At 46.2% G+C, this 288,358-nt stretch overlaps 3 protein-coding genes and 1 long non-coding RNA gene across 16 annotated transcripts in view; 1 reads left to right on the top strand and 3 right to left on the bottom strand.

Annotated features, from left to right (window-relative positions):
- Positions 1–84,677: 84,677 nt before the first annotated feature.
- Positions 84,678–99,728, top strand: PDHA1 (pyruvate dehydrogenase E1 subunit alpha 1). Its single transcript, XM_082718356.1, has 11 exons — positions 84,678–84,879; positions 87,412–87,471; positions 87,903–88,076; positions 89,237–89,363; positions 90,058–90,149; positions 91,055–91,147; positions 91,986–92,141; positions 92,305–92,376; positions 95,107–95,174; positions 96,998–97,106; positions 97,479–99,728. The coding sequence occupies exons 1-11, from the start codon at positions 84,826–84,828 to the stop codon at positions 97,641–97,643; spliced, it is 1,170 nt and encodes a 389-aa protein (XP_082574482.1). The 5' UTR covers positions 84,678–84,825; the 3' UTR covers positions 97,644–99,728.
- Positions 99,291–213,772, bottom strand: MAP3K15 (mitogen-activated protein kinase kinase kinase 15). 7 transcript variants are annotated; one of them, XM_082718288.1, is made up of 28 exons: positions 213,255–213,772; positions 193,068–193,207; positions 190,270–190,293; positions 174,980–175,173; positions 171,859–172,027; positions 169,786–169,892; positions 151,209–151,379; positions 147,655–147,767; positions 147,255–147,414; positions 144,053–144,203; positions 142,390–142,497; positions 135,268–135,317; positions 133,237–133,332; positions 127,599–127,686; positions 122,575–122,708; positions 120,258–120,385; positions 117,571–117,701; positions 117,264–117,369; positions 108,578–108,735; positions 106,314–106,497; positions 105,386–105,545; positions 104,708–104,861; positions 103,763–103,948; positions 103,032–103,137; positions 101,984–102,203; positions 100,679–100,791; positions 99,526–99,635; positions 99,291–99,445 (listed from the first exon to the last, which is right to left on the bottom strand). In XM_082718288.1, exons 1-28 carry the CDS (start codon positions 213,610–213,612, stop codon positions 99,365–99,367), a joined length of 3,900 nt encoding a protein of 1,299 aa, XP_082574414.1. In that variant the 5' UTR covers positions 213,613–213,772; the 3' UTR covers positions 99,291–99,364. The 7 variants fall into 7 exon arrangements, 6 of the variants coding, with proteins under 6 accessions (XP_082574414.1, XP_082574413.1, XP_082574409.1 ...); XM_082718287.1 differs by having other exon boundaries at positions 99,291–99,626; positions 213,255–213,767; XM_082718283.1 differs by having other exon boundaries at positions 99,291–100,791.
- A 17,628-nt stretch (positions 213,773–231,400) lies between these two features.
- SH3KBP1 (SH3 domain containing kinase binding protein 1) overlaps positions 231,401–288,358 on the bottom strand; it is a 340,208-nt gene continuing 283,250 nt past the window's right edge. For 5 of the 7 annotated variants that reach the window (XM_082718343.1, XM_082718345.1, XM_082718344.1 and 2 more), the window contains 9 exons: positions 284,987–285,038; positions 281,818–281,898; positions 278,936–279,095; positions 263,144–263,229; positions 245,936–246,045; positions 242,438–242,566; positions 238,035–238,306; positions 234,955–235,018; positions 231,401–233,932 (listed from right to left, as the gene is read on the bottom strand). In XM_082718343.1, the coding sequence (XP_082574469.1) occupies positions 233,891–233,932; positions 234,955–235,018; positions 238,035–238,306; positions 242,438–242,566; positions 245,936–246,045; positions 263,144–263,229; positions 278,936–279,095; positions 281,818–281,898; positions 284,987–285,038 (996 nt within the window). In that variant the 3' untranslated portion in view covers positions 231,401–233,890. The remainder of the gene's footprint in view (positions 233,933–234,954; positions 235,019–238,034; positions 238,307–242,437; positions 242,567–245,935; positions 246,046–263,143; positions 263,230–278,935; positions 279,096–281,817; positions 281,899–284,986; positions 285,039–288,358) is intronic. The other 2 variants (XM_082718346.1, XM_082718347.1) reach the window with 1 other exon arrangement.
- Positions 273,323–278,509, bottom strand: LOC309856779. The gene is made up of 2 exons (XR_014307345.1): positions 275,183–278,509; positions 273,323–274,976 (listed from the first exon to the last, which is right to left on the bottom strand). It is a non-coding gene; the product is annotated as an uncharacterized lncRNA (long non-coding RNA).

The following is a 288,358-nucleotide window of genomic DNA, read 5'->3' as shown; positions in this document are numbered from 1 at the left end:
GCTTCCTTAGGTGGCATGTGGGCCCCATTTCTCCATATCTCTGAGGAAACCTTTTCCAAAGCTCCCAAGCAGCCCTCTGAAAGTCTCTCACGATCCAGGTTAAAAATGAAGGAGGGTGGGATTCTTCCATCCCCAAAGCACAAGCAAGAGTCGTCTTCTTCACACATCCCCTTCCCTCTCCTCATCCCAATCCCTTTTGATAACCTCCTTCTGGCGGAGGGTCCCAGTGCTGCAGGAGCAGAACCTGAACACTTCCCCTGTAGCTTCTGCCTGTGGGGTTTTGCTCCCTTGCTCGCTTTCATATCTGGCCATGCAGTAGTGACATCTCCGCTGAAACTGAAGGGGGAAAGTTCCATGCTAACCAACTGCTAGCTAGACAATGACGGATTTTTTAAAATCGTAATCCCTGCATTCAAAAAAAAAAACAAAAAACAAAAAACAAAACTCAAGGGCGCCTGGGTGGCTCAGTGGGTTGGGCCGCTGCCTTCGGCTCGGGTCATGATCTCAGGGTCCTGGGATCGAGTCCTGCGTCGGGCTCTCTGCTCAGCAGGGAGCCTGCTTCCTCCTCTCTCTCTCTCTCTGCCTGCCTCTCTGCCTACTTGTGATCTCTCTCTGACAAATAAATAAAAATCTTTAAAAAAAAAAAAAAACAAAAAACAAAACTCAGCCATCATTTTACCAAGTCAAGTGTTATTTAAGATCCTTACTTCTTCCACTCAGTCCTGTGGATGTGCTGATGATCAGTGTAATTTTTCTCTGATCCTCAGCAATTTTTTAGCCAGAGATCCCTGTTTTGGTCAGAGATCACTCTTCATCAGGTAACGGATACAGTCATTTCCGAGCTATCTCTGAGATGAGTAAGGCCAAGTACAATGAATTACACTTTTGCATTTCTTACTCCACCCCAATTAATCTAAATGGAGGAGAAATCCTTTGGGAAACAATTTCTGAGAAACAAAAGCAATTTCTAGTGGCCCATCCCAATCAGCTCCAGTGCCAACACTATTACCAGTGGAATGTTTAATATAAATTACGATTATGTTCATAAAAGTCAGGCTTAAATATCTTAATTAATAGAGAGAAGATGGGCGCCTGGGTGGCTCAGTGGGTTAATCCTCTGCTTAACCCCATGATCTCAGGGTCCTGGGATCGAGTCCTGCAACGGGCTCTCTACTCAGCAGGGAGCCTGCTTCCCTGTCTCTCTCTCTCTGCCTGCCTCTCTGCCTACTTGTGATCTCTGTCAAAAGGATGAATAAAATCTTAAAAAAAAAAAAAAAAACAGAAGGAAGAATGTTTATCTCTGGGTAGTCCTTTCTTAGTGGTTCTTACATATTCTACTTTTTATTTATTTATTTTTAAAAGATTCTATTTATTTATTTATTTGAGAGAAAGAGAAAGAGAGAGAGCCAGGGAAGAGCTGAGGGAGAGGGACAAGCAAACTCTGCGCTGAGTGCAGAGCCCAATGCAGGATTCCACCCCATGACCCCAAGGTCATGACCTGAGCTGAAACCTAGAGTCTGTTGTTTAACCGACTGAGCCGACCAGGTGCCCCATTCCACCTTTTAAAAGAGAGCATACATTACTTTGATAACCGGAATATATTGTTTTCCCATGGATAGATTATATCTGACACAGAGACATATTTTAAGAGTGAGACAATGGGATAGAAAATTCAAATGTGAGTGCGCCTGGGTGGCTCAGCGGGTTAAGCGTCTGCCTCCAGCTCAGGTCATGATCCCAGGGTCCTGGGATCGAGCCCCACATCAGGCTCTCTGCTCCGTAAGGAGCTTGCTTCCTCCTCTCTCTCTCTGCCTGCCTCTCTGCCTACTTGTGATCTCTGTCTGTCAAGTAAATAAATAAAATCTTTAAATAAAAAAAAAGAAAATTCAAATGGTCTTTACAGTGGTGTCCACTAGAAATATGATGCTGAACACATAATATAATTTTGTTTTTTAGTAGCCACATTAGAAAAGCAAAATCAAACAGTAAACTTAATTCACTAATATATTTTATTTAACCCAATGTGTCCAAAATATTATCATTTTGACATGTAATCAAGACAAAAATTATTAATGAAATATTGTATGTTCTTTTTTTCATATTAAGTCTTTGCCATCCAGTGATTATAGTACACTTATGGCACATCTCAATTTAAGAGCCTGTGTTTATAGTGGCTAGTGAGTGGGTCAGCACAGTTCTATAATCCCAACCATGAGCTTGTGCTAGACAGATATTAAAGGTCTCATTAGGCCTTGTTGATTGGACATGAATTTGTTCTGGTGTGCTTGATAAAAATTCTGGGAAAATGCAAAATTTTTGCAAAAAAAAAAAAACTCATTTAAGTAGAGTGCTCTTGTCTGTCACCCTATTAAAGTTATATTTATGAACTGAACCTCTTCCTTCCCTTTAATGATTTATTTCCAAAGCTACATCTAGATAAACAATAAATTGCCTCTCAAGAGCATGAGCAAACCCTAAGGAGAATAGATTAGTTCCCATCATCATCTGAAGTATGTAGACCACTGCTCTCCAATATTTACTGGTACTTATCTCTTGAGGTAACACCTTCAAATCAATAGTTCTTTTCTATTTTTAATGTCCTGCCATTAACCCATTCTTATGTCCATTTTTCTTCCTCAACAAACAATGTGCAGAAGCCTGAGTGTTTTTCTAGGGTTTTAATTTTTTCCCTCCATAGGAGCAGATTGTGTTTCATCTGGAGTGGGCATCGGGGTTGAGTGACAGGGTACTTTCATTTTAAACAAAAGGAAAGTAATTCTGAAGTTTGCTGCATGAAAAATGACACTTGGGTCTTATGTGTCTTTTAGTATTCTGGTAAGAAGCCCATAACATTAAGCTTACCCTCTTAACTACAAGTAAGTGTACGTTTCAGTAGTGTTAAGTATATTCGCATTGCTGGGCAGCCCCACAGGTCTTTGTGCACTTTTTTTTGGAGTATTTTAGTTAGAGAAACGGTAGGCTCTCACCTATGTGAACAGGTCAGTTTGCTGTCTCAGGCCTCAGAGGTGGGTGGGTGGGGGATTTAGAGTTAGGTCGTGGGCCTGTGAGAAACCAGGGAGACAGGAACTCCGTTTGACCCGCCGTGCAATGAAGGCAGACGAGCCATCCTCTCTCATCATTACGAAATTACAGGATGGGGTGACGTTGGGAAATTATAAGGTTATCCTTTCTACATTATTGCTTGAGTCTCGGAACACTCTGCAAGGGTCAGGACGGTCCCCTGTGCCCCTAATGTTTCTCCTGTGACATTTCCAGTCAGCTTGCTCCCTTTTGCTTTTAGCTATCAGTAGATGGGTAAGCCTCGTCTGATGGTGACAAAGCCAGAATGTACACAACCTAGTTTCAGAAGCTCAGATCTTCCAATTAAACCACGTGTTACTACTCCCTGTTCAGAGGCACAGAATAAACTTTTTTTAGACACTGATGTCAGGAATTGGTATCTTAATAGGTTCCCACATTAAACAATGTTGGCTTGTGACTCTCCTAAAAAGTAATTTTGGGGACATCTGGGTGGTGCAGTCAGTTAACCGTGCAACTCTTGGTTTGTCTCAGCTCATAATCTCAGGGTCATGGGATCGAGCCCCAAGTTGGGCTCCAAGCTCAGTTTCTCAAGTCTGCTCGAGTTTCTCTCTCCCTCTCCCTCTGCCGCTCCTCGTCATGCTCTCTCTCTCTCTCTCAAATAAATAAATAAATCTTTTTAAAAACATTAATAATTTTCGCTGCTAGAAACTTTCCTGGCCAAGGAGTAATAGTTGTTCCTATTTTGACAGGCCAGTGATCAAATGATAGATATAAAACTGCATGAATTTCAGATTGCAGCTACTGACCTCAATTTAACAATCTCACTAAATTATTTCTTAGTCTCCCAGAGATATTTTTTATCAGTTTTTTTATTTTGAAAAATTTTAAACCTAACAGAAAAGTTGCTAGAATCGTACAATGAGCTCCTGATGGCCTGTACCTAGATCCATCAATGGTGAATGTTTTGCCACATTTGCTTTTTCCCTCTTGCTAGAGCCATTTCTTATTGAGGTGAAACTGACATAACGTAAAATGAACCACTGTGAAGCGAGCAATTCAGCGGAATTTAGTACATTCACAGCATTGTATAATCACCACCTCTAGCTAGTTCCCAAACATTTTCATTCCCTCAAAATAAAACCCCGAGGGGCGCCTGGATGGCTCGGTGGGTTAAAGCCTCTGCCTTCTGCTTGGGTCATGATCTCAGGGTCCTGGGATCGAGCCCCACATCGGGCTCCCTGCTCGGCAGGGGGCCTGCTTCCCCCCCACCCCGCCTTGCCTGCCTCTCTGTCTACTTGTGATCTCTGTCTGTCAAATAAATAAATAAATAATCTAAAAATAAAAAAACTAAAACTAAAACCCCGTACCCAGTAAGCAGTCATTTCCGGTCACCTTCTCCCCAGTCCTCGGCAACCTCTAATCTGCTTTTTGTCTCCATGGATTTGCCTATTGGGGACATTTCATATAAATAGAATCATGCTATAAGTGACCTTTTTGTGTGTAAATTCTTCATATAAGGTGCTTGAGGTTCGTCTGCAATGTAGCATGCATTAGTCCTTTTACCACAGATACTGTTCACTGAGGTTGTAAAGTGAGTATGGGGGAACATTCCATCGCTTATGTTCTCCTGCTTCTGCTTCATCCCACAAACGGGCCAGATGGGGTCTCATAGTCCCTTCAGTCTCCCATAGTCCCTTTCAAATCAAGTGCCTTTTTGGGAACAGGGTGGGTGTTAATTCAAGTATAGGTGCATTCACATCCTATAAGCCTCTTATTGAATAGTTTAAAATGAGCCTAAAGAAGAAAAGACCCAAAGATAACCATGCCAACAAGCTAAATAGCTCTGGATACGTTGCTCAATCTCTCTTGCCCTCAGTTTCTTTATCTACAGAACGACCAGACTGCATCCAAAACCTAAGAGCCACTGTGATGAAAATTGCATGATTCAATTCCCCAGACAATGCAGGTTACTCTCATCCTAGATCTCTTATTCCAGAGAGCTGCTTGCCCCTGTTGATGAACCACTCTGGGTATGTGACCCTGGAGTTTACAAACTATAGCTTGGATGAGTTTATGATTCACTTGGAACTAAGAGAGATGAACATGTGACAAGAGGGGTATTCATAACCAGTGGACAAAGCTTGTTAAGAGACATTAAATATTGAACATTAAACCACACACATACCCCATAGGGAAACGGGTAAGAAGGCCAACAAGAAATATCAGCCTGCCCTCACTTTTCTCGTGTCACTGCCCTCATTCATTTGACCAGTCGTCTGTGGGTCAAATGGCTATAGAATTCTTCTGGAAAGCTATCAGCATTTCCAGATTAAAGTTTACCTAGCTGGTACACCAGACAGAACATTCTTTCTTGAATTTATTTTTAGGACTGAATCTAAAAAAATTTGTTCCAATATTTTATTATAAAACTTTTGAAACACATCGCAAGAATGAAAGAATTTTACAGAGAACCCCTGGATACCTGCCTCCTCGAGTCTACTGTCAACATTTTATTTTATTATTTATCTATTTATTTATTTTTAAAAAAGATTTTATTTATCCACTTGACAGAGAGAGAGAAATCACAAGTAGGGAGAGAGGCAGGAAGAGACAGGGGGGGAAACAGGCTTCCCACCGAGCAGGGGGCTTGATCCCAGGACACTGAGATCATGATTTAAGCCAAAAGCAGAGGCTTAACCCAGGCTCCCCTACCGTCAACATTTTAGACTACTTGTTTTATGACCTATTTGCCCAGCTTTCAGCCCATTCCTTGATCCATCTTATTTTTGGAAGGATTTCAAAGTAAACTACAGACATCAGCACACATGCTGTTAATTCAAATTCAGTATTTGTTTACCAACTTTTTCTTTTGATGTAAGATGTATATACAAGGAAATATACAAATTTAAAACTGTACATTCACTGAATTTTGACAAATGCATACACCTAGCTAATGCAAAAATCCTATCAAGATAGCTAACATAGAACTTATTATTTCATTTAAATTTTTACGTATGTTGTTTTGAAAAATACAGTAGCATAATTAGTCTTAAACTGAAACGCTGAGGCTACCTGCCCCTTCCTCCCAATCCTGTTTTCTGCTTCTTAAAGGCAACTCCATTCAAATTTTTTTTATGTTACTTCTAATAATATATATCCTTGTATAAAATGTTATTATTTCTATTTCTTAAGTTTTCCATTTTAGAATTATCTACGGTTAGCTACTATGGAAGGTGATGTTATGGTTTCCCCAGAAAACTCCACAAAATCTAGAACTAATTAGAGTTTTTTTTAGCAGTTTTGCTGTATAAAAACAACCTACAAAAAGCAATTGTATTTATATATAATAGCAATCAATAGAAAACATAAAAAGAAAATTGTTGTTTCTAAAAGTATAACACATCATAAAATAAACATGACAAAATATAGGTCTTTCATGAGAAAGTAAAAATTCTGCATTGTCAATAAGCAAGGGAAGTCCAAATATTGAGGAGAAATACCATGTTTATGGAGAAGCAAATTCAATATTATAAGAAGTAAATACACAGGCTGATCCCAAAAGGCATGTTCATGGAACGGTACCAGCTAAAATATTTGTTGATGATCAGAGAAGCAAAAATAGTCAAAACACTGCTAAATAAAACAGAACTAAGAGTAGGAGCTCATCTTACCATTATCAAGAACTATTTGAGACCTGTAGTAATTATGATGGTTTGATAAGGGCACCTGGGTGGCTCAGTGGGTTAAGCCTCTGCCTTCGGCTCAGGTCATGATCTCGGGGTCCTGGGATCGAGTCCCGCATCCCGCTCTCTGCTCAACAGGGAGCCTGCTTCCTCCTCTCTCTATCTCTCTCTCTGCCTGCCTTTCTGCCCACTTGTGATCTTTCTCTGTCAAATAAATAAATAAAATCTTTAAAATAAAAAAAAAGTTTTCTGTATTTAAAAAAAAAAAAAAAAGAAGGATGGTGTGATACAAACCCATGGAAAAGGATAGACAGCCCAGAAAACAGATCTCTGTGGAGGAAGAGCCACTCCAGGGACATTTTCTGCCTGCTTAGTACTGTCCCGTGAGCATGAAATACATTTCTGTTGTGTTTTGGCCATTTTATGATTTTGGATCTATTTTGTAAAGCAGCCAATTCTAATAGGACTTTTACAAAAGATTTTTTTAGATTTTATTTATTTATTTGAGAGAGCGCTTAGGGGCGGATGGTTGGGGGGGGGGGGGCTCCATCCCAGGACACTAAGATCATGACCTGAGCTGAAATCAAGAGTCAAACACTTAACCTCTTAACTCACTGAGCCACCCAGGCGTCCTTACAACTTCCATTGCTTTACTGGTCACCCTGTGAATTTCGATATGCAAAAATAACATCACTATTTACATTAATATCTTTGCCTTCCTGTTTAAAAACACAAGAACTTAGCATCTGAACATCGCCATCTGCCTGATTTACATGTTACTCTTAATTAGATATTATGACTCTCTTTTTTTAACCTTAAGATACTGCATTTGTACACAGTGATGTTTTAGATTACTCACACATCTGCTACTTAATTTGCTCATTTTCTCTTCTTTTATCTCCAGCCTTCCATCCGAGATCGCTTTCTTTCTGTCCACAGTTCATTCCGTGTGAACTCTGTATGGGGACTTCTGTTGGTGTCAAATTGTCAAAATTTGGAAATTTCTCTATTTTACTTACAGTGTTTTTATTTAGTGTTGGGCGGAGTTTAATAATCCACAGTTCCTGTAAACGGAGAGAAGTAGAGGCTTGTCAGGGTGCTCTTGTGTGTCAGCAAGAGACAAACATGAGACAAGTTGGGGAGGAGAAGTGACATTACCCCTCGGATCCCCCCATGATGTGTCAGGTGCCCAGTGTAGCTGAGAGTGAGATGGCACGTGCTGAATGGTGACCCAGGAGTGGGGAAGGACCATCCATGCCTTAGGTGAACACAGACCCCGCCTTTCTTCCCCTGGAGGGGAAGCTCTAGCCCTGCATGACTTCTTTTTTTTCTTTTTTCTTTTTTTTTTTTTTAAGATTTTATGTATTTATTTGACAGAGAGAAATCACAAGTAGATGGAGAGGCAGGCAGAGAGAGAGAGAGAGAGAGGGAAGCAGGCTCCCTGCTGAGCAGAGAGCCCGATGCGGGACTTGATCCCAGGACCCTGAGATCATGACCTGAGCCGAAGGCAGTGGCTTAACCCACTGAGCCGCCCAGGCAACCATGACTTCTGTTTCTCCAACTCCCCCCCCCGTTCAGGGGCCAGACTTCTAAGCACGGAGTCATGGCTGACAGGAGCTAGCATTCAAAGTTTAGAGATATGAGACATTATTTTCATAATCTCCCAGTTGGGCTATTTGCCACCTAGCTCTCACCGGATATGGACCCAAAGACAAGACCCTCCTGGGCTGCTGAAATTTCCTTACAGCAGCCAGGAGCAGAAAAACCATACAACAAGGTAGAAAGACTCCTTTTTCAACACTGGGTGGGGGAGGGGGGAAAAGCTCCTTTCTCGAACCTCTTCAGTATGACTTTCCTCCACTCTCAGGAATTAGGTATAGTAATTTCCATGGCAAGACCACAGCGCTGGCAGACTTCTTAAAAGCAAAGTGGAAAAAAGTGAGATCGACCCAGATTGATCCTAGTCCAAGATGATTTCTTCAGCCATCTAATGCCTATGAATGCTTAAAGCTGTGAGGTTCGCCTAAAGCTGTGAGGTTTGTTTTGGCTCCAGAAAAGAGCGTTTCCCAAACAGTGATGCACCAAAGTATCACCCAGGTCATGTTAAAATTAATAAAATGTTAAATCAATGTTAAAATTATAGATTATATCAGCTTTAGTAGACATTCTGAATTCTTATCCCTAGGACAGTGCTATTGAATAGCAATATTATGCAAGTGACATATGTGATTTTACATGTCCTAGTCACCACACTTTAAAAAATGGAGAGAGGGGCGCCTGGGTGGCTCAGTGGGTTAAAGCCTCTGCCTTCGGCTTGCATCATGATCCCAGGGTCCTGGGATCGAGCCCGGCATCGGGCTCTCTGCTCAACGGGGAGCCTGCTTCCCCCTCTCTCTGTGCCTGCCTCTCTGCCTACTTGTGATCTCTGTCTGTCAAATAAATAAATAAAATCTTAAAAAAAATGGAGAGAAGTAGGTGAAATTAATTTCAAGGATGTATTTTATATTACCTAAAGGATAATATAGTTAATTTTAGTAATGTATTTTATTTAAATATATATTTGAAATAGACTTTATTTTACTTGAATATACTTATTAATTTTAAAGATATATTTTATTATTTAAAATATAAATATCTTACTTATATATTCAAAATGTCATTTCAACATGTGAGCAATAAAAAATTATTGAAATGTTTTACATTTTTTTTTAATACTAAATCTTAAATTTCTATGTGTATTTTATACTTAGGACCCATCTCAGTTCAGACCAGCCACATTTAAAGTGCTTAGTAGGCATATATGGCTAGTGGCTGCAATTTTGGACAGCGCAGTGCTAGGGAAAGGCCTAGAAATCTATATGTTCAGAAGCATCCCAAGTGATTCTTATCAAGTAAGTTCAGAAAATGCCACTTTAAGGACTGGTTGAGCTTTTGAGCCATTTTGATGACCTCATGAATACCTATGTAATGTTGCAGTGGAGGAGGCCTTGGAAGGCATAGGCTGCAGCTCTCCCTCTTCCAGATGAGGAAACAGAAGTGACAGATTTGCCAAGGTCACATGGCCTGCTCAAGTCGGAGCTGGAATAGTAATCCAAGTCTCCAAATGGTCTGTTTTTAATCTTTCCAGTGCATTTATGTGTGTTCTTCAGACTGTCTGAATTATGAGGGGGGAAATAGCTATCCCAGTGATATATCTTGCCAATCTGATGTATTTCCAACTTCAATCTGCACTTGATTTTGATGCAATTAAAAACTACTGCCTCTTGAGCTCCTGTCATGTGCCAGGCACTGTACTGTGCGCTATATATGCATTATGCTTAAACCGTCACAACAAACCTATAACTAGGGGCCCATTTTCAAGGTGAGAAGTGAGAACATGTTCAAGTTCACAAGTGATTTGTGGCAAGAAGGGAGTTTCAACCAGGGTCTGACTCCTAGGCCGTGTCCTTTGCAGCCTGTAGTCCACAGAAACACAATGTCCCGCCTACATATATTGAAACATAATGTCCCCCCTCGCTGAGGCAAGGGGCCGGAGTTTCGGACACTGCACCAAGATGGCATAAAGATCTTCCACTGGCTTGTGACCCATTCAATGCTTCAAGTTGGGAGCATTTCTCTACCATAGCCCACCTTTTCAGAAGCGTGGCCCATTTCCCTCAACCTCCTTGCTGTGGACATAATCTTGCTGTCCTTGCTGTGGACATAATCTTGTTCTCACAGTCATCACTACAAGCAAGGAAAAATCATCATGTCCTTTGCCTTTGCCTCGGTCACATCTCCATTCATATCTCCAGTGTCTGAAGCTCTGGAGGTTGGATTCCCAGGTTCTTAGTTCAAACTGGGGCTAGTGAAGATTCATCATGTACAAATTTGCCATTCCTTGGATTTGAAAAGTACAACCATTGGAGGAACATGATGTGGTTGCCATGCTTCTGTATTTGGTTTGGCAAACCTCTAGGAGACCTTTCAAGTATAATGTGGAATCTAGTCATTAATTTGAAATTGAGTGGGTGTTTTCAGGAAAATGAAATTGTCATGTTCCCATTCATATATACAGAACTCAGAGGAGAATATGTGTGCACACTTGCGGGTCTGGAGGAGGTTGGTGAAGGTCTTTAAATTGATAGACTGTGTTCAGAATGAGCAAGGTCATTCTTCTTCCACTAAACAGAAGGATGAGCAGCTTAGAGCAAATACAGTTTCTCCTCTTCACCCAGATCAATGGGTAAAATCAGGTCAAAATCTGCAACAAACAGTTGTTGAAATTAGCCTTTCAAGAGAAAGAAATTCAAGAATGGTGTGCAGACGAATAGGTACTGAAAGCTGGGACAGCCACAGGCCTTTGTCCTTGGGACTGGGTAAATGAGCTGACCACATCATAGCCTAGAGGACAGACCAGCAGCAGCAGCAGCACTGGGGAGCTCGTTAGGCATGCAAATTCTTGGACCCCAGACCTACTGCATGAGGTGCTCTGGGGATGGGGTCTGGCAATCTTTGATTTAGCCAGCCCTCCAGGAGACTCTGATACTGCTTTTGGACAGTAGTTCTCAGCTACTAGTATATTAGAATTATACCATGGAGGCTTTGGGGGGGGGGGAGTCAATGCCTGGGTCCTACCTCTGAGACTTTCTGATTTAATTGGTGTGGAGTGGGGCATGGGCATGTGTACATTTAAAACCTCCCCAGGGGATTCTAATATGCCCATAAAGTTGAGAACTGCTACTTTAGGGACTGGCATCCCAGATCCTGGGCCCAGCTCTGCCCTCACCAGCTGTGTGACCTCAGACATTTCATATGGCTGTACCTTAGCTCTTGTATCTCTCAAAAGGCACCAGGAGGCCAGTCATTGTCACTGATCTCTAAGGCATCTTCCAGCTCCAAAAAGCTTGGGCGCACTGGCTGGTCATGACTCCGAAAGCTTCTTCCTGAGCTCCTGCCTAGTGCTGGTAACTGGGGGGTTGTGCCCCACAAAGCATCTGGGAGAGAAACAACTGCACTGGACACTGAAAATTGATGTCCCCAAGGAATTGATTTGGCTCATTCTGATTGCAGAAATGACCATCCAGAAAGCCCCCAATCTGTTCTCATCTGGAATGATATACCAGTGGGAAGAATTTAGTTTTATTTTCCTAAAACTGTTGACGGGCCCCTTAACAAAGTCTTCAAAAACAAAGTATTTATCTGTCTATCTATTTATTTATTTATGGGGGGGGGGGGCATGCACAAGTGTGTAGGCGAAGAAGCAGAGGCGGAGGGAGAGGGAAAGGGAGAGAATCCCAGACAGACTCTACCATGAGCACAGAGCCTGACATAGGGCTCCATCTCATGATCCTGAGATTATGACCCGAGCCAAAAGCAAAAGTCAGACATTTAATTGACTGACCACCCAGGTGCCCCTCAAAAACAGTCTTATTATTGCAGTGGAAGGCTTTGTGGTCCCCAGACCAGGACCAGCAGCCTCGCCTAGGAACTTGGTAGGAATAAGAATTGTTGGCCCCTATCCCAGACCTACTGAATCAGAAACTCTGAGCCCAGGCCCAGTGATTTGTGTTTTAATAAGCTCTCTGGGTGATTGTGATGCATGCTTAAGTTTGAAAATCACTGATTTCAGGAACAAAGCACAAAGCATTAACAGAGAGCCTGGTGACAACCACTATCTCCGGCATTTGACATTTTTTTTCCGGATCTACAATTTCTAGTAAGCCTGGTTATCCAATTTCCCAGGCCACTGCAGATTGGAAGCTGCTATCCTGAACATCAGGGGAGTTATGGGGCAGCTAAAATCACGCCCAAAGATGGCCTTGATAATATCAGTGGCCATTGAGAGCCAAGCAGGGGGAGGAAAATGTGAGTGGACACTGAACTATATCACCACGTGATTGAACACGTGAACGTGTTCTTCACCTTGACCCCATCATATGCACAGGGCATTCTGGGACCTCTGCAGAGGGGCATCTATTTCAGCCAGTAAGTATAGGCAGGGAAGAAGGAGGAGTTCCTGAAAGAAGGGACTCGAGGCCCAGCTGTACCCTAAAGGGAGAGCTGGAACTGAGCTGGCAAAGAGAAGGACAAAAGGTTTTCTAGGTCTGGGAACAGGACGGGCAAGGCCCTGAAGCTCCTGTGTGCAGAAGCCTGAGCAGGGCTTCAGTAAAGAGTCAGGGAAGGTCAGAGGAAAAGCCTGGCTTCCCAAGCTTGGTCTTTATCCTGCAGGTAGTTGGAAGCCATTGGAAGATTCTCCAGCAAGAGTATGACATGAGCAGATGCATATTTTTTTTTAATTTTTAATTTTTTTTTTTTAATTTTTAAACAATTTAAAAAAAAAGATGTTATTTATTTATTTGACTGACAGAGGTCACAGGTAGGCAGAGAGAGAGGAAGGGAAGCAGGCTCCCTGCTGAGCAGAAAGCCCAATGCGGGGCTCGATCCCAGGACCCTGGGATCACGACCTGAGCCAAAGGCAGAGGCTTTAACCCACTGAGCCACCGATGTACCCCAAGCAGAAGCATATTTTAAATAGACCATCATGAACGTGCACAATGGAGATGGGACTTTTCCAGTAGTCCTGGCAGTGGCGGTGGTGAGCTCTGGAAATGGGGCAGTGGTTCTAGAGAGAGCGATGAGGGAGGGGGACACTCAGGGGACAAAATGTGCAGGCCCCAGGAACTGACACAGTGAGCAAGCTGTGGAGTCTGGTCCCCGAGGGGCTGTGTGGTTGGTGGCGCCTCCAGCTGTGACCGAAGAGGATGGAGGTAGCGTTTGCTTCAAGAGGAAGATGTGTTCAGGCTGGGTCACGGTGAGTAGAAGTCTGAGATGATACAGACACCCCTGGATGAAATAATTAAATCTCTAATTAAAGAAAACAGCCAGGTCAAAAATGAAGGATTTGGGCACCCAAAAGAATTAGCTTCAATTTTGTGGAAACTATGGGATACGAATGTCCTCCTTCGTTGAGAAGCCAGATAAGTGAGGCATTGCGGTGATATAAATATGCCTTTACATGAAGTGAATGACCTTAGCAATCGTTCATAAGAGTCTTTAGGACTTAGAGGCTGTGTGTTTATGTTATGCCTCTGAATCTCTCCAAAACTGTTTTGGAGAAGCTTTGGCCTTGGCTCAGCTTTTCAGTGACTCGCTTGAGGGGCAGAGGGGAGTGTAATCATCTTCTTAGAACACAAGTGGATTTCCTAGAAAAAGAACAGCAGGGAACAAACACCATGAACAGAATTGCCTCATACTCTTGGGATAATCTCTTCACCATCCCCAGGCCATTTGAGAAAAGAAACCAAAATTCATGTCCAGAAAGTGTGGAGGGAGGGAAGGGGAGAATGAGCAGAGCCTCCAAGTGTGTTTGCACATTGGGGACACTTCAGTGTTTGCCACAAAGCGTGGTGAAGAAGAAAACGGACCTTTTGTAGTTCTCCTTGCAATATTATGGGGTGTAGAAAGTCTACATGAGTTCGTTAGTGATGTTTTGTTGTGGTGGTGGTGGTGGTGGTTGTGTTTTAATAGTTGGTGACCTTCAGTTTAGTGTCTGAAAAGCCAGGCTACCTGTTAGAGAATTCCCTTCAAAGCCTCACCTTTGGGTGCACGCTGGAATCAGCAGGGGAGCCCTAACAAGGTCAGATGCCTGGGCCCCATGCCAGGAGAATCTGATCTTACTAATCTGGGGAACAGCCTGGGCAGTAAGATTTTTTAAATCTCCCCAGATGATTGTAATGTGCAGCTAGCAGTGAGAAGAAGCGCTTTCAAGCCACACTGCAGACTGTTTTTGTTTTGGGGGATTTTTTTTTTGTTTTTTCTTTTTCACAGTAGACACATCTTAATGTGCACTTGGCAGAAAGTACATAAGCAAATTTACAAGATCTGAAAACATTCGAGTGAGGGCAAAAGTAAAATAAAGGGAGAAGACACACTCCCAGTTCTGCTCACAGATTCGCAGCTATGCCAAGCCCACTGGACAAAGGGACAGCGGGTCATTGGCTTCCAGTACGAACCCCAAAGTCAGCATGACGAGATGCATGCCAAGCACTTGTTAACTCTCTGCTTGCTTAAGCTTTTCATTCATGAGCTGAGCTGAAACTGAACTAGATTTTAAAAAGTAAAATTTTGTGTAACTGTCCCCAGTGGGGTGGACTGAGAATTTGCCATGTGCTAGGCCCTGTTCTAGTCCTCTACATTTGCAAACTCATTGCAAATCCCCCGCCCAATCCCATATTACAGATGAGGGTGTGGAGGCCCGGAGGGTCAGTAAATTGTGCAAGGCCACAACCAAGAAATGGAAGCACTGAGATTCCTACCCGGAACTCTGGAGATTGCACTTTTAACCCCCATAATGTACAGCCTCTCCCACAGAGCAGAGACCCTGAAAGAGGAGAATGGGGTGTTATCTCCCCCGTAACTCAATGCATTCATACTGGGGGTTCGGGCAGCCACTGGGTGGGAGTGGAGGGGATACACAGATGAGTCAGACCTAGGTCTCCAGTTCATAGATTTGAATGGAAGGGCAGGGCAAAGACAGAAAGAACACCACCAGAAGGCAGAGCAAGCAAAGTCCTATAAGAGAAACACAGATGAATGTGAACATGGAATCAAAGGAGGAGCAGTTTCCTTTTAAATCACTGAAGGCTCCCTGGAGGAGGCGATGTTAGCTAGTAGTTCCTTCTGAGTAGGAGAGCTGAGAGAAGGGAGAGGGAGAAAGAGGCTGGAGCCCTGTTCTAGGGAGCGTGGTCAAATCCCGGAGGTGCAGCTGGCATTGCTCTTGTACACAGTCAGCCGCACCGGGCTCTGGAGGGGGGAATTTCCTGGTGGGAAAGTCAACCCCTGAGCCTGTCTTAGTTCTCCCTTGTCCTTTCGTCACATTACTACTTAGCCGCACCCGTGCCTCCGCCCTTCTCCCCTTGTAAAACTCTGGCCACTCCCGGAGAAAAGCCTCTTTCTTGGCTTCTTTGGGCAAGTTGGAGCGTGCTGTTACTTTCAAGAGCTTTGATAAGTATTGAGGAAGAATAAAGGAAAAATAGTTATGTTTAATGTATCGGTATGACAATAGTCAAATTTCCAAGTACCAGGTTTGTGAACCCATCTCCCAGTACTAGGAAGCATATGGGCCACAAAATCTCATTATCCACAGGTGATAACCCCAGGTAGACCCAAAGGGCCAGAACAATCTTGTATGCACCATCTCTAGCTTCTTTCTTTTATGGCTTCTTCTGAGTTACAACCAGCAACTGGCTCTCAACTTCCTCCCCCTCTCCCTCGCTCCTCCCCTCTTCTGCTCCTCCCTTCCTCCCTCACCCCTTCCTTCCTTTTACCTACCCACCCATTCATCCAACACAAATTCATCGAACACCTGCTATGCCACAAGCATGCTAAAAATTAAGTGGTCAATATTTTTCTATGCCCTTCAGCACCAGGAATGAGTCTGATGCTACCCCAGTGTGCTAGGTTGTGGGGGCGCCTGAGTGGCTCAACCAGTTAAGCGTCCAGCTCTGGATTTTGTCTCGGGTCATGATCTCTGGGTCGTGGGGTCAATCCCTGTGACAGGCTCCATGCTGGGTGTGGAGCTTGCTTAAAATTCTCCCTCTCTCTTTTCCTCTGCTCCTCCCGACTCCCCAATCCCTGCTCATGGGTGCATACTCTCTCTCTCTCTCAAATATAAGTAAATAAGTAAATGAACAAATAAATAAATGTATTATGTATGTATGTGTTAGGTTGGATAATTATTCTTTTTTTTTTAAGATTTTATTTTATTTATTTGACAGAAATCACAAGTAGTTGGAGAGGCAGGCAGAGAGAGAGAGGGAAGCAGGCTCCCTGCTGAGCAGAGAGCCCAATGTGGGACTCGATCCCAGGACCCTGAGATCATGACCTGAGCCAAAGGCAGCGGCTTAACCCACTGAGCCACCCAGGCGCCCCTGGATAATTATTCTTGATTCTCCCCCCCGCCCAAGTAACCTTACTGTGCTTCCCAGGAGAGTAGCAAAATGGTACTTGCCTGCCCCCAAAGGCTTTGGGCTTTGCCACATGACTTGCTTTGGCTAATAAAATGTCAGCATATGTGATATTAAGTAAAGGCTTTCAGTGTGCTAGATGGTTGGCTTGTGCACTTGTACTTCTGTTATCCTCCATGAAAAGAATACACCCAGGGAGCTGCTGCCCCTACAACGAGGAGATACAGAGGTAGACATGACGTAGTCTATACTCCAGAGCCATGAGCCCAGTAGAACCATAGCCAATCTACAGATGCCCAAGCCAGAAACAATAAATGTTTTCATAGCAAACCATTGGAAATTAGGGATCACTTGTTATATACCATTTTTTAGCAAGAGCTTACCAGATAAGACTAGGCCAAACGAAAGAACTCGTCCATATACCCCCACATCATTTTTTTTTTTTTAACTACTAAGATTCTAATTTTTTTTTTGGTGTGCATATTCTAGTGCCAGCGTCCCCTGAGTTTTAGTTTCACCTGTAAACTAGGGACAATGTGCAAGGATTAAATGGGTATTATCTACAAAGTGCCTAGTACAGTGTCTGGCACATAATGCTCAATACACGGTAGCAGTTACTGAGATGATTTGGGAAGATAATTCTGCAGCATCTAGGATGGTTAGTAGGGGAGAGGGAAGCTAAAATAACAGACTTAATGAGAGCTCACTGTGTGCCATGGCCTGCTCTGTTCAGAGTACTTTCTCTTTATTAACTCCAAGAAAATCTCACAATAACCCTTTGATGTAGGTCCTATCCGCTCACTGCGTAGGTGAGGAAAGTGAAGAACAGAAAAGATTAAGTAACTCTTTTGAGGCCACACAGCCAGGAAACTGCTGCAGACAAAGAATTGGAACACAGGCAGTCTGGCTCCAGAGCCTTTGGTCTTCTGGTTTTGAACTGAGATCTACTTGACAAATGACCTTAGATGAGTTTCAGGTGGACAACAGAATGATTCGATATTTGTATATATTCTGAAATGGTCAGCACAATAAGTCTAGTTGACATCCCCACTACACGTGGTAACAGTTTTTTTCTTGTTAGGATGTCTTTTAAGATTTAGTCTCTTAGCAATTTTTTTCAAGATTTTATTAATTTGAGAGAGAGAGAGAGAGAGCATGGACCAGGGGAAAGGGCAGAAGCAGGAGGAGAAGCAGGCTCCATGCTGAGCAGAGAGCCTGATACCGGGCTCGATCTCAGGACCCTGGGATGGTGACCTGAGCTGAAGGCAGACAGACGCTTAACTGACTGAGCCATCCAGGTGCCCCAGCAATTTTCAAATATACGGTATAGTATTGTTAATCATAGTCACCATGCTGCACATTACATCCCCATGACTTCATTATTGGAAAACTGGAAGTCCATATGTTTTGAGCCCCTTTACCACTTTGCCTATACCGCGCCTCCACTCTTGCTCCTAATCACCATGAATACCACCTATAAGCAGGGAGACCTTTTAGAAGGGCAGATGAGGAGTTCACATGAGCCAAGAAGCAGAGCTGGACCAATGTAGTGCCCAAGGGCATGCAAAGTAGGAAATAAAAGAAAGACACAATGCAGAGATTAAGTATAACCCAGCAAGCTAACTTGGTAACCAGCAGCTAGTGGTGGGTGTCAGATGAAAAGGCAGAGCTCACTCTGCTGTGTATGGTGTTTGGAAATCACAAGAAGATAAATTCTCAATCAGTTGCATGTTCTGTGAAATTGTGTCGTGCCCCGAGAAGTCATCATGAGATGCTTGAGGAACTTGAGACATCTTATATGGTGGACAGAGAATCAATCTGATTTTTTTTCTTTCTCTTTTCTTTTCTTTCTTTCTTTTTTTTTTTTTTTAAGATTTTATGTATTTATTTGACAGAGAGAGATCACAAGTAGGCAGAGAGGGAGGCAGAGAGAGAGAGGGGGAAGCAGGCTCCCTACTGAGCAGAGAGCCCAATGCAGGTCATGATCTCAGGACCCTGAGATCATGACCTGAGCTGAAGGCAGAGGCTTAACCCACTGAGCCACCCAGGCGTCCCCTCAATCTGATTTTCGACTGCCATTGTTAAACTATGAAAAGACAGGTGAACTTCCATTTGGTCTTTTTTCAACCCAGAGATCCCACTATCTTCTGTAGTTATGCAGGCCATCCATGTCAGAAGTCTTCTGTGTCCAAGCCTCAAGTAAGTGAAAATTAGCAACGTGCACATCTGACTCGAGTATTGAATGTCTGCCTCGAAGTCAGTCACCACTCTTCACCCTTCCAAAGAAGGGCTCCTTCACACACCTCCCACCAGGACCACTCACAGCTCTTCTCGTTTCCTTTGGAAACCTTCTTGAACCTCCCTTATGTTATGAGTTCAGATTTATTTATTGTGAAATTGTTATTAAGTTTCATTTTTACAGGTTTTCACTGTTCAATCGATATATTTTTCTATCTGCAAAAATTGTTTCAGTATCTGGGAATCAGGATAGGCTATCTCATGAAATTAACAGAAATTAATGGAAGTTGAAATTGAAATTAATGGAAATATTTTTTATTTCATGGATTTTTCACTTAACAGTAGGGCTTTTAGGAGAAAATGAAGAATAGTTTGTTTGGCTAGTGTAGTGGGAATTTAATACATGTTTGATGAATGAGCAAGTGCGTGTATCAGGGAGAGTCACAGGAGGAAGGAGTTTCGAGACTAAGAAAGAGGGCTGGTGCTACTCCCTGTGGCAAGAACACAGATGTTTCTTCTTTGGTCGTTTGAAATCTAAAATTATGAAATCTAGTGGTCAGTAATCTTAGATATTTACAGTCTCTTTCTGAAATGTTAAAGTGACTATCCATCTCCATGTTCTATGAGGCCACCCTCCCTCGAAAACTAGGCCAGTTCTCAAGACTGGATTATGTGGCTAAAACCCTGTGTTCACATATGGACATTGGTTTGGAGAGGTAGAAAATTAATCCACTGGAAGCCATGTTACTGTTGGTATTAATTACTCGCCTGGAGGGGCGGGCTCTCCTCTGCCACACTGGCCAGAGGTTGAAACTTAGCCTGGAGAAGTGTACGTGGCTGGAAAGAAAATATGAGATAATAAAGGTGCTTACTGTTTAAGCCCCTGGTCCTCAACTTACGGTATGATTATTAGTAGCCTCAACGTGCTTGGGACTTGTTAGAAATGCAGACAGACCTACTAAATCAGAATCTGTAGACCCCGGTGATTCCTAGCCACGCTAAGGTTTGAGAAGTGCTGCTTTAAGCTGTTTCATTTTTTCCCTAAAGATTTTAAGTAATCTAGGGGTGCCTGGGTGGCTCAGTGGATTAAGCCGCTGCCTTTGACTCAGGTCATGATCTCAGTGTCCTGGGATGGAGCCCCGTGTCGGGCTCTTTGCTCAGCAGGGAGCCTGCTTCTCTCTCTCTCCCTCTGCCTACTTGTGATCTCTCTCTCTGTCAAATAAATAAATAAAATCTTTAAAAAAAAAAAAAAAAGATTTTAAGTAATCTCTATACCCAAAGTGGGGCTTAAACTCACAACTTGGAGTTCAAGAGTCATATGCTCCACCAACTGAACCATCCAGGCACCCCCAGTTAAAGCTGTTTCTAATTGGATTTTTTCATATTGGTGGCTAGAAAGCGAACCGATATCCTGTCTTAAAAATCGATAGCAAAGATCTTGTTTTCATATCACCACCAAGATAAAGATGCAAGAAAAAGACAAAGTTCCATGGCTCTTTAAATGGCTTTATTTCCAAAAGAGAGAGGAAACAGTGTATTTCATAGCGAATGCACTTTTCCGGCTTCAAAGGGTAGTGAAAACAGTTCTTAGACTCACTAAAAATGCAGGCTGTACGTATACCTCTTGAGTTGACATGACCAGACAAAGCAAGAGCAAAAGGGGTGAGACATGGAAAAAGAACAAGCCATCAATAGACAAAATAGTTTTGGGGTGCCTGGGTGGCTAGTGGGTTGAGCCTCTCTGCCTTCAGCTCAGGTCATGATCTCAAGGTCCTGGGATCGAGCTCCGAATCGGGTTCTCTGTTCAGTGGGGAGCCTGCTTCCCTCTCTTTCTCTGCTTGCCTGTCTGCCTGCTTGTGATCTCTTTCTTTGTCAAATAAGTAAATAAATCTTAAAAAAAAAAAAAAGAAAAAAATAGTTTTAAGCCATTTACTTGGTTTAGATCAGTAAGACATCCCAGATTTCCTCATAAATGTAGTTACTCAAGTGTCATTTTAGTACCCATGCAGATTGCAAACATCTTAATAATGCAAAATAAAATAATTCTATGTTGTAAGAAAAACAAAACAAAACAAAACAAGATACCCTCATAGCATTGTTATTCCTGAAAAGACTACTCGAGTTTCTTGAGGTTGCCCAAGTCAGACGATTTCATAAATCACTCTGTGTTTACGCTGAGTTCAAAAAACTGTTACAATAAAAGAGGCCACTAAGTATTATTAACCAAACCCAATTTCAACAAACAAATTCTGCAGTTTGTTTTATTTTTTAAAAGAAACCTTCAGTGTTCTGGGTTGATTGTCCCCTGTTTTGTTTTGTTTTTATTGTCTTTTGACAATAAGCTATTGGGAAATCATTTAGGTGGCTGCTTGTTATGAAAACATTGTGATTAAGATGATTTCATAGCCTGCATTTCTGCCATCTCTTTCATTATGTCTGAGAGGTCAACAGCTGAGCAAAAATTACACTGAGGATGTAAAGGCTAAACCAATGTGCTATTTAGTGATCATTCGAAAAAAAAAATTAAGGCTTTGTGTTCATAAATTTCATTCCCTTTGACACTATAAGATGACAATGTTTACACTATGGAATGGCTGGGAGAAACATCGAGATACACTTCTGGACTGTGTGCATAAAAGCAGTCAAGTGGTAGGATACAAACCCGAAAGAGACTCCCCCCTCCAAAAAGCCAGGTTGCTTCAAAACCTTGCTTTGGTCGGTGGAAATACTTAGGGAAAATGATAGCCACAGCTAATCAGAAGTAATCCCCATGCTGGATATTTGCACATTTCCCATTAAAGGACTAATAGAAACCACCTAAATAAGTCACTTGGAAGTTCATGGCTTTATTGGTTCATTTGTTTCCGTGATCTTTTCCACTCTGGCTGCCTGCTTTGCTTTCCTCTTTAGCATCACTGGTGATGGAAACGCAACAGAGAAAGGAAAGGAAAAAAGTTGAGACACATCTCTGAGTGGCTTCAGGCATTGGCTGACAAATGTGCCTCGAGAAGTGGCGAGAGATGGGGTGTGTTTGCCCTGCATGTGGACCTCTCCTCTCTGTGGCCTCCCGATTCTGTTCTGTTCTCATAGAAGCCTGGCTCTTTCACCTGGTCGTTTCTCTCTCATTCTTTTTTTTTTTTTTTTTTAAGATTTTTTTCTTAATGTTTAAGTGATCTCTACACCCAATCTGGGGGTCGAATGCACAACCCCCAGATCAAGAGTGGTGCAGTATACCAACCGAACCAGCCAGGAGCCCCAAATAATCTTCTTGAAATACTCTTTTCAAGCAGCTTCCAGGATGCCAAACTCTCTTGGCTTTCCTCCTCTGTCTCAGTCACCTCTGCTGGTTCCCTTTCAGCTCCCCAAACTGTAAACACTGGAGGGCCCCGCGTCTCTATCCTCCAACCACTTCTCCATTCACCCTCCCTCCCCTAGGGGTTTCATCCAGTTCTTGGCTTTATAGATCATCTGTGTGCTGACGCATCCCCCCCTTCCTTCTAGATTTACATATCCATCTGTGCCTACCTGGCATCTCTATTTGGATGTCTAAGAGGCACCTCAAACTTAACAAACGAACTAACCTTTGCTTAACTAACCCTCACTCTCTCCCTTGAGCCTCATTTTCACTGTCTTCCCCAATTCAGTAAGTGACCACTCCCTTCTGCTAATTTGACGATCCAGAAACATGAGCATCACTCCCGACCCTTTTTCTCTTAGAGCCCATGGCTGTTGCATCAGCAGCTTCCATGGGCTCTACCTTCAAAATAGAAGCCAGACCCAACCATTCCCCCCGCCCACAGCTGCCACCCTGAACCCAGCCACCTGCAATTTTCAACCAGATCATGACAAAAGCTTTGTAGCGGCTCCCACTTCCCCTCTCGATCTCCTAGAGCATAGCTGGAAGGATCCTGTTAAAACAGAAGCCACATCATATCTCTACTTGAGCCCTCCAGTGGCTCGCCTTCCCACTTAGATTAAAAGGCAAAGTCCTAACCCTGACCTCCTTGACTATGCCAGACATCATCTCGCCTCCAGGTTTCTGCACTCACTCGCTCTCTCTCCTGCTGGGAACCTCCTCCCCCAGGTGGATTATCTCAGCTCCTTCGTACCTTTTCTCAAATGTCATCTCAGGGAATTCTGCCTCAGTTTCCATCTTGGCGTCCTCTGTCCTCATTACTCTTTTATTTTTCTCCCTTACATTTATCACATCTAAATTGTCATGTTTTACGTATTTGTTCACTTACGGTGTTAGGGTATTGCCAAAGACTAGAAACAAGAAACTCCATTAAGAACATGGCTTGAAGAACGTCGAAGTGAACAGTCTGGCCAGTGGGGTGGTTCTGCTCCAGTCATTCAGAGATCTGGGGTCCTTCTGCTCTGCCCCCATCCCAGGGCTGTTCTCATATGCATTACTGAAGCTGGGTCAGCACCATATCCAGGTTCTAGCTGGCAGAAAAGGGGAAGAGGACCTGAAGGTAGCACAGCCGAAGTTCTCTAAAAATCCAATCTAGGAAGTAGCAGAAATCACTGCCTCTCACATTTCATCAGTGAGAACTTAGTCACATGACCTTATCCAGCTAAGGAAGTCTGGAAAATGTAATTTAGGCAAGCAGCCATTTTCCATGGAAGAGGTGGAAAATGGGTTTTTGCTGGGCAACCATCACCATTTATTATGTGTGTCCTTTCTTCCCATTAGAATAGGAGCTCCGTGAGGGTAGGGGTCTTTGCTGGTCTTACTCATTTCCATATTCCGAGCACCCAAAATAGCTCCTGGTACACAGAAAGAGCTTGGTAAATATTTGTGGAATAAATGAAGGAATTGTGGCTGGGAAGGCTTTCCTCCTGGGGTTTACAACAGCAAACATGTCTCCCTTAGGACAACCTGACATTGACCTTTTTAAATGTTTTATTTATTTTTGAGAGAGAGAGCACAAGCAGGGGGAAGGCAGAAGGACGAGGGAGAAGCAGACTCCCTGCTGAGCGCAGAGCTCAACAGTGGGCTCAGTGTGGGGCTTTGGGGCTTGACGTGGGGCTCGATCCCAGGACCCTGAGATCATGTCCTGATCCAAAGTCAGACACTTAACCGACTGAGCCACTCAGGCATCCCCTAATGTTGACTTTTTTGATTTTATCACATGGGAGCTTAGTAGAATTCTTAATTCAGTGAAATAGGGGTCGAAGACTTCTGACTAGTGAAGCAGTTGTAAATTCTACATCCACTAATGTCATAGTCAAGCAGCTCCAGGAAGGGTCTCCTGTATATTGAAAGATGACCTTGGCCATAGGAAGAGGAGTGTTTTCCATGGTTCAGGAGGGAGTCCTAGACCTATGTCTTCGAGTGATCCAGATGGGTAAAAGTCAGAAGTTTTTGCATCAATACAGGACTTTATTTACAATCTGTATCTGTTCCATGTTTCCTAACACGACCATTTTGTGTTAGAAATACAGCTCCCTGCCCCTAACTATGGGGGATATTGGCCCTGCTAAGTAACCAAAATTAAAAGGATCCGAAGAGCTTAGAGAATGAGCCGAGAAAGCCTCTGACGGTCTATGAATGGGAGCTCTTGCCTCTCATGTCCCCTGTCTTTCCCAAGGAAGGGTTCTGTCTGCCTGAAGGTTAACCCACCTTCCCAGACAGAGCACACTCACACAACACTTTTCCTCCCAAAGCTCAAAATACAGCTTTTTAAAACCTAGTGAGTAACCCAGAGCTTCTTGCAACAACCTTATAGGGCCAGTCGTATTTTAGCAAAAGTTTCCTAGTGCAAACAGATGCCTCTGATGTAAGGGTTGGCTCTGTTGGGCTCCAACAGTGGAAGAGAGGAAATAACCATGAAGCCCAGGAACAGAAAACAAGTTTCCTTCCTTGAGGAGAAAAAAAGATCCCAGCATCGTTTTCAGTATAAGCTAAGCAGTGGAACAAGACATGGGACTGTGAATTTTGTCTCCTACCTGTCTTTATTTATCTAAGGTTTGTATTAACATTCTCCATGGGTGCTGTTGTAGTGACCAACACTTCAAGCCCAGAGAATGAGGCTCCAAAGGGTTCAGTTGGCCAAAGTCATTTAAAACACATAACAGGGGCGCCTGGGTGGCTCAGTGGGTTAAAGCCTCTGCCTTCAGCTCAGGTCATGATCTCAGGGTCCTGGGATGGAGCCCCGCGTCGGGCTCTCTGCTCGGCGGGGAGCCTGCTTCCCCCTCTCTCTCTGCCTGCCTCTCTGCCTACTTGTGATCTCTGTCTGTCCAATAAATAAATAAAATCTTAAAAACAACAACAACAACAACAACAACAACAACGAGGTGTTTTGGGATTTTTGTTTGCTCTTCACGTCTTACAGTGCAAAGACGGAAACTCCAAACCCTGCAAGTGATTTTTATAAACGTAGTTAAGATTGAGACATCATGCCATCTCTTTTTTGGACAGTATGTGGCTAAGTCACAGTACGTTGAAGAGCTCTGGTGTGGGGTCCATTTTAGTAAGAAGACCAATTGCACATTTGTTTTTGGAAATTCTTCTGAGACACTTATCTGTGGATCTGTAGCCTTCTTTTCGGGTCTTTTGGAAAATGGTAAGCTCTTCAAAACTCTTTAGAGATACTGACATTTTAATTTGTATGCTTCTCTTGAATATTCTGGGGGCACTGAACAGAAATATTAGAGGAAATAGAATAAATAGAAAGAGATTAAGGCAGGGTTTTTAAAGGAGGGAAATTAAACACATGCATACACAAGTCAGAAGACCCATTATCTGTGGTTAATGTTTATTTCCATCCACTTCCAAACGATTACTTTTGGCCCGTTCTTATGTTATGCTTGGTTATCTAATATCATCTATTATTCTTAATCCGCTCTTCAAATGTTTAAAAAGCCTCATATTCTTGCATGAGAATACTGTTACATTTGTCTTCTATTTATGTTGAATTTCAGGAAAACCCTGGATAATACTACCCAGTTTGGGGAGCTGAAGGCAAAACCTCATATGCAAACCCAGATCTGTGTGAAAGCATTTCACATTGGTTCCCTGTTTGGTTAGAAATTTGTTAAGACTATGCCAAGGGGAGGGGGCAATCTAGCAGCTTCTATTAAACATATCATATTTCTATTTTCCCCTGGAAATATAATTAGCATTCTGCTTTCTTAGTTTCCTTTTCACACTTCAGTGTAGATTTGGGGTGGTAAAGGCTACATGTTAGCCATCAATGGAAAGTGTAAGTCCCCAGTTTCCAAAGAGACCTAAAAGTTGAACCATGAAAACTAAAAAAGCATCAATCATGAAATGTCCAGAATGGGCAGATCTGTATAGACAGAAAGATTAGTGGCTGACTGGATCATGGGATTGGGGTTGGGGGAAGTTGACCACTAATGGGTGCATAGATCCTTTTGGACGAGGATGAAAACTTTCTAAATTTAGATTGTGGTGAAGCTTACACAGTTCTGTGAATGTACAAAAAAAAACATTGAACTGAATACTTTAAATGGGTGAATTGTATGGTATGTCAATTATATTTTGATAAAGCTGTTAAAAAAAAAGTATGAACATGGCAGGCTTAAATAAAGCAGTGACACACACACACACACACACACCCCTGTCCAGCCTCCCTCTCTTACCAACCCCAGCCCCAGCCCCACAGAAGCAGAACAGATGTAGGCATTCACGAACCCGGCCTCAATGGAAAGAACAGACTCTCTTCGGCAAGAGAGACTGAAAATAAAAAAAGGAAATTTGGATCATTATTGTTTCCATTTGTGAGAAAATCATTGTTTTCCATTGTGTCACCACACACATTTCTTAAACACTGAAAGCAAAAGTCTGTGAGTCCCCCCAGAAACACCAGTGATAGACAGAATGTCACTCCATACCTCCTTGCTCACACCTCTGCCTGAGCAAGTGACAGCAGGCCATTTGTCTTCAAGGATGGACAGTAAAGGATTTCACAGTGTTGGAAATACGTTTTAAGGTTTATGAGACAAGCTAGCATGTGAGTAGGAAGGAAATCTACAAACACTCCATAGAACTTCCCTGGTATAAAACGAAGAAAGTCAAGAAAGAAGCAAAAGGTATCATCCACATTTTATCTGCATGCAGCTGGTCAGAGTTCAAGTTAAGTACAGTGGCTACCTTCCTCCAACCCACCTTCCTCGCCCCCTCTGGAAACCTAATTCCAGAATTGAAGAAGGTTAGCTGGTCTTTGGGGTTTGTTTGTGTGGGGACCCGTGGGTTTAAGATGATGTGTGTGAATTCATGTTAATTGTTTTTGCCACTTTCATCGTAGCCTGCCTCGAGGGGGAAATAAAAATCACAACCCAGTCAAAACAGTCAAGGGTAAGATAATTAAAAAAAACAAACAAAACTATTTCCTTGAATATTGACTGGACATTTGATAAGAAATTAGTGCTAGGGGCGCCTGGGTGGCTCAGTGGGTTAAGCCGCTGCCTTCAGCTCAGGTCATGATCTCAGGGTCCTGGGATCGAGTCCCACATCGGGCTCTCTGTTCAGCTGGGAGCCTGCTTCCCTCTCTCTCTCTCTGCCTGCCTCTCCGTCTACTTGTGATTTCTCTCTGTCAAATAAATAAATAAAATCTTTAAAAAAAAAAAAAGAAATTAGTGCTAAATAATTTTAGGAAGTGAATGGTGGGGCGTCTGGGTGGCTCAGATGGTTAAATGTCTGCCTTCAGGTCAGGTCATGGTCTTGTTGCAGTGGGACTGGAGCCCCACCTTGGGCTCCCCGCTCAGCAGGGAGTCTGCTCCTCACGCTCTGCCTCCCTGCCCCTCCCCACCTCCCTGTCATGCTTTCTCTCTCTCTCTCTCATAAATAAATAAAATCTTTTTAAAAAACTGGTAATGAGGGGCACCTGGGTGGCTCAGTGGGTTAAAGCCTCTGCCATCAGCTCAGGTCATGATCCCAGGGTCCTGGGATCGAGCCCCGAATCGGGCTCTCTGCTCAGCAGGGAGCCTGCGTCCTCCTCTCTCTGCCTGCCTCTCTGCCTACTTGTGATCTCTGTCTGTCAAGTAAATAAACAAAATCTTTAAAAAACGATGAGAAGATTACATATATTTAAAAAAATTTTTTTTGAATAATGGTTTTATTATTCCCTTATACTCTGTCTAAAAAAGGTCCTTATCTTGCTGAAATACATACTGGAATATTTATGGATGAAACAATATTATCTTTGGGATTTGCTTCCAAAAATTTAGGCGAAGAGGAAGTAGGTGGGTGTAGAGGACGAAACAAGACTGGCCAGGAGTCAATGTCACGGCGAGGGCAGCTAGCGAAGGGGTTCATTAGGCTGTTCTATCTACTCTGATAAATGGCTGATGTTTCCCATGATAAAAAGTTGAAGCATTTTAAGAAAACAGATTTCCACAAACATTCCAAACAAACGTTAGTTAGGATCCATGGCCGAAGATGTGAAAAAGGGGCATTTAGTAGAAATGAGACACGTGCCAAAATAATATTCTAACACTGCAGTAAAAGAACCATTGCCAAGCATGAATGGAAAAGTTGTTCTATAGTCAAGTTCAAGGCGACGACAGTATTCCAACAGTGTCTAACCTCTGTCACCCATTTCAGAAGGGGGTTGACCCAAATAGGCAGTGGCCCAGCTGAAGTTAATTGGGAACGGCAGGCTGATGGCAGGCGGCGCAGGGAGCACTGGCCCGGCGGCCTCTTGGCCTGGACGTGCTGCCAATCCGAGAGGAGTTCCCCAGCTGAGAGCAGAAAGGAGGGATTTAAGAAAAGAACGGAAAAACAACCTTTTTTTAGGCTGGAAATTATTCTGTTGTGTGTTTTTTTTTTTTCCCTAAGGGGAAAGACAAGAATTAAAATTAAAGTCTTACCTACCTCAACAACCTAAATGTCCTCTCCCACAAGATTTTTTGTTCCTTGACTTCGCATTCGGGCAGTTTGACCTTTCTATAGTAGGGTGCACCTTGGAATGTCAACTCACTAGCATGAAACTGATCAGGACCCTCTATTAACTAGGAATTTGCCCTATTCTCTGTTCAAGAGTGAATTCAGACTATCAACCCAAAAAAGCATAGGAAGACTTGCTGTTTTTCTCAAAGCAGTTTGGTACTTTTTTTTTTTTTAATTTGGCACATTTTTTGTACCTAAGTTGCATCAGAGTTACAGCGCTGTATTTGTAACTGTACTCTAGATTGGGGTGTCTTTCTGCACAGGGCCAGCAAATATTTCAGACTCTGCTGGCCCACGGCTCTCAGCAGCGGCCATGCAACTCTGTTACTGTCGCAGCCACGGGCCACCTGTGAATAAATGGGCGTGGTTGAGTTCCAATATAACTTTATTTATAAAGTTTATAGAAATAAAGTTTATTTATAAAGTTTATAGAAATAAAGGAGAATCCCTCTTCTGACTCCCCCACTGTAAGGTCAGCTGATAGCAACCTTAATTCCACCTCACCACTAATTCCCCTTTGCCAGGCAACGTAACATACTCACAAGTTCTGGGAATTGCAATATGAACCTCCTTGGGGAGCCACTTGTTTTATCTACCATACGGCCCAATAGGAGATAGCCCATTCACCAGCCGCACTCTGGTTGCTCATTCTTGACGGTTGGTTCATGTCATTGGAAGGATGAGGGCACATCAGGATCAGAAGAATTGCACTTCTGGCTTTAAAGGCAGGACAGTAAGGGACACCTGGGTGGCTCAGTTCATTAGGCATCTGCCTTTGGCTCAGGTGACTATCCCAGTGTCCTGGGATCGAGCCCCATGTTGGGCTCCCCGCTCAGTGGGGAGTCTGCTTCTCTCTATTTCCCTGCCTCTTCCCCTGCTTGTGTTCTCTCTCTCTCTCTCTCTCTCAAATAAATAAATAAAATATTTAAAAAAAAAAAAGCAGGGGCGCCTGGGTGGCTCAGTGGGTTAAAGCTTCTGCCTTTTGCTCAGGTCATGATCCCGGGGTCCTGGGATCGAGCCCCGAGTTGGGCTCTCTGCCCAGCAGGGAGTCTGCTTCCTCCTCTCTCTCTCTGCCTGCCTCTCTGCCTACTTGTAATTTCTGTCTGTCAAATAATTAAATAAAATCTTAAAAAAAATAAAAAATAAATAAAAGCAGAACAACTAGCTCCCTGTGATACAGAGCACCATGTACGCATCAGTGTTCATCTGAACACTGAGGAAGCAGCATGGGTCACAGCTGTGACCCGCTCTCAGCTGTGACCCACGCTGCTTCCTCAGTGCTAGGATGGACCCCGATGCGTACATGTTCCAGCCCTGGCACTCATGGGACCCCGGGTCAATTTCCTGCCTTTTTCGTGGCATCAGTTTCCTTGTGTTTCAAATGAGAGTAATAACTACTACCTTGCAGGGCATGGTACACAGTGCGATAATGAATGCCGGGCCACCAGCACAATGTGTACCCTATATAATGTACCCTATATAACGAATACTATTTTTGCACAGCTATGGGATTCTGCTTTGAGTCAAACCATGTCCCGTGCTCGCTTCGGCAGCACATATACTAAAATTGAGTCAAACCATCTCCCTCCAGGAGCCACATGGAGAAAATATGCTAGGGCATCATTTCCCTGCAAATGAGGCAAATTTTGGTTCTACCCACTATAGCATTGGGTTCTAATGGGGTTCTAACGCCCACTATAACTGGGTTCTAATTCTGAAGGCTAAAGCGACATTCAGAGCGTCTTAAAATGGTACTATACATAAGCACCTCGTTAATAAAAACTCTTTGAGGGTGCTAATACCTCAAAATATTTACTCTCAAATGACTCTGGCATACCATTCCCTAGGGACACAGCTGAGGGCCTGCCAAGTAAGGCACTTGTCATAGGTTAAAAATGGATGTCAGGGGACGCCTGGGTGGCTCAGTTGGTTGGACGACTGCCTTCGGCTCAGGTCATGATCCTGGAGTCCCGGGATCGAGTCCCGCATCGGGCTCCCAGCTCCATGGGGAGTCTGCTTCTCTCTCTGACCTTCTCCTCATTCATGCTCTCTCTCACTGTCTCTCTCTCAAGTAAATAAATAAAATCTTTAAAAAAAAAAATGGATGTCAGAAAGCCATGGGGCGCCTGGGTGGTTCAGCCGTTAAGCATCTGCCTCAGGCTCAGATCATGATCCCAGGGTTCTGGGATCGAGCCCTGCCGCACTGGGCTCCCTGCTCATTGGGGAGCCTGCTTCTCCCTTTCCCCTTTCCCCTGCTTGTGTTCCCTCTCTCGCTGTGTCTCTCTCTATCAAATAAATAACTAAAATCTTAAAAAGAAAGAAAGTAAGAAAGCCATTTGATAAATGCAACAGCTTTTATAGTCTTAAGAAATGGTATTGAATTGCTTTAGCCAGGGTGTGGGACAAAGGTTGTTTAAATATAAAAGCAGAATCATTTTTCTCATTTTGAGAGTCAGTCATCAGATGTTTTCAATAAGCCAAGTTTCAGCTGTTTGGTGCATCACACATGTCCTCTGCCAGTAAGGTATTTGTAAAAATCTTCTTGGGATCTCTTAATTATTTGTGTTTTAGCATTTTACAGAACCTGAAAAAAGAGCAAAATTAGTTGCCCAATATCACCAAAAAAGACTAATGGCAAACCAGGGGAAGGAATCCTAAATCCCATTTTGATGTCCAAGCCCTAACATACTCGTTTGTGGTGTTAAATGAAAACAAATCATTCCCTCAAAAAATAACTTCCATAATCTCAGGAGAAATACTGTCATATCGCATCTGAAGCATTTTTCTCTGGTCTGTCTCAGTACCAAAATCTCAGCCCCCCTGAGCATCTCTGGCCACACACCTAGTTTGTTTTTATTGAGAAGACCACCCAGAGCTAAGAGGACCTTCTCAGACGCATCCTACGTTCAACATTTGGGTGGTTCTCATGGTAGTTCCTATAGCAAGGAATTCTTGTCTTTGAGGAAAATTGTTCCGCCTACTGATAGTTTTCTCCTTCTTCATCCCTAGGGTTTCCTGTGTTTTTTGAATTTTCCACTTCAGAGTAAATCCGTAAAGTGAAGCTTACTCATGTATCCCACAATTAACTGCCGCTTCTTTTCCTTTCTTCCTTCAGATCCTTTCCACAATGTGAATATTTCCTGTGGCCGCCAGCCAGAATTCCTCAGCCAGCCAAACTAAGCGAAAGATGACCAGTTTTTAGTACAGGAAAAGTCTTTGAAAGCGGCTTCAAGCCCTCCAATGAGCTTGGACGTAGCCTACTGTCTAATCATAATTTTTTCAAATCTAATTATAATAGCAAGAAAATTAGGTAAGGGCTCACGTGGGTAAAATGGTTGTTTTATTTTTTAAGATTTTATTTACTTATTTATCAGAGAGAGAGAGCACAAGCAGGGGGAGCGGCAGAGGGAGAGGGAGAAACAGGCTCCCTGCTGAGCAGGGAGCCCGATGCAGGGCCTCGATCCCAAGCCCCTGGGATCATGACCTGAGCTGAAAGCAAGACGCTTAACGGACTGAGCCATGCAGGTGCCCCAATAAAATGGTAAAATGGTTCACCTAACTATCTGAGTCTGTCTCAATGGGTTTGGTGATTTTCTTATAAAAAGTAGATTTATTTAAAAAAAAAAAAGTAGGTTTATAGAACAATCAAAAGTTATGTCCAAAAAAAAAAAGTTATGTCCAAGGAATTATGTAATTCATCCAGATTCGAAAATCGAAGCCCTCAAGAGAATGGGTCACAGGCATAAAAGAATGTCATTTCAGTACTATGAATATGAAAGTCTCTGTTCCTATTACACATTTATCATATTGTTGTTTTAAAGCAATATCTTACTCTCAATTCTTTTAGCTGACACATGTGTTTAGAAGTACGTAACTGTCAAAAAAACTTTTTAAATGTTACTACCCATTGGTATGAAAACATGTGACGAGCCTCCAACGCTTCTGATGGGAGCTAGACAATCCTTTCTGATATTTGGCACTAGTGGGCCAAAAGCCTTAAACCCACGCATCACCTTTAATCCAGAAATTCCATTTCTTGAAATTCATTCTAATAACACCATCAGCAAGGCATGAGAAAATGTACACTTTTGTCCAAAGAGGTTTGTCACATCACTGTTTACAATATCAAAAAAATGAAAACAGTCCACCCCCCAAATAGAGAAGCAATTAAATATAACATGTCCATGTGATGGGATATATCTGGCCACTAAAAATGATCTTTTTTAAAAAAGATTTTATTTTATTTTTTAAGTTATCTCTACACCCAATGTGGGGCTCAAATTCACAACCCCAAGATCAAGAGTTACCTGTGTCCCTCACTGAGCCAGCTGGGTGCCCCTAAAAATTATCTTTTAAAGGAATTTGCTAAAAAGATTTAAGATGTAGTATTAAGTTAAAAAATAACAAGTGACATGTACAGTGTGATTCAAATATATATGTACCTTCAGATGTAATGTCTATGTGTTTATTGGTGTATATAAAAGAGAAAGCAAACAGAATGAAAGGATAGGTCTCTAATGTACCAAAAATAGTGATAGAGATTATCTCAGGGTGTTTCTCTACTTTCTTTCTTTCTTTTTTCTTTTTTTAAGATTTTATTTATTTAGGGGCGCCTGGGTGGCTCAGTCGTTAAGCGTCTGCCTTCAGCTCAAGGCATGATCCCAGGGTCCTGGGTTCGAGCTACACATCCGGCTCCCTGCTCAGCAGAGAGCCTGCTTTTCCCTCTCCCTCTTCCCTCTGCTTGTGTTCCGTCTCTCTCAGTATCTCTCTCTGTCACATAAATAAATAAAATCTTTTAAAATAAGACTTTATTTATTTATTAGAGAGAGAGAATACGAGTGGGAAGGAGGAGCAGAGGGAGAGGAAGCACACTCCTCACCGAGTAGGGGGCCCTAATGCGGGGCTCCACGCCAGGTCCCTGGATCATGACCTGAGCCAAAGGCAGATGTTTAACGGACTGAGCCACCCAGGTGCCCCATGTACTTTCTGACGTCTCTACAAAAAAACAAAAAAACAAAAAAACAAAACACAAACAAACAAAAAAAAAGATGCATTACTTTTCAAAATCCCAATGCCTGTTGATGTTTTTAGTTTAGGAATAAGCTTCCGCAAGAAACAATCTTTGTTTCATTCTCGTTTCTTTTGCTGGACACTTACCCGAAGTAGAGAGTGTCTGGCCTTAAGCACTTAGACTTGTCAGATGCCAGGCCACCGTTGGTGTGTGAAGATGCTGGTGTATTAGGAGATGGAGACAGTAGTAGCCATGGGACAAGGGAGGTAAGGGTGAGAACTGACAGACAAGATGTACATATGGATGCTGTCTTTTCTCAGATCACAGTCATGCATGGCTCAGAGGGTGCATAGAGACAGGACAGGGGGAGAAAAGCCAGGGTGTGAAGCCAGACACGACCACTGTGTTGGGGCAGGCACTGCCCAGTCAGACCTAGTTCTAGGGATGGCCTTCTGGCCTTCTGGAGGAATCTGAGAGGCAGGCGTTTGGCTGAGAGAAGGGCTCATTCAGGACTCGTGCTAGCCATGGGGCCAGAAGTGGGCTTGCATCCTAGAATGACTGAGATACAAGATGGGAGCATGGGGGCATGAGGGTTTGGCACATGGTATCCAGGCGCCCTGACTGCAGGAATTGGGGGGTGGGTCTTAGGCACAGGCAGAAGCCCAGTTACCAGAACCAAGACATAAAGTTGAGGTTTAACTAGAAGTCATGGGGTTTCTGGCTGGCTTAATCTGTAGAACATGTGACTCTTGATCTGGGGGTGGTGAGTTCAAGTCCCACACTGGGCACAGAGCTCACTTAAAAAAAAAAAAAAGAAAAAAGCAAAAACAAAAACTAGCTGTCATGGTTACTTGATGCTGAATCCCAGAGAGGCGGGCTATGTTTCTTCAAATCTCTCTCAAAGACATCAGCATTGGCAGGGACAGTAAGCTGTTCTAATAAAGAGTAGAAACAATGGACCCTACATGTGGGGAAACCAGGCAGGACTGGAGTGAGAGCCATAGAGCACTGGAGTCAGAGTAGTCTTTCAGAATTGTGCCTGAAGCAGTTTATCTTAAATAAGTTAAGTTAATGGACGCCCTTCAGGTGGCAAAAACAAGAGGCCCTTTTGTCAATGTGACTCTTAGCCATTCCTACCCGAATCTCTTCATAGTGTCCCTAGTAAAGATACAGACCCACATTGGCGTGTCTTGGAGATGTCAACAATGCATCGAAAACAAAAGATCAGTCCCATTTTATCTTTGCTTTGCCAAATAAAGGAGAAACCCGCCTAAGTTGGTGATCTTAGTATTACTATACAAATGCCTCTAATAAAAATGCGTAAGTAGAATTTCTAACTCCATAAATTTCCATGAAAATGTCATGCTATACAGAAGATTATAGCTAGTATGTTATTTTTATAAAGATTATTTGCTATTTAAATATTTTTTTGAATATAAAGTTGAATTTTGCAATATTCCTTTCCTTCAGATCCAAATGTTGGGAATGTTACAGAAACAAAGAGGCACTGTTTGATGTTAGCCTTTATTTGACTGGTTTTCCCAAAAGTGCAATTTCTTCACCAATAGGCCCTTAGTTTCCTGGCTTGTAGCTAGAGGAGTGATGATTCTCAGCCTTGGCCTCCCACTGGAATCACTTGAGAGCTTTTGTGATTCCCAGGGCCTCTGTAGCTGACAATGAACCAGACTCTCTAGACAAGGGACTGGGGCATCAGGATTTGGTAAAGCTCCTTGGGTGATTTAAATCTGTGGTCAAGGGGCACCTGGGTGGCTCAATGGGTTAAGCCTCTGCCTTCAGCTCAGGTCATGATCTCAGGGTCCTGAGATCGAGCCCCACATCGGGCTCTCTGCTTGGCAGGGAGCCTGCTTCCCCCCCTCTCTCTGCCTGCTGCTCTGCCTACTTGTGATCTCTGTCAAATGAATGAATAAATAAATAAATAAATAGATAGATAGATCTGCAATCAGGGCTAAGAACTGCTGAGCTAGAGCAACCATGTTAAACGATGGTCCAAAGCAGGACACTTAAAAGTCAAAGATGATGCTGTTACTAATTACCCCACGGCCATAGAATAAGTCAGTGATGTTCTGAAGATACTTGGACATATGGTCACACTAGTTTTGGCTGCCAGCTCGTGTTACTCTGTCCCTTACAATTTATAAAGGAATGAAAAGATAGGCTCACATGAAACTCCATACCCCAAAGACGGTTCCTTCTTTTAGAGAAACTCAGGTACCAACGGAAAAACTTGATATTTTTGCTCACCCCACTCACATAGACTTAGTTAGCCTTTGTGTCAAAACCTGCTGGCAACCACCTGCTAGAATGGCTACAATGAAAAGGACTGATATTACTAAGTGTTGACAAGGCTGTGGAACAATTAGAACTCTCATAACCTGCTCTTGGGAGTAGAGAATGATAAAGCACTTTGGAAAACTACAGTTCCAGTACATTTTATTTTTTAATTTTTTTTTTAAGATTTTATTTATTTATTTGGCAGAGAGAGATCACAAGCGGGCAGAGAGGCAGGCAGAGAGAGAGGAGGAAGCAGGCTCCCCGAGAGCTGGATGTGGGACTCGTTCCCAGGACCCTGAGATCATCACCTGAGCCGAAGGCAGAGGCTTAACCCACTGAGCCACCCAGCGCCCTCAGTACATTTTAATGCACATCTATACTGTGACTCAGCAATTCCTCCGCTAGGTATTTATTCAACAGAAATATAAACATGTATTCCCAGAAATATTTGTACAAGAGTGATCATAGTAACCTTAATCATAATAGCCCCAAACTAGAAACAGCCATATGTCCATCAACAGGAGAATGGATAAACAAATACAGTGAATTTCTACCCAGCATCATAACATGGATGAATCTTACAGACACTATCCTGAGTGAAAAAACCCGGTCGCAAGAGTATCCGTGGTACAATTCTATTTCTATGAAATTCTAGAATAAACAAAACTAATCTGGGGTGATAGAGATATAAGAAAGTGAAGAGGAATTTCCTTTATCTTGTGCTGGGTGTTGGTTACATGAGTGAATATAATAGGGAAAAAGCCCTAATCTATGTACTAATAACTATGCATTTTATTATATATAAATTACATCTTGATTTTTTTAATCAGAAAAAAGAACCACCTGAAAATATAAGCCACTAGGACACATTTGGACCTTATGGTGAGTCTTTCGCACCCACAGGGGAAAAGGTAGAAATTAGTATTTGGGTCCTGCTGTGTACTGGGCTTTATGTGAGATGCTTCACATAGAAAAATCAGACTTCCTCCTAAAGTACTAGGCAATTCCACCAACCAAATGCAATTCTGGGACATTTCTTATCAGGCCCTTTTGCAAGAGCAAGCATTTCAGTCATTTTAATGGAAGATGGGACTTTTAAAGAATTGTCATTTCTAGATGGACTAATACTTTTCCCAGTAATTCATCTCGAAAATGATAATACCCACCCAATTTACTACTTACAGTAAAGAAAGCATTTCCACATAAACGCTTGATGAGTTTTCCTTGTTCCAATAAGATTATATTTGTCAGTCGAAGGGCTTCAGTTGGGATCCAAAGGCTAAATTTACATATGACAGCGGTAAGTGTTCCACCAACTCAAAAGCACACCAAACAAAATAATAAATTTTCCTTTGAACCGCAACAAATCTTTTAATAGAATTTTATTTCAAGAATATAACAATCCAGGAAAATTCCAGATGTTCATTTTATAAAGCCAAAAAGAAGAATAGAACAAGAACGATCTATAAAACAGAAGTTGTGTTTAGGGGAGGAAAATGAAGTGTTCAGACAAAGAAAAATAGATTTAGGTTTTCTTAAGAGATAAACAGAAGATGAAAGGCTCTTGGTGAGTGTAATCTATTATCCCTTACTTGTTGACTAACTGTGAAGATATGACCCTTGGCACATTAATTTAGTGCAAAAAGACATCTGTGATTTCAAGGAATTTACTTTTTACTGTCATCCCATATTTATACATCATCTTTTGGAAAGAAACTAAAAATTCTTTACCCTCAACTGCCAGTAATTCTCTTTTATCCATAAAAAAAAGTCTAAACTTCAAGCCTGGTATTTGAAGTTTTTTATTATGTGACCCATTTATCTAAGCTTTATCTCCTACTGCTTCTCTACACTTGCCCTTTCGTCCAGCCAACCCTATTTACTTGACTCCAGAGTGATGACCAGTTCTCACTTCCAGATTTGGTTGGTGCTATTACTCTCCATAGGATGGTAAAGTGGAAGGTGCACGAATTAAGTGAATTCTCACTCCCTGGTCAGTTACTAATTAATCATGAGAGTCACTCATTAACCATGTGAGCTTGGGCAGGTCTCTCAACCTTCCTGAACACCAATTTTCTCATCTGTAAAATGAGAATATGAGTACCTACTTCTACTTTGATATCTTGGTACTCTAAAAGAGATGGCGGTGTGTCTGACACATCACACACAATAAATACTAATTCCCTATCAGGTTTCATCCTCACTTTTGCCTAGAATACACCATCATCTTGATGCCTTCCTGAATCCCGCCCTTCAGTCCAATTCAAGTTCCGTATTTTAAAACATTGTCGGGCCACCTCTTTACCATTTTATTGGCCCTTAATATCATACTGCCTCATACTGCTCATAAATAAATCTTTTTTAAAAAAATAAATGCTGTTGTCATGGTTTTTAACACCTTTTACTCTTCTTACTGGTTCTATTTTGTAGAATAAGGAGTAACATTGACAGGTTTGGGGGGAATTTTATATATATATGTGTGTGTGTGTATATATATATATTTTTTTTTTTAAATCACAGACTTCTGTTTTTATGTTTTAACATTTTCATACTTTTTTTGTAACTGGAATCATATAACAAGTGTAGGAGAAAATTGTGCCTTGTTGCAACAGTTTTGCTAATTTCTAGGCTGGAAGATAACAGATGCCTGGAGTTTACCTTATGTTGAATTAAAATCAATATTTCTCTAACAACAACAACAATAAAAAAGAAAGAGATTGACAGAATGGATAGAAACATATGATCCAACTATAGAGACTCACTCCAGATTCCCAAACACAAATAGATTGAAAGTTAAAGGATGAAAAAAGATATTCCATGGAAAAGGTAACCAAAAGAGAATAGGGTTAACTATACTAATATCAAATAAAATAGATTTTTTTTTAAGATTTTATTTATTTATTTGACAGAGAGAGATCACAAGCAGGCAGAGAGGCAGGCAGAGAGAGAGAGGAAGGGAAGCAGGCCCCCTGCTGAGCAGAGAGCCCCATGCGGGACTTGATCCCAGGACCCCGAGATCATGACCTGAGCCGAAGGCAGTGGCCCAACCCACTGAGCCACCCAGGCGCCCCAAATAAAATAGATTTTAAATGAAAAAAAAAAAAAAAGGTTGCAAAAGACAAAGAAGGACATTATGGATTAATAAAAGTTCTAATTTAAGAATAAGATATAATAATCATAAACATTTACATACCTAATGAAAGATCAACAAAATAGAAGAAGCAAAAATTGACAGAATTTATGGGAGAAATATTTCTATAATAATAGTTAGAGGGGCACCTGGGTAGCTCAGTGGGTTAAAGCCTCTGCCTTCGGCCAAGTTATAGTCTCAGGGTCGTGGGATCAAGCCCCGCATTGGGTTCTCTGCTCGGCGGGGAGCCTGCTTCCCTTCCTCTCTCTCTCTGCCTGCCTCTCTGCCTACTTGTGATCTCTGTCTGTCAAATAAATAAATAAAATCTTTAAAATAATAATAATAGAGACTTCAGTGTTCACTCTCAATAATGGGCAGAACAACCAGACAGAAGAAAAATAAGGAAATGGAGGATATAAGTCAACTAGATCTAAAAGACATAAACAGAATATTGTACCCAATAATGATAGCATACACATTTCAGTGCATGTAGCACATTCTCCAGGATAGACCATATGTTAGCCCACAAACTAAGTCTCAACAGATTTAAAAAGATAGATATCATACCATATCATAGCTTCTCTAAACACAATAGTATGAAATTAGAAGTTAATAACAGAAGAAAAACTGGAAAATTTATAGATCTGTAGGAAATTAAGCAACACATGCTAAGGACACCTGGGTGGCTCAGTTGGCTAAGCGTCTACCTTTCACTCAGGTCATGATCTCGAGGCCCATATCAGGTTCCCTGCTCAGTGGGGAGTCTGCTTCTTCCTCTATCCCTCAGCCTGCTCGTGCTCTTTCTCTTTCTCAAATAAACAAACTAATAAATAAACATGCTTAAACAACAGATGGATGAGAGGAGAAATCACAAACGAAATTGAAAAATACTTAGACACAAATGAAAACAAATACACAACATAGCAAAACTTACGGAATGCAGTAAAAGCAGTCCTAAAGGGGAAATATATAGCTATAAACACTTGCATTAAAAACCAAGAAAGATCTTGGAGCGCCTGGCTAGCTCAGTCAATAGAGCATGCAACTCCTGATCTCAGGGTCGTGAGTTCAAGCCCCACATTGGTCATGGAGTCTGCTTAAGGAAAAAAAAAGAAAAATCTGAGGGCACCTGGGTGGCTCAGTTGGTTAAGCGTCTGGCTCTTGATATCAGCTGGGGTCATGATCTCAGGGTCATGGAATGGAGCCCTGTGTCGGGCTCTGTGCTCAGCGGGGAGTCTGCTTGAGATTCTCTCCCTTTCTTTCTCCCTCTCCCCCTCCCATTGCTCTCTCTCAAATAAATAAATAAATAAATATGTAAAAAACACCACAAGAAATATCTTGAATCAGCAACTGGATTTACAATTTAAATAACTACAAAATCAAAGAACAAACCTAAATTAAAAGCAGCAGAAGGAAGGAAATAATAAAGATTAGAGCAGAGGTAGATGAAATAGAGAATAAAAAATAATGGAGAAAAACCAGAAAAAACAAAAGTTGGTTCTTTGTAAAGATCAACAAAATCAACAACCTTTTAGATAGATGGACTAATTAAAAAAGAGAGAGGACTAAAACTGGACATAAAAATGAGACGTTACTACTGATTCTACAGAAATAAAAAGGGTTATGAGAATATTGTGAACAATTGAATGCCAACAAATTTGGTAATTTAGAAGGATGAATAAATTCCCAGAAACACAAAACCTACCAAGACTAAATCATAAAGAAATAGAAAATTTCTAGTAGGGAGATTGAATCAGTAATCAAAAATCTCGTCCAAGAAAAGCCCTGGATCTGTTGGCTTCATTGGTGAATTCTATCAAATATTTTAAGAAGAAATAATACCAATTCTTCTCAAACTTTTCCCAAAAAATTGAAAAGGAAAAAACACTCCCTAATTCATTCTTTGAGGCCAGCATTAATGTGATACTAAAGCTAAACAAGGATTCTACAAGAAAAGATAACTACAGAACAATATCCCTTATGAACATCGATGCAAAACTTCTCCACAAAATATTAACAAAGCGAATACAGCAGCATATTTAAAAGATTATACACCGTGACTAGCGGGAATTTATTACTTGAGAGCAAGGATGGTTCAATATACAGAAATTGATTGATGCAATATACCACATTAATAGAATGAAGATAAGGACTAAAAAAACCACAAGATTATTGCAATCCATGACCAAAAAGCATTTGACAAAATTCAATACCCTTTTATGATAAAAATATGCAACAAACCAGGAATAGAAAGAAACTACCTTGACATAACAAAAGCCATATATGAAAAACCCACAGCAAACACCATTCTCAATGGTGAAAGACTGAAAACTTTTCCTCTAAGATTTGAAATCAGACAAAGATGCCCACTTTTACTACTTCTATTCAACATAGCACCAGAAGTTCTAGCCAGAGCAGTTAGTCAAGAAAAAGAAAGAAAAGCATCCAAATTGGAAAAGAGGAAGTAAGATTACTTCTGCTCATAAAATATATTATCTAATTTGTAGAAAACACTAAAGATCCCACCAAAATAAACTGTTCGAGCTAATAAATGAATTCAGTTAAGTAGCAGGACACAAACTCACCACTCACACCAGCTGCATCTCTATACCACAATTAAGGACTTGTCATCTTACTGTCAGTTGAATGCACCAAGATTTGGGGGAGGTGAGGAGAAGAATGAAGAGAAACAGAGCATATTCACAATATATTTCATCCAAAATTCCACCTTTTAAAAAAATATATAAAATTAGTGTCTGTGTGCTCCTTATTAGAGATTAAGTTTATGTAATCCAGAATCATGGTATATCCCCAGATCACATGTGATTTTTCAGAATCACTGTCAACTAGACCTAATCTAGCATGAGGATTTCTGTATCTAGTCACATTATCTTCTCATATCCACAACAGAGTTGGATGGCATGACAGATAGGGACTATTCACAGCCCTGCAAGGATCTATAAAGGTTTCTACCAGGGCTGATTAACAATTGTCCTTGGAAGATAGTCTTAGGCTGGAGGTAGCTGTCACTTTCTACCTTGTTAGAAAGTCAGGGACCCATTTCTGAAATTAAAGGCCACAGACTCTAGCATGCTGGATATCAGATCAACTCAGTTCTAGTTTAAGGACCTACCAAGATCATTTAAGAAAATAATTTTAGGGGTGCCTAGGTGGCTCAGTCAGTTAAGCATGCAACTCTTGATTTTGACTCAGGTCAAGATCTCAGGGTCATGGGATCAAGCCCTGTGTCAGGCTCCACACCCAGCGTGGAGCCTGCTGAAGATTCTTCCTCTTCCTTTCCCTCTGCCTCTCTGATCCCCTCCCTTTCTAGTAATAATAATAATTTCATGTCTGATTTCTTAGCAAATCACTCCTTCCTAATGATAAAAAACTGTTATGAAATTTCATACAGTCCAAACAAAGACTTCTTGTAGGACAAATGCCAAAACTATACTGGAAACCTTGGGAGAACCACCTGACTTCTTCATACAGTTTCCGGCCCCCAGGCTTTTCAAGTCTTAATTGGAAATACCAGAAATAATTTCTCCAGGTGTTTTTGAAGTTTATCTACTTAAATCACAGAGCAAGTCTGGTGATTTAAAACAAAGAAAGAAAAGAGTTTGTGATCCTATAAAACAAATTAGTATATAAGGAAGGGATTTAACCTGGTAAATTCAGTATCTGTCCATGATATTTGGCATGATTACAATAAAACCACATTAAAGGGTAGGATCTATAAGAGAAATATGGAAAGGTCAGGAATCAGAATTATCTGATTTCTTAATGAAGAACAATAGGGCATTTTGTCTGCCGAGAAACAACAGTTCGTTTGAATTACCAATTAACTCAATATTAGCTTATTGTGGTTTTGGTGCATTTAATATTTCATCACAATAGGAAGTCAGCCAGGCTGGAGACAGGAAATCTAAATTCTAACTTCATATCTGTTGCTACATGCCTCATAACTTTGGACAGATCAATTCATCTCTCTGAGCCTGAGTTTCCTCACCTGTAATATAAAGGGGTTGGGCTTAGATATCCTCATAGTTCTCTTTTAGCTCTAAAACACTGTGGCTCCATTAACCCCCACCACCCCAACCCATCCGTGTGGATCCACACACCCCCTTCTTCTATCCCAGGCTCCTGTACCTCATGCTGCCTCCACTTGCCCTACTGCCTGGGGTTCTTCCCTGTGACAGGCACCCATTCTAGACAGTGCCACCTGTCCCAAATGCAAACTCACTTTCATGGGTCCCAGGGGCATGCTACTCATGGACTTGAACGAGTGAATGAAACAAGCCCGAGCATTTGAGCTACTGTGGCCAGGTCAGGGGCAGCGAGAGTGGGGGAGCCTGAGAACAAGTCTGTTTTCTGAAAGCCATGGCTTGTGTGTTCACTTCTAACTTGGGTCTGTCCCTAAAGAGGGTTGAGAGACTGGGGGAGGCTGCTGCTTGCCTTGCTTGGAATAAAATCAAAGGGAAAGCCTTTTCCCAGCATACATAAAAATCAGTCTATCCAGGATGAGAAAAATTATGTGGTCTCTGTATGCACATAATGATCCTTTACGTACAGTATCCTAATACACACTTTATACATCTATACTTACACCAAAAGCAACTAAACACACAACCTAAGTGGTTTCTTTTTGGGTTTTGCCTATGGGGTCTCACCCCAAATACTCGCGTGTTTGTCTAATTCCTTCTCTTAGCTTTCTTCTCCCCACTGTGGGCCGCGAGGGGAATTTGCTCTGCAAATTGGTGAAGACACCAAGACAGTAAGAATAAAAATGACTTCATGATCCCATATATTGTGGCTTCTCCCAGTTCTCAAAGTCTGTAGTGCTATTTACCCGATAACCCTGATGCGGCACTACCCACCCTGATGTGACCCTGACACGAGGTTACGAAGGGTTTGCATGACATTCGTAAGCTCCCCTGAACCAAAAATCTTCTTCCTCCAAACACCAAGTTACCCTGAACATCTTTCTCCTGGCCGGACGGGCACGGCAGACACTCTTCAAAACCTAAGCATCAGTGTGTACTTGTGTGCACGCGCATACACGCAGATGTGTGTGTGTGTGTGTGTGTATGTGAACCTTACAGCCAAAGCGATTGCATCTTTTCTTTTAGCACAGTCAGGTGAGAAACATCTCCCGCATGTAGCCTAAAATTTGATTTTTCACTGTAACAACAACACAAAAAAATGATCTCTCACCTATCAATATCTTGGGCCACGTGTTGTTATGCTAAGGCAGAAATGCCGAGTCTGAAAAAAACCAAAGTCAAGGAAATTCTGTGTCCCGTGCCCGGGTGCTCCACCTCCCCACCCCCACCCTCATGTCTAGACATTCCCGCAGGCTCTGCAGGCACCACCCTTTCTTTTCCACATTTCATTAATAATCGTACAAGTCAAACAATAGCTAATCTGGCAATTATGCGCAAGTTAAAACACTGGAACACGTTACCCCGCGTTGCCTGCCAAATCACACAAAATCTGGATCAATGAAGGTGTTGAAAGATCTTTCAAAAAGTTCCTTCTGCCTTTCTTCCTGCTTTTGGGGCAGACTTCTGAAAGGCACCAGATCAAATCACATCAAGAACAGCGTGAAACCTGTCTCCTTGCGTCTCTATTTTTTCACAGGGACACCAGCGTTTTAAAGTCAGTGTTTGGGGGCGGGGAGGAGAAAAGGGACGTGAGGCGGAGAGTACCCACGCCCTGAGCTAATTGCATCAGGGTGAAAGAATGAGCACCACACCCCGGGCGGTCACATTTCTGGGGTCACTTAATCATGCTCCCTACACCTGTGCTATGAGGGCAGCGCAGCTGCAAGGCAAACACTGTTAGGCTCCGACGCCAACATGCCTGTTCCCCCCTGGATTTAGCTACTTCCAAACTCCATGGTCAGCCGCAGAATTTTTGAGGAGTGAAGTAAAGCACAAAGCAAGACTGGGTCGGCCGTGTGCTCTTCCAGAATCAGTCTTGGTGCCAAAGCTTCTCTTCCACGCTTCTCCAAGCTAAAGCTCGGGCTTCCAACTGCCCACGGGCTCCGGTTCCCGAGGCCGTGGTGTCCTGCAGAGGCTCTGTGCACTGGGCTAGCTGCACAGACTGGGGTCCTCGGCCGCCTCCAAAACCGCCTCCAGAATTCCGATTCAGCCCCTAAAAATAGCATCAGCTCTGCCCACACCTCCTCCTCCTGGGTTTCCTCACTGTTAGTGCTCCCAGTGGATATTACTAAGAGGTGAGAACATGAACGTTTGCAGGAAGCAGGACATCAATCATTCCTTCCTTACTGATTTCCGTGGAAATCTAGAAGAAGAAAAAGAAAGGAAGCCCATTGGAGAACTGCTTTTGAGCTTCAAGTCTGACTCTCGTGAAGTTTTGGTGAGGGGACCTTCCTACTCCATCTCAAAGGCCCAGTCAGACCCGAAATGCTTCAATTCCTTGCCTGCACGTCTGACTGAGGCAGGATACTAAGGTCTTCTGAGTTCCATGTGCAGGAAATGGAGCCTCCTTGCTGAACTTCCTGGGTTCAAATGACATAGTTGGATACTGGGGTGGTTTTTGAAAGTGCCCTTAATAATCTCAAGTTTACCTTGGAAGTCTCCAGAAGGGCTCATCTGTCCATTCTCTCTAGGGCACTTAGGCAGAAGAGGACCTGGGGTTGGCCTGGAACCTCTGGAAGTAATTAGGAGCAAAGCTCCACTCCCTCATGGAAATTCACCTGACACTTTACACTCATCCATCCCGACTAATACTGTTCTCTCAGTGACCATCCCCTACAACAGGGAAAGCCTCACGTTGGTTGGTAAGGATACAAAGATGAGAAAATATGACCTTTGTACCTGAAGATCTCAAATTCTAGACAGAAACAACCCCTCTAGAGTGTGAGAAGTCTATCATCCAGGCAGGAAGAAAACATTGTGGGAGCAGAGAAGCTGACTTGACCTGAAAGCTAGAAGGATGTCACAGCAAGTCCCTCTCTTCCTATAAACTTCTCCTTCTCTCTTTTTTAAAATTTTTTGTTTTTTTATTAACATATAATGTATTATTAGCCCCAGGGGTCCAGGTTTGTGAATCGCCAGGTTTACTCACTTCACAGCACTCACCATAGCACATACCTTCTCCAATGTCCATCACCCAAGCACCCTGTCCATACCGCCCCTCCCCCCAGCAACCCTCAGTTTGTTTTGTGAGATTAAGAGTCTCTTACGGTTTGTCTTCTACTTCTCTTTTGAGATGAACTCACGCGTTACCTCCTCCTTATCTTCTCCTCTCTATCCCTTTCTGAGGCTCCCTCAGCTCCACACTGAACGGATCCAACTGTGGTCCCACAACACACTTCTTTGTTTAACGCCAATCAAGTTTTTGGAGTCTGAGGAAATTTCTGCAAGTCAGGTGAGGTGGGAGTCTGGCCCACCAGGTGCCTGTTGTGTGCGGGCCAAAGAGCCTCCTGAGAGAGAACTCAGTCTTGGACACAAAATTAAGCCAATGAGAAACCTTGGTCATCAGGCAGGAGAGACACTGCAAGAGCCGAAGGATGAGAAGCAATTCTGAGCACAGCTTGATGTCTGTTACTCAGATTTTCTTACCTTCAAAGTCCCAATGGAAACACAGCTTCTTGAGCTAGAGCGCTATAAACGGAAGCCAAAAGAGATGCTTCAGCGAGAAGCTTTAACGGACTCAGATATCAGAGGCGTGCTTTGGAAGCCTTTTAACGGACTGAATTGCAGAAGGGAGACAGGCATTCTCCCCTCCGCTGCTACAGACCACAGCTCTGGGCCACGGGAGCTCTGATGAGCCTGGCTGAGCAGCAGTGGCTCCCAGCAAAGATGTCAATGCCTAAAGTAGAAAGATAAGCACCCCATGGGGTAAGATAGTGCCACAGGGGTGGTAGCAATTGGCCAGTTGTGGGGCCTGGTGCATTAGTGGGTCATGGCCAGCAGTTCTTGGATAGACTAGAGTAGTATAAAAAGCATCAGTTTCTCACAAGTCGTAAGTAGATATATATGTATATGTGAGTGTGTGTACAGGTGAGAGTGTATGTGTGTACGCGCTGGGTCATTACATAAAATCTATCTCTTCCCGTTGGTCATGGTCTAAATCACAAAGGGATTGCTTGTGGAGTGGAAGCAGTATCTGACAGAAGTAGAATCTGTCTTGCGTTTAAGTTCCCAAAGATTCCCAGATGTAATCAAGCAGGTTCTCAAGGGCTAGCTGCACTGTCCCTTAAGGTAGCCACTAGCAGTGTGGCTATTTAAATTAATTAAAATTAATTAAATGTAAAAACTGTGTTCCTCAGTCATACCAGCCACATTTCAAGTGCTCAGTGGACACATTTGACTAGTGGCTTCTATATTGGCTAGTGCAGATGTAGAACATCTCCAATATCTCAGAAAGTTCTAGTGGATATCCCTGGGCTTGGTCTAAAACTAGTGGACCAAAATTGTCAAGGATGGGCATGGACACCTATACATGTTTGAGGTTCTACAGTAATTGTGAAGTGCAGTCAAGATTGATTTTATTATTCACCCCAAGCAGCACAAAATAGAAATATGGAGCTTGAGAAAGAAGGTAAGCTGGAAATTTAGATCTGGAGGCCATCAACATGTAAACTGTAGTTGAAGCAAAAGAAATGGATGAGCTCACACATGGAGATCAGAGAACAAGAGAAGAGGACCAAGCACAAAACGCTAAATGGAAAGAAGCAAAATTAATGAAGGAGCCTGAGAAGTGGAGGTGAAAGAACGAAGAAGGAACATCAGTAACTGTGTTTCTAGATACAAGCAATAGAACATCCTAGCTCACATCAGCTTAAACAATAAGAAAACTAATTATGTCATGTAAGAACTAGCCTGGGCTCCAGACATGTGCCCTGGGACTCCAACTTCACTTCTCTGTACCTTGTCAAGAATAGTGTTGGCTTCCTCCTTAGGCTGGAGGGAAAATGGCTACAGAAGTTCTTCAAGCAATCATTCATTGTCAAAAAACAATAGAAATACCGTGATTGGCTCAGACTAATCATATTTGGGTTTGAATGAGTATTGGGCTGTTAATCACTGGGACCATGCCAAAAGAGGAGAGAGAGAGATGGGTGCCAGAGAAGCCAAAGAAGAAAGTAGAGTGACTAATATAGTCAAAAGGCTGCATTGAGGTCAGAATGCATACCTTGCACGTAGTAGAATTGAATTATTATTTTTTGTAAAGACTTTATTTATTTGAGAGAGAGAGGCAGAAAGAGAGAGAAAGAGAAAGAGCATGAGCTGGGGCAGGGGCAGAGGGAGAAGGAGACGCAGACTCCCCACTGAGCAGGGAGCCCCATTTGGGGCTTCATTCCAGGATCCTGAGATCATGACCTGAGCCCAAGGCAGAGGCTTAATCAACTAAGCCATCCAGGTGCCCCTGAATTATTTTCAATGAAGTGTATTGTTTGGTGGTTGACAGTGATACATTCACCTTATCCAGCTGGAACCCTGTATATAAGAGCTCAAAATTCTAGCAGGTGACTCAAAGGAAAGAGATAAAAAAAAACAAAACAAAGAAGATCATAGTAAAAGCAGACAAGGAAAGAAGAAGGGAAGATCTAGAATAAGGAGAATCAAAAAGTGTTTTAAGTTGCCATTAACAGCATGGAAGACACCCTCCCACCACACACACACCCAGCCAAGACAAAAGTTAAAATAAACCAACCAGAGAACACATATTTCCAAGATCCAGAATTAAGAGCAAGTGTAACTTGTGACTTATGGTAAATTTAAAGAGCTTCAGTGTCTTGTTTTACTTAGTGTTGTCAAGGCAATCTCATAGCCTTAAGAACTTTGGCAAAGCGCTCCTTGGCCAATGGAGAAACCATCTCTCAGAGGCCTCACTTGGCCCCTGCCCACTATGTAGATCAGCCCCTTGATGCTATTCTCAGAATAAATTTTCCAACAGATGCTAAGTTAATGAAAACACACTGAGAATTGTAAGATAATTTATTTTCCATCTGTTTTCACCTGTGCTCAATTGAGGCTACCAGCTCATAGACCAGGCAATATATAACAGAGGTCAGGGGATACTCCACCCATATTTTATAAAGTGCCTATGGTGCCAGTGTTAGCATTGCAGCTGTAAATAACAAGACCCTAGAGTCATAGGGAGTGATCTCATTCTCTCACATATATCCAAAGCTTAAAGAAGGCCAATATGTCTTTATGGATCATTGTGTTACTGGTGTGGCTGAGCTCAACGCAGCTCATGTGGCCCAGCTTAACTTCCTCAGGGTTCCTCCATACATTCTCCCCTCCCTTCTCCATCTGGGAATTGGATACTCTGTTTCCCGGGGACCACATTCCAAGAACCATGGGCTGGGAAATTTGGTTATTAGTGAGGGAGCCACATCACCTCCACTTATGACATAATCAGGTAGTTTTGCTTTTGTTACTCAGGGGAAAACTTTGCAGGAAAGTATACTAGAGACGTGAGTTGAAAGCTCTCCTTCTTAAAATCTGTCGACAGCTTCCCGTGGCCTTTGGAATAAAGATCAACTTCCTAATGTGGCTCATGAAGGCTTCAGGGTCTGCCAGCCCCTTCAGCACCCTCCATGCCGCCCTCCGTCTCTCACTGTCCTCTGTCCTCTGCTTCCTTGGCAGAGAAGGCCCAGTCCTCACACCCAATCTTCATCTAGTTTATTCTTTTTTTAGAGAGGGGCAGAGAGCAGGGGGAGGGGCAGAGGAAGAGAGAGAATCTTAAGCAGACTCCAGGCCCACTGTAGAGTCCAATGCAGGGCTTGATCCCATGACCCTGAGATTATGAAATGAGCCAAAGGCAGAGGCTTAACCCACTGAGCCATCCAGGCGCCCTAAATAAATAATGTTTAAAACAAAGATAGTGAATACTCAAAAATCAACCATTCTAATGATTTCACTTCATTTTCCTACTATCTATGCTTTTGAGGTTATTTCCATCAACTGTCTCTGTACAGTAGAAATACTGTATAATGATGTGCTAAGCTATATAGCACTGTGCAATCCAATGCCATGCCTAGTAATGTCATATTGGTTTGAAATTGGCAACCATAACAGTCGTCATCCTCTTCAGTCCCCTTTAATATGGACAAGTTCCTCAGCATTTGTCTCTAATGACACTGACATCTTAAAAGAATACAGAACTGGGGCACCTGGGTGGCTCAGTGGGTTAGAGCCTCTGCCTTTGGTTCAGGTCATGATCCCAAGGTCCTGGGATCAAGCCCTGCATTGGGCTTTCTGCTCAGCAGGGAGCCTGCTTCCTCCTCTCTCTCTGCCTGCCTCTATACCTACTTGTGATCTCTGTCTGTCAAATAAATAAATAAAACTTTAAAAAAATACAGAACTTTTTCTTTTTTTTAATAGAAGACGCCTTACATTCCAGTTACACACTCACAGTCAGAATACTGTGTAAGTGCTGGGTCCTCAGGGTGTCTCGTTGGTCCGATGTCTGTCTGAGCCTCATTTGTAATGTTAATCCAAATCTCCTAATCCAGGTGTTACCAAATTCTATTTAGTTACTAATATTCTAAAATTTTAACATTTGTATTACTGACCTTTTTTGTCAATAATGTGATATTTCACCTGGTGTCCATTTTTCTTGCTGTTTCTAATTATCTTATTCAACTTGTAATAGTATCGTACTGGTCTTCAGCTTGTTTTCTTTACTCTGACATCTCCCTTTTTAGCCACATCTGCTGTTTTTAGCATTTCATCTTGGTTTTTGGCCTTATTTTTATTTTCTCACTCCTGATGTTGGCAGCTGACTGGACCTTTTGTTTTCTCTGACATGTATGAGTGAAATCTTGACCCCATTCTAACTTACCTTAAACTCATTTGTCTTCCTCTTACAGCTCCAGTTTGAGGCCTAAATGAGCTGTTCTATATGCTTCTCTCTGCACTAATGATGTGGCTATCGAGGCAGAGATAGAGTTCAACTGGGGTCTGTGCCCTCTTTGGTGGGGGACACAAGCTCTCTTTAAAGAATTTCTTCGTGTTCTGCACTAGGAATTTAGATCTCATACTGAGAGACATAAGCTATGCTTAATATGTTGTATCCTTAGGCTTGGAATTATGCCCCCAATTTTGTATGAATCCGTAGTAAATAACACACTCAAGGGTGCTTTTTTCTGTCCCTGATGAAATATTCCATTCTTTCCCCTCATTTTTTCCTATGGTTTCTTACTTTCCTCATCAATTCACTTCTCTCCAAACTGAGAGTGACGCATGAGAATTTGGGTTTTTGTCGACTGGTGTTTCCCCCCCCTTCCCATTATCACTTCAGGTGACCATCAGTGGATGCGGGGGTGAAATTAAGAGCAGTGGTGTGGTGGTAAATATTTAACAACCGGCTCTCAAAAATAAAAATCCTCAATGTATATTGTATGCCAGTTTCCATAGTGTAAATATTCCCATCATAACCAACTTCAAGCTACCAATATGACATTACTAGGTGTGGAATTGGATCGCACAGTGCTATATAGCTTAGCACATCATTATACAGCATTTCCGCTGTTTGGAGAGAGTCGATGGAAATAACTTCAAAAGCATAGATAGTAGGAAAATGAAATGAAATAATTAGAATGGTGATTTTTGAGCATTTACTATCCTTGTTTTAGATATTATTCATTTAAAAATGTTTTTTAAAATAAATATTTATTTTTAAAAATATTATTTAATTGTAAGTGTATATAATTTAATTTTTAATAATTGTTCTGTTTAATACCTGGCTTCCTCTAAGCACAAATGCTACTAAGTGGAGTTGGCGATTAGTAAATAAGCTGTCTCTTAAGGAAAGTCAACCAAGAAACAATTGCAGAGCTATGCAATTTCAAGTAGACAATAGTCAAGGATAACAATGGAGATAATTCACCCTGAAGAAAGGAAGTCGGCCTCTTGCACATTATTCTGAAAGGTAACTTTGAAGGAACAGGTTTGGTGAGAGGTACGTCCATATACATAAGTGAGCGTGAGTGAGTTCTCAAACATACATAGTGTATTTCATGTGTGTCTGTGTATATGTATATGTATAATTTTTTAAAAATTCCATTTTGAGAAATTAAGGGTGTTTCCAAAGGATTCCTGACTTAATGCTTCCTTACTGAAACAGCTCATAGATTGTAGTCAATATTTCCAATAATGCGGTTGTCTTCAACCCTGGCTGGAAATGAAAATCACCTGGGGAACTTTTAAAAAATACTGATGCCAGGACCCTACTCCAAAAATTTCTAAATTCAATTAGCTTAGGGTGGGGCCATGCCATCACTACGTTTGAAAAGCTCCCCAGGTGATTCCACTGGGCAGCTAGAGTTGAGAATCCCTGTCATAATGTAACATTTAGTGTTTTATTAATACTCCAGGAAATCGACTCAAGTGACTATATTAACCCCCTAAAATAGATGATGATGATGAATAGGAAAATTTGTAAGGTTCTTGGAGATGTTTAAAGGAAAACAAGATAATAATTATATGTTGTTAAAGTCTTTTTTGGCAGGAGCTCCAAATGTTTTATAATTTAAAAAAAAATGCAGTGCCTACTGGAGCAAAAGTTAATTAAATGTAATAATGCCTTGAAGCTGAAGACTCAAAAATAGTATGTCTTCAGTTTTTTCTTTTGCAGGTTCTGGATTGTCCATGATGAGAATATTAGCATGTCCCGTTATTTGTCAGGCTAGGAAAGACACCATGTGCCTTCTGCAATAAAATCCCACCATATGTTTTAGTCAAGATGTATCCTTTCTGAGCAACCTATTTCTCGGGAGCACAAATTAAAATCATAAATAAAATTGCAAGGGGAGATCTCTAAAATATTTAAGCAAATAAACTTTCCCCAAGGGACTGATTTCAGGGCAATTAATTAGGCTTATTAGAATGGCATTAATTATCTAACCACTGAAACAGGGTCCCTGGAGATCTCTTGCACTTTTTAGCTTAGATTTAATCATTGCATTTAAAATTATACAGATCTTTTTCTCTATTGATCAAGACTTTCTTGGTTGTAAATAACAGATCCAATTAAGCTCAAGTTGAGGAGAAAAGGAATTTGTTGGTCAAATAACCAAAAAGTCAAGAGACAGACTTCAGGCAAGGCTTGATTTAGGCGCTGAAACAATATCATTGGAAATTGGGTCTTACTCTTTCCATCTCTCTTCTCTTTTCCTTCTGAGTAGGTTCCATTCTCAGGTGACCATCTGTTCTTGGTAGCAAGAAGGTTGCCAGTAAGTCTAGGCTTTCATAAATCATACTCCAGAACATCCCTCTGTCCCAAGAACTCCAATAAAAATTGTGCAGTTGGAGCGCCTGACTGGCTCAGTTGGTGGAGTCAATCCCTCTTGATCTCTGGGTGCTGAGTTTGAGCCCCCCTTAAGGTGCAGAGATTACTTAAAAATACAATCTTAACATCTTAAAAACAAAACAAAACAAAATTGTGGAGTTGAATATTGGCTTAGATTGACCTGAGTTTGGTCATGTGCCTTTCCTTGAACCAGTCTCCATATTCAATGGAACACATTATTCTGATTGGCCAGGCTTGTGTTACATGTACGTTCCTGGAACTGGGGTGCGGTCAGCTGTACCTGAATTACATGACTGAGTTTGGGGTAGAGGATGGTTACCCAAAGAGAGTCAGATTGTTGTCAGAAGAGTTGGGGATGGCTACTGAGCGAGGAAAAACAGAGGTTCACTACAATTCAGAAGAACTACTTCAAATTAAACTTCCCCACCTCTCTTTCTTCCAATTTCCCATTTAGCCATAACCAATAAGGTTTAATGCTATCTTAGAAATTATCTTGTTTTTCAAAATTTGAACATATTGTCTTATAGCCTTTTGGTATAGTGAATAAACACCTTCTGATAAGAGCTGGGTGCTTAAGTAATAAATGCTGTAGGAGTGTACTATACCAAGCTGCTAGGAAACTACAGTATATTACGTTTTTCCCCCTCAACCCGAGCTAAAATTGGTTTGGTATGAGAAATGCAAGGTTTTGTTTGTTTGTTTGTTGTTGTTTTAAGATTTTATTTATTTGACAGATAGCAATCACAAGTAGGCAGAGAAGGCAGGCAGAGAGAGAAGGGGAAGCAGGCACCCTGCTGAGCAGAGAGCCGATGTGGGGCTCAATCCCAGGACCCTGGGATCATGACCTGAGCCAAAGGCAGAGGCTTTAACCCTCTGAGCCACCCAGGTCCCTCGAAATGCAAGTTTTTAAAGAATAGAATAACATGACTGAAGACACTGCTCTCCAGATACTCTTTAGCCACAGAGACAAAAAAAACGTAGATCCAAGTTTCCCTTGAACCCAAATGTCTTGAGATTATGCTCAAACTTGAAGGAGGAACTCTCCAGAATGAATGGAGATGGGGAGATATAGTCCCTCGGAAACACCATCAGCTTCCACTGTTCTGAAGTGGACTGTTAGAAGTGAGCTAGTGACCAGTATTGAAAGAGTTCATGGTTTGTATTTTGTTGGTCCCGGTTGTCATGGCAACCACAGGGTTCTACGTAAAGCCCTAAGCCAGCGGACTTGTAATGGAATACATTCCTCCCAGTGAGTCAAAGCCTTGTTGAAAAGGAAGCAATCACACTGCTGTGGAAATAAATTATGAACTGCTCAGGGTTGAAATAAGCAACTTTTTTGGAATCACATTTCTCCCTCCTCCCACATACTTTTGAAGATAAGTAACTTGGCAACACTTCATTTCTGATGGGACTGCCTATCGTATCGTTGAGAAGAGGTGTGGTAGCATGTGGCCTGCCTACTTGACAGGGTTTCCGTGAGCATCAGATGGGAGAGAGTGTGTGTGAAGGTCCTCTGCAAACGGCAGTATAGGCTGCACCAATATGGCGGGAGCTGTGGCTCAAGAGCTCTTAACATTCAGAAATGGAAGTTGCAGATATTATTTTAATCCACCCTGAGCCATTAGAGATTACTTCCTATGACACACATACTAATATTTTGTTCAGTCTGGAAACCCAAGTGATGAAACTTCCGCTGTTCCCCTGGGGCTTCCTACTCCCCCACATAGCCAGAAAATTTATGCCAGTGGAATACAGTGTTTAATAGTGTGGACTTTGGAGTCAGACAGATGAGGGTTCAAATCCCAGCTCTGCTGCTTTGTAGTTACAGAGACCTGGGCATGTTATTTCAAGTCTTTGCATCTTGGAAGCTCATCTACAAAATGGGGGTAATGAGGGTGCCTGGGTGGCTCAGTGGGTCAAGCCTCTGCCTTCAGCTCAGGTCATGATCTCAGGGTCCTGGGATCGAGGCCCGCATCGGCCTCTCTGCTCAGCAGGGAGCCTGCTTCCCCCCCATCTCTCTCTGCCTGCTGCTCTGCCTACTTGTGATCTCTATCAAATAAATAAACAAAATCTTTTTAAAAATGGGATAATGATACCTACTTTATAGATCTGTGAGAGAGATTCACTACAATAACGTCAATTAAAGCCCCTAGAATGTCTAGCACAGAGTAAGGGACAACTAAGTGTTGGGGATTATTATCATTAGCTTTATTCTGGTTGGGCCATAACCATCTTTACTTTATTGCTAATCCTTGTTGGAATTGTTTCTACTGTATTAAATTCTTTTTCCCTCTTGATTTACTCTGGTGCTTCCAAATACTACTTCAATACTTTCTGCTGTTTTAATCCCTACCCTTTGTTATCATCTCATTGATTAAGATAAATCCCTGATTGGCTTACCTTCAAAAAGTAGATGTCATAACAAAGATTGTTAACATTTTTAGTTACTTACTGTGCAGTGTTATCATTGGCTTTGCTGGGGTGTGTTGACCCCAACTCACCATCATCTTCTCATGGGCCCTCTTTGGCTCCGAAATGAGAACATTCTTTTTTCTTTTTTTTTTAAGATTTTTATTTATTTATTTGACAGACAGAGATCACAAGTAGGCAGAGAGGCAGGCAGAGAGAGGAGAAAGCAGGCTCCCTGCTGAGCAGAGAGCCCGATGCGGGCCTCCATCCCAGGACCCTGAGATCATGACCTGAGCCGAAGGCAGAGGCTTTAACCCACTGAGCCACCCAGGCGCCCCGAAATGAGAACATTCTTAAAGCATCAGTGGAATAGACTCCTTCTGGCGGGCTTCATAGTACAGAGTCAGCCACGACAGCCACACACTCCCCCATACCCTCACCTGGCAGAGAGCTGAGCTTGGATGGTCAAGAAAACCAAGTTGCACAACGTTGGAAGGAGCTACATCCACTATCTATCCATCACTTCGGACAACCTTGTTAAATTCCTGCAGTTTCGGCCTATCTGAGATCTTCATCATTTTAATGTTGTCAGCCTAAGCAGAGCAATTTCTGCTTCTAGGAACATTCCTTTGGAGAAGAGGAGAAATTTCAGCAAACTCTCAAGTGCTCTTCAAACTCCTGAATTCGTGAGGCCCTTGAGCCGATTCTTACAATCGACTCAGAAGACTGGTATTTGGAACTGCAAGTTTGCATAGGGTCAGTTTTTCCAAGAAATGTAGTCCATCTTTTGGATAATTAATTTGGAGAAGTTGGCATTTCCTTCTACCTGGCCACATTTGTTTTCTCCATCTTCTTGGAGACTGACCTTAAAATAGTTTCTCTATCCACATCCTTCCAGCACTTTTGTCTCTGCTCTTCCAACATCTTCATTAATTTTAATTCCAGGCTGATCTTTCTTTGCCATGAAAGGCTTTTAGCTTCTTTGATAGCTCTCTGATTCCTCCTGAGCCTGCTTCTCCAGCGCAGAATAAGACTGAACAAAAGGGCTTTTTTTACAAGCTTGCCAGGTCCCTTAGTGACAAACAGTATAAGTAAGGCACTCTTGGCGTCTTCTTTCACCAGCAAACCTCAATGGTTGGTGGTGGTCAATGCCCAGAACAGATTTTTTCCTCCTTACTCCAAGGCACCTTGAGCACCTCATATTTAGGCCAGAACTATTTTGGGTGGAAAGGAGACAGGACACTTGAGACCTTTTTGTCTGGTAAAATCCTTCCCAAATAGCCCAAGATTCTCCTCTGTTCTTTGCAGTGGCTAATGGCTAAGAAGCTAATTCTACTGCCCTTGTCCTGGGTATTCGGAACCTCAGACCACTTCCTTTCGGGCTGGGCATCTCTTTAGTGAGAACCACAATTTGAAGGGAAAATGCTTTTGATTAGAGAGACAATTAAAAATAAAATTCCAGGGCGCCTGGGTGGCTCAGTGGGTTAAGCCGCTGCCTTCGGCTCAGGTCATGATCTCAGGGTCCTGGGATCGAGTCCCGCATCGGGCTCTCTGCTCAGCAGGGAGCCTGCTTCCTCCTCTCTCTCTGCCTGCCTTTCTGCCTACTTGTGTTCTCTGTCAAATAAATAAATAAAATCTTTAAAAAAAAATAATAAAATAAAATAAAATTCCATGTGTGCCAAAACGATTTTATTCCATCTGACCAATTAGCCTGGTTTCTATTTTGAAAAACATCGATTATATACTAAAAATGCAATAAACTTGCCATTTTCCAAACTTCACAAACTCTAAGGCAATGATATTTAATGAGTGGTTTATAGTAATATCAGTAAACCAGGGGTACCTAACCTCGCTGGAGTGTGGAGTGTGACAAAGTTATGAAGATTGTTTAACACCAAACTCCTTGCAAATAAAGCTGTCATTTGGAAAGCAGAGAAGGGTTTCTCAGCCTCAGCACTCTTGACATTTAGGACTAGATCATTCTCTGTTACAGGGTGTTGAGCAGCATCTCTGGTGATAGCCAGAACTGTCTCCAGACATTTCCAAGTGTGCCCTGAGGGACCCAGTTGCCCTTGGTTGAGAACCGCTGATGGAGAGGACATGTTGAAACACTTTTTCCCTTGCTTGCTTTTCTGGACTATGAAAATGGCAGAGACCAATGAAAAATAAGCACACGTTAGGTCTTAGAATGTACTATTTTGATTCTATTATTATAAAATCCTTCACTTTTCTCAATTGCGATTTTTAGAAAAAAAAATTACATTTCCAAATATAGCTACAATATATAAACATTGGTCCCTGGTATGTCTCACCTCTCTGCTAATGGGTCAACAAGAACAGGCCTTTTCACGAGGTGTTCCAAGAGTTTGCTGGGCCCCTCTCTGGCCTGGTTCACCAGGAGCCAGGGTAAAACTACTCATTAGCAAAGTGACTAATGCATAGGCCTATTAGTTGAAATAGTCAGCGAGGGAAAAGGACAGTAATGTTTCCTGTGTACTGTTTTCTCTTTTAAGGCAGAATATGTGGTAGTCTAATGAGCGGCCACATCCAAGTTGGTATTACAAATTGGTTAGTTTTTGTCTTTGCTGTCCAGTACTGGCTTCCAGACTAGTCAGGACTTTCAAAGACCCTGAAGTGAAAGGAAAATGGTGGTGTCCCCTGCATTCTTGGCTCTCATAACTGCTCCTCTCTCTGGCCCAGCCTCTCCTTTCCTTCCACCCCACCCCCACCGCTTCTTCCGGACTTGGGATTCTTTCCTCTTCTGGAGCTGGGCTGGGAAGAATGGCCCCTGAAGGCAGGGAAGCAGAATGTGAATCAGAATCACCTGGGAGGGCTTCACTAGCCCGCCGCCACCCCCCACCCCACCCCGGGGCCAACCAACCGCCCCACCCACTCCCCATGCACCCATCAACAAGGTCCTGGCTGGAAACAAAAACCACGCTCAATTAGGAGACATTGAGGTGATGAAGGAAGGGACCCTTTGCAGAGGTGTGGTCAGGGTTGAGTGAAATCCCAAGGAGAGTGCAGCACCGCAGGGAAAGGAACAGCAGGGCTGAAAGGCCAAAGAAGAGAGCGACAGCAGGAACTCAGGGCGGGAGCAGCCATCTTGTGGGAGCTGTTTCTGCCACCGCACAAACCAGCAAGCCAGGCCGACCGGACAGGGAGAGTGATAGTCGCCCTAATATCAGAAACACGTGTGGAAGCAAGCCCTGAGAGGATCTGGAGAGGTTTCCAGCCTGAGGGAATAGACGTGCAAAGGCTCAGAGGTGAGAATAGCCAGTTTGCTTCTTGGCTTTTTTTTTTTTTTTTTTTTTAGGATTTTATTTATTTATCTGACAGAGACCCAGTGAGAGAGGGGAACACAAGCAGGGGGAGTGGGAGAAGGAGAAGCAGGCTTCCCGCTGAGCTGGGAGCCCAATATGGGTCTCCATCCCAGGACTTCTCAGTCACTTCATCCTGGCCCGTGAAGGCCCCAGCTTCTGTGGCTGGAAGACAAGACGTTCGCCCTCAAATCAGCAGTGAACTTGAAACCACTGCTTCTCAAACTCCAGAAGCCTTGTGGTTCTGGTCCTGTTGGACCAGCTTGTGGTCTGCTGGGAGCTTAAGAGTCCGCATTTCTGATGAGCTGCTGGAGAGGCCTGTGCGCCTGGGCCATGCTCTGGATAGCAAGGACCTCGAGAACCCAGAACTGGGCAGTGAAGGAAACAGAAACCACCGCCCAGAAGTACTTGGGTCCAACCTAGACCATGACCTTAACCAGTCACATGACCTCAGGTGAGTCACTTAGTCATTTCTTCATCTACAAAAACACGTGTGTTAGGCTGGTCTCCTCCTGCTGTCCCTTCGAGTGTCTCAGACCAGAGGCTGTGCCATCTGCAGTCACTTCAAGGTTGGGAGTTTGGACGTCGGCCCTAGAGGCGATTTATTTCTCCTGTACTATTGTGTGGACGCAGAAAACAAGAACGCCTGAGCTCACAGTTGCAATACCTCAGGCTTGGATGATAGAAGCTGGGGGAGGGGGTCATCAGATACTTCAGTCAATGGAGGATTTTCTCGAAAAATTAGTAGAAGGGGGCGGCTGGGTGGCTCAGTCGGTTAAGCATCTGCTTTCAGCTCAGATCATGATCCCTGGGTCGTGGGATCGAATCCTGCATTGAGCTTCTCGCTCAATGGGGAGTCTGCTTCTCCCTATCTCTCTGCTGCTCCCCGCTACTTGTGCTCTCTCTCTCTCTCTCATGCTCTTTGTGTCAAATAAATAAAATCTTAAAAAAAATTTTTTTAAATAAAAAAAATCTAAAACATTCAAGAAAAAATTATTTTCAGCTAAAATCAAGTTACATCTTCTGTTGATCACATCATGTGAAACCATGGTCATCTTGTGCACACTGTACAAGAAAATGAAAGAATTATCATTTTTAACAGATTCATTAATTCCTTCAGTTCATGATCACATAGGCAAAATATTCTTTCTCTTATTTAGGTAGCATAGTCTATGAACTTAATAGAAGGACTTGGTCTGTTGAGAATAGTTGTAGTTTTCATAGAATACTTTAGAAAGTTCTCTTATGAAACCCTGAGGGAGGGGAAGAATCACATGGCCCCTGCTGTTCTGTTGATGCCTCAAAGATCACAAGACTTTGGAGGGCAAGGCCTTGTGGCACACTCAGGGACACTGGGTCCCAGGGGCAGGGGTTCTAGCTTTGCCTAAGTCCTATGAGTCAGGTGTATCTGGGAAGTAGCAGAACTGCTAGACTTTTTTCCCTTTTAAGGGAACTAGGACCCTGTCCATTATGAGGAAAATGGGCAATGACCTTAAAATTGCACAGCTCTGGCATAGAAAAGACTCAGTAATGGGGCACCCGAGTGGCTCAGTTGGTTGAGCAGCTGACTCTTGATTTCGGCTCAGGCCATGATCTTGGGGATCAGGCTCAGCAGGGAGTCTGTTTGAAGATTCTCTCTCTCCTTCTCTGCCTCTTACCCCACTCGTGCTGGCTCTCTTTCAAAAATTAATAAATCTTAAAAGAAAAAAAGACTCAATAATGGAGTTCAAATTTCACCCCACCCCGTGGGTGCCCAAAATTGAATTTAAATTAAAAGAAATAATAAAATGATGTTTTTGTATTTGAATGTTTGGACTCAGAGTTACTCCTATTATGTTAAGTAATGTGTACTGAAACGTAGGCTTTCCTGAGTGTGTTATAATGACTATTTTATTTTGTTCTCACAACTCCATGACTTAGGTAAAATAATCCCCATTTTACAAATAGGGAAACTGAAGCTTAGAAGGGTTATTAAGTACTTGCCTGAGGTCACACAGCAAGTAACTGGTGGAGACAGTTGAACCCAGGCAGCCTGACTCCAGAGTCTAGGCGCTTAGCCCCTCCGCCATGTTTGTAGATGGCTACCTGCCTATCCGTAAAGCCAGTCCTCCATGCAGCCATACCCACTTTTGGCTCCCAGCCCACAGAATAGAGCCTGTGATTTATTAAGGGAAGATGCTAGTCTGTGGTGGAACAGAAATGTAAGAAGTCTATCCCAGTTCAACAGAGCACAAGAGAATCATTAATTCCATCGTTTTCAATAGGCAGCCAAATTTTCCACACTGGGGATGACTAAAAGATGGAGCTGATTGTGCCGAGGAGGGTGTGACACTGCTGCCAAGTGCCCTGGCTGGTTAAGCTCTCTTCTCCTGCAAAAAAGTGGGGTTCTTCCAAATGACATTGGTGTCCCCCCCCATGTATGTGTAACTTAGTCCAGTAAACCTGCCAAGGTCACACACACTGTGCCTCGCCCAGGGCCTGAAAAGAGCTGGTCCCACACTAAAGGCAATTTGTGAAACATAATTAATTACAGATTCCTTCTGGAGCTGCTTAAATTCCTTGATGTCTCAGATGTGTGTCCAGGATGGAACTCTTCTTGGCAGCTGAGGATCCTTCCTCCTCCAGCTAGAGAGGAGGTCCAGATGACAGGACCAAGACTTGGTGGGGCAGGCTCAGATGCATGAATGAGGCTTTGGGGAGCCTATCCCTTTAGCAGATCCAAACCACACAGATCACAGAGATCTGTGGAAAATAATATCTTTCTCATGAGTTGACTGAGCGTTAGCTATAACTACATTTGTCTCGATGGCGCTCTGAGTGGGGATACGAAATCCTTTTCTCTCAGTAAAAGGGGCAACGCAGTCCACAAAACTCATGCCCAGTAACCTAATGGAAAAGCTTTCCCAAGATAACATTTGGTTTCTGTTGATAGAACCACAGCAGGCTTTGATTCTGCTACTGTAATGTTTCCAATTATATTTATTATCTGTTATTGGTCAAATCACAAAACTAAAATGGATACAGCTACATATAAATTTGATTATCACCCAAACCCTAAGACATACTTGTTGTGTACTTCATTTTACAAATAAGTAACCAAGTTAATATAAGCCTGATACGATTTTAATTTCAACCCAGGTCAAATCAAATTTAGAAGCAGAGGACATTCAACAATGTGGAGCAATCGCATAGACACTGAACAAAAGGAAAGAAGCCAGGTAAGAAAGAGCACATTCTATATGATTCCATTCATAGGGACTACAAGAACAGGCAAAACTAATCTATGACGATAGAAATCAGAACAGTGGTTTGCTTCTGGATAGGGGCATGAGGGAGACTTCAAGGATGCTGGACTTTCTAGATCTTAATTTTGGTAGTAGTTCCACAGGTATAGATAAATGTACAGACTCATTGAGCTGTACTTTTAAGATCTGTGCAGTTTAGGGATGCCTGGATGGCTCAGTCATTGGGTGTCTGCCCTCAGCTCTGGTCATGATCCCAGGGTCCTAGGATTGAGCCCTGCATCGGGCTCCCTGCTCTGCAGGGAGCCTGCTTCTCCCTCTCCCTCTACCCCTCTGCTCACTTGTGCTCTCTCTCCCTCTTTCAAATAAATAAATAAAATCTTTTAAAAAAAGATTTATGCACTTTACTATATTTAAATTATCTCAAAAAAGAAGTTGCAATTAATTTATGACAGAGGATTCAAGAAAACGCAATGGGGAAAAGAGAGTTTCTTCAATAAAGAAAGAAACTGAACTCCCTTCTCACACATATGCAAAAATCAACTTGAAATGGGTTAAAGACTTGGATTTCCCAGCTTCTTGGATTTTTAAAATTCCTGTTTTATATTTAAAATGGCTATGGGCATAAGAAATATCCACTTCAGTGTAATAAAATTAGATATTAACAAGAAAAGCATGTCCCTCCCAAAATAAACTCCTCTTCTGGAAGTTTCAAAACAGATTTTTCATTAATGTGGGGGTTATCCTACTCTACCCCTGCTCCCCCGCCTGTGACTCCTACCCTGCAGCCACCGAGGGCTACTCTTTGAACCCTCCATGTCCTGTCAGCGCTCCGATTGCATTGGAACAGTGGGAACAGTCCCACCCTCCCCTCCACCTGGTGAATATCTATGGTTCCTTTAATAACGAGTGCAATTACCGCTTCCTCAGTTTTGTTGAACTACAACTAATTTCTTGAACTACAAGGTAGTTCAAAGTATGCTCATTGTGGGGGAGCAGTTAGAAACTCTACAGATCTGGGTTGCACCATCAGATACCGAGGGTCCAAAAATTCCTGCCCATTCCATATTTCTAGAATGGCACTTACATAATCTAAATCAATCTTTTACTTTTCTAATATTGACTATCTGTCAAAGCCTACTTGGTATGAGTTGAAATACCATGTTCTGTCAAAAACTACCATTCTTATGGGGAGACAGGGAGAAACTACCTTTCAAACGATCTCAACAAGGGAGCAACATTGGAGGCAAGACATGAATGATAAGAAGGAAGAACCCATGCAAAGATCTAGGGGAGACCATTCTCTGCAGAAGGAAACAGTAAGTTCAAATCTTTGAACTAGAAGGGCATTTGGACTGCTTAAGACACAGGCAATGCCTCCCGAGGACCAGAATGGAATGCTTCGTTACTTGTCCATTATCAGAAGGACCAGAACCATTATTCCATGTCAAACAAGGGAGTCCTTTGGTGAAGTAAGGAAGCCTTGCTCTGATAATCTTTTTCAGTTCTTGGATCTGTTTCTTCATTTGTGAAGTGGGAAGCTTGACTGAGATCGTGACTGAGCTCACTTCCTACTCTAAAAAGGTATGTGTATTTCATCCTACAAGGAAAAAAGATGCAAAGTGTCATTAGCTTACATGGAAAAAACTGAGTGGGCATCTACTCTGTTTACAACAGGGCCAGTGTTGCTGCCGCTATCCATGCACCAAAAGGAATACCATTGGCCCTCATCATCCCCTACAACAAGCTCCCCATCTAGTTACTAGTTCTTAAAAGAAGACGGTAACGCCTGGAAATATAACTTTTGATCCAGCAGCTCAACTTCTAAGAATACATCTTACAAAAATAATCATACTTGTGCACAAAACTTTGATACCACAATGTTCATTTTGCATCAAAGCATTGAGAATAGTAGATAAAATTAGAAGATGTAAATTAATAATGGTACATCGATGCAACAAAACTCTATGTAGTCATTAAAACCCATGTTGTAGAATAATACTTAAGGATGCGCGCTTGGTTCATAAGGCACATAACCCTTTTAAATTAAAAAGGGTTGCAGCACATTATCTTTGGTACGTATCACTTTCACTAATAACAGTATAAATGTGCACAGGAAAAAAACCTAGAAAGCTAACACACCAAAGGATGAACACTTACCAGCAGTTTCTTGTCTCTGGGTTTATCTCTATCTTCCAACATTTCTCTAAATGACACATATTTTCTTACCTTTAAGGCAATGCGTTATTAGTTGGCATAGTCAAAGAGAGTGTTTCTCAATCTCAGCACTACTGATATTTGGAATGGATCTTTCTTTGTGGTGGGGCAAATGCTTCTAGATGCTGCTAGGTGTCCCATGGGAGCTAAATCCCTCCTGGTGGTGAACCACCAGTCTACGCCTAAAATCGTAACTCACTGACAGAAGTTAATGACCATGAATTAAAGCAGATTATTCAAAATGTTTCAGATGTGTGCAGTTGGGGTTTTTTTTCCCCCACTTTGAAGAAGTCACTGTCATGTTCAACATATGACCCAAAGTAATATTTGTTCCAGAAGAGGCCATTTCCTCAGATGTATCAAAGAAGAGCACCTAAGAGGTTCCAAGACATCATCTGGTCGATTTCTAGGAGGTTCACACTTTCAAAAGATGAAGTCATGCCAGTCTAATGGGTCATTTGCTTCCCATCTGTCCTCACACCGAACCAGAGAACATGAGATAAACAGAACACCCTAAGTACCATCATTTTCAGTGATTGAATGTTGCTTCCACATACTACATAAATGCAACAGATGCAAGAAAATCCCCAAGGGGTTTGAGAAATTTAACCATGTTAGCCTGAGCGGACTCGGCCATTGAGATGCATTTATTGAGCCCCTACTATGTGCCTCATACTGTTCTAGGTTCTGTGGATGCAGAGGTGGACACAAGCAAGACGCGTCTATTGCGCAGCCCCGAGCCCTGAGCCCGGAGCAGTCGGGTTGCTGGAGGAACAGGAAAAGAAATGGGTGAAGTAGAGCAAACACAACTCAAGTAAAGGAGGAGGAAGGAGGAAGCGGGGGTCTGGGCAGGTGCTCTTTGATGGGGTTTAGCAGGAAGTTGGGGTGGCACTCTCATTTTGGGGAAAGGTACTAGAGGGTAGCAGGCAGAGGAGGACAAGATCTAGAATATGCTTTTGCACCATCACCTTGACCCCGGGCAGGGCTGGAGCAGAGCAGGACAACAGCTGTGGGAGGCCTGAAGCTGAAGCGGAAGCTCCAGAGAACCAAGCAGTGACTAATGACAGAGAGCGGGAATGCCAGGGCCTTGGAAACCCATTTTTATTTTTAAATAGGCTAACAGCCAGGAAGTAGGGCATTTTGTCACTTCCTTAGGAGTCAAAGCCCAGAGGTTCCAGGAGCTCCCAGCTGTATAAGCAGCACACAGCACAGGCCAAAGCTGGGCCGGCTTCTGGGGAGAGCCTCATATTCTTTCTTTAAAATAAAAATAAAAATCCCTACTTAGTTGCTGATGCCTTAAACTCCACCATTTGAGACTCTTTTTAGTTTAGGTTTTCAGTTCAGGATCAAATCCAAATTCCCTTCCCAGAGACAAACCAGAAGGCAGTGATGGAGACTGGCCCCTAAGGAGCAGTGTGAGTGACCGTGAACTTTGGGGCAGTCAGAAGTCAGATGGGGCCGAAGGCTGCAAGTTCTTAGGGCTGAGGGACAGGAAGCACCGAGGGTGTACAGTGGGTGAGCCCTGCAGGGATGGGGGTGACTCCTGGGTGGCCATGTTGTGGCGGCAGGAGGAGGAGAGGCCAGTCCACTAGGACCCAAAAGAGTGCACAGGAGGCCAGGAAGGTGAGCTCTGGCCTTCCAGGTCTGGTGCGGAAAATGAGAGGTCCCGACTACCTCCTTCCGCTGCTGCTCTTCCCTCTTAGTCTCAGACAGAGCAGAAAGCCCCCCAGGGGAGGGAATCCTGAGAGGATCTTAGCAGGCAGCTCTCCCAGGCCACTCTGGGGGAGTAACACCAACATTTAATTTGCAAACCAAGTTCCGGAACAATGACAGGACTGAAATAGTTGTGATGGCTATGGAAAACACAGTTAAACTTCATCTTCTCTCTCAAGTTCATCCTTTTCAATAAACTTTGCTAGGTTTTTTGTTTGTTTGTTTTAAGAATCTTTTAACTCACCGATTTTTCCCCACTCAAATTTGGATGGCATTTAGACAAACATTGGTGTTATTTGGGTCCCAATCACATTTTCCTCTACATTTCACCCAGACTGTCCCACTACAGGGTACAGAAGCCCTGGGAATAGAGACCAAAAACTCTAGATTGTTATTCTCCTTATATTCTCTTCCCTTCATGTATTTGACCTTCAACTGGCCTCTTGTACTTTATTTTCTTTCACGTACTTAATAGTTATGGAATTTCTGTTATGCATCAGTAACTGGAGTAGAGGCTGAAGAGGAAAAAAATTAGATATTTGCTCTCTGCCCCAGAGGACCCACTTACATGGGAAGAATGTAGGAACAAGTCATTAAAATGCAAAGAACAAGCACTGTAATTAAGATGTGCCCAAAGTGAGGCACCTGGGTGGCTCAGTGGGTTAAAGCCTCTGCCTTCAGCTCAGGTCATGATCTCAGGATCCTGGAATGGAGCCCCGCATTGGGCTCTCTGCTCAGCTGAGAGCCTGCTTTCTCCTCTCTATATCTCTCTCTATCTTTCTCTGCCTACCTCTCTGCCTACTTGTGATCTGTCTGTTAAGTAAATAAAGAAAATCTTTAAAAAAAAAATAATAAGATGTGCCCAAAGCCGTAAAAGTATATGTACCAAATTTTAATCCACACTTTAAATCTTAAGTAAATAAATCCTATAAGTTTATCACCATGAATTTTGTAAAAAGTTTACTTAAATGCCACTTTTCCAATAATGTTTGTCCTATTTCTTATGTTACAGTGCCCCTCAGTGAAAGTTTAAGAGCACGGTACAGGACCTATATTTTCCCATTTGTTATGTTAGCTTGCCACCTGGTGGAATTTTCTTGCAACTGTACCTACAATTTTCTCCATTTCTTGTGTTAGAGTGCCATCGTGTGGAAATTTTATGTAATTGCTGCATCATTTATTTATTTATTTATTTTACAGCGCCGTCTAGTGGTTCCGTGATGCAATCGCAGCGCGCTGTTCATTTATTTATTTATTTATTTATTTATTCGTTCGTTCGTTCATTTATTTATTTATTTATCTATCTATCTGTCCATCCACCCGGTCATTTATTTAATTATTTATTCATTCGTTCGTTCTTTTGTTCTTTCATTCTTTCGTTTATTCTTTCTGTCGTTGTCCTTTTATTTATTCGTTTATTTATTTATGTGTTTATCTAGCCATCCATCCATCCATCTATTCATTCTTTTAGATAGCTAGTTAACTAGTTGGCTAGTTAGCTATTTATTTACAGTGCCTCCCAGTGGATTTATTGTGCAATTGCAGATCAGGGACGTTTTTCTTATTTCTCATGTTAGAGGGCTACCCTATGGAATTTTCATACAATTCCAAAGCAAATGTTTTCCTATTATTCAGGTTATAATGCCACCCAGTGGCACTTATCTGTAACTGCAGATTCCATAGGTTCCTCTATTAGGTTACAATGCCACCCAGTGGCTTTTATCTGTAACTGCGGATCCCATCGGTTCTCCTATTATTCAGGTTACAGCGCCACCCAGTGGAATTATCTTGCCATTGCATAACGTGTTTTTCTATAACAAGTTTCTCTTCAAAAGTGGAACGGGCCAATGAAACCTTTTCTAAGTTGTCTTCCAAAGGTTCATTACACCACTTTGCCGGTAGGAAAAACCAAATTAGTACGGTGACAGCATTATTACAAAAGTGAAAATCCATTACAGAGAATAGGTACTAAAGCAGTTCTTTCCAAAAGAATGAAGTGGTTGAACTCACTTGTGGTTAATGTGGGGGGTGAGGCGGGGAGCTGTATTCAGGTTAGAGTTCTACCTGGTGGAATTATAATGTAATTTCAGAGCACATGTACTTTTCCTATTACTCAAGTTAGTACACCATCTGGTAGAAGTATGTAATTGCAAAACAGCTATGTTTTTTTCTGCTGTTAGGGTGCCACCTGGTGGAATTCACCCAGAATTACATAACAGGTGTGCTTTCACTTCCTGAAACAAGAGTGCCACCTGGCAAGAATTACGTTGCAATTACAGGGGAAAAAAAAGTTTTCATACTTGTGCAAGAGTACCACTTGGTGGAATTGCCCCTTGTTAAAAGGTATACCAGTGATCCTTAAACTTCATGCCTATGCCACCTGGAGAGCTTTTTAAAAGAAATACTGCAGATCTCTACTCCTAGAATTTCTTACTGGGCGGATTTAGGATGGGACCTGGGAATTTGTATGTCTAATGAGGTGTTGGTTTATGTTGATGGAACTTGTCTGGGACTGCACTTTGAGAACCACTGAAATACTCCTTAAATTTTAGTTTCACACTTAATTTTTTTTCTCCTCCTATAATTTCTACAACTATTTCATTTTTGAAATGCTGGAGAGGTTAGGAAGCTTTGCTGTCCAGAGTCTTTCAAAGGAACTCAGGATACCTTTTGATTAAATCTACCAGTTGCTTTTTTTTTTTTTTAATAGAGAAAGAGCACATGTGCATAAGTTGGGGGGGGCAGAGGGAGAGGGAGAAGCAGACTCTGAGCTGAGTGGGGAGCCTCACCTGGGTCTTGATCTCAGGACCCTGAGATCATGACCTGAGCTAAAGGCAGATGCTTAACCATCCAAGCCACCCAGGCACCCCTTTACCAGTTGCTTTTGATGTTTTTACAAACTTATCTAAGTGACTATACAGTGTGGGATTTTGTCTGTTTTTATATCCCAAAATCCTAGAATGGATGCTCCTTAAATATCTGTTCGATGAATGAATGAACTGGGGCCTTCAACTTTGCCAGGTTGTTTGGATAAATGGGACAGCTTCCTGAAACTGGAGTTGGCAGAAACCTTATCTCCTTCCTTCCCTATAACGTCACTAGCATGTTACAATAAAAGAAGCCACGGAGAGAAATCTGTCAAAAATCATTTATTCCTACGCAGGTAGAGAACCTGCCATACAGCCTGTTCCCATATGCAGGGGAGGGCCTGCCTGGTCCTTCTCAGTGCTGACATGAGCTTCTGCCCAAAATGTTGATCCACGGCCAAGTCTTCAGTTAGTGACAACGCCAAGACCACTGCTTCAAAAGTGTTGGACCTCTGGCTTGTCAGATTCTTACATTCTATTCGTGCAAGGACTGGGGTCCCTCATCATCTTTTTAGCCAATAGCATGTCTTGAAGATCACTCAGTTCACTAATTGAAAATCATTTCTAACACTTTTTTAAAAAAGATTTTATTTATTTATTTGACAGAGAGATCACAAGTAGGCAGAGAGTCAGGCAGAGAGAGAGAGAGAGAGAGAAGCAGGCTCCCCGCTGAGCAAAGAGCCTGATGCAGGGCTCGATCCCAGGACCCTGAGATCGTGACCTGAGCCAAAGGCAGCAGCTTAATCCTCTGAACCACCCAGGTGCCGCCATTTCTAACACTTCTTAGGTGAATTAATAAGCTCTCGGGTGAAAATTTAAATAAGGTATTTGCGGGTCCTCTCAAATATGGACTTCTGGTTAGGGTCCTTCAAATGTTAGTAACCTGCCACTGGAGTATGGTTCCCTGATTAGGGCACTTCACAGGTTAACCGACTGCTCCTAACGTTGAGAAGATTAAAGTGAATTCACAGATGCATTTAAAGTACTCCGTTTATGCTGCATTATGTTAAAATAAATGGCAGACAGTATAAATTCAAGAAACATAAAGTTCTGTTCATGCACTTATTCCTTCACTCTTTATTAAAAGTCTTACATAACAGGAATTTAGACTAAAATTCAGGAATTCTGAGTTCTGCTCTCAGCTCTGCCTTTAACTAGCTGTGTGACCTCACACAAATTACTTAACCTCTCTGGGCCTTGGCTTGTTCATTTGTGAACAGAGGCCTAAATTAGCCATTGCTAAAGCTAGTCCAGCTCTAAACTGTCATGATTGCATTTTTTTTTTAGAAAGACACCAGGACCCCACCCCCGACCCCCCACCCCTGCAAGTCCCATCGCCCTCCAGGCTTTCTCAGCCCGAGGGTGGATTACCCTCCACCCCTCCCAGCATTCATTGTAACGAATTACCCTTTTTTAGGCACCTAGAATAGGAGGGGGTTATTTGCTCTCTTGGTGAGAATTGGAAAGACCGTCAGATCATTTTACGTGTTCTGGGGTTCAGCCACGAACCTGGGTGAGGAAGACAGCAAAACAACAAAGATCCTGGCAGAGAACCTCCCAGTTGGGGTGCCCCAGATGAGCTACAGGGATGCCAAGACACTGCTCCCCTACATTCACTGGAGGCCAGACCCCTTGTGGAGCTTCTCACGGGGGTGAGAGCAACCTGGTCTGGTCACGGTCATGCCACCGTGCCGCCCAAATGGCACGGTTCTGGCCGCAGGCTACTGCTGGATGCTGTGGGCCACATAGCACGCTGGCTACCTCGTGCCAGGGGAACAGGCAAGGGACACCCACCTGTGTCCCTTGCGCTTGCGGGCACTGGCCCAGGGTTGTCGTACCCGCACAGCCTTTGCCAGTTGCTGCCATTCTCCCAATGGGAAGGGCAATCTTGTTGTCTTTCTGTGCTTTCTCCAATGTCTCTTCTTTCTCCCTCTTTCCATATTTTTCTTTCCAGAAACATCCAGCTAGTCCTCCAGACCTAGGTTTTCCACCCGGCTTTAAATCTTTCTTTCTCTTCTCCATTCCCCTTTGACCTTTTCTTTCTTATCTATTCACTTTTGAATTTATTTTTTAAAAGATTTTTATTTATTTATTTGACAGACAGAGATCACAAGTAGGCAGAGAGGCAGGCAGAGAGAGAGAGGGAAGCAGGCTCCCTGACGAGCAGAGAGCCTGATGTGCGGCTCGATCCCACGACCCCGAGATCATGACCTGAGCTGAAGGCAGAGGCTTTAACCCACTGAGCCACCCAGGTACCCTACTCACTTTTGAGAAAGCCCAGCATGATTTTTATTTTCAAAGCAATTGCCAAGGAGCAAGTCCAAGAGAAATGACAAATACCAAAGTCCTCTAGCCGTTGGCCATTTGAGATTCTAGTTCTTCTCTCTGAAAGGACACCCGCTTATTTATGTGGGTGCTGGAAGACAGAATTCTTTTAAGGCACAGGTCCCAGGGCTGCCAGGAGGAGGAAATCGTTTTTTGCAACTGGGCATTTTATTGGAGGCATGCAGGCTCATTTGGGGGAAGGGCCTTGCTTCCGCGTGCGGGTAATCATCACTAATTCCTCCCCTCTCTCTGGCCAGGAGAGGATTCTCAGAGACCCTTTTTATGGTGTGGTCTGGCAGTCCAGCGCTCCACTGCCTTTAGAAAACTGCAAAATTCCTCGAAATCAAGGCACTTTGGAAACTGAGCAAAGTATTATGGTCTCAGAAAATGAGAGTGGGGAGTACTGCTCACCGCCGACAAGGGGTCAAGGCCAGCTGAGCTCCGCCGCGACATAGGCCTCCGCCCCACCTGCGAGCGAGCTGGTGCGCATGCGAGATCGACCTCCGCCGGCCTTTCCCAGCTGCAAGCCGCGGGACGGGGCCCATCAGCCGCCCGAGTGAGGCTGATGCGTGCTAGGCTGGAGAATCCCTGGTTGACACTTGATCTTAGCCTAAAAGACGGAGAAGCCATTGAAGCCTGCGTTCAAAGGACATGCCCGGACCGTGCTGTGTATGCAGGGGAAAAGCTGGGCGGCACTAGCTGGTAAGACGGACAAAATAATGGGATGGGATGATCCGCGTGTTTGCTTAAATTTCCTAGTTATGAACGGATCCAGAGGGCTGGCACTACTTCTCTTGGCTCCTGACTTTTCCCTGCATTTTCCCTGCTCGGTCTTCCGCACACCCAGCCGTGCTCAGCGGCATCATTCCCAGAAACGACCAGGATTCGCTTCAGTGGGGGTGAGGGGGTGGGTGAGGGTTGAGGGGGGATCCAAATGACGACAAATGAGAGAGATGGCCAAGGACCACTCAAGGAATTTTGTGCTTTGAGTTTTGTCGAAAGGATCATTTTGTTACCACATTTTGAAGGCTTAAGAACCATCAGCTGAGTGAAGCAATGCTTGAGTGAGCCACCAGAGGGCGCCAGAAAGTTGCGCTCAATGGTACCACAGCACAATGCCCCCTTTTTTAGCAAATGTTTTTAAGTACCCTCTTCATCATTCTGAAATGCAACTCGTAGATAATATGACCTACTGATACATCTAATTTTTATATATTTTAAAGACTATGATATAAAGAAGAAATGAAAGCAAAGTAAATTTATTAACTAATATGTATCCTTGGACGTGAGTACACGAAGCTACAATGGAGTGGTTAGATGTTTGCCCCCAAATGTGCAATCCCTGTGTCTGGGACAGTTGCGGGTGTAGACTGAAGTGGGGTGTTCAGTCAGTGACTCAGATCCCACTAGCAGCATTGCCATTGGTGATAGGATTTTTCTGCAATGGTAAACAAGTCTTGGAAAAGCCCAGAACAAACAAATTATTGACATAGTCTTTCCTCAGTTTACTTGGAAAATACATTAGTCTTCCCGGAACATTAATTCAAAAACTATTTTTTATTTCTCTGTAAAAGTGATTCAGAGTTTTGGTCAAGATATTATTATATATGGGTTTTTTTGTTTTTTTTTGCTTTTTGTTTTTTTTGTTTTTTGTTTTTTAAGATTTACAGAGATTACAAGTAGGCACAGAGGCAGTCAGGGAGAGAGGAGGAAGCAGGCTCTCCGCGGAGCAGAGAGCCTGATGTGGGGGTCGATCCCAGGACCCTGGGATCATGACCTGAGCTGAAAGCAGAGGCTTTAACCCACTGAGCCACCCAGGCGCCCCTATATATGGGTTTTAGATGCAGGTGTTTCACCAACATGAATGTCCAGAGGAATATGTAAAAGTCATGTGAGAGATAGGAAATTTTTGTTCCTATTTTTGTTTTGTTTTTTCTTTTTTTTTTTTTTTAAGATTTTTATTTATTTATTTAACAGAGAGAGATCACAAGTAGGCTGAGAGGCAGGCAGAGAGGAAGGGAAGCAGGCTCCCTGCTGAGCAGAGAGCCCAATGTGGGGCTCAATGCCAGGACCCTGAGATCATGACCCAAGCGGAAGGCAGAGGCTTAACCCACTGAGCCACCCAGGCGCCCCAGTTTTTGTTTTTTCTTTTATTTCTTTCTTTTCAGCGTAACAGAATTCATCGTTTATGCACCACACCCAGTGCAGGAAACGTTTTTATTGCACGGGATATCGGGCATCTAAGTTCAGGAGTACCTCCCACACACATCATTGAGACAACCCTCCACCCACAGAAGTGCCCATTGTGACCCATAGGGGACAGTTCCGAGGCCACTGAGAATCACTGGGATGGGAGGAGCATAAGTGAGAGAAGAGAGAGTTAAGAAATGCACGACCGGGCTCAGGACGGTTGAGTTAAGCAGCAACCAGGGTGCGGGTGAGCGAGGGTACGCATGCACTGGGTTCCCATCACCTTGCTGGTGAAGCAAGTGAACCTGGGACACCGCTCGCCTTTTGTCCAAGTCCCACTTTTTAGCCCCTTTACTACCACCTTAGAGTCAAAACAATTTCAAAATATCCAAAAATGCTATTTAAAAAATAGCTATAATGTTCTCTTTGGGACTTAGAGTTCTGAAGAGAGTTTAATGCTTCTTGGAAGGCATGGTAGCCATATGAATCGGATCTCTGAAATGTTTGCATACTGTTGGGTCCAGAATGTCACTTCTAGAAATCTATCCTAAAAAAAAAAAAATAATCTCTATGAGATGATAGCTACAAATATGCCTGGTTTATGATTGTAAAATCAAGTTTTTTGGATCAAGCTTGGTTTATGATTATAAAAATGGAAAACCATCTAATTATGCCATAGTAAGGGATTGGTTGATTTGCAACCACAATGTGCTTTTTAAAAATATTTTATTTATTTATCAGAGAGAGAGCTAGCCAGCAAGCGCATGCCAGAGCAGGCGGGGAGGGGTGAAGGGAGCCTGACGTGGGACTGGATCCCAGGACCCTTGATCATCACTTGAGTTGAAAGCAGATGCTTAAGCAACTGAGCCACCTAAGCACCTGCCTCCGTGTGCTTTTAAGAGTTAAAAATCTGGTGGTTAAAGGGGCACCTGGACGGCTCAGTGGGTGAAGCACCCAACTCTGGATTGCTGCTCAGGTCTGATCTCAGGGTGGTGACATTTAGCCCTGCATCAGGCTCTGCACTCAGCAGGGAGTAGGAGCCTGCTTGAAATTCCCTTCCTCTCCTTCTGCCCCTCTTCCTGCTTGTGTGTACTCTGTCTGTAGAATAAATAAATACATTTTTTTAAAAAATCGGGTTGTTAAAAATATTTAACCACCTGTAGGGAAAGGGTTACAAAATAAGAGGTATCTTATGATCTCATTTCTATACATTTTAAAAATATGTACATGTGTAGCAGAAGTGTATCTCTGTGAGATGATATACAGACTTATTAATAGGGATTTTTGTGGGCTGTGTGATTGTAGAATATTTTCTTTTTTAAGTATTGACTGATCTGGGCGCCTGGGTGGCTCACTGGGTTAAGCTGCTGCCTTCGGCTCAGGTCATGATCTCAGGGTCCTGGGATCAAGTCCCACATTGGGCTCTCTGTTCAGCGGGGAGCCTGCTTCCTCCTCTCTCTCTGCCTGCCTCTCTGCCTACTTGTGATCTCTCTCTGTCAAATAAATAAATAAAATCTTTAAAAAAAAATAAATAAAAAGACTGGCAAGATTTATCAACAGTTAAGCCGGTTGTGCAGGCAGCTGACAAGGCCCTGTGGACTTCTTGACACCGAACTTGACACTGAGAGAAGCCGAGAGCTGTCACATCAAGCATAGAGCTCACTGAGCACCCCACCATGGGACAGTCTGCCTTTGTGTGTCCTGGTTGCTTAACAACCATTGGCCAAGTACTATAGCAATGCGGATTCTGCCCCTTTATTTAATAGCACTTGTTGGTGGTCCCCAGACAGTAGTGAAGTATTGACTATAAAGATAATAGTCATTCCTTAAATATGCTGAGTACTTGCCTGATCCATTTTCTTAAAAAAAAATATTTTTAAAAAATATTTTAAAAATTTTTTTAATATTTTTAAAAAATATTAAAAAAAACTTTTTAAAATATTTATTTATTTATTTCAGATTTATTTATTTATTTGAGAGAGAGAGCGCGTGCATGAGCAGTGGGAGGGGCAGAGGAAGAGGCAGACACAGACTCCCTGCTGACCAGAGAGCCCCATGTGGGGCTCGATCCTGGGACCCTGGGATCATAACCTGAACTGAGCGAATGCTTAACCAACTGAGGTCTACTAAGCTACCCAGGCGCCCTCTCTTGATTCATTTTTGAAGCATACCCGGAAGACAGAAGTTTCTAGAAGTTGTTTTTCTAATGAGGACAGCAAGGCAGCAAGACGTTTAACGATTTGCATATTTACCAAATTCCGGTATAGTGCTTGTTACGAGTCAGGCCCTGTTCTAAGTGCTTGACAAACGCTGATCTGTAGAAGCGTCATATCAGCCTTATGACATGAACGTTGTCACTATGCTCCTTTTAAAGAGGAGGAAAGCCATTTAGACCAAATCCCCAGGGTCACAGAGCTAGAGAGGGCTTGAGCAGGGATTTGGAACCAGACAGACGGGTTCCAGAGCCCAGGGGCACTGCTGCCTCTCCCCCACCCTGGTCTTAGGTTTCCAACGGCTGCTTCTGGTTGGAGGATCAGCTGCTGAAAATAACGGAGTAACTTAAGGCGAGGCTGATCAGCAGAGCTCTTCGTGGGGGGAGAATGAGGCCGCACTTGGCAGGCCGTGTGATGTGATGCAATCCGTGGGCTGATGAAAGACGCAACCACAGCCGAGGAAAGACTCGCCCTGCTCCAGTCGGACCACACAGTGCAGGTCGAAGGCAAGGCCACGCCTGGAGGGCGGATCAGGAGACCATTTGTCCGTGAAGACACTGTGGCATCTCTTAGTTAACTTCCCTTGGAGTCCTGTCTTGAGTGGGTACATCTTACTTCCATATTTACAGAACGCAAAGCTAGTGTCCTTCTTTGGCATCTCCTTGTTCTTAGGACAAATTAAATCCTTGATGAGGTCTGACCTACTGCCTGTCTCGTTCCCATTTCTCAAAAGCATCTTTACCTGGTTGTGTGCCTGCTTCTCCTTAACCAATCAGCCGCCCAGCTAGCCGACTGTATCTACAAGGATTTTCCTCGTGTTGATTACATATATACTTACACGTGTAGTTCATTTCCTTAATGCCTGCACCCCCCCCAACCAGAACACAAGCTCCAAGACAGCCCGCATGCCTCTCTGTCACCTGTGACACCAGCAGGCTCAGGATGTTCTGTGAACTCAGTGTTGATAAATGTTTGCACTTGCTGGACATAAGTCCTTCGATAGCTTCAGTGTCCCGTAGCAAATACCGGAAAGTGGAAATAAATTTTTCTTAAATCAAAGAAAGATCATTGCTTAATAGGCAATCACCAACATCTGGCATCTCTTCTGTTCTTTCCATAAGGAGACATTGTCAACCATCCTCAGGAGTAGAGAGAATGAAGTCCCATGTGGGCACCACTACTACCTGTAAGAGTTAGCAGCTCGATGGCCCCCTGTGCGTCCTGCACACATCCGACAAAGTCCCACAGCGACGCCACCACAGTCTCTGAATTATTTTAAAGCTACTCCCAGACATCAGATGATCTCAACCGTAAAAACCTCAGCATGTCTCTGTTACAGATAAGAACTCTTTTAAAAGTGACTTTATTTATTTTTTTTTAAAGATTTTATTTACTTATTTGACAGAGATTACAAGTAGGCAGAGAGGCAGTCAGAGAGAGGAGGAAGCAGGCTCCCTGCTGAGCAGAGAGCTCGATGTGGGGCTGGATCCCAGGACCTTGGGATCATGACCTGAGCCGAAAGCAGAGGCTTTAACCCACTGAGCCACCCAGGCGCCCTAAAAGTGACTTTAATAGTGTTTGTGCACCTAAAAAGTTCTTTAATGTCACGGAATGCCCAGTGTTTAAATTGCCTAAATTATCTGATAAATGTCCTTTTTTTTTTTTTTTTTTTTTTTCAGTTAGTTGGTTTGAGATCCGGTTAGGATCTACAGGTTTCATTTGGCTAAAAATTCTCTTAAATCTCTTAACATGTGACATCTCCCTTGTCCTCCCTTGTCCTGTTTTTAAATCCTGCCACTTGGGTTTTTTAAAAAAAAATTAATTAATTAATTAATTAGTTTGAGACACACAGAGAACTTGAGCGTGAGTTGGGGGAGGAGCAGAGGGAGAGGTTGAAGCAGGCTCCCTGCTGAGCAGGGAGCTTGACAAGGGGACTGGATGTCTGGCCTCCAGGATTGTGACCTGAGCGGACACTTAGCGGACCGAGCCCCCCAGGCGCTGGTGGCCATTTGGTTTTTAAAGACACTAGCTCTTCTCTCCTGTAGGGCTTTCCCCATTTTTTGATTTTACAGATCATATCATCCTGCCAGCTGGTAGGAAGTCTAGAGGCTTCCTGGAATTCTGGTTGGGTTCGGAGGCCAGAATATTCTGCAGGTGGGTGAGAAGCCTGGGCTGATTTCAGGCAGGAGGTATGGGGCTGCTGCTTGATCAGGTGCTCTCAATTTAGTCCTGCTTTCTGAAGTTCCCGGTGGCTAGATCCATTATTTAATGCCTCGGATATAAAAACTGGAGGATTCTTTCTGTATTTATTAGCAGAAACTGTCCCATAAAGAACTTTCCCTCACCAGCTATTGGTTTACAGTGAAATTCAGTCTGTACAGGAGAGTCTGGATAAATCCTTGATTCTTTTACTAGTCTTTGGAATAATTACTACTGGGCATCTCTTCGCTTCTAGGTCTTTCCAGTGGGGAGAGTAAGGATGTAAAGCTTTTTTTTTTTTTTTTAAGATTTTATTTATTTGGGGCACCTGGGTGGCTCAGTGGGTTAAAGCCTCTGCCTTCAGCTCAGGTCATGATCTCAGGATCCTGGGATCGAGCCCCACATCGGGCTCTCTGCTCAGCAGGGAGCCTGCTTCCTCCTCTCTCTGCCTGCCTCTCTGCCTACTTGTGATCTCTGTCTCTGTCAAAGAAATAAATAAAATTCTTTTTAAAAAGACTTTATTTATTTGTATTTGAGACAGGTAGTGAGGGATAGCACATGAGCAGGGGGGAGAGGGAGAAGAGGTTCCCTCCTGGGCAGGGAGCCCGATGCCGGGCTCCATCCCAGGACAACTAGGGTCATGATCTCAGCCAAAGGCAGACGCTTAATGACTGAGCCACCCAGGTGCCCCAGGATGTATATCTTTTAAGGGGAAGATAGATGTGAGTTTGTACTGCTATTTCCAGTTCAAATTCAGGACCACCAGGCTTTGACCTCTTTGATTTTATATTTGTGTCTCTTTTATGCAGAAACTCTTGGTTCCTAATGATATTAACATGTATTCACTTTGTGTGTGTGTGTGTGTGTGTGTGTGTGTAGTCTCAAAGAACAATAACATGGATAACTGGGAAAAATTTAAGGGTTTTTTTGGCAAATGTTCTGTTCAATAGCTCCAGGCCATTCTCTGTGCGATTATGTCAGCAACTAGGTATACGGTTAAATTCATTTGTTGCTCATTTCCATTTTTATTCCATTTTGTTTTATGGTTATATAAAACATTTATATGGTTCCAACGTCAAAATAGCCCCTAGCCATAATCCTTCCACCAGCATGGCGTCTAGCACATCAAACACACTCAAGCATTCACTGACTTTTCATCTGGATATGTGATCATTCTACTGTACGTCATTTGCGGGGGTGGGAGTAGAGTTTGGGGGGTTGGAAGCATCTCCCATCATGAAAGCCAAAGGCACATAAGGACCATGATTAACTCTCAAGTTCAGCTTGATTGAGTACTTTTGGGGAAACTTTGCAAAGGAAAAGCCAAAAACCGTATTTCGCCCAGTCCTCCGTCTTCACCCAGAGAGTGGAGAGCCCTGGCAGACAGGAGTGCTGGAGACAGAAGGAAGAGTATCTCATCTCCCGTTCCGCCAAGCTCTGAAGTCCTCTTCTTCTCCTTCTTCTTCTTCTTCTTCTTTTTTTTTTTAACCAGAGCCTGTCAATGTTTATTTTCCTATAAGTTAGGAAATGATAGGATTATTTTTCTTGTTTAAAATTGAGATTATTGGGGCACCTGGGTGGCTCAGTGGGTTCAAGCCTCTGCCTACAGCTCAGGTAATGATCTCAGGGTCCTGGGATTGAGCCCCACATTGGTCTCTCTGCTCAGCAGGGAGCCTGCTTTCTCCCTCTCTCTCTGCCTCCCTCTCTGCCTACTTGTGAACTGTCTGTCAAATAAATAAATCTTTAAAAAAAATTGAGATTATTAACATATAACATTATATTAGTGTCAGGGATACAACATAACGATTTGACATTTGTACATGTCTTACAATGATCAGCGCAATAAGTCTAGATTAACAGCCAACACTACACAGTACCTTTTTCCCTTGTGATAAAGCACATTATTTTTAATTTTTTAATTTTTATATCTTTTTAAAAAGATATAAAAAGATCTTTAAAGATCTTTAAAGGTAAAAGATTCTTGAAGATATAAATTTTTTTTTAAAGATTTAAAAGATATATTTGTTATTTATTTGTCAGAGAGAGAGAGACAGCATAAGCCGGGGGAACGGTAGGCTGAGGGAGAAGCAGGCTCCCCGCTGAGCAGAAAGCCCGACACGGGGCTCAATCCCAGAACCCCGGGATCAGCACCCAAGCCAAGGCAGATGCTCAACTGACTTAGCCACCCAGGCATCCCGGTGTGATGAGCATTTTAAAGATGAGATCTACTCTCTTGGCAACTTTCAAATATACAATACAGCATCCTTAACTAGAGTCATAACATCCCCCAGGTCCAACTACGTCATGGCAGACGGCACCATCGCCTTCTTTGGATGGCGGCATGATCTTCCATGCTGCCCGTAGACCACATCTCCTGCCTGCACTTGCCCACTGTCGGACACTGGGGTCATTTCCATAAATGGCTATTGTGCACAATGCTGCAGAGAATGTAGTGTTTTCATTTTCTTCACAGAGATGCCCAGAAGTGGCATTGCTGTCTTCCATGGTAGCCACAACAATTTCTATCCGCACCCACAGTGCACCAGGGCCTCCTCTTCTCCACCCTGTCCCTAACACATGTTATTCTTTATTCTTCTCTTAAGATGGTCTCTTCCTCAGGTTCCTGCCTTTGGAAATTATTTCTCCGTCTCCCTGCCCTCTCCTCCCCCGGAGGCAAGAGTCCTTTGTTAATGTTCTAGCACAGATGAGATCATTATGGCCCATAGCCAATGACCGTGAACTGCAACCTTAGCATGTCACCACTCATACAATACCTGAAGTGTCCCGAACCTTCAAGGTCACTTCCAATTCCAGCTTTGATATTTCTGGCAAAGAAAAGAAAAGAAAAGAAAAGAAAAGAGTGCAAAGAAAATATCTTATTTATTAAAAATTGGATAACCTGGGGGCGCCTGGGTGGCTCAGTGAGTTAAAGCCTCTGCCTTCGGTTCAGGTCATGATCTCAGGGTCCTGGGATCGAGCCCCACGTTGGGCTCTCTGCTCAGCGGGGAGACTGCTTCCCTTCCTCTCTCTCTGCCTGCCTCTCTGCCTACTTGTGATCTCTGTCTGTCAAATAAATAAATAAAATCTTTATTAAAAAATAAAAAATAAAAATTGGATAACCTGTTTCTCCATTGTGAATTTACTATTTTATCCAGTGTGACTAGTATCCTGTAAGGAAAAGTTGCCTCTTCTCCCCTACTTATTTAGTCAATTGTGTATTTATGTCTGTATGGATTCATGGGTATTGATTTTCTTTAATGGGTTACAATCCACTACTGTCACTATTTATTTTATTGTTCGAATAATAGGGGGTTGGAGTAGGAAGGAGAAGACTTCAAGACCAATGCAAAGTATACAGGACTAGCAGATAGAAAAGGAGCCACTGCCCCTGGGGCTGAAATACAGCACCCAAGGAGGAGTCTCCTTGTTGGAGAGAGTGTTGCTTGCTGAATGGCAAAGGAGTTCATGGAGCCACCATCTGTAGAGGGATCGTCCAGTAGGGACAGGGGATACTTAGCTCAAGTGTTTAAGAGCCATCATGAGACCCTTCCACGCTCTCTCCTTTCCTGCCGCATTGACCGTGATGGTTACATATTCAAATATTAGAGTGTCATCCTGGGTTTTTGAGTAACATAGTGGATAAAGTCCCTCTGGACGATCCATGCTAGACATAGACCATGAGTCCTCGCCTATGTCTAACCTCTGTTGTAGTCATCGACCGATACTTGAGACTCATGTGTTACTGCAACATTGCCTGGTCAGTCTGTCTGGCCTCGTACAGTGATACAAACTTTGAGGAACAATGCTGTACACAGTTCCCTTCATTATTCTTTTATTCTTATAAAATCCTACATCTTAAATCTTTATAGCATTTGCGTAGCAACGACACACAGAGGGTGTAGGACCTGCTTCTTGCAAATAGGAAGCAAAGAACTTACATCCAGTCTGCTACCGTCTACAACTACAAGTTCCCCTAAAGGAAGCAGAAGCTACCCAGAACTCAAAGAACAGGCACTAACAGAACTCTTCTTCCCATGTAATCAAATGCCCATTTCAACAACCAGGATGTTCTTAAGCATTCAGTGGAAATGGAAATTAAATCAAGGCCACTTCCTGCTCCCATTCCTCCAATAGCTTCTCATCCCATTCAAAACAAAATTCCATTTCTTCCTAAGAAAAACAAAAAATTCCACTGGGGTCCTCCTTTTCTGGTCTCTCTCTTTTCTATTTCATTTCTTCTGGCCCTCTGCCTGCTTTTTGCCACCAAAGTCTCTTGGTCTTTTTGCTATTCTTCTGATGTACAAAATTTCTTTCCACCTCAGGGCATTTGTATTGGTCGATCCCTTTGTGTGAAAAGCTCTCGTGGGGATTTTGGCAGTTTGCTTCCTGATTGCATTCAGGTCTCTGCTCACATGTCCCCTCCTCAGAGGAGCCTTTCTGACCCTCCTCCTTATTCTCTATCCCCTCATCCTGTTTAATTTTTCTTCACACCATGTATTGTTGGTATTATATGTTTGTATAATATTTATGTGCGCTTGTTAATTACCCCCATTAGATTATTAGCTCTGTGAGACACAGCCTATGTTCTACATGTTCCTTGCTCGATCCCCAGTGCCTCCAACAGTACCTAACACACAATCAGTTGTCAACAAATAGGGTTAAATGAATGAATGACTTTATGTCCCCATGTCCTGCATTGCTCTTGGACACACAAATCAGTAAAATACCCCGGTGCAAGTAACTCCCAGTTTCCTATTTCTAGCCATATGTTCCAGATTTACAACTCCAGCTTCCTGGCGGACATGTACGGATAAGGGTTCCACTGCCACCTCCAGGCCAACATATCCCAAACCATCCAGGCCAGCTGCTACTTGTGACCCAGGCATCTGACCTCTGACCCTTTGCCTTCCTTTTCCTTCACCCTTCACATTCAATCTGCAGCAGCATCTCACTTCCATCCCTACCTTTTAATGGCCCTGGTCACTCCTTTGAGGAGTGCTCTTCTCACGGGAGGAATCAACAAGGTCTCTCAGTTGACGCTCCTGCCAGTATCAGATTCCTTCTTCTAACCATTCTGACAACTGGTCATGCTTTGAACTTTGGATTTGAATACTTTTGGTGACACCAGTAGGGAATCATCTCATGGGACAATTCTTATTGTTAGGAAATTCATTGTTATACTGAACTGAAATCCTTATTCACACACACGCACACTATAGCTCTTTCTCGTGGAACATGGCTGGCATGAAAATGTGCAAAGATGTATCCAGTTCTCTACAGTTTTACTGTTCAACCTGTTTTCTGGGTTTCTTCCTGACAGAAGGATTATTATACCTCACTCTGTTGAATTCAGATATGTTGGGTGATTAGCTCTGGTTTATGGAAATTGAGAAGATGTGTATCACTTCTGGGTAGAAGCTTTGAGAGCCAGCTGAAATGATCTCTTTGCCCTCTACCCGGCTAAGCTCCTGAGAGAGGTTATTGCATCTGAGTGCCAGAGGGAAGATGACATGAGGCAGAGCCCCAACCAAGCTCTGAGGGACCTGTAGTGCAAACAAGGTGACTTGAGGCATTTCAAGTTCTTGGAGTGACTGAAATATGAAGGTCAATGTTCATTATGTTAAAAAAACACAACCTAGCCCACTCCCAAGTTAATCTGGCTTTCCCCCTCTTTTAATCATTCTTCACAAATTATAATTTCAGCCTCTCAACCTTCTGACCAGTCCCCTGGATTCCACCCGTTTTTGACACTGTTCTCCTTAAATGGGGAGCTCAAATCTGAACACCGTACCCCAGGTGAAATCCCAGTAGCCCACAACCAACCTTTTGACCTGGGAACTCACTGAATAGAACCTAGAGTTGTTTTTGTGCTTGTTTCTTGGCGTAATGCTTTTATTATCAGCTGTGTTATGCTGTTAACTCACGTTGAGCTTGTGAACCAATAACTAGAGCTAAAGGCTTTTTCCAGTGATCTCTCAATATTTACCTGGGGAACCGGTTTTTAGATCGTAGCTCAGGTAGACAGGACGGCATTTTACAACGGTTACATGATCTCTTTAAAACAAGTTAGCAGCAGAACCATTTACAGAAACCAGGTGTTCTGTCTTTTGGTTCCGACCATGCCGTAAATCTTCACGATCCCGTGCACTGCGCGAAAGCTGCAAAAGTGCAGCACCGGCAGGACTGGGCGCACGGTAGCTTGCTAAACCCAAGGAAAAGCCCATTTTCCCGCGAGGCCCTGAAGGCGGGGCTTCACTTTCCCAGGCCGACGCGTTACGCATCCTCCCCCTTCCGCGGCGTGGTGACGGAAGGAGCTCCCAGCCCCCTCCCTCTCTGGCGCCGACACCCATTGAGCGGCCGCGGGCCTTTTTGGTGGGCGGGGCACACCCTAGGAACTCTCCTGGTTGGCCTGCGGCCCGGCGCGGCGCATGACGTGTTTCCGTGCGTCTCGTCGTGCTGCGGTTAAGGCGTGCCGTCCGCTCCGGGCGCCTGAAGGAGACTTGGAGAATTTGGGATCCGGCTGCGTGAGTCGCTGGGAGTCGCTGCCGCCGCCGCCGCCGCCACTGCCGGCAATCCATGAGGAAGATGCTCGCCGCTGTCTCTCGCGTGTTGGGCGTCGCCCAGAAGCCGGTGAGGCAGCGTGGGCGGCCCGGGGTAGGGCGCGAGCGGGGCCGAGGCGGGGCCGGATCCCGGAGGACGCTGGAGGACGGCCCGGGTCTGGGGGCGCCCCGTGTGGCGCCGCCGAGGGCGCTGCGGAGCGGCCGGAGGGCCACGGACCTTTTGTTTTGCCTTCGCGCCTGGCCGTCCGCTCCCGGCCCCGGGACGAGCGGCTGCCCGGCCCTTCGGCAGCGAAGTGGGGGAGGGGAGCTCTACGAGGTCCGCGGGGAGGTCAGCCGCGGCTTCCGGCACCGGCTAAAGTAGGTGTGCTCCAGAAGTGTCTGTTCTTTTACTGTGGGTAGAAAAGGGGGCCTTGGGCATCCCTGAGTCTCCAGTTGATCCTGCCCACTCATTTTAAATCTTCCTAATTACATTCCTCTTGATTGAGAGGCCGTGCAGTATGTTAAGAGCGTGAAATCCCGAGACTAGTCGAGTTCAAACACCTGCCTCACCATTTACTAGCCCTGTAACCTTGGGCAGGTTTTTGTTTTTGTTTTAAATCTCCCGTGCTCGGTTTCCTTCTCTCTGAAGAGGAAATACTACCAGTATTCATCTCGTGGGGTTGTCGTGAAGCTGAAACGCGTGACGCGTACGTTAACCTTTCCAAATAGTGCCTGGTCCATCTGTGTTCAGTGGTATTTCGGTGCCCAGTTGGGTATACATTTGTGGAACACCTGCCCCCAGCTCTGGAGGGTTAATTCCAGGTCATGCTCACTAGAAACCACCTCCCCCTCGTTCCTCAACGTTGGGTTTTTCTTGGCAGTCACTTCAAGACCAGTCAGGCAGAACCTAGAGGAAACCGCCCTCCCCCTTAAACACACACGCTTAGGGTAAAAGTAGCTAAAGAAAACCGCAGTGCTCCTTGGGAGCGTGGAAGGTTAGCACTATTTATGGCTCTAGCTTTTAGATGCGCCTAATGCCTTCAAGCATTTTGATCTCTTGGTGTGGGGAGGTAGTATTACTGGGTACAACTAGCAGCCAAGCTTGACTTGCTTTTCAAGTTCTAGTAACTCCCAGGATTTGGGGGCAGTTCTGCCTAGAATGCGCAGAGATCATTGAAAAGTAGGAAGGACACTCTTCTGGGAATCCCTTTGATGGAAATAACTACAAAACACAGTTTGGCTCATCCCTTACTAGCATTTAATTGCAACTAGATCCACCTGAAAGATAAGCGCATTTCAGTTTTATTTCTGTATATCACAAGATACACCAACGTTTCTTGAGCTCTTAATGTGTGCCAGGCTCTAGGCTATTTAATCTTCACATCTTCACTTTTTAGTTGAATGTAAGTAATGGAAACACGTTTTCAACTTTATGTGAGCGTCTTAGTTCTGAATCAGGTTAAATTTAAAGGGCTGCAATAGAATTGGTGGTGTTCTACAGTAAAGGAAAAACTGGTGTGTGCGTTTTCAAATTACTGTCACCTTGTGTCCCTAGGAACAGAGAGAAGTCATTAAGACCAGAGGCTCATTTGCTCGGCTGCTCTACATACCTGCTTGTGTTTTCCATTCTTCCAGCAGTGCATTGGCATGAAATGCAAATTGCACTTCATCGCAGTAAAACTTTGCCCTCTTCAAAAGTCATATAATACCACCCAAATCAAATAGAAATGAATTTTGAGTTACAATAATTTTGTTAACTGCATAAAAGCAAGAGTGGACTACAACTTCAGTTGTACTTTTTGTGGGATCTGAAGAATGTGCTTCAGGTCTCCGTGGAAAGAAGTCATGTCAATTTACATATCAGTGTTTGAAAATGTGGCAGAATGTGGCTAAAATAATACAGTAATAGTAATTGCTTAAATGTGTGTGGTCTAATCTGGACCTTAGCCATCACTTAGAGTACTTCTGTTGTGAGCAGATATATTCAGTTGAAAAAGTCGCAAGGAAACATTTCCCCACTTTTTACCACCCAAGCAGTAACAGTCACGCAAATAGCAAGAATGGAACGCTGGTTGCAGAGAACATCTCTCCCTCCTGAGGCTTGTATCTCATACTTTGAGTGGTTGAAAATATGCTTGTCGTGGAGCCATATCATAGGATAGCGGTTTACCTGAAATGGGAATTGGATCATAGTTTTATATGAAGAAGAATTCTGAAAGTAAAGTTTTGGCTTGTTCAGTGTCTGGTTATGACTGCAAATAGCAGAGATACAAAGCCCACAGGTTATCTAGTCTCTTCACTTTGGCCATTAACTTCATTCTGTTTTCACTGTGATTTCTATGGAAACAAAATGGCCAAGTGGATGGGTTTGATTTTTGCCTCCTTTCTCTTTCTGCTGTTAACTTCAGAAGTGGGTATGATCATGTTTCATTGGCCAGAGCATGGATTCATTTTAAAGGCAAGATCCCAACAAAGTAAAGAGTGGAGGATACACTCGTGAATATGGTGAGGCTTATGAAAAATCCAGGACTGCATCCTGATAACTGATAAATGATAATAATGTCTTTCAAAAATACCTGACAATAAAAAGTACTGATATATTTGTATATTTTGGTCTTTCAAGGCAAGCAGAGTGCTCGTGGCCTCCCGTAATTTTGCAAATGATGCTACATTTGAAATTAAGGTAAGAGGTGTTTTGCTTTGTGTTAGTAATTTTTCCACACGTCCACAAGGCCTGCGTCAGGCTCTCTGCTCAGTGGACAGTCTGCTTCTCCCTTTCCTGCTGCTGCTCCTCCTGTTTGTGCTCGCTTTCAAATAAATAAAATCTTTAAAAAAAATTTCTTTGGAAGTTTGTCTTTCAGCCTCTATAACTCCTTTGACTCCCATGGATTGTGGGGGGGGGGCGGGGAGTCATCTTCAATTTCATTCCTCTAAACTCGATCCTCTTGCAGAATGAGCTTTATGATTTAAGGAGTCAGAAGCAATGTGCGGCATTTCTTTTGTGCTCCTCTGCTGGTTTTTGGGTTAAATGTTATCGCAGTGAGATAACAGATCTTACAGTGGGTTGTCCTTGTTTACGTTGTAGTAACTGGAAGTTAACTGATTCCATTTCAGAAATGCGATCTTCACCGGCTGGAGGAGGGCCCTCCTGTCACCACAGTGCTCACCAGGGAGGACGGGCTCAAGTACTACAGGATGATGCAGACGGTCCGCCGGATGGAGTTAAAGGCAGATCAGCTGTACAAGCAGAAGATTATTCGTGGTTTCTGTCATTTGTGTGATGGTCAGGTGAGTGGTGGTTTTTTAGCAAAACCATGTTGGATGTAGGAGTTTAAGTATGGTTTGTAGTTACTGGTTTTCACCCCGCCTTACGCATCTGAAGGATTTGAGGCCAGCCTGTCAGAACACAGACGAGCTTGCGAGGCCTGCTCCGAAGCTCATGCTGAGGAAGTCACGCACACATCCCGCTGCTGGTGTCCAGCGAGCGCCTTGATGGCTTTGTGATCACCTGTAGTGCATATACTTGTGGGCGAGAGGGTTTTCCCTTTGTGTTTTGTTTTTCTGGTTTAGGCCAAGGGTTACAAATTCGAATGCCTGTGGGGACGAGCTGGGTGGAATGAATTAGTGAAGAAGGCGGGATTGTTCAGGGACTGGAGTGGGCAGGCCCCGCCCACCCGGAGAAACCATCGCTTAGTTCTAGCCAGTTGGTGCATGTGGAAATCTGGAGTTAATGCTTCCTGGTTTTGGTTCTTCAACAGATAACAGAAGTTTCACTTTTATTTATTTTTCTTTATTTTTAAAAGATTTTATTTATTAATTTGACAGAGCGCGCACTGTCAGGTGGGCAGAGAGGCAGGCAGCAGGGGTGGGGTGGGACGCAGCCTCCCTGCTGAGCAGAGAGCCCAATGCAGGGCTGGATCCCAGGACCCTGAGATCATGACCTGAGCCGAAGGCAGAGGCTTAACCCACTGAGCCACCCAGGTGCTCCAGTTTCAATTTTCATACGAAATTCTCCCAGTATTATTGACATCTTATTCAGGAATTTTTTTCCAAATCACTGTACCGGCTTGAAACAGTAAATCTGTGGATTTCCAGTTGGTAGCTTCTGGTTTGACTTTTCTCTCTGTTCTGTTTCTGATGAAAAATGGAGCTCCTGGGGTGCCTCGGTGACTCAGTGGGTTAAGGCCTCTGCCTTCGGCTTGGGTCATGGTCTCGGAGTCCTGGGATGGAGGACTGTGTCAGGCTCTCTGCTCAGCACCCCCGGCCCGCCCCGCCTGCCTCTCTGCCTACTTGTGACTTGTCTGTCAAATAAATAAAAATTAAAAAAAAAAAAGGAGCTTCTGTTGTGATTTATATTAAGAGTTCTACTGGGCCAAATTTTCGTAATAGGCTAGGGATTAGAAATGTGTATGTTACTGACTCATTAACTGCTTTTTCCTTTAACGTAGGAAGCTTGTTGTGTGGGCTTGGAGGCTGGCATAAATCCCACAGACCATCTTATCACAGCCTATCGGGCTCACGGCTTTACCTTCACTCGTGGGCTTTCTGTCCGAGAAATTCTCGCAGAGCTTACAGGTTTGCTATTGATTTTCAAAAAGGGGAAATTAGTGAAAGAAGTGCAGTTTTCTCATATTAAGATGCTGTTACGACTTAACATTAAAACCTTTTTGAGTATGAAATAAAAGGAGCTCTCCCTTGTGGGGCTCTGGTATCTCTGTTGTGCTTTTTAGTAAACTATTTCTGAGGTCACCTGGCCCCTCAGGTGAAAGTTTCGTAAGTCTAAAAATGTTAGCTTTATAAAATTAGAATACTGTTTGTCACTCAAGCACGCCAGTAGAAATTAGCAGTCATAGAACGAAAATTGAGAGTAGGAGCATTTCCTTGTATGCAGTTTAAATTTTAGGAATCTTTTTACTATTCCCTTTGTACCCCCCCTTGACTCTTGAACTGTTCAGTGCACCAGTGCGGGAGAAATCGGAAGATGTAGCTGGCAAAAAAAAAAAAAAAGTCCAGGGTACCACGATGCTACCATCTAAAGGAAACTCAGTGGTTAGCGAGCTGGAAAATGCAAGGACATGGGACTGGATGGACCTTCCTGAAAGGACCAGGAGATAAGGGTGGAATCTGTGTCTGCATAGAGGGCAGGGTGCTTATAGAATTGAATGAGCCTGTGAGTTCTAGTGGTGGAGCCTCTTGAGTAAATACTTGGGGTGTGGTTTTCCCTTGGGTATTTGCTTTGATGTGTATGTGCACGTGCTGCCATTTATAGGACGAAGAGGAGGCTGTGCTAAAGGGAAAGGTGGATCGATGCACATGTACGCCAAGAACTTCTACGGGGGCAACGGCATCGTCGGCGCGCAGGTGATTCGCGTGGAGGACGAGGACTGCCCGCTCTCCTAGATTTGGCCCTGGACCATGTCTTAACATGTCCTACCTGGGAGAGCTTCCCTTTCACGTATTTTAGTACTTTGGGTGCTGGGTGTATTTTAAAAGACCTGTTGATTCATAGCTTACCATTTGATCAGTTAGTAATAGATTTGGACAGTGATTTAAAATTATTCTTTTTAGGTAATTTTTAACGTTTTATACATAAGAATCCCTAGCAGCGGCCTATCCTGTCACCTTTTCATTTATATTTAAGCTCATTAATTGCTTTGTCACATCCACTTAGCCCGTCCTCCCCCTGCTATAGACTGTGGGTGCAGGTATCTGAGGAGGAAAGGCAGGCGATCAGGATCTTAGGGGCCACGTCAGTAATCCGTCCAGCTCTTGTGGTCGTACAGTCCGTCCTCTTTGTTCTCCTCAGTTAGCGAATAATGAAGTTACAGCCTGGATGTGATGTCTGAGTGACGAATCACTACATTCTCCTGAAACCAGCAGTAATGCTATGTGTTAACTAGAATTAAAAAAAAAAAATTGCAAGGAAATGAAGAATGGCGTAAAATTATGAGATTGTTTGCCTCACTTTGTAATGTGCTGCTGCTGTATGTTAAAAAAAAAAAAAAAGACCTAGGTTTCATACTTTGGCTCTTGAGTAGTTGAATCTTTATAGAAGTGTTACTGTTCAGTGGTTAAGGTAGAATTATTCATGTTCCTCTACCAGTTTGATTGTAACACTGGCGGTAGGGTAGTTAGGGGTAGGGAGAGTGGGGAGTTTGTGACAACAGTGTCATTTCTCAAATTCTGGCCAGGGCTGAAAATTCGGAGCATTACTTTCACCCCTCATGGATTTCTGTGGTTCTTTCCGTGGTTGTCCTCCATACTAGGTGCCCTTGGGAGCGGGGATTGCCTTGGCCTGTAAGTATAATGGAAAGGATGAGGTCTGTCTGACTTTGTATGGCGACGGTGCTGCTAATCAGGTGAGTACGTGTCTCTTGACTTGGCAGTAACCCTTGCAGTTTTGTTTCCAGAGTGTTGCGTAGTCCTAGGTCCATTGGTGGACAAGGAGTCTGTTGCTTAGCAGTTGAAGTAGCCGTTCAGGGCAGGCTGGAATTGGGGTTTATGGCCGCATTATAGGTTTCCTTCGTGGCGTGTGGCACAAGCGCTTGGTGCCGGCGCCCCGCGGAGGCGCTCTCCTTTGCCGCCTCCTCAGGGCTTCACAAACGCTCTGCGGGTGAAGGACCTTTTTACATCTTCACCCAGGCCAGACTAGCTGTTATGCCAGTCCCGTAACGTACAGACCTCTCTCGGATGCCATGGCATCATCAGACTCCTCTCGAGGTTTCTGAGCCTCAGCTCGTACTTTCCCTGTCATGCTCCTGAGTCCTCACCAGTCCATGGACAATACTGAGGCCCTGCTCTGAAGGCGGGTTCTCAGACATTGGCTCGCTGTGTTACCCGTTTATAGTAAAGCATAGCAGGAGGTAGCCACGAAGTTTTACATGTTGGTCTCTTCCTAATGTATTCTGTACCACTGCCTTGGCCCCACTGCTTGGCCCCACCAAAACAAGTGGTGTTGTTTGGTTTGTCACTTCCTTTGTTTGCAAAAGGAGATGATGCTTGTCATGTCTTCCCCACCCCCCATCACACACACACACACACACTCCTTTGCCTTAAAAGTTCTGTGGGGCAGGTGAAGCTTTCCATTTTTTTGGAAAGCTTTCATGCCAGGGAGAGCAGCAGCTTTGGGGGATGATGTAGTAGTCTAGAGAAAAATAGCCGGATAAAACCACTTGAACTTCCTGTCCACGCTTCCAGGGTCAGATATTTGAAGCTTACAACATGGCAGCTTTGTGGAAACTGCCGTGTATTTTCATCTGTGAGAACAACCGCTATGGAATGGGAACATCTGTTGAGAGAGCAGCGGCCAGCACGGACTACTACAAGAGAGGCGACTTCATCCCTGGGCTGAGGGTGAGGACACCTGGTGTGAGGCCAGGGCCGCCCCTTTGTGGGTCCTTGACCACCTCAGACAGATTGCGCAGTTCTCTGTTCTCCGTGCATGGACGGGTCCTGTAAAGTTAAAAATGGTCTGACGCATTTGGTTTATGCTCGGCCCTTTCCTGTGTCTGAACAGGTAGATGGAATGGACGTCTTGTGTGTCCGGGAGGCAACAAGGTTTGCAGCTGCCTACTGTAGATCTGGAAAGGTAAGACTTTCTCGTAGGCCTCCGGGTCAGAGATTTCTGTTGACATTTACCTTACAATTAAAAGAATGCCTCCCGTGTGTCTCTTACAGCTCATCAGGGGTGGCTGGCAGTTGAGGTGTGTGTAAGGTAGAAGCAGAGGCCAGTGAGTCGGGTCTCGGTAGCTCACATCTTGGGAAGCATCCCACGATGCCCGCACTTGGCGTGGCTCTCTCCTCGGAGCGCTCCTTCAGCATTATGCCTTGTGGTTTCATCCTGTGCCTCCGCCCTCCATTCCTCCTCCCCATTAACCATAAGCCCCTTGGCTGAGCAGATTGGCGACCCCCACAGCGCTCAGCACAGAACTTTGCTTGGATGAGAGGCGTTCAGTGTAAGCTTGTCTTCTGTAAGTTAAATGTTAGGGTTAAAGTGTGTCATCTTAGTCTTGTTTTTTCAGTCCTGAGAATCTTGACCTTCCAGGTAAAGTAGTGGAGGGAGACGACACCAGGAAGTTGGCTCAGGTACCGGCGGAGCTAGTGGAAGGGTGTTCCGTTGGCGTTCACAGCCTCGGAAGCACGTCCCTAGGGTTTACCTTTCCGAGACATGCCCTGTGCGGTCGGACTGGGCTAGCGGAGACGCGTGTGGGGGGTGGCGGAGGAGGGCAGGTGGAGGAGGGCCGCACGCGAGAACGGAATGAAACCGAGTAGGTCGGAGGTGGCAGTAGGCTCAGGAATCTCCACTGGGACCCCCCAGACTAGAGGGCTGGGGCTTGGGCAGTGACTGTCACTCCCGTCTTCCCCAGTTCCGGACAGAACGTGCAGGGTACAAACGTACATGGAAACACGGTCACTGGCTTATTATTACACATTTATTTCTGTGTTCATTCACAGCCTGATTTTGGAATTAGGGGAGAGTTTCGAAACCCCTTTAAGCCCAACCCTCTGTGTTTTCCAATAGCTCCTGGAAGACAGAACAGAAAAAGAGGTGACAGTGAGGGCTTGACAGGTGTCAGGCGAAGCAGTAAGCACTTGTGTGTTAATCAGCACAGTCCTTGAGTTAGGTCTCCTCGCCTGTAAAACAGTAACCTAAGGCACAGAGCAGTTAAGGGTACAAAGCTACTATAGGTGACAGCCTGGTTTGGATCCCAGGCGCTTGGACTGAGAGCAGGGCCTCCCCGTCCCTCAACTACTACAGCAGACGGCCCCAGGGATCCGAGATCTCCCCTCTCCCCTCAGTGTTCAAAGATGTCTTCTGGAAGACAGGGGTAGTGTAACCAGAGGACACAGTCTTGGTGGTCAGGCTGGCCAGCAGCATCACAGGGCTGCTACCCAGATGTCAGAATCAACTTTGTCACACGCTAGCCAGACCTGTGCAGGAGGTTGGGGTGTCGGCCCCTCCGAGGGTACATGAGGTAGAGACTGACCTATCCAACCTAGTTTTAGTTCGCCTGTCCTGTACTTTCTAGCACACTTAGAGGTTTGCTTTTAGGCGTATTCTGCAAGATTGTGTTAGTATTTTTCTCTAGCTTTTTAAAAAGGCTCCAAATGCTTGTAGATCATTTCCTCTGACTGAGGGGGGAAAAGTAGCTTTATTGATCCTGAAGATAAAAACTGTGCTCTCCCTTGGTGACATACCTGTTTTCTAATAGGTTTTTCTGTACTAAATCTTAGCTGTTTTATAGGATTATTTATCAGAGGCAGTGGTGAGGAAAATTTAAGATCAGTGGGCTCTATAACATGCTTTTTTGATTTTTTTTTTTTCTTTAATTTTTATTTATTTACTTGACAGAGATCACAAGTAGGCAGAGAGGCAGGCAGAGTGAGTGGGGAAAGCAGCTTTCTGCTGAGCAGAGAGTCCCGATTCAGGGCTTGATCCCAGGACCCTGAGATCATGACCTGAGCCGAAGGCAGAGGCTTAACCCACTGAGCTACCCAGGCGCCCTAGCCTTTTTGATTCTTTTTTATTTATTTATTTATTTTTTAACATTTTTTAACTTATTTATTTGACAGAGAGAGAGAGGGATGACAAGTAGGCAGAGAGGCAGGCAGAGAGACAGAGGGGAAAGCAGGCTCCCTGCTTCCGAGCAGAGAGCCTGATGCAGGACTTGATCCCAGGACCCTGAGATCATGACCTGATCTGAAGGCAGAGGCTTAACCCTCTGAGCCACTCAGGCGTGATTCTATTTTTTTTTTTTATTAATTTTTTTTATTTTAAAGATTTTTATTTATTTATTTGATAGAGATCACAAGCAGGCAGAGAGAGAGGGGGAAGCAGGCTCCCTGCTGAGCAGAGAGCCCAACGTGGGGCTCGATCCCAGGACCCTGAGATCATGACCTGAGCTGAAGACAGAGGCCTAAACCACTGAGCCACCTAGGCGCCCCAGCCTTTTTGATTCTTTCTTTTTCTTTTTTTTTAAAGATTTTATTTGTTTATTTGACAGAGATCACAGTAGACAGAGAGGCAGGCAGGGAGAGAGGGAAGCAGGCTCCCCGCTGAGCAGAAAGCCCGATTCGGGACTCGATCCCAGGACCCTGAGATCATGACCTGACCCGAAGGCAGCGGCCCAACCCACTGAGCCACCCAGGTGCCCTTGATTCTTAATGAGAAGGACGAAACATGGAGTACATAGGTATTAGCTAAGAGGAAGTTCTTGACAACTCAGCCAACTGATAGAGAGTCTGGTAAGAGAACATCTTTGACTCTGGAAGGATGTGCTGTGCCCATTATCTCAGTCTCCACTGGGTTCTGTTTCAGGGGCCCATACTGATGGAGCTACAGACCTACCGTTACCACGGACACAGCATGAGCGACCCTGGCGTCAGGTATGGTCATGGGAAATCAGTGTGGGGTCCCGAGTGGGTGGGCCTCGCATGGTGCTACTCAGATGAAAAAGCAAAGCATTTCAGCATTCGCTTTGGAGGCCAGACACCAGGGGGCTTCATGCAGTGAAGCAGTTGGTGTTGAGTAGTCGATTCTTTACCTGGAAGCATTCTGAAAGTCTCTAGAATATGTCATCTGCACATGTTAACATGAGCAGCAGTAAACTGCAGAGAGGGTCACTTGGCCAGCTCGGGGTAGAGCACATGACTGTCGGATTTGTGAATTCAAGTCCCCCGTTGGGGATAGACGTTGCTTTAAGAAATTGTAGAGAGGGCGCCTGGGTGGCTCAGTGGGTTAAGCCGCTGCCTTCGGCTCTGGTCGTGATCTCAGGGTCCTGGGATCGAGTCCCACATCGGACTCTCTGCTCAGCAGGGGGCCTGCTTCCCTTCCTCTCTCTCTGTGATCTCTTCCCTTCCTCTCTCCTACTGTGATCTCTCTCTGTCAAATAAATAAAATATTAAAAAAAAAAAAAAGAAATTGTAGAGAGAAATCGTTGCACAAAACAGGTTGATGGCATAGAGTGTATATGTTTCGGGGCATGTAGCTTTTTTTTTTTTTTTTTTTTTTAAAGATTTTATTTATTTATTTGACAGAGAGAGATCACAAGTAGGCAGAGAGGCAGGCAGAGAGAGAGGAGGAAGCAGGCACCCCGCTGAGCAGAGAGCCCAATGTGGGACTCGATCCCAGGACTCTGAGATCATGACCTGAGCCGAAGGCAGCGGCCTAACCCACTGAGCCACCCAGGCGCCCCACGGGGCATGTAGCTTTTGTAGGCGTTACCCCACCATAGAGCCAGAATTTGAAAACCTGGCTGGTAGGGGTGAGGCCACCTGGCAACAAGGGGCATTCAGTATGTTGAAATAGATCAGTCAGAACAGAGTAGGTTACACTAGAAAGATAGTTGAACTAGGCACTTAGTAACTCTGGAATGTAACGCTGCCGTCCCAGAGTGTGACAAATATAGAAGTGGATTTCGTCCGAGTAAGCCTGCCCTGTCGAGCCTGGGAGTAGACTGGAGTTCGAAGGGAAAGTGTTACAAAGAGCAACTTACGTGGAAAAATAACACTTGGTGTTTTCAGGAAAACAGAGCCCTCCCTTTAAGTGTTACTTGAAATAACAGGTTTCAAAGATGTAGGACAGGGATGTACAGTTGAGCCTTGAACAACACAGGTTTGAACCGCGCGGGTACATCTTAGGGATTTTCAATACAGAATAGTAATGTTTTTATTTTCTTTCACACTTTTGGCTTAAGAATATAGCGTATAATACATGTAACATACACAATTTCTATTAATTGTTAATTAGTAAGAGTTGTTTTTCAGGACTCAAAGTGGTAGATTTTCAACTGTGTCCTTGGCAGGGGTTGGCGCTCTGTTCAAGGGTCAGTTGTATTCTAGAATCAGGAATTAGAAAACCTGCTGTCCAGGTTTTCACTGGCCCCACTTCTCTGGGCTCCTAACCCTGTCTCCTACTTGGCATTCTGTCACCTTCCAGTCTGCAGTTCTTGCCACCCACCTTAAATGGCACCTAATGCAGCTCTACCACTTTCTTCATATCCTACATCTCAATGAGAGCAGCAGATAGCTTGAGCTCTGTTGTCAGAATGCCTGAGAAGCCCGAGGAATTGCCAGGGCAGTTTTCTATGAAAGATACTAGAATGTTAGAGGCAGCGTTCTTGTATTTTGAGAACATCATGGCACCATGTCCCCGGGAGAGCTCTGTGGCAGAGCCGACTGCTCTGACCTCCTCGTTTGCCGCCTTGCAGTTACCGTACCCGAGAAGAGATTCAGGAAGTACGAAGTAAGAGTGACCCTATCATGCTGCTCAAGGATAGAATGGTGAACAGCAATCTGGCCAGCGTTGAAGAATTAAAGGTAGGCTCGAGCAGTGTTCCTGCACCCAGAAAGCTGCCGTTCCTGGGGGAGCGGCCTCGGTCAGTGGGAAAGGATGGATTGTGGTGTGAGTAGGATACGAAGCAGTCCTATTTGCTTAACCTTGAAACCCAGCAGCACAGTTCTGTGTTCCTAAAAGTAGACTTCAGGTATCCGTCAGTGTTCCCTGTGGGGCTCCAAAATATTCCCATGATCCTGGCCTTTACAAACACTTCTTCAAAAATAGCAACTGTTAGTACTTCCAGGCCTAGAAGAGTTCTGGTTCCCTACTAGCATCGGGTTCCGAGTAGAACTAGTTGGTGTTCTAAGCTGCTGTTTATTTAAAAACCTCTTGAACCATAATCTGATTTTTAGGAAATTGATGTTGAAGTGAGGAAGGAAATTGAGGATGCTGCCCAGTTTGCCACTGCGGATCCCGAACCGCCTTTGGAAGAGCTGGGTTACCACATTTACAGCAGCGACCCGCCTTTTGAAGTTCGGGGTGCCAATCAGTGGATCAAGTTTAAGTCCATCAGTTAAGGGGAGAGCGCACGTGATGGATGGTTCTACCTTCAGGGGGCTCTTGGGCTCCATCTGTAAGGGACTCTGTTCTCAACTTTGTTAAGGAATAAAACCCCATAAGAAGAATGTAGGTTAAGATAGTAAGTGCATGTGTTTTGTACAGTGTTGCATTAAAAGCTGTTACTGCACACTTAAGTACTTAGTGTGAATGTTATATAAGGTTATTTTAGATTTCAGATTATTTCCTTGAAATGGTTCTATTTCTTTTAATAATTGAAAAGCATTTGCTAAATAATATATAGCTAAATCTAAAGCCATTCCTACCCTCGAGGGGTGCAGGAGCACTGCCTGGACCTTGCAGCGGCGCCCGCGGCTCAGTGACCATCCGCTCTCAAACACGTTATTTATTACCTCCAGGCAGGGGGCAGAAGGACAACTCCATTTTTACTTTTTCAAAGATTTTATTCTTAATTTATCTCTACACCCAACTTGGGGCTCGAACTCATGACCCAGAGACCAAGAGTCACACGCTCCACTGACCGAGCCAGCGGGGTGCCGCAGCAACACCATTTTTAAATAAGACTACTTCCTGATCATTTCAAAGGCCAAATAACTTAGTTTTCTTCATTTATACATTAAATACAAACCTATTTTCTTAATAGTTTTCTATTTACATTCATATCAAACATTAAATACAAGGGATATTCTTATCAATTTTATCTTTTTAAGTACAATGCTAGTTCACAGTAAACTGTGGTCTAAAACAGTGATGCCCATGCCACCCTTTTAGTTTAAACACCTGCTTCACCTTTCCAGTCAGTTCTATAGGGTGTAGTGAGTTTTCCACCACAGCAACATGGGCATTTTACAGAATTCTGTAATATTCTGGGATGTCAAAATTAGAGTTCACTCACTGTTCTCCAAATACATAAAGTTCTACTCACCTTTAAAACATGTTGATAAGTAACAGGTATAAAAAAAACAATCCAAAGTCAGTAATTCTTTAAAACTTCAAGTTCTTAAATAATGAGGTTTTCCTGGTGTAAACTCCGTGGAATTCATGCGTATGTTACCAACTTTCTAACAACAAAGACGTCCGCTCTCGGCGCCCTCTGTCCCCTGGCCTAGCCAACTGGTTCAGCCTCATCTTGGGAGGTCGGGGACCCCTGAGCCCTTCTTCGGTACTGGGTGACTGCTGTCCAGAGCCTGCAGAGGAGACCGCCACTGGGAAAAAACCAGGAGTCTGCTTCAGAGTCGCAAGAAAAGAGAAGTTCAGAGCCACAGCACCCAGTAGGAGCCCGTATGTCAAAAGCTACAGTGCACAATCCGAGACTTGTCTAGATAGCCAAAATGTGTTCCCGACTTAAATAGAGCTCTGTCCCCTTGTGTTTGGGCTCCAGCAGGAGTGGCACGTGGCCTCCGAGGCATGTACGGGAGGGCCGGGTGGCTGGGTGCAGGGCAGGCCGAGGAAAGAGGGGCGGGGGAGAGCTCGGGGGGCAGAGGGCGGCTGCGAGGCCGGAGCTCTGGGGCTTCACGCGCCTCTGACTGGTAGCCAGCTTTCCCTGAAGAAAACTCCAGAGCTAGAGGGGAAGTTGGGTTGCTGGTTTTCTAAGCCCCTGATAAGAAAGGAAATTAATTTCATTGAGTGGGGACAGTGAGCGCCACTTTGCTTTCTACTGATTTAAAAGCACAATCACAGGAAAAAAGTCATTTTCTATTACAGTGTTTTGAAGCCATTCTTACCGCAGCCGAAGGTGTCTTAGATCTTCCTTAGTGATGTTGTTAAGAATATCAGACAGGGTGTAGCCCTCTTCAACAATCTGTAACGTACACCAAATACGGAAGAGCTAAGCTGCTTTGTATTAAGGGCATAGGAATGTTTTCTTTGTCGCACATTTACCTTCTCTATTGTACTCTCATCTGCTCCCTGCAGCTGTAGCCAGTCTACGAGCTCTGGATCAGTGCTTTGCCCCTGACACCCAGGAGGGGATGCCGGGTTCTCTGTAGTATCTGCGGTGGCGAGAAAGTTGTTTTGTTGTATATTAATGTTTAACAGTGAAACTCTTCAAAAGTAACAAGTTGAATGGAATAAACTATTACACAAAGCAGAAGTGTGATTTGAAAGGTTATGAATTAAACCTGTCTGAGCTGCTCTAACCCATAGCGTGCAGTTCCTGGATTCACTGTTCAAAGATTAAAGGGACCACAGGTTACTTACTTGAGGACTGGACAGGCTCTATGTCTACCATTTTTTTTTTTTTAAAGATTTTATTTATTTGACACAGACAGAGGGAACACACAGGGGGAGTGGGGGAGGGAGAAGCAGGCTTTCCACTGAGCAGGGAGCCCAAAGTGGGGCTCGATCCCAGGACCCGGGGATCATGACCTGAGCCAAAGGCAGACACTTCACCACTGAGCCACCCAGGCTCTCCTATGTGTACTACTTTAAATGCTTATTCCAGTTTTTAAAATGCCTTTTATAAGAAGTCCCAGCTTTAGCTACGCTGGAAATCAAATGAGGGCGTGGAATTCAGTACTGAGATGTGTCCGCGCTCGCCCCTCCCACATCCCAAGAGGTGGCTGGCTGTGGCTCTTTTGTACGTGGCATGAAACGAATTAGGTTTACTGAGGTTTGATTTCTGCAGTCACCCGTTTGAGGTATGCAGTGCTGTGAACTTGGATGAGGAGTCCCGTAACCATCCCGATGACACCTTTCCACCACCCCCAGAAGTTCTTGCAGCCTTTTACCATCAACCCCCCCACCCTGCCGTTGTGATGCTTTCTGTCCCTCAAATTTTGCCTTGAACGGACAATTGCGTCCATATTCCGTATCGAGGGACTCGGTGTGTAGCCCTTTCAGTCGGCATTCACGGAGCATGATTTATGTGTGATTCACGCACGTTTCTGAATGTGCCAGTTTTTCTATTACTGAGGAGTATTCCAGAACATACAGTTACTCTCTAGTAAAGCAGTAACTGTGGCAAGGCTGACTAGAACCTTAGCCACATTTCAGGTGGTCTCACACAAGTCCAAGCAAGTGAAAACTTACTCACCAGTAGGTCTGAACTGTAACTGAAGATGATACAATTCTCGAGTTTTCTGCTCTAGGGTTTGCCGGAGAAGATTCTGGTACTCTCTTTCTTTCTGAACTAGGTGTTCTAAAAGTCTGGATGAGAAAAAAAGAAAGCCATTACTCAGCCTAGTGCCATTCAGTTCAGCTCAAACATTGGATGAACCTTAGGAGATGGGGACAAAGAAAACCAAATCACACAGTCTCAACGGTCTGGTTTCAGCCTATCCCTGGGCCCCTCCCTTATGTGTCCTCCCCTTGAAAGCAAAGACCAGCACTCGGGCATATTTTGTCTCCAAATGTATCATGAACCAGATGACCTGAGGGGGATCAGTGAACTCTGCCAGGAGGAGCTGGTGCGGACAGCTCGGCTCCCTGAGTCTCCTCAAGCCGCTGGAAGGAGCGCTCGGGCTCTTTCCCCCTCAGAGGGGGAAGCCAAGGAGCTGGCGGCCCCGCAGAAAGATGACCGCCAGCAGGGGGACCACACCTGTGGACACTGACGGAACCCGGGGCTGTGCTAAGCGCTTCGCAGGCGCTGGTCTTCCACACTCAGGACCCAGCCGGGGCCCCCAGGTACCACCGCCCCGGGGCGGGAGACACCACAGCAGCCGGCGTGTCCGTGAGCTAGGGCCCGGCGGTCGTGGAGGAAGGACGTGTGTGTCTGGCCGCTGCCGGCTGTTAGTCCTACTGAGAGTGGGAGGTGGCAGAGGGGCTGGCAGCAGTGCCAGGGAAGAACCACTGAGCCTGCAGGCGACCATTCCTACACGTGTGGATTGTAAACCTTACCAACCCTACCAGGCAATGTTCTAAGTGTGAAGTCCATCGACTTCTGCATTTGTCATACCTTAAAAGCTTAAAAACTCCAGGTATCTCAAAAATTAAAACAAACACTCCAGGTCTCTCTCGAAAGGCTTATTAGATCTGCCTAAGGTCCTGCTTCAGAGCTCGCCAGCGTGTACACAGCGTTCCTTCCGCGACACGCACACCCGGCGCCGCATCTCCCTGTTCGTGTTCCGCAGCATGAGCCGTGAGCGGGCCACAAGGCGGCCTCTGGACCGAGCACTGTCTAGTCTGCTCTGCCTGCGGGTTGGGTTTTCATAAGTCCACCCAGGATGCGATCGCCCAGAGCAAATGACAATCCTTTCCTTCATTTAACAAACATTTTAACATCACCTACTATGTGCCAGGAAGTGAATTAAAGAGACCAGCTCTCTTGGGGGGAGGGGGGACCCTCAGCAAGGCCACAGATTCCCTTACTGGCCTCGGTGACCGTCCCATCCCTGCCCACCTGTTGGTCTCCTGTCTGAGCTCGCCCAGCTGCAGGCTCAGGTGCTGGTGCTGGAGCTGCTGGGGCTGGGGGGCACCCGCTGAAGGGGGGCTGCTCCCTCTGAACGCCACATGTGCCTGCCGGCCAGGCAGGTCTGCCTGGGGATAGTCCTCTTCTGCCTCGTCCGCGGCCTTATCCACCCCTTCGGTCTCCGACGCAGGCTCAAAGTGGGCCCGGAGCTCTGCCAGAGGATGGGGGAGAGAGGAGCACAGTTAGGCAAGGCCGGGGCACAGCGTCGCTTATGTCCGGCGCCAGCACATGAGAGCGCTCGGAGGCCGGCCCGGCCGATGTGATGCTCCATCGGGACAGCTGGCGTTACCGATGGGGAGGAGACGACTTTGCTCCATTCTCTGCGGTGAAAAGATGATCATCCCCAGCTTATAGAGGACCAAACCGAGGCTGATGTTAAATCACGCAAGGACAGTCTTTAAAAGGTACAGCCAGGCTTCCTACCGGGCCTGGATTCTTCCTACTAAAGAAAGGCACCTGCTTGGAGTGGGGCGTAATGAAGTCCTGGGGCCTAACAAGCTCCTCGGGGAAGCCGCTGGGACAGGGAGGGAGCCAAGTCGAGAGAGAGCGAGCGGCAGCATCAACAGAAGGCGACTGGAGCCTCCCTCCCTGGGATCAAGTCAGCACAGGAGAGCGGACCTGGGCCTTCCGCTGCTCGGACATTTCACAAATGAGAGTACAACCACAGGAGTCTGCCAGGAGAGAGAGCCACTCACTCCAGCCTCCGGTCGGCGTTCCGAGCATGTGAGAGGGCGGCCTGCCGGTCCCTGGCCCTCAGGCCCGGGCTCCCGCTCTCAGATCACAAGCTCCGTCTCCACGCGGGCTCCTTGGCAGTGCCGGGAGGGCACCCAAGTAGGGCTCCGGAAGTTCTTAGCATTTACTGAATTGCAGGGAAGTATACAGCCCAGGCGGGACGGAGAAAACAACTGCTGACCACAGAGGATACTGGTGGTCACTTCCACAGCCGGAGCCTGACCTTGACCCAACAGGCAGCACTTACCTGGGATGAGGATGGTGACCGCAGCCTGCACCGCTCGCCGGATGATATTGTCCATCGCAAACATCCAGTGGGGCCTAATTAGGTGGTTCCTCAAAATCTTATTTACCTGCAAATCACAAAAATCCAGATTTCTGGTCTGTGGTCCTCGTAAGAAAGAGGAGTTCTTACTCCTTCTAGCTAACTTCGACTCTGAAATAAAATGTCCGCCACACTGCTCTGTGTTTCTGCCTGACTTCCTGTCTCTTCCAGACAGAGGCTTCCTGCAAGCTGCCCCTGAGTCGTGCTGGGTCTGGGGGCCGGGCGGGGATGGCATCTCCCACCCCGGGGCCTCTTCACTGTTTAGTCCAGGAGCGTTTCCTGAGCACCTCTGAAAGGTCGGGCTCTTCCCTGGGGCGTGGGACACAAAGCTGGACCAGACACGGGGGCAGGCCAGCCACAACTCACATCTGTTCGTACAGACACCTAAGCTTAAACCCCACACCGCCTCAGCTGGCAGATGCCACCCACCCCCGAGTCCTCGAAGTCCTGCGCTTCTGCTCTCGTTCACCTGTACGTGCGTACTCTGTGTTCAGAAGGAACTCCGGAAACTAAGGGTTTAGGTGTAAGCAGGTTAGACGAAACAGGGGACTATGGCAGAAAATGGTAACTGAACTCAGTGGTCCTCGCTTTGAGCCACTTCAGTGGGCTTCCTGCCTTCTAGCACGTTCTCTAGGGCCAGACAGAACACTTACAGCATCCTGAAATCCAAACAGTACCAGATGAATCTGACTGATGGACGAGCTGTCAAAGTCCAGGTCCGCCTTCAGCTTTGATATCGTGGAGGCCATCACTCTGTGCTCCGGGGAGCGGATGAAGTCCCTCAGGATCCCAATTATTTGCTTGATGTGGCCAACCGAGAGATGCAAGTCTTCCGAACTCTGCTCACCGCCCCGCCCCCCACCAAAGTCACTTTCATTAAGTCAGAGAGGAAGGGGAATTCCAACAAGTATTATGTGGGCACCCAGGTGCGAAGGGGTCTGTTTCTGGAATTCCCTATTGTTTTTCACGTGGCTCCTCTCCTCCCGGGGAGACACACACACACACACATACACACACAGACACTAAACCCCTCTGGGAATGGGTCCGTTCTCCTGCCGAACCCTGTGCAACTGCCCCACCCCTCCTCGTTAGAAAGCCTACTTCATAGAAGGGCAAATGGCCTCTTCCTAAAAAAGAACTTCCCGCTTCCAAAGTTAGTTAAAATGCAGATATTCTGATCCATAACCTTTCTTCACAAAGCAACCGCTCTCCCAGCTTCTGAGGACAACTCCGTCCCGCAGCTGGGATTTCAAAACGGGGGATTCAGAGGAGTGAAGGGCAAAAGCAGGGAACGCCTGAGCTTCGTGCTGCATTTGGCTTGTTTTCCACCAGGGGGCAGCACCGCTCCATCTGTGCCTGGGATCACTGCAGTGTTTTGCAAATTCAGGCTTCAGGGGAGTCTTTTTTTTTTTTTCCTCCTTCCTATTTTCTTTTGTCTTGTTGGAAGAGGGAAGGTCGTTGGGAAATACTTATGGTCATTACTGGGACTGCGCAAATGTTCCGGGGTAGCAGGAGCCTCGGTCCCATGGGGACCTGTTCCAGGACCTGGCTCCTGGGCAAAGGGGGCGGGGTTAGCTTCTCCCCTGACCTAGCCCTACCTGCGCCACGCACTCCTGCAAGTAGGAAGCCACTTGGTTCTGCTCCTCCCAGAGGATTTTGTACAGGATGGCACGGCGCTCGCTGTCCTTTCGCAGCAGGAAGAGGCCCGGGTCCCTGTCCTCTGGGGAGGAGGCTGAGCTCTCATCAGGAACACTGCGGACAAACACACGCGACAATTGTGTGCGTCCCAGGACAAAGTCTCGAGGGTTGGATGCCACGGGGGAAGGGCCAAGCCCCCCCCCCCCCCCCCCCCCCCCCCCCCCCCCGTCCCTACCAAGGTGAAACTGTAGTCCGATGGAAGAGAGAGGCGGTGTTTTTTTCTAACCCTAGGAGCACCAGTTTTAGGAAAGGGAGGGGAAAGGTGGGGTGGGGAGGAGGGGGGGAAGGGGGAGAGAATAAGGGGACAATTAAGGGGATGATGGGAGGAGGGGCAAAGAGGATAGGAGATAAGAAGTGTGGAGGAAGGTGGGGGGGGGGGAGGAGGGAGAGTTATGTAAGTGGCTGCAGTGAATGTTCAGCCACTGCCCACCTTACCTGCACCTTTGGCCTATTGATGACGCAGAAAGCAAGCCAAAGCCCCTGGTGGCTGTCTGGTTTTGACCTGGGAGGTAGTTGGCCTCCGGTGAATGCAAGCACCCCCTCAGAGGCCCAGAGTGGAGAGAAGGGGTGGGCCGTACCTGAGCAGGTGGCTGAGCCGGTGCTTAGGTGCCCGGGCCTTCTCGAAGAAGATATCCAGCTGGGCGTCAGAGTCCGGGGAGACAGAGCCATGCTCGCTGCTGCTGCTGCCCACGGGCTCCCCCGGCATGGGCAGGGCTAGGGCGGTGCCCCGGGGACTCTCTGTATGGGGAGCGACACAGGGAGGCGGGGGTGGGGGTCTCAGACAGCCCCTTAGGCCAGGTGACCCATGCAGGGGCCGGCTAAGTCTGTGCTGCTCTAATGGGCCAGTCCAGTCCATCACCCAGGGGTCCCTGAAATGGAGGCTCCACTTCAGTGGGTCTGAAATAGGCGCAAGGCTGCATTTCCAGGCCGCCCACAGGAAACGCTGACACAGCGAGCCACACTGGGAGTAAGACGCTGAGCCTCTGTGTCCTGGCTTCTGACTTCATCCATACCAAGCAGAAACCAAACAGCTTCCTTGGCAAAGGCCATTTTTATGTCATTCTTGGGTAGGACTCACTGCCCTAAAAGGGGTCCCTTGGCTTCTGTGGCCTGGGGGACAGCTGCTACAGGCAAACTCCCCCGATGTGCTCCTTAATCAAGGTCGGGGGCAGCACGGGGTCGGGGGGAGGCCAGGCCCTGCACGCAGGGAAGACTCCAAACCCCAGCCAGGGCAACCTCTGCGCCTCCCTCCTCGGCACAATCCCAAAGGAAGAACTTTACCAAGGGGGCGTACCGCTGTCACTTGAGGGGCTCCCTGCACCTGTCGGGAAATCAAGGGCCATTCGCTGGCTGGGGTGGGACAACTCCCCCAGCCGGGACTCCTGTCCCTGCCACTCTTCCCGGCAACGGGCACCAGGCGGGAGGCTCGGTGCGCTCAGTGACGGAGCCCGGGCATCGCCGAGTCCCGGACGCAGCCCCGCCCCCGGCTGTCCGGGTACACCTCACCTGCCGGCTTGAAAGCAATTCGGTTCTTCTTGCCCTTGTTCACCTGCCTTAAGAAACCTGCTTGGAGCAGCTCGGCCGCGGTGGCACGTTTGTGGGGGTCAGGCTCAAAACAGGATAAAATGAAGGCTCTGGCGTCTGGGGAAAGGGCTTCTGGAATCTCAGGGTGGATCTTAAACATCCCCACCTGCATTGAAGGGAGAGGTGAGCGATGTGGCTGTGAGGCCTCAGCACACCCAGCTGCACAAGCCTTTAATACCGAGTTCCTCCCCCAGCCCCGCCATGCTCGAGGGGCCGGCCGAGACCACTGTCACCGACGTGCCCGCCTGGCTGCCCGGGACTTGGCCTTGGCCGTGCCCAGCAGGTCTCAGGGAAAGTGGCATCAGAGGAGTTTCAGAGCCTAGACCGAAAGAGGTCTTGGGGCTTCTGACCTTGTCCTCTTGGAGCCCTGAGACCAGCACGGAGGGAGGCTGCAGAGTCTGGGCTTGGAGGCGGGGGAGCAGGGAGTGACTAAGAGCGGGCCACAAGGTTTCGGCTCAACAAGAGGATCGTAGCGGAGAGAACACTGTTCTGGACTCGGGCCCTGGACCCGGCTGACCCGCGGGGCGCGCTTTCAGGCTTATTAAGGGGGCAGAGCTCACGTTAACTGTTCTGGCCACAATCAAATACAAGCTTTTAGGTCCAGTGTTACATTTTGAGAACACAAAACACTGGATGGAATATACCCGGCAGATGGGAGGTGCAGGACACAGGACAGGGGACGCCCCTCCCCTGAGGGGCAGGAAGGGAACGGCCCGAGGGGGCCAGAGACAGAAATTCTCAGGAGCCCCGAGAAGAAAGGAGCGGCTTGCCTCCAGAGGTGCTCTGCGGGCACTCCGGGGGCCACAAACCCAGTGCCCTCAGACTACAGACATTGGTTTTCTCCCAGCTTCACTCGAGCTGCTGCCAGGGCCCCCTCCCCCCCTGAAACTTGCAGTGGCTCAGTTGTCGCCTCTTCCAGCTCCTGGTGGTGGTGGCTCAAAGACACCTCACCTCACCCCGACCTCCCTGGACCGCCGGGTGTCCTCACTGCGCCCCGGTCGGGCCCTGCCGGTTCCCTCAGCACCGGCCACTCTCCATCACGCCTCCGCGGGTTTGATCCTCCCCAACCGCAGCTGGCCCCATCCCGGCCCAATGCGAAGGACGGGGAAGGTCATTGCTGTCCCCCAGCTCCGGAGTTCAGGGTCCTGTTGAGACTGTGGGTGCCCTGCCTGCCAGCTCTGGGAGGGCTTTTAGAATGACGAGGTACACACCATCTGTTATCCAAAGTCCCACCTCTTCAAAACCCAGCGAGAAACCCGCCCTCCAAACACATGTGGCCTTTGAGCCTTGCCCAGTTTAAGGGCAAACACGCATTCAAAATAAGAGGCCCCAGCATTGGTGGTATAGTGGTGAGCATAGCTGCCTTCCAAAATAAGAGGCCTCATCCTCCCTGGTGAAAATAAGGGGAGACCCCCCCTTAGAACACTTACTTTAAAAAACGTGTAATTTCAAGTTCTTGGTCTCTGTGAGAGGCATGTGAATCTTCCTAAAAGCTGAATAAACCTCTTGCCAAGTATGTCTTTTTCAAGGACCTGGGGCCAACTCCTGGAAATGCCAACATCCAGGAACACATCCCCATCTCCAGCTTCGGCGCGAAGGGAAGAGCCTAACTCAAGTAAAGACTTGCTCCAAAACTCCCTCCTTTTTCTTTTTTTCCAAAGATTGTACCTATTTGCCCGAGAGGAGGACGGGTTGAGGGAGATGGGGAGAGAGCAGGGAGCCCGACGACGCGGGGCTCAAACCCCGGAGCCTGGGATCATGACCTGAGCCGAAGACAGATGCTTAACTGACTGAGCCACCCAGGCGCCCCAAAACGACCTGTCTTAAAGATTAGAGAACTTTATTTTTCCTTTGGGTAAAGCCAATTAGCTAGTGCAAACGGTCATCCCAATTGCCAGGTTCCCCCCCCCTCCTCCCCAGACACAGTGTGACCCGTGGCGCTCTCCAGTCTGCGCACGCGAGGACTAGTCCTCATTCCCTTTGCAAACACGGGTATGAAGGGCAGCACTGCTGGGCTGAAGAGGACACATGCTTCTGTCTTAGCTGTCACATCCTGATACAGTGCTTACTCAGTGACAGCACTGCTTTTCTCTCCCACCTTCGTGGAGAGGGTTCTTCGTGGCAGATTTTCTTTTGGCTTGTTATTTCCCCAACACCAGCATCCTCAATCAGCAAACATGTCTTACTTTGAACATTGCTGCCTGCGGTTCGCCGAGCTCATGGAACGGAGGCCTGCTGGTGGCCATCTCGATGATGGTGCAGCCCAGGGACCAGATATCTGCCGGGGCACCGTACCCGCGAGGCCCCTGATCGATAATCTCAGGTGCCATGTACTGCAGAGTGCCTATTGGGAAAAAAATAAAGATCGTGGGCACCCCGCTGTTCACAAATCTAAGTGGACCATTAGTAAACAAGTGCATGAACTTTAACCCTCCCACTAACCACGGATGAAGCCTGCTCTCAGGCGTCAATGATGCGGTCGCGCCCGGTCTCTGATCAGAGACATGCCACGTGCCTTCCTTGGCTACTAGTCATGTTGACAGAAGATTGCTCGGTTCCTTGAAGGATAAATGGGCCCCGAACCAACAAGCACACAGTAGGGTGCGCCAGGAGAGGGGAAACACAGAAGGTGAGAAACACAGTGCCCGACCTCGAGGAGCCACCCAGGGGAGGAGAGAGACAAGAGGGCGATGGTGGGCAAGTCCAGCAGGCGCTGGAGCAGCGGGGGCCGAGAACGCTCTGCCTGCTTCCGGTCGGGACAAGCTCTATCTGGATCAGCTCGGTTCTCTGAGAGGTAAAAGCCGAGGCAGGATCAGACATGAGAGATTTACTGGGGAGACGTCTACGACGGATAAAGAGCAAAGGACCTCTTTGTCCATCATATATGGACAAAGGACAAAGAGCGGCAACCTCAGTGCCGACGTGGCACGTGGGAAAGGAGGGGGGACGAACAAGTGGGGAGGTCGTCTCAGAAGAGCAGCTCTGACCGTTCAGCTGGGCCGCTGGGGAGCTCCTGACCAAAAGCTGCCGCTGGAGGACTCCCATGTGCTCTCATGCCTCCGCCACGGGCCATCACTGGGCAAGAGCGAGCGAGTAAAGCATGGCCACGCCGTGAACGTGGAGGCAAATGGTGTAAGTGCCGTGAACGTGTAAGTGGCAGATGGTGCTGCCCATGAACTTGCCTCTTGCCGTGAAGGTCAAAGAAATAGACAAAGGGATGAGAGGACTCTCAGGCCAAGGGAAGAGCCCGGGCAGAGGCACAAGGGTGTGAAGTCCAGAGCGAGTTCTGGGAACCACAAGTGAAGTCTCACACAGGGCAGGGAGCTAAGAACTGAAAATGCAGCAGGTGGCGACCTGGGGCCAGCCCGAATGGCAAGCAGTGCATGATGAAGGCTCTGGCTGGGGACTTTCTCCTGTGGGTCACAAGCCACCAGAGGGGTCCACAGGGAAGGTGGGGCTCAGACGCAGCCCTCGAAGGGGAAGGGAATGCAGAGATGGGGGCAAGGAGGTCAACCAGGGCTCGAGGAGTGAACTCGTGGGCTTTTCTTGCAACCAAGGCTGAGGAAAGCGGCAGCAACAGACACTAGATGTGGTCCATAACAAACAGCGAACCTGTAGAGGACGGTGGCCACGGCGTGACAGAGAACATGGATACCCAGAGAAGTGCCTATCCCAAAATCACGCAACCAAAGCAGGTTTTCAGAATCTTAATCAATGAAAACAAAGGACTTGTTGGTTTAAAAAAAAATGGGGGACTTTACCTACTACATCTTCCTCTTGAAGATCCATGGTCTTTTAGCATTTTTCCTTCCAGTGACCATTTAAAAAGCTCTGCCCCACAGAATTTTTTTTTTTTAAAGATTGATTTATTGATTTATTTTAGGGAAAAAGTGAGTGCACAAGTGCGCGGAGGGAGAGCGACAGGCACACTCCACACTGGTGTGGAGCCTGACCTGGGGCTCGATTTCATGACCCTGAGACTGAGATCATAATCAGAACCTCAGCTAACACCGACCATCGGTCGCTTCGCGGACTGAGCCACCCAGGTGCCTCCCACAGAAAGTTCTGCAATAATGACAATGTTCTGTGCAGCTGAGTGTGGTAGTCACTAGCCACAGGTAACTGTTGGACCCTTCAAATATAGCTGGTGAGACTGAAGAGAAGAATTTTTATTTCATTTTTTAAAAAGTCAGACTCACTTATTTGTGGAGCATAACAAATAACACGGAGGACATGGGGAGATGGAGAGGAGAAGGGAGTTGAGGGAAATTGGAAGGGGAGGTGAACCATGAGAGCCTGTGGACTCTGAGGAACTAACTGAGGGTTTTGGAGGGAAGAGGGGTGGGAGGTTGGGAGAACCAGGTGGTGGGTATTGGGGAGGGCACGGATTGCATGGAGCACTGGGTGTGGTGCATAAACAATGAATACTGTTACGCTGAAAAGAAAGAAAAAATTAAAAAAAAAAGTCAGACTAACTTAAGGTTCAATATAAATTGGGTTGGGTCCATGGGCTCAACAGATCAGTAGGACACAAGTGATGGCTTTGGTCTTTGAAGCCGAAAGCCTGGTAGGGAAGAGTTTGGCTGGCTGCAGGGTTGGGCAAGACAGGCTCACAGCGCTTGCTGCACTGTTAGGAAATGCCAGAGCCCCGGGGACGGAACTTCCAGTGACACAATCTCCCCTCCCAGGCTTGTACTGCTGTGAATAGTGAAGGGAGAGGCCTTGGCAGAGGACGTGCCCTCAGACCAGTTCACAAGCCATTCAAGGAGGAAAGACTCACGGTGCTGTTTATTAAGCTATGATCTCTCAGCTCAGCTCTAGGAGGCTGCACTGGGGACTCTGCAAACTTTTCTGCTTTGCCACAGCTTCCTGTTAGACTCTGCCACCCGGGGGCGCTAGAGAGCCCGAGAACACCATGGAGGCTGCTCAGGCGTACCTACAAGGAAGGAGGAAGGAGAAGTTATCGGCTCCCCAACATCAGCTGCTGTTCCTCTGTGGGAGCTTCCCTTTGGAGCCTCAGTTGGCTCCAGTTGCAGGGCTTGGGTCCAGTTTCTAGCTTTTCTGCCCTCTCATACTTTCAGAACTAGCTTCATCTTGCCACGCCCACCATTACCTGTTTCAACCCAGTAATCCCCTCCTGAAAGGTTCCGATTCTACCCTTCCTCGTGCTCCCCTCAAGCCCTGGCAGATAACCCAGGCCCAGTTAACAGTTCTTTCTACTAAATTCTCTCTGTAAAAATAACTGGGGTGATTTTGATTTTCTGGCCTGGATGCCAACTAACATGATCACTCAAAGTTGATTTTGTAAAATTTATTTTATTTTTTAAAAGATTTTATTTATTTGACAGAGATCACAAGCAGGCAGAGAGGCAGGCAGAGAGAGAGGAAGCAGGCTCCCTGCTGAGCAGAGAGCTTGATTTGGGACTCGATCCCAGGACCCTGGAATCATGACCTGAGCCGAAGGCAGAGGCTTTAACCCACTGAGCCACCCAGATGCCCCTAAAATTTATTTTTAAGTCATCTCTACACCCAACATGGGGCTCAAACTCATGACCCCAAGATCAAGAATTGCATAGTCTTTCACCAGAGCCATCCAGGTGCCCCAGAAAGTTAATTCTTAAAAGAGCAAGAGAATATACTTTTACAAAGTTATACAACATGGAAAATATCACTCAATGAAACTGCAATGGTTTATTGACACTGGTCAAATACCTGTCCACTTCGGCACAATTATTTCAAAACTGGAGGATAAGTCGGCCTCATGCTAAACTTCGAGATTTTCTTTGTATGGAAACACAGTGAACATCACCCTTTATAAAGGTAGGGACTTAGCAATGGCGTCCATATTAGTTATTTATTGTTATGTAATAAATTACCCCAAAATGTTAAGAGCTTAAAACCAGAGTTAGAATCTCAGTGTCTAAGGGTCAGAATCCAGGAATAGCTGGGTTGGGTGGATCCGGCCCAGAGTCTCTCAGGAGGCTCTAGCCCAGTTCTCTGCTGGGCTATAGTCCTCTGAAACCCAGAATGGAGCTGGGGGATCCACTTCCAAGCTCAGGTGGGGTTTGGAAAGAAGCTTTAGTCTCTCACCACATGGGATCTTTAAGACATGGCTTCCCCCAACAGCAAGTGACCCAAAGACAGCAAGCAAGAAGGAAGCCATCCTTTTTTCTGACCTAGCCTCCAGGTCACACATTGCCACTCTGCTTTCATCTGTTCATTAGAAGTAAGTCACTAAGTCCAGCCCTCGTTCAAGGGGAGGGGATTACAGAGGGCTGTGAACGGCAGGAGGTGGAGGACACTGGCGGCCATGTTGAAGACTGCTGGCCTGACTTCCTGTTAGTGCTCAACAGCTTACAGAACATCACCACCTCTCGCAGTCTCTGTGACTCTCACAACTTAGTGAGGCTGCGCAGAGGCACTATCTACTGTGATTCCCATTTTATACAGGAGACAAATGAGGCTCAGAGAAGGCAGGGGAGAACTGAGCTCTTCTCTCTGCACATCTGGAGCCATTCACCATGACATCGCTGACCGATACAAGGAATCCAGCAGGAGCACAAGGGAAACAGATGCAGCCTGAACAAAAGCAGACTCGATGCAAGGATTTCCGAAGCCCTGATGTGACTCGTTCCAGTGTAACTGGAAGGTGGAGAGCAGTAACAGGAAACTGGGGGCTCCGTTTCACTGACTACCATACTCCTAGAAAAAGCGTCCATTCACAGTAAATGTCCAACAGAGACAGAGCCACACAACTCTTTCAAGAGACTGTCCCTAAGCAGTGTGCGTCAGCTGCACCAAAATGGCTTCTGTGGAGAAACCAAGTAAAAATGCCAACTGGGGTGTGGCGGGGTGTGGTGGGGCAGGGCGGGTAGGCCTCTGATTAATGCATTAATGCTAGGAAACTTGCTTGCCTTTCGTCTGGCTCTCTTAAGGGCATCACATCCTTTCTAAAGTGCATGTCCCCCCAAGGTGTGCCCACACACGGGTCACTCAATCGGCCAGCCAGCTATGACCCGAGCAAGGGTGCAGAGTTCAAAACATGGTGACAGGAGAGCAGCAGGCACTGACCCAGGCCCCTGGGGGCATGAAATCAAGTGGTGGCTCCTAGACAACTGTGCAACAGGAGAAAATGCATGGCGCAGGGCAATAATTTAGATGTTTTGATCGAGGTGCTGAGATAAAAGCCAGACACCATGGCACGGGGCGAGAGACCATTGACAGGTCCATGTTTCCAAGAGGGTCTGGCACAACTGGTTACACACCTCGCACACAGGCCCCCAGCCCAGGGGCCTTCCACCTGGATCAAGGGGTTAAGAAGATGGAGAGAGGCGAGTCTGGAGGTGGGGGGTGTTGAAAGCGACTTCTTTAGACACCGCTGTGCCGGGGGGAGCTACCCTCTCAGTACAGGAGTCGGGTTAGGGCTGTGCCCCGTGGCAACTCAGCAACTCAGCACTCGCTCAGAGAGATAGAAAGAGAGAAAATTTATCTTAAGCAGGCTCTATGCCCAGTGCAGAGCTCTAAGCAGGGCTCAATCTCACGACCCTGAGATCATGACCTGAGCGGAAATCAAGAGTTGGCCGCTCAACCGACTGAGCCAGCCAGGTGCGCCTGGGGTCTTTTTAGAGGTGGGAGTCGGGGGAGAAAAGGTAAGACTCCGAGCTGACTTGCTGCTAGACCCGCCGCGACAGGGGAAGAGCGCTGTCCCCTGGAACCAGGACCAGAGCGCGGACCAGTGTACCAAGCAGGGCCCCTTTCAGTTATCCAATCCGGACTGTTTGCGTCTCCGAGGGCCATTAAGACTTTCTCTCCGTTGTCTCAGGATGGCTGGCAGACTCAGGAAAAGACTCCTGCCCTGGACAGGATATAGAGGGCAGTGGGAGACAGAGGAAAGGGCTTTTGGGGCGCCTGGGGGGCTCAGTCGGTTAAGCATCTACCTTCGGCTCAGGTCAGGATCCCAAGGTCCTGGGATCAAGCCCTGCACCGGTCACCCCGCTGAGCAGGGACTTTGCTTCTCCCTCTCCCACAGCCTGCTGCTCCCCGTGCTTTTGGTCTCTCTTTCTCTGTCAAATAAATAAATAAAGTCTTTTGGAAAAAAAAAAAAAAAAAGATGAGATGACTTTTATGATTACAGCCTCTAGGTTTGACAGGTGGAACATATTAGTTACCCACAGAAACCTGATTCTCTCAAAGGCTCCTCTCAGCCCTAATCACCTGGGACTTCTAAGTATAAATTAGTATTTATTTTATTAACAAATACTTCCATTGCACTGGCTGTGAGTCAGGTACTGTCAAAGCACTTTGCCAATATTAACTTATTTGATCTTCATAAAAACCCTCTGAGGTAGTACTGGGAGCACCTCTATTTTATTTATGAAGAAACTACATATGGCCCAGAGATGTGATAGAATGTGCCCCAAGTCACACAGCTAGCAAGCGAGTGGATGAGCCAGAATTTGAACCAAGGATGGTCACAGCCACAGACTGGAACAGAGTTCTTGTCCCAAGAGCCACTCCTAGGCATCTACCCGAGAGGGGCGGAAACTCAGGTCTGCACAAAGGTTTGTCCTTGACTGTTCACAGCAGAACCGTTCACGATGGTCAAAGAGTGGAAATAATCTCAATGACCACTGAATGACAGACGGATGGACAAAACACGGTCTATCCACACCCTGGAATACCATTCAGAGGTCCGAAGTACTGACACGTGTCCCAGCGTGGATGGACCTGGAACAGGTTATGCAAAGTGACAGCAGCTGGACAGATAGGACTGCGCACTCTTCCATCTGTATGAACTCTCCAGAGTGGCGAATCTCTACAGAGAGGACATCCGTGGTCACCTGGGGCTGGGGTGGGGATGGGGGCTGACTACAAGGTGGCACAGGGACCTTTTTGGAGTGATGGAAATGTTCAAAAATTGGACCGTGGCTAAGGCTGTACAACTTGGAAAATTTATGAGAAACCAGTGGATTGTGCACTTCAAACGGGTACATTTTATACCCCAATAAAGCTGTTAAAAAAAAAAAAAAAACAAACCCAGAAGCAAAGGGGGCTGACTCTAGCCATAAGGCCCTTCCTCCCATTCTAGGTGGCTTATACCTAGAATGAAAACCCTTCAGAGGAACACAGGAAGGGAGGCTTCAGGGCCACAAGTTGCCCGAGCCTCTGGCTCCCCTTCCAGGCTCTGCCAGCCTCCGGACATTTGCACGGAAAAGCCCCGCCATGTCCCCAGGCATCTAAGTGGGGCTCTGTAGGAACCAGCTGAGACTTCTGGACAGAACCGCTCTGTGTTGCAAAGAGTAATGATATGCAGGGGAATTTCCTACCCAAAATGAGACCCCTTCTTTATTATCCCCCAAACACCCCTGCATTATTTTGCAATGCAGAATGCAGGCCTCCTCAAGTCAATTACTTGGGAAAATAGCATATGCGATAATGGATTATACATGCATTTTCTTTGTGGATTGTTTCTTCTCCTTGGGGATGCTAATTACAAGGTAAATTGTCAGGGGTTTCATGTTTTGAAATAACTCCTTGTCATATCAGAGGCCCTCTTGCTACATACTGCCAAGCTAACTGCTGGCTTCTAAAGAGAAAGAAAGAAGTCATTTTCAGTTAGGGTAATGAAAAAACACGGCAGTCATACATACATACGTACTCACACACGTTGATATGTGCATCTTTACATCAGAAACAATAAATGAAAATTCAACACACTCTGTAAGGTTCTGGCAGAATCCCTGGGGTGAGTTTCCCACTCTGAGGTGCGCATACCTCTTCCCCTGTTACAACGGAGACGTCATTCCTGAGAAATCATAGTTCTCTTTAGATACAGAATATGTCTCCACTGTGGGCGTCCAGTGGTTGTCATACAACAAACCCCTTGTTGAGGAGAAGTTTTTTCAAAGCCGAGGCCAAGTCTGCCCGCTCCAGAGCTCAGTGCCCCGAGGGCAGAGAACGGCCCTGCTCCCTTCAGAACCAGCAGAGTCTACGCAGTGTTTCTTAATTCCCTCAAGCAGGATCTTCGTGATCCTTTTATCATACCTTATGGGACCACAAACCTTTCCTTTTTCAAAATCAGTACTTCCTTCCAGGGACCAGTTCCTTTGAAGCAGGAATTTTAAAAAAAGCCACGGGTAGCTTTTCGAACCCCACTTGATGCGCTGGTCTTGTAAACGGAAAGCTGTCCCTCTCGCCGCTTCCGTGGGCCCGTCACGGACACACAGAGAAGAAAATCCAATTGCCCCCCCCCCCCAGAACAATCAGCTTCCCTTGGAAAGGTAACCATATCCAAGCACGAGGTACCAGAAGTAGGGTAACAGGCAGGGTTTTTTTTTTTTTAAGATTTTATTTATTTGACAGAGAGAGATCACAGGTAGGCAGAGAGAGGCAGGCAGAGAGAGAGAGGAGGAAGCAGGCTCCCTGCTGAGCAGAAAGCCCGATGCGGGACTCGATCCCAGGACCCTGAGATCACGATACGTGCCGAAGGCAGAGGCTTTAACTCACTGAGTCACCCAGGCGCCCTAACAGGCAGTTTTTATGACAGACCAGTAAAGCGCTCTCACGAGTTGTCTGAGCTCCACTATGATGCTGAATTACTCACAACATGAACTTAAAAAAGATGATGCTATTTCACTGACTGGTTAGAAACCCTCAGAAAACCTCAAGGAGACCACCCCACCTACCCAACCTTTGAAGACAACGACAGCAAGGCACTCTCGGGGCCGCAGGTCGCTGGCTCAGTGTGCCATTATAAGGTTCCAATCCCCAAAGTTGGGGACAACACATGGTCGGCTTCTGTTACCAGCCACACTGTGCTCGGGAACCGTGACTCCAGCGCGGCTGCCCGCGCCCCAGCCCCGGCCCACTTACCAGCGAAAGTCCCGGTGCACGGGTTCACTCCTGCAAGCCGTTTGGAGGTGCCGAAATCAGAGATCTTCACCACTCCGCTATAGGTGTTCACCAGAACGTTATCACCCTGTAGAAAAGGAGGAACATCAAACGCCTTGGACCTTAAGAAACAGTGTCAAGTCTCTAGCAAGTCTAGGCTTGGCACTCTGGGGATGGCCGAGCTCAGCCCCTTCCCTTCTCTGAGCTGAGCCGTCTGCAGACAGCCCAGCTGACCGCTGGCGGGTCCCGGGGGCACCAACGAGGTTCATTGGTGCCAACAAGCAAGTACCTTTATGTCTCTGTGCACGATCTGGTTTTCGTGGAGATACTTCAGGCCTTCCAGGATCTGTCTGGTGTAGAACTTGATGGTGGGCTCCTTCACTGGTCCCCATTTTGATCGCAAAAGAGCAGAAAGGCTCCCTGGAAGCAGACACAGCAGAAAACTCAGCAGGGTGTTGAAGATTCCACAGAAACCAAGCAAGGTGCGGTTTCTTAGTCCACATCGTCCAGCAAGCCAATATTGCTGCACGGCGGCTACCGGCTCTTCTTTCCTCCCTCTGTTGCCGGCTCCCAGTCGTGCATGCCATGCGGCTGGAGGAGGAGCGGCAGCAGAAGGGGGAATGGGAGCCCCTTGGGACCTCTGAAATGCAGCAGGGCTCCCTTTGGCTTTACACAGTCCATCACGCTGCACAAAGTCGGGAGGAGAGTGCACAGTGAGGTGCTCTGGCCTGGGGAGGCCAGGCCCCTGCTGCAGAGATGGCACAAATGTCCTGGCCACTCAGCTTGGGTTAAAGCCCATTTTATACCTGGTCTTCAACTCAGAGGTGGACAGGACCAGAATGAGGGGCCATTTAGGGAGACAGAGACTAGGATCCGAGGAGGCTGGGTCTGTTCATCTTCAATGAGAGAAGCCCCCTGTGCCGGGCCACAGGAGCAGGACTGCCTTAACACCCCTACCCTTATTTTTTTTTTTAAGATTTTATTTATTTATTCAAGAGAGTGAGAGAGAGCATGAGCGAGAAGAAGATCAGAGGGAGAAGCAGACTCCCCATAGGGCTGGGAGCCTGATGCGGGACTCGATCCCGGGACTCCAGGATCATGACGTGAGCCGAAGGCAGTCGTCCAACCAACTGAGCCACCCAGGTGTCCCATCCCCTGCCCTTATTTTATAGGACAATGAATCTTTGGGCTCAAAGAAAAGCAACCTTCACAGTATTCTGACCATGTGTTTCAGGGGTCACTGTGCAAGCCCCTGGACATCAGCCAACTTCAGCCTGACACCTTACACAGTGCAGAAAGAATGCTGCTATGTCTCAGTTTCCCTATCTGTAAAAGAGGATGTGCACATGTTTAGTTCTGTTGTCCTTAAACCTCACCCTTGGAAAAATTGATCAATGTGAACAGTGACCGACATATTTGCTAGACTAGGAGCAGCTTGAGAAAAGAAATTGTATTTTATCCTTAATATAACCTTCAAAATCTAGCCCACTGCCTGGCTCACAATATACAGTTAGGCTCTTGATAGAATAGTAGGCTCTTAATAACTGTTGGTTATAAAGGAATGAATGAATATAGATTTCTTCTTTATAAAATATTAATTTGTTTTAGAGAGAGAGAGTAAGCCTGTGCGTGCACACGAGGAAGCATGAGCTGGAAGGGCAGATGGAGAGGGAGAGAGAAGAACCCCAAGCAGACTCCACGCTGAGTGCGGAGCCTGACATAGGGCTCGATCTCATGACCTGAGCCGAAACCAAGAGTTGGATGCTTAACCGACCCAGATGCCCCTCAATACAGATTTTTTTTAAAAAGATTTTATTTATTTGACAGAGAGCGATCATAAGTAGACAGAGAGGCAGAGAGAGGGGGAAGCAGGCTCCCCACTGAGCAGAGAGCCCGATGCAGGGCTCGATCCCAGGACCCTGGGATCATGACCTGAGCCGAAGGCAGCCTTAACCCACTGAGCCACCCAGGCACCCCTGAATACAGATTTCTAACTGAAGGTTTGGTGTTTGTACTCAGATCATCATCATTATTATTATTTTTTAAATGAACATTTCTTGAGCTCTTGCTCTCTGCCAGGCACCGTTTTAAAAGCTTCACATATGCTATCTCATTTGATCCATCCAACAACCCACTGAGCTAGGGTCTTCATTGCTCCAATAATTATTGCAGAGCCAAGCATTAGAGTAAATATTATTACTCCAATTTTATAATTCATCTATTCAGTCAGAAAACTGAGGGGGCACAGAGGTAAAGAATTTGCCTGAGCTCCCACAGCTTGCAGATGGAGGGACCAACTCAAGAGAGACATTCTGGCTGTAGATCAGAGGAATCCTTCCCCGTGATCCCCGCCACGATACTGCCCACAATGGGGGGATTTTGTGGCTAAGGCACTGGGGTAGGATGTCACAGTAAACATGTTATTTTGCAGTGTCATTTTTATTTATTTATTTTTAAGATTTTATTTATTTGACAGACAGAGATGACAAGCAGGCAGAGAGAGAGGGGGAAGCAGGCTCCCTCCTGAGCAGAGAGCCCGATGTGGGGCTCGATCCCAAGACCCTGGGATCATGACCTGAGCCAAAAGCAGAGGCTTTAACTCACTGAGCCACCCAGGCGCCCCATGCAGTGTCATTTTTAAAACCGCTATCCCCTCGTCTCCAAATTATCTTTCAATGCCTAGACTGTGAGGGCTTCAAGGCTGGAGACTATGCTTTATTCCTCTGCGTCCAGCGCTCAGCCCAGCGGCTGGCACTCAGTAGATCCTCAATGAATATCTGATGACTGAATTAAACGCCAAAGAGCCTATGTGCGTGACACATGAAAAGTTGGTATCCAGCTCCTCTGAGAAACACATGCTCTCCCGCCTCTAAAAGGTCTGTCCCTTTTTAAATGGCAAGGAGGAGGACGACGTTCCCATTACAGTTTCATCAGTGCTTTCCCGTGTATGAGACCGCAATACTAGGGACTACTCACCCCCAGGCACCTGCTCCATAAATATCTTAATGTAGCCGTCCTCCGAAACGGAGCCCAGGTACTGAACAATATTGCGGTGTTTGAGGTACTTGTGCAGGGCTATCTCCTCGTGCAGAGGCTGTGAGTACCTAGGAAGGAAAGCAAAGCCAGGGTCACCTGCCAGATCCTTCCTTCTGGAAACGGTCTCTTGGCTCCCATGAGAGTAGGCAGCTTCCCATCTGTAGAACAAGGGACAGTAACACGGGCCACACAGGGCTGCGGAAGGCCAAGGTGTGTTTAGGGTCTCGGGCACCTGCTGGCGTGCCCGGTGTGCAGGGGCTACTCTGTAAATGACTGCTCATGTGAAGGTCTCAATGCTCCTACTATCCTTTGCCTCTCTGAGCAGGCCCTCTTCCTCTGCCTCTCATGAAGAGAGATGTTCCAGAAGGTTCTATGTTCAGCTGCCTTCAGGCCTCATTCCAGAGATGCAGTCTACACTATAGCCAAGAGCTACCTAATGGACCTCCGAGCCAGTGTCTGGTTTCTTTAGCCCATTCTCCTTCGGTGGCCATATTTCCTCTTCGTGAAACACACCTTATCAGATCACTTCTCTTTGTCAAGTCCACATCAAGACCATTATGCTTAACATGGCACAGGAAGACCTTCAAACTCAAACCAGACTACATCTTTTGAAAATTTTGCCTCATCTTAAGAGCACCCCATCCCCACCCTACCTTCAAGTCACAGCAGATAATTTGTTGTTCTCTGAATACACTTTGTGCTTTAACAGCTCCGGTTTTTTCCTCAGCATAGAATGCACTGGCCTCCCCTTTTCTGCCAGATGAACTGCGACTCATCACTCAAAGATCTGCTCAAAGAGGATTTATTTCCTCAAACTTAATCACAACTCACTCAGGAGAAGTGATTCCTCTTCTCTCTTCCGCAAGCATTCTGTATACCTGCACCCCCTCGCGTTGCGGTACTGATCACTTTGACCCCCAGGCAAGGTATCCGCATTCCCTACCAAGCCAGGAGCACCCTGCCTCCGGGACAGCATCCTCGGCACCTGTCGGCCCCCAGGGCCAGCCCAGAATCTGGCCAAGAGGTGCCCAACACCATAGGGTCAGCTATACATTTAGGGAACGGGACAAAAACAGTCTCTAAGGTCCCCTCTGGCTCTACAATTCCTGGAAAATCTACGGGCAATGAAAAGCTTAACTATTGCAACCAGTCAAAGGAGGCGGTCCATGCCAGCAATTTCCCCCTAAAACACAACTGCACCACCTTATCTGGCATGAGCATAAGACACATAATACTGGACAAAGAACTCAAGAGACTGGATCCCAGTCTTGTTTCCTCATGTCCTTGAAGAAGTCATTTAATCTTTCCCACCCTTAGAAGAAGCTAGAGAAGTTCATTTCAGACCTGGCCTTTGAGCTCAAATATCATAAATGAAAAGACAGACAAATTGAATGAGCGAATGAACGAATAGATGAAAGATGAAGGGTCTTATAGCTGCTAGAAAGCACTTGTAACCCATCCCTAACAATTCGCTGACCACCAGGATGGGATGCTCTTTGTACGGGTCCATCAGTGTCAGCACTGACGGCAACACGCAGACGTCATCTGAACACGCCTGTGGAGGACAGAGCTATTCTTTCTTCTGTGGTGGCCATTACTCTGTACATAGTTTCTCTACAAAAATACTCGGCAGTCAACACTGCCACATTCTTGTCTAGAATGGGGGGGGGGTGTGAATTTTAAAAAGGAATAAATATCTATTAGACTCGAAAAAATATTGAGTAAGTAACAGTGGTGGTTTAAAAAAAAAAAAAAGCCCTAAATGAATGAGGGTGAGGTTAAAGGGCAGGGTATAAAAAAGAAGAAGTCTATTTCGCAAAAAGCTGATTTTCTATCCGGCACATTTGATTTTCTGTAATGATACATCTGAATAAGTCAATGCCCTTTAAAATTGTTACATTATGAATTAAAGCCCTGAGTCGCATTTTAAAAAAATTTGCCAACGTCCATCTATGTAAAAATGTACAACTTTAGACCTAGTTGATGAGTGGAAATAAAACCATAGTTTTCTTTTAAAATATGACTCTCAGCAATCCACATGCCTCCTAACTAAAGTTGTTCCGTTTTCTCCACCTACTTATAACATGCAAAGAAAAAAAGCAAATCACTGTTCTACCATTTTTTGAAGGCCCAACGCCTTCATTTTTAAGTCCGCTGTGCCGTCAGTGCTGGGCACCGGGGGTTGGGTGTGGAGATGGCACCGGGGGTTGGGTGTGGAGGTGGCACCGGAGAACGAGGAAGGCCCGCGCTGACTTGCCTGCTGTCTCTCTCCGGGATTTCCTTGATGGCTATGCGCACTTGGTTGCTCAGGTCTCTTCCAGCAAACACGATCCCATACGTGCCTTTCCCCAGCACGACCCTATCGCCGTTCACATCGTGGTCATACTCATACTGAAGAAGGCAAAGCAACAGGATCAAATACCACACAACTTGTGGTGGAGCCCCATCAGAACCGAAACATTGTCCTGCCATTTTAAAATTTATAAATAACATTATTTGTGTACCAGGTAGGTCACATTCCTTAGGTTATGTAACTTTCACCAAGTAACTACTTTCAAAGGGTAGAATTCTCCGTTATTCATATATTCACATCATGACTCTAGGAAATGGAATCCAAAAAATTTTAAAAGTACAGCTCATAGGGAACTCAGTAGCCTCAGCTTTTGGAGATTCTGTCCCCCTTTAATGTTGCAATTTACAAAGGCTTCTATGCCATGTCCAGTACCCCAGAGAAGTGCCCTCCCCACATGATCCTTCATTAGCTTCTCAGGAAACCAATCTCTTTCTGTACCCAGACAAGAACCGAAGAGCAAGAAAATGCTCTTAATACAAACCACATAGGCAGGGCTTCCCCCCTTCAAGATGGACAGATCTAGTGTCAGACACGATGCACACATTCTACCTGTGATCACCCGCGCTATTCTGTTCCCCCAATCTCATTATCAAAAGTTGCTGTACAGCTGCATTCCAGTTGGTTCCTCTTGAGGAAGACAACACATTTAACTCTAGGCTGAGCCATCCTGCCTTCTGTTGTTTTCTACACTCCACTGTGCCTACTTACAGAAGAGCACAGAACGTGTGTCGGTCCCTTCCAACGAACTTCCAAGGATGCGCATGACGATTAAGATCACTAACAGGTTGCCATCACATCTGATTGAACCAGACATCAGCCTGTGCCATAAAAGGCTTCGATCGCAAACCTTTCTCGCCCCCACCCATCTGTTACCTTCAGAGAGTATCAGTCCGTTCACTTCCACAACAAACTCTGATTCTAAAGTAAGAATTCAAGTACCCGAGTCAATGATTAAAATGGATCTTTTTGATATTTTCTGAAAGAAACCTCAAAGAATGAATTCCCAACTAACTTCATAGTAAAAATCTCATTAAATTGTCATCAGCGGGAGGACCTGAATTAGTGGCAACTCTGAACAGCTGTGCAGACACATAGGAGTAACCGCGTAATGAGTGGACTGCGGCTGTGGTGTCCACAAGATCTTGGGATCCTCACACCTGTCAGACTGGCTATTACCAAAAAGGTCAAAAATCAGTGTTTGTGAGGCTGTGGAGAAAAAGAAACTGTTGCTTGCTGTTGGTGGGAACGCGCACTGGCACAGCCAATCTGGAAAACCGCATAGACGGTCCTCAGTAAGTTAAAAATAGAGCTACCGTACTATTCGGCAATTCCCATGTCGGGTATTTACCCAAAGAAAATGAAAACATCAATTCAAAGAGATACATGCTCCCGTCTGCTTACTGTACCCTTCCTGACAACAGCCAAGATACGGAAGCAGCCCATGTGTTCATCCACAGACGAATGGGTACCATGGGCTGGCCGACTATTTCTCTTGTAGGCACACATTCTGAATTAGTGGAGAAAAAAAAAAAACTTCTATATGTTGTACACACAAGAAAATTTTACTTCATTCCTTGCCAGATTTTTCTAAAAAATCTTGGCTGAGAAGATACCGAAGGAGGCAGGTTCTTCTGTACAGACCTATTTGACTTCATCTCTGCAAGTCACGCAGAGTGACGGCCAGCTTACTCATGGAAGAGTAGTTTATCTTTTTTTTTTTTTTAACTGTGGATCTTTGTTTCCAGTGCCCTTGTAAGTATTTGGGCTTTCGCTATACACGGATGTTTGCTTTTGCTACTCTTTTCCTTCTGTTTCACCAAGTAGGGGAAACCGTGTGCTTCCTGAGGGCACGGTGCCTGTCCTGTTGTCAGGCCTCAGTGCCTGGCGTGGCGCTGGTCAGGGCAAAAGCCTCCCGGCCGCTGACATGTGAACTGAGCAGAAGGGAGCTTCCGGCCGGCTCTGAGCCACCATCTCCTGGGGACAGCTTCTTGTGCAAGTTCACTCCAAGGCCTGTCCGCTCACCAGCCTTGGAAGATTCCCGGCGCAGAAGTCACAGGTCTTGGAAGCCTCTATCAGAACACGTGGTGTGAAGGACTGGGGGCTCCTTCCAGGGGCGGGAGCATTCTGGAGGATACGGGGGGATGTGAGGCTGTTCGGCATTTACACATTCCAGGGATTTAGGTCATAAACCACGAAGAAATGGAAGGCCCTCTGTCTGAAATCTGCCTCTGTTCAAGAAACAGGGACACATTTTTCAGAAGACCTGCCTCCCAAAGCCAGCCGTTAGCCGAGCCACTGACACCTACTGCCCGTGCGGACGCGTCTACCAGCCACAGAACTAGCTCTGCCCTGAGGCCTGAAGAGGCAGGGGCGCTGGCAGGTGGGCAAACGCACAGGGCACTGCCCAGGGCCAGGCCGCACGGGTTTGGGCTTGGGACCGGCTCAGCACCTCGGCAGCACCCTGAGCTTGAGAGCTGCTTGTTAGCACTCGAGCTCCAGGCCAGGTGCGTGGGGTCCACAGAGCAGGGCCACTTCTCTCTCATTTCCTATTACGGCCCCAGCTCCCAGCACAGGGCCTGGCGTCAGTATGGACTTGCCGAAGGCGTGCAGGGGCTCCGAGGCTGGCCTGCAGCTTAGCAGGACAGGGTGGCCAGGGTCTCCGCAACCGATGGGCCAGGTGGCATGGTAGGACATCATGCGGGGCTCTCTCAAGGTCAGAGCTGGAAGGCCTGAACCAGGGAGGGCCACTGGGCTCCCAGACGCCTCTCAGAGACCAGCAGGTGTGCAGCTGGTCACAGGTGGCCTCTAGCAGACCGGTCCGCTGAGGGCGACCGGTCCGCTGAGGGCGACCGGTCCGCTGAGGGCGACCGGTCCGCTGAGGGCAAACGCTCCCCTTGTTAGTGGCTCCTGGAGCTGCTGCGAAGTCCAGCTACCCTGTTCCGGTTCGGCCGAAGGGAAGCCGCGAGGAGTCCCGAGACTGACCGCGAGCAGACTTTCGAGACTATGAGAAATGAATTAATCCTCAAGAGGAATGGAAAATTCTCTGTATTATGGTGCTTTCCACGGTCAAGGCCTAAGCTTTAATAAGATTACCTTGGAAGCAGGAAAGCCGCTTTTTAAAATTACAGGATCCAGCTCCCTTGCTAAATCTATTGTAAGAACGGGGATTTTGATACGAGATAGTAACGAACTGTGGCATCACAGAAGTCCTAATACTTCTAAGAACTAACATTCGTAGAGCAGTGACAGGGTTTCAGTCACCCCTAAGCACTTTAGGGTGTCCTCACAAAGCTCACAAACCTTCTTAACACACTCAAGGGCCGTGAGCCCACAGGTTTCCCCACTCCACGTGCCCCGGTGTACAGGTCTACACCAACGGCCTCAAAGCCTCTGGCCAGCTGTGGCACCAACAACATGAGTCAGTGGGCACAGCATGGGCCCTGGAGCCCGACAACCTCGGTTCTCCGCCCAGCTCTGCCACTGCTCTCGACTCGCTCCACCCCTGACCTCCGCCCAGCTCTGCACCTGCAGATCTGCAGCACCGATAACCGCTGCTTTGGATGGTCCTTCTCCTGCTGGACAGGGATCCCAACTCTCGCAGGGATGCGTTTCATGGGACAACAGACTCCCCCCTCAGGGCTGAGCAGGAGGAATAAACAAGAGCATGTGTCTTGCACCCAAAGCCCCAATGGGCACAGGGTAAGTTCTCGATGAATGCCAGCTGTCACCGAGAAGCCAGCCATGCCCTGAACACTGGGGTCCCTTGTCCTGGCTCACTGATAGGTCTTCAGAGCACTGGCACTGGGAAAACACTTGGTCAGCTTTGGTTGGGGAACCCAAGTTCAGTCTGTACAGATGTCCTCAGGCCCCTGGAGGAGAGCAGCTGGGTCACCAGGAGCCCCCAGGGAGGGCCCATCCGAGTCCCAGGACGTCAGAGTCAGTGCTGCTGGTGCGGCCACCTCTACTGACGGCAGCGTTCTCTGTCTCCAGGTGTGCAACCCCCTCATCTTCCTCGGGGAGGTGGTTCAGCTGGGGGGGATGCCCAGAGCGCCCTCACCAGGTGACACACTGCCACCGCCTCCGTCTCCGTCTCTGTGCGCTTCTAGTCTCAGTGACTCCCTCACCGGCTCCACCGGGTAGCGTGGCCGGTTCCCCGGGATTGCATCAATCGTGGCGTCACACAGCTTTCAGGTGGGGGGAGGCAGTCTTCTCCAGTCCGACCCCACATTGTCACATATTCGGTGAGATGCTGTGCGCAGGTCTCGCCCCTCGGGCGGGGCCCAGGCATGGTGCAGGCACCGCAGCAGGTCCCAGTGCCGCAGGGAGGCGAGCAGCCAGCGCAGCAGCAGCCCAGGGGTGGGGTGGGGGGCGCGCGGGGTCCAGCTCAGAGCCGAGAGCAGAGGTCCGGGCCCCCCCGCACAAGCTCCAGTTTCCTCTCGCCCACGCGGCCCTGGCACGCCAACTTGAGCTGCGCTGTGCAGGCCGACCCACACCGAGGCCAGCGGCGCCGGAGGAGCCAGGAGTGGGGGTGCAGCCCGGCCCTCCCTGCATACCCTGCTCCCGCCCCGGCCTGCTGGGAGCCCCGCCTCCGCTTCCCCCTCCTGTGCCCCTTGCTGCAGCCACGAAAGAGCATTTTTAAAATTTAAATTCAATTAATTACCATACAGTGTATCATTAGTCTCACAGGCAGAGTTCAGTGGTTTACCAGTTGCACAGAACACCCAGTGCTCATTCCACCAAGGGCCCTCGTAATGCCCATCCCCCAGCTACCCCCCCAGACCTACCCTCCAGCAGCTCTACCTTTGTTTCCTGTGCTTGAGAGCATTTTTAAACATGAAGGATTTTCACACACAAAATGGGACATTTGCTTGAAGCATCAAAGACACAATAAGCAGTATTTTCCGCATTGCAGGTCTTCCCTGACTCACCTCTAAGGTGTCCCCGTCTGTGTCCCCCTCCAGCTCTACTGTACTGCCCGCCGAGTTGCTTATCATCTCCTTAACCAAAGAGCAAAACCTAGAACAGCAAATGTCACAAGGATGTTAATTATCATCGCGCATGTTCCCTACCTGTCACTTAGTCTTATTCTATTAAACTGTGATTAAATATACACCAAGTTTTTACAAGTTCAAGGAAAAATCAACCTACTCCATGATTTGACATAGCACTTTAAGGGTTATCTCATCTAGTTCAAATACTCACGTGATACTTGAATCCCCTGTATACAGTAGCCCCACCACCTTTTGGTCAACTGAGGCTTGAATATCTCCAGTGATGGAGAACTCATTACCTCAAAATGTTGCTCATTCTTGAGGACAACTCAATGAGAGATGCTACATTATACCAACTAAGACTTCATTCATGTGGGTCCCATCCACAGACTGCTTAGAATTAATCCCTCTTCTACGGAACAGGCCGTTAGAAAGGTACATAGTTTTATTAAAGCCCTGTGAGTCTTTCCTCTGTGTTCCTTCAATGTTTCCTCCAGGACTTGTTTTTAAGTCACTCCACCAGCAGGTAATTGTTGAAAGGTGTTCCCTTACTGTTCAAGTCTGGCCCTACGACCAGTGTCCTGGAGGTGATCTCATCAGTGCTAAGGAGGGGGGACCCCTCACCTCTCTCAAGCTGTAGACACTCTCGTTCTTAGGGCAAAATAAGGTCTTATGGAGGGAGGGGGTGGGGAGGACAGGCAGAAGGTGGTCTCATCATTCCGTTGACACAGATCAAGCTTACTGTCCACTGTCACGCACAGGTCTTTCTCACAGATGCTCGCGCCACATCAGCTACCTCTTACACTCGTGTGGTTGTTTCAAGTGATTTGACTCACAACATTTTGAGTATTTCCCTGTAAGATGGCAGGGAAGATCACTGTCCACTTGAAGATAATTCCCATAAAATGTTAAAATGTTCTTGTCTGTAACTAATCCATCTGACTTTTGCTTCTTTGCTATCTTTGAAAGCTGTGAAACACAATTGTCAAAATTCTTCGGAGACCTGTGCTATGAACTCACCAGAATAACTAAAAGTTACAAGACATTACCACTCGTTGTTAAAAATGTGGAGCAAGTGGCATTTCATACGCTACTGGTGGAAGCGGACAGTGACGCAACCACTTTGGAAATCTACTGGCGGAGTTAGTCCAAACCGAACGCAGACCGGCCCTTTTCCCAGTAACCCCAACTTCCAGGTGTATGCCCAACACAAATCAATGTGTGTCTTCACCAAAGGGCCTATACAAGAATGTTCACACCAGTTTTATTCCTAATAGCCCCAGATTGGAAATGACCAACGTTCACCAACAGAAGAGACACGCGGTAGTGTGGGCACACAGTGGAACACGGCGCAGTGACAGAAAGGATGAGCTGATCCAGATATCACGGCTCAGTCTAATGGGTGTTATTTTAAGGGAAGTGAGTGAGAAAGCAAAGAGTACATACTTCATGATTCTATTTATTGAAGATCAAGAAAAGGCAAAGTTGACCACCAGTGATAGAAATCAAAATAGATAGCACTGGGGCGCCTGGGTGGCTCAGTGGGTTAAAGCCTCTGCCTTCAGCTCAGGTCATGATCCCAGGGTCCTGGGATCGAGCCCCGCATCAGGCTCTCTGCTCAGCAGGAAGCCTGCTTCCCTTCCTCTCTCTCTGCCTGCCTCTCTGCCTACTTGTGATCTCTGTCTGTCAAATAAATAAATAAAATCTTTAAAAAAATTAGCGATGCAGGGGCTGGGGGCTCAATGATTGAAAAGAGGCACGAGGCACCTGCTGGGGTGCTGATAAACGTAAGTGCACTTAACACACGTGACTTGTATGTATGTTCTATGCCACGGAGAAATTATTTAGACGTATGGTGAGAAAAGGCATCGGGGACCGAGGGAGGGTCAGAAAGGTCAACTGTGGTAAAGGGGTGTTCTGCCTCATCTTTGGCAGCAGCTTTTCTAAGTTGAAGACCGAGATCTAAGGGTCCCCTAGTCTGATATTGAGTCTGATTTCAAATATGGTACCATAAGGAGTGTCCGAGACATGCTGAGTTAAAACGTTCTCAAACCACATGATACAAACCCTGAATTAACCAGCAGTAAGGGGCACTTCCTCAACCTGAGAAAGGCCATCAGTGAAAACCTGCCGGCAGCGCCATGCTTACTGATAAAAGACTGGCCGGATACGTTCCCCCCGAGATCAGGAACCAGATGCAATGTCTGCTCTCGCCACTTCTAATCAACACTGTACTGGACAGCCTGGTCAGACAGGTAAGAAAAAGACAGACATCCACATTGGAAAGGAAGAACTTTTAAAGATCTCCATCTGCAACAGACACAGTCTTATATACAGAGAATCTTCAGGAATTCAATACCAAGTGTGAGACATGGGGGCCCGGCTGGCTCAGTTGGTCAGCGTGTGACTCTCAATCTTAGGGTCGTGTGTTCAAACCCCATGTTGGGTGTAGAGTTTACTTTAAAAATATAATCTTGGGGCGCCTGGGTGGCTCAGTGGGTTAAGCCGCTGCCTTCGGCTCAGGTCATGATCTCAGGGTCCTGGGATCGAGTCCCGCATCGGGCTTTCTGCTCAGCAGGGAGCCTGCTTCCTTCTCTCTCTCTCTCTGCCTGCCTCTCAGTGTACTTGTAATTTCTCTCTGTCAAATAAATAAATAAAATCTTTAAAAATATATATATAATCTTAAAATACTAATAAAAGGTATTCGAACTATTCAATGAATTTGGAAGATTGCAGGATAGTAAATATATAAAAACCAAGCGTATTTCTATATGCTAGCCATGAACACTCTGAAAACGAAGTTAAGAAAACTCCATTTATAATAACATCAAAAAAAACCCCACCTAGGTCTATGTTTAACAAAAAAAGTATGAGACTTGTACTCAAACTACAAAAAACTGTCTTAAGAAATTAAAGAAGACCTAATCAAATGGACAGTTATGCCATGCTCAGGGATTGAAGGCCTACTCCAGTTAGAAATGCACTGCTCTCCAAATCGGTCTATTTATTTCCACCACAATCCCTGTCAAAATTATAGCTGCCTTTTTTGCAGAAACTGACAGATTCTAAAATTCACATGGAAATGCAAGCAGCCACAATAGCCAAAGCGATTATTATAAGCAAGAACAAAGTTGGGAGGACTCACACTTCCGTATTTCCTACTTACCATGAAGCTACAGTAAGAAAGAGAAACGTGGTACTGGCGTAAAGACAGACATACAGTGTAAGACTTACATAAGTGTAAGTCCGGAAATAGACTCTGAAATTTATGGTCAGCCGATTTTCTGAGGGTGCCAAGACCATTCAGTAGGAGAAAGACTATGTCTTCAACAAATGGGCCAGATCAACCGCATATCCACAAGTGAAAGAATGAAGCTGGACCCCTACTTCACACCATATACAGAAATGACGTCAAAATCAACCAGAGACCTAAACAGAAGAGCTAAAACTCTGTGAAGAAAACAAACACCACAGAACACCTTGGGTCAAGCAACACCTTCTCAGGTGACCCTCAAAACACAAATGACCACAGAAAAAAAACAAGTTGAACTGCATCGAAATGTAAAAACTGTGCACCGCAGAGGGCCCCATAGACAAGGACACACCAGCCACTGATTGGGGGCAGGCAATTTTCATGCAAATCACATATCTGATCAAGGACTTGTACGCAGAATATATAAAGAATTCTTAAAACCATTAATAGAAATACAGATAACCCACTTCAAAATGGGCACTTGGGAGAAGACTGGCCAATACCACCTTCACCAGGTGAGCCAGGTTCATTTCTCCAGGAATGAGACAGAGATGCCCTAGGGCTCCCAATGTGGTGCGTGAGAAGGACAGGACATCGCTTCTGTGCTGTTCCTTCCCAAAATGCACGATGCTGACGTCATCAGGAGAAAACGGCAAACAAACCCCAACCGATGGCCTACACAAGACCAACCACCTGTGCTCTTTGAGAGCACGGAGTCAAGACAGACAAAGCGGCACCAACAAAGATAAACGAGACTATACAGATATGACCATGAAATGTATGTATGATCCTGGACTGGCAGGGAGGCAGAGAAAAAAATCTTGTATTTTGCTAGAAAGGATATCGGTTGGACAGTAAGTCATATGGGGATAAGGTGTGTCAAGTACAGAGCCTTACTGGTCTTCATTTCCTGATTAGATACCTGTGCAGTGATTATGGAAGTGAATGTTGTTTTTAGGAAATACGCACTGAAGGAATGAGAGGCCATGAGTCATTAGGTCTATGACTCACTTCTTAGCGGCCCAGAACAAAAATAATCATATGCATAAGGAGTGAAGGTAAAGTAAGTGCGGTATAGGGTTAACATGGGAATTCTGGGTGAAACATGTATGGAAATTCTGTACTGTTTTTCTGCAATTGTTTATTTATTTTAAAGAATTTTATTAAGTTTTAAGTAGCCTCCACACCCAAAGCAGGGCTTGAACTCATGACCTTGAAATCAAGAGTTGCATGCTCTACCCACTGAACCAGCCAGGAGCCCCTCTGAAACTTTCTTATAGCTCTGAATATTTTTCCAAAATAAAAGGTTAAAAAAATTTCTTTTAATTGGGTGAAGAATTTGAGCAGAGAGTTCTTCAAAGAAGATAAATAAATGGCCAGTGAGTGCATGAAAAGATGCATGCTATCTTCCGTCATTATAGTAATGCAGATCAAAGCCACAGTCAGATCTTACCTGATGTCCACTAGGATGGCCAGGAGCACAAGGACACAAAATCACATGTGAAATTAGAACCTTTGTACACTGCTGACGATGACGTAAAATCAGACCACAGCCTGGCAGTTTCTCAGAGGTTAAACTTAGAGTTACCTAAGACCCCGTAATTTAGCTCCAAGAGAAATGTCAACACAGGGCCATACAAAAACTGGCATGTGAATGTTCTAGCAGCATTGTTCATAACAGCCAACAAGTGGAAATAACCCGGATGTCTTTCAATTGAATGGACAGATCAAATACATCCATACGGCGAGAGAGTGAGGAACACAGAAAGAATGGGGCACTGCGTATGATGCATAAACAGTGAATCTGGGAACACTGAAAAAATAAAGTTTAAATTAAAAAAAAAAGAACGAAGTACTGATAACGTGCTATAGCCTAGGTGAACCTTGAGAACATTATCATGACTAAAAAACATCAGACACAAAAGACCACAGATGGTATGTTTCCATTTATATAAGAATACACAAATCCAGAGAGACAGAATAGATTAGTTTTTGCCCAAGCCAGAGATGGGGGGGGGGATTAGGTTGAGGGAAAAATGGGGGAATAACTGGTAATGGACACTGGGCTTCTTTGAGGGGTCATGAAAATATTCTAAAGTTAGATGACCGTGATGGTTGCAGAACTGTGAATATACTAAAAAAAGATTGAACTGTACACTCTTAAGTGGGTGGACTGCACGGTATGTCAATTATACTTCAGTCAAGCTGGAAAAGTAAATTTCTGTAAGTTAAAATTTCAAGAAAGGCAGCATATCAAGTAAAAACTCTTCCCAGCAAAGACCCATAATTCTATCACAAGCCCCTGAATCAGCTGTAACTCACCTACTACACTGGTCCTCAGTGGAAAAGTAGATTTGAAAGTCATCAGAATTATCATGGACATAAAGAAAACAACACCGCTCATCAAACTTGGATATGCTGTAAAATTGGAAAAACATAAGAAGGATTATTATATGCAAGTTACGTCATCACTTTAACATTTTTGAAAAAAATCACAGATTTTCTTCCACTCTACAAATTTGAAGGATTCATTAATGTTTTAATCACTACTCCCCCAGTTTGACTTCTATTTCTCTACATAATTTAAATAGGGACATTTATCTTGCATATGTTTGAGTTTGTATTCAACAAATGACTTTCATTTATATCGAGAACTTACCAGAGATACGGCGCTAAGCAAAGCCTAGAGCGGTGAGAAAGGAAAATAAATATGGTCTCTGTCCTCAAGAGTTTATAATTTCACACACAAGACAGGAAGCTTATGTGGGAAATAATGTATTATGGCATCTAAGGAATTTCTTGACTTGAAAAATACCAGGACGTAGTTATTTGGGGCCACACAAGGGAGGTAGTAATACACATGGCATCGTAGCTCAAGGAAGGCTTTCACAGGTTATCTGGTCCCTTACCCCTGAGGTTGGGATCTGACTCTACAGCACCTCAGCCTATATTCCACTTTCCTAGACATACCCAGTGACAGAAATTCACCAAACTCCATCTGCTGATGGATTTCACTATTGAAAGGTCTTCAACCTACACTGGGCCAAAGCCTACACAATGGCCCTCATTTTGCCAAGCAGCACTGTGGAAAAGTCAAAATTCTCTTCAAACAAATGATGCCACTTTATCTTCTCCTAAGTCATCCCTTCCTGAGATTCATAGCTTACTTAGCCATTCTTCATTTGTCAAGGATTACATGAAAATACTGAGTTGAAAGAGCAATAGTACAGGGTGATTTAAAAATCCTGAAAACCAGGTCACACATAAGTTTTGGAAACCAATTTGTGAAGAAACCATCATGGTTAGTTGGGCAGCACTGGGAATGTTCAGTGTGTGCTCTTTATAGCACATTGGTTCCAGGGTCTGATTCACCCCAGGTCATTTGCACTCCCTGTTGATGGGGGAACGGCAGCAAGAGGTATCTCTACGAGAAGGCACAAACAAAATGTTCTTCACTGCATGTTCTCAATACCACTTAGTTTCTGGGGTATTCAGTTTTTGAAAATGTTCAACACTGGATTTAACTTTGCATCAGTATTACTCAAATACGCTACTGTTTTTAAATTATTTCCTCGCTTTAAAGTGACAAAATATTTAAAGTGACAAAAATATTATTTTAATTTCAATAGTGCTGTGTCTAGAACAGTATCACACATGTCTAGAGGTAACGGGGGATTCATTTAGTGGCCTGTGGTCTTACCTTCAGAGAAAGAACATACCGTTCTAATCCGAGCCCTTCATCTAATGGAAACTATGAACCAACAGAGTCCTGGAGGGACTAAGTGATACTGTCAAGGTTAAATAGTGAAAGAGGGATTACAATTCATATCTGCCTCTGAACTGCTCCTACTCTTGGATGTGCTGGCAGAGTGAGACTCAAAGTGTAGCCACAAGGGCCACCAAATGGTCACCACCCCAATCCAAAGAGCAAGCACCATAGCTCTCCTTGGACTAGAGCACTTGCTCCCCAAATGAGAACAACAATACCCTTGGCTCCATTATTCTACTCAGGCCCCAACCGAGTGTCATTACCAAGTAACTCCTTCAGTTACTGGGATTCTGGAGTTCCCTGAGCACTTGAACATCAATGACTCAAAGAAGAAATGCTTTCTGTTTCTACAGATATAACTTCATTTTCTAAAAAAGCTTGAGATGAGTTTAGTCTATTGGATAGCCCCCCACATTTCTCTGTTAAACAAGCCAAGAAGCCCTTATTAGCAGCACATCAACAAGCTGAGGATTCTGCTGAAAATGAGAATATCACATATTATAAATGAGTGGAAACACTAAAATAAAACATTTTCATCATTATTTGTATTAGAACAATAATTCCATTTTCCTTTATGTTCTTACCTTATTCCCCTAATGGAAGAAGCTGTAAAATTCCATTCATGAATTTGTTTCTGCAGGTTTTAAAGACAAAAGTCAGTATAGCTTGATTTTTTCCATGCAAAAAAACCCAAAACACTTTCATTTCATTCTCTGGCCAATCACTTCTGCTCTTTTACTTTCAAGAGAGATTCAGGAGTTAGAGCAATATATTTCATGCAACTTGGAAGAACAGAAACATTTTCTAATGTATTACAAAAATTCATTTGCATCTCTAATCCAGTTGAGAGCAAATGATCTGAATTTGAAACAGAAAAGGCACAGAGTAAGTACACACTGAATGGACGGACTTTCATCTTCTGTCAACATTTTAGGAAAACTCTAAAATAAGTTTGGGAACAGTCCACCTAAGTTGAGTGACCTATGAAAATATCTGCAGGAGCAAGAATGTGGCAGCCACCAATCAGGGCTCCCCAATCTCTTTTCTTCCCCTGGGCATAGAGCCTGGAATACATTTCCCAGCCTCCCCTGCAGCTAGGTGGGGCCACGTGACGGAGTTTTGACCAATGGGATGTAAGGAGGAATGACATGCACCATCTATGGTTATGGTTCATAATAACCTCCTCAGCGATCCTCTCTTCTGCTATGAGGGGGAATGGGGACCCTGACAAAAGTTTATGATATGAGGCATAAACTTCTATCATGTTAAGGTATGGATATTTGGGGGCTATTTCTTTTTGCAGATAGCTTGTCATAACTAACACTAAGACTAACCTGCATTTCAATGTGTACATGATGCATTTTAAAAAATAACTGTTCCCTCCCTCCACTACCATGGCCTGTACTTTAAAAACGCTGCACAGACCTAAGCCTCAGAACAAAGATCTGAAATCCATTTCAGAAGAGCCATAGTCTACGATACCAAGACATCACAGCAAAAGAAAATCATTTAAAATAAGAAAACACATTTGGTTGGCCTGAAGAAGGTCATAAATGGCCAGCGAAGTGCCCCAGAGAAGTGTGGGAGCCAGGAGACAGGGCCTGTCAGTGGGAGAACATCCATTCATCCGTGTCAATTAAGTGCCCACGACGTGCCGGGCAAGATACCAGCACGGAGGACGGAGCAGAGAACAAAGCCCCTGCCCTCATGGGGATTATATTTGAGGAGAGAAGAGCCACAATTTAGTAACTTAATACCATGACAGAGGACAAAAAGCACTACAACAAAGCCAGAGAGCTGGCAAGGGCATTACGATGTGGTGGGGGTCATGGTGTTATGCCACATGCTCTGGGAAGGGGTCTCTGATGACTTTTCAGCAGAAGGTAAAGGAATGAGCCGTGAAGACCCATGGGTAGGACAACAGCCTCAGGCAGAGGGGAAAAGTCCTATCCCCAGGACAGGACTGTCCCCAGCCGAGAGAAGAGTGGGAGGAGGTTGGCCAGCTCCTGAGGAAGACCATGCAGGGCCTCAGAGACCATCCCAGGCCCTCAGCTTCTACTCTGGAGAAGAGGAGAACCCTTGAGGGCCCTGAGAGATCCAAGTATATGCCAATGGGAAAGCCATCACCTTGGACCCATCCAAGGAGGAAGACTGAGTGGGTTTCAGGGGACTTGTGTTCAGAGTCCCTGGAAGGCGGCAGTGGTGGAGAGCAGAAGCCTGCTTTTGGATTCGGGTACAGGAATATGAACCAGGGCCATTTCGAGAGCACCTTGTCCAATCTACCTACAGGCAAAAAGCTCACAATTATAGAAAAAGGCCGGTCAAGGGAGTTTTCAAAGTAGTCACAGACGGAAAATTTACTCTAGGGTAGCTTAGGGGACTTGAGTTGGGAGGAAGATACACGGGTTAAGAAGTCACCAACACGGACTCCCCTCTATCATTGTCAGTGGGCATGGGGGGGTACCTGCTTTGTAGATACTATGGATATAAACAGCTACAAGTCCCATTTGCCATGTGGAGCTCTTGGGGAGACATTCTCAAAAAGTGATCCAACAGCGATGGGAAATACCGTACACATGATACGGGGGGGAGGGAGCCTGCATTCGGTGAAAGTGGTAGAAGGGCGGTTAGAGACGCCTCCGCCGAAGTTAGGGCCTGGATGGCTGGAAGGAGGAACCGCAGGGGGTAAGGAGGACAGAAGAGCACTTGCGAGCCCCTGCAGGGCCAGCTCCGGGGACAATGACACGGTGGGGCTGTGTAAGGGCTTGACACTCTGTAGGAGAGAGTCTGTCTCAATCTGGAAAGCCACGAGATTCAGTCATGGTGTGGGGGAGCATCAAGAGGGCAGATGTTTTAAAATTATTATTCAACTTCTGACTTGAAATGTACCCTATGTTCAGAAAAAGGCACAGTGATCACCGCAGTAAGTGTCCACAAAATGAAGACTCGCTGTAACCAGCATCTAAATCAAGAGACAGAACATGAGGAGCAGCCCAGAAGCTTCCCTCCTAACAGCCACCCCCCACCCCACGCCCCATCATCCAAGGGTGGGAACAGCAACCGCTATGCTGCCTTCACCAGCACCGAGAGTGGTCCCTGGTCTGTAAGAACATGTAAATGAAATTGTGAGGTGCACACTCTCTGGCATGTACAAGTGGGGTTTTTCATGAAACATCCAGTGGTGGAAGTCAGGGCTGGCCGCGTGGTTTCTGATCTCGTGTCCCGGTGGGTCAACGGGCACGGTCTCCTCCACCGTGACCGCGGTGGCTGCCTTCCTCCCATCACACGGCCTCCTGTCAACACGGCGACCTCACCCTTTCCACGGGTGGCTATATCATCCCAGTGAAATCATGCAGAGGAAATGGACTTAAGACTTCAGCTTTTCACATCAGGGTCAGAAGGCCCCAGCAGGGGCGCACTAGAAGGAAAGCCAGGGGGCTGCAGAGAGACAGGCCGGGAAGCCAGAGGCGGGGGCACACCTCCAGGGTCCCCGGGGTGCCGACTCAGAGTCTGCCCCCCTGTCCCAGAGCGCGACCTCTGCGGAGGCATCTCAGGCGTCTAGGACAATTCTGTAATTGTGCTTTTTTAAAGTGCTTGTCCTGTTGCTCACGTAAGTGTAAGAGGCAATGACAATAGAGCTTTCCCGGACAAGCAGCCCTACCCGTGTGGTCGGGGTTGGCGGCTACTCTGTCTGTTGGTGACTCTGGGGCACACGAATCACTGAGGGGGCAAGGCTGTGTCTGAACCTGCTCTCTGTGGCCTGCGTGCACTCCTGGGCTGGGGGCCCCTGGGGTCAGCTGCATCCATCTCCACCTAGCCCCATGTCTGGGCACCTGCTGGAGGTTGCTGGAAACTGGCCATGGTGGGAGCAGTTATACCGCAGAAAGAGGCCAACGCTACAAGTCAGCGCTCTGCTCCTATGTCCCCATGTCTCGAGTTATGCATTTACCAGCAGACGTCCCTGAATCCTTGGCTAACAAACCAGAACTCCATCCGCTCCTACAGCAGCGCTGCAAACACACGCATGTGTGCCATCTCCCCGCTACCAGCCGCAGCCCACCGGGAAAAAATGCAACACTGTGTAGAGAAATGTCATCTCACTCCAGGCAAATCTGCTTGCTTTTGTGATGCGCAGAATTTCAAAAATGTAAATGAAGGCAAAAGCAAAAGCTTCCTCTCACAGCAAAAAAGGCAATTTATATTTCCCTCAGACGTTTGTTCTGACAACTATGAGCACTTGTGCAAAACATTTCATCAGTCAAGGAAAGCCAGCATTTGCTGCTTATATCATTCTTTTCCATTTCTTATTACAGACTATGTACAAAGTGAAACATTTACAACTAGGGAGATAGTCTGTGTACCCACAGGAATGTCCATTAAGGGCCAGTAACCATTATAAGGGACAATAAAATGGGCAAAGTTTGTAGAATTCCACGAGACCAAAACCATTTGGCTCTAAAAGTCTTAAGAGTCACTTGAATAGGGTTACTTTCTTTCTCCGAGTACTTGTCAAAACATGAGGTACTGTGACTATGTCAGTGGAATAGTGAGGTTACAGATCAGAAGTTTGAACATCCTCTCCCGTCCCAGTGGCATCAATGACACAAAGAAAATCAGCAAGGCACAAGAATTCCAACATCGAAAGCATGGGACCTGGAGGGGGGGCACAACGGGCGGAAAAGCCAGGTTTTGTGGGGGGAGGGGTCTGCTGTTCTCTTCTTTGACCACGCTGTTGACTCAGGTGTGCTCGTTTGGCAAACATCCAGCAAATTGTACATATACGATTGATGGGCTTTCCAGTGTGTATGTTATACTTCCATAAAAGTTTGAAAACAGGGGCGCCTGGGTGGCTCAGTGGGTTAAGCCTCTGCCTTTGGCTCAGGTCATGATCTCAGGGTCCTGGGATCGAGTCCCACGTCGGGCTCTCTGCTCAGCGGGGAGCCTGCTTCCTCCTCTCTCTCTCTCTGCCTGCCTCTCTGCCTACTTGTGGTCTCTCTCTGTCAAATAAATAAAATCTTTTAAAAAAAGGTTGAAAACAACTCAAGAGGCAAATTTAACAGAAAACCTATGTATTGTTCAACGGAGGTATAGCTGTTTGATCATCATGTATATATTTGATTATGGCTGTAATATTTTTCTTTTGCACTCAGAGATTTAAATTAATACACAGAGTGCAGTGAAATGAAACAAGAGCCACAAAAGCCACGCCAAGCACCCATGAGGGCGGCCCATCTTCACTGCCTGTGAAATATCAGACAAACTTCCTGCCTTATGCTTGTGTCGTGGACGGAACGTTTGTGTCTCTGCAAACGAGCTGGTAAAGAAGCCCTAAACTCTGGTGCCCCGGTCTTCGAAGGCGGGGCCTTGGGGAGGGAACTAGGGCAGAAGGAGGGAGCCCCCGGGGATTATTCCCCTTATTAAAAGGGACACGGGAACCATCTCTCCACCATGGGAGGACACACGAGGAAGACGGCCTTCTGGGAGCTGGAAAGAGGACCCTCGCTAGAACCTGACCACGCTGGCAGCCCGCCCTCGGACTCCCAGCCTCCAGAACTGGAAGAAAGAAAGGTCTGTTGTTTGAGCCCTCATTCTATTCTGTATTCTGTTACGGCAGCTCAAGTGGGCGAAGGCAACTTGAGATTTCGTGTCTCTCTCTTTTTTCTATACGCCTTTACTGAGGTATAAAGGACAGAGACCTGCCTAAATTCCACGTGCATAATTTGAGGAGTTTGGACATACGCAGACAGTCACGGAACCATCACCACGGTCAAGGTAACGGCCATCTCCATCACCTCCCAAAGTGTCCCTGTGTCCTTTGCTTTCTGTTTTGTGTGTGTGTGGGGGTGCTAAGGACATGAGATTCACTTTCAACAAATTACAAAGCTCACAATGCCGTCCTGTTGACTGCGGGCGCCACGGCAGATGGCACATTGGCGACTTGTTTATCCTGCAGAAGTCACGCGTCGTACCGGACAATGCGGGGACGCTGTGTCAGGACTATTTTTTTTTTTAAGATTTTATTTATTTATTTGACAGAGAGAAATCACAAGTAGATGGAGAGGCAGGCAGAGAGAGAGAGGGAAGCAGGCTCCCCGCCGAGCAGAGAGCCCAACGCGGGACTCGATCCCAGGACCCTGAGATCATGACCTGAGCCAAAGGCAGCGGCTTAACCCACTGAGCCACCCAGGCGCCCCAGGACTATTTTTGATAAGGAATTTTTTACATGATTTTGGGCCTCTGCTTATTCTTCAATGTTATGTTTCATTTTTGAAGATACTGTTTATTTTTATCTGATTAAGACATAATTGCTCATATTCTTATTTCCAGGGGAAAAAAAAATCTTCCTTTGCCAGGTTAATGGCAGAAGTCTTCCCACACTCCAGGAAAACAAATCCAAAAATAGACTACCTAGTGAATGCGCTTGTTAAAGGTACTAGATCTTTTCATTACTAAAGATACTTTATAAAAGAGAGAAGCTGAAGTAATAGTTTAGATACAGAGACCAAAGTGGCGGGGGACAGTTACTACCACAGCACCAGGTACAGCCCAGTGTTTCTGTGATCTCTTCAGTGGGCAATTAAAATGTTTCCTCTCCTCTATCATTGATGTGAATATAAACTGAAGTGGTGAAAACCTGACAGGAGCTATCACATTGTATTTATTTCACTTTATCTTTAGTAGCTATCAAATGTTATCTTTTTCTTTTTTAAAGACTTATCTCAGAGAGCGTGTGCGCATGCGCAACTCCGTGCACAAGCTGGAGTAGGGGGTGGGGCAGAGGAAGTGAAGCAGACAGACTCCCGAGTAGACTCCCCACTGAGTGTGGAGTCTGATCCTGCAATCCCAAGATCATGACCCGAGCCGAATCCAAGAGTCGGACACTCAAGGGACTGAACTACCCAGGCGCCCTGTAGCTATCGAATTTTAAACAAAAGTAGTCTTAAATTCAGCAGTTCCTTTTCTGGGAATTGTGTTCCTGAAACAATACACTGGAGCATGTAGGGGGTCACCGCCAGGATGGGCACTGAACGGATCTAGCACGGGCTAGAGTGCACAGCGGAGACCGAAATGTGTGCTGCAGGCAGGAGGAGAAACATTACGCTTTGTCCACCCTTAGAAATGTAGCACCATGACACAGGCGCACAGGGAATATCATACACCAGGCGGATCACTGTGTGCTCTCTGACAAACTCTCTATGATGTAGGAGTCAACTAAAAAAGTTGCAAAATTATATATACTGTATGATCACACTTGAATGAAAACGCTTCTCTCTCTCTCTCTACACACACGCACACGACGTATGCACTCATACACACACTTACACATACGTAAGTCCCTGGGGAGGGGAAAGGGAATGCGGACGAGGTTTGGGGGATTTGGAGGGACTTTCCCGTTGCTCCTTATCCACTTCCTCATGGTTTAACTTCTTTTTTCAACAAGCCCATACTCATTCACACGAATATACACACATCTGTACAGACACATGCACATACACAAATATGTAATATAAACACATATAAAATGGGCAAACCAGCGTCGCCTCGCCCATCTGTGATTAGTCTCTTTCACACACTCCTGGACCTTGGAAGTCAGGCTCAGATGCCTGTTCCTTCAAACACAGCAACACATACTCTCCTGCTTGATCATCGCATTTCTGACGAAACAGCAGAGAGTGAAGAGAGAGCTGTGATTTTTTTTTTCTTACCATTTCCGTGGGTGAGACATGCCACAGAGAAACGGTCTTCTCCTCAGCTTCACTGTTTAGAGAGACATATGAAGGCTGGTAGACTTTGGTGGGTTCTATCACCAGCACCTGAAAGAAGAGACTTCTGTGACACACAGGAATGTACCAGCAGGTTAAGCACTCTGCCCAGTGAGCACATGGGAAGTGCTATACTCCACAAATGCTCGAGAACCTACTGTGTGCCAACACCACTCTAGGGCCCGTGGATACCACAGTCAGGACTTCTGTCCTGCGGGGGGCTGTGTTCATGCTCTAAAGGGGTAGACAAGAAACACACACATAGGGATAGGGAATATGGTCCCCTGTGCAGCTCGGGAGTGAGTACAACAGAGTTAAGGTGGGAGGGGGTCACTTTAGACAGGGTGGCCCAAGAAGGTGGGCCACCTGCCCAAGAAGGTGACAGAGAAGAAACAGGAAGGCAACAGTTTCTGAGAGAAATGAAGCAGACTGGGTGATCTGCAGTGAGGTACCCAAGTCTATAAAAAATACAAGAGAATAAATGAATGAATTTCTAAAGCAAATAAAACAACATATTTAAGATCGCTAAATCTGGGTAGACATTACGCAAGTGTCTGTTCCATTATTTTTTGGTACCTTTTAATAAGTTTGAAATATTTCACAAAAAAGCACTTTCCGGCTAAGATCAAGTGTGAAATATTTCATAATTAAAAGATTTTAGGGCGCCTGGGTGTCTCAGTTGGTTAAGCAACTGTTTCAGCTCAAGTCATGATCCCGGGGTCCTGGGTTCGAGTCCCACCTTGGGATCCCCCTGCTCTGCAGGGAGCCCGCTTCTCTTCCCTCTGCCTGCTGCTCCCCCTGCTTGTGCTCGCACTGTCTCCCTGTCAAATAAATAAATAAAAATCTTCTAAAAAGTTTTAAAAAAGGATTTTAAAATCATTATCAAATCATCTCAAAGAACTTAAATCTTCATTAGAAGCTTCACGAAATTCTTCAACATGGCATGTTCATAAAATCTCATGTTGTAAATCTTAAGGACAGTGATCTGAAATTTGGTATCTAGGGTGCTTAGCTATCTTACTTACGACTCCTCACAAGATGGTCAAAAAATTCAAACAAATACTTAATGAAAAGCTAACAGTCATTTTGCTTTCCAATAATGTTTTCAAAATTAATTAGTGGCACTGGAGGCAAACCAAAGCTCAGCGGGAAACGGTGCTCAGTTCCAAAATTTCGCTCTTACTCTTGCAGTGACTTAAAACAGGGTTCCTCCATCTTGGCACTTCTTAGACTGGGGGCTGGGGAATTCTGTGTTGGGGGAGGGGCTGTCCCATCACTGTGGGACCTTTGGCAGCACCCATGGCCTTCCCCCCATTAGCCGCCAGGAGCAACACCTTCCTCGCCATTGTGCCAACCAAAAAAGTCTTCAGATATTACCAAATGTCCCTTGGGAGACAAAAGGACTCTCAGTTGAGAGCACTATCTTAGAGGTTATAGCCCACTTTTTCTAGTGAGTTGATCTATCACTGGCTGATTCTACCTAAGACGGGTGGGTATCCCAACACTTTCTAAAGTTTTCTACCTTTCAGAGCATTCAATAATTAGAGAGCACCAACCCCCAGTTTCTTTTGTTCTACCTGAAAGAAATGGATTAAGCGTAACTTACTGGAAATCTGAGTCCATTAGTAACTTCATTTGTTGCCTCGAAAATCATATCTAACCAGAAGTTAAGCCGCTCTTGCCTGGGTGAATGTTCAATAGCAGGTTTCTTGAAGCGCTGAATTAATAACAAGTTCTGAACTAACGATCGGAGGTACCTGGAAAAATCACCGGCATGGATAAATTAGATTCTTCGAGAAACAGAATTCCATTCTACTCCTTTTAAAAGAGGTTTCCCAAAAGCTTCATACTTAAATTCATATTGTGTAGTGAGTGCTTCTTAATCCTTTGGCAGTCACACACATAATGAAAAGAAACCCAACGAGTGGGCAAAAGAAGTTTATCCAACAAAATCATACAACATGGTTTTTTACCAACATTGGGCGAATGGTATTCAAAGTGAAGACACTGGGAAACATATGCCAACTGTCTTAAAAACAAAAGCATGCAGTTTGAAATTCAAAGCAATTCCAAAACAGCAAAATTTAAAACTCAGTCTATTTAATTAAAAACATTTTTTTCCTTCTCATGGTCTTTTAATTAACCTTTTTATTTTGGAGAATTATAGATTTACATATAGTCAGTCATAAGAAACGATACAGAGAGATCCTGTGTACCCTTGGCCCAGTTTATACACCAGTGACGACAGCTCACAAAATTCTAGAACAAAATCACAAGCAAGATATTAATACGGATACAGGTAAGATAGAAAACGCGTCCACTGTCGCAAGGACTGTCACTGCCACCTTTCCCTCCTTCAGCCCCGCTGCTTCCCCCCATCTGTCTCCTATCCTCCTTGACCCCTACCAACCCCCAATGTGAAACTCATTGTATTTTTTTTTTTAATTAAATCCGACCAGGCCGAATTTGAAGTTATGAGATCTTCAGTCTCATCACATCTTTACTGTCTTCAGGCAGTTTGAAGTGTCTGAAACCCAGCTGCCAGGCAGTGGTGGTTACGTCCTCTTTGGTACTGAAAGGGGCTGGTTGAGCTGAAAGCAAGAGAGTATCATTTTGTCCTTGGAGGGTCAAGTCTGGAGCTGTCCTGGGAAGGCAGGTCAGCTAGACTCTGCCTGGCTTGGGTCCTGTGCACTGAAGGATTCGCTCAGTAGGCCTGGGTTGTCCCAACTCTACACAAACCCAAGAAAGGTCTGGCCCTTGACTCGCTTTTGGGACTCACCTTTAAACCCTTGGGATACCCAGCCTGGTAAGAATGCTTTGGTTTACTGGGGGCCTTGGGCCATGCCAGAAAGTTCATGCTACCAACAGGACGCATGATGGGGGCCTTGGGCCATGCTTTTTCAGTGCCATCTCCACAGAGGCTGGGAACTCAGTGACTAAGGTCAATCACGCGGGTGCTCCGTACTTGCACAACTTACATCCCTGGAAAACCCTGGCCACCAAGACTTGGTGAGCCTCCCCGGTTGTCAGTACTTCCTGCACGGGGCCATACATCCTTGTGGGGAGAAGTCAGCCCTGTCCCTGTCACTCTACTGGGCGAGGACAGCTGGAAGCTGGTATCTCGTCTCTCCCAGACTCCGCCCTTTGTGCATTTTGTCTTTGCTGATTTCAAGCTGTACACTTGTCTTGTAATAAACCTTAACCATGAGTACAACAGTTTTGGGGTCCTGTGAGTTCTTCTCGTCAATCAGAAACCTCAGGGTGGTCTTGGACCTACAGTATTAGGTCCCAACAGTGTAAGTCAGTGTCAGAGCTGACATAATGAGAACGCATTCAAGGCTCAGCTGTGCCCTCCACGGAGTCAGCTCCATCTGGCTCGGGTGCAGCAGGTCACCCTGAGAGTGGAATTCTGGAAAAAGCAGCCACTCGGGGCGCCTGGGTGGCTCAGTGGGTTAAGCCTTTGCCTTCGGCTCAGGTCATGATCTCAGGGTCCTGGGACTGAGCCCCGCATCGGGCTCTCTGCTCAGCGGGGAACCTGCCCCCCAACCCCGCTTCTGCCTTTCTGCCTACTTGGGATCTCTCTCTGTCAAATAAATAAATAAAATCTTAAAAAAAAAAAAAAGCAGCAACTCCACGAGGGCTGGAGGCTCTGCCTGCCTCCTTGTTCACAAAGCCTCAGAAAGATTTCAAGAGGTAGATATGGTTCGGGCATCAAATTTAGGTCCTTCAGACGGGGAAGAAATGGGGTCCAACTAAAAAAGACTGAAGAAGTTTCTGAGCCCTGGGAGTCCAGATTGGCCCACCGAGCCGAGAGAGAACAAGGGGCAGATGAACACGGATCACTAAAAGTAAAAAGTTTCAAGTTATGCACGTAATCCAAACGCAGTTCAGACAAACCAGAAAAATAGAGATGAGGGGGAAAATAGATTAAAATCTTCTCATAAGGCTACCTCTCTGAGATAGCCACTGTCAATATTTTGGAGACAGGCCCTCCGTCGCTGATTATTTGCACAGGAACTGAGGGAACATCTCTTACGGGACTCCAGGAAGCAATGACAGAACGACGATTCTCACGGAGCTTCGTGTCTACTGCCAAGTCGGCTACTGTCCCCCCCACCTCGGAGACCTTGCTGGCAGTCACATGCTGAACAGATTTTTCATCAAAAGGACTCCACAGAGAAGAGTGGTTCTCGAAGTGTGGTTCCCAGACCAGGGAATGCAATTTCCCAGGCCCTACCCGAGACCTCTGGAACCAGGTAGCGCAGGGTGGGGCCCGGCAATCTGTGTTTGAATCAATATAGCCGATTCGGATACATGCTGACGTTTGAGAACCAGCGACAGAGAACACTGTACCATGCCAATGGCTTTTGTTGCTCTGGGATACACCCTGAACACACGTCCACGTCGCCCAGTGTTCTTTCTGGCACGTTTAATGGCTCCATAATGGGCTAACCTGCTGCGGCACCATGTTCTTGACCATATCTAGGTCTTTTATTTTAGTCCTGGGTTCCATCTATCTCAAAGAGATAGAGCACGTAGGGCATCATCTGCACCTGTATGTGCCCGTCTGTCTGTCCTTCCCTCCTGTCACATAAAGCCAAGTGACCTGGCAGAGCAGTTCTTGCTGCCATAACTTTGTGTTAGCGAGGGAGTCAGAAGGAGAAACGCAGCAACTGATACCGTCTTTTGCAATTACAGCTCTTCTCCCGCCAGAACAAGGTCGGGTATCGAGAGAAGCGGGGCGCGCATGTGCGCGTGCGCACGCACACACACACGTACACGGATACACGCAGACACACACGACTCACCAGGCTGGAGGTTTCAGTCTGAACAACCTCTCTGCTGCCTGGACGGCCTTCCCGACATCGCTGGCCAACATGCTGACGCTGAAGAACTGACCCACGTCCCAGTAATTGTTCATTTTCTCCAAGCTCCCTTTTCTTCCCAACAAACTGTTTAGCCGGACACCTGAAGAATTTGAATTTTAGATGAAGCTACGAGAAAATCTTTCTAGCTTCTCTCCTATTATGCAAGCCTTGAGAGAGAGCAAAGAGCATGCACTTTATTTGGGCGACAGTCTCAGGACTGCTACCCAGAGAGCCCCCGTTCCTTCTGAAAGAAAATGCTAGTTATTTGAAGATCGTTTTTAGTGCTCAGTTTGCGTGACCAAAGCCTGTCAGCCTATCATGTGATCAGAAATAGCTTTACCTATCTTTCTTAGTTCCATGGAAGTTTCAAATTGTTGTCCAGCAACCATCAGCAAAACGGCCAGGTTAATTCCTGAATAAAGAGACGACTGGAGCTCAAACCCTTTGCGGTACCTGTAATGACAGACCCGCCAGATTCTTGTTATCATGGTAGAAGGAAAAAATGACGAATGATGGCACAAGCCAACCTTCTCATGAGTTCTTCAACCATCTACGGTTTTCCGGGTCCCCCTCCCTCTTTACATGCAGCTACAGCCAGCAAATAGCTCCTTTAAAATGTCATCATCATTACACTAAGGAGTCAAAACCATTTTCTCCATCAGGGTTAGATTTTTATTAAAAAAACCGTGATCGCTGAATGAGATGAGGATGTTAAAGTGCAAAAAGAAACATAAAACTTTTAATAACCCTACCCACAAAAGGAGACCACGACTGGATATCTAAATCTCATCTTAAAAGCGAGACTCCGCTTGTATACGGAACATTTTTGTTCTTATAGAGCAATTCCATCATTTGCAGGCTATTATTCTGCAGGCTGTTTGCTTTTTATCACAAAATTGAGGTCCATCTTTCCTGGAGGAAGCGGTGTTGCCAGAACCCAGCCCCAAGATCATTCTGAGAACCGTGGCGTCAAGTGGGAGAAGGAGCCGGAGGCGAAAGGGCACTATCCCAGAGAATACTATTTTTTATTCCAAAGTTTGAAGAATGCCATTTTAGTTCTCTATTTTTTTTCTATACATAGAAATCTGCTCTCCCTTCCTTGAGCGGGTAGGACTATCCTGACTGCAGAAAAAAGAATTTAATCGATGAAGTAATGACAATGGGTGTCTTTCAGTGGCCCAGTTCAGAGCAAAGACTTGTGAACCAGGAGGAACTCGATCACCTGTGCCACAGCAAGAGAATTAAACCCCAAGAAAATATTCATTGTGGAAGGGAGAACCTATCATTTAAGTCTGTTAAATTTCAGTTTTGTGAACTTTGGGGCATGACGTCACTACGCTCAGATGGCCCATAGAACGCTAAGAAAGTTGGTCCAACCCCAGCCAACAAAACTCCAATGAAATTGAACCCCACCCCATTATGTTTTGGGGATTTTCAATACCTTATCCCACGATATTTTATCTTTTCCCCACCTGCTTTTACAATCAAAAGTTACCTGGGGGAGACCTCTCTCTGCCTCTCATCCATAAATCCAACAGGCCCAGCTTCAGGGTTGATGAGACTTGAATGTGGAGTCAGGACCGCAGTCCCTTCCTAGCCTCTTCCCAGCTGCCTAACTCCCGCAGCCACAAGTTACAGCTCACTACCGGAGCACCTGGGTCAGATGACCCCAAGGTCTCACCGGAGCTACACCCCAGAATCTGACTGAGCTTCATTTACCTCCTGGACCCACCACCTTCTCAAGTGGATGGAGAAAGGCTCCTGGGACTTTCTTGCAATAGCCACAGGCAGTCATGTCCTGACCTGGGGGCTGAATTCTTGGCCACTGTGGTGGGAACACAGCTTCCTACTTCGACCCTACCTGATCCCGTGAATTCCCCTTCAACACCCCAAGCGACTCCTAGCACAACAGTGCATTAGGTACCGCTGGGAATTTACTAAGAATAAAATGGGGTTCCTGCCATCCACAAGCCTATACTATGGAGGAGATAGTAAGAACCCCACACACAACTATCGAAGAAAGAGAATTTCTACGCGCTTTCTCTGCAGAGCACCTAGAATGGCGATCTAGAGTTTGGATTTTTCTTTAATGGGGAATGGGGAGCCACAGCGGGTCTTTGAGCGTTAGGAGGAATAAGGAATGGTGGTTCGATCTCTGACGGCTAGGCTTTAGAGACACCGAGCAGAGAGCCTACTTGGGATATTGTGAGAACATTCCTGGCAGGAAAATGGAAAGAAAAAAAAAAAGGCACCAACCAACCAACCAGGGCCATGGAGAGGACAGTGAGGGAAGACACAGAGAGGGGCTGGACCCGGGGCCTGAGCGCGTCGGGAGGTGAGTGAGTGAAAGTCGGCAAACATTCACAGAAGATGTAAGTGGAAGAGGCTGAAGAGTGGTAGTAAGAAAACAAGGCCCTGGAAGCCACCCCACGTGGGGCAGAGAGAAGGACGTTAGCCTTGGGTACGCTGCCCCTCAGGTGGGACAAAGAGGGGGTGACGTGGGGCCAAAGCTCAGGGCGCGGGTTGGGTTGCAGATTGGTTCCAGGTGTGGGAGTGACAGGGGTCACCAGCGAGGAGAGCGGACGGAGAGAAGAGGGGAGAGGACAGAGCCGGATGGAGCCAGAGGAGGAGAGGGAAAGGGAAGCAGAACGGAGAGCAGGGCAGCCATGTCAAGAGCGTCCGTGACAGAAGCAGGCGAGGAAAGCTACGGGCTCCACCTTCCACACGTGTCCAGCTTCTGGCATCTCCTCATGTGTCAGCACCGCCCTGGTTCAAGTTACCACCAGCTCATCCCTGAACTACCTCAGCTGTCTCCTAGCTGTTCCCTACGGCTGCCCTGGCCCTTGTGCTGGGTGGTCTAATAGCCACGACTCCTCCTCAGCCCACTACACACGTGCCTTTGTCACTCTTCCCCGCCATGGCTCGAGTCCATCTCTCCACCCCCTTGAATCGGGGCTAACCATGTGACTTGCTTGTGGTGTGACCAAGAGCACGTGGCACAACTGCCCTCCCGGGAGCTCTGGAGCCGAAGCCTCCGCCTTCACTCTCTGAGAATGCTGCCCACCGCCTGACAAAAGCCCGTCGGCCAGGGTCCGAACCACAGGCAGAGAACAGAGGGGCACCTCCAACCCCAGCATCAGCTGCCAAACGTGTGGGAGGCCATCTTGGACCTTCCAGCCCCGCTGAGCCTTCAGCTGACCTCTGTTTCAGGAGTGAGCCCAGCACATCAGGAGGGGAACCAGCCGAGGAGCGGCCTGGCTAATGCACAGCATCATGAAAAATTAGAAACCACTCTTTGAAGCCATTCCGTTTGGATGTGTTTGTTATGCAGCAAACGACAGCTGATACACGCCCGAAAATGTATTCTTCGCATAACAGTGAGAGTGCACTGGTGAAAATGCACATCAGATCTCGTCCCTGCTCTGCTCAGAGCGCGCTGATGTCACATCATCTCCCTCAGAGTTCAAGGGTCTCCTCGCCTGTTTCGTGCCACTGTCCCCTCACTCATGCCCCACCATCCCTAAACATGCCTGGGAAGGTTCCCCTCTGGGTTTTGGCCCCTGCTGGCCCCTATTCCTGGAACACTTTCTCTACGGTTCTCTCTAAGGCTCACCTCACTGCCTTCACGTCTTTACTCACCTTCCCTGACCACCCTAGCAGAGACTGCCTCCAGCTCCTCTCAAGCCTCCTTCCCTCCCTGATGAGCTCGCCCCCAGAGCCCTCATCAACAGGTAACATCCGGTTCTTCTCTATTTCTTTGTCTGACTTCCCTTACCAGCCATGCAAGGTCCACAAGGGCCAGAATTTGTGTCTATGTCTGCTGTGTCCTTATCCCCACCACCTAGAAAAGTTGCTGGCATACAGTAACCCTGACTGACTAGGAGGGAGGTTTACCACTCGATGGCGTTGTCTCGGCTGGTGTCATCTTTGCAGTCTGATTCCAAGAAGATGTCCTTGTAGATCCTCCCACACAGGCAGAACATGTCAGGGGCCGGGTGGTCACAACTCTGCAGAATTTGGAGCACGACCTGCAGAGCCTTCTCGCGGTCGCCAGGACTGTTTCTCCTGAGAGATTTGTGCGGAAAGATCACACATGTCTGAATTAGGACCCAGGAGCACATGCGCTCATTCTGTGAAGGGCTGGTAGAAGGATGCTGTGTTTTAGCAGCACAAAATCTAGCTCATTTTTTCATGTTCAAATATAGCAACTGCTTCAGACCCACACCATTAAATCTCACAATGTCACACACAGCCCCCACTTGGTCCCTTCTCTCAATGAGACCTAGACTGTGGATGGAAGCAAATGCAGGCTGATGTGTCCACAAGAGAAAAAAAATAAAACGGCAGCCTCCTGTAGCTAGACGAACAGCAAGGATTTCAGAAGCTAAGCCTGAATTGTGATGACGATACAATCTGACAAAAGATTCTTTTGGAAAAGCAGCAGGGCCTGCAAATCCAGAAAGCCAAGAGAAATTTATCTCTTGACCTGAGACGGCTTGCTCTCTTCAAACAGGCCAAGACCCTAGCAGTCCCTGTGCCCTGGTCCCGTGTTATGTCCACTAGAGAAGAAAATTTAGAAAATTGTTTCTATATTCATAAATCAGTCTTCTTGCTTATTAGATTATATGGTAAAATTTTTTCATTTTCCACAGGGGTAGTGGATTCCTTCGACCGCTGTTAAAATAATCTTTCCCACCAAATAACCTGAGTTTGTGGCTGTGAAATATTATGTCTCCCTGTGAAGGTTTGGAAGCAAATGCCTGAGAGCTGTGGAGACTGAGGAAATCAACTACGGCTAATGATGTTCATTTTCTAATGTAAGAGAGTAAGTACTTGTAAAGAGTAGTAACTTCTAAATACTATTGCTATGGAGTGATCTCTAGGATATATCATTAAGACAAGAAAGCTAGGTATTGGATACTGTGTTCAGAAAGCTACCTTTTTATTTAAGCAAAGGGGGCATGAGAATAGAGATATGTACCTGATTTTATTTCCTCAAAATGAAAGGATAAACCAAAAGGAATAAAAATGACCACCAACAGGTGGAGGGAGAAAAAAAATAAACAGACAGGAACAGTGAATTTCTGTAAGAAATTTCTGTAAGAAAATTTCTTTTCTTACAAAAAGAAATTCACTTTTTGTAATTTGAAACTATGGAATTTTTTTTTTTTTTGGTAACATATAATGTTAGTATTATTTGCTTCAGGGGTACAGGTCTGTGATTCATCAGTCTTACACAATTCACAGCACTCGCCATAGCACATACCCTCCCCAATGTCCATCACCCATTGCCTCCTAAACCTCCCACCCACTCTCCCCTCCAGCAACCCTCAGTTTGTCTCCTGAGATTAAGAGTCTCTTATGGTTTGTCTCCCTCTCTGGTTTCGTCTTGGAAACTATGGAAATTTTTTTACACAATTATAAAAAAATGAAATTTTAAAAATATAAGTGTTTCCTAAAAACACCATCTGAATTTGTGGCTGTAACAAAACAAAACAAATGAACCTCCACATGTGGCTGATGGGTCACCCACAAAAGAGAAACTAATTCATGTGATTTTTTTAAAACAGCAATTTGACCATATTTTCTTAAGAGCATATAACCTAAGAAGAAAATGTAAATGCAAAGAAATTTTAAATAGTTTCCAGTAATCCTATTGTTAGTGATAATAATGGTCTGGTATTTTGAAAATATCACCTATTTGTAGTAAAGAATACAACAAAATAATGATGTTAATATCATTAAGAACCAGAGATATATAAAATCCAAGAAATTCAGTAAAAAGCCTATGGTCCTAAATTTGAATTGGAACATCAGCATGAGTTCACCAAGTGGTTTTCCTAGCTCAGTTTACCTAAAAGGACTAAAACAAAGACCAACTCAGTAGCAATGAGAACCCCCAAGGCCTGACTAGGGTCTCTAAATACCATGTCTCGCTACACGGAGCCAGGACTCCATGGAGGAACGGCCGATTCCAGACAGGTCTAACATGATCCTGCAACATCTTACTACAAAGACATGAGGAACCTACTAAGCTTGTATGAAAAAGGCTGCAGAACCAACAAGAATCAGTTTTTGGCCAAAGAGGAGACCATGTGAGTGTTAGGAAGAACAATAACTATAAACGATTGAAACGTTTCAACTATATTACAGTGATGAAGAGGAAACCTCTACACCAAAGAGGACTTAAGGGTCTTATCAACCAAATGCCACGTACAGACCTTGTCTGGATCATAACTCAAACAAATCCATTATAAACATCAAACTAAAGAGAGGTAACTGGGAAAATGTGAACATGCATGCTGAGGAATTATTGTTCATCTTGAGGTAAAACATAATCATGACTACATTTTGTAAAACTGTCCCTCAGACAATACTGAAATCTCTACGGATAAAATGGAATGTCTTGACTTCATAATCCTTCTGGTGTTAGGGTGTAGGCTATGCAGGGGTAAGTACTGAAGTGGAGAGGGATACATGGGGGTTCCCTGTATTATTTCCTACTTTTTAAAAAATTATGTAAGTTGCCATATGGTACATCATTAGTTTTTGATGTAGTGTTTGGTCCATGATTCATTGTTTGCATAGAACACCCAGTGCTCCACGCAATACTTTTGACTGTGTTTGAAATTTCTATAAAACAAAAAAAGTCAAAATCCATCCTGACTCAACAATTCTACTTCTGGAATCTGTAATATAGAAAAAACCCTATATATATCTTTTTATTCAAGAATTTTTGCACAAAGATGTTTATTATCGCTTTGCCCCTAACAGTGAAAAACTGGAGATAACCCAAATGTCCACTGACATACGAATGGTAAAATATAGTTTGTAACAACCAAACAATGGAGTATCATGCAACCCTTAGAAAGAGGCAAGTCTGTATGTGATTATATAGAAGAATTTCCATAAAGTTCATGGAAAAAACTGCTGAGCAAAATGAATAGCACAATCCCATTCTTTGCACTCAACACTAGTCACATATATGTTCGTGTGCACAAAGTCTGGAAGGATACACATTATATTGTTCAAAAAAAATCATTGCTGGGATTTGTACGAGGTGTTCCTATATATGTTTTACCAACAACTATTCTAATAAATGAATAAAGATATTATTCTTTTTAGTTTCTTGGCAATTTTACAAAAGGCTCTTCTATGCTTTCTTTCTGGATGACCTGTACGTCAGAAAAACTACTGTATCGTTCGGGACAGCAGATTGGTACCTCAAACAGCTTTCCTTAACTGGGGATCCGCTAGTGTATTTAGCTCCAGAGAAAATTATTTTATTATCTGAGTGACTGTTTTCTCCCTTCTCCCAAGTCTGGTACTCAGATAGACCTATTCTCTGGATGCGTTAGAGTTCATTCAACTGATACAATAGAGGCCTTAAGGTCTTAGCGTTCAATTCTCTGTGGAACCCAACCCGGGTTGAGAAGGGCTAATCTAGACACTTGGCATTCTTCTGGAAAGCTGCCATAATTAAGCCTGTATTACAACTCTAACTTTTTCTATTGTCTACATTGGTCTTGTTCTTACATACTTGATCTCGACGCTCTTTGTCCACAGAATCCAATTTTACCGGCCTGCAAACCAGATCTCTAAATGAACAGCCCACCCATGATACCGTCTCATTTTTAAGAGCCAACAGATACCAACCCAATTCAAATTTACTGGAGCATTTAAATAATGTCTACGGTCTGTGGTAGGAAAACACAAAAGATTAAAACTTGAATGAGGTACAAAATTTCTGTATCTGTTATGAGCCAACTTTTGAGGTGCGGAATATTCAGGATCTGAGAAGAATGTACTTAACGCTTCCACATGCTTCATTACTGATCTGGGTTCGGATTTGTTTGGTTTCCTTTGGGCCATTTACAGCAACATTTCCCTTGAATTTTTTTCATTAGCTTGAAACTTACCCTTGTAACTCAAAACAAAAGGTCTTCTTAGGATTAAAAAAAAAAAAAAGACAAACACCAAACATTAGCAAAAAATGAAAAGCAAAGTGATTCTTGGATTATAAGCCACTTTAGGACAGGTGCTAAATAGCTTATCCCTTTAGTGTTTAATCACCAGTTTTCAGATCTGTTTATCACTCTCAGATCCCGAAGTATACACAGATAGGTCTATAGATAAAAACCCATGTTTAATCAGTCCAGCAACACAGGTTTCTGACAATAAAGCCATTTCACACATTAAGAGACAGATATGAATTGGGGCGCCTGGGTGGCTCAGTGGTTTAAGCCGATGCCTTCGGCTCAGGTCATGATCTCAGGGTCCTGGGATCAAGCCCCACATCAGGCTCTCTGCTCAGGGGGAGCCTGCTTCCTCCTCTCTCTCTGCCTGCCTCTCTGCCTATTTGTGATCTCTATCAAATAAATAAATAAAAATCTTAAAAAAAAAAGGAGACAGATATGAATTAAGATGGGAGATTGTAAGTTTGGCTTCATATTAGAATCACCTGGGAAACTTTAAAAACCTCCGCATTGATGTTGCACTTGAGACCAATTAAATCATTCTCTGGAGATGGGATCCAGCCATCAGCATGTCTTACCCCGGATATTTGGACCCAATAGGCCTGGGTCACCGCTGAAAGCACTGACCACTTCTTGGCCCTTGTCTTGCCTGACCTACCAGTCGCACTTGACAGTTGAGCACTCCTTCCTCCTTGGACCACTTTCCTTTGCCTTGCAGGGCACCACACAGCCCTGATTTTCCTTCTACTTTAGTCTAATTTTCTGGCCCCTATTCATCTCCAGTTTTTAAAAAATTTTTTTAAGATTTTATTTATTTATTTGATAGAGAGTGATCACAAGTAGGCAGAGAGACAGGCAGAGAGGGGGGGAGCAGGCTCCCTGATGAGCAGAGAGCCCTGACCTGAGACAAAGGCAGAGGCTTAACCCACTGAGCCACCCAGGTGCCCCTCATCTCCCAGTTCTCCCAGGTTTTTTTTTTTTTAAAGATTTTATTTATTTATTTGACAGACAGAAATCACAAGTAGACGGAGAGGCAGGCAGAGAGAGAGAGAGGGAAGCAGGCTCCCTGCTGAGCAGAGAGCCCGATGCAGGACTCGATCCCAGGACCCTGAGATCATGACCTGAGCCAAAGGCAGCGGCTTAACCCACTGAGCCACCCAGGTGCCCCTCATCTCCCAGTTTTTTAACACTGGAGCAGGGGTCCTCAGCCAAGCCTTGGACCTTCGTCTCTATGAGAAACTACACTAGATCCCTTCGCAATTCCATCTAGTGTCCCTCGTTTTCAAACTACCCACATTCTGATGACTCCCAAATTCCTAACTCAAGCCCAGAGCTCTCCCATGAACTCCAGGCTTCCATATCCAACTGCCTTCCTAGCATCTCACTTGCATGTCTAATATTGCAAACTTGCTGTGTCCGAAACTCAACCGTTCATTGTTCCATCAAAGCTGTTCTTCTCCACCTTATTCAATGACGCCCGATCTACTCTTCCTGTTTTCCATGCCAAACACTTAGGAGTCATGCCTCATTTTGTTAGCACTTTTTGTTCAATCCAAAAATTGTATTGGCTTTTATTTTCAGCCATATCCAAAAGTGGCCTGCTCCTCATGACCCCCACCATTCCTACCCTGGTCCCAGTAATGGTCATTTCCTGCTTCTTCCCTCACTCCTCTACAATCTGTTCTCAACACAGTGGTCAGAGCGATCTAGCTAAACACTAAGTCAGGCTGTGTCACTCTGCTACTCAAAACGTTCTATGAAAATCCTCTATCTGAAAAGGAGTTAATATCCAAAATAGATAAAGAATTCATACAACTCAATAGCAGAAGAAGTCTGATTCAAAAAACGGGCACAGGAGCTGAAGAAACATTTTCCCAAAGAAGGCATCAAGAAGGCCAACAGACGCAGGGAAAGATGGTCAACATCATTTATCAGCAGGAAAACGCAATTCAAAAATCACAATGAAACATCAACTCTCGTTTGTTAGAAAGGCTAAGATAAAAACCAAAAAAAATCAAAAATCAAGAAATAGCAAGTGTCGGTGAGGATGCGGAGAAAAGGGAACCCTCATGTACTGTGGGTGGAAATGCAAACTGGTGCAGCTACTGTGGAAAACAATATGGAGATTTTCAAAAAAATTCGAGATAGAGCTACCATAGAACCCAGGAATCCCACTTGTGGGTATTTAGCTACAGGAAACGAAAACACTGATCTAAAAGGCCCCTGCACTCCCACTTTTGCTGTAACATTATTCACAACAGCCAAGACCTGCAACCGCCCAAATGTCCATTAGCAGATGAACGGTAAACAGTGTGGCGCACATACACAACCAGAATCAGTCCTAAACAGAAAGGACTCGTGCCATCTGCAACAACATGGGTGGATCTTGAGGGCATTATGCTAAGTGAAGTAAGTCAGAGAAAGACAAACACTGTATGATCTCACTTACATGTGGAATCTAAAAGAGCAACGAACCCAACCAAATCCAGCTCACATATACAGGAGACAGACTGGTGGCTGCCGGGGGTGGGGGGTGAAATGGGTCGAAAGGCATAAACTTTCATGTATAAAATAGGCAAGTCTTGGGGATTTCGTACATGGCATGGTGACCACAGTTAACACTGTATTATAGATTTGCAAGTTCCATGGGGTAATCTGGCCAGCTCAGTCGGTAGAGTGTGTGACTCCTGATCTCAGGGTCTTGAGTTCAAGCCCCATGTTGGGTGCAGAGCCTACTTTTAAAAAAAAGTTCCCAACAGAGATCTTAAAAGTTCCTATCATAGGAAATATATTTCTAATTATGTGTGGGGATGGATGTTAAAGAGACTATTATGATCATTACATAAAACGTACATATGTCACAGCATTATGCTATGCACCTGAACTAATGAAATGTTATATATCAGTATAGCTCAAAAACAAACCTGACAAGACACCCTTGCAGGGCTCCCAAGTCAGAGCAGATACCTATCTTCTTTCAGTGGCCTGCAAGATTCTAGAAGATTTGGCAGCTAATTGCACTATCTACTCCCCATCACCTACTCGGCTCCATCTGCACAAGCCTCCCTGCCATTCCACGTTGTTCCCTGGAACCTTCTAGAATGCTTCTCCCCAATATATTTACATGGTATGCTTCCTCATCCATTTCTCTTTTTTCTTCATGTCACTCTCTCATAAAACCAGCTTATACATGTAATCTGCCCCACCAGCCTCCCTAACACCGTAGCCTGTTTTAATAGTTTTACTTAGTTTCTATCATCTCTAGGAGCTCAACCGATGTCTATTACATGGATGGCAAACTGAACCGTACTGAACACGAAACCGTCTTCATCCACTGATGGCTGAACGAGCACAGACAATGACAGAGCATCCCCTACACGGCCCTGTACTCTCGAAACCCTGCTGCGGGACATAGTGAGGCCCACGTAAATGCACAGAAAGCTGCAAAGATATACAGCAAAGTGCTGAGAGAGAGAACTTCGGCAACACAGGTAGGATTAGAGAATAGATTTATAAGGGACAATTGCTTTCAATATTTCCCCACCCCCAGTTTTTCGCAAAAATATATAAACATATTTATTACTTATGCAGTAAGCTACCCAAACTAAAAAAAAAAAAAAAAACCACAACACTGGCCTGGGAACTTTTACAGCTAGATTCTGGTTATTTTTCATAGCATTTACTATCCTTTCTGTGCCTCAGATCTTCACCTGTAAATCATGTTTGACTTTGCTTACCTCACAAGGCAGCTGCGGGCTACAGTGGGCAAGAGCTTTCACATGTCAGGAAGCATCCTATCTGCTTTTCTGTCTCTCCTACATCACGCGTCTTTAAGACAAAGTTCATAGGGTGGGAGAGAGTTCCAAAAAATCTTTCTCCAAATCAGGCTCTCAGAATTAACCCATAAAATGTCTCACTAGACCAGAGTTCTTTCTAGGACCAACGCTGTCTTAGGGAGCCCATCAAAAACCTTTTAAGAGATGCCTGCTTCCAATCACAAGACTGAGAAAGTCCTTCCACTCCCATGGCAACAGTCCAAGCCTGGACAATTCCCTAAACCGTGCGGAAGGGGAGGTTGATTAACTCATTCCAGAGAATGATGACAACGCTCTCAGAGGTGAGCCAAAATCACGACAGCTTGCATGTTGGGGACCTGCTCTAGGTACTGCCAAATGGAAGAGTGAGTCTTTGACAGAGAAGCTTCACAGGGACAAGGAGAAAATCCGCAAAGTTTTGGTCGAAAGCATGGGCTGATGGGACAGAACGGCATCTGGACGTGTCCCCAAGCAAAAACCTTTTGCTTCATGTTAGATTCCTCTTGCAGCAAGCTCACCCGCTGTATTTTGCCAAGACAGCCACAGTGTAGGAGAGGCCCAAAGTAGAAAGATACCACACGCACTATCAGAGCCCTCGGTCATGGGTCCCTGCAAAAACGAATCCAAAGACATGAGGAACAGCAGCCCCAAATCCTCCCTGCTCAAATACAGACAAGACCAGAAAGGTCGTGGAGAGACAAGAGGTGGGGGTTGGGCTAATCACGAGTTAATGGCTGAAAATGGGAGTCCAGGACCAACCCAGCCATTCTCTAGAAGAAACACAAAAAATCAGTCATATATGCTAATTGCCAGACCTAAGAAAGGGCTCAGATAGCCAGGACAATAAACAAAACAAGTTATCCTTCAGTCTCCTTAGTTCTTCTAGATAAAATGTCTAGAATTAGGAAATGTGCATAGAAGAAAATGTGGCTCCTAATCAAGATAAAAAATAGAACTAGAACCAGAAATGACTGTTACTAAAACTGATAAGAACTTACAACTATTATAAATATATTGTTTACATACACATAAATACATATGGGTGAAGAATTAAGTTATTTTGTGAGAGAAATGGAAACTCTCAAAAAACAAATTAGTAGAAACCCTAAAACTGAATTTAAAAAAAAACAAAAACAAAAAACAAAAAACAAAAGTGGCACTGAAAGGACCTAACATCAGATTTGGACAGTCTGAGAGAAAAGATCGGTGACCTGGATGTAGATCCGTCGCCATTATCCAAACCGGGGCCGGCAAAGGATGGGGGCAGGGCTGCCAGAGAAGCGCACAGGGGAACTCTGAGGGATAAAAACCTTCTGTCTCTGATCTCGGTGGTAGTGGCGCGGGCATACTTATTTGGCCAGAGCCATCAAACAGAGCACTTCAAATGGGTACATCTTAGTGTATGTCTGTTGTCCCTTAAACCTTAATAAAGGTGGTTTTAAAAAGATGTAGAAACTGATCAGTGTTTCTGAAAGGTGAGTGTCCTGCTGGGCCAGTCACTGCTCTCTGCCCTCAGATACGTTCCTCTGCCACCTGCTTCTCTCTGTGTCCCGGGGCAGCGAGCTCCTCCAGGCTGATTCTCAGGCTCCCAGACCTGACTGCCAGCTGCGAGCAGCCCGTGCAGGACCAGGGCAGACAAGCATCCGCTGGGCCAGGAAGAAGCAGCCGGAGTATGTTCTCCTGGTTTTGGTGTGTTTCATGTGGTGGCTGTAGCGACAGCCGTGTCTCTTCTGTAAACTTACCTGCCGACAGGCTGGCTTGTAATGCTTCCAGTGAATCCCGGCCCCTAGATTCTGATCAAATCACCTCTTTCCTGTGTCCCTCCAGCCAAAGGAGGGACGGCAGCAGCCTCGTGAATTCTGAGGGGCCGTGGTTCCCTGTTTGGCTACTCAGCTCTGCCAACAACCGTGTAATCAATTCCATATAGTCAATTTCCTCTATTTTAAATACTGAGAGACGTTTCTGTTTCCTGATTAGATCGTGACAGAAACACACCTGCCCCAAGGAAGCAGGTGCCTTACTCTGGCCAGATGCCTCATATTTACATAAGGTGAAAGGAACAGTTAGAGGTAACCTGGGTTCGAGTGTGGACAATGCCCAGAGCCGAAGAGACACATGAATGAAGCAGAAAGGTTGTTGTCCGACTCTACAAACAGGACCTAGACATGTATCAGGGTAGAACCACTATTAAATCATCCCATCCATGCCCCCAGGATCACAACTTTTTCTAGTCTCCTGGGACCACCAAGCAACAGCTTTAAAGGCTGGGCTTTCCAGGGAAGCAGGGAAGCAGCAGGCCCCGATGGGGAGCTGGGCGCTTCTGAGGCTGGCTTTTCACAAAAGCAACAGGAGGTGAGGAGTGCTCCCATCTGCACTCTTGGTCCTGATGACACACTCTGAGGGATCCCACGTGGCGAGATCCGCTTCCACTCTACGCCTTATTTGCAAGTTGCAGTAGAGACTAGGATGTGTTCACTCAAACCCCTTTATTATTCTTCCTGGGCCCTCAGCCAGAACACATTTCCCAACTTCCCTTGCAGTTAGGTTGGGCCATGAGCCTGAACTTTGGCCAATGAAACACGCTATCGAGTAACGAACCTCACTTCCTGCCTGGGCTCAGACAAACCTCTCTGGTCGAGTCAGAAAGTGGAAACAACCTACAAGGCCGTCGGCTGGCAAATGAATAAATAAAAGGGGTTCCAGCAGCGCGATCGAATACTATTCAGCCACAGAAATTTAGTACTGACACATGCTACAACGTGAGCAAACCCCGAAAACAGGATGCTCAGCGAAAGAAGCCAGCCAGAAGAGCTCTCTTATCATAGTATTCCATTCATACAAAGTGTCCAGAATAGGCAAATCCAGAGACAAAAAGCTGATGAGTGGTGTCCTAGGCCAGCGCGTAAGGCGTGGGGTAGGGAGTGACTGCTAACGGATCGCCAAGTAAAACTGTGGCTGTTGAGGGCTGGGGAGGGGAGTTGAGGGCTAATGGGGGACCAGTGGCTTGTAATGAGTTCAGGGTTTGGGGGGCAGGAAAGATGAAAATATTCTAAAATTGGTTGTGATGGTTACCCAACTCTGAATATACTAAGACCGCTGGTTTGTACTCTTTAAATGGGTGAATTGTATGGTGGGCGAATTAGGTCTCAGGAAAGCTGTTCCCACACCTCCCTGGCAATTCAGCATGGTCTCGCTCTTCTCATCAGCCGGCTTTAAGGACTTTAGGGACTGAAGGGAGGGCAGAGCGTCAAGATGGGAAGAGAGTGGACTGTCAATCACCTGGAGAAGAGACTGCCCGAGCACGATATGTCCACGCTGCAATGACGCATAAGTGAGTATAAACCTTCATCGTGTTAAGGCACTGAAACTGTCACACTACTTGTGAGAGCAGTTACCCTACCCTAACACACAGTTACCAAGAAGGCACAGGTTTCCTTGGTGATGCAGACCAATTCCCCCCTGAGTTCGTGTCCTACCCCACTCTGACTGACACCTGGGATCCCACGCTAGGAAAATGCCCATCGCTGCTGACCTTGACCTGGCCTATGCAGCCCTTCACTTTTCTGGATTGCCGGCTTTGGGCCAAGCCCTACTGAGATGGTGGTATTACCAGTAATTCTGCTGTTATACTTTTCTGTAGACAACCTATGTAGGACTTAGATATTCTTGTTTTCGCACATATAAAGAAGAATTCAAGAGATCTGCCTTCTACTACACCAATCCCTTCACTCTAAGGACCCAGGTGTCACCATACAGATCTCCTCCCACTGTAGACCACGGCAGATCACAGAGTCATTCATTCATTCATTCATTCACCCATTCAATGAATACCTACTGAGCACCAACTCTGTGGGGGGCACAATGGTCATAGGCACGGGTAGACCATGGCTCCTGCCCCCAGCCCCAGATTTAGTCTAGTGGGAGGGATGATAAATATTCGAATGGAACCAGGAATATGAGTGCTACGAGGAAAAGAGCAGGTGCTATGAGAATGTGTAACAGCAAGGACACTGCTTGCAGGTAATGGTACTTTATGCAACCCAACCTCTAAGGAAAGAGACATTGTGTTAGCCCCTGAAGGAGCATCGGATTCGGTCTGGCAAGCAACGGACACTCCAGACTGAGGCAACACCCACGAGGAGAACAGCCTGGCCTTCTTATGAACTGAAGGCAGGGGAGGGTGGTGACAGGGCAGTGAACCAGGCAGAGCACAGGAGGCAAGGCAGGACCCAGGTCATGTGCGACCATTTCCATAATTTTACGCAAAGTTTCCTTGACTTCTCCTTGGAAGAACTCAGAAGCGATTCATGACACCTCACATTTTACTCCAAAGGGCCTTCTAGATTCCAGCTCTTCTTAAGAGGCCTTCCTCAGACACCATCGCTGAAGGTGATCTAACCCTGGGGTTGGGATTCTCCGTCAGGAAACAGAAGAACAACTCTCATTCATTTAGCTTCTTCTATGTGCCCGGCACGGTGCTAAGTTTTTGTACTTAAGATATTCTTAATTCTTAAAACCATCGCATTCCACATATGAGTGAAATCTTACGGTATTTGTCTTTCTCTGACTGACTTATTTTGCTTGGCATTACACTCTCTTCTCTAGTTCCATCCATGTCACTGCAAAGGGCAAGATTTCTTTTTGATGGCTGAGTAATAGTCCATTGCGTGCGCGCGCGCGCACACACACACACACACACCCTCATCTTTTTTATCCATTCATCTATTGATTCCATTCATCTATTGATGGACACGGAGGCTGCTTTCATAATTTGGCATGTGAGATAAGGCAAAAAAGAAAGAGAGAGAGGCAAGCCAAGAAAGAGACTCGTAACTCTAGAGACCACACTGCCGGTTACTGGGGTGGGAGGTGGATGGGGGAGACAGGTGACGGGGATGAAGAAGTGTGCTTGTCGTGATGGACACGGGGTGACGGATGGAAGCCTGAGATCATTGTCTTATACACTCGAAACCCATACAACATTGTATGTTAGCTATACTGGAATTGCAGTTATAAAAACCCACCTCACTCATTACCATTATCCTCATTTCTTCCACGGCAATGCAGTCCACAGTTTTATGGGTTTTGAACAGCAGAGTGGTTTTTTATTTTATAATTTTTAAAAATAAACATATAATGTATTATTAGCCCCAGGGGTACAGGTCTGTGAATCGCCAGGTTTACACACTTCACAGCACTCACCATAGCACATACCCTCCCCCATGTCCATAAACCCACCCCCCTCTTCCTATCCCCCTCCCCCCTGCAACCCTAAGTTTGTTTGTGAAATTAAAAGTCTCTTATGGGGGCACCTGGGTGGCTTAGTGGGTTAAGCCGCTGCCTTCGGCTCCGGTCATGATCTCAGGGTCCTGGGATCGAGCCCCACATCAGGCTCTCTGCTCAGTGGGGAACCTGCTTCCTCCCTTTCTCTCTGCCTGCCTCTCTGCCTACTTGTGATCTCTCTCTGTCAAATAAATAAAATCTTAAAAAAAAATAAATAAAAGTCTCTTATGGTTTGTCTCCCTCCCAATCCCATCTTGTTTGATTCATTCTTTTCCTACCCACCAAGCCCCCCACATTGCATCTCCACTTCCTCATATCAGGGAGATCATAGGATAGTTGTCTTTCTCTGATTGACTTATTTCGCTAAGCATGATACCCTCTAGTTCCATCCACGTGGTCACAAATGGCAAGATTTCATTTCTTTTGATGGCTGCATAGTATTCCATTGTGTATAGATACCAAATCTTCTTTATCCATTCATCTGTTGATGGACATCTAGGTTCTTTCCATAGTTTGGGTACTGGGGACATTGCTGCTATAAACATTCGGGCGCATGTGCCCCCTCGGATCACTACGTCTGTATCTTTAGGGTAAATACCCAGTAGTGCGGTTGCTGGGTCATAGGGTAGCTCTATTTTCAACTTTTTGAGGAACCTCCATGCTGTTTTGCAGAGTGGTTGCACCAGCTTGCATTCCCACCAGCAGTGTAGGAGGGTTCCTCTTTAGCAGAGTGGTGTTGAAGTATCTCTTAAACTGTTTAAGTGTGTGTGCATCCTGTGTGATTGCATTTTTCCATCACTCGTTAACTTTAGGAAACCCTCATGAGCGGTCTTCTTCAGCACAAAGGACTCCCCTGACACAGAAGTCAGGAGATGTGGAGACCAACGGGAGAGAACCGAAGCAGGAATTGGTCAGAAAAAGGAAGCTCTCTTGGGCCCAAGGAGGCTGGGGAGAGGACTGATGGAAGCAGTTTAAGTCCTTTGGGTTAAGTATTTCAAAAGCAAAAACATGTATTATTGGCAAGGCCACTGTTCAGAATGTATGGAGATGGTCTATTTCTCAGAAGAACATTGCAACTGGTCTTCTCGTATAAAAAATACATATCATGAAAGTGGCTTCAGCCTTCAGCTACCATCTATGCTCTCAGCATAGATGGCAGAGTAGAACATGTAAAAAGATGGCCCTACAGCTCCAAGAGGCCCAGGATTTCTTCTGGTTGTCCTTCCGGGAAACGGAAATAAGAGAAAGCTTTCTGGGCAGAGTTTCACAGATGATGCCGTGACATTACTAAACGAGTGTGTCCAGAGCACTGTGTGTCTCACTGATCGGCTGTTAGATCCTAGGCCCTTGCCTTTCTTTCTTTCTCCTAAAATGAAGGGTTTGGGGGTGCCTGGGCGGCTCAGTCATTAAGGGTCTGCCTTCAGCTCGGGTCATGATTCCAGGGTCCTGGGTTCGAGCCCCACATCAGGCTCCCTGCTCGGCGGGAAGCCTGCTTCTCCCTCTCCCACTGCACTTCCTTGTGTTCCTTCCTTCTCTCGCTTTGTCTCTGTCAAATAAATAAATGAAATCTTTTAAAAAATTAAAAAATAAAATAAAATGAAGGGTGTGGACCAGATGACTACTTTTCAGTGCTTTTCTTCACGGCCAGGAAAACGATCACACAAATGTGGGTTCCCCTTTTGCCACACAATTCTAGTGACCTGGAGACCAATGCACTATACAAGTGGGGAAAGGTCATCATTTTGCTACTTCTGACTAGTACCCAATAAAGAATGGTCATAGAAATGCACAACTTAGGATGGCGAGATCGAACCATGAACAGAAACCGAAGAGACCCAGAAAAGGATGCTGGTGGCTACGGCAGGAACAAGGAGCCCACACGGCCCTCCTGAGGATGTGTGTCCCTCTACCCGGGCAAGGATGTGGCTGGACAGCCCCAGGGGCTAAGGGTGAGCCGACTGCTGGAGGTTCTGGAACAAGACTGCAGCCTCCCTGGCACCGGCTGGATTCTCTAACACTCATCGGTCGCCCCTGCACGCATTTCTAGGCACTACAGGGGACTTTCCTCTATCCTTCCCCTTATTTATAGAGCGACACATCAGATATTCCAACCAGCATATCATGCGTTCAGCCTCCCCTCCACATACTGAGGAAATCAGGAAGGAGTTGTGTTTTGCTGGAGTTGGCAGTCTTGCCCCGAAGATGCAGCGAGTAGAATACGAGAACATACCTACTTTGTGCAGGCGAGTCATGTTCCTAACCTTCTACTGTGATTCAAGTACTCTTCTTACAGACTAGCTTTCTGCCTGCTGCCTGGATCCCTGGTCAGGTTCTTCTGGCTGCGTACCTAATCAAGTCCTGGCTGTGAAAACAACAGCAAATCGAGGAAACTACTCCTACAGGATTCCACGCCACCGAGTGGCAAGCAGTTTCATGGCTCAAAGCAGACTTGAAGCAGCTTTGAACACGCTTCTGAATGCTCGAGCCAGCTTTTCTAGTCATGGACAGCCCTTGCCATCTGAGGCTCAAATGTCATTCATGACTACCAAGCTTTAATAACTAATTCACGGCCACGATCTGCTCCCCTTCCTAAGTGGTAAAGGTCAACTGCAATGCAGGAAAATCATCTGTCCATCGCTATATTCCCCTTTATAGACAGAAGGTGATGCCATGAAGTTTCTCAAAACCGTACACAGTGCTGAAGTCGGCTGTGAATATGGTGACACCTTGCCTGGACTGTACGACAGAGCCGCTGTCTCCTCGGGGCCCAGGAGGAAGACAGCCTCCGTCCGAGAGCAACGTGGTTCCGGGGCGGGCATCCCAGCTACTCCGCTTCCAAACTGGAAAGGCGCTGGTCTTGGCATCACTTCATCCTGCCACACCCATTTCCCTTACATACCAGTTTTCCATTTCACAAATTGGTTTTCTCGTTTATTGCATCGAGTGGATGGCAATTGGACTGTTCCATTTCGACAATAGTTACCTCTACCCTGTCTGGGACAAGACACGGTGGCGATTCACTTCAATGGCCCTCTTCGTTTTTACTTAACAAACCATTTTTTTAAATAGCACTTATGGTGTGCCAGGCATTCCTCCAGGAATGTCACCAGTGGTGACTCATTCAATCCTTATACATCGAAACGAATAGAAATCCTGTCAGTGTTCGCCGGGACCCACCAGAGCAGGACGCCAGCTACGTACCCAACAGACACGTGCCGTGCAGGTACACGAGTCACGCACGAGCCTCTCTGCAGCAGCACTGTTCTCCAGCACCCCAGACTGAGAACAAGCCCCAAGGAGAGCTCAGTTGTGGCCGATCTGTACAATGGACTATCCTGTAGCAACAGGAATCACCGAGCTGCTGACAAGCCAACAACGTGCATGCGACACCGAGTGAAGGAAACAGACGCAACAGAGTACGCTGTGATTCCACTTATATGAAGTTCCAGGACAGGAAAAATTCATCTATGTGGACAGCTGTTACGACCGCAGCTGCCTACGAAGGGGTGGGGATCGCCTGCAGAGGAGCACAAAGGAGCTCTCTGAGGGTGTAGACATGTTTTATATCGAGATGGGGTGGTATTTACACAGTACGTCCATTTATCAAAAGGCATCGAATTGTGTACTTAAGAGCTATGCATTTCACTGCATGTACATCTTGCTTCGCTATCAAAAAGAGAAGTGACGTCATGAGCATGAGGAGACTCCCAAAGCCACGGGAGCCTGAACACATGCGCTGTCCTGCCAATGCTGCCCGTGGCAAGCCCATAACGTGTAGCCCAATCCAGCTGCTGAAGCCAAGCCAGACTCTTGAGAGACCAGACGCAACAGTCCTCTCGCTTGGGTCACCTCCTATGCTCACTTTATTCACTCCCTGTGGAAGACATCAGCCACGGAAGGGAGATGGCAGGGCTAGAACATTCACGCACCAGGGATTTTGTGAGGTTCAACCTGGCCAACTCCTAGTTATCATCCTCCAAATCCACAGTAGCTGAGTTTGAAGGTGCACATGGCTGACCAGGTAAAGACTACATTTCCCAACTGCCCTTCTGGCAATGTGGGGGTCACGTGACTGTGCTCTCACCAATGGAATGGGAGTAGAAGTGCCCCCCCCCCCACATGCTAATTCTATATGCTTTAAAGGAAATTGTCCTGAGCTCTCAGTCTTTTCTCCCTTTGCACAGGCTGGAATACAGACCCGCAGTGACCTAGCTTCAACCAGAAGAGGATAACATTTTTGCAAATTCAAGAGCTACAAAATGGTCAAAAACCAGGTCCCCGAACAACTCCCGGAGCAGGGCTAAGCCACTCGTCCAGCCCACTCACTGCTACACTGCTAGGTGGGAGAGCAATTTCCGTCTTACTCAAACCACTGCACTCGGGGTCCCTTTGTTACAGCATCTTTTTTTTTTTTTTAAAGATTTTATTTATTTATTTGACAGAGAGAAATCACAAGTAGATGGAGAGGCAGGCAGAGAGAGAGAGAGGGAAGCAGGCTCTCCACTGAGCAGAGAGCCCGATGTGGGACTCGATCCCAGGACTCTGAGATCATGACCGGAGCCGAAGGCAGCGGCTTAACCCACTGAGCCACCCAGGCGCCCCTGTTACAGCATCTTAACTAATACCAACCCCCGGCCCCTCGGCACACAACCTCTTGAGGCTCCTGATCTCCAGGCTGGAATTTCCACGTCTCACCAACTCCATCTAGCCCAGTATTTTGTCTTCCAAAGTTCATATTATACTAGTAAATGAAGAGAGCACCCTCTTCTATCCTACAACAGTCATCTAGTTGCTTAAACTCACCCCGCACAGTCCACAAGATACTATCAACCCCTTATTTGGGCATAAGAGATCCTTTCAAGACACAGCCGCAGCCCCCGCACTTAGCCTCAGGGGCACGTGTGTGCTTCCCCCGCAAACTGTACTCTAGTGGCCCCAGACGTTCCCAGGAGGCCCGCTGCACACGAAGAACACTAGGCTCCCATTCCTGCTCTGGCCAAGGAGAACGGCCTCTTCGCCAGCCACATCCCACACTCTCTTCCGCACGTGAGATAATTCTTACCACGAATTCCAAACCCAACCCCCAGGGAAGATGCTTTAAAAGCCCCAGGTGGAAGGACTTCTTCCCTCTGCTAGGCTTCCACAGCATTTGGGGCAAACCCTCATCAAAGCATTTATTCTTCCGACCTCTAAGGCTTTAGTTACATGTCCGATCTCACGGCTGGAGTATATGTTCCAAACACAAAATCCCTGAACCCCAAGATCAGATGCCTTGCCCTTTTTCATAACCTTGGCCTTTTAGCACCCAATCTGGCTCAGACTCAGTGAGGGTAGAATGAAAGAAGAACTGGACAGGTAGCATGTTTCAAAATTCCATATGTCCACTCTCTCTCTTACCTGTTCAATGCAAATGCATAGTGGAATTTAATATTATGCTGGTCAGCCAAGTCACACGTGGGCAGCATTTCCAAGGTCTCCACCAGCTTCACCATGGCGTCATAGTCCTGTTGACAAGAGGTCCCAAGGTGAGAAAATCAGGAGACAGACAGCTCTTCGCAGATTCTTCTGGACAGTTATCAACCTAAGACTGCCTCAGCATTTAAATACAAGCCTTTCCCTACAGAGAGAGCGTTTAGTGAAATTATTTATAGCCTGTAACACAATAGGAGTGAGATTAAAAAAAACAAACAACAAAAAACTCAAAATGAATGAGAGAGAAGGCCAGACCAAGAATCCCTGCTATCAGAGGCCACAAAAGGGTCAAGGGGATGAAGCAAGGGAGTCCAGCAGCCCAGAAAAAGATCCCACGCTGTGAGCGCCAGAGAGTTAACAGCATGAGCAGGGCCGTGGGTTAAGGTAAGTGTGAGATAAACACACAGGAAATCTTACAGTCACTGAGCACGGGAAGAGAGCAAACACCCCAGGTCCTTCCCATTTGGCCACATATAATTGAATTCATCTAAACCAGGATTTTTCCACCTTGGCACTACTGACCTTTTGGGGCTGGATCCTTCTTGCTTGTGGGGGCTGGCCTGGGCATTCTGGGAGGTTAAGCAGCACCTCCCCCTTGCCCCTGAGCCGTGAAAACCAACAAGGTCTCCAGGCACAGCCACAAGTCCTCTGGTTGAGAACCAGAGTTTTACACTGCATAATTACCCAGGAAAACATTGCTACTGTGTCTGTCTCAGCTGGGTCCCCTCTGAGCTGTGCCATCTGCTACCCTTTCGGCCAGGCTTCCAGTCACGGTGACTGGCCACCTCACCGCCAGCCAGACACAGTTCAGTGAGAAGAGCTGCCCACTGAGCTCCCGCACGCCTGTTCTGAGCTCAAGGAAAGGCGGCAGTGTATTCCAAGAAGCTTCTGGCTTACCTCTGGGCCTGACAGTCCTACCAAAGGAAGGTTATAAAAACGAGAGAGGCGTGAAGGCCAGGACAGAAGGAAGCCAGAAGCTCAGGGGAAGAAAGATTTCAAAAAAAGCTTATTTGCATTCTCTTGTCCCCTGGGCCATCAGTTGGTCATTGTCAAAATCCCTAATTGCATCTGCTATTAAAGTCAATTAGATGCACCTGTTTATCAGCAGGGCTCGCAGACCCCAGCAGTTGACTCTTCTTTGTTCAGGTCGTAACTGGGTGCCTCTCTCAATTTGATTTAAAGACCTGTTGTCAACAACCTCCAATACGGCTTTGTAGAATTCTGCACAGAAGGCACAGTGTCCTGCGTTCCCCCCCACCCCCCATCAAGGCATCCCTATAAATGGCTCGACAGCCTTTAACTTGGAGGGAGGAAGCACTCCATTTCCTTCATGGTACCGCATCCCATAGACTCAGTCTCCAGCACTCCTCGTGAGGCCCCGGTGCTTGTTCTAGAGTGAACTTCTGCATGTCCTGGGTCCTAGATGCGCCTCTGCTACCCCTCCTCTCCCTGTCACTGATGGCCGGTGATCCCCGAAGAAGAAAATGACAAAGGCGTAAAGAAAGTAGCACAGAAGAGGGGCAAAGAGCAAGGACAACATTGCCTCAGTTGAATCTTGACTTCGTTAACTGCTGTGTGAACTTGAACTTGGACAACTTAACTTCTCTGTGCCTCATTTGTAAAACGGGGATAATCAGAGTATTCATCCCATAAGCTTGGGGAGAGGATGAAGTGAATGAGGATTTGCCAAGAGCTTGAAACAAGGTTTCACCTCAAGTGCATCTAAACTGTTAAAACTGTTAAACTGATTCTAAGCTCCTGTTATCGAGCCGTACAGTGAATGAGGTTTGGCCAGAGTGGCTGTCTGATGTGACAAAACCTCCAATGTTACTAGCACAGCAGATACGCTAGGGGACCTATGACCCGGCCACATACCTCTTTTGTCTACAAACAAGGCAGCTAACCACCGCCTGGTAGAAGAGTGCTCCCCGTGAGGACTTAATTCTCTGGCCAAGGAAGCACTCCGCACGCGCCAGCCTCCGGGAAGCGGGCTCGTACCTGGATGTCGCGGTAGGACAGCAGCAAATTCACGATGATGTCCGCGGTCAGAACCTCGGTGTTGTCCAAGCGAAGTCTGATCCGAGCCAGCTCCTTTGCCAGTTCGTCACCCTGGTATTTCTCCCGAGCTCTCCGGATGTCGTTTAATAAGGTTTCTTTGTAGTAAGCGCTGGAGAGGGAAGTAGGACAACTTCTGGGCGCATCTACCTGCATCTGGGACTCTGTTTCCTTCAGCGGCTCAAAGCACCTTGGTTCTTAAAACCACGACAGAGCTGGACACACGGGGGCCTCGCCCAGGCCCAAGCCTCCCCGCACCAGCAGAGACAGGAGACAGGTTCTACCTGCTAGTCACCATCTGTGACAACCGACCACTCCACATCAACAAATGCAGCTCGTTAGGACCTTGGAAGTACTTTCCAAGCTGACCGCTGTCAATCTATCAGGGATCGCCACCTAGAAATCACAAAGCTTTTTCCACTCGGCCGAGAGCCAGAAACTGGGCGTGTCCTTGAGCAAATCCCAGAGGCTGTGCCTGGAAGCCTTTGGACAACCTCCGCCTGTCACTCCCACTCGCCGCTCATTTTCGACTGCCAGAAAGCTTTTCTAACATAAAACACAACTTCCTTCCTGGGAGCTTCTAGATGACGATAATAGCGATACATAAAAACATCTAAAGCGGCTCAAATCCACACCGCAATCTCTCACCGTAGCCTCTCAGAGAAGCAATGCTGGTATCTGGTACTTGGTTTAAAACCTTCACAAATGGTCCAATTTGGTGTAGAGAGGCCAACTTGCAATGACCAAGAATGGATTTAAATATGGGCCTACTTTCCAAGTAATGTTTTAATGGAGACCAGACACTGCCAAGCAATAATCTACCATCAACCGGTTAAGTGGTTAAGAGGACTTTGCTGTAGAGAGAAAAACTAAGCTGTTCATGAGAAAAAGGGGGCAGGCTCGTCATGATCTCAGGGTTGTGGGACGGAGCCCCATGTCGCATCAGGCTCTGTGCTCAGACTCTCTCTCCCTCTCCCACCCACCCTGTCTCTCTCTAAAAGAAAGAAACCTTAAAAAAAAAAAGAGCAAGCTCAATTTAACAGTCTTCAGAGAAAGACAAACACTTAAGAAGGAATGTTACGTACCTTTAATAGTTTTAAAACGATGCCAAGTAAATGTGAATGCTCAAAATAGGACCCCAATTAACATTTAAAGAAGGAAGTCGTGCCCCACAGAAAGAACTCGGACATCAAATGATCAGTGCGTTACCTTTTTTTTTTTTTTTTACTTTGTTTGTCTACTGCTTATCAATCCAAAGAGCAAATAGGCGGATTCTGCCAGTGTTTAAAATTCTCTCAGTCTTAGGAGTCATTAAGTTGGGTGACAGCCACTGTCCATTTGGTGGATGATAAAGGCATCAAAGATATGAAAGCATTATTAATTTAGCCTGACAAGTGAAAAGTTAGACTTTAGTGTTGTTTTCAAAGCTAATTCTGAAAACTAGTTTTAATGAACTGAGAAACCTCACAAGAGCTAGAACTTGTAGGTAAATAAACAAAACACTGACTCGGGGATATCACCGATGTAGCACACATGCAGCCGTTTCTGCCCGTGGTAAGGAGGAAGGACACTGCTAACTGATGTGAACTTGGAAATGGCTTCAAACCCCTCTTCAGCACAAGGCTACAGGTGGCCTTTACCCATCTAGAAGAGCTGACCCCTGAGCGAAAAAATTATCTGTCATCCCTCTTCCAGATGTTTTAAACCAGAAGCCCTGCGTACCCTCTCACTAAGCATTCAAGGGGCGGAAGTGACCAACAGGTATTTCAAGCCCTTTGAAATCACACCACATCCTGCTGACAACAAACGCACGTTTCATGAAAAACGAACGTGAGCCCACTTCTTACAAGGCCTTGCTCGGATGGCAGACTCAAGCCAGCCCATTTCCTCATCAGACCTGAAAAGCTAATATTTGAAGAGCTTCCTCCCCAAATGTCACTAAAATGCTCATTGTGCGGCAAGGTGGGTCTGTGTCAGGCTCTGCACGAACACGCCACTGCAGGTCCCCTGTCTGCTGTCCGCACGAGCACTGGGTCACCAAGACCTCAGTTTCTCATCTCGTTTCCCCATGAAGGGGCATAGAAGAGACTCTGTGTCCAAGCAAGAGATGACAGGATAGTCAAGGAATAGGCTGTTAGCAAGCGTGTACCTCAGACCAACACGACAGTGACACGTCACAGCGGGGGAAGCCACCGTCCGAGCCACAGTGGGATGAGGGGGCCTTTCCATTTAAAGCCAGTCCATCCAGGGCTCTGGATTCTCATTGGTCTTGGAAGGACAGATCCTTCTTGTGACATCACTTAAATGAAATCCTTAAACCTGGCTGTGAGGACGATGACTGGGTCCTTCGGTCTAGTGGATAACCTCGGGCCTCCAACTCTGAGAACCAGAACACCTTCGAGTCCAGCCTCTCGAGCACGGAGGCTCAGACAGGGGAGCGGACGGCCAGGAGGCTGCTGAGTGCGGCATCGTCTGACCGAGGACTCAGACCCAGACCTGCCCGCCTCTGAATGAGTGTTCCCCAACTTCTCCACAAAGGACAAAATCTGCAAAGAATACACCCCAAGACATCCTGAGGTCAGGACGTCCTGTGGCTTGACTCAACGCGAGACCCTCACGATCCCAGTGACCTTGCTGAGCCATTTTAACCACTGCCAACAGCTGCACAGGGTTGGGGACAGGGGGAGACAAAATCCTGTTTGGAAAAGATGTTAAAACACGGAATCTCAGGGTTGAAAGAGCATAAAAACAGTGACTTCATGTCCTTATTTTCTAGATGAGAAAACGGCTACACAGAATTCTCTATCAAGGTCGCGCAGGGAGCTGGGTGGGGCCGGACTCGGGCTCAGCCCTCACCTGCTAAAACTCCACTTCTATTCTCTTTAAGGCCCAACGTAGCGAGGTAGCAAGGAACAACAGCCGAGTCCAGGGGCACTTAGAACGGACTGGCCGGGGTTCCCCATTCTCTGGGCATTACGGTCTCCTATGAGTCCACTGCCTCCACGAACGTGAAGGGAAAAATCCAGCAAAGCTCCCAGGGTTGCTGACTGCGAACGGGCATTACCATGAGGTCACGTGGATGTCCTTGAGGAGGCTAATAAACCTGTCCACCAGGGGCACACACAGCGGACCCAGGATGGTGTCCCAGTTGGGCTGCATGTACTCGGAGGCGCGCCTCTGGGCGTCACTCTCGCAGCAAAAATAATCCGCGCACGGCGTCACGATGTACGGGATGAAATAATAATTGCCACTAGATGCCTGGAAAACAGAAACAGAAATGCGTCACAAAGTCTTCGATGCAGGAGCACAGCCGTGGATTTGGGCAGGCGGAAACTGGTAGGTCAGGGAAGGAGAAAGCGCTAGAGAATGAATCACGGCGTGTGCGACAAAACAAGGAATCTTCTAGACACAAGACCGGAAGCCCCGCAAGCCCACAAGCCCGAACACAAAAATTTGGTTTCGGAGGTTGAACTCATCTGTGTATGTCTCTGAACTTCCCTGGCAGAGCTTTTAGGGTTTTTAAGTCATGGAAATGATGTCATTTCACCACATGCCCCTCCCCCCATAACAGGGAGCTTGAACCCATTGATAAGCAAGAACAGCAAGGGAAAGGCAGATCTTTCTTTCAGCATGGATGGCAAAGCCCTGTTGCTGGACCACTGAACCACAGGTGAACAATTATAAACTTTGTTGAGTAAAAACGGTCTTGCGGGGAACAGATATCAATACATATGACTAATCCTGGAGATGTTTTAAAAAAGGACGCTAACGTTTTATTATGCCAACTACTGCTCAGGTAAAACAGTATCTTTTCTTCTAAGAACTAATTACAATTTGACTATGAATCACAATCCTTTGCAAAGCATAAACACTACCCCTAAAAGCAGTGAATCATGCTGAATTTTTAGCACATCTGAAAGATTAAAATACATTCTTAAAGGACATTCTTTTATCAGTCAAGCTTTTGTCTACACTGCCACAAAAAGCAACTAGCTTAAAATTCCAGACTTTTTAACTCCTAGCTCTTCGCTTCATTTTCAACAATGTCTATGATGCCAGATAGATTTCATCTGATTTCTCTTTAATTTTTTTAAACTCAGTCAGTGAAATTATCTGAGGGTTTTAGATTAATATAGCCATAACCTTGGGAAGCACGTTCTCTCCAAAAACAAGAGACCACATAAGGAAGATAGCTTCTTCTCAATTAGAAATTCAGTAATTACAGAAAACACAATCAGAATGCTGCCATCTCAGATCAAACAGAAGCTGTGGGAAAACCAGCATCACTGGGGAGCTCATCTCAAATACCCACGTGACCGAGGCTTGTAAGTTTTCCTTGTGAATGAGATTTGCTTACAGAACAGGCAGCACGCCTATTTCCACCTGAAGCCCAACTAACAACTTGTCCTGTAACTCTCTCTTGTACCCTGTCGGGCCTCTCTACGTCCTACTGAGACATGATTGTTAGGCCCTAAAATATTTCATTAAGAAAAAATCACTCATGCTGCTCCATTCAAACGTATTTCACACTCGGTCGGCAAACTTGCTCCGTGAAAAACCAGTCGGGAAAGACTGGGCATTCCGTGGGCCAGTCTCTGCGGCAACCACTCAACTCGCCCATCAGAGCAGCAGAGCCCCTGAGACAACATGTGATCACGTGAGCAGAACTACGTCCCCACCAAAGTTTATTTATGGACACAACTGCATTTCATATTCTCACATGTCCTGAGATACTTTTCATCTTCGGACTTTTCCCCATCATTTAAATAAACATGCAAGAAGCACTCGGAACTGACTGGTCACACGAAAACAGGTGGCAGCCCTTACCTTACATTAAGCTCCATGATGTACTATTATTCCTGTATTCTTATTCCTGAAAACAGGATTTTCTGAGAATACTTACTCAGAAGAGCAGCTGGAGACCATCCCTGTGGGCACCAGATATTGGGGTTAAACCCCTCAAAATACAGATACCAGTGTTTTATAAAGAGAAGTGGCAAAAATTCAGGTGTGTGGGCGCTAACTGGGGTCAGGGAGAAAATTGCAGCTACTTCCCAGAAATCACTGGGAACTGCCTGAACCAGGGGAACAAAGTTCCCTTCCTGGTATTATCTTCAAATTCTCAAAGACAGACTCGTACTGTCCAGCAAAGTAAGGTTTGGGTAGGTTAGAGACAAATTTCTCCATCTATAATACAAAGCCATGCTATTGAAGTAAATTCAATGCCTTTTATGCAATCAGAAGGTTAAACTGCTTGTTTTTCCACAGGCAATAGGCTGAGTTTATGATAAAAACCTTCTGATTGCAGACAGAGGAAGACTGTGTGCATCAGTGAGGTCTAGAAGGTCAAATATCTGTGCAAAAGCGGAGTTTATTTTTTTCAAAAAGTTAGAGCTAGATTGGGGCTGGGGTGGGGTGGGGTGAGAAGCTTCTCAGATTACCACCCCAGAAGAAGAGCCCTAATCGGCCAAAAAAATTGAACATTTTAAGTCTCTATGAATTATCTGATGAGCAAACAGCAAGTAGAGACACATTCAAGAAAACCAACTTCTCTTGGTAAGAACATTGGATAATCTGCTCCTCCCCTATCCTCCAGCCCAGAGTGACAGAAATGCTACCCTCATTGGGGACAGGCAAGAAGGGGCTCCCTTTTATTCCACAAGCTCTAGTCTAGGGTGATAGTTTCTCTCTCCTTGGCCAGGCTACCAACACTGTCATTCACCACAGCCCAGGCTGGAGCAGCTCTGTTCCAGGCAAGTGTGGTCAAGAGGACCAGTGGGCTCAGTGGGTTAAGTGGCTCCCTTCAAATCAGGTCATGGTCCTGGGGTCCCAGGATCGAGTCTCACACTGGGCTCCATGCTCAGCAGGGAGCCTGCTTCTCCCCCTGCTTGTGCTCTAGATCTCTCGATCTCAGACAAATAAACTCTTTTAAAGAGAGAGACAGAGAGAACCAGAGTTCCATTTCCCTGCCCAGTTCCCACATGTAGGCAAAATAGGCCAAACACTGGGCCCTGATCATCTTTTGTCCCAGATTACAAGGGGTAAAGGTTCCCTATCAGGAGAGGCAAAGCTGAGAAGATTGGGGGCTGCCACTGTTGTGCGGCACCTCCCTCCAGAGCAGGTGGGAGTCAGGCTGTATCCCCCGCCGCCCGCTCTGGAGCAGGGGTTCGGAGGCTCTGCCTGGGGCTAGAGGCATCCTGTAAGAACAGAGAGCTCTGTGGCCCTCCAGAAGTGGACCAGAGGACCCACAACACAGGAAGACCCACCTTACGGGCACCATCACAACCCAGGGAGATTCCCGTGGCAGGAAATGAAGAAGTCGGTAATTCAAGACAGCAATAGGTCGAAGGCAGACCAGCTCATTTCTCAAAGAGCAACAGGGTGGACAGAGCTAAGAAGAGCCTTCCGGAGGTCAGACAAAACCCTGAAGACGGGCCTTGATGGCTGCCCCTGCAAAGGAGCCCCACTTTAATGATCTCAGGCTGTGGAAAGCTCACATCCCAGGACACAGTCAGAAACACAGTCATCAACTGACAGCTCGGGTCTATTCTTCACACAGGAAGAATGCAACCCCCGTCACCCCTGAGTGGGGGTGGGAGGGTCAGGGCGGTTGTGTACATGCCCAGCGCTGTGCCCGCCAAGGAGTGGCACCAGAGGCGGCAAAAAGACTTCCCTGAACTAGTGTCATCAAGTCACTCAACAAACTGGCCAGCAACAGAAACGAGCTCCACAGACGGGAGGGAAAGAGCTCAGTATCTAGAGTTGCTATATTGCATTATCTAAAATGTCCACTTTTCAGGGCACCTGGGTGGCTCAGTCATTAAGCCTCTGCCTTCGGCTCAGGTCATGATCCCAGGGTCCTGGGATGGAGCCCCGTGTCGGGCTCCCTGCTCAATGCGGAGTCTGCTTCTCCCTCTCCGTCTGCCTGCTTGCCCCTTTTTGTGCTTACTCTCTCAAATAAATAAAATCTTTTTTAAAAAACATTTTATTTATTTATTTGACAGAGAGAGAGAGATCACAAGTAGGCAGAGAGGCAGGCAGAGAGTGGAGGAAGCAGGCTCCCGCCAGAGCAGAGAGCCCGATGTGGGGCTCAATCCTAGGACCCTGAGATCATGACCTGAGCTGAAGGCAGACGCTTAACTCACTGAGCCACCCAGGCACCCCTAAAATCTTTTTTTAAAAGATTATATTTATTTATTTGACACACAGAGAGAGACAGCGAGAGAGGGAACACAAGCAGGGGGAGTGGGAGAGGGAGAAGCAGGCATCATGCTGGTCAGGGAGCCTGATATGGGGCTTGAACCCTGGACCCTGGGACCACGATCAGAGCTGAAAGCAGACCTTAACTACTGAGCCACCCAGGTGCCCCTCAAATAAATAAAATCTTTAAAAAAAAAAAATAAAATGTCTGCTTTTCAATGAAAAAGAAACAGAACATGCCAAGGATCCATGCATAGGAAAAACAGCAGGTGACAGCATCTGACTTTGGAAGGCCCCAGATGCTGGACTTAGGAAACAAAGACAGGACAACAGCTATTATAAAGATGCTCCAGGAACTAAAGGACACATGAAATGCTGACAGAATTAAAGGTATGATGACGATATCTCATCAAATAGTAAGTATCGGGGAAGAGACAGAAGTCACAAAAAAGAAGCAAATGGGATTTCTGGTGTTCAAAAGTACACGTAACCAAAATCAAAAATTCACTGAAGGGACCCGACAGGAAAATCTGCGTGGAAGAAAGAATCAGCAAACTTGCACAGAGACCAACAGTGTATGTAATCTGAGGAACAGAGAGAAGAAAGAATGAAGAAGGAGGCAAGAAACTCAGAGAAATCTGGGACAACCTCCAGTGCACCAACATAAACACGTCATATTATGGGAGTGCCCTAAGGACAGGAGAGAAAGGAGCAGAAAAATATGTAAAGAAATAATTCCTGAAAACTTCTTAAACATGAGTAAATGAATCTACATAGCCAAGAAATGTAAGGAACTTCCCCCTGGATAAACTGAGAGATCCACACCCAGATAAGCACCAGTCAGCATTTTCAAAGACAAAAATCTTGAAAGGAGCAAGAAAAAAATGTCTTAGCACATACAAGGGAACGTCAATTAAATCAACAGCGGATTTGCCCTTGGAATTAGTGAAGCCAGAAGGCGGCAGGATGACATACTCAAAAGGGTGAAAGACAAAGTAAGTCAGCCAGAAGCTTCTATCTCGCAAGCTAGATTTTCAGAATGAAGGTGAAATGAAGACATTTTCAGAGCAACAACCATGGAGATCATTTGATCCTAGAAGACCCGTCTTACGAAAGCTACTAAAGCAAGTTCTTCAGGGTGAAAGTGAGTGACACCAGACACTAATTCTAATTCACTTGACAAAAACAAATAATGCCAGTAAAGGAACAGATAGGATTGCCAATTCTTTCTTAACTGATTTTAAAGACAACTGCGTGAGGCGATGTACGTAATCCTATGTTGGGGACTGTACCACCCGGCAATAGGATTTATCTGACACCAAGGGTACAAGAGATGCCGGTGGAAATAGGCGGTACTGGCCCAAGGAAAGGGCGCCATTTGTTACCTGGAATCCACAGAAACCAACCAACAGAACCAGAAATGGTCAACGGAAATGTTACTATAACCAACTCTATCAATGGATACCTTTTTCTTGTCTTCTCTCAGCTTAAAAGACAGAACATTATAGAGAGCAACGATCCTGACAAAAAGATTTCCCGACATTACAACTAAATAACCTCGTGTCTCCCCAAAAGGCGGTTAACTGAAGGGCCAAGAATCCCAGCTCTTTGGATACAAGTATCACAGGTCTTAAAACTCTTTACAGGGCGCCTGGGTGGCTTAAGCCTCTGCCTTTGGCTCAGGTCATGATCCTGGAGTCCTGGGATCGAGTCCTGCATTGGGCTTTCTGCTCAGCAGGGGGCCTGCTTCCTCCTCTCTCTCTCTGCCTGCCTCTCTGCCTACTTGTGATCTCTGTCAAATAAATAAATAAAATCTTAATAAATAAATAAATAAAATCTTAAAACAAAACAAAACAAAACCTCTTTCCAAAAGGAACATTTCCTCTGAAATCTTGTAGACCGTCCTTCTCCAGCAAAGCGCATTCCTTCCAAATAGCACGAGAGGGAACCCTGTCCCCATCCTCCTCAAGTCCTCGGTAATGAGGTGTGAAGAAATAAGACTTTGACGAATAAATCCTGGCGCCCGCAGGCACAGTGAGAGCGGCAGAGGCTCGTGAAGACCTGCCCGCAGCCAGGAGGGGACCCGATGCTTTGGGCAAACGTTCAGCCACCGGCAGAGAAAAACGAAGAGACAGAGAGGGGATACGTGACCTCTGCGAACAACTGAGCGAGCTGAATGGACAGGACTGAGGAGACAGCAGGAATCTGGAGGCCTGGCAAAGCAAAAATACTCCCTTTTGAGAAAATCTCTCATGAAGTGTACAAGAGTTTAAGAAATTTTACGGAAAGCAATTGGGACTAATGGCTACATTTACAAAAGCAATTCATAAACTTCCAAATGAAAGCACAGGCTTTTGAGGGCAGTTCTTTTGTTCTTACAAAGGAGAAGAATAGGCCCAAACATCTTCAAATGATGGGGCACATTCAGACTTTTGTTGGTGGGGAGACCAGAAATTAAAAAGAAAAACATTGATTAGCATAACACATGTCCAATAGCGGACCCAGCTTGTATATTTGTAATTGTTACATTTATAAATGGAAACATCCCAGGAATCCAGCTTTTTAAAACACATTCAACAAGGGCAGCTTAGTTTCCTACATAATGGGGCAATAGAACGAATACGCCAGGCCCATTAATATGTAAACCCTTATTCCAAACACTCTTCAAGTACCTCCAAAAGGAAGATTCTGATACAGTAAAGTGAGGTCAGAGAGCAGAGTAAAAGCCACTGGTCTCAGACCCTGGGAGGTTAGGGAGTGGAGGAGTCTGTCCTCCAAAGTCTTCGGTTCCTAACTTAGCGATGGAGAGTTCTAGAACTGCTGCCACGCCACGTATAGATTCACCACCGTGAACAGATTGTCCTACAGCACCAGCAAGTTAAGGAATAAGTGTTTAAGAGGCTCTCATTATAAAAGTTTGATTATACAGTCTTGAATGTCATAATATTTCCCCTCTGCCAGTCACCGATTTTATTTTTTACATTTTTATTTCAATTCCAGTAGGTAACGTACAGTGTCAGGGTCAGGAGTACGATCTGGTGAGACTGAACACTTCCACGGTCGAATGCGGTAACTTTTAATGCTTGACGAATACACCACATGAGACGATTTATCGTGCACTAAACCCTTCCCTTGTTATTTAAGCCTGTTCTGAGAAGCTTCTTACTGTACACAGAGACGAACACCCTTGCCTCTTTACACTGTGGTCTTTTCCCATGAAATGACCAGAGTCAGGGTGAGACTCTCAGTACATACGAGCCGCTGTCACAAAGGACGGAGCAATTTACATCTCACCCATAGGGCATGGACGCATGTCTGTTTCACCGTCATCTCCGCAGAGCTGGGTAGGGGGTTGTTGTTGGTTTTTTTTCCCCATTGGTTGAGTTAGGGGAAGACGAAATGCCACATTAAGCACTGAGATAGGAAGTACCACGTCTGTTCGAGCACAGCGAGATGCTGGAGAACTGGGACAGCCAAGGACTGAATCCCAGCTCCATTCCACAGCAGATGAACGACCCTGGGCTGTGTACTTATGCATCCAAATCCCAGTGGCCTCATCTTTAAAATGAGGACAATCCTACAGTCCGGTGAGAGAGGCCTCATGGCCAGGGTGCATAGAGGGCATGCAGTAAGTATTCGCTATGTTCAGTGGTTCTAGACTGGACCAGGAGTTCTGACCCTGGAGTCTAGTAATCCTTGGGAGCCTGTGAACTTAAATGAGAGAAAAATCACCTCTTTGTCACCATTTCCTTTTAACCGAAACATAACACTGCCTTCCATTAAGAATGTAGGTAACACTTCTTAGTTTTAGCAGGACCTGGGACTTTGTCACTCAGAGAAATCATAGAATTTTTCACATCACATTACACTTCCTGCAGAGAGATCTCAAATAACTTTCATACCCATTACTACTCCAAAGTCATGAGCTTTTTCAGACCTGCTCTTTGATCTAATTATTGGAGACATTAATAAAGCAGCACATAGACTACAACTTTATGTTTAAAGAGTTTACTGATTTGGCAGAGAGAAAATGAGCCGTGGGCAGAGGCAGAGGGAGAGGCAGACTCTCCGCCGAGCAGGGAGGCTGATGTGGGTCTCCATCACAAGACCCTGGGATCGCGACCCGAGCCGAAGGAGGACGCTTAACTGACTGAGCCCCTCCAGGCACCATCCCTAAATTACAACTTTAAAACATATTTTCATAACTATGTTCCAGTGTAATTGGTCACTTTTGCAATCCTTTGTATATTTGAGCATTTTAAGATCTATTCTGAGACGGGATCTACAGGCTCCTCCAGAAGGACAAGGGGTCCCAAAGTTCTCCGAAATCTACAAGCCCCTGCCCTGGACCCCAGCACATGTTTCACACAGAACCCCCCCACCCACAGGAGTTTCTCCAGGGGGCTTCACCTCTGAAGTCTTCCAGGAGTGACAGCAAAAATCCCCCTCCACGGACAGCAGCTTGGGGTCTCCAGAACCACCCAGGAGAGCAGAGCACGCTGGTTTTTTTTTTTTTTAAAGACTTTAAAAAAATTTATGTATTTATTTATTTGACAGACAGAGACCACATGGAGGCAGAGAGGCAGGCAGAGAGAGAGGAGGAAGCAGGCTCCCCGCTGAGCAGAGAGCCGGATGCGGGGCTCGATCTCAGGACCCTGAGATCATGACCTGAGCTAAAGGCAGAGGCTCTAACCCACTGAGCCACCCAGGCGTCCCTCACTCATCAGTTTAAAGGGAAAAATAATTTCCGTGCCTCTGAGCCTTAGAGATACAGTGCTCAATCTCGGGGCATATAGGATTTATAAATTCCTCAGATCAAAGGATTATAATGTGGCAGACACTCAGACACACACAGAGACACTCCCCCCACTTCAAGGTAGGAGGCGCTGCTACTGCCATCCAGAAGCCCCTCCATGGCAGACCGTACCCCACCCAGAGTCACACACTTCCCGGTGAGGGCTGGATATGGGACCTCTCATCCCGACTCAGAACAACTCGGAAAGCCCATTCAAGCGCCAGAGCCCCCCATGGGGTGAGCCAAGTCCATCGCTGAGCCTACATCCCAACTTCATTTCTCTCTGCCCGGTCCTGCTTCCTTCCTGCCTGCCTCTTCCTCAGCCTTGATCCCATGGGCGCGCCTCAATGCCTCTCCTGCGCAGTCCACTCAGCTCAGCCTCACAGCCTACCTCCAGGGGGGACCAAGCTGCCAAATACAACGTTAACTCTGAAGGTCTGATTGTTTTTTGCAAAGGAAAATTTAAACCGTTAAAGGAACCCTATGGACTATGTACACTAATAACAAACTACCAGGAAGTTCCAAGGTTTAATAGATAAAGTCATCTCTTGGATTGGCTACATTTTCATTCCTATTCCTATAGAGGCTCAACCTTGATCTTTCATCATCTGAACAGGTTTTCTGAAGTGATAAGATGTGGGAAATGGCCGTCTTTGATATCTGTATAGCAGAAGGAAAGAACATAGGATGAAAACAGATGAAAAGAAGGCAGAAGAGAAGCACCTGTTATGGAACCTGGACCAGAAGCTGCACCACGTGGGGGAGGGGAAGGGGGGGAACCAGGACCGCGGATGAAAAAGGTGATGAACACCGAGTAAGGCCTAGAACTGGAATTAAAATAACCCCATGTTAGCTACACTGGAATTAAAATTTAAACCTTAATAAAAAACTGAATTATGAAGTGCAGCGTATTAGGTGTAAAACATTTTTATGAAAGATGTTTTTTATAAAAATCTATCCTGGGGTGCCTGGCTGGCTCAGCCAGTAGAGCACAGGGCTTTTGATCTTAGAGGCGTGAGTTCAAGCCCCATGTTGGGTGTAAGGGCTTATTTTAAATAAATAGACTTAAAAAAAAATCTATCCTGGAAAGGAAATTAAGAAAATGATTTTATTTACAAGAGCGTGCAAGTGAATAAAATATCCAGGAATAAATTTAACCAAGAAAGCGAAAAGCTTATACATTGAAAACAATGCTGAACTAAATGAAAGAGGACCTAAAGATACAGAAAGGCACGCTGTGTTCTTGGGAAGGCAACCTTGTTACAAGGTCAAAATCACTCACTATGCATATACAGGCAATCTCTATCAAAATTCCAACAGTCTGTTTTGTAGCAATGCAAAAGCCAACTCTCAAATTTATATAGAATTCCAAGGGGACCCAGACGGCCAAAACGATGCTGACAAAGTAGGGGGAACCAGATTTCCTAACTTCAAAACTTACTATAAAACTACAGGAATCAGGATACCTGGGTGGCTCAGTGGGTTAAGCCTCTGCCTTCGGCTCAGGTCATGATCTCAGGGTTCTGGGATCGAGCCCCACATCGGGCTCTCTGCTCGGCAGGAAGCCCGCTTCCGCCTCTCTCTCTGCTTACTTGTGATCTCTCTTTCTCTGTGTCAAATAAATAAATAAAATCTTTAAAAAAAAAACCCTGCAGGAGTCAAAACAGCATGACCCTGGAGCAAGAGTAAACATATGGATCAATGGAAGAGAATTTATTTTATTTTATTTTTTAAAGATTATTTATTTGACAGATAGAGGCCACAAGTAGGCAGAGGGGCAGGCAGAGACAGAGAGAGATGGAAGCAGGCACCCCGCTGAGCAGAGAGCCCAAACGTGGGGCTCGATCCCAGGACCCTGGAATCATGACCCGAGCCGAAGGCAGAGGCCTCAACCCACTGAGCCACCCAGGCGCCCCAATGGAAGAGAATTTAAAGTCCAGAAGCAAACACTTACACTTATGATCAATTGATTTCGACAAGGGCGCCAAGATAATTCATCAGGGAATGAAAAATCTTTTTAAGAAAAGGTGCTGGGGCAACTGGATGTCCACATGCAAAAGAAAGAAGCTGGACCCCTAGCTTACACCAGATACAAAAACTAACTCAAAATTCATCAGAGACCCATAAGAGCCCAAACTCGAAAACTTTAATTAATTTTCTAATTTTTTAAAATTCCAGAGTGATTAACATACAATGTCCTATTAGTTTCAAGTGTCCAATAGAGTGAGCTTTCAGAAAGAGAACACAGGAGTAATTCTTTGTGGCCCTGCGTTAGGCTAAGAGTTCCTAGACACAACGTCAAAAGCACGACCCATAGAAGAACTGAGAAAGTCTCTGATAAGGGCTTTGCTTCCAGAATACACAGGAACTCTTACAACTCTCTAATAAGACCAAAAGAAAAAAAAAAACAATTAAAAATGAGCCGAAGATTCTAATGAACAGCTCACCCAAGAAGACTACGAGTGGCTAACAGGCACATGGAAAGATGCTCAGCATCACGCCCGGCGAGTGGATGCAGACAGACAGACAGACAGACCACACCAAGTACTGGAGAGGATGAGAAGAGCCCAGACCGCCGTTGCCGGCCGAAATGGAAAAAGGCTGTAGCCACTCTCTGTATCCTCTTGGAAGTTTCTCTGCAAGTTAAACATTTATTTACCTGATGATCCAGCAAATCTGCTCCTGGGTATTTTACCCAAGAGGAACCAAGACGTAGTTCCACACAAAGACCTGGACCTGAGTGTTTAGAACAACATTATTCGCAATAACCGAAAAGTGGAAACAGACCAGGTGCCCCCCCAACTTCTTTAGGGCTCACAAGTATTCTGTCGTATCACAAGTAGCCCATGTCTCATCTGGGTCAACTTTTTGTGTAGTTATTCAGAGAGACAACACAGGGAATACCCATCCGAGAGGATGACGACTTGGCAGTACAAAGGAAATACCGCCACGGGCTACCGCAAGGCTGAGCCCCAGAAACCTCAGACGAAGTGAAAAAAATTAGACACAAAAGACCACGTTACCGAATGGTTCCATTTATAGGAAAAACTGTGGAGAGGTCCGTCTGTAAGACAAAGCAGACTGGTGGTTCTCTGGGGCCGGGGGTGGGGGTGGGGTTTGTGGGCACTGCTGCAAATAGGTGTTTTTGTGATGAAAACGCTCTCACACCAGATCGGATGGTGGCGAGGGCAGCACAACTCTAACTTATGAAAAATCAGTGAATCCCGGGCATGCCCATTAACTTCGTGTTATGTAAAGGAGGCCTAAATAAAGCATTAAAAAAAAAAATCTTGTGAAACAGGACTGGGTACAAAAGTTGACACTGTGTTTCCACCAAAGAACAGAAAAGCCCAGAATGGCCTGAAGCCTAGAAACTGGCTTCACTACCCTCACATCATGGCAGAACAAATGCTTCTAGAAAGGGAAGCAAGTGTGCCTATCTGTGATGCTTAATTCTGCGTGTCACCTTGACTGGCCATGGGGTATCCCGATTGAACAGTAGTTCTGGGTGTGCTTGGAGGCTGTTTTCGGCTGAGATTAGCATTGGAGCCAGGGGGCTCAGCCACGTAGATGGCCCTTCCCACTGTGGGCGGCATATCCAACCCGCTGAGGCCACAACAGACTGAAAGAGGAAAGAGGGATTGACTCCTTTTGTCCCCTTGCTGCTTGAGCTGGGACTGTCATCTGCTCTGATTTGGGGACTGGGATTTACCCCATTGGCTCCCCTAATTCTCAGGCCTCGGGACTTCTGTCTTATGGGGTGGGGGTGAGCCAGGTGGTGGGTACTAAGGAGGGCCAGTATTGCACGGAGCACTGCATGTAGTGCATCAACAATGAATCTTGGAGCACTCAAAAAAATAAAGTTTAAAAAAAGAAAAAGCTTTCCTGGGTCTCCAACTTGCAGACGGCAAATGGCGGGACTTCTCAGCCCCCACAATCGCCAGAGGTGATTCCCCAGAGTCAAGATCCCCCCCCCCCATGTATTTCCTACTGGTTGTTTGTCTGGAGAGCCTGAATATGCCAGCCCTTTACCAAACGAAGCCAAGTTCAACATACGAATAGGGAAAATTCGAGAAATATAAAATGATTCCCTGAAGGCAGAGAATCCAATGCCCCGGATTCCCAGGACTTCATAATTCACCACCTAGGACTACGCCGTACTTCCTTTTTGAAAAGCCACAGACCCACAGTCTTATCAAATCCTTTCCCCAAACCTCTGGAGTTACACAATCCAGACCGCTGCTTCTAAGCAGCATTAACCCAATCCACATTCAGGGGACAAGCGAGCAAATTCGCAGTAAAAGTCACCTGATTTACTGTGACATTCGCTTCCAACGTTTAATCACCATTAGCTGTGAGATGGCCTTTCTGCAGATTCCAGCCTTTTCTGAGTTTGCCCTACTTCCCCGCCACCTGGAGTAGTAGTAAGTGTCTCCCTACTTTCCAAAAATAGAAATCACTTGAAAATGACCGTGAACAATACCTCTCAAGGTTTGTCTCACTTCAACCTTTCCTCTTAGGTGCTTTTTTCCCCTCCCTTACCTAGCCGCCTCCTCTTGTCCTTTAGTTTGTTCTCTTGAATGCTCTAAATTTTCACAGCCCATCAAGCATGACAACTACTAGCACTGAGCACAGAATTCTAAAGTAATGGCAAATATAGCAGCAACATTAGTTGCCGTATCCTCCAGAATAAGTTCATTTCAAACACACACACACCCCCCCACAACCTAGGGAGAATGGTGCCCTGATATAATTACAATGGCCAAGACTGTGAAGGAATTCTGGGTGTTCACAGGAGGGAAAATGTACCAGAAGGGAAGGTATTTAGTGGAATGATAACGGAATGACACTAAGGCTCTTGGAGAGCAAGAATATTTCTAGGCTCCAAAATACCCAGCAGCCAGGATGGAGAAAGAGTTTTCTTTCTTTGGACCGCACCTTAATGTAATTCCTGTTTGGAGGAATAAGCATTTCTGGCACATTCCTTGCATCCAAGTTACGCCTTTTCACTTGTGCAAAATACAGAACCACAGACTCTGAGAGCTGTAATTTTTTCTACGAACCAAGTGACAGAGCTCAACCGTCCCATTTTCCTGATGAGGACACTGAGGATGACTGCCCAGTGTTACTCAGAGACAAGGTCAGGACTACAACCTATGCCTGCCAGCCTCAGCCCCAGGCTCCTTTTACGGGATCCCCACCATGTCCGTGAAGGAGTTAATTTAAGAAATCAAGATCTAGACAGAACGAGAGTGAGCCCCATCAGTAGACAGTATGAGTACATAAGCGGGACAAGATGAAGCCACCAGTCTTCCTATTTCTCTTCCCACGAAGAACTCAAACCCATTCTGATCCCTTAATTTTACAGGTCGGCTTGTTAAATCCAAGCTCCGGTGGTAATTACATAACTACAGCACTAGCTTTGTTTTAAGAACTTCATGCTCTTCTCTCGGAGGAGGAGAGTCAAGGCTTCCATCTCGGGCAGGAAGCTCTGCCTGGGTCCCCCAGCTGCGGGGCGGGGCCTCCTGTGGACGGGGTGAAGCCGTGCCAACTCCCATTCCCGAGAGAGGGAACCCTCGGGACAGTCGACCTCCTGGCCCTTTTTGTCCTCCCTTTGAGAATTCCAGCCACTAGAGAAAAAGAGGCAGGAGGCCCTTCCTTTTTAGAAAGGGATGAAGGAGACGTCCTTTGTCATCTGCGTCACGACTGGTCAAACCACAGTGCAGCAGGTCCAGGAAGGTGGGAGCTTTAAGGGGCATTCAAAGGTGCAGGGTAACCCTGGGACAGTGTCTAAGGACATCAATTTATTTGAAGGTCTTTAAAGTGGGGATTTCATTACACGATTCCAACCAACACGGCGTTATCACCATGTCACCGCAGGCACTTGGAAGCCAAGCTGGGAGACTTCAGCACATACATGAGAGCAGGAAGAATTCTGTCCTAGCTCTTCAGAGCTTGTGGCCGGCGACTCTTGGCTAGGCCCCCGTGTTACCTGGCGTATAAGTTCTTGCTACTCTGCGGTTAGGGAAACTTAGGTGGCCAATGTGGGAGGTAACGGCTCTGGCAAAAAGGATCTTGGTGGCTGGTGGGTCAAACCCAGATCAGAAGGAGACAGCCAGATGGTTCCAGGCTCTAAGTCCTAGTGCACAATGAAGTCCAAGTCCGCCCTGACCTTCCGCCCTGCGCCATAGATGGGAGTGGGGCCTGAGCTAGCGGGCAGCTTGAAGGACAGAGGTTCTAGCCATCCCCCTGAGAAACACGACAGTGGGTACAATTAGAAATCACTGTGCCATCTTCGGGATTTTCAGGCAAGCTCTTACGCATGTACCAGGTTAAAAATCTGAAAACACTGTACTTACTGTGTTTTTCTGAGTGACCATATCCTGAAAAAAAAAAAAAAAAAGAGAAGATGAATATAGCTTTTAAAAATAGCCACTTATTTCCGTAAACACTACAAGCACCTTGCCCCCCACCCCCAACATCTAGCACCCACCTTCGAGCAAAAGTTAATCATTTCAAACCTTTTGCTTCCCCGGGGTGAAAAGCTTCAACTAGGGGGAGCCTCAGAGAACTGTGAAATTCCTATTCTAGGGAAAACATGCCAATTGGCTAGCTTTTGGAAGGATGGAGGGGCATATACGGTTATAAGGACTTCCCGTAGCGGTGGCAACGCTTTTGTCCAGATGCTCTGAGATTCGAGTCTGGGGCTCTGAATTCCCTGCAGCTCGCCTGCCCAGTGAGGAAGGTCCGGGACGGGACCGCCGGGTAAGTCCCACGCTATCCTCGGGGCTCCGTCAGGGCTCCCGTGCCCCCCACAGCCTTGCCACACAAGGGTGCTGCCGGGAGCATCTCCGCCACCTTGCTGGACCAGCCTCGGAACCATCAAATCCAATGACGTTGGTCTGAGTCAGCGAACATCGCAACAGGGTGATGCAGCCTTTGAGTGTATCATTTATGCGCCAGAAGCCAACACTTGCTGACAGGAGGAGACATAATTACACAGCAGCAGCCCCATAAAAGGGCCTTCATATATTCTGAGATTTGGGCTTTTGGATGACAAGCGCAGCCTCCTTGTTCTGGTGTCACACAGAACAGACAACCCATTTCCATTTTAGGGACGATTTTTCCATATTCTAAGAAACTAAAACTTATCTTGGTCATGGGACTTTCCAGAGGAATCTACTAAGGCATTGTTGAGGGAAAAATATATATATATATATTGCGGAATGCCTGGGTAGCTCTGAGCCTCTGCATTCGGCTCAGACCATGATCTCGGGGTCCTGGGATCGAGTCCCGCATCGGTCTCTCTTCTCAGCAGGGAGCCTGCTTCCCCCCTCTCTCTATCTGCCTGCCTCTCTGCCTACTTGTGATCTCTTTGTCTGTCAGCTAACTAACTAACTAAATAATCTTTAAAAAAAAGAAAAATATATTGCATTGGAAAAAAAATTTTTCTAATTTCACATTTCTCATCAAAATAAGGCTTAATAAGCTACCCTTTCATATTTTCTAGTTCTAAATATTTGCAAGCACAACCACCTTAAGTGAAAAATCAGTTAAAAGAAAAAAAAATCAGTATCTAAATATCGAAAGTAATAAATTAGATGGGCTTCTAGCCTTTCGGAAACTACCATACAGCATAAAGTACAAATAATAAGCCCGTTTCTTCTTTCAATGTCCTCTTAATGACTTCTTAAAACCCAGCCCTGCACTCTAATCACACAGCACACATCTACGTCAAGTGTACGTGATACAGAACAGAGAGAGGTTCTACATCTGATGCAGACTGGACCTCCACCAGGAAATAACCCCCAATGATTATAGGACCCAGAAAAATCGGGTTAAATTTCAAGAAACACATACAAATTCAACTTTATCATCACAAAATTGTGCTATTTATATATTAGAGATTTTTAACACTAAGGGAGCTGGACATTTAAAACTGTCCGCGAAAGCTAATTTGAAGCCGCCGGTTCTCACCCATGGCTGTGCTTTTGAGTTAAAAAAAAATCTCTCAGAGACTGTATGTAATTGGTCTGGAGCAGGACCTGGGTATTGGGATATTTACAAGCTGCCCAAGTAATTCTAAAGTGCAGTCAAGGTTGAGTAAAGCTGCTGTAAACAAACCAAGATTTTCCTCCTGAAATCATTTAATGCAGACTAGGATCTTCTGACCAATATTAAGACATCCGACAATGTTAATATTTCTTGAGTTTTAGAGTAACCCACCTTAGACATTCACATTTTACAAATACATTTTTTTAAAGTTTTTACTCTAATTCCAGTTAGTTAGCTTACAGTGTTGTGTTAGTTTCAGGTGGACAGTACAGGATTCAGCACCCCCACTCGGGGCCGCCTACCCCACTGCCATCTCCCCCTCTGTTCCAAAAAGGAGCATTTTTTCAAAGTACTATTATCCGAAAAACATCTGTATCACACTTGCAAGAATAAATTTTTTTAAAGATTTTATTTATTTATTTGACACAGAGAGATCACAAGTAGGCAGAGAGGCAGGCAGAGAGAGAGGAGGAAGCAGGCTCCCCGCTGAGCAAAGAGACCGATGTGGGGCTCGATCCCAGGACCCTGAGATCGTGATCTGAGCCGAAGGCAGAGACTTTAACCCACTGAGCCACCCAGGCGCCCCGCAAGAATAAATTTTTTAAAATATCCATCACTACTGAGTTGTGCATGAACAGACAAGTTTTCAGTTTTGCTCTGCTTTCAGTGGTGGGGGGCATGGGGAACAACAGATTAAATACGGAACCTTCTCCCCACTTTGGTAACTGTTCTCTGTCGTCATCCTATCATTCGAGTTGAGAAACTACTTTTGTTTGTTAATGTGTAGGTTTGGATCAAACTGCCCTCTAAAGGATTCAGAGTCGTGTGTTTGCTTCAATGGAAGCTAACAGTTTTTGCCTTCATTTCCCTAATGAGCCTGAAAACACTAAAGTTGCTTCTAAATGCTTCTCTGTGGTACGCAGGCTCACGCAGCAGTCAGGAAGTCATCGTGTGAGCGAGAAACTGTAGTAGGAAGGAAGGAATTGCACAAGCAAAGTTTTTTTTTCTCCAACCTCCTGCACTACGTGTACATTTCCTCTGAACGTGAAATACCATTTTCCCAAAGCCAAATATTCACGAGAAGATGAACCATACCCTTTACCTTCAACGAAAGAGCAGTGTCCACGTCAGTGTCATGGTACAGGATCACATTATTGGCCATGTCAAAGCTCTCTCGGACCCCCAGATGGTAAAAGAGGGACGGCTGTCTGGAGACGTCACTCATGTCCACCACGGCAACATCTGAGACGAACAAGGACGGGACACGGTGATCGGTCTGCTGCATCTACTTCCCACCCAACACCAACAGGGAGCTACTGCAGTTTGTGTTTCTACCACCAGTCTCTTAGATAAAGCAGAAAGTGATGAGTGCCCGGCTGCAAATGACCCCATGGGCAGGGGAAGAAAAGCAACAAGAGAAACCCCTTCCTTCCTCAGCGCGCTGGGAATGTAGCCTCGCTTGAAAACTGCTGATCAATTCAGCTTCACGGTTATCTTTATTAGGAAATAAGTTCTCTCCAAAGAGTAGATTTAGCTTACATACAAATGATAAAGTATGATGAAATGTAAAACACTGCTCCTGCCACACGCAGCCCAAGACACAGAACATCATCTGTACTGCCAGAGTCTCACGTGCCTCTTCCCAGTCACATCCCCTGCCTCCTGCTCAGAGAACACCTCTGTCTTGATCTCCGTATTTAGGGGTTCCCCGCATGCCTATGTCTATACATAAAAATACATATGCACGCACGTATATATATGCGCATGTGTATTATATACATGCACGCACAAGATTATAGATATGGTATATTACAGATACGCATGTATATAGTGACATATACTGACATATGCATGTGTATGCATATTATAATGTATGAATTCGTCAACAGTATATTGCTTAGTTCTGCATGTTTTTGAACCTTATAGACACAGTATCACACCATATGTGTTCTTGGACTTGCTGTTGGTTGGTATGCTCCTACCCGTTTGCAGGTCTAGCTCTAGTTCAACATCGCGTTCCATCATACGAGGACTGGATGGAAATTTCTTTCGCCATCTTGTCTAAATACACGGGTTTTTCTTTCTTTTTCCTATTTCAAACTGCTGTGATGAACACTCCTTCTGGCTCGCGTGTCCGCCGTCACCTTGAACATGTGGATCAAGTGCCCCTGGAGGTATGCCCTACAGAGACTTACTCCAAACAGGGGAGCAACACATCACGTCGACAAGGAACGTGTTTACATGTGCCTAGTAGTTGACAAGCCCTGGGCGGGCCTTCTCTTTGCCCATGTACAGATTGCCCGCTCTATGGCAGGTGTTGCGCGAAGACGCGAGAACAAGGCCTAATCCATTCCCTCCAAAATGTGTATGATACAATGACAGTGACAGGAAAGAAGTGGTGGTTAGAATCAGTCAGGAAGGCAGCAGTGAGGGGAACCGTGACAAACAACCCCCAGGAAGGTACTCACCCCGCACTGGGGCGGAGGTCAGTCAGGGAAGGCCCACAGGAAGGGATGTTGTCTTGGATCTGAAGGTCCAGAAGAGTCAGACAAAGTGGTTGAGGGGTTGAGAAGACCGTAAGCGCGGGGGGCCAAAGGGAAGATGGGGTGTATTAGGGCAACTGCGAATAATTTCATGAAAAGATGAACCTGGAAGGGTTAACAGGTGCCAGAGGGTGACGGGGTCTGAAGGCCAAGGTAAGAGGGCCGCCTCTACCTTGAGGCAATGGGAAACCTAGGGTAGGGTGGTTTTTTGATTTTTACTTTTTATCATGGAAAAATACAAATATATATAAAAGTAGAAGAATATAAGGAAACCCCCGTAGTCTCTTCACTTCCCTCAACAACGACCAGCTCAAAGCCAGCCTTGTTCCGTCTCTACTGGGACCCACACCACCTCCTTCCACATTATTTTGACGCAAATGCCAAACACCATTACATTCCCAAGTAGTTCAGTACATACCGCTCAAAGAGGAGTAGGCAAAGAAAAACAAAAATCACTGCAGTGGGCAGCAGCCGACTGGGTGGCTCAGTCGGCTAAGTGTCCTAGTCTTGGTTTCAGCTCAGGTCGTAATCTCAGAGTCCTGGGACTGGGCCCGCACTAGGCTCTGTGCTCAGCGGGGAGCCTGCTGGGGACTCGCTCTCCTTCTCCCTCCACTTCTGCCTCTCCCCCACCGCCCTGCTTGCTCTCTGAAGTCAATGAATAAAATCTAAGAAAAAAAAAATCACTGTAGTATCAACATCTCACCTAAAAGTTCTGGAAAAATAATCATGAGGGGTTTTACACAGGAGCCTATCATATCCAAATTCACCCCTTTGAGGCTATTGCTCAAGAAAGGATAAATGTATATGCTAAGGAAATACTTCACAACCCAGGATGGTTAATTTATCTCCCATGGATGAGTGATCCCCCCCACAGACATTTGCTTGGAGTCAAAAATCACCCTGCAGCTGAATGAATCGAACATTCTGCTTCTAGGCTCATCCCCTGGACTCTACCTACTTACCTCAAAAAGTGTGGGTTTTCTAATGACGCTACTACGAAGTGGCAACACAGTGCTAACACCAAGACCCCGGTGACTGCTGTAATTAGTTCACTGAGGAAAGCAAGCAATCTGGAGACAAAGCAGAGTGATGGGAACAGCCAGAGGACAGGGATGAAGGACAGCAGCCCTCAACTTATGTCGGCCATTTTTGTAGGGAACCTTCAACTTAGGGCAATAGCTTGTCCCTGAGGAGATGACGACTTAATCTGGTGACACAAGTTCCTTCTCTCCTCCACCTACTCGAAGGTCTGTGTCCGGTCCTGTACTCTAGCCTCAGCCCCTCTGCTAAAGAGCCCCTCCGTAGCACCTCCAAGGGTCGGGTCAGAGACTTTCCAGTAGCCAATGAACACAGAGCAGACTGATAGCACCACCGAAAATTCCAAGTAATCCATGGTCAATAGAAAAATTGTCTCATACCCGAAGTTGCCATTTTTACCTGACATTCGTCACTCAGGTCACTAGACTAAGTTGACACTGAGGATTTACACCACGACCATATTCAACCAGCTTATTTTTACAACTCCCAAGATATTAATTTCACAGATACAGAAACACTAAATATGATTAAACACCACACTGGCATTTTTATTACACATGAGGCATCAAGGGTTTGTTTGGTGCCCCCCCTCACCCCAAGAGATCCTAAATTACCTTAAAGCTTCAAACACCCACAATGGTTGGGGCACCTGGGTGACTCAGTGGGTTAAGCCACTGCCTTTGACTCGGGTCATGATCCCAGGGTTCTGGGATCGAGCCCCGCATCGGGATCTCTGTTCAGCAGGGAGCCTGCTTCCCCTCTCTCTCTGCCCACCTCTCTGCCTGCTTGTGATCTCTCTGTCAAATAAATGAATAAAAATCTTTAAAAAAACAAAAACAAAAACACCACCACAATGGTTACCTGCTCTGAAATTTGCAAAGTAATTCCACAAACACCTTGGTTGAATTTCAGAGCCACCCTGGTCGACGGGCAGGGAAGGCATTGGCTTTACTTGGCAGGTGGGGAAAGGCGGCGTGAGGATTCATCCAAGGTCTCACAGCCAAGGGCATGACAGAATCACTGCTCTCGAGTATCCAGAGGTGGTTTCTGACCTTCCTGACTCGCTTTCTCAAACACAGCCACGGGAGGGTAAAATGGCATATTTATCCAGCTAAATCTTCCGCAAACACATCACAGATAAAGAGAGTTTTTAAAAGGCGGATTTTCATTTGCAAATGCAGCCCATGCTCGGAGCACCATTACCTTTCAGTTTCTAAGGACACAGGTCAGCTTCAGGGGAAAGGTCTGCATAAAGGAAGCCGCCCTTCTTGCTGGGGGACCCGTATACGCCCTATGCATCTTGGTTTAACAACCCTTAAGAAGGGGTGCCACATCAGGAACTTGCCACAAGCCAAGGCTCCCCTTAAAACCTACTCTTAACAGGAAAGTGTCTGAATTTAAAAACGAAGTGCCTTTCAAACAACTGAACCACCAATTACAATGATCTCGCTACGTGCTAATAGGAAATCAGGACAAACGATGAATCGGATGGTAGTTCATTAAAAACTTTTGAACACTTAACCGTTCTTTTTGTGTCGCGTTTTATAAGTAGTAAGTAAAACTGTAATTTTCTAGTGTGGTTTAAAAGCGCCTGATTTCCAAAGCAAAGCATTCGTCAACAAAACGGTATAATGGTAAATGATTTACCGCACAGTACTTCTGTGACTGTGCTGGTTCACGCCAGTCTTCGAGTATATTCCAGGCAATCTGAAGTAGTGACGGTAAGACTGGTTGTCTCTAAATGAACTAGATTTTAGAATAACTTTACTGCTGAAGACATTAAAGAAAAAAATCTCACTGGACTTAGGGCAACATTAGTCGTCCAAAAGCTACCTGAAAACAACAGAGCCTAGATTTACTAGTCAGGAAGCACCCTCTACTTCAGACCCAATTTTCCAGTCCTATAAGGAGGAGACAAGCTACCAATTCAGGGTCAGGAAGTCAACAAATTCTTACCAAATGCAGCATCGACAGGGGCTGGGTGCCAGCTGCTTCAAGGATCACTTTGCTATGGGGAAGGCAGGGGCAGGAGAATGGGGACATCGGGAACCTACACCTGGCCCCTATCTTTGGCTTTCCAGGACCTTTTTGAAAGAATGACCCCAAAATAAAATGTGTATACCATCCTAGGTGTGATTCAGATGTGTCCACTACCAGTTTTTTTTCTTCAAAGAAATATGCCAGATATAAGCAAACTATGCTCTGAGGTGAATGGACTCACTGGGCTTAATCCGAGAGCTCTCACAGTGAAGTATTTGCCACATGAAACGTAGCAGGACTGCAGTCACCTAGCTCTCACATGTTTGTGTTGCTCGTCCAGATAACAAGGAAAAAATGCTGCACACTAGGGCGCGTTGGTCACTTCAAGTGCTATCCGTATGGAGGCCATCATCCGCGATGGTGCACGTCACAGCTCCGACTCACGGTTCCCCGGCAGTCTCGAAATATACTACCTCAGTATATTCAGCTTCCTTCTGCCCTTTTATGAAGAGATCTGCTGTGACCTAACTCTCTTTGGCAAAGTGTTTGGAGACATACTTCTTAAAACCCTCTTCTGACCAGCAGATAATGACTTTCTCTTCTGCAAGGTCTGTGTCATACGTCACCTTCAAGATGTGAGCAATTTCAGAGATGAGGAGGGCCTGAGGTACTGCGACCACACAGCACCAGCTGCGAAGGGGGGGACCGCTGAACCCGTCTGTCAGAGGGACTCAATTGTAGGAGACAGCACCGTCTTCCTGCATTTGTTCTCTGTCTCATCACGATGACCACCAGTCAACAAGAGAGGACCAGTGGCTTTTACAACCACTTCAATAAGAAAACGCCCTCTTTCTTCATGAAGTCAACTGTTCTTTCAAGATCAATTCTAGGGGCCAGGGCTTCTGCCGGACGACTGCTTTCAGCCATCCTGTGCTCCAAGTTTCCTGAGCGAGGTCCGCCCCACAGCCTGTGGAGGGGCAGAGTTCACTCGGTGATGGCGGCGGGAATTCACTGCTGGATACAGGCCCATATTTCATTGTTCTTACCCCATCTAATTTTCTCTCCCCCCACCCCCGACCCCGTGTATCAGTATCCTTTTTCCTAGGTGGTTCTTTAAGAATCAATGTCCAGAGTTCCTGGTTTCCATCAAGCATGGCTCACTGGCCACAGACTTTTGTGAAAATGACTTTGCAAGGTCGAGTCTTTTGAATGCAGGATTCTCATTCTAAGAGAATACCTTTTCTAGTGAACCCAACCAACAAATCTTACAACGTCAGCCTTGTGAGATCCAATGACCATCCAAAGGTCATTCACATCAAAATGATCTTGGCTTCCAGCTCACAACGAAAATAACTAGAAGGCTACGTTGGAGGCCAATCAAGAACCTTTAGGATATCAGTCATTCCTTGCCCTGTGTTCGTGTAATCCACTTCTTTCGCTGTCTTTTGTGTGGACAGAACTGGCCTGATGCAATGCAGCTGGCCTTGAGGATATTTTTGCCTTTGGTAAGTTGATCAGTAAGATGCAGAGATATATTCTGGATACTAACGCTTCATGACAAAACATCTCAAAATACAATGTTCTGTTCGAGTTAAGTTCTGGTTCTGTCAGATGGAGTAGACATTCCAGCCCGTCTCTCCCTGAACACATCTATTAAAACTAGGCAGAATGGATTGAATCTGTTTAAGAATATGCAAAGCAAGCAAGCAGATTGGAGAAGACCTGATTCTAAATTCCACCAAATCAAAATCAAGGTTCCCCATTTCTTCCCCACTCTCTTCTAGCCTGGACTAAAGGCAGCCTGAAACCTCCCCCAAATGGGGGCTGGGTGTCGATGCAGAGAGCACCAGGAGAGGCCCCCTACTTCTGGCTCAGAAAGCAGCAAAGGGGCCTCCAAATGCGCAGAGAGAGCGAAGGCAGTTCTCCGCTCTTCTCTTTTCCCTCTTCCCTTGCACACCCAGGACCCCTACGATTCCACAGCATCACCAGCAGAGACTGTCTGGGGCAGTGGGGCCTACAGGTGCCTGGACCTCTGAGACAGCAGGACCTTTTGCTCTACCTGGAGGAGCTGTGGTCCCCAGGTGGGTGGCAGTGAATCCCCGCTGCTTTTTTCTCCCTCTGAATTCCTGGCCTCAAACATGGGCAGTTGTGGGACGTGCCAGGCAGAGTGGGTTAAATAAAGCCCCGGTGTTCTGGCCACAGGACCGTAAAGGGGAGTCCCATTAAATCCCAAAGTACAAAGCCAAATACCACTGAAAAGGCTTTGAAATCACAAAGGGCGCCACAACTGAAACGGAGCTTGGCAGCCTAAACCAACCAGGCTGGCCACCCATTAAGGCAAAAATACCACCAGACTCCATAGGACATATGCAAGGCCCAGAATCTCATCAGAGGATTTCAAAAGATCCGGGGTACAGTCCCAAATCACTCGGATCCCTTCAAAGATGCAGGAATGCTTCAACTCACCTGGGAAAAGATAATCAATGGACTCTGATAACAAGAGGACACAGACATCAGAATTACCTGACAATGACTTTAAAGCAACTATTATAAAAGTCCCCCCAAAAGTAAGTAAGGGCAGACGCTTCTGAAAAGAATGGGGGAGGAGTCTCAACAAATAAAGAGAAGAACCAAATGGAAACCTTAGGGGTGAACACTGTAATAACCAAAACAGAAAACTCAGCAGATGGGCTCCCAAGAAGAATGGACATGACAGAGGGGTCAGTGACATTAAAGAATGTCCAGTAGAAATGATCCAATCTGAACAGAGAGAAAACAAAGACTTTATGTCCAAACATAGAAAGATCTAGAAATTAATACCCTCTTCCAAAGGCCCATAAGCTAATAGGTAAAAAGCAGAGGAAAGGATCATGAATAAATAGCTCTCAGAATTAAAAAAAAAGAAAAAAAGGGAACATGCCCAAATACATGCAGAAAAAGGGAAACACGAGAGATGTCAAGAGGACGAGAGATGTCAAGTGGAGACGCCATCTCTCAACTAACTGATTACCGAGGGTCAAAAAATTGGCAACCAGTTCAGTCATCAAAACAGACAAGATACAAAATCGTGTAACCCACAGAAAGGAATCTGAAACTAGCTATAGAGTTACCCAAAATGCCACTCTGGGGTGCCTAATGAACAAAACCATATGCATATTAAACAGCACCTAGACAAAATTATTCACTGAGGCTTACTAGCCGAAAAATAGTAAGTATACATACATATATAAAATATCTATGTCTATCTGTATATATCTACAAGTATCCTTTAAGAAGGGATCAGTAAAATAAACAAGATACACCCACCCAATGAAGTACTATCCAGCTATAAAAAAGAAAAAGAGGGGCGCCTGGGTGGCTCAGTGGGTTAAGCCTCTGCCTTCGGCTCAGGTCATGATCCCAGGGTCCTGGGATCGAGCCCCATGCTGGGCTCCCTGCTCAGCAGGGAGCCTGCTTCCTCCTCTCTCTCTCTGCCTGCCTCTCTGCCTACTTGTGATGTTGGTCTGTCCAATAAATGAATAAATAAATCTTTAAAAAAATAAAAGAAAAATGAAGATGCCCATATTCTGATTTGGAAAGTTGTCCAGGCTCAGCTGTTAATGGAAAAAAGCAAGATGCACAACAGTGTATTTGGCCTGGTACCTTTTAAATAAGAAAGGGAGAATAAGAATGCACATTCATACATGCTTTTATTTACCTAGCACAAGTGGTCACACCTTCTCCAGAAAGGACCAGATAAATATTTTTGGCTTTGTGGCAGCACCGTGTCCGCCGGTGTAGAGATGGGTTCCAGCACAAGTTTATTCACAAAATGAAGACAGCCAGTGTGCAGACTGCTGTGGCTGACAACTGAAAGAAGGAAACACTATAAGGATAAATAAGAAACTGAAAAAAAAGATTAGGTGAAACGGTGTAGATGGGATAAATTGGACTTCATCAAAATTAAGAACATCCGTGCATTAGAGAACAGCACCAAGGAAGTTTAAAGATGTATCACAGAAAGGGAGAGAAAATTTGCCAACCACATATCTGACATGGGTCTTGTTTCTAGAACACAAAGCATTTTTTACAACTCAATAGTAAGAGGACAAATAACTTAAAAAAACAGGCAAATTCTAAGAGAAATTCAAACCGACATTTCTCCAAAGAAGATATACAAATGGCCAAGCACCCAACACACGAAAAGACAGTCAACATCCTTCCTCACCAGGGAAATGCGGATCAAAACCACCAGGAGCCACCGCTTCAGACCCGCTAGGGCGGCTGCCAGTGCTGCTGGGGACATGCTGTGACCAGAGCGCGCCTGTGCTGCTGGGGGGAATGCAAACCGCGGAGCGGCTCTGGACAAGTCTTTTGGAAAGCAGCTCCTCAAAAGGTTAAATGTGAGGTCGATGCACCCCAAGTGTCCACTGATGGATAAATGGATGAACAAAATAGGGTATATCCCTACAACGGATTATTCAGCCTTAAATAGCTAGGGAATTCGGACACGTGTCATAGCACGGATGAACGTCAAGGGCGTTCCATTAAATGAAATAAGCCAGTCACGAAAATGAACAAACACTGTATGATTCCACTTACATGAAGCGCGCCCGGGAGGCCAAATCATAGAAACAGAGAGCAGGATGGTAGCTGCCAGGCGCCGAGGGGAGGGCAAAGCGGGGAGTTGTTTAATGGACGGAGAGTTAGAGTTTCTTGAGATGGACGGGTTCTGGAGATGGGGTGGACAAAATGAATGTCCTGAAGGCCACCAAACGGCTCGTTTGGAAGTGGCTGAGAGAGATTTTAGATCAGCTGTTTTATTAAATCACAATATAATTTTTTTTAAAAAAGAAGGTTAAACAGAGAATAACCACAGGACCTAGAAATCCCACTCCCGGGCACATACTCAAGACAAACGCAAGCGGATGCCTACACAAAAAGCTACAGTGTGACTCAAAACAGCCCCACATCTGTCCACAGGTGGATAAAAACATGGTCCACCCGTCCACAGTTTCCTATGGCCGCTGCCACGCAAAAGGAACGCAGGGCCCAGACGCGTGGCCACACAGATGCACCGTGGACACGAGCCAGAAGCAGCCAGTTGCGCGAGACAGGTTGTGCTCTCTAGCACATCTAGAGAGACAGAAAGGCGAGCAATGGTTGCCCGGGGCCGGGGCTAGGTGGCTAGAATGGGGAAAGACTGCCAATGGGCCCAGGCTGCTTTTCTGGGGGCAACAGCAGGGGCCTGAACTCAGCGGCGATGACGGGCACCCGGTTCTGAATCCGGACGAACTACCACCAGCTGAAGGCTGCAGGCGAGCAAGTCCATCTCACCACGGCTGGGTTCCTGGGATTTGGGTTTGTTTGGTTTTTTTTTTTTTTTTTTTTGAAAAAGTAGAATATTCTTAGCAGCAGCACTGTTCCTAACTTGAACTACTCCAAATGTTCACCAACAGAAAACCTACTATAGTGTATGCTTCCAATGAACCACTACATAGAAATGAAAACGAGCAAATCATTGCTGTATTAACAACAGAGAGGAATTCCCCAAACGCAATGGTGAAGGAAAGGAGCCGGAGACAAAAAGGGAGATTATTTCATTTCTAAAGAAAGAGAAAGGCAAACCAAGACACAGACTCTTAACTCTAGAGATGACACTGGCTGGTCACCAGAGGGGAGGTCGGGGACATGGGGGAGGGGATGGGGGAAACAGGTGACAGGGGTGAAGGCGGGCACTTGTCCTGAGGAGCACCGGGTGATCTATGAGACTGAACCACTATATTCTATACCTGAACTTGGTATTACACTGCATATGAACTGTACTGGAATTAAAGAAAACTTTATAAAAAAAGGAAAAAAAAGTACACCAACAGGCAAAGCTAGCCTATGCTGAGACAGGAGACAGTTGTCGCTCTGGGCCAGGCTCCAAGCAGATGCCAGCACGCTCCGGGATGCTCCCGGTGTTCCCTTTTTTGACCCAAGCGTGGAGTTACACAGTTGGAGAGCTCGCAAAAGCTCACGGAACACGACACTTACGGCTGTGCCCTCTTCTGTATGGATTCTGTACCTTGACAGAAAAAGAAAAATCAACAGCCTCTCGAAGCAGAGGTTTGTACCTTTTCCTCACTTCCCTCCTTCAGCACAGGACCAGGACCAGAGCTAGGATTAAATCTCCAACCTCTAAACTTTGGGGGGGGGGAGAAAAACTGTCTGAGCCCCCCATGGGAGTGACCCTACCATCCTAATGTGACCCTACCATCGGGCATCGCTGAGCACTTACTACGTTCAGGGCACTATGTGTTGATCTCTACCTAGAGATTATTTTTTTAATGAGGCTCAGAGATGTTAACTAGGCTCATCCAGGGTCACACAGCCAATGGAGGCCAGGGCAAAAATGGAAACCTGAGCTGCCAAGCCCATGTTTTTTTATCCCTCTGTCACTTGTGTCACCAAGGGCAGTGGGACACGATGATGGAACACATGCTGGTCAAGCCTCATCTTGGATCTGTTTTGGTGGTCTGTACCCCGGAGCGCAGAAAGGCCATCTGCCCCAAGGATAACCTGCACTCCCTACACTTTCCTGGAGGGTGAGGTACCAGCATGGCTCTGGCAGCTCGACTCCACGTGCCCGGAACACTCATCCTGGGCGAGAGCCTTCTCCGGGGTGCTTGAGACAAGGTGTCAGACGTGCTTCATCTCAAGTCACCCGTGTGCAACTTCATTTGCGATCGGTCACAGACCTCTGTGTAGAAGCCCCAACAGTCAAGTGCTCAGAAGTACTCGTGAGAGGCTGCGTGCAACCACAGCCTGGAGGCAGGCACAGACGTCTCTGAGAGGACACACAGAAGGGGACCTTCACAGAAAAGTAACCTCGAGGAGACTTTCCCAGAACGAAAATTCTCTGCTCATCCTAAGTCCCAAGGAGATGAGTAAGCAAGCCACAGTGTGGGAGCAAATGCTCGCAAAATATACCTCAGACAAAGCACTTGAATCCAGAATATATAAAGAACTCGCGTAATTCACTAATAAGAGGACAACCCAATGAAATGGGTAGATGGTCTCAAAAAGATACCTCACAGACGAAGATATGTGCGTGGCCAAAAAGCACATGCAAAGGGGCTCAACATTATTAATCAACAAGGAAAGGTGAACTAAAACCATAACGAGAAGACCAGTATACAAATGTTCACAGCAATTTCACCTGTAATAGCCCAAAGCGGGAACGGCCCCCATGCCCTTCCACAGGAGAATGACTAAACCGACCGTGGTGTGTCCACGCAATCCAACGGTGCTCCGCACGGCCAAGCAGCAAACTACAGACACACGCTCGGTGTGCGTGAATCCCAACCACGCGGCGCCGAGCGAGGGACGCACGTGCTGCACGAGCCCATTTATACAAAACCCTAGCGATGGCAAATCTAATGGGTGGTGATGGCATCTCGGTCACTCCGGGGGGCCGGGAATGGGAGTAGGGAAGGGAATGAGCAAGAGGGGACATGAGGGAACTTTCTCGACTGATGGAACGTCTCTTCTGATAGGGTCTGTTCACGTGGGTCTAGTCATGTCCCAGACTGTGCGGCGGAGGCGTGTAGGCGTCGAGGTCTGCGCGCCCTAAGCGAGAGATGGTTAAGACCGTCACAGTCAAGCGTGGGGCAGGGAGGAGGCAGCGGGGAACAAGGAATCAGCACGGCACGACGTTCCTCACCGTTGGAGCTGCGTCGTGTACATGCCTGGAATCCTCCGCAAGAAAAATCCAAGAACAAGTTCATCTACAAGGAATGAACCGACTCCTCTCCCGCTTCCACCTCTGTCCAGTTCTGCCCGGCCCCCGGGGCTGGCCCGATCCTGCAGTGAACTCGGCTTCCTGCCGCCGGCCACGGCTCAATTCCTGCCGGGGCCGCCGCAGCTCCTACCGCCAACCATGCCCCAGCAACCGCCTGGCATCTTGGCCAAGCCCTGCCACGCCCAACAGCCCGAAAGCCAGGAGGGTACACTATGTGGCAGGGGGGGTGGGGGGCATGAGACGTTTTCTGGTTGGCTTCACACCAGTTTCACCCCTCCCCCAGTGGTGTTATTTGACAAGGATTTATTTTTTAAGAATTTATTTATTTATTTGACAGAGAGAGAAAGAGATCACAAGTAGGCAGAGCAACAGGCAGGGGGTGGGGGGAGCAGGCTCCCCGCTGAGCAGAGAGCCCAATGTGGGGCTCGATCCCAGGACCCTGAGATCATGACCTGAGCCAAAGGCAGAGGCTTTAACCCCTGAGCCACCCAGGTGCCCCTTGACCAGGATTTAAACAGCCCCCCTCCCAAAGCCTGGTACACAGAGGCTTGCATTCCCCAAGTACAGTTTTGAAGTCGGCTGCTGGGAACCCCAAACACTTTCCGCCCCAATAACTACAGCCAGCAATGCAGCAGACTGCCCCTGGGGCTTCACCTCTCCTAAATGCACTCAAGGCTCACATAGCAAAGCCGAGAGGAAATGCTGCAGGTGCAGTGCTTCTTTCCCTCGGCCCACGAGACTAAGAATCGAGTAAAATTCCAGGTTCAGTGCTGAGTCAGTAGCAGTAACAGCAGCTGGAAAGGGGGGGGGGGGAGGCTCTGGGAAAGGGCCCCATGAGCAATCCAGCACGCAGGCTCAGCACAGGTCAGCTGGGACCTAGGCAGAGGCTCATATGGTCTTGTCCCCACGAGGAAAGTCACTGTGGCCTGAGCGAGCCACCCGACGGTCTCCAGCAGGGAGGGGGGGGCTTCTCAGTTCTAACCCTATTTTTAATCTCCCACTGAACTTGTTTAAAAGAAAAATCCTATTATGAAAAATATGCATCGTTGAACATGTGCACAAAAAAGAAGCAATATTCTCAGATCAGTTCAAACCACTGTCTCCATTCCAGAGTCTCCAGTGTGAGCTGTTCTCACCTCTTCTATTTGAGATGTACCGCTGAGGAGAAAGGCTGAGATCCAGAAATGTGTCATTAGGATGTCTCTTGTTTCCTAATAAAAATCACAACTGCTCTGTAGCTATGCTCAGCCACCATTTTCAACATGGTTTCTACAGGAAACCACATTCGGATTTCCTTCGGAGGGTTCCAAACAAGTTCTGCTTCATGTTAACAGGTGAAACCAAGTGTCAGCTGTATCCACTGAGCTATTCTAAGAAGCAACTGGACAGGGGTGCCTGGGTGGCTCAGTCGGTTAAGCCACTGCCCTCGGCTCAGGTCATGATCCCAGCGTCCTGGGATAGAGTCCCGCATCAGTCTCCTTGCTGAGCGGAGAGCCTGCTTCTCTCTCTGCCTCTGCCTACTTTTGTACTCTCTCTGACAAATAAATAGATAAAATCTTTAAAATAAAATAAAATAAAAAGCAACTGGACAGATTCTCCTAGGGAATCTCTCCAAGAGTAGCAAAGAAAACCGCATCCGAGTCCCTACCGCTGAAGAGTTAATTATCAGTAATTATTTAATCACAACTGTGTCACTCGCTAGGAATGAAAACCTTGGTGTGATCGAACCTGTCAGAGAGCAGGTGAGGCCTCTGTGAGGCTTCCTGGAAGGTCGGAGACGTGAAGGTAGAGGGCGTTTTGGGCAGAGCGAGACGGCAGGGTACAGTGGCGTCAAAACAGACGGCACGGAGGGGAACACACCAAGACTGACCCAACCTTAAGAGGCCGGTGACAAAGCTGCTGCTGCCTGTTGGCAGCAACAGGGATGAGAGAAGACAATGCCTGGGCCGGGGAGGAGGGACCCAGCCAGGGAAGCAAGCGGCTCTGAGACTCGCTCTGGAAGCAACAGGCTGGCTCTGGCAAGGACAGAGGCTGAGGTCAAGCCAGACTCCCAGGCTGGTGATTCTGCTCACGCACGCTTAGTTCTTTAAGAGAAGACAAGGTCTAACTATGGCCCTTCCATTCTGTTGGAACCAGATTTGTCTGGTCTCCTGCCCGCCTAGAGATGCCACACAAAGTGCACCTTCTACGACCATCAAACCCACGCTTCCCACGGACCTGATTTCCTTACAACTTTCTGCATTTTCCAGAGCGATGGGGAGAGTATGTACCCACTTACAAGCCATCGGAAGGCATTTATAAGGCTCTGTCTTGAGCAGAAGCCAATGCACCGGAGGTTTAAGTCCACAAAAGGGGAGAGCTGCCTCTAGGCATTTCCAGCGGAACGCACTGCAAGCCTTAATGGTCAGGGTAAGCTCGGCTATGCTGCTGCAGGGGACACAGCCCCACAACCTCAGGGCTTGGCTACCATCTCGAACACATGACCCTCGCGTGAGCCGCCATGAGGCGGAAAGACAGAGGGCGCGCTAACGTCGCACTCGCTGTCCCTGGGGTACCTGCTCACGTTCCCGAAGGGCCCAAGCTAACTGCAAGGGAGACTGGGGACTTCGGAAGAGGCTACACGTGCTTGCAGGCCACACGACACATCAAGCTGAGAAGGAATCCACAAGTAGGGGACACCTGGGGGGTTAAGTCAGTTAAGCATCTGCCTTGGGCTCAGGTCATGATCTCCTGGTCCTGGGATTGAGGCCCGCGTGGGGCTCCCTGCTCAGTGGGGAGTCTGCTTCTCCCTCTCCCGTCCCCCCCACCCCACCAGCTCGTGCTCACTCTCTCTCTCAAGAAATAAAATCTTAAAAAAAAATCCACAAGGACCATCACCAATGGAGAAGCTAGACGTAACCCAGGGAAAGGGCAGCAGAAGGGACTAGAGCCGGCTGTTCTGTAAACCAAGACACACCCTATTCTGGCAGAAAGCCCAATATTACCATCGGTTTAAAAAAATGGGCAGAACCACTAGAGTATCATTTGACACAAAAGGAAAATATTAACCTAGACTCCAAAACCAGTGACACGCAACAAAAGGTAGACTGTGCCCTCCCATCGCTAGTGGGAAGCGGGTGGCTCCAGCACATTCCGCCTTCTTGCACAGAGCAGGGTGGTGCGCGCACCAGAGCTCGTTAGAGATTCGGAACAGGGCGGATCCAGGACACAGGGCGATACGAGGCTTGACTTCTCTGGGAAGGGCAGATCCTGCAGACAACTTTCTAGCATTTGTGCTACATATTCATGATCCAAGTTATACTCTCGTCGGTACCAACCCCTACCCCGCAGTCTCAGTAGCCTGACCACATAAAAGCTTCTCTCTTGCTTATGCAACCCCCTAACCGAACATTTCTACTCCAGTAGCTACCCTCCCAAGAGTGTTCAGGGATCCAGGTCCTTCCCATATCGCGCCACCGCCATTGTCTGCACTGGGGACCAGGGGAAAGGGTGACAGAGTACGGGAAGTTATGCTCCCTGGGCCCAGAAGCGACAGACACCACCTGTACTTCTGTTTCCTTGGCCAGAACTAGTCATACCTCCCTCCAAGACTCAAACGGTGCTGGAAAATGTAGTCCACAGGGTCCCTAGGATTCACTAGGAGCGTGCATCTCTGCTAAGCCAGCCATCTCTGCCACACTTGGCATCCTCCAAATGACCCTGTGGGAGCCGGCCAGCAAAGGGGTGTCCTCAGGAGAGAGCAAAGTCAAATGGCTCAGTCAGAGGCGAAAAGCCCTGGCCTTCGTCTTTTGAATGGATGTTCTCGAATTGCAAGGACTTCCTACCATAACTGTAGGATTCCACCTGAACTGGCCATCGCTTACTGCCTGTAAAATCACCAGGAGCACAACTGAAGAAAAAGATCTCAGAAGCAGGGCCCGTGGGACAGGAAAGTAGCATCTAAATGAGGTTCAGAGAGGAACAAAGTTAGGCAGAGCCAGACCCAGCAGTGAGGAGACAAGAACTTGTGGCCCAGGGCAGGTAGGGACAAGGTTTGATCAAAGGGGCCCGTTCTTGCCATGGGACCTGTTACTAGCTGAGGCAAGAAGCCACAAATTAACACACAGCTGGAGGCTCTCACTTATATCGGCCAGCAAGCACCCAACCAAGCCGAGAGTAAACGGGGACCAATGCTATGGGGCATTCCTTGGAAGTAACTGGACTGTATTCTACTGAACCACACCTCCGTCTAAGATTTGATAGCACAGGGGCGCCTGGGTGGCTCCGTTGGTTGGGCAACTGCCTTTGGCTCAGGTCATGATCCCTGAGTTCTAGGACTGAGTCCCACACCAGGCTCCCAGCTCCACGGGGAGTCTGCTTCTCCCTCTAACTCTCTCCCTCTCACGCTCTCATATAAATAAATAAAATCTTTTTAAAAAAAAGATTGGATAGCAACAGTAGGCATATTCGATTAGAGAGTCCGGTTAAACAGAATTTCCATCTGGCGCGAGCCAGAGTTACACAGATTGCCTTCCCGCAGGAAGTCGGTGTTTGCTGTGTTCACAAGCACTGAGAAGCTCCAGGGGACACACACCGCACGTACCCGGAGTCATGGCACAGGCTGCTGCTGGTACGTACATTCCACACCCGCAATAGTGATCGCAAGTCAGCACTGTGAATTCTGTTCAAGCAGATACACGGGCATTTAAACAAAAGGAAGGGGTTTCTTTTGGGCAAAGAAGAAGAGAAAGGGGAGAGAGAGAGAAGAGAAGACCTGCTTTGTTTTCCAAGCACTGAAAGTAACCAAGAATTTAACAGTTCTACTAAATTCCAGACTCTCAGCTTTGAAGACATAGGGCAGATGCTCAAAAAGTAAGATAAAAGCTAGTCCTTCTGCAGAGCAAAGGCACACAGGAATGGCCACCACCTCTGCTAAAAGTGAACAAGAGATCCCTCAAAAAAAAAAAATTAAACATGAAATTACATGATTCAGTAATTCCCTAGGTGGGTATGTACCCCAGAAAGTAAAAGTGGAGACTTGAGCAGGTATTCCAACACGCACGGCCATTATGGCATTATCTACAAGAGCCTGAAGCTGGAAACGACCGAAGCGCCCCATCTGCAGATGCCGGGGTTACCACTGGCTCATTCATTAGCCTTCAAGGTCACTCTGCTACCTGCCACGGTGCGGATGAACCTTGAGGACACCGAGTTAAGTGAAATAAGCCAGCCACAAAAAGACAAATACTCTATGATCCCAGTTATATGAAATTTCTGGAACAGGCAAAGTCACGGAGACAGAAAGTAGCACCGTGGTTATCAGCGGCTAAGGGGAGGGAGGAGTGACGGGTTGAAGGGCCTCGGAGTTTTTGTTCAGGCTGATGAAAAAGTTTTGCAGAGGGATGGTGGCCGTTGGCTGCACAAGAGTGTGAATGTACTTAATGCCAAGGAAATGCACACTTTAAAATGGCTAAATGGGGGCACCTGGGTGGCTCAGTGGGTTAAGCCTCTGCCTTCGGCTCAGGTCATGATCCCAGAGTCCTGGGATAGAGCCCCACATTGGGCTCTCTGCTCGGCAGGGAGCCTGCTTCCTTCTCTCTCTCTCTCTTTGCCTCTCTGCCTACTTGTGACCTCTGTCTGTCAAATAAATAAATAAAATCTTTTAAAAAATGGCTAATGGCAAAGTATAGGTTACATACATATGTTTTAGGACTTTCTTTCCAAGTGCTCGTGGCCTTGGCCGTGTTCCTTCACCAGAGTCATCGGTCCTCACTGGGGCTGAAGGCCCGCCTCTGGCTCTCTCGCACGCCCACCAAACCACCCAGGCTCCAGCGACCCCGAACCTCTCCTCCAGATCGACACAGGACCCCGGAAAACTGCACAACAAGGGGGAAAACACGCTCCGGCCGCCTTTGCCTCGCTAGGAGTACAAGAGACCGGAAGTACTCCCACTTCTCATCTATCATGTGCCCTAAAATGTATTTGGGGACATCTCAATCGGTCCACTCACCCACAAGCAGTTTTCTAGAACAGCAAAGTCCAGTGGCACCTTCTGTGAGGAGGAAAATGCTCTCTTCACTGTGCCTGCTGAACCCCTGAAATATGGCTGGTGCCAACAACAGACTGACTTCTTGCATTTAAACGGACTTCAGTGTCCACTGCCACCTGTGGCTAGTGGCCACCATGTCGGATCTGCGCTTTTACAACTTTCACGAAGAGCCCATAGTGACAGATTTGGTTTTTTGTTGTTGTTTTGTTTGGGTGGAGATGCCCAAAGTCTGTGAGCGGTAGCGATCAGGAAGCCAGGAGAGGCGTGTGTGGGTGGGGGGTGGGAATCTCAGTTTAATCCAGAAAGCCACGACTGGAGTTGCACATATCCTCGGCCAAACCTCTGAGAAGAATTTACTACTTATAATGACGTACCAAGAAATGATGTAGTCAAGACCAAGCCAAGGTCAACCAAAGGAGGTACAAGATGCAGAAAATTCTAGGCAATCTGGTCCCAGACAAGAAAAGGTGCCTGTTGTGTAGCTGTGGAATCGAAAGCCCAAGATTTCTGACTGAACTTTCACACCCAACCAGAAGGGGTCCGGTTAGTAGATGAGGGCTTGTTTTACACTTACTTACACACACACACACCGCCCCAGAGGAGTAAAGCCGCCGCACACCCAGCTTCAGAGCTGGCACCAGCAGGCAGGAGGCTACAATTGCGCAGCACAGCAGAAGGGACATTTCCCCTTTCAGAGAAGAGTGTTCCCCCACTCTGATTTCGGAGGAAAATGAGTAGAGGTCAAGAAAACCGAGGCTTCTGGGTGAAGTGGGCTCCCGAGGAACTTCTCTGAAAAGGTGTAGCACTGAGGAGTACCCGCTGAGCGGTCAGAAATATCAAGAGAGTGTTTTCAATGCGCTCAGCTGCTGCTGACACTCTGCCCCCCTCCAGGTGCGGAGGATTTGCTCTGCAGAAACAGCACCGTGTTGCCTGTGGCTGGGAACGGATGGCAATCCACCTAGCTTGCGGCTTCCCCGTCGGGCGGCCGGGCTCTCAAACTGCCTCCTGTACCTTCTCACATGCTTTTAAGCTTAGGGTGGGCACGGTTACCACCTCTTGACCAGTGGAGAAACCAAGGCACAAACCAGGTAATTACTGTCCCCCATACAAGGCTTATTAATATCACCCAACTGCCAGAGGCTTGTCACATAGACTCCAAACCTTCGGGAAGGGAAAATATCCGAGCAGCCATCCATTGCACACCTGCAGAAACTTGCCAACCAAAAAGCGTTGATTTTAAGACTGGATTCTTACCACACGCTTATCACAAGGAGCTTGGAGAGCTAGTGTCCCATTCCAGCAACGGAGGAGACCCAGGACCCCCAAATGCTTGTGCATTACGGGATAAAACAGATCTGTCACACCGGTGGTAGAGCACAGCCCATGTCAAAGCGTGTTTGGGGGCAGGAATTAAAGTTCTAGAAAGAACTCTGGGGGCATTTCTAAGAGCACCCCCCACCACACACTCCCTCGCAGCACACGGATTCCCACTTTCTGCCGCAAAATGGAATCACTTGGGAAAGCATTAAAAACTCGTGAGGCCTCAGACTGTGGGATCCTCGGGGTACAATGCGGACAGAGTTTCAAAAGTTCCCCAGGTGATGCTTATGTGTAGCCAGGGGCCCACTCATTGCTCTAAGGGACATGGTCGGACTGAGGAAATACAGTCTGGGGAGGGGGGAGAAGGAGAGCTCTGCGTCATCTGGGTTTTGGGCTGTTTCTTGGGTCAACTGACGTTTAAGGAGACGAAAAAGTAACCTGGTTAAATGCCAGTGGCCTCCGTTTTCTTATCTGTAGAAAGGTACAATGCCGGCCGGGCGTGCGCTGGGCGTCAGGGGAGGCTAGGTCGGCGGGGGCCCTGGCACGGGCCAGGGTCAGGGTCAGGAAGGCGGGCAGGCTGGGGCGGGGTGGGGGTGAACGGGGCATCCGCCTCACCTGCGTCGTAGAAGGCGTCGAGCACAGCCGTCTCCCCGAAGTCGAGCTCCCCAAAGGGCACGGAGGTGAACTGGGCGCCCTCGGCCTCGCAGGCCCGCTGCAGGCACTGGCGCGCCCCCGCCTCGGGGCCACCGGCCACGCCGCCCTGCGGGATCTCGCTGCGCACATATACTGCCCGCAGAGCCCGCCGCGGCCCGCCCGCGTCCTCGCCCCCGCTCCCGGGCCCCGCGCCCTCGGCCGCCCCGTCGGGCTCCACCGGCCCGGCCGCGCCCTCGGCTCCCGGCGGCAGCGGGCATTGCGGTGGCTCGGCCGCCGCCCCGAGCGCCCCGGCCGGGGGCGTCCCGCCGCCGCTCTCCATGCGGCCGCCCGGAGCGCCCTTCCTGGGTCCCGCCTCCGCACGAGCTGCGGGCGGCTGGGGGGCCACGAGCGGTCCCGGCACCCGTTCCCGGGGCAGCTGCGGGCGCCCGAGCGCGCCGGTGGCCCCGCGGCCGCTGACGAAAGCTGCAGCCCCGCAACCCCCGAGCGCCCTTTGAAGACTGAGGAGAGAGAGGCGGGGGCTGGGGACGTGAAGGCGAGCGGAGGGCGGGGGGAGGTCTGGGAAGGGCGGCGGGGCAGGAGCTGGCAGGGCGCCCCCTGCCGCCTCCCCCGGGCAGCGCCCGAGGAGGGTGGATTTGTCAATTTCAGGATTTTGCAAGCTGCCTTCCCTCCAGACTGACCAACATCAGAAGTCCCGGCTTTTTCCCCTCAAAACAATCTGAAGCTTTTCAAGCAGAGTAAACACTCTTTCAAAGCGCTGGTTGGAGGTAAATATTCAATTTCAAACTAAATGCAGAGGTAGTTTTAACCCAGGATTTAGGTGAGAAGATGCTAATTTCAAACGCCTCTGATTTTGATAAGTAGATAAATAAATGAATTAATTAAAAGATAAATAAATCGCCTCTGATTTTGCACTCTTTGTCCCCAGTTGCCAAGAGCATGGCCCTTGTGAGCCCCGTTCTGGAGGCCTGCTCATCCTGACTTTCACTGTGACCTTGACAAAGCACCAGGAATCACCAGCAACAACTTTTGTATGCCAGGAAAATAGGATGCCTGCCCCACCTATGAAATGCTGTGAACCCAAACGGATCTTTACTCTGGATCTTACCTGCCTCACGATTCTAGGCTCCAATGTTAAAATGTAGTATTACCACTGCAGGTAGCACTTCTATTTAAAAGACAGGCTATGGGGAGCCTGGGTGGGTCAGTGGTTAAGTGTCTGCTTTCAGGTCAGGTCATGATCTCAGCGCCCTGGGTTGGAGCCCCAGGTCGGGCTCCCTGCTCAGCGGAGAGTCGGCTTCTTCCGGTCCCTCTGCCCCTACCCCCAACTTGCTCTCTCCCTCTCTCTCTCTCTCAAATAAATAAATAAAATCTTTTTTAAAAAGGAAAAAAAATAAAAGATAGGATGCACTGGACATTGTCACAAGGTTTTGGGGCTTTGGTTTTTCATTTTTAATACCGGTATTATTGAGATACCACCATTCACAAACCAGCCAGTTCACCCATGTAAGTGGCTTTTAGTATATTCATAGAGCTGAGCAGCCATCACCACACTGAGTTTTAGAACATTTTCATCACTCCCCACCCCACCCCCCCGCAAATCCCCGGGAACCATTAACACTCACTGCTCCTCCCCCAATACCTCTCTGCCCTAAGCAACCACCAAGCTGTTTTCTCTCTCTATAGATTTGCTATCCTGCGCATTTCATAAATATGGAATCAAACAAAGTGTGGAAGAGGATATATATCTAGGAATGGGATTTCTGGGTCATATGAAAACTCCATGCTTAACCTTTGGAGAAACGGCCACTGTTTTCCAAAGTGGTTCCACCATTTTACATCCCCACCAACAGTATATGAGGGTTCTAATCTCTCCTCACTGTCACCAACACTTGTTATTGGCTTTTTGGTTAGAGCCATCCTAGTGAGTACAAAGCAGTACCTCACTGTGATTCTGATTTGCATTTCCCTTATGACTAATGATGTTGAGCATCTTGTCGTGTGCTGATTCACTATTTGTAGAACTTCTATAGAGAAATGTCCGTTCAGATCTTTTGTGCACTTTTAAACTGGGTATTCATCTTTATTATGGAGTTATAAAAGTTCTTTTTATATTGTGGATATGAGTCCCTTATCAGATATGTGATTTATGAATATTTTCCCCCATTCTGTGCATTCTTTTCACTTTCTTTTTTTTTAAATTTTATTTATTTGTCACAGAGAGAGATCACAAGTAGGCAGAGAGGAGGCAGAGAGAGAGGGGGAAGCAGGCTCCCTGCTGAGCAGAAAGCCTGATGCGGGACTCGATCCTAGGACCCTGAGATCATGACCTGAGCCGAAGGCAGAGGCTTTAACCCACTGAGCCACCCAGGCGCCCTTCTCTTCACTTTCTTCATGGTGTCCTTTGCAGCACCTCACAAGCCATTCTGACAAAAGCAAGATGGGACTTACCTGATAAAATCACGCTTTGGCTTCTCTTCATGTTTCAGCAATAATACAGTCCATGCCTCCATCCCACCCCCAAAGGAAAGCAGCAAGTACCAGTATAAATCTTTGAAGAAGTCCTTCTTTAATTCTAGTCCTGGTAGAAATTAGGAATTTCAACAAGGGACATCATTGTATACCCTCTTGTGTGGTCAGTGGATGGAAAACGGGCTCTGAAGAGCTCTGTAAAAACACACAGACCAGAACTGGGAAGAGGGAAGCCAGGGAAAACTTTCAACACCTCTGTTCTGAGCTTCAAAAGACAGGATGGACATATTTTCCTTGGAGACTTGTAATGCATAATAATAGTAATTTTCCTAATGTGCCTGTTTATCCGAGATTATCCCAATGATAGGCACAGCCTTCAGGAGGGCACAGATGCGCATTTCACAAGCACTTGCCAGCGTCTTGCTGTTGCCCCCTCTCCAGTCTTTCTGTGTTCCTTCCAGCTCTCACTGGGCCCTGCTGACTGAGTAAGACTCACAGGACTTGTGAATTGCGGCTTGAATAATACCTTCCTCTGAACACAAACCCTGCTGGGTAAAGAACCCAGAATCTGCCTAGCTAACGAGCGCCTTCCCTGCAGTTGGCGCACACGGTGCCCTTTCTCGTTGTTTCCAGTAATTTGCGCACCCGAAACAAGCCCCGGCCCCGTCTCCTGATGTCTTTCTTGCCTCCCAGCCCCAGCCACACTGAGAAAATTACAAAATGTTTGATTAGTCTTTTCTGTTTAGTTGAACAGTTGTTCAGTTTTTACCCCTGACTTGTCCCTTACTAAGTGCGTGTCTTGGAAACTACTTTGCCCCAACACAGAGATGTCATTTGGACTAGGACAGTGGGTTGAATAAAGTGGAAACAATATAATCAAAAAGCAAGATTAAACCTAGGCATTTTTCTCATTTCCTTTATTGTATTTCAGGCTGGTTATTCGTATCAATGGTGGTCAAACTAGTTAGCTCTTGGACTCGTTCAATGTTGTAAAAAATATTTTAGTTACCAGAGGAGTGGCAGTTTCATTACTTCTTTCATTGTACCCAAGAATCAAGAGCAAATAGTGACAAAAGATAAACAGCCATGTTATATAACAGTGTATGTATTTGTTGGGAAACTTTAACATATATAGTAATTCAACAGATTTATTGAGCACCTATTACGTGTCAGGCACTGTCCTTAGTGCTGAGGATAGCATAGTGAACAACACAGCCAAACTCCCTGCTGTCATATTAGATATAGATACTGAGCGATAGATATGGACATGACTACAGACAGATATCCTTTTGGGTAGATGCTATAAATATTGTATGGACACAGATTATTGTAATCTAATATACAATACAAGAAAAGCAAATAGGATGGATGAAACGGACAAGCAGTATTAAGCATAGATTGTATGTAAAATGTTGCCTTATAAAATGTAGGTGAAACTCACAGGATGTTTTAAGTGTATGTAATGAGTAAGCAGGGGCTCGTGAGGAAAAGGTGGACTTCAAGAGGTACATTAAAAATTGTAAGTTATTTTCCTCTAAGACATGCTACAGATGGAATATACGACGGAACACACAGATAAGTGGGGATGAAAAGACAGGTCATTCGGCATGAGTGTGTGATCTCTCACCTAACAGTTAAATTACCCCCAAAGTGAGCCCCCGTGGGTGACCCCCAGTACAATCCCACATGTGCCCTCTATCTTCTTGAACATATAGAGTTTCTTATCATAACTGTTTCAATGCCCTTGTCTACTAAAGCTAACATCTGTTTTATTCCTGGATCTGTTTCTAGTGATTCTTCTCATTGTGGGTCGTATTTTACCTTTTTTTTTTTTGCATGTCTGGTAATTTTTTATTAGATGGCACACATTGCAAAATTGAATGGTACTGCATACTTTTGTGTTCCTATAAATATTCTTGAGCTTTGTTCTAGGATAGAGTTAAGTTACTCGGAAACGGCTGGGCTCTTCTGAGGATTGCTTTTGAGCTTCAAGTGGGATCAGAGCAGCCTCTAGGCTAAGACTGAGTAATCCCCCGTGCTGAGGTGATACTCCTCTGAGTACTCTACCATCAGGTGATGTGTGACTTTTCCCATTCCAGCCAGTGGACACAGAGGCTATTCCAGTCCTATGGGACCTCCAGGGATGGTTCCCTCTAATCCATTCAGGTAGTCCTTTCCCGAGCCTGAAGGTGTTTCTACACACACAGGTGCTAGTCAGCACTCTGCCGAAGATTCCAGATCTACACATCTCTGGAACTCTGGGCGCAGCTGTTTCCTCTCCATTACTCCAAATGTAGCCTCCTTGGCCTTCTAGCCCCGTCTCGTCGGCTCAGGATGGCAGCCGGGCTCCTCGTGGGCTCCCTTTCTCTGTTCAATAGCCTGGACTCTCCCTCCAGGCAGCAAGCTGGGGGAAATTGTCGGGCTCGCCTTGTTTACTTGCTCTCTCTCGAGGATCTCTGTCCTGTGCTGTGCTTCTTACGTGATTTTTGCAAACTTTTTGTAAGTCTGAAATACTTTAAAGATGAAAAGATTTAATCATCTTGAAATTAAGATGCTTCTTTAGTTTAAGCTTGGTACAGGCTGAGCATTTATGACATGAAAAGAAGGAGAAAGATGGGCTCCTTCTCTCTCGTCTCCCGCCTTGCTAGCCGTCCCTCTGAGGTGGGGATGTGCGGAAGATCTAAGACAACCCCCACCGCCGATGGCTCGCTGGTGCTGGGATCACATCGGTCCAGGGGAAACATCGACCCTTTGCCTCACAACCTCTGGGGGTGCCGGCCACTCCTACCCAGCCTCTCTCTCGCTGCCTTCATTTGAGCTTTCAGCCAGCCATCTCGACCTCCAGATTTCTGAGGTATGATTCAGACACCTGTCCTCTATTGTCCTGAAAACGTCTTGGGACATATGTAGCAAAGTCTCCTTGAATCCTTTCCCCAGGCTCGTGGTAAGTGATAGGCAGCCTTCCAACACCCCCATTGGCAGGGAGGAACTCACCAGCATACCAATCTCTCTTCAAAAATATTCTTCTCATTTCCAATTCTCTTTTCCGGCAATGTCCAGCCTTTCTTGGAAACTCACTTTGAGCATTTCTTTACTGGTGCAAGACTTTCCAGAGCTCTCTTTTTTCTCTGCCATCCACTTTCTGCTACCAGTAACATTCTAGATGGTTCCTGCTTCATCAGCTTATGGCCTGGAGGCTGATGATAACATGAACCAGAGCACCCACGTTACTTGCAATGGACATTGAACAAAAACTTGAACGAGATCAGGGTTTAGCCATGAAAATACATATGGAAGGAGCAGTTCAGGCCGAGGGAAGAGCCAGTGCAAAGGCCCTAAAGCATCCTGATATGTTCAAGAAACAGCAAGGCCAGGATCTCTAGATATTTAGGATTCCATCATCTTATATTTTAACAGTTCTAATTTCTAGAAATTTCTTCCATATATTCAAATGTAATCTTCTCTTGTAACTTTTACCCATTGATTCTAATTTAATTCTTGAACGTGGCAGCTTTCCAAGAACTGCTCTTAGGTCTTTTTTTTTCCTTTTTTTCAGGTGATACCCTGCCTCTCAGAGCCTTCAATCATTCCTCCATGACATGATTTCCAGGCTAGTCACCACCTTGATGATTCTCTTCTAGAAGATTCCTTATTTGTTTCAATTGCTGTTCTGTGTGTGCCAAAAACTTTTTTAAATGAAACATTTTTAAAAAGCTGCATTGGGGGCGCCTGGGTGGCTCAGTGGGTTAAGCCGCTGCCTTCGGCTCAGGTCGTGGTCCCGGGGTCCTGGGATCGAGTTCCGCATCGGGCTCTCTGCTCAGCAGGGAGCCTGCTTCCTCCTCTCTCTCTGCCTTCCTCTCTGCCTACTTGTGATCTCTCTCTGTCGAATAAATAAAATCTTTAAAAAAAAAAAAAAAAAAAAGCTGCATTGGGGGGCGCCTGGGTGGCTCAGTAGGTTAAAGCCTCTGCCTTTGGCTCAGGTCATGATCCCAGAGTCCTGGGATCGAGCCCCGCATCGGGCTCTCTGCTCTGCAGGGAAGCCTGCTTCCCTTCCTCTCTCTCTCTGCCTGCCTCTCTGCCTACTTGGGGTCTCTGTCTGTCAAATAAATAAATAAAATCTTAAAAAAAATAAATAAAAAGCTGCATTGGGGGACGCCTGGGTGGCTCAGTGGGTTAAAGCCACTGCCTTTGGCTCAGGGCATGATCCCAGAGTCCTGGGATCCAGTCCCGCATCTGGCTCTCTGCTCAGCAGGGAGCCTGCTTCTGTCTCTTTCTGCCTGCCTCTCTGCCTACTTGTTGTGATCTCTGTCTGGCAAATAAATAAATAAAATCTTTTTAAAAAGCTGCATTTATTTTAGTTTTTATTTTTATTTTTATAAAAGATTTTATTTATTTATTTGACAGAGAGACACACAGCGAGAGAGGGAACACAAGCTGGGGGAGTAGGAGAGGGGGACGCAGGCTTCCTGCGGAGCAGGGAACCAGATGCAGGTCTCAATCCCAGGGCCCTGGGATCATGACCTGAGCGGAAGGCAGACGCTTAACAACTGAGCCACCCATGTGCCCCTATTTTGGTTTTTTAAAAATATTTATTTGTTATTTGAAAGAGAGAGAGAGAGAGAGCGCATGATGGGGGGAGGGTAGAGGGAGAGAGAGAATCTTAAGCAGACTCTCTGCTGAGCGCAGAGTCTGAGGCAGGGCTCGATCTCGGGACACTGAGATCATGACCTGAGCCCAAATCAAGAGTTAGATGCTTAATGGACTGAGCCACGCTGGTGACTCTTATTGATTGATTGATTGATTGATCTGAGAGAGAGAGAAAGTGAGGGGGGAGGGACAGAGGGAGATGAGAGAATCCTCAAGTAGACTCGCTGTTGAACATGGAGCCCTGAGATTATGATCTAAGCCAAAATAACGGGCTGGAGGCTCAACTGACTGAGCCACCAAGGTGCCCCTAAAATTAAACATTTTTATTTTAAGATAATTGTAGCTTCATATACAATTGTAAGAAATCATACAGAGAGACCTAGTGTACACTTTAGTCAGTTTCCCCCAATGGGAACATCCTGCTGAACTACAGTACGTGATCACAGCCAAGACAGTGATGCCAACAGTCAGCATGCGGATTGGCTACATTCTATTGCCCTTTGACCCCCACACCCATCTCTCTCCTCACACCCTATACCTAACTACTGGCAACTAATCTGCTTTCCGTTTCTAGAAGTTTGTCGCTTCAAGAATGTTATATAAATGGAATCATATAGTGTGTAACCTTTTAGGATTATCTTTTTTGATCCAGCCTAATTCCCCTAGGATACATCCAAGAGGTTGCACACATCAGTAATCCATTCCATTGATTGCTGCGCACTATTCAATGGTATGGACGTACCACAGTCTCTTTAACCATTTATCCTTTCAAAGACACCTGAGTTGCTTCCAGTTTGGGGATTATATGAATAAAAATCCTATGGGCATGCATGTACAGGTTCTTATGTGAATCTAAGTTTTCATTTCTATGGGATAAATGCCCAGGAGTGCAAATTCTGCATCACATGGTAGTTGCATGTTTAATTATTTTAAGAAACTGCCAAGTTGTTTTCCCGAGTGGCTATACCATTTCACATCCCCATCAGGAACATAGGAGTGCTCTGCTTTCTCCACATCCTTACCAGTATTTGGGGTTGTTGTTTTTTCATTTTAGCTGTTCCGATAGGTGTGTGGTAATATCTTTTTATGGTTCTAGTTTGCATTTCCCAATGAATAATGATGTTGAGTATCTTTTCAAGTGCTTATTTGCCACGTGTATATCTTATTTGGTGAATATCTGATCATATCTTGTGCCCATTTTCTAATTTCAAACATTGGAATGTTTGATTATTTTACTGTTGAATTTTAAACATTATCTCTATATTGTAGATACTAGTCCTTTGCCAGATAGGTGGTTTGTAAGTATTTTCTTTCAGCCTGTAGCTTGTCTTTTCATCCTCTTAATGAGGTTTTTCAAAAAGCAAGTGTTTTTTTTTATCTTGATAAGACCTAATTTATCAATTTTTCTATTTATAAATTATGCTTTTAATTCCATGTTTTTTTAAAGATTTTATTTATTTATTTATTTGACAGAGAGAAATCACAAGTAGATGGAGAGGCAGGCAGAAAGAGAGAGAGGGAAGCAGGCTTCCTGCTGAGCAAAGAGCCCGATGCGGGACTCGATCCCAGGACCCTGAGATCATGACCCGAGCCGAAGGCAGGGGCTTAACCCACTGAGCCACCCAGGCACCCCTTAATTCCATGTTTAAAAAAAAAAAAAAAACAAAAACCTCTTTGCCAAGCCCTAGGGTCCAAAGATTTTCTTTTACATTTTTTTTTCCCTAAAAGTTTTGTAGCTTTAGGGGTGTCTGTGTGGCTCAGTTAGTTAAGCATCTGACCCTTGATCTCAGCTCAGGTGTCGATCTCACATGTGTGAGTTCAAGCCCCACACAGGGCGCCATGCTGGGCATGGAGCCTACTTATAAATAATAATTACAGTAAAAGTTTTGTATTTTTGCATTTTACATTTAAAATTCACTTTTACTTAATTTTTGTATAAGGTGTGAGGTTTAGGTAGAGGTCTTTTTTTTTCCCCCCTCTTGGTTGTTCAATTGCTCTGGTATCATTTTATGAAAAGACTATCTTTCATTCATTAAATTCCCTTTACCCCATGGTCAAAAATCAGTTGGGAATATTTGTGTGGGTCCATTTCTGGGTTCTGTATTCTGTTCCACTGACCTGTGTATTTATCCCTCCACCAGTCCACACTGTCTGACTGCTGAAGCTATATACTAACCCTTGATAGTGGGGGGAGTGATTCCTCCTTTGTTTTTCTTTTCCAAGACTGTTGTAGCTCTATTAGAGCCTGTGTTTTCTCATATAAGTTTCAGAGTAAGCTTGTCCGTGTCCACAAAAAAATCTCATTAGGATTTTGGTGGGAATTACATAAACATATAGATCAGTTTGGAAGGAATTAAACATATTTATTGTGTTGAATCTTCCAATGTATGAATGCACTCTTCTTTTCCATTTAGTTAGATGAAATTCTTCGATTTCTTTCATTAGAATTTTCTCATTTTCAGCATCCAGACTGCGTCCATACTAAGTTTATGCCCAAGTATTTGGTGTTTTTATAGAGTGGATATAAATGGGGTGGTTTGTAATTTCAGGTTCCACATATTCATTATTAATTTGTAGAAATGCAATTGTTCCTGTGCACTGCATTTCTCTTATTACATGACCTCGCTGAGCTTACTTCTGGAGGTTTGTGAGATTTTTCCTTGGGATTTTCCATGTAGACGATCTTAATCTGTAAATAAGGATAATTTTTTTCTTCTTTCCAAGCTACATGCCTTTTATTTCTTTTTCTTGCCTTGTTGCTATGGCTGGAACTTGCAGTTCAATGTTGAATAACAGCACTGACAGCAGACATCCTTGTCTTGTTCTACTCTTAGAAGGAAGCAAGTCTTTCACCCTGAGTATGATGTTAGCTGTGGGTTTTTTGGCAGATACTCTTCAGCAAGTTAAGGAGTTTTCCCTCTATTTCTACTTCATTGAGCACCATTACTGTGCATGGGTATTGGGGTTTTTTTCCAAATGCTCTTTCGACATGAATTGATATAATCATATGATTTTTTTCTTCTTCAGCCTATCAATATCATGACTTACACTGATATTCCAATGTTGAACTTGCATACTTGAAATAAATTCTAGTTGGTTGTGGCATATAATTCTTTTTGTACATTTCTGGATTTTACTTCCTAATACTTTATTAAGAATATTTGCACCTAGGTTGATAAAATATACTGACCTGCAGTTTTCCTCTTCTAGGGCACTGTCTTTTCCTTGTTTTGATATCAGAGTAATACTAGCCTCATCAAATAATTTGGGAAGTATCCTATGCTCTTCTCTTGTACGGAAAAGATTGTGTAAAATTGGTGTTACTTCTGGGGCACCTGGGCGGCTCAGTGGGTTAAGCTGCTGCCTTGGGCCCAGGTCGTGATCCCAGGGTCCTGGGATTGAGTCCCATGTCAGGCTCCTTGCTCGGCAGGGAGCCTGCTTCTCTCTCCACCTCTGCCTGCCTCTCTGCCTGCTTGTATTCTCTCTCTCTCTCTCTGACAAATAAATAAAGAAAATCTTAAAAAAAAAAAAAGATGTAAACTCTCTACTTAAAAAAAAATTGGTGTTACTTCTTCAAGTGTTTGGTAGAATTCTCCAGTGAATCCATTTGGATCTGGAGATTTCCTTTTTAGTGTCTTTTAATTACACATTTGGTATTTTTGGCAATGGTTATAAAACTGTTAAGCTTGTTTATTTCATTTTGGTTGAGTTTTGATAGTCTGTGAGTTTGGAGGAATTGGTCCAATTCTCCTAAGATGCTGAATTTAGATCAGGAGTTGCTCATCGTATTCCCTTCTTCACCTTTTGATGGCTGCAAAGTCTGTAGTGGCATTCCATTTCATTCCCAACTTGGTGATTTGTCTCTTCTCTCTTTTTATCAGTCCTGGTATTTATTCAAGTAAACATAAACATTCGAGTCTTCCAATGAGTCTATCAAAGACACTCTTCATTTCTGTTAGTGCATTTTTAATTTCCAGCCATTTAGTTCTTTCCTCAAGCTTCCATCTCTGCTGATGTCTCCTCTCTGGTCTTGCATATTGTCTACTTTTTCCACTGTAGCCTTTAATATAGTAATCATGATTCTCTTAAGTTCCTTCTCTGATACTTCCAAGAGCTGTGCCGTATCTAAGTGGTTCTGAGGATCGCTTTGTCTCTTTAGATTGCTTTTTTATTGGCTTTTGGCGTGGCTTGTAGCTTTTTGTTGAAAGCTAGACATTTTATACAAGGCAGCAGATACTGTGCTAAATAAGCCTTTCGTGTAGGAATTTGTGTGATCCCAGCCAGGAATTGGGCTGTGTTGAGGTTTGTTGTTCCTATGGACACCAGAAACTTTTAACTCCTCTAGCGATCTTTTTTGTTGCTCCTCTTGGTTTTGGGGCTTCCCTTTGTGCTGCTCTCCAGAGAAAGCCTGTCTCTTGCAGCTCTCCCTGCTGTAATCCACCGTTATTATTCCTGAAGTTTTGTCAGTGTGCTAGTGGAGCATGGGGGGGTAGTCTAATTACATTTTATATGTAATACATATAGAGGGGTGCCTGGGGGGCTCAGTGGGTTAAAGTCTCCACCTTTGGCTTAGGTCATGATCTCAGGGTCCTGGGATCGAGCCCTGCATCTGGCTCTCTGCTCAGCAGGGAGCCTGCTTCCCTTCCTCTCTCTCTGCCTGCTTGTGATCTCTCTCTGTCAAATAAATAAATAAAATCTTCAGAAAATATAGAAATATATTATATATTTATAATTGCAGTTTTCATTTTCTAGGGTACTGTCTTTTCCTTGTTTTGATATCAGAGTAATACTAGCCTCATATTTATAAATATCATATATTTAGATATTATAGCTTATACATTATAAGCCTTAATTTCAGGGGTATAGTATTCACAAGTGCACCTGACCCTCTTCCAGAGATAGAGCTCTCCTTGGCCAGTCTCTTCCCCCAGATGCAATGGGTATCCAACAGTGTTCTTAGTCAACAGACTTGAGACCCTTCTGCCTTAGGATTAAATACTTATTTTTTAGGTGAGTTGGGGGCTGAGGCTGGGTGTGGGTGAAATTCCCTTCCCCCAGTTGCGATGGTATTTCACCAGTGCCCTCAGACCATGTCCTTCCCACTGCAGAATAAGCTTTTTGTCCCTTAAGTGAGAAAGGTCTGTGTGGATTTCTCAGTGGCTCCATGAAAGAGCCATTTGGGGTCCTGGAGGAAAAGCCTGTCAAAGTGTGGGAACCTCTCCTGCTAGGAGCTTCATACTCTCAAGCTATCCCACACTCAGCCTCCAGCAATTTGTTCAGTTTTCTACCTTGATCATATCCACTTCTCTGGCATCTGGTAGCTTCTGTCCCTGGTAAGCAAATGTCCAGGCTCCATGTCTCATAGAAACTCTCTCCAGATTTTGAAACAGCCATTTGCTCTGCAAACTCAGTTCTCTTTTACTTTCCGGTCTGTCCAGACTTTTTCTTATTGTAAGTATGGGAAGGACATCTTGTAGCTCTCTCATTTCTGAGCTGAAACCAGAAGCCCTATTCAATAATATTTGACCTGTAAGAATGTCAATTTCATGCGGTTCAACCTAATAGACTATTGCGTAATTTCTGGATAGTGCACCTTGTTGTGATGTGGCCACAATCGAATAGAGATCTCTGGAGAAGATTATGATGAATTATTCTATACACAACTCATGGAGAATGAGATAATTTGCCCTGCCATGACAGTGGTTCTCAAGTTTGAGTGTGCATCAGAATCCCCAAAAGGACTTGTTAAATCACAAATTGCGGGGTCCCTTTCCAGAGTTTGATTCATTAGGTCTGCGGCAGGGACCCCGAATTTCCATTTCTACCAGGTTCCTGGTTGGTGTTGCTACTACTGCCTTTCCAGGGATCACACTCTAAGAACCCAGGACTCGTGTGCATTTCCTCCTTATTCACCACTTTCAGAGCAGATGGCCAGCCCTAAGGGGCAGCAACGAAGTTCTCATGTGACCTCAGAGAAGTGCCAAAAGCAAACTGTCAGAAATATGCTCAACTTTGAATTCATTCTTTCTCCAGAGCAAATCTAGCTTTTTAAAAAATATTTTGTTTGTTTATCTGATAGAGAAAGAGAGAGAGCACAAGCAGGGGAGAGGAACAGAGAGGGGGAAGCAGGTTCCCCGCTGAGCAGGGAGCCTGACACAGAACTTGCTTTCAGGACCCTGGGATCATGACCTGAGACAAAGGCAGACACTTAACAGACTGAGCCACCCAGGCACCCCGGCGTGAATGTAATTATAAAAGAATGCTTCACATCTTAAAACAGGGGTAGCCATGGTTTTCTAGCAGTGGATGACAGTCTTAGAGATAACAGTGTGCGGATCATGTGAATTTGTTTTAATATCCATGGTAATGTCAGCACTCTTCAGGCTCTGGGCGTTGGCTGAGACTCACATACAAGTAAAGTGCCTCTGAAGGCTTTCTTTGTAACCATTTTATGTCATGAACTCTCCCTAATGCTATATTTTTGCACAGAGTTTTCCTTTTAAGATTTTATTTATATATTTGAAGAGAGAGAGCACACACAAGTAGGGGGAGTAGCAGAGCTCCCCACCTAGTACAGAGCCTGATGCGAGTCTTGACCCCAGGACCCTGGGATCATGACTCAAGGTGAAGGCAGATGCTTAAGCAACTGAGCCACCCAGGCCCACTGCACATAGAGTTTTTGTAAAGGAAAAACTGTCCTGCTCAAATGTATAGAATAAATTCCACTTGGCATCAGTCACAAAGATCAATTCATGTATTCAGTCAACAAATGCATATCAAATGCTTACTATGCACCTGGGTCCGTTTTAGGTACTGGGGATACAGCAGTGAAGGAAATGAAGTTATTGCCTTTATGGTGGTTTCATTCTAGGGAGGGAGACAGAAAACAGATGGGTGTGTGTGCATGTGTGTGTGCGTGTGTATATGTTAAGTAGGGGATGGATGTGTGGGGGTCTGAGGGAGGATTGAGGCTAAAGTTGCTCTTTGGTTTAGGGGGTTAGGGACAGCCTCTTTGATGAGGTGACCTGTGAGCAGTGACTATCCAGGAGGAAGAGACCCAAGCCTGACACCCACAGAGGTTTAGGCAAATAGAACTTTGGAGACATCTGGGGGGTTAGTCACTTTTGCATACTAATGTTAATTCAACTTGCCTGTTTATAATCAGGCAAGAGTTATTCCTTACATTTCTAACATTTTTTATAATTATCTTTATTTACCAAATAATAATATTAAAAGAAAACCATTTTGTAGCTCACAGTTTCACCACCTTAATGAAACAAATACTTTCATTATATTGTTTTCCTTTCTGGGGACTTATCCATATAAATGAATATTTTTTCCAGTTTTATTGGGATATAATTGGCATATATCACTGTATAAGTTTAAAGCATATAGCACGATAACTTGATTTATATGTATTGTAAAATGATTACCATAATGGGTTCAGCTAATATCCATCTTCTCACATAGACAGAATAAAAAGGAAGAAGAATAAAGGGAAAAAAATTTTCTCTGGGATGAGAACTCTTAGGATTTACTCTCTTAAAAACCTTCCTATATATTGTACAGCAGCGATAGCTATATACCCCCAGAACTTATTTATCTTATAATTGGAAGTTTGTACCTTTTGACTACCTTCCTCCAAATCCCCCTCCCCACCTCTGGCACCCACAGATGTGATCTCTTTTTCTGTGAGTTTGGTTTGGCTTTTGGTTTTTGGATTCCAAATATAAGCGAGGTCATACAGTATCTGCCTTTCTCCATCTGACTTCCTTCACCTAGCATAATGCCTTCGAGGTACATCCATGGTATACAAATGGTAGGACCTCCTCATTTTTAATGGCTAAATAATATTCCATCGCATATACAACTTTTCTATCCATTCATCCATCAATGGGCACTTAGGCTATTTCCATGACTTGGCTCTCATAAATAATCCTATTATGAACACAGGGGTACAGATACCTTTTTGAGTTGGTGTTTTTGTAACTTTTGGATATATTCCCAGAAGTGAAATTGCTGGATCACTTGGTAGTTCTGTTTTTAATCTTTGAGAAGCTTCCATACTGTTTTCCATAGTGACTGCACCGACTAACAGTTCTACCAACACTGTGCACGGGTTGCCTTTTCTGCACATTCTCACCAGCATTTATCTCTTATCTTTTAGACGATGGTCATTCTAACAGGTGGGAGGTGGTACCTCATTGTGGTTCTGATTTGTAGTTCCCTAGTAACTACTGATGTTGAGCATCTTTTCATGTACCTGTTGGCCTTTTGCATATTGTCTTTGGAAAAATGTCTATTCAGATCTTTTTCCTGTTTTTAAGTTGGGGTATTTGTTTTTTTGTTATTGAGTTGCATGGATGCTTTATGTTTTTGATATTAACCCCTTATCAGATGTGTAGTTTGCAAATATTTTTTTCCTATTCCATAGGCTGTCATTTCACTCTGCTGATGGTTTGTTTTGCTGTGCAGAAACTTTTTAGTTTGACATGTCCCACTTATTTATTTTTTATTTTGTTGCTTGTGCAAAAATTATTCTTGCTAAAACCTTAAGCAATTCATACTCATACTCCACTTCTAGGAATTATCTTCAGGAAAAATCAGAAATGTGGACATAGATTTACGCCCAAAGAGGTTCGTCACAGCTTTACAACATTTAAAAAAATGGATTTAGGAGCACCTGGATGGTGCACTTGGTTTAGCCTCCAACTCTTGGTTTCAGCTCAAGTCATGCTCTCAGGGACATAGGATCGAGCCCTATATCAGGTTCCACGCTCAGTGTGGCATCTGCTTGAGAGTCTCTTCCTCTCTCTCTGCCCCTCCTGCTTGTGCTCTCTCTCTAAAATAAATACATAAATCTATTAAATTTTTTTAAAATTGGATTTAACCAAAAGTACCCTTCTTCCTCTGTCCTCCCCACTCTCAAGGCTCCAGTTCCAAGGTCCCTGGACTTCTCTCTGGGGTCATGTCCTCATACTGTGGAAGACTTGCCTGTGCATCTGCCTGCTTCCCCCAATTTGAGCTCCAGGAGCACAGGGGCTACGTTGCATCCAGCACCTATCCTGGTGTCCAGCACATCGTAAGGACTTGACACATGTTCAACCTGCCCCAGCCAAGTTCTTGGTTCGCTCAGATTGAGATTCAGACTGAGAAAGAATGATGAGGCTTGAAGAGAATCTTAAAACCTCTGTTTGACTTTTGTGGAATAACCACGGAATTGTTAGTGATTTTTTTCCTGGTTTTTCTGTTTGGTTTCAGGATGGCCTTATTGGCTTGCTGAAAGTTGGTCTGTAAACCGCTCTAAACTTTTTTTTTTTAGTTAATAGAAACTATACTGGAGTTTTGCATTTCCAGGGCACCTTCCCATCAAGAAGTTCAAAGCTTGACAACAAATCTTAATTTCCTGGAGACCTAGTAACATTCTACAGGGGTGAGAGGGAAGGGAAGCTTTCACGACTTAGGCTTAAATGACGGTGCTGTATCTGCCTCATTTAATTAAACCTGCTGCCATTTAAAGAAAACTTCCCCCAGGGAATCTGGGTTCCCAGGAATTCAATTCTCTTGTTTTTTCATTTTTTTTCTTTTTCTATTTTTTCCTCAGAAAATTCTAGCTACAGCCTGCCAGGTGACCTTGTTCTATTGTTCGGTTGAAGTATTCTATCACCAAGGGACACCTGGGTGGCTCAGTTGGTTAAGCATCAGCCTCTGCCTCTGCCCCTCCACCCCTGCTCGAGCTCACGGTCTCTCTCAAATAAAGAAAATCTTTTTTAAAAAATAAGTATTTTCTCACCTATTGCTCTAACAAGAAAAAAGGAATAGCCCATTTTACCAAGAACTCCGAATTCACAAACATAATGACCACGCAATGTCATTTATAGGAAAGGCTGTCCCTCGCAACAGCCACTCCAATGTGGCTAATGATTAAAAACAACATGAAATAAACCACCTCCCTGGGACCTGCATCTACTTCAGAGATTCTCGTTGGCTTCAGGGGCTGCCTCCTGCTCCATGTGTTGGGAATCAAGCCTCAGTGACCCAAGGGACAGAACTAGGAATGACAGCAACTGCTCATCACCTTAAGAGACATGACGCCCTCTCCATCCTCACACTACCGACAAACATTTATTTCCAGCCAGGAAAGAGTTTCTCTGCCTTGGGCACTGTGTTCCCTCATTAGACCGAATTTTGGGAACGGCATCCTCTTCCCCAGGCCTGGGTCGCAGGCACCGAGACTTCGCTCTGTTGGATGCCGTCATCAGCCGTGTTGAACACCTAGCACCCATGCACACGCGGCTTTGTTGCACTTCTCATTTGTATTAAACCAAAAAGAAAAGCTTTTCACCAAGCCCTCTTGGGGCCTCAACATCTTGACATTAATTTGTGTGAAAATAGCTAGAGAACGAAAACCTAATCTAATACAGAAAAGAGACCCTGGTGACCTCAGGTTAAGATACAAAGGCCTTTGTGGGGCCTGGGGATTATTATTAATAGAGACTGTGGCAAATGTGAGCAATAAATTACACACCCTGTGGTTTTCCCATCAAGGAGCTGGTTATGAAAGGAAATAAAACTCTGCCATTAGTAGCCAAATGCACACATGTGATACAGGCTGTCCTTATAGGAGAAAACAAATCATGTACTTGAGTATGCTGTCTAGAGGGCTGTGGATGAATAAAAGTGGCTTAACACAATTATTCAAATAATGATAATTTAATGATTTTTACACTAAAAAACAACATAGGCCTAACTAGAATTTTCTGCCAAAATAGGAATGTTAAATTGAACAACGTAAAAATGGAATTCACAGCCATGGATTTTAATGGGTTGTTTCTGTTCACTTGGCAAAGATAAGTCGGGTGAGGGGTACTATCTTCCATGTCTTCCAAAGACATTTCTGTAAGAGTAATCAAGTTGTGTAAAATGGAGAAAAATGGTTTGAATTCCAAGAAATCATTCCTCTTGGACCATGACAACTTTGAACAAAAATATTTTCACAAAATTTCATTTTAATCATCTTCTTTACAAAGCACAATACTTAAGACTTTTCTAAATACAATTTTAGAAAATGAAGCAAAAAAATAATCTCCATAGATGCCGGTCGAGTCCATGCTGAATGCAAAAGAATTTTTTCAAAAGTGATCCTTCCAAGCTTTTCAATATTCTCGACGGGTCCATTTTGTAAAGAGTAAAGGTGGTGGCTGTTCGGGCAGTGGCTCGTCAGGTCCATAATGTAGAATCCTCTTGCTGGTTAGCCCAAGGGGCAGGAATGAAGCTAGATATGCCAACTCCTCCTTCTAGAATCACTTCTCCCTCTCTTTATACAAAGAAAGCCTGTGGCTTCTATGAGGGGAAGATGACAGCCCTCGACATTCTAGGTTGCCAGTGCCCCACCAGGGCGCTCAACCTCTCAATTGAATTATTAACAATCCTACTTTGTATACACATCGTATAAAACTATATCATTAGGGATTTTCACGATGAATAAATGAGAAATCCAAATGTCAAAGAATTCAATCCTTATTCTTATACTAGGCGGTGGGAAATCTCTCAAGGCTTTAAGTTGGACGCAGAAATGCTTAGAAGAGTGAAGGGGTTCAGGAATGTTATATGCTGCCCTTGGAAACTTGGTGCTCCCTGCCCCAAGCACACTGCGAGCAAGGCTGCTGCAAAGGCAACACATCCAGACATGGGAATGCAGGATGGGGGGTTTCTTTCTTTACAAACTCCCTTCCCCTTAACCGTGCCCACCGGCCTGGAAGACCAGGGGGCCCGGATTCGGTGAGTACAGTACTCAAGAGAAGTAGCCTCCAGCAGCGAGGACGAGCATGTAGGCAAGAGGAAGGGGGGGAAGGGAGAGATGAAGAAGGAGACATTTATCTGTAACACTTGGGATAATCGATACCATGTGCTGATTTCTTTTTTTGTATTACTTCTCCCGTGTTATCAATTCTCATTCTTTGTGGTTGTGCAAATCCATTAATATTTAGTACTTTCACTCTAAAACTCAGGAAATAGACAAAGCAGCTTTTGAGAAACATAAAACATCATCGGGGCCCTGATGGGACCAGCCCCAACCCCCAATCCCCCAACAATCTTGCAATACAGTCCGCCCCTTGTTTTCAGCTAAGAATGAGGAAACAGTTACAGAGGCTAAGCCTGAGGTGTTCATTTGCTACAGAGATAGAGCGGACAGGCAAACACCAGTTTCCTTGGGGCGGAAAAAGCAATTCCACGAATGCAGGAAAAAACCAGTGGCTACACTTCAACAAGAGCCCCCCTCCCCACCATTCGCTTGGACCTGAGGAAGGGGTTACAAGAGAACAAGGCAAATGACATTATGTGAGTACAGTTTAAACAAGAGCACACACCGATAACCCAGTGCGGGAAATAACACAACTTCCCCCCCTTGTTTTCATTGCATTTTATGTTTATTTATTTTTGCTTTCATAATGCATATTCTGCTCACGCAAAAGGTGCAAAAGACAGGAAGCAGGGGTTTAACTTGGCTGATGAAAAATCAAGCAGGGGTGACATTTCTAGTTCCATGAACAACCTACAACTAGGAGAACTTAAACGTCACAGCAGGTACCACAGAGCGCGCCCAACTTCACAGCTGTCTCCTCTTGGGACCTTTGGCTAGGTGAGAGAAGCTTTGAAGACGTGGCCTCTAGTGGACTTTTAGAAGTGGCTTTAAAAAAAAAGTGTTTTTTTCCTTGTATTTTTGTGTTTTTGTGTTTTTTTAGTTTTTTAGTTTTTTTGTTTTTTTGTTTTGTTTTGTTTTGTTTTTTTGAATCATGGTAGCTGCATCACAAAAGCTCCAATCAAGAGGGTGGTAAAAAGAAGGCACAGATCATTGCAAATACCAGGTTTTCTCTTTCTCTTTTTTGTAAATATACCATCATATATAAGCTAAAATTTATCTCAGGGTGGCGGGCTTGGCTGGCAGGGGAAGGACGGGTCGGACCTACAATTGCATATGTAATAGAATCCTAGAGGGCACACAAAGCGTGGCAGCTTCCTGCCTGAAGCAAAAGAATGGGGCACTCGCTCTGGACTATGTGTGATACAGACACTGGGAGAATCTGTGACAAAACACGATTAAAAAAATCATAAAATTATAAAGCTTGTAAACGAATAATCTGAAATTACATTTTATTAATGGAAAATATCATCAAAATAGTACCACTATGGACTAAACTGCCTGAGTTTTCATTTCGCATGAGATCTCATAGTAAAAAAGCCTTTAGCACAATTTGCTCTAAGTCACAGCCAGTGCCATGCCCAGGATTATTCCATGGGGAGGAATCTCCTCTTAGATGGGATTTGTGTTGTGCTATCAAGACTTCTGTGCTAACCTTTCAAACAGGGACACATGGAGGCAAACCTTTAATCTTTTGGCACAAGGTTATTTTGGCTGGGGTGGAAAATTTGAGTCTTGGACTCAGGATGAATAATGTGATATTTCATTTATCAAGTATTCATTTTGATTGAAGAGTTTTCTTTATGTCATTAACTTCCATCTATAAAGGAAAAACAAGAGCCGGACAAAAGCATAATGAATTCGCTGGACTGAGAGAAGCTGAAAGATAATCAACCTGGTCGAATGAAAGAAAAGAATCAACTTCACACTTTTCAAGGTGGAATGGGTGACGTGACATCTGAAGGACGAGAGGACGAGGCCAAAAGTGATGGAAACCTAAAGAACGGGCATGCAGATGCGAGGCGCTAGGAAGTGGTGGGTGTGTGCCTTCTCAGGCTCCCGGTAACCAAAATTTGTAGGAAGCAGCAAGAATTCCAGGGTCCAGGCCAGAGGGCAGAGCGGGCTGTACCGATGTGCTGGGCCACCTAGCGGTGTTGGAAGGCAGCTCTGGTGGGGCCCAAGAGGGTGTCTATCGGCAACCCCCAAGTGACGAGAAGCGGTTACCTATCCTTTCTCTAAGCAGCAAGGGTCCCAAGCAGCACCAGGGACACCAGCTCGACGAAAGCTCGAAGTCTGCCTTCGGCCTTCTGCAACCCCCGCATATTCTCTGTGGGCATGCAACATGCACATTCTCATTTGGTAACAGCTGAGTTGGCTCAGGGGATGGCGGGGGATGGGGCTCTGATGCCCTGGCAGGACCAACGTGGCTCTTGGTGAGAAGTAGAGAAAAGCGAGCGCCGACTGTGGACAGCTGTGGTCCTTGGAGTTCCAATGACAGAAGCCAGCTGGCAACGGGCTGCCCCCAGCACCACGCCCTCTGGCAGTTGCTGTAATGTGACCTTTGGAAATTGGAGGGAACTTTCCACAGAGGAGACGTTTCAGATAAATTCCAAATGACAAACCCTACTGGGGGCACATGGATTCATGCCTCCCTTCCCCCAAGACTTTCTGGATCGCAGGCAAGGACTAAAGTGAGCCTACACAGTTCTAAGAAAATGGCCACAGGAAGTGCATCAGAATCTACAGAGAAGGGACAGTCGTCTACTTTCAAAATGAAGTCCTGAGGCAGCCACCACCCCTGACTGGCCCTCTCTCGAGGCAGCCAGACCCCAAGGTACCCACCTGCAACCGAAGACGGATTTTCTTCTCTTCATCCAGCTCTGACAGTAACTGCTTAATCTCTCGTCTGAAAAGCAAATGGCCATGAAATTAAACATAAGCCCGGACGTTGGCAGTAAGAGCTAAGAAGTCTCTTACCACCACCAAATCCATCTGAGCATTTTACAGCGAACACATGGACACAACATTGTGTTCTTTCTTTGCATTGTTACTGCTTGGCATTTACTGCAGACAGAAAGGCTCACTATTATTTCTGGGCTCCCCAAATATGTGGCCATCAAACAGGAGGTCTGGAATGATCTTTGAGATCCATTCGTCTGAGCTTCTCCTAAAGGGAGAAGATGGGGAAGGTGAGGCCAGAGAGGTGGCCTGACTTGTCCAATGGCTCAACTTGAGGATCCGAGCTCTGGTTCTGCTACCCTCCCTCTCGCTGGCCCTTTGTTAATAGAATCACTGGTCTTTAGATATATTTACATAATAATTTTCACTGCAGCCCAGGTATGTCTTACTTTCACAGAGTTTTAAATTAATAAAAGGTTACTGGTAAGTTTTCATGGATTCTCACAAAATCTTACAAAGAGTAACACCTGAAATCTCAGAGTTAAAATAGCTCAACTAACCATATGGTAATGACGTCACAGAGAAAGCAGACGTGAGTTAGGGTACACAGTCTAATGCCCTTTACAACACTAAATAATGAAGTGGAACAAAGTTAATCATCTTGCAGACTCAGCACTCTACTCAGGACACTGCAACCGTCGCCATTCCGGCCAGAGAATGGTATCGCATTTTAGGGTAGCAGATGCTCCATTTTACGTGCACATTTTTACTAACTAGTTTGGAAAATCAAAAAAACAAGGACTGCAGAGAAAGTATACTAACTAAGGTATAAGTTATATTGCATTTGCTCCCTTCAGATGAGCCCCATGACGGTCCCTGTATGTGGCTCAACAGCCGGGCCCTGCTACCGGGTTCTAGGATGCTAATGGGTTGTTAGTCGTTACCGTATTTACTCAAGCCCACGCCATGCACCTCTATGTCAGCGGGCACTACTTAGAGCTCAGGAGAGAGGTAGCTGAGACCCAAAGCAGATGGCGTGATTCCAGGAAGACTATGGCAGGTCGGAGGAGTCAGCTGGGGAAGCCAATGCAAAGAATGTCACGAAGTCTTGAACTGGTCAAAGAGGGCCTGAGCCCGAGAGGAGAAAGGAACACGGGGGGATTGCTGGAGAAGAGCCAAGGCAGGAGCAGGGAGGGGAGGAGCAGCACACGTGGGGAGGAGGGGGTCAGTAGGGACTTGCGCTGAAGGCTGAGAGAGAAGGGACACGACACTTAGAGCTAGGGAGCTACGGCCGGAAGTTTTAGGGACCCAGTGGCCCTGGGCAGGATGACTGTGAGAGGCAGGCATGGGGCAGGGGATTCTCTCACATGCCGATTCAAGAAGACGTGGGCTGGGGACCGACGGTCATGGGCAAATATGCCCGGGCTTCCCAGTGCGGAGGAGCGTGGGGCAGAACGGCCTCAAAACAATGGCGGGTCTTCATTCTGAGGCAGACACAGGCCATTTCTGATGTGGCCAGTCCCTCTCAGAGGACTGAAAGGGCTAAAGCCCTGGATCTGGGCCAGGCCGACCCCAATGATGGTCCTCTTCAGAAGGCTGAGAACCAGCGCTCTGGGATGTCCTGGGGCCATGGGGTCACTGTCTAGGCAGGAGACACACGCTACCTGGACACGGCTGGGGCCCGTGGTTCCCCAAGCCTGTAACCTGCAGACTGAGAGAAGAGCTGGGGACTTTCAGGAGTGAGAGGCGGCCTGGCTGACCATGAGAGAGCCTTTCTAGCTCCATCCGGCTGATTCTGCATATTCGATGGGCATCTTCCAGGTGGGGGCTAAGGCCAGGGGCCCCAATTTCATTCGGCCCCTCCCAGCTGGAGTGGAGCAGAACCCAAACAGAGCCATAGTTCTCCAAGTTAGTTCCTTATAACCCTTGTCCTAGGGTGATCTAGAGAAAAAAGAATGTTCCAGAAAAATAGCATACATTATCCTCTCCACCTTTCTGGTGTGCAGCGAAGGCTCAGAGCTGTCCTTTTGGAGAAAAAATCAATTGTGTTTAACCCAATACTCCCCAAAGTATCTGGCCACAAGACACATCAGGGCCTCTAGCTCCATGCAGGGTGGCAGGTGTCCACTGCCCGGGGACCTCCCCGTCCAGGAGGCCAGGAGCTGGGGCTGCTCTGTGCGCCTGAGCCCCTACCTGGCCCGTTCAGTTCGCTGCATGGCTCTGCTCTTGGCAACCCTAGATTGTTTTTCAAAATTCTGTTCAGGAAACGCCTGCATAGATGCCTCCCCATCTAACTCCTCTAAGAAAGAGCTAACTGATCCCTAAACTCTGAGCCTCAGTTTACTCAGATGAGAACTGCCTACTTCTAACCCTTTTACTGTTTTTGTCACTGCATGCGGTATCCTGCGTAACAGTTACGGGTGCTATTTATTTTTGCCTTCAGGTCTTTCTTGTCGTCAGAGTGCTCCCCAAGGACCAGCGATGCAGAGAGTGTGTATAGACATGCATGGAGAGAGCCCCAAGTCTCATGGGAAGAACATCTTGCTGAGAGTAAAGTCTTGGGTTTTAAGAATCCCCGCATCTCTCATTCCAGCCCCTAAATGCAAGCCAATCACTTTGTCAGACAGCGAGCTGAAGAAATGGCAATTTTGCTGGTGCTGGAGGAAACACGGGCTGTTGGGCTAATCAGGAAGTGGTAGAAGCGCATACTGTATTTTATGGGGATTTAAAGATCGTTCTGCTGGGTGCATTAGTCCTGCTGGGTGTATTAGTCCTGGTAAGTGACTCTGCTGTCTGCCCCACAGCCAGCCCGTGCCCTCCCTGCGTGCTGCAGATCCGGTCACACAAGGAGCTGAGGGACACGAAGCCTCTCAGGTTCAAAGCCACCTCACCCCTGCTGCCATCCCCCTGGGGGAGCGGGCCGCCCACTCGCACGGGTGGGAGACCCAGGCTTGCAGAATGTGGCCCTGGCCCAGCGGGCAGCAACTTGGGAGGTGGATGAAGAAGGGGCCCCGGACACTCACTTCTGCTGGTCCTTCATGGTCTCGATGATGCTCCTCAGCTCGCGGACCTGCGTCCTTAGCTCCTCCACGGCCGCTTGACTGCCGACTGTGGGCTCCATCTTTGGTTTTCCTTCCGAGCCAAACAGAGACGGGGAGTTGGCTCTGTGTCCGGCTGTTCCCAAAGAGGACGACAGGGGGGCGGATGTCGCCGAGGACAGAGGGGCTGGCCCACCAGCGCCGCCTGCAGCCATGCTCCCTGGCTTGGGTGGCAGGGACGCTTTGTTGTCGGACACCTGCGATGAGGGAAGGCGGAGAGGATTCAGGCCGGGGATCGTGTTCGGGTAAGTCCCCGTCTCTATCCCCGCGCCCGACTCCTGAAACACACTCGTCACTCACCCCTTTACCCACAAGCCCTCCAGGGCCTACTTGGCACAGGCATCCCCCCTCAAGAGCCTTCCCCTACGTGTTTTAAATTCGACCACCCACCTGGTAGTTCCTAACTGGTTTAACGTACGAGTCTGGAGGCCTACCTGCTTGCTAGGCTCTGCAAACTCTGAAGTGAGCAGAACATCTTCCTAGCTCCCGAGAGCTCAGAACACAGTGAGGAGCGGACAGACCAGCCGACACACTGCAGACGCGGGGGGTGCTCTGCACACAGGGAGGTCAGTGCGGAGACATGAAGCACACACAACAGACCGACTAGCCCAGAGGGAAGGTGCCGGGGAGCTGCTGAGAGCCCCATCCTGGAGGAGGAGGACTGGGAGGCGGCCAGAAGAGGAAGGGCGACTGGAGAGGACAGTTCGAGGATGCAGGGAATGAGGCACATTCATGGCAAGCGGTCGCTCGGCAGCAGGGGCGGCCCTAGAGACGGGGTGCAGGCTGGGGAGGTAGAGCGGGCCGGGCAAAGGGGTGACAACATCCTGCACAAAGCTCACAACGACTCCGGCTACAGAAGGGCCTAAAGGTGGGCATGCCTGGAGGCCGAGGGAATTCCTGGGAGATTCTCATCCAAGGAAAGCCAGGAATGGTGGGCGTCTGACAGACAGCGGCCAAGGGCAGAGAGCAAAGACAGCTCTGAGAGCTGTGGCGAAGGCAGGCTCATCCCACCGAGAGACACGGTGCCTGGCCTCGGGGAGCAGACCCCCGGCAGAGGGGGACGTGGGTCCGGACAGGCTGCAGGGCCGGGGGCGGGGACGGAGGAAGCCGGCTGGGAGGTTGTACCTTTCTCAGCAGGAGGAACAGCCTGAAGGCCCAGAAGACAATTTCACTTTTGACATTCTGAGTTTCAGGAGCCTGAGGGATAGCCAAGGGGACACGTCCGGGGGGGGGGGGGGGGGGGGCAGAGCCAAGGAGTGAACAAGTGCGCTGGGCCAGAGAGATCACCTGAGGAAGCGGCCCCACGGGGTGAGTAACACGGGATGGGGGGAGAAGAGGCCCAGTGATGGGACCTGCGGACTTGGCGAATTGAAGAGGTGGGGAGGGAGAGACTCAGGGACCGGGACAAAGAGCGCTGACCAGAAGAGGGGCGGGACTTACAGAAGTCCCCTGAGAGATTTTCAGAAGAGAAAAAAGGGTTGGATAAGCGGGTCAAGAGCGCGGAGAGGAAAACAGGGCTTGGGGGGCCTTTGGTGCCACAAGGGAGACTGAGGCCTAATCACGGCAGGTCATCGCCCGAAGAGGCAGAGAGAGGCGTGGCCTGCAAGTTTAGAACTCTCTTTCCAGAAAGCTGGCTGAAGACGGAGGTTGGGAGCAAGAGAAAGTGTTCACGGAGAAGCCTCAGGAGGAGACGGACTCATGCAAGGGTTCTGTTTGCTTTCAAAGATGGGGGAGACGCTGAGCTGGATGATATCCTCATGGAAAAGACCAAGGCAGGGCTAAGCTGGAGACAGAGGAGACAGGTCGGGGAGGCCTGATGGAGAAGTGTCTTGCCTCAGGAGGAGGCTGAGAGGGCACAGGAAGTAGGACAGTCACGGGCAGGAGGGAAGAGGGGCATGGGGCAGCCCGGGGAGGAGGCAGCAGCAAGGGAAGGTGAGATCCTGAGACCTAGGGCAGGGGAGCAGGAGGGCAAGCAGAATGGATGCTGGGAGGCAAGGGGCTGAGTGATGGGGAAGTTGAGGCTGGTGGTGAAGCTTGCCAACACAGCTGGGACTCGCCCAGCAGCAGGTGCCCAGGGCAAGAGCCAAGAAGGGGCTGGCTGGCATGGTGCGGAGGGAGAGTGAGGATCCGGCTGTGCTAGAGGGAGAGACTGGGCAGAGTGAGCCAGAAGCAGATGGGCCATCATTCCCAGCCTCTCCGCCCGCCTTTTCTCTGCCAAGTTACCATTGAGGAAAAGCGCTTTCTGCTGCCAGGGACAGCGCTCCGCCATCCCGTGCTTATTGCTGTAGGAGTTGTAGTAAGAGGGAAGAGGGACTGACATTTATGGAGCGCTGGTCACGTGCCGGATGTCCGCTAAATGACTGAAACAGGGCTCGGCTGGCATACACTTTTGAGAGCAGGAAACCAAGGCTTAGGGACGTGGTGGAGAAATTCCCCAAGTCCACAGCTAATAACTGGCAGGACTGGGCTTCAGTCCCCTCCCCTGCCGACTGAACGCTGGAGCCCCGTACCGCGACGGTGGCTGCCTGAGCGTGACGATTCATGCTCCCCTATCGTTCATTTCTTTGTTTCTTTCCTATTCCGGGGTTCACACTTTTCCCCACTTCGCACTCTTCATCTCCCCCTGTGCCTCTTCCAACCTACCAATGTCCTCACGGACTGACATCCAGGCAACTCTTCCATCAATGCGTCTTGCAGCATTTCCTACCTCACTCTCTGTCCCAGCCCACTGCAGCTGACAAGGACTTCTGCAAGCCCTCACACAGTATTGGTCACTATACACCCTGCCCAAATTTGTTCAGGTGGAATTTATAGTAAGCGATAAACAACATGCCAACTCCCAGGAAGAGAAGCGGGCTCCTGGAACAGAACTGAGAATCCAAAACCTGCAAAGCCACTGCCCACCAGTAGATGTCACTACAGAGACACCCCGGGGCCTGCAGAGAGACCGCAACTCTAGGTATACATCCTCCCGTCATCAGAAAGAGCTGCGCTAATTCCAATTTCTGCAAATGGAACCCTTTTGTGAAGGAAAAATGCTTCAGTTTTGTGAATAACTACCACTGATGTGTTTTCCAGGATCACAGTTTGGTGTACCGGACCAGGTTTTTAAGAAAATTCAGACATGTGTAATTTCTTAAATGTGCAAGAAGGAAAATCCTACATACCCTGTAATTTCTTTGTGTTAATTCCTGGTTCAAGTGTCTTTAAAAAAGGACTGCAATCTTCTGCTGTTGGGCAGAAAGCAGTTGCTAATGTGTATAGAAAATAATTCCAACTGACTGGGTTCTCTTAGCACCAGAAAATGCATTCCGAGGATGAACAGGACGAATACCAGGTATCTTTCAGATGCTACCCACTGCCTTCTTCGTTCTCACAAGCCGGTAATTAAAAATAGCTATACCATTCCCCGGGCACGCAATGAAATGAAAATGTTTTTAGACTCTAAACTGACCATAATAAATGAATCCAAAGCTGCTTTCTTTGAGGGACCCTCATTAGTTAGAGTCGTGTGCTACTGCCAAACATACTCTGCTACATCATCAATTTTGAACACAAAAGCCAAGATGTGCCGGCAGAGTACACAGCACTTAATGTACGTAGTGCATTCTTTCTCCACACCTCTAAGCCCTTCAAGTTGCTTGGGCTGTGGTGGCGGTGGCGGCAGTAGTGACATGTGACAGTGTATGTTTATGTGTGGCTGCTGGTATGAAGAGATCAAACCACAAGAGAAAACATGGAAAATCCACCACTCAACTTGTATCTCAGAGATTCTGCCAGCTTCAGGGACTTTGTAACATGTCTGTGGGATTTTGATGACTAAAGTAATAACTATTACAGAAGAGTAACAAAAACTTGCATTGTCTGTTGCACTGGACTGTTTGTGTCCCCTCAATTCATATGTGGAAACCCTGACCCCCCTGTTGTGATGGTATTAGGAGGTGGGGCCTTTGGGAGGTGATTAGGTCATAAGGGTGCAGCCCTCATGAGCGGAATTAGTGCCCTTAGAAAAGAGACCTCACTTAGCTCCCTCTCCCTCTTTCTACCACGGGAGGACACAACAAGAAGTTGGTGGTATGAGACCCTGAAGAGAGTCCTCACCAGAACCTACCACACTGGCACTCTCATCTGGGGCTTCCAGCCTCCAGAAACATGAGAAAGAAATTTCTGTTGCCTCTAAGCCGCCCCATCTACGACTCTGTTAGAGCAGCCCAAACGGACTAAGCCATCTGGTGATCCTTGTCAGGTTTGTAACTCGTCATCAGAGCACACCCGAAAAGGCTGGGGTCCGTGCTGTCTGGACACCCTTGCCTTGGCTGGTCACTCACTTGGGATATGGTAACAGTCTTTGAAGTTTTCTTTGATGCTTCCACTCCTCTGTGTGCAAGCGAAACGTGTTCCTCTTTATCTTCTTCGGGACTTGGGGAGTCAAAGATATCAGGGCTTGAAAGGGAAGACTGGATAAAGCCAAAAGAAAATGCTTTTGTCAGAATTACACCTTAGCTGACAGAGCTTTTGTTAACATAATGCTGTATGCTTTTCAAAGCACTCGCCACTTCTATTTTGTTTGTCTCCTTATTATAACCTCGAGAGGCAGAAAGGGTGCTATGATCTGTGCGCTAGAGATAGTGGCAGAACTGGGACTAAGAAGCGAGATTTCCTCCAGCAGGGATCTTTCCATGGGATCCTGGCACCGATGCCTGCCGGACGTTTCAGCTGTCCGGGCCTGCGTCACCCAGCTTCTCCCGCTCCCACCACCCTTTGGAGCCTCCCTTCTTTCTGTGAACACTTGCTACTGTGTGCTAAGTGCTGAGCGGTGGTAAACTTAGGTGACATGCCGGACACGGTCCCAGCTCTCACAAGGCTGACAGTCCAGTGGGGAGGGACACGCAGGGCAAGAGGAGGCTACCTCTGACCTGTCTCTCCTCCTTTCCTTCTGGATCCTTTTCCAGGACCACGAAATCTGAGGCAGAGCAAAGTGCCTGCTAGAACTTGTCGGAGAGGAACCATTCCAGGGGGCACAAGGTCACGGGCCTGCGGGCCAGGGAGCAGCATTTCCGCACTCCAGGGCACAGCCCTGCCTGCCCGATGGCCAGCTCACCTCTAACTGGGCAACTTATGGCTAAATCTCCACCCTCATGGGCACAGAACGGCAGCATCTTTTGGTAGAATATGGGAACAATACTCCTACCCTTCCTGTCTCACTGTGAAGATCAAAAAGCTGGATGAATGTGAACCCATCAGTGGAGTTCACTTGGAAGTAAACGATTATTGTGCTAGAATCTTGCTATTTTAGCAAAAAGCAAATGAAAATGAAGAGTTTCTGAGGCAAGGGATTTTTTAAAAATGAAGAATCGTCCAGAAATCTCTTTGGGTGAGCTTGCATTTAGCCGCATGTCTGTGCCGTCTACCCTGGTGGTGGGAAAATCATCCTATCTAGAATCATCACTGGTGTCATTACAGAAAAATCATGCCCACATCACCCCATGTTTATTTTCTTCTGTTTATCTTACTTTCTAAGGCAGGAAACTAATATATCTAGGGATTTGTAAGCAAAGTCTTAGAATTAAAAGGTCTTATTTGTTTATCTTTGTTTTATCTGAAAATCCAATTGCCTAGAATAATCCCCCCAACTAAGCTTTCTTATTACTCTAATCTTAACTGCTTAGTCACATTGCAGTGCCTGTACCCCTTCACTTGGAGATTTTATTCAAAAAGCCAGTTTCCTTCTGTGTAATCTACAGTTCGTGAGCTGCCAATCAAATCTTGCTCTTTGAATTCAATAAACATAAAGAAGCTCAGGCTAGGGTGAGAGGTCCCAGGCTGGCTAATTCTGACCGGTGTATCTCTGCAGTCATTCCTTCCAATGGCCTGGTAGGAACATGTCCATATCCAGGATCCCATTTTGCTATGAAAAGCCTATGGGTCTAAGTAGAGGAAGAGCCAATACGAATGTGAAATGTCCATCCACATGGGGATGGATGGGGATAAAGGGAAGGGAGTAATTATACTTCTTTAAAGCACAAGTGTATCCTGTTATTTTAAGTCTACACATGAAATCGTTGCACACAGAATGCCAAAATTTGAGTCACGGCGCCATAAGCTTCCTAAGGGCAGGGACCTTGTATGTCTCACTCCCAGTCATAGCCTTTGTACCTGGCTCAGAGCTGAGTCCACACATGAGGTGCCTTTACCCGGTTCCCCAGATATACACGAACCCCCAGGTATGGGATGCATGAACCAAGGATGGGGTGGCGGATGGTAAACTGACTTCCTTTGTATTTAATTCCAGATGCCTCAAGGCCCTCTAGACCTTTCAAAGTTGGGAAGAATTTGGAGGAGAAAACAAAATGGAAGGATTTATAGAGAAGATGCGGGAGATAGGATCAAACACTTAGAGATACTAAGAGGCAAGTAAATAGGTTGTGTGTGTGTGAGGCATGTCGGGGAGGGCACAGGGAGAGGAAAGATGGTAGTGACACAGGACCCTGTATGAAGAGTAACAAAATAAGCCACTTTGTCAAGCCTTTCTTCCAGAAAGGTATCAACACATGGTTAGGGTAGTTTCCTACCAAGAGGAAAAATAGCATGATTCAAACCCCACCCCCAAACTCAACAGATAGAGAGAAGAGGTTCGAAGGAAGTGGCATTCTCTTTCTTCTAAATGCGGCCCTCTGCGGTGGGATCAGTGATGAGGCGAAAGGAGGAAGTGTTCTGGAAAACCTGCAAAAGGTTAAGTCCTTAGTGTATCTGGGTCAATGAAGATCATAAGACCTTAGACCTGCATTCCCAGCAAGGACAAGACAATGTGATATGGGAGAGGGAGAGAGGGAAGGAGGGAGAGAGAGAGAGAGAGAGAGGGAGAGAGAGCGCTCATGGATGCATCAAGTTTTTTTTCCATGACATTCACTTCATTGTTTATAATGAAGAAGTGGAAGCAATAGTGCACTGACCAGATAAACTCTCATATATCCACAGGCTGGAACACTAGGTAGCCATGAAATGTGACATCATGGAAAATGGGCAATGATTGGGGAGAAAGTGCACAATATGGCGGGGGGGAGCATGTACTATGTACCCCATTTGGAAGAAATAATGTTATATACATACAAATACAATTTTAAATAAAATACAGATACACAGCAAGTGGTTAACAGTTCTTAGCTCTGGAAAGCAGGATTACGGGGTAACTTACTTTCGTCTTCTTGCGTTTCACTGTTGAAATTTGGTACAACAAATATGTTACAGGTTTCCAGTGAGGAAAAGAGTTATTCAAAATGACCCAAACAAAAACGTTCTTCTGTGGGTTATCTGGAGCACTCTGACTGGTCTCACCTACTTGACGAGGTACCTCATATGTGTACAATCTCCTAAAATGTGCAGGGGGGTTCCGTGGAGGGGAGCCAATAATGGGGCTTTGAGAGAAAAAAGCTTGGCCACTGTCAAGCACCTGTATAATGGTGGATTATTCTGTAGCAAAGTTTTGTTTATAGACCAAACAAACCTCGTTCTCTCCCACCATAAAACACAACATTTTTTTTTTTCTTACCAATTTCATTTCAGGTTCAAATAAGGATCAGTCTGGAAGGAGAAAGAAGGAAGGTGGGACTAGGCAGTGCCCACCTCACTGGCACGTGTGCAAAGAACAAAGAGAAAGAAATACTGCTTGATTCCAGAAGACTCTCCAATCACTCTTGGTCAGCAGTTTATCTCATGACCTCCCTCTCCTGGCTCGCCCTTGTACTAGCCACTGGCGGCAGAGTCCTCGGCTGGCGTCTCTAAGCTGACCTGCTCTCCAGCAGCAGGAGGAGTGAGGAGACACTTACGGAGGTGAGGGACTGGGACGGAGGCCGCCTCCCCGTGGCTTTTGGTCTGCTTGTGGTTGGGTGACTGAGTTTCTCAGTAGATGATACCACAGAGTCAAAACCTTCTAAGTCTAAAACAAAAGTAAAACAGAGTTTTATGAGAAAAAAATTGAAGTGAGGAAAGGTTCTTAGAACAGGCCATGAGCACCTTTTCCTTAATACTCATCCTTTATATCTGGCTTGTGTCATCATCGCTGAAGGTGATTTCCATCCTCTGGTCATCCAATGAATGAGGTAGGTCTTTTAAAAGCTTCAGAAAGAGGGGGTAAAGGAGGAATCCCCGTTCCTCCACAAATGCAAGTTCATTTTGCTAGATAAAACATTCTTGCCATCCCAACACGAAAAGCAGTTATCACAAGGTACAATACCCATGGACAAATGAATGCTGATCATTGATTCTGAAAGAGGAGAGATGGCAGCTTCCTGCTCTCGTTGTAAACCACAGCCCGGCCATTCCCTAATCGTAGACAACGAACTCCCTGGAGGTGGGGAGCAAGCTTCAACCTCTCCAGCTAACTCCCGGAGCCCAGCACCATTCTGCTTTGAGAGGCATCACTCAATGGAGACGTGGTCTTCGGTCATCAGTGTGCTCATTCATTCAGGCCCTCATGGCTGAGCAGCTACTCTGGCTACACATGGGGCCAGGTATCCAGGCTACACCAGTGAGCATGGCAGAAAGCACCCTGCCCTCCGGGAACCTCCGTCTCTGTGACAGAGGTCTCAGAGGAATATAGAATCACAACCGCACTCTGCATGTGTCCAGGAGGAAGGCCTCTGCCTTTACTGTTTTTACCTTTACAGTTTTGTTTCCGGAACCATGTTTAGTCTAAGCCAGTGATAGCCATCCTGCTCCTTTTTGCCTGTGATTGGTCTAGAGGTGGACAAAATTCCCCATTATATACTTCATCTGATGCCCCAAGTCATCATCTGATATTAATATCTCCCCACTTAATTCTGAATCGCTTTTTCTCTGATTGCAAAGGTAATACCCGCTCAATGTACCACTGTTTGAGGAAAAACATGGAATTGTAACAAAAGAAAGTCAAGCATAACCTTACCACGCGAAGACAACCACTATTAGTATTTCAGTATATTATCCTCCACGTTCTTTTTCTAAAAATGGATCGTCTAGGGTCACACTATATGGAATATTGCAGTTGGCTTCTTTCACCTATCTCATATGCCCTGACTCTAAAAATTCTTCATAAATATTGTGATGGGGGCATAATTTCCTGTTGCACTGCCATTCATGATTTATTGAACCAATCCCCCATTGTTGGATAACTAGTTTCCAAATCCTTCCCTCTTTGATTTTTGTTAATAGAAAAGTGCTGCACAGATAGTCTTGCGTGCATGCTACGGACAATGAGTTTAGCGGGTTCTGCACGTGGCTCCCCAAAGGGGAGAACGTAAGAAGGCCCAGGTCAGGGAGGTCTGCTGGTGGGTGGGGGCTGGCTGTGGAGAACAGGAGGCACAAGGAGGCCAGGGGCTGAGCAGGCGGCCAGGGGAGGAGATGAAGGAGAAAGGCCATTAAAGGTTCTAGCACTCGAGCTGCTGCCGAGGGCCTTGGCTGGGTGCGGCCAGGGGCTGAGGGCACCCGCCTGTATCGTGACTCTGTCCTGGCAACTGAAACAAGCTCTGGAGGCAAAAGCTGAGCAGGGTGAAGCAATTAAAGGCCAGTTAAAGACTAATTCACTCTGGTTCTCCACCGTGGTTGCACGGTGAAATCACCTGGACAATTAAAAGAAAGTGATTCGGGCCTGGCTCCCTCTCTGGGGACGGACGGAATCTGCCGGGGGAGCAGCCTGCGTGCAGCTTTTCAGTACCCCCCTCCCCCCGGTGACGTCAGCATGCCGCCGTGTAGAGAAGCAGCGCGCTAGCAGAGGCTGGGGGAGGAAGGGAGAAGCAAGGACTGGACCCAGCGGAGGGGAGAGGCTGTGAGGGCACTGCCACCGGGGGATTCTGAGGGGACGGCCTGGCCAGGCGAGCTGTCAGGAGTAAGGCTTGGCCACAGACAGCTCCTCCAAGGCCACGCTGGGCAGTGCTGACCCAGAGTGCAGGGCAACAGAGGTGCCCAAGCAGCTGATCAAAGTGGCACCCGCAGGCTCGGGGACTGGGGGCCAGTCAGACACGCAGCAGCGGGAGTGAGAAGGTGGCCGTAATAAATCGCACTTTCAGAATGACTCAGGTGTGGTGTGTGCCTTCCGAGCTTAGACCGTGACCCCCCGAGGAGAGGAACCCAGCCTTGGGCTCTCAAGGTCTAGCACGTTCCTGGGACGGACCTGCGCACTATTCTGTGCATGAAGGAACAGGCGAACAAACGAACTAGACAACACGTGAACAACCCATCCCAGGAAGAAACTCTGACTCCTGGAGCGTCGCTTCCAGGGGCACCTACTGATGGGGCACGGGGTGGCCACTGCGGGCCGGGAGGCAGCATTCTGGGCCTTGCCTGCAGAGGACGCTTGGCTGGCCCCTTCTACCTCACTGGCTGAGGTCCACGCCGAAAACACCCATACACGTGGAAGGCTGGCCACCTTCTCCTCAAGGGATGGACAGACGGCCGAGAAGACTGCCTCATCCGTACGTCCCTGTCACTCAAGAGTAAGAGGATGGCTAGAGTCCTTCAGGGGGAGCCACTCAACCTCTTCATGCACATCCAACTACCGGAACTTCCAGCTTGTACAAAGCACCTTTTGGAAAAAACAACACGAAACTTCCGGAAAAAAAGAGCCACACCAAGTATGAGGTCGCCTGCCACAAAAGGCACCTCAGAGCCCCAGCTGCGATGCACTTCCGCTTCCTGATGGCGGAGGAGGCCACTCTTCCATCCCGCAGCAGAAACCTTCGGTGGCACAGAGTGTGCTCTCGTGACTGCAGCCCCGGGAGCTGACATGAAGGCAGACTTTCCATGACTAACTCATTGTGGTGTGAAGAAAATGTCCCAGTTTTCACGATGGTTTCTGAAATGAATCAGGCTGAAACTTGATATAAGCTTTCTCAGCCTGGCTGGGAATTTTTCCTCTTAGTAACAAATGGTTTTAATGCTCACAAGCCAATCCAAAACTATTGAACTGGCAAGTGGTGGGTATTTTTTTAAAAGTTAGTTTCATAAGGATGAGAGGTTCTTGGCTCCTCTCATACTTGAAAGATGAGCCCTCTGCAGACATATGGGGATAATTTATGTTGGACAGGAGCCAGCCTGGAAAGGGCGTTTGACTCTTTGTGGCACACACAGTTGCCCATTTTCCATCAACTGCAGTCATAGCCTATTTCGTCCAATTAGAAACTGTGGGCTTATTTTCCATGGATGGGAGGAGGGATGGTACCAGTGGCCACAGGAGACCTACGACATGTCCAGTGAGAGCGCAGAAGAGAAACAATTAAAAGTCTGAGACACTCCTGCTGTCACCAAAGGAACAGTTTTGCAAGCTCTTAAATGGCTTAGTCCTTGTAGCTCATTGCTCTGGGCTGGAGAAAGAGCCCTAGAGCAGAAGTTTCCTACAGCTAAAGCGTGGCGGTGTCACTACCTCCCAGTAGCTCGGGAAGCTATCTGTTCTCTATGTCACTGTCAAGGATCATCACGGCTGGCGGGGCTCCTTGTGGACTACAGGCCTAGAAAGGCTATAATGGACTTCTCACTCCCAACCTGGTACCACTCCATGGCAGCCCCCAGACACACATGTGAGGCGAAGATCTGACTATGTCCCCCTTCTCTGCTTAAAATCCTTCCCAAGTTCCCAGGAAATCCTGGTGACCTAGCGTGGCCAAAGCACTCGAGGTATGGCTAGTGCCTACCTCTGTCTCTGTCCCTTGCGTGACTTCCCTCCCCTCCCCTTTCCCCTGGGGCCATCAAGGCTTTGCTGAGCGACCAGGTCCTCTTCCAAAAAGCCAGACTGCACCCTAAAGCCTGGACTGGGTGCTCCCCTACTCACCCACCCCTCCAATCTCGGCACTTAGCACCCTGACTGGCTTTCCTTGTTGACTTATCTGTCTCCCAGCAGCTAGAAAAGAAGCTATGGCTTTTTATCTGTATTTCCCCAGGGCCTAAAGTCATTTCTGGCTTCTGGTGGGTATTTAATAAATGATTATTGGATAAATGAACAAACAACCTTTCTGGGCTTCAGTTTTTCCACCAGAGGGGGGAAAAATGGGAGAATTATCTGAGCTATCAGCTTTGTAGGGTCATTCTTTTGTAAATGAGAAATTATATGAAAATGCTTTCAAATCATCAGGTAGAATTTTATTTCAGTATACCATTGTTGGAGCTATGAGATTTGAGAACAGAGATCTAAGAGCAAGACTAAATGAAAAGAATAAAACAAAACATTTTTTTTTCTCCTTCCTCTTTTCCTTCCTCCCTCCTTCCTTTTTTAAGGCAGTCTGGACACGAAGCCTCACCCTGCAGGTAGATCATGTGACTCGTGTGTAAATCATGTGCAGACACCAAATACGGGCCGTTTAGTAGGGGTCAAATGAACACCTGTGTTAGCTGAGTTACCAAATGAAAAATTCTCATTTAAGGAACAATTAGATTCTATGGGAAGATAAGCCCTCCAAAATGTGGAAGGATATAGGAAATTACCTGCTGTGTTTTCATCTGTAATCCAGGTGTGAAGTGTGGAAGACACAAGCACTGAGAAGAAGCAGGTCTGAGCCACTGTTCAGCCAGCCCACTATGCCACACTTCACACATGCACGCTTGTGTAACTTGTGCAAAACCCATGCGGGGTAGGCTACTCTTTTCCACAAAGGGAGACAGACAGAGGATCAGGGTTTAGACAAATTAGCCAAGGTCACAACCAGAAAGTGACAGGGCCGCATTCAGATTCATGTCTGTGGAATTCCTTCCACTATGGAGCACTGAAAAGACAGCAGGAATATTTTACCTGAACTGATTAAACCGATTCTGAGAATTATTTCTATACCAAGAACAAGAAAAGATACTAGGACTGTAATAGGAATGTATACTAGGAATATAATCTTGTGTGTGTGAAGAAACCCCTCTATGCTCTTATAATAAGCTCTTTTATTTTATTCCAATGTGTTTGGGGGGGGGGGCTTGGTGGCTCAGTTGGTTAGGCGCCTGACTCTTGATCTCAGCTCAGGTCTTGATCTTAAGGCTGTGAGTTCAGGTCTGGTGTTGGGCTCCACATCCAGCATGGAGCCTACTTTAAAAAATATACTTATTCCAATGTGTTTTTAAGTGGAAAGAAAAAGGGACTGGCTTCCTTAAGGAAATTTCTGGTAAGAAATGGAAGGTGTTAGGCAAGTTAAGTCAGACCTTTTAGCTATTCAGTACAAAGTAACTTTTATGTGGAAACTTGTAGCTGAAGAGTAGAAGAGGGAGATAAGGAGTTTCTTTGCTCATTCACTTAATCAAATCTTTATTAAATATCTACTGTGTGCCAAGCATAGCTACAATTAGGAGAATGAAAGTACAATCACTCTCTAACAGCACTATCCATTCAAACTTGCTGTGATGAGGGAAACCTGCTGTATCTGTACCATCCAACATGGTAGCCACTGGCCCCACTTGGCTGCTGAGTGCATGGAATATGGCTAAGTGTGATTACTTAAAATAAATTAAACTTAAATAGCCGCATATGACTAGTGGCAATGAACATCTCTATCACAAGCCTACATCATGGTATTGGCATTTCTTCTCATTTATGCTCAGTCCACTCATTCTGCGCATATACACTAAGGGAGCCCTACAATCCAGGCTCTGGGCTAGGCACGGAGGGATACAGGGGTGAACAAAATAGCCACGGTCCCCGCCTCACAAAGCTTAGAACCCCCAAGAGCGATGGTCTTTTATACATACCATTACAAATTCTGCTAGCTACTATGAAAGAAAGGTAGAAGATGAAATTAGGAATGATAGCATGGGAACCTAATTTAAATATGGAGAAGCAGGAAGGGAAGGGGGGCATGGCTTTCTGAAGTGTAGCACTGAGGGGAGGTAAAATGCTTCACAGGGACTGGTAACAGGCAACGAGAAGTGGGGAAAAATAACTTTTCAGACTTGCTTTCCTTTAAAAATTACTTACTACACGCCTGAATTTGTTATGCAAAATAGTTTAGGAAATAATGTATTTACTGGAAATAGTGGTTATGCTATTATTATAGGAATATAAATTGGCACAGCCTTTTCGTAATGCCACTTGGCAATACCTATCACAAAATGCCAGTGCATACACCTTCAGATAGCTCACTTCTAGAAACGGATCCACAGAAATGTTTATGTCAGGGCACCTGGGTGGCTCAGTTAGTGAAGCGATTGCCTTTGGCTCAGGTCATGATCCCAGGGTTCTGGGATTGAGCCACTTGTTGGGCTCCCTGCTCAGCAGGGAGTCTGCTTCTCCCTCTCCTTCTGTGCTCTCTCTCTCTCAAATAAATAAAATCTGAAAAAAGAGAAATATTTATGTAAGTGTAGAATGATATATTTATTTACGAGGCCAGTGGTCTTCAAACTGTTTTACTGGTGCGCCTCCTAAAATAATTTTGAAAACCCACATGCCCCCTTATACATCTTAAAAGTTAACATCTAAAATTTGAGATGTTTTTGTCACAAAGATGTAGTTTCTGCTATACTTTAGAAGATAACTATGATATTGCTCTCTTAAGTATATTCCACATACATTTGAATGCCATGACAGCTTAACAACCGCTGTCATCCATCTTAAAAAATCATGGATAAGCTGGGGCACCTGGGTAGCACAGTCGGTTAGGCATCTGACTCTTGGTTTCTGTTCAGGTCACAATATCAGGGTCATAAGACTGAGTCCCATGATGGGCTCCATGCTCTGCTTGGAATCTGCTTGAGACTCTCTTTCCCTCTCTCTCTGCTCCTTCCCCTTGGGCTCGCTCGCTCTCTCTCAAATAAAATACACAAATCTTTAAAAAAAACTCAGGAATAAGTTTTTCGTTAGCAGTTGGAAATTCTGCACCACCTCTTTCCCTCTCTGAATTTGTACTTCTGTCATACTGTTGGATTTTACTCTAATGTAATGCATTTTTGTGCTTTGTTAATTTTGTCTTTTGTTCATCATCTTTTCTTCTGTAAAAAACAAGGTTATAAATAGAAATTTATGATTTCTTAAGTTCCTGAAATCCTAAGGTTCTAAGTGTAATGGTTTTTCTTCTGGAAGGAGTTACCATGACAATTATTAGTATTTTATAAATGATCAAAGCAAATGTATACACACGTACCACACATTTTCATAATCTGTTGGCATAAAAGAGGGCAATCTTATTGGGCTTTCCCCCCAGATAACTTTATGCACATGTGTATGATTTTACTTAACACGAGAATGACATGGTTTGGTACTGATTCTATTCCTATTTTTCATTTTATAGATATAAGTGCCAAGAAACTTTGTTCACATAAATTGAAGTATATAGGAATGGAAAGAATTCTGTTATCACAACGTCACTCAATTCTTTAAACTCGTTCCAAGTTATATCAGACAGTGGTCTAGCATCACCAAGAACTATTTCGAACAATCTATCAATGAACAACTCAGTCGGTGCCTCCTTCAATTTTGTTGGAAGCAAAGAATTAGAAACCAACCAACTTATAAATGGATTTTTTTGTCCAGTCAATAAAGTCACTCAATTTCTCAAGTCCAACACCAATCTTGGAAGTGTCTCTTGGTTTGCAGTGGGAGTTTGCCTACCTGTGGGGCGGGCAAGAGATTGGCTATGCTGTGTAAGCTGGGATCGGGTCAGTGGGAAAGGGGAGTGCAAGGGGAGAAGCAGCCTGCCAGTGGCTCTCCCAGGAGAAGAGTTTGAAGAAAGAGCACATAAGAAATGAGGCACTATCCATGGCCTGGGGAATCTCCGTGGCCCCCCATGGTGCAGGTGTCCCTGTCTAGAGATCATCGTCCTAGGCTGCTCTTTGCCACATTGCTCTGAGCGAGCTGGTTCTGCTAGAATCACACCATGGAATATTACATTGACATTAAAAATATAAGGTTGACCTATGTGCCTTACATGCAAAGATGCAAACATACATTATTCACTTCAAAAAACAACGGTGGACCCTAACGGTACGCACAACCTGATCACATTTGTAAAAATTCATCCATCTATCCAATCATGGAAAGATAGAAGTCTAAAAGCCTGTACAACAAATTAACAGTGATTATCTCAAAGAGAGGTTGAGACCCCGAGGGGACTTTCACTTTCTACCTTCCTGCATTCTTCTTTTTTTTTTTTTTTAAAGTACCTATTCCCTTTGTTACTGGGGATGGGGTGGGGAGAAGTTCTTTAAAACCCAAATACAACCGAGTAGATCATGTAAGAAACGATTTCAGATGCCGCTACGGAATTTCAGTCAGCTGATTATGGTATGTGTCCAAGAACTTTCCTGCTTTCTAATAACAGTAGTCCTGGTGAGAACGTAGGTTGATGCCTGGTTCTTCGCTCTGACTACAGCTACGCCAACTACCACTCAGAAAGCCCCTGTTTTGTGCCCACCATTTCAAATCATCAGGTCTACATTTTACAACAACCCTCTAATGCAGCGGGGTATTACTAACCCTGTGATACCTAAGAAGAAAGTGGAGCTCAGAACCATTCAACCTGGAACTTGCAGAGCTATCCTTCAAATCCAAGTGTGCCTAACCTGGGAACCCACGGTTTCTCTAACACACCCCATACTTGGTGACTCTGTGGAATGATCTTGTTTCTGTATAAGGGTTTGCTCTATGAGGTCAAATGTACTTAGGACGGCAAACATCCTACCCATCAATATTTTTCAAAACTCATGATACATTTTTAAAAAGGTGAATGAATAATTTTAAAAGCTTTATAAAAAGTAATGCCTTAACTGTTATGCTCACAATTGTTAATTACTTAAACTTCTGTTTGGCCAGCAAATCTTTTATTCATTTATTTTTAAGGATTTTGTTTATTCATTTGATAGAGAGAGAGGGAGAAGCAGACTCCTGGCTGAGCAGAGAGCCCCGATGCAGGGCTTGATTCCAGAACCCTGAGATCATGGCCTGAGCTGAAGGCAGATGCTTAACCAACTGAGCCATCCAGGGACTTTGGCCAGCAAATCTTTTATAAGCAAAAATCTTCAGGCCCAAAACCTAGATGAGACCTTAGAAAGAGCCAAATTAGCAGTTCGGGTTAAAGGAACTAACAAAACTGAGGGAACTGCAGTTAAGAGACAAACAAAAGAATAAGCTATTTAATCTTGAAGAGAAATCAGAGGTTACCAAAAAAGAGCAGTTTTCTTAATATCCAGAAAATGTAGCTAAAAGAAACAGAGCCTGGCAGACAAGCCTGTGAGGCTGAACTGGGCTGCTTTGATCATTTCCTCCAAGGTCCTGGTTTAAAGATAAGAAACCAAGATCTACAACTGAAACTGATAAAATATTGTGTGTCAACTCTACTAAAAAAAAAAAAAAATCTGGGACCCAAAGAGGTGTGTGCCATGGTGGATGGCCTGCTACAGTGGGGCGTGTGTCCGGAGGACATGTCCCCTTTCAGGGACTCAAGGAACAGGGCATTTCATCTCATTCAATGGCACTTTACTGAGCGACAAGATGAGCAGTCACTCACTCATAAAAGACAATTTTTGCGTGTGAAACAACAATACCCTAATGCCTAGAGTTACACAGAACCCAAAATTAAATGCCAAGTAAAAAAAAAAAAAAACTCAAGGAGAAAAGACATTCTGTCCGAAGCCCAGTGCTCTTGTTACCACACTGGGAGGGACAGACCCCTCTAGAACTGGAGGCTTCCATTCTCTAGCCTTGGGGAAGGAAGAGGGCAGAGGTATAAAGCATTTAAAGGTTCCTTTAGGGGCACCTGGGTGGCTCAGTTGGTTGAGTGGCCGACTCTTGGTTTGGGCTCAGGTCATGACCTTGGGGTCCTGGGATCAAACCCTGCGTTGGGCGCCCCCCCCCAACAGTGTGGAGTCGGCTTCTCTCCTCCCTCTCTCTCTCTGCTCCTCCTGCTCATGCTCCCTATCTCTTTTCTCAAGTAAATCTTAAAAAAAAAGCACCTTTTAAAATGTGACGTTGCATGAGTGATCTGAAAAAAAGTAACTGTAACCCTATAAAAAATTAATCTGCTAATTGTACATTTCTGGGCAGTACTGAGTTTTCACCCACGCTTGAACACCTGCCTCTCTCTGGGGCCTTTGGTTTGTCCCCGACATTTCTCTCCCCAGACCCTCATTTCTGCACATATGTGCTGGACGTGTAATTTTCAGAAGCCTCCCCAAGAACTGGTGTGAGTCCATGACAAAGCTACCACCTGTCTATAAAGTGCCAAGGAAAAGAAGGTCAACATTGTGAGTCTCCCAGTAAGCTAAATTTGTCCAATTTTTAAATCTACCAAGCAATGGCATTTGCTTTTTAAGATGTCCTCAATTAGTAAAATGAAAGTCAGCAGTCCCTCAAATTAAAAGCCTTTTGTGTGTGTGTAAGTCTTTGGATTCCAGAGAACACGAACCACCTCAGGGAGAGATGACTCAAGTGTGGGGAGGTGGGGAGCGCCACCGCAGGTCACCACGCAGCTAAATAAAGCGGCTTCTCCGGCTCTAAATCAGGGATACCTGTTCACTGACACCTCATCTTTAGCTTGTCACCACCAGATCCAATTACCCTTTAGCGGGGCGCACCAACCTCACTCCCAAGTGCTCATCACTTTTCTCATTTAATAAATCTGAGGTAGCAGGAGGTGGTCTCGGCCAAGGCATCCACATCAGGCCTTAACAAGGGCCCTTGGCTAGAGAAGGGAGTTTGATAACTCAAATGTCCCACTTAATGAGGTGTAGTTTTGTCTCTAATGCTTTTAGCGTGACAAAGAGGTCTTTGAGTGTGGTTTTCTGGCAGGTGATAGATCCCTCTGGATATTTACAACAGAAGCCATAACAGGGCTCTGCCAATCTGGGAGCCCACGGCCAGCGGGCAGAGGGCACTGCAGGCCAAATGAAGGCCATGTGCAATCCGAGAGTGCATGTCACCTGTTCCCTTCTTGCTTCCGCCTACGTTCTCAGCACCGAGGCCTCAGTCGAGCACAGTGCGGAAGTAAGAAAGCTTACTGTGGAAGTCTCCCTGCTGAGTATAGACTACTTTGCCCCCACTGGGTGTCCCTCCGCATTTGCATTCTTCAAGGTGCCAGTGGTCTCAGCATGTGGCAGAGACATTCAAGCCACTGGGCTGAAGAAAGGCTTCGGGAACCCTGGCCGTTGAGGTGGGCGACCAAAATCCCAGAGCAGGACACACTGCCTCTGTGCACAGGTGAGCTTCTGGGGCTGGTCCCAGGTCCACACGGGTAGTGGGCACTGGGAGCCTCTCCAAGCCGAGAGGCATTGGAACACATCTGGTGAACGCCCGACTGTCCCTCTGCTCATCTTACCTGTCAGTTCCTTTTCCTTGTTGCCGGTAGACGACCGGAGGTCCCCTGGGGAGGATGGCACTGCTCCCTCTGTTTTAGAATCATCCATGCCGCCAAACACATCACTCTCATGGGGTGAAACATGTATCATCATCTCCCCACTTTGATCTGTTGAACCCCCACCTGTTTCTACAGCATTCGTGCGCCTTTTCCTGTGGGCACTTTGAACGTTCACCACTTTTGCTCTTATTGGATGCGGTGGGATGAAAGAGGCTTGCAGAACCCATCAAAACTAAGCATCAAAACCTAGCCAACCCCACAGACTGCTGAAGACTAGGAATGCCCTGGTGGGGGCTGGGCAGGCAGGGGGAAGGGCCCTGGTTTGGGTGTGGCCTGATGTTTCTAACTGCAAATATCTGCCTATGAACACTTGCAGCATTCACGTGGGACCAGACTCTTGGAAGTGCCGAGTAGGACAAGGCCTAGCCATCAGCCCATCTCTTCTAGGACTGTGAGGTGATTTTGAAATCAGTACTGGTTGCCAGCTTGACCTCATTTACTCAGTGCAACCTAGACTGTGAGCCCTAATGGTCTTAGGGGAGAGGTGGGGAGCCACACAGGGACACTGCAGGGAGAGGTCTGGCATAGACCCTCTTCCAAATGAACTGGAGCCAAGGCCAAGTGTCCCAAAGTGCAGGAAGGACACCAAAAATGCTCAGAGTGCTGATTAGGTTCAAGATCATCCACCAGAAGTTCAAGATGTTTCACTTCCTTGGTATAAAGCACATGGCCCTAGAAAGCCCAATCTCTTTTGCTTTTTGTTGTCACACTGGGGACATGCATATAGCTTCTCAAATAGTCCTGATATAAGTTGGTGTGGAATTGTAGAATTGTGACCTGTGTTCCTGGATGGGAGCCAGAGCTGCTTTTAACAGCTTTATTGGGGTATCATTTGTATATCACAAAATTCACCCAGGTTAAGCATACAACTTAATAATTTTGGGGTGCCTGGGTGGCTCAGTTGGTTAAGCGACTGCCTTTAGCTCAGGTCATGACCCTGGAGTCCCGGGATCAAGTCCTGCATCGGGCTCCCAGCTCCATGGGGAGTCTGCTTCTCCCTCTGACTTTCTCCTCGCTCATGCTCTCTCTCACTGTCTCTCTCTCAAATAAATAAAATATTAAAAAAATAATTTTTAGTGAATTTATGGAGCTGTGTAACCATCATGACAATCCAGTTTCAGAACCTTTCCAGGATCCCAAATCAATGAGGTCTTCCTAGCATTGCCAAGGTGTCAGCAGGGAAGTGCTTTTGCATTTCCTGGTCCAAATGAACCACAGGCCGGGAGGCATCTGTAAGAATCTGAGGACAGGATGAAGTTAAACTTAGATCTTCCAAACCAGTTTTATGTCCTAAGTCCATCAACTTTAAAGCTGGCAACCCTCGGCCCCCAAATTGATTGCCATGTCCAGTGCGTATCTGTGGATCGGGTTGGAAAGCCGGAGGAGAAATTCCCAGCTTCCCCACGTGAAGAGGGGGTGCCGGTCTCATAAAGGGAAAGAAGTGGGGACAGTGGGATGAGACCTGAACAGGATGGGTGGGGAACGACGGTCAACAAAGGCAAGCGACAGACGAGAAATGGGAAGGGTTGTTTCCAAGTCAAACAGTTGCTTCTGGACGGCTTAGCTCCCAGGCGGCTTCCCACCGGCAGGCCCGCTGCTATCTCCATGCTTTAGTGGGAAAGAGTCGGAAAATCTCCATGGTATTGGAGTGTAATAATAAATCCTGCCGTGCCGTGGGAACCACAATATATGGCATAATAAAAGTAAATGTTATGGCACTTGACTCCTCGGCCTATAATCTCCCATTCAATCGGAGCAGAGAGTCTTCCATCAGCAAGAGAAAACTGGACAATTTAATTTTCATTTCTATTCATGCGCAGGCCTGCTCTGGAGCTCATCCATGGCTCCTATTATGTTCCTTGAAATACGGCCCTGAAGTTTGATACACAATATCTCGAACCAACATCAACAACTTCGTTTTGGACTAACTGATTTCATTCTAAATTACTGTGGGCTGACAGATGCTGGTAGCTGCCCACAGGAGATCGGAAAAACCATGTTCTCTAATTCAATATTATAATAATTTAAAATTATAGCTTTATTAAGAGGAAACAAGTTTATTTATAGCTAACACTGATGATGTCTAAGGGCTTTCAGGGCTGTATGGGCTATTCACTGTGGCCCACATTTGGACAGCTTCAATTGTTTGAATCACAAACAAAACATTCTGGTACAAATAATTTTCTTCTTGCGTCAAGGCAATGAGCAAATGCTACAAAAGCAGAGACACAAAGCAGCCCTGAAAGGTGCCAGCCCCTCCGAGGGATCCTGTGCTCCCGGATCCACCCATCTAACAAGAGCATTTCTGCCCCGGAGCCTAATGACACTCTGCTTAAAACCTGTTTCCCCCTTGGCCTCTGAGAGGCTGCCAGATTCCTCTTTTCCCTTAGATGGGGACTTTGTGTGTGGTTTGGTCATCAAGCTCTAGGTCCTTCTTCCTCTTTTCTCAGGCTAAGGCCTTTACTTATCTTCCTGACTTAACTAACCCTTCTAAGCAGACGATAGCATTGATAATAGGCATTTCTCTCTCGTGCAGCCCATTAAGGGACATTCCAGAACTCTGGAAGACAAGGTGAGGAAGTTGGGAGAGACGTCAGTTTCCTTCATCAGTGAAGCAGCTGCAGCGGGAGGGGCGGGAGAGGCCGTGTAAACTACCAAAGGTTTTCCTGGCCCGGAGGCAGCAGTCTGCGCTCCTCACGCTCGGGTCTGCATGTGCCAGCCCTGCGCTTGGTCTCCTAGAAGGTCCTCATCTCTACTTGCAAACCCTGTTGGCCTCTACAACCTCAGCTCTCCCCAGCCTCGACCTTCTGGCTTCCACCTCATCCAGCACTAACACGGGGACATCTGACCACATCTCAAAGTCAACAGGCTTAAATAAATCCACATTTCCCCCCAGACCGGTTCCGGTTCCTCCCCCAGACATGCTTATTGCTTCCCAAGTCACTTTTCCCTAACCCTAAAACCTCACAGCTGACAAGGGATTCTCTCCTCCTCCCTGCGCCCCAACCCAGTCAGGGCCCAAGGCCTGGCAATACTTCTCTTGCTCTGCTGCTTTCACATCCAGCCCTTATTTCGCAATCTTGTGTGGCAGCTTAATGCAGGGTCTCTCTTAACTGCCCCTTACCTGCACTACCAATAACCTGACTTCGCAACACCCATCTTTCCTTCATCCGATTGGTCCCACAGAGCTCCATCAGTTATCATCGGAATGCTTAGACCTGATCATGTCACTTCCATGTCAACCCACAGCCTACCGAATAAATCACAGACGCGTCCCTCCTCTGCCGAATCCAGCCCAGACCTCCATCTACAGGGCAACCTCCCTCTGTGCCGCCGTGAACGCTCTCCTATGGCCAGGCTGATCTGTGCTCAGTTATCCGCCTTCCCACGGGAAGTCCCTGCCTGCTTCTGCCTCAGTGAATCCAACTTCTAGATCTAGAGGAGTTTGTCCCCGACTCATGGAGCAGAGCCTCCCCAACTGTGACTGGCATTACCTTCCACCACTCAGTGGTCAGTGAGACAGTCTGCTAGTGTTACCTCACTTTCCACTTGCTGTCCCAGAGGCCCAAAGAGACACAAAGCTGCTAGACAGCAGGGCCTGTGTATGAGGGCCTTGGTAGCCATTCGGCCTTGCCCTTGAGTAGATATTGAAGTATTTAGCGGCTGATTACAAGGCCACCGAGGATAGTTTCTTGCAATGCAAACAATATGCATGACATGATTAGCTTGAGGAGTTAGGGCTTTCGGGGATTAACGTCTTCTTGGTAAAATGAGAGCAAACTAAGCCTCAGCAGCTCTTTCTGGGCTCCCAAATACACACAACAGGGGCCCAGTTTCCACATATGAGGAGCTTCCGTAGATGAACCCCCTTCGATCAAGGCCCCCAACATTTCCAAACTAGCTTGTCAGACTGAGAAATATGAAATGCATATTTTGGTGAGAGCCACCCGAGTCATCTCCAGACCCAAAGAAAACAAGAGCCAAAAGCCAACGCTCTTCCCAGGCAAGGCACAGCCCTTTGTGTCCTGGAGAAGGGAGAACACCTCCCTTCCTGTGGGGGGCCCCACATTACCTTCTCTGCCACTTCACCAGCTGGCCACCCTGCCTTAAATTGGGGGCCTGAATGTTAAACCACAGTGGCAAGACCAGAACTTCATCAGGCTCATTCTGATGACTCCGTCTCATTTATAGCCAATCACTGCCCTGCTCTGCTCTGCCCTTTAACCAGGTCGAAAGCTGCAGCAGGCCAGCATTTCTATTATTATTCCATCAGCCCAAGCTGTCAGAAGCCTTTGGTCGCACTTCCCGACTGCGCTTCTCAAAGGCTGGGTGTCAAAAAGCCTCTGCAGACAGAGCAAATATTTTTGGTGTTTACAGTCACAATGACATATCCTACCACTAAGTCTTCATAAGATCAGGCCAGAGACTACAGTCAGCAGTTGTAAAGACACAACTCTATTAGCAGGTTTGGAAAAATACAGCAGTCCAAAAAGGAGGAGTAACCCAGGTGACAGGATCGTTCACGTTAGGCACTCGGTGCCCTAACTTATGGGTCCGCCAACGGTCAGATGTTTGTTTCTAAATCGAGCAGCCAATGCAAAAGATGCTGGAAATCTTCCACAGCAAATCAGTCCCTGAGAGCAGCTGCCAGAGGTTTGGGAAGGGGTGGGGGACAGGAGGGACATGGGTGTAGTTATAAAAGAGCAACATGGCGGGATCCTGGTAGCGACGGAATGTTCTGTATCTTGACCGAGGGGGAAGATACACAGACCTAACACATGTGACAAAACCATAAAGAACCAAAGACACACAGGTACTAGTAAAAGCAGGGAGCCCAGTGGACGTGTTCATGTCAATATCCTGGTTCCAATCTCAGACTGTAGTTTCATTATGATGTTACCATTGAGAGAAAAGGGGTCAAGGGTACATAGTTCTCTCTGTATTACTTCTCGCAACTGCATGCAAATCTCTATTTCAAAGTAAAAAATTTTAATTTAAAAAGGCAAATTCCAAAATGTAGCCCTATTACATAGAATATTATGACCATGATAGGTATAAATAGAAGATGTAAAGCTTAAAAAAATTTTTTTTAGCCCTCAAATCTAGACTTCTTAAAAGGGCTGTCACCTGAGTCAGACCAATAGTGGCCTCAACCAGCACACATGCGACCTGGTGCCACCCACACACACACCCAGAAGACCCTCTCACTTGCTTCCCCACAGAGACTTTGGCTACCTTTCCCTCCATCACAGTGCTATCTTGACCTTTGAAAAACTCACCCATGTTCTTAACCAATCAGCAATTATCAGGCCAGAGCTCATTTTAAATTCAAACTCAAAACACTGAGTGTTGATTATAATGAACTTGGCCATTCTGCATTCTCACCCATTCACCTTATGAATATAAGTGTTAATGCCCACTTTTACAAAAGGCTTATTCATCACCTCTTTTCTTTAGACTGTTCTCCTAAGGTCAGGGAGAGTAAAAATTCCAGGCATTCTGTTTTAATGTGGCAATCACCATCACATCCCCTTTACAAAACCACAACTTCTAACACCAACGGTGGGCTGTTAGCCTTCCCTGTAAATGGTTGTGTTCGTTCTCACCAGGCTGCTCGAAGGGGCAACCCAAACGCGGCAGTTCTTTGAAAATTTTGTGAAGAGAAGCCAGAACGCTCGCCTTACTCACCGATGTCATTGCTGCGATCCGAGAGATCCTTGTCCAGGATGCCAGAAATCGAACTGCCCACCAAGTCAATCTTTGGACCGTCACCCCTATATTAAAAACACAAGTCCAGGCATTTAATAATTGGTGTGTGTCCTTGTCATTGTGTCAGCTTTCTCGCTGCACACACGTTAAGGAGCGTGCTGTATGCATGGGGCGGGTGGCGCCGTTGTCTGGGAGGGAGCCAGCGGGAGCCCGTGACCTCTCCAACCGCATGCATGGGCCTCGGTCAGACCTGCCGACAGACTGGATGCCCACCTCTCCAGCACACATTTTCAGAGAGGGCTATTTTAATAATGACTGTTCAGCAATACACCTTTAGCCACTAACCCTCCCGCGGGTACACAGGGTATGGCGCGGGGCCTGCTCCCGCCCCATGGCCAAATAAGAACCAGCGAATGATAACCAGAGCCTCCCTTTTAAGGAGCAAGGAATTTAGCCAATGCTGCTTGTCAAAGGTCGGCTACTTTTAACCTTGAGAAAAAGGTGGTCTGGCTTGAGTCGGAGGCATTAGCTGGGGTGTTGACAGGCACAAGGGACTGAGTTTAAGGTCTGGCAGCCTGAAAGCTGGCGCTGGGGCCCAGGCCTGTAAAATTAGATGGCTCTTGGGTAGGTGCCCCCGTGCCCGTCAGGACACAAGTGACCTCCCTCTGTATCTGGGCAAGGAACAGCCCTGAGGGGTGGGAGCAGGCCTCTGAGAAGAGGAGAGAAACAGGAATAGAAGGTGCCTCCGAATTCCTCCCAAAGGGCAGATCTCTAGACCCTTCCAGGGGGATGAGCCCTGAATGAGATTATCTGTGGTCTGTGATGGTTGTGAAAGAGGAAAAGATCCTCACCCATAAAATGAGAGGGAGAAGCCAAGGAGTTGTTCTGGGAAAGCAACAGAAATAGGCCATCTCGTGGCTCTGGGCAGTCACCATGGCCTGAAGCCAAACCACACAATGAATGGCAGAGTTACTCAAGGCTCGCCTGTCAAATACCCATCATGTAGGGCATATGGATAGAGTCGCGCCAGGTAGTTCCTACTCTGGAGGGGCTCACGGTCTCCATGGGAGAAACAGACAGACACACACATAGGCCCACACAGCACAGGCTGGGCAAGGGAAACGCACACTGAAGTCGTAGGGGACAAAAGGACTGGGTCAGTGTGGGGGATCTGTGTGGTGTGGTCAGGGGTACACAGTGGAGGTTGCCTTCCAGCTGGGCCTTGGTGGGAAAGGGAGAGAGGATATATTAGTAAAAGGCATGATTAAGCAAGGACCTCAGGGGAGGTGGGAGTGCCCAGTGTGGCCAGGGTTCCCTGGGCTGAAGCCTGAGGTCCCCAGAGAGCAGAGCAGAAAGGCAGGCAAAGTTCAGACTGCTGGGCTGAGTACTAGAAGGTTCTGTTTGTCTTGGAGGTAATGAGGGAGGGAAGGACAACTGAGGAAAGAGACCTTGTCCAGGGGACAAGGGAGGGACTTGATAGGGTCAACCCCTGTGTCTCTTCAGTCAAGAAGGGGCAGTGGTCATAGCATTCAGTGTGACTCGCATATCCTTGTGATGGGAGAGAAGACCTAGTGGAAGGAGGTAAGCCCCCGTCAGTTCCCAAACAAACAAGACTGACCTGTAAGTCTTTAAAATTAAATGTCTTAAAGTAAGAACTCTGGGCCAAAAGGGCTGGGCCAAATGGCTTGACCTCCACTGAGAGAAAACACAGCTCTAAAACTGTGGGTGGGTATTAGGAGACTTTCTGGGCTTTTCAGAGCTCAGCTGAAGTACAAGTTCAAGGAGAGCATGGGTCACTGTGCTTGGAAGGGGGAAGCAGCTTAAGCTTTAGAGCAGAGCATTTGTTTCCTGCCTCAGCCCCACCTCCTGAGGCTGTGGAGTCCCCCAGGCCAGGATACTGTAGCAGACTGGGGGACAGAGTAGACTCCATCCCCCAGCCACCAAAGGTCAGGTCCCACAGGGCACACTCCTTCGGACACACCCTCAAGCCAACAGGAGCGGTGAGACTGAGGAAATTTATTTCAAAACATTTTATTGGCAGGGCCCCAGTGGCTACTAACTGAAGGTAACCTTCTGAATGAAATGTTTTGGGAAATGCACCATTATTAGTAGGAAAGGATTTTCATTTTGAAAACTACTTGAGGACTCCTAATCTTATTATTTTCTAACTACAGAGCTGGAATGCTTTGGTGCTGTCATTCTCCAAACTAACACAACTCAAAGTCTACCCAGAGCCAGACAGTCCTGCCCTTTTGGGAACACACCAAGGACCAAAACCTATGAGAACACGTGTTCTGTCCAGGGAGAAAGGTCACTCAGGCAACAAAAGTCCAGTTAATTCCACTGGGCTTCTTTTTTTTTTTTTTTTTTGCCAAGAGCAAAGTTGGTTTGAGGTGACGCCCTGGCGGGATGACTGGGGACAGAATCTGAGGGCGTGCTGGTGGGAGAAGGAACTTTATGTAGCAGTTAATGATCTGTATCTCGGAACAGCTCGGCTCAGCTGCTTCTGAACATGTGGTTTATTCGTGCATTTTGGTAACTATGAATCTCGGAGCCGCCACTTCTCTCTTTGATTTGACAGCTAGAAGCTTCCAGTCAACTGTGAGCCTATCTTGAATAGACTGTGGAGAACCCTACCACTCATTACTGTGCTCACTGTATCCCAGGCTGTATTACTCTTCTACCTTTATTTGCTCCCTCACTGTCACTCTCAACTATTTTATTCTTATAGATGCATTTTGGAAAGTTACCACAGAACCTTTGGGGAATGGCTCAGGGTAAAGAGAAGTAATTTCTAAGAATAGGTTGTATATCAATAGCATTTAAAATGGGCATCTGCTTTGGCCCAGTTCTGGGAGGCTATGCTAAAGAAATTGTCTGAAATGACCAAATGGGTTTTGGAGATCAGTATGTTTACCACAGTGCTATTTGTAATAAAGAAAAATTGAAACTAGAATCTTTCATAAATAGGGGAACAGGTGAATAACCTACATTTGATGGACTTTTAAATGATATTTACAAACACATGACAGGAAGGACAAAGGCTGGTGTGACAGTGGCAAAGGACAGAGACAAATTAAAAGTGACCTACCCTCTATGTACATACACCCACAAGCCCTGCTTAGGTATTAGGAATAAGGATCATTATTTCTTTTTAAGACTGGAGGGATATTTATGGTGACTCTTCCAGTGTGATGGGGGACTGCTAGTACCCAGCTCAGCCTCTGGCACACGACAAAGGCTCAAAAACACCTGTGGGATTCATAGGCGTTTGTCTTTGTCCTCAAAGGGGAATGCATTATGTATTTGTTACAACAGATGCAATTTCCCCCCAACCCCCCAAAGCTGGAGGATATTCAGTATGATCCCAACTATGTAAAACCAATGAAAAACAAATCAAATCACACGTAGGGAAAAAGATGGGAAAGAAATAGTCCAAAATGTTATCAGCAGTTATCTCTGGGATAAGACTATAGGTAAAATTTTTCCTTCATTAACGTTCACTTTTAACAACAGAGACTCATACAATTCAGGGAGCTTATGTTCCCTCTCCTTTCTCCCCAATGGTACTGTCAAGGACAACTGATTGCCAAGACAAGAGATGGTCTAGCCCTTGTCTACAAACACTCCTTAAAGAACCTCCCCGAGCCCAGGTGCCCCTGTGATCACCTGGTCCCACACCTGGAGCTCACCTGGGAACCAGGTGGGGGTGTGTGGAGTTCCAAATCCTAGACCAAGAGGCCCAAGCCTTGAGGGACCATCTGAGGAAGGGGAAGTACCATCCCCAAGTGACCTGTCCCCGGATGCTAAAGATCCAGGGGCATTCGGACAAGAAGGAACTGAGGATTCCCCCATCTTTCTGAGCCCTGATCCCACATGTCAAGAGCCAGACACAGGCTTTCGGCTGAAATTATCTTCTATCCAGGGCCAGAAGCAAGCCTATTTTGAAAACACAGTAGGTGTCGTTTAAAAAAGGTTCTGATCCTTCCAAGTAAGGAAGCTGCAGCTGGTGTTTTGACAGTGTTCAGACTGTGGGTGTGGAAGCGTTTTACAATGTCTATTTGTAAATGCTTTTCACTGTATTTATAGACTCTTACAATAATGCTAATGAATTTCAGTTCTGAAAAATACCAGAATTTCTGAAATTCTCCAAAGCACACGCTTGGAGTAGCTGACACCCAATGAGGCTGCAGCCCTCGATGGTTGGTCTCTGCTCTCCTCCAGTCTGCCCAACACATGGGTACCATTTTGGCAAAAAGGATGTTACTAAATTCAATGAGAAAAGAAAAATCTGATCCTTTTGGAATTTACTAGCTCCTGAGAGGGTTTATGTATGGTGAGTTTCTATGCCGTCAGCTGTTGAATAAAAAGAGAAAATAAAAGAAAGCAGGCATATCCCCATATAGCCAAAGATACCAGAACAAGATTGCCATTACTCCTTTATGATTTTTAAATCAAAACAATGCTATTGTCTTGTATTTTTCTTAGCAGTTTTGGTTATGGACCCTTGAAACACCTGACTTGAACAGGCAACCAGCGCGAGGTCTCCTTGCTCTACTGGACAGGGAGCCTGAGCTGCAGACGACGGGGGGACTAGCTCAAGGACACTGGCAGGAGTGAGTGGAACCCACAATCACACAGAAGTGAGAGCTGTGGCTACTGCCTACTGAATGCCTATCCTGAGCCACCAGGATAAACTCCTTTTGTCCGTTATTCAATTTTCACATCCATCCCTTCGAGTATCTGCTCTGCATGGAGGACATGGAGCCACATTGCCCAGAGCCCCCTTTGGTAAAGGGCTGGTTGCCCCTGCCACTGGGGCTGCTGCTGTCCTCTCCAGGGACCACCTCAGTTACAGAGAACCTCCTCGGCCAAGGCATGTCCTTTCTAGGGCAGCCCACACTCCACAGTATCAAAAAATCTTGGCCAGATCAGCCCAACACAGGACAACTCAGACAGGCCATGTCAGCCCCTCCCTGTGGAGTCGGCCAGGGCCTCAGTGAGCCGTTATCACAACTCGACTTCTCCCTCAGCCCAGCGCTGCTCCCTGCTCCCTTCCATGGGCACTACACCCTAAACAGAGGCGGCCCACTAAATGCTGCCTCGGGGCCTGCTTCCTGACGATCCCCACCTGTGATGCCCTTTACTTTCATTACACAGATCAGGAAATGAAGGCTCAGTGACATGAAGTCACTAGCTAACAAAAGGTCACTAAAGTAGGGTCTAGATTTGAACCTAGTAACTTTGACTCCAGAGCCCATGCTCTTGACCACTCTTCAAAGCTGCTTCCCTCAGTCTCTGGTCAGGGGGATGGTGAGTCATCGAGAAGGCTGGGCAGCCTGTGCCAATGCAGCTCACTGCCAGCTGGGTAAATCGCCTTTGTCCCCAAGTTAAAAAGGATTCCTAATAAACAAGAATCACACACTCAACCAGACCAGAGGTGCCCACTCCGGCTGCTCAGACCCAAGACAGGAGACAGGGCGTGTACAGTTGGAAATGCAGAAGACGCGCCATGGGCATCCATGGAGAACATGAGCTCGGCCAGTGGCATGGCCCAATTTAGCCCAAGTTGGGACAGTTAAGCCAAGACATGTGGTCTGGAAAAGGTGTTGAAGCACGCAGGAAGCCGAGGCAAGCAAATCAGCAAATAAATAAACGGACGGCAGGACTAACAGCAAGCATCAAATACCACACCCGAGAGACCCATGACCCTTTTGGAGGTGAGTGGGGCTGAAGGGGAAAAGAGGGAATCCACAGACCCCCACTGAAGGAGAAAAGGAGAATCTCAAGTCCAGGTGAGGACTCTTTCTGACAGACCTCCTGCCCACTCTCGGAAGGATCTATTACCTTGATGTAAATGTTTGGGCTCTAACTGCCTAAAAATTGTTACAGGGCAAAGAAAAAAGCTGAGAAGGAAAGGAAAGGAGAGGAAACAGAACTGGCCTGTCCTCATGCTCAGGAAACCGAGGCGCGCCCTGTAAGTCCTGCTTTGTTTCCAGCTTTCATCCCACTCGGGAGGTGTCAACACATTTGGATGGTGGCAGATGTCAATGTAAAGCTCATAGAGAAATGACGTGAGTTACCCTGTCCTCTTTCTTGTTCCTTGTTTTTTTCCACCTTCTAATGTGAAACTACCCCACCTGACTGTGTACCTGCCTCGTCCTGGTCCAAATGTGCACCAAGGAAGTGAGGCCAAAGGAAGTGATCGCTTCCTGCCCACCTGCTTGTGACATCGCACACTTAGGCTCTGACCGCTAAAACTGGGTATGTGTTGCCCAGCTCAAGCCCCTATTTTACTACAGACAAGGGTCTTTGCTCCAAGGACAGCAGTTAGGTGCCCGAGGCCACACAGCTAATTAGTGGCAGAGCTGAAACCAGATGGATGCTTCTTGACATCCGGTTCGGTCTTTGCCCACCACAATTGGGACGGCAATAAACAAATGCGTATCTGCATATGCATACAGGAGATTCTCTCCCGTTTCCAATAAGCAACTCTAAGAGGACTCTACCCATCTGTAAAGGTAGCAGATGTGAAGCCAGTCCTTTAGGAGAGTTCTACCCTGGGATGTCACTGTCCTGGGGAGGTAGAGTCCTTCTGTTGGGAAAGGACAAAACTGTAACAGCGGTAAGCCCAGTTTCCTTCAATCATCAGAGGGAGGGCAGGAGGAGGCGCCCTCCACTTTCTGAGAAATAAGGGTCCAAAGGTGCTGGTGATATATGCGGGTCCCTACATACCCACCCGGCGGCCGAAGACATTCCAGGAATCACCAGCACTTTGACTGGAACCAGAGCAGCTTTGCCGGCAGCTCTCCCCTTGCACTGCGTCCTTGTTTGGATGCGTACAAACAAGCTTGGCTATTTATAGGTGGTGAAGACGCAGTGGAAGGTGATGGGACATTGCCCACTTAACTCGCCTCCAAATTTCTGTGCTCTGTGCAGACTCTGCAAGCATGTGTGGGAACAGGCCTCTCTCCTGATCCCATCCAAAGCTCAAACCCACAACTCCCGAAAAGCAAAAGGAGGAGCACCTAGCAGACCTCATCTGCAAACCCACAGCTGGGCATCTCAGAGGGGCAAGGGGCTTTAAAGATGCCAGGAAGAGGGGGAACTCATCTTCACCCAACTCAGAAAAGTTTGTGAGGTGCCGCTTGAGGGAATGTGTTCAAAGAGTGAGCCCATGAAGAAAGCATTGTCTGACCCAACCAGTACTGGGCCCGTGTGAGGCATTCGGTCTCCCACTGGTCCCTTGCCTGATCTGGACCACCACTAGCAGAACCATCAGTGTGCGTCAAGGCCCAAGGCCTCTGGGCTGGGGCTAAAACCCCATCGTTACTGCTGGTTCTCACAGCAAGAAAGAAAAGTCATTTTAGGGGTGGGTGGAAGGAAGAGAGAAGGGTAGACATACACGCGAAATGAGGCCAGCGAAGACTGCAGACATCCCTACAGTGTGAAAGGTCTGATCCCCTGTGCCGTATGGGAGTCCTCTGGTCCATAAATTATCTTCCCCTCCCTCAGTCATGGCCTTCCCTGAATCTCTAGCTGCTTCGCGGGAGGTTGCTCATGTTTCCGCACCCTAGAGACTTCTTGAGGTGCTGTCCGAGAGTGTCCATGTTTCCTCCCTCCCTCAGGGCTACAGCACAGGACCTGCCTGCCACCACGTGGAAGGCCCTCTCCCACCGAGGTCACCCAGAGAGCATCTCAAGGGAGGAGGAGAAGCACACACAGATTTGCCTCTCAAACGCCAGGCAGAGTCAGGGGCCTGAAGTGTGGCAGCTTGTTTAAATTTGCACACCTGGGCAAGGCGGGCCTCACTCGACCACTCAGAAACCAAGATGCGGAGAGGTGTGCACCTTGTTCGAAGTCACCAGGTAGGGAGGTAGAGGAGTGGGCTGTCCGCCCTGCTGTGCCAGCTCCAAAGCAATGGGTAGGCAGGAGCCATGCATGCCTAGCCTGGTTACCACAGTTAACTAACCCCTAGAAGAAGGCCCGGCCAGAAATACAGGTACTTGATGAATATCTGTAATGGATGGCCACACACACACACACACACACACACACACACACACCCCTCTCATCACTGCATCCATCTACAAGCCCCCACTTTTCATCTTTTTTTCCGTAGCCAAGTTTCTCACAAGCCAAGTCTACATAAGCTTGGCCACCTGCCCATTCTCTCTTCAGTTCGTGCCAGCTCTGTCTCTGGCTACCAACCACTGTATAGAAATTCCTGGACTGGGAGTGCCAGGGCCAACACTAGTGACCAAAGCTTGTGGATGCCCTGCAGTCTCCCGGGTGTACCTATGGTGGGGTTCTCACAGCGTGGTCAGCTAACCTCCAGCAGCAGCAGCAGCACTGGGAGCTTGCTAGAAATGCAGGTTTTCAGGCCTTCACCCAGATCTAGTGAACTGGACACTTTGGGGAATAGAGAACTATGTTTTAACCAGCTTCCAGGTGATTCTAGTACACACTCAGGTGGACATCCACCCAGCTCTATTTGCTCCATATTCCTTTCTTCTGGATTCCATGACAACACCATCTACCCTTTTTGAAGGTTCCTCATTCTTCCTCCACCCTATAAATAATACTGGCTCCACTCTCTCCTCTTCTCCCCCTGTAATCTCCTGGAGGGACCATTCTGCACTTGGAGTTACCAGCCATGAGCCAATGGCATGCACCTCTGTAACTACCAGCCAAGATCTCTCTCTTAAATTCTCCAAAGACATGGCTGGGTGTTGATTTGGGGAAAAGAAGGGAAACACTCAAACACCATGTGATGCACTACTAAGACTGTTTGAAAGGCATTTTGAATACTTGAGTAGTCCAAACTCAAAATGATGACCAAAGCACCCAAATGCTTAAGCACCCCAAACGCTTGCACTAGCTACCTTTCTCTTCCTCCTTTTTGATCGATTGATGGATTAGTTTATACCTAGTAAGAGAGAAGAGGTGGGGAAGCGGGGGCGGGGCACACCCCTCACAGAGCCATTGAGACCCGGAAGCTTATTTCCTGTTCAGTTGTAACCCCAGGGGCTGGAGCAGCCAGGCTGCCTGTGTAAATCTAAAGAAAAATGAACTTCCGTGTGGGTAAATTGGTCTCAAGAGAGACATCTGCCCTTCCCTAAGCACTGAGTTGATGTTTGGCATATAAATGTTTACTTAATCTTCGCCTCCAGCTCAACTGTCTCAGAGCTCCGCAGCCTCTTATCTCCCGGTGTGTCTCTGAAATCCAGCTTCCATCTTCATTACAAGTAAAAGCCTTGCAGTTCCACTGTCCTTCCCACTGGATATGGCGTTTCAGTTTCTGTGGTGGAGCCTTCAGCCCTTCCCAGGAAAAGTACCTCATGGGTAGACATTTAAAGCGATAGCCGTCTCTGAGTAGCATGAGTCTGGGAAGTTACCAGGTCTCCTGCACGCAGCCTGGTGTCCGAGACCCAAATGCCCACCTTCTCACTGAGATCCCTCCTCCAACACATACTTCCACATCTGAAGTCAACGCATGGTGCCCTCCGGGATGCTTGAGCCATGGTGCCCTCCGGGATGCCCCCACATCTAGCACCTCCTCTCTGAACGGCCCACTACCACCCTGATCATGAAATCTTTCTAATCACTGGCCGTCTTCAACTCCCAGAATACACCGATGTTTATCTGGGAGGGCATCACTTTCTAGAACGTCAGCCTCACCTCACGTTGGCTCTGGCCATCTTCCTGAGCCTATGACAGCCACCAATGCCAGCCCCGCCTTCCCCTGGTCCCTTCACTTATAACCTTCATTCACATTCAGTCACCCAGATTCGTGGCCCCTCTCTCCGTGGTAAAGTTCATCTTCAGACCTACTGCGCCTCTGAAGCTGTGAGCACACACCTCCCCTTTCTGACCAACATCTCCTGTTCTTCCGGCTATCAGCTTTTCCCACTCCATGCTCGCTCACCTCTCCTCCTCCTGATGCCTTTCGGCTTCACTTCCTGCCCCTCCAGCCCAGACCTCCTGTCTACCACTCAGGGCCTCTGGAGCACCGGCCCTGCCAGCCCCGACCCTGCCAGTCCCCTGCCCCCTCTACTTGGAGAGCACACGCTGCTCCCTGCTGTCCACGGGAGGGCAGGCACCGGCCAAAACTCCCCTGCAGCTCGGAACAAAGGTTCTGCTCCAGCTTCCCTGCTATTTGGAAGAAAATGAAAAAAATATTACAAATTGGGGTACTTATGTTTGGGAGGATTAACAGACCTGTTCTAGCCTGCTTCTACCTCTTTCCCTATTGGGTTTATTCTTTTGAAGTCCCACACCTGTCTTGCCCCTCAGGTTTCTGGCTCGCTGCCTCCCACTGCATAGAATTACTAGAGCTCAGAGAAACCTGCTTCCCTCCAGCATTTCCTTGGATTTTTTTTTTCTTTTTTTTTTCTTTTGGACCATCTCCCAAGTTCCAGGACCTCCTTTTATAGGGCTCATGTTTATTACACCAATAATACAGATTATTGGACATATAATATCACATGTTCATGTGTGTATACACACATACAAAAAGGTTTAGGTACGTTCTGTCAATTGAAACATTTTTATGATCAAATATCAAAACAAGTGAGAAGGCTCTATACTTTCGAGCCTCCATTTTCTCAAGTGTGAAAATATGGGTGGACAGAATGCTTGCCCCCCCGCCCCAGACCGGGCTGGACAAGATGAGCACTCTGGCTTCGCACACTGGGAAGTAATAACGAATGCATTGCCAAGGTGCAGGCCTGCAGATGAAGGGGGCACTTAGGGCCTAGTAGAATCTCCTCTCATCATTCAGTTGTTTTGTTTTTTGTTTGTTTGTTTTTTTTTTAAGAGCTAGGGAGGCAGGGGAAGGAACAGAGGGACAGAGAGTATCTTAAGCAGGCAGGGAGAGCTTGAAGTGGGGCTCAATCCCATGATCCTAAGGTTGTGATCTGAGTCAAAATCAAGAGTCAGGCACTTAAATGACTGAACCATCCAGGCACTCCAATCATTCAATTTTAAAATCAACTCTGGTACTAATTTTTTTTTTAACAGTCTTTTTTTTTTTCCTGTTATAATTCCATCTTAACTTACTTTCTGGAAATTGGAAGAATATTCTTACCAATGGGTAAGTATGTTAATGGCATGCTTCCACTTGCTCTGGCTGGACACAAAACTATGCAAGGGCGTCATTCTACTTCTCCCAGATGTGGTTCCTGGAAACCGACCTGCGGCTGAGCCCCAGGATTAGAGATCCAGAACAGTGCCTTGCACACAGTGGCCCCTCAATACATTTCTGTTAAGCAAATGTATCCAAAAATGACTCCCCTCTTCTTAAACTTGTGCATTTCTTCATTCTAAAAGATACGACTTCCTATTTAAATGGAAAGAAACCAACCTCTCCTGGAAGCCACATTTGGTAGGAGGTTTCTGGCTGGTGAGAACAAATAATGACCGTGTGTCCATGTGTTCAATTCTCTGTCCACCATCCAGTCAGGCAAATCCTAGAGAGGATTTGGCTTCCTACAGTAGATAATACTTTCTCTTTGGAGGACCCATGACGCAAAACTGAGCGCTGCTAACATTCCTACCTCAACCAATTGGGTGGAACAAAACCAAGTTCATAAACCGATATAAGGGCTGGTTGTCCAATGTAACTGCTTAGCAAAAAATATGAAACGCGTGAGGCGCTGAGAAATAGTAAGACTTTCTGTGATCTTCTTCAATTTTGTAACGTTGGAATCCATGGCACGCTAGGTACAGAACATGGGACCTACATGGTACAGAGCTTGTACAGGGCCTGGGAAGGATGATGGGAGAGGCAAAAGTGAACAAAATGTCAGCACTAGGGCGCCTGGGTGGCTCAGTGGGTTAAGCCGCTGCCTTCAGCTCAGGTCATGATCTCAGAGTCCTGGGATCGAGTCCCGCATCGGGCTCTCTGCTCAGCAGGGAGCCTGCTTCCCTCTCTCTCTCTGCCTGCCTCTCCATCTACTTGTGATTTCTCTCTGTCAAATAAATAAATAAAATCTTAAAAAAAAAAAATGTCAGCACTAGCACCTCCCTGCCTTTGTAGGAACCATGGCATTCAACAAGTGTGTTATATGAGCCACTACCATATGCTCAACCCTGTAGAGCATGTGGAGATGACAAAACACACTCCTGATCTGCTTTAAATCTGGTAAAGGAGTCCGGGGGTGTGAGCATCCCAAGTGGCACAGCATGGGGCCCCACACTAGGCTAAACACGGGGTGCCAGGCTTTTGGAAGAGAGAGCAATCCTGAGGCATAAGGGACGGCTTCCAGAAGGTGTGTGTGCTAAGTGGGCTCTGAAATCGGGGAGCATTAATAGGTGCATGAGAGGCAGCCAGGGAAGGGGAGGGCACTGTCAAAAACTTGGGATAATCGAGACCAGGGGTTCTCAAAGTGTGGACATAGGCCAGCAGCTTGGAGATGGCAACCCGGAGCTTAATGGAAATGTAAGTTCCCAGGCCCAACCTGAGAACTACCAAGTCAGCAACAGTGTGGGCGGGGCCCAGCGATCTGTTTGAACATGGTCTCCAGGTGATTCTGACCCACACTCGAAATTGAGAGCCTGCTCTAACCACCATGTTAGAGTAGGCACTGGGCTCCCTTCAGACGGCTGAGCAAGCAGCCAAAGGAGGTATTGGTTTCCCAAATGCTCCCAGCCTTGCCTGCGTCTGCCACTTCCTAGGATTGTTGGGAAGGAAGCCAGGGCCTCTCCTCCCTTGTCCCATTTCTGCAAACCCTGTGTTCTGAGGGCTGGGCCACCATGGGCTAAGTGGGAGACCACCCAGGTGATGAACAGTTACATTTGCCACTGGCTTATATACACAGCCCTCCTCATGCGTCTTGCCCAGCGAGCCATACCTCTAACGGACAAGGGGATGATGAGAGAGTTGGAGGTGAAGAACAGCTAGACAGAGGACAGATGCGGAGGGGGCTTCTGGGAGTCCAGAAGGTCCCAGTTACAATTCACTTTCCCCTTGCATTCAGGTCCAACTGGGGCGTCACAAAGCCTGTACCTATCCCACAATGAGACGGTTGAGAACAACCTTTGAAGGCAAAGAAGTCATTGGAATTGCACTTCTCTTCAGATCAGATTAGAACAGGAATATTCTGGAAATTGTTACTGACTTCAGGGAAATGACTGTAGCCCCTGGAAGACTAACAGAATTTGGCAGAGCGTGCCTTCCCTTCCCCTTTCACCCACCAGAAAGAGATGCACAACCTTTGCTCTCCAGTCTCTCTGTGTAGCTCATACTTTCTTCAGAAGCACTTTGGTTTACATGACTGTTTTCTTCTGGAGTGCTAGCTGCTGGGCCAGCCATGCTACTGAGCCCTGGGCTGAGGTCACCGGGGCGGTCACATGGCCCTGTCTCACGCATATGCACACAGGCTTCTATCTGTCGGCAGAAGAGGGCATGACATGTAGGGCCTGACCTGCTCAACAGTGGCCCTGGTCCCATGAGTCTCCCCATGGGCCATCACATGGGGGCAGTTGTTTGGGCCTTGGGAGCTGTTCACAGAACGACGCGGGCGAGCCAGCGGCCACTCTGATGGGCCCGCCCGCACTGAGGTCACTGGCTGCATGTTCAGCTGGGGAGCTGGTCTCCTGTACTTGGGCCATTGTGCGTCTACCACAGCCGGCGGAGCTTCTGACGTGGCTCAGCCACTCACAGAGCTACCTGCTCCTACATCTGGGCAAGGGCGGTGGCGGGGTTTGTATTAAGAGTGAACGGGTCCTGCTACCACATGGATGAACCTTGGGGCTATCAGGGTAAGTGAAATCAGCCAGTTAAACAGACAGATGCTATGTGGTTCCACTTACATGAGGCATCTAGAAGAATCAAATTCACAGAGGTAGAAAGCACAGTTGGTCCTTGAACAACACAGGTTTCAACTGTGTGGGTCCACTTATATGTGGATTTTCTTCAATGAATACAGCCCAGTACTGCAAAATCTAATTTCTCTTCCTTATGATTGTCTTAATAATGTTTTCTTTTCTCTAGCCGACTTTATTGTAAGAATACAGTCTATAATATATAGAACTATAAACTATATGTTAGTCGACTCTTTTTTTTAAGATTTTATTTATTTATCTGACACAGAGAGATCACAAGCAGATGGAGAGGCAGGCAGAGAGAGAGATAGAGGGAAGCAGGCTCCCCGCTGAGCAGAGAGCCCGATGCGGGACTCGATCCCAGGACCCTGAGACCATGACCTGCGCCAAAGGCAATGGCCCAACCCACTGAGCCACCCAGGCGCCCCGTTAGTCGACTCTTTACATTGGTAAAGCTTCTGGTCAACAGTAAGCTATTAGCAGTGAAGCTTCGGGGAGGGGGGCACAGTTGTACACAGATTTTCAACTGCATGGGGGTCAGTACCCCTTATCCTGCGTATTCGAAGGTCAACTGTACACTGGTGGTTGGCAGGGGCTAGGCAAGTGGGAAGGGGAGTTGGTGCTTAATGGGTACAGAGTTTCAGTTCTGCAAGATGGAAAGAGGTCTGTGGTTGCATGCGGGTGTTTGCCCCACAATGCAGATGTCCCTGATGTCACTGAACTGCACACTGACTAATAGCTATGGAGGTCAATTTTATGTCACGATTTAAATCTTGTTTCCTAAGAAGTAAATGAGTCCCACACTGGGTGTAGAGATTACTTAAAAATTAAATCTTAAAAAAAGAAAGAATGACAATGGAACTAACGTTGATTTACAAGCATGAGGTTACTGGGGATTGTCGTGTTCCATCCTTTTGTCTGCATTCCATTATCATCCCCAATTTATAGGCAGAAAAAGTAAGGTCTCGGAGAGGGGCAGTGACATGCCAAGGCCCGCCCACCTATGAGCAAGATGAGATGCAAACCAGGAAGCCTGCTGACCCCAACCCCGAGGGCGCTGAAGCCCCATGTGACTCACCAGGCAAACTTGGCTCAAAAGAACAAAAATCTGGTGAGTGACTGTGTGCTGACAGGTACATGGCAAGACCTCCAAGCCAACAGCTTGCTCTGCTGTATGACACCAACACACATAATACACACATACTAGGAGAAAGTTCTGGCAGCTAACTCGGGGAACGAACACAACCCTTCTTTGCTCCGTGGTGGGCAGCTCGGGCCCTGGAGCACAATATCCAACTCTGACTCCCCACTCCCGACCTGTGTGCCCAGCCAGCCAGCGAACAAATGTGAGTTGTGCCAGGCACACCTCAGAACCTCTGCCTGAGCAAAGCATGTCCCTTGCCTTTGAGGGTGTCTCACAGTTTGGAGACACGTACACTAAGACAATATTTGCCAATGACGGGTCCTCGGTGCCACAATAGGGCTGCGCAGTCCAGGGCCTAGGGAGCCTGGGGCTGGGGCAAGAGGCACCGCAGAGCAGGGAGAGGGTCAGGGCATGGAGCTCCCAGGGAGTGGTGCGCACCTGAGGCCAGGGGGACATCCAGGGATGACGGGGGTCATGATACCCACATGTCCAGTCTGAAGGGCGGCTGGCATGCCCTCAAGAAGCTCAGGGAAAACCCTTCCGTGTGAGCAGAGCCTACATGCAAGATACCTGATTCCCATCTGCTCAGCCTAAAACCCACACTGTGCCTCCCGGCCTCGAACCCACTTCTGCCCAAGCACAGAAGCAAGAACAGAAGTAGCTGGAGTCTTCAGACAGCTTTGCTAGAAGGTGGAAGGGCAGCTCTGTCCCCTCTCCCTCTGCTGGCCGCACTCGAGGTCCCTCTCCTGTGGCCCGCGGCCAACCCTCACCCGCCCCCGGTGGCAAGAGCAGAGCAGTACCTGGTGTGGGTCAGGGGACCCACTGGTCGTTCAGGCCTCCTGGGGGGCAGCGCACCGGGTCTGCTGAGAGAATTGGTCTTGGGTGGCCGCGGCTTTTTGGGCGGTATGGCAGGAACAGAGGGCTTCTGTAAATCCAGTTTTGGCTCTCTCTCTGGTCTTTCTTTAAGTCATTGTTTAAAAAGCATAAAGAAGACAGGGAGATCTAGCGTAAGTGACAGTACTTAGGGGCAGACTGCTCGTTTCCTGTATTTAAAAAAAAAAAAATCACTGAGGCTACTTGCAAAGGTGAAGTTGGAGGGTGAAGAGCATTATTTTTTTTAAATTTCTATTTATTCATGTATTTTTAGAGGCTTCTTTATTTTTTTGGTCAAGTTAGGAAAATCCCCTCTCCAGCTGCAGCCCACTGTTGGCCTTTGCCTGTGCTGGCCTGGAGGGCCCTTCCGGCCACTGCCCACCCGTGGTGAGCTCCCACAGATCCTTTCTCAGGCCTACTCATTGGCCTGGCTGAACCAGGACACTGTCACACTCCCTTCTCAACAGCCGAACCTACCCTCAGAGGCAGACTTTCTTACTCCCTCACCTGAGCCCAGAAAGGCAGCCCTTCATAAATGGGTTCCACTTGGCTACTTTCCGGGTGTGTATATGCCTGGCAGAGCCTGTAGGCCGTCAGCCCCCAGGGCGGGGCCCATGTCTGGTTGTCCCTCTAAAGCCGACCCAGTGCCTGGCACATAGCAGGTGCTCAGCAAACGGTTGATGAGTTTGGTCAAGAACCCACACGACCTGCTGGGTGTGAGGAGGCAAGAGGCCTGATGCCTCTCAGGTCAGCCTGTGTAAAGGGGCCATGAGCCAGTAAGTTGTGGCGGGGGGGGGGGGCATTTCTGGGAATAAAGAATTAATTCTGGATTCTTTTTTGTGTACAGTTTGAACTTGGAAGGTAAACTGGGATTTCACAGGTATTTGGTTTCCAAGGATTTAAGTCTGCTATTAAAATGAAGTTAAAGTCAGATCTGGCAGCCAACTAAGCAGTAGCGTGACTGACAGCTTCGTGTTTTCTGTCCCCAGTTAGCCGTGCCCCATGTGTGGCGTAAAAAGCACACATCCATGTTCTTCATTATAAAGATGGAACTCCAAAGAGCTGCCCACTGGAGGACAGGCCTGTTCCCTATGTTCACTCGTAAGCTGGAACTCTGAAGAGTTCCTCTTGCAAACACACTCATATTGCTCAGGTGCCCAGGCTGATTGGCAAAGCATTAAAAAGCCCACCAGTTACTATACAGACACCACGGTGCTCACCCCCGCACTTCAGTAGGGGAATACGCTCCATCTGGGAATGCCGGGAGCTCACTCACTGTCCACGCGGACCAGAGGAGGAAGGGCTTGGCTCAGATGCAAAGGAGCGGAGACTCCTCCTGCTGGAATGTACTGGGGGGCGGCCTCTCTGGCGTGTGCTGAGCAAATGGGGGGTTGTGCCCACCTCACAGGGAAGGCCAAGTCTCAGGGTGGGGCTGGCTCTCTGGCTCCCCTGTTGTTCTGACCAGGGTTTCTGCCTTCTGGACCCACTGTGGCACTGAACAAGGAATCAGAGGAGTGGAAGGAATCACAAGTGTGTGGTCACTTGGCCAGCCAACTGGGGCAGTTGTTCACACATAAGCCAAGTCCTTATGTCAGTCAGCATGGAACAGAGCAGGAAGTTCCTGTGTTGGAGTCTGGTGGTCAGCCAGAGACTAGTCATGTGTCCTCCGTGTGGACAGGGGGCAGTGTTCGGTTATGTCACAGCACATACTCTCTTCAAAGGGCTGTTTGCATGATATACACATGGCTGTTTTTTCACTGCTCTGGGACACAGACCTTTCAATGAGGTTCCACAACTTAGATTTTAAGTGTTCACTGTGAAGGAAAAGAGATGTAACTTCTTAAGAGCTGGCAATGTTGGCAAAACTTTTGGCAGGCTGATAAAAAAAATATGAAATCTCACAATAAAATTTCATGAGGCCACCCAGGAGTATCTCCAAATAATTACATTCATTAATTCAGCATTTCTCTTGTGACTTCCAAATAACTGCTTTTTAAAATGGAATTTGCTCTGCCTCCTGTTCATAATAATAACATAGCACTTTCCCCATAAAATGTGTGATCAATCAAATCTTAGACACCTAACAAAATGAGTCCTTCCACAGCATGCAGATTTCTCTGGGAGATGTACTCAGAACAGTAGGGAGTCAAACACATTTGTAAAAGTTGACTGTGTGAGTCCTGGGAAGCTACTCCCCTTCAGATGACTTTCCTGACCGCCTTCAGGGGACTGTGGGCCCTGAGCTGCTTCTCCCAGTTTTGCCATGCCCCTCCCCTCTAGCATTCTTGACCAAGGACATGTGTCTGTGACATAGTAGCCAGAGTCAAAAGTCCAGCAGTGACCGAGGATGATGGCTTTCATTTGTCCTGATGGCAATTTCTCTCAGTCTACAGGCACCCGTCAACAGGGAATAAGTGCCCTGGGGCACGAGGCACAGGAGAGGGTAGGATGGAAACTCTGGTAGATACATCCAGGGCCTCAGGAAACTTCTAGTCAGCACCTTGGCTTCACGATGCTGCTGGTGTAGGGAGGGTAGCAATGGCAGGAAGACCGGGATGGAAGAACCCTGATGTGTTAAGTGACTGGTCTGGTTGTTTTTCATTCGGTGAGGAATTCTGGCCCCAAAAAGCACCACATAACCCTCTCTCCGATTTCCTTAGAAATGGGATATTTAAAAGCAACCAAAATAAAACCATAATCACCATATTCCCCCCTACAAACAAACTCTGTGGGTAATCTGGACTAGCCCCTGACCGACGGCTTTGTCTCCGGCTGTTCGAGCAGTACCAGTGAAGACTTGATTTCATACCTTTCTCATCTGTTCTGTTTGGAAGCGTTTCTGGTCTCTCAGGAGGTATCTTTTTAATTTCATGTTTTCTCTCAGTGGTACCTAAGGGGGAAAGGATAACAGTGATCAGAACATGTTTTCTCTATCCATTTATTAGACACACCAGCATTTTAAATATTTATCAGGTACAGCAAAGTCAATAGACTTTTCTCCCCCTAAGCTGAGCGCTGGTGCTACCTGACAAATATAAGCCGCTTAGAAAACAGCAGAAGCCATTTCTGGGCTATGTCATTAAGTTTGCCTGCCTATATGTCCTTAATTTACAAGGATGCCATTACTATTTTCTGATATTTAAATCTGACTTCCTGAGACATCAAAACAGTCACAGGAAATCACTGGGTGTGGGTGGAAAATATGTATAAGCAAGTCAATCATCAAAATATGCAAATAATGGGTCACTGGCGATTGCTCTACAAATAAAAAGAAATTTCACAGGGATCTGGATCCTATGTTGTAGCCTCACATCGTTTGCTACCCTGCCCATTAAGAGGTGAGGTCTGTGTCCCCTGCCTGGAATGTGGGTAGGCTTGTGACTGCTTCAACCAGGGGCCAACATGATACCATATAATTTCCAAGGCTGTGTCATAAAAGACTGTGTCGCTTATGCTTTATTTGCTAGAACACTGAATGTCCATGTGAGAAGTCCACAAACCTAAGGCCCGCTGAAGAAGCCATGTGTAGACATGATCTCCACATGCCCCCACTGAGCCCAGCTCTCCAGCCATTCCTGTCAAGGGCAGCCAGACTTGACAGCAAAGCAGCCATCTCCAAAGTGGGTCCTCCAGCTTCCGCTGGCCCAGCGTTCCCAGCTATCCCAAATACCAAATATCAAATATCAAAAATGATATTGTCCCAAATATCAAGGAGCGGAGAGACAAGATATCTTGGCCAGACCCTGTTCAAATTCCTGATCCCAGAAGCCATGGGCATAAGAGGACCGTTGTTTTCTGCCACCATATTTGGGGTGGTTTGTTATGCAGCCATAATAACGAGAGCCTATTCTTAAGTAGAGGGATGTGCAGAGATCTGTGGTCGTCCTTCAGTCTAGTATATCTGTGCCTGAATCCCTCAAATGTTACATATGACATTTTCCCAAATATACCTGCAGGGCTCTGCCGACTGCAGCTGCTCCCTCACCTGGGGTCCTCAGCAGGGCCCGTGGCCTCAGGTGCATAAGTACATTTGCAAAACAGCTAAAGCATAAAACCAATCACAAGTTCTCCTCAGACTTAGAGACTTGCTTGAGTGCTCGGTGAATTCCTTACTGCCCATCCCTATTGATGGGTACCTGGAACTAAAATCTCAATGACACAGTATCAGAAGCCAAAGGAACTGAAAAAAAAAAAAAATCCACTGAACACACTTTACCGAAATCTCCTTAATGACTCATTACAAATTAAACGCTGTATCTAATTTCTGTCAATTCCATACTTTTTTGGGTTTTTTGGTCAAATAATCAAATACGAGGAAAGCTGATGATAAGGAAAATATAAATATCTACCTCCCTGTCACAAAGCAATGCCCAGGATCATTCAACAGGATAAATTAAGGAGGCAAGGATTGCATGGAGCACTGGGTATTATACACAAACAATGAATCATGGAATTCTACATTAAAAACTATAACATCATAAAAATTATTAAAAAAGAGATGAGCAGTACGAATCTAGGAAAATTAAATGCCATCTTGCTTTGCCCCACAGAGATCCAGCATAACCTTACATAAAACTGCTTTAAAAGAGAAAGAATTTGCCTACTGTGCTACAATCTAGGCTTCTAATGGTAACGAAGATGTTTGTTATTCCTAGAGATACAGGAGGAACTGACAATCCTACTGCCATGAAGAACCCAATCCTAGTTACATTCTAGGCTCCTTGAGCCTTGGGCCACTCAACTTATCTCCTTGGTCTATAATCCATCACCAAAGCCTCAAGGAAAAGGGTCGCCAGAGAAAAGCAAAACAAGAGCCAGTTTTAATTTCAGCACAACAAAATATTGATCCGGTGTGAACCACTAGGTGGCAAAATTAAACTGCTCAATGCAAACTACGATGTGGGGGGGGGCGGGGCAAGAGGCGTAATTAACACCTCATTTCAGGGCAGAAGCTCATTAATTCTCAACTATCCTAAAGGGAATGGTAAAGGAATTTGGGGTCAAGCTGATTACCCCCCCAAACTGAGTGGGCCAAAAGGCCTTAAAAAAATCACTCATTAATAAATTTGAGACTAAACCAACCCGGAAATTTATTCATACTTTAAATGCTATAGAAATATCACAGTTATTAATGTGTGGAACTAAAAATACCCCTAGTCTTCTTCTGTTTAAGTTGTTAATTTTTTAAAATGCTACTTAACTAGTTATTCATGGAGGAATTTCTCCCCATAATTAGTTCTTAACAATTATAAAGGAGAGTTCAATGGGGAAATACGAATGATCTTTTCTATGTATGAGAACCCTGTGCGCAATGAGTTACCAAACGTCCAATCATGTCATGTCTTCCTATGTTATTCAACCTTCATGTCTGAACTACACAGAAAAAGTGAACTGGACTCTTTTTAAGATGAAAAAAGTCTCATGAGGAAAGATATTTATTGCCAGAAGAACATTTTTTTAGTTGGGGGGGGGTATGTGAAGTAAGTACAAATTTTGGTTAACCATGCATTTTTTGTTGTTGTTGTTAAAAATTTAGCCCCCACTGTACATGCATGGTGAGGCTATGACGTGTGGAAGCAATCCTCCCTAAGCTGACTCTCGAGATGAGGTGGGCCCGGGCAAAGCAGGATAATTCAGTTCTTCTTTCCTCAAAAGCAGTTGATGAGAAATTAAAAAAAAAAAAAATACAACAGTGAAAGAAAACTGGTTTACTCCAAAGCAAAGTCTTTCTGGTCATTCACTTGGGAGGCTAGATTTTTTTTTTTTTTTTTTTTGGCTGTACCAGGGATACATTTTAATGGTATGTTTAATTTTTAGGAGAAGCAGCAACAGATTTAAAATCTGCCTGCTGAGACCAAGTGGTAAGTTCCCAATTTGGTGATCCGTGGCATTTGAATCTAAGAACCTTGAGCTCTCCCGAGGGTGCTGTAAATACACACAGAAAGCCACGCACTGTGTCCAGAACGGAAGCACATTACCTGCCCCTTGCTTGATGACAGGAGCGGACGGAGGAGGCGGCTTCTTGGGTCTCTGAAAAATGAGTCAAAAATGATAACACATGAGTTTGTTGGCAAGCCAATGAGATTGTTGGCCTGTCACATAAGGATCGAAGACATTGTTTTCTAGATGTAGTTTGGACAGTCCAGAGGAGTTCTCCAAAAAATTGAGCAAATCTCTCTCTGGGGATGTCAGGTTTTGGCACCTTCAAACCAACACTAAAATAAATTCAGTCTGCAAAACAAAACTTTGATGGACAAATGAAATACCATTTCCCCCTTTCTAAATTTGTAACAGCCTTCTGGAAAAGCACGGCTCAGCAAAAATGGCCTGCGACCAGCAAGCACAATGGTACTCCTACACCGAAACCACATTTGCAATTAAGATTTAATCTGCTGAATAACCAAGTGATTCCGGAGAGTCACTGGGACAGCACGAAATCAGATCTGCTCTGGACAGGGAACCTTCACCAAAAGCAGGCCAAGGGGCTGCTGTGGCTGGGAGTCAGTGGGTTCTAAACCTTCAGCCCTTCTGACCCCAAGGCTGGCAGGCCACTTGTGAGCTGCCCCCCCAGACCAGGTGTACCCTGGAAAGTGGAATGGAGCTTTTTTTCTGTTCTTCTCTCACAACCTGTCACTCTGTAGGTGACGAGGCAGTGAAGCAGTCCGTGGCATCGCCCCGAACCGGTTCCAGGGCCTCTCCTTGCTCACCCAGGATTGACTGTAGGAGGAAGAGGGTCAGGCTGCACTTGGAAAGTGATTCAGGGGCCAAGAATCCAGCCAGGGCACAACTCTTGGACACCATACTTGGAGAGGAGAGCCAGAGGCGAGGAGAAAACCATCTCAATATCAAAGTCATTAAGGAAAGATAGAAACCAGAGGATTTGAGAATTGAATCCATGTTGCCGCTGATACTTCTCCCAACCCTCTCTGGGCCTTACACACCAGTGACTTTTTCAACAGCTCTAGAGAGTCTGTCCTGCACTCTGAAACCATACCACTCTGACATCACCACAAGGACCAGCCAAAGCACCGTGCAGTCCCCAGCCCCTACCCTCTGGGGCCCACTGGGGCCTGCTATGGTACTAGCACAAAGAAGGAAATGATTTCGAGTAAAACCCTGAGAATAGGAGACTTGTGAAGAACTTTCTCAGGAGGCATCACAACAGGAAGGCTCTGGATTCTGTGACATGTCACCTCTGCTCTTCAGTAGCTGGCTGATGTGGCCATTACCTGGAGGAAGTAGTGCAGCGTGGTGGCCGAGAGGTGGGGTTTCAAGTCATTCTTCAAGTCTCAGCCATGGACACGGGGCAGGTGGACTGACCTAGCTAAAGCTTCTCATATGGAAAATGGCAATGGTATTACCACCCTCTTGAGAGGAGGTAGTTTCACACGCACAGGGAGTCAGTAAGCACTGCCCTGCTGAATCTCCCTGACAAGACTTTAAGTAGTGATTTTAGTATGCCCGTTTTGCAGATGAAGTGATTGAGGCTTAAAGAGATGAAGCCACTTCCCAAGTCACCATGCTATTAAATAGCATGGGGGCTGGGAGCCCAGCCCTGTGCTGTCTGACCCACAGGTCTGCTCTGAGCCACTGCAAAGGACCCGCCTTGCCAGAGGGCATCCTCAAGACAGCCCACAACACGGCCATATACGACATGCGGTATACACAAAAGCACAGGGAACTGTATCATGTGAAAGTTGGGTATTATGTGGGTATTATGCTATGCTACAGCTACAATATGAGCTCAGATCAACTACGTTACAAAATATACAGAAAGAGAAAAAGACTGTAAAGGAACCAATTTATAGCGTGATACCTGACTAGTATAGGATTATGGGCATGTGTGTGTGTGTGTTTCCTTCTTAATATGTTTCGGTGCTGCCTATATGAGTACTGGCTAACGTCATTCTAAAAAAGAGACGGAAAAAGTGCTCTAAGGGCCCCCTCCGCCTGCACACAGGCCGTCTCGCTGGCGGAAGGCCCTTTCCCATCTGCCAGCCCCTTCTAGCTCTCCACTCCAGCCTCCTCCTTCTTCTGCCACCCTTTTCTATCCTTGTATAAATTAGCTGGGGACAGATGTGTGTTTACCTAATGAAGTTATTGTTGAAACTCTGCCAACTAACCTTCCTTTACCCCAGGATCAGAGTAAGTTCTGATTCACAGACAGAGCCCTGTGGCCTACTTCTTCCTGGCCAAGCCCCAGCGATGCCTACCCTGTGAATGTTTTGCTCACTTCCTGCTCCTTTGAAACATTTTATAACCAATTTCACATGAGCCTCCTCTTGCCGAGGCTGTTACCCCAGCGACCTTGCCTCAAACCACAGGACCCCAAATTAAAAAAAAAAACAAAAAACAAAAAAAGACAATTACAAGTCATCATGTTTTCCAAGATTACTGTGCAAAGAAAAAAAAATCCCTCAGTGTTGTCAGATTGGACATGGAGCAGACACACAGAATGTGACCGGGGCAGGGCAGAGTGGCACCAAGAGAGAGGACAGGAAGTGTTAGGCTAAGAGACTGAGTGTGACAAGCGTGGTCATGGTAAGTGTGGGCCTGACAGTGGCGGAGGCAGAGGTGTGAGGGGTCGTGAGGAGCCCTGGCGGTAGTGAAGGCAAGTGGGGCCAGTTCTGAAAGGAGGGCACAGTCTATGACTGTGTGCCTTGTACCCACCAGGTTTGATCTGCGCTGGCTGCGGGCCAGCTGTGCTTATGAGCGGAACGGGTTTACAGGCTGTCCTGCATTTCTTGTTTTGTTTTTTTTTTCTTTGACTGACTTCACTCGATGATGCCGTCAGACTTAGCCTTCCTGCCTCCTTAGAGGAAAAATGATGCCATGTTTTCAAAGAAGAGGTCTTTGAAGGGAATTCTAAACAAAAACCGGGGCCTGGGTTCAGAGGCAACTCCAGACTGTCCCCCAAGTGATTAACAGATGACTGCACAGGAGCCTACAAGGATTTTCCTCTTTAAACGCAACAGGAAGACGAGGCAGTGAGAACTGAGAAGGCAGGCTGGGAAAATCTGTAGCAAAACGTGACAGGAAAGACTTCAGCACAGGCATTCATGATTCTTAAATCAGAAGACGTAAGCACGTCGCTTAGTCGGTTTTCCCCAAAATGTCCAACTGTGACCGGAAGAAGGAAATAGCATGGAGGGCACCTCCAGGTTAAGCAGTAGCCCAGCGCGTGCTCTGCCGAGTTGACTGGCATTAGCCGGTGCCACAGGTGTGCAGTCAGAAACACCCTTACAACCCAAGCGAGTATTTTAAGTCATGAATTTTTAGAGGCACTTGTTCTATTTCTTCTCCTTATCCCTCCCTCCATAGAGGAAATATAACACTCCTGATCCAAATTC

This window comes from Mustela nivalis (genome assembly GCF_964662115.1).
Source record: "Mustela nivalis genome assembly, chromosome: X".
Taxonomy (NCBI): Eukaryota; Metazoa; Chordata; class Mammalia; order Carnivora; family Mustelidae; genus Mustela; species Mustela nivalis.
This window is presented reverse-complemented; position numbering and strand designations above follow the sequence as displayed.

Coding starts and splice junctions, on each gene's coding strand:
- PDHA1 (XM_082718356.1), top strand. CDS start 84,826: ATGAGGAAGATGCTCGCCGCTGTCTCTCGCGTGTTGGGCGTCGCCCAG. Junction 88,077..89,236: donor GTCATTTGTGTGATGGTCAG/GTGAGTGGTGGT, acceptor CCTTTAACGTAG/GAAGCTTGTTGTGTGGGCTT. Junction 89,364..90,057: donor AATTCTCGCAGAGCTTACAG/GTTTGCTATTGA, acceptor TGCCATTTATAG/GACGAAGAGGAGGCTGTGCT.
- MAP3K15 (XM_082718287.1), bottom strand. CDS start 213,612: ATGGAGAGCGGCGGCGGGACGCCCCCGGCCGGGGCGCTCGGGGCGGCG. Junction 120,386..122,574: donor ATCCCGGAGAGAGACAGCAG/GCAAGTCAGCGC, acceptor TTTCCTTCCTAG/GTACTCACAGCCTCTGCACG. Junction 105,546..106,313: donor AATTGCTTTCAAGCCGGCAG/GTGAGGTGTACC, acceptor CTCCCCATACAG/AGAGTCCCCGGGGCACCGCC.